Source organism: Podarcis filfolensis (genome assembly GCF_964270895.1).
Source record: "Podarcis filfolensis genome assembly, chromosome: 11".
NCBI lineage: Eukaryota > Metazoa > Chordata > Lepidosauria > Squamata > Lacertidae > Podarcis > Podarcis filfolensis.
The window spans coordinates 326,030-569,822 of NC_139613.1; the positions used below are offsets into that span (position 1 = coordinate 326,030).

The 243,793-nt window shown below is 53.2% G+C and overlaps 14 protein-coding genes across 32 annotated transcripts; 7 read left to right on the top strand and 7 right to left on the bottom strand.

The window, feature by feature from the left end:
- The first annotated feature begins 1,052 nt into the window (after positions 1-1,052).
- NPR2 (natriuretic peptide receptor 2) lies at positions 1,053-35,837 on the top strand. The gene is made up of 22 exons (XM_083575567.1): positions 1,053-2,011; positions 16,377-16,579; positions 17,740-17,853; positions 22,001-22,136; positions 23,745-23,839; positions 24,085-24,211; positions 24,480-24,564; positions 25,984-26,104; positions 26,333-26,407; positions 26,529-26,606; positions 28,523-28,627; positions 28,852-28,923; positions 29,362-29,521; positions 29,761-29,922; positions 30,737-30,905; positions 31,629-31,775; positions 32,308-32,431; positions 33,925-33,993; positions 34,138-34,312; positions 34,504-34,602; positions 34,869-34,960; positions 35,214-35,837. Exons 1-22 carry the CDS (start codon positions 1,243-1,245, stop codon positions 35,274-35,276), a joined length of 3,240 nt encoding a protein of 1,079 aa, XP_083431693.1. The 5' UTR covers positions 1,053-1,242; the 3' UTR covers positions 35,277-35,837.
- A 235-nt stretch (positions 35,838-36,072) lies between these two features.
- SPAG8 (sperm associated antigen 8) lies at positions 36,073-46,012 on the bottom strand. Of its 2 annotated transcripts, none has more exons than XM_083575881.1 (7): positions 45,645-46,012; positions 43,623-43,971; positions 41,738-41,912; positions 39,613-39,658; positions 36,670-36,790; positions 36,514-36,576; positions 36,073-36,222 (listed from the first exon to the last, which is right to left on the bottom strand). In XM_083575881.1, the coding sequence occupies exons 2-7, from the start codon at positions 43,818-43,820 to the stop codon at positions 36,100-36,102; spliced, it is 726 nt and encodes a 241-aa protein (XP_083432007.1). In that variant the 5' UTR covers positions 43,821-43,971; positions 45,645-46,012; the 3' UTR covers positions 36,073-36,099. The 2 variants fall into 2 exon arrangements, with proteins under 2 accessions (XP_083432007.1, XP_083432006.1); XM_083575880.1 differs by lacking the exon at positions 45,645-46,012 and adding an exon at positions 44,971-45,087.
- An 18,764-nt stretch (positions 46,013-64,776) lies between these two features.
- HINT2 (histidine triad nucleotide binding protein 2) lies at positions 64,777-71,229 on the bottom strand. The gene is made up of 5 exons (XM_083575942.1): positions 71,123-71,229; positions 68,812-68,955; positions 67,378-67,482; positions 65,500-65,572; positions 64,777-64,938 (listed from the first exon to the last, which is right to left on the bottom strand). The coding sequence occupies exons 1-5, from the start codon at positions 71,183-71,185 to the stop codon at positions 64,847-64,849; spliced, it is 477 nt and encodes a 158-aa protein (XP_083432068.1). The 5' UTR covers positions 71,186-71,229; the 3' UTR covers positions 64,777-64,846.
- A 1,621-nt stretch (positions 71,230-72,850) lies between these two features.
- TAF1C (TATA-box binding protein associated factor, RNA polymerase I subunit C) lies at positions 72,851-87,974 on the bottom strand. Of its 3 annotated transcripts, XR_014539541.1 has the most exons (15): positions 87,804-87,974; positions 87,628-87,727; positions 86,772-86,884; positions 86,576-86,671; positions 85,811-85,881; positions 84,745-84,983; positions 83,731-83,859; positions 83,514-83,631; positions 80,985-81,056; positions 79,365-79,500; positions 79,080-79,208; positions 77,529-77,706; positions 76,840-76,977; positions 73,547-75,189; positions 72,851-73,516 (listed from the first exon to the last, which is right to left on the bottom strand). XR_014539541.1 is itself a non-coding variant. In XM_083575577.1 (14 exons), exons 1-14 carry the CDS (start codon positions 87,957-87,959, stop codon positions 74,024-74,026), a joined length of 2,841 nt encoding a protein of 946 aa, XP_083431703.1. In that variant the 5' UTR covers positions 87,960-87,974; the 3' UTR covers positions 72,851-74,023. The 3 variants fall into 3 exon arrangements, 2 of the variants coding, with proteins under 2 accessions (XP_083431703.1, XP_083431704.1); XM_083575577.1 differs by having other exon boundaries at positions 72,851-75,189; XM_083575578.1 differs by lacking the exon at positions 80,985-81,056 and having other exon boundaries at positions 72,851-75,189.
- Positions 87,975-90,677: 2,703 nt separating this feature from the next.
- Positions 90,678-100,006, bottom strand: FAM221B (family with sequence similarity 221 member B). Of its 7 annotated transcripts, none has more exons than XM_083575784.1 (7): positions 99,940-100,006; positions 97,559-98,070; positions 96,417-96,560; positions 94,182-94,292; positions 93,000-93,199; positions 91,852-91,971; positions 90,678-90,775 (listed from the first exon to the last, which is right to left on the bottom strand). In XM_083575784.1, exons 2-7 carry the CDS (start codon positions 98,058-98,060, stop codon positions 90,761-90,763), a joined length of 1,092 nt encoding a protein of 363 aa, XP_083431910.1. In that variant the 5' UTR covers positions 98,061-98,070; positions 99,940-100,006; the 3' UTR covers positions 90,678-90,760. The 7 variants fall into 7 exon arrangements, with proteins under 7 accessions (XP_083431910.1, XP_083431907.1, XP_083431908.1 ...); XM_083575781.1 differs by having other exon boundaries at positions 90,678-90,934; XM_083575782.1 differs by having other exon boundaries at positions 93,000-93,203.
- Positions 100,007-106,024: 6,018 nt separating this feature from the next.
- On the top strand, positions 106,025-129,382 carry TMEM8B (transmembrane protein 8B). 3 transcript variants are annotated; one of them, XM_083575608.1, is made up of 13 exons: positions 106,025-106,120; positions 111,862-112,051; positions 114,845-115,052; positions 116,106-116,239; positions 117,267-117,538; positions 118,531-118,883; positions 120,465-120,561; positions 120,735-120,858; positions 121,814-121,956; positions 123,368-123,546; positions 126,343-126,489; positions 128,028-128,144; positions 129,000-129,382. In XM_083575608.1, the coding sequence occupies exons 1-13, from the start codon at positions 106,045-106,047 to the stop codon at positions 129,342-129,344; spliced, it is 2,385 nt and encodes a 794-aa protein (XP_083431734.1). In that variant the 5' UTR covers positions 106,025-106,044; the 3' UTR covers positions 129,345-129,382. The 3 variants fall into 3 exon arrangements, with proteins under 3 accessions (XP_083431734.1, XP_083431735.1, XP_083431736.1); XM_083575609.1 differs by having other exon boundaries at positions 111,865-112,051; XM_083575610.1 differs by lacking the exons at positions 106,025-106,120; positions 114,845-115,052 and having other exon boundaries at positions 111,961-112,051.
- Positions 129,383-139,929: 10,547 nt separating this feature from the next.
- On the bottom strand, positions 139,930-151,887 carry LRPAP1 (LDL receptor related protein associated protein 1). The gene is made up of 8 exons (XM_083575852.1): positions 151,677-151,887; positions 150,209-150,353; positions 148,290-148,414; positions 145,594-145,714; positions 144,407-144,571; positions 143,437-143,519; positions 141,740-141,916; positions 139,930-140,816 (listed from the first exon to the last, which is right to left on the bottom strand). The coding sequence occupies exons 1-8, from the start codon at positions 151,842-151,844 to the stop codon at positions 140,751-140,753; spliced, it is 1,050 nt and encodes a 349-aa protein (XP_083431978.1). The 5' UTR covers positions 151,845-151,887; the 3' UTR covers positions 139,930-140,750.
- Positions 151,888-152,614: 727 nt separating this feature from the next.
- LOC310744439 (beta-1,3-galactosyltransferase 5-like) lies at positions 152,615-159,528 on the top strand. Of its 2 annotated transcripts, XM_083575853.1 has the most exons (3): positions 152,615-152,881; positions 155,889-156,683; positions 157,197-159,528. In XM_083575853.1, exons 2-3 carry the CDS (start codon positions 156,315-156,317, stop codon positions 157,863-157,865), a joined length of 1,038 nt encoding a protein of 345 aa, XP_083431979.1. In that variant the 5' UTR covers positions 152,615-152,881; positions 155,889-156,314; the 3' UTR covers positions 157,866-159,528. The 2 variants fall into 2 exon arrangements, with proteins under 2 accessions (XP_083431979.1, XP_083431980.1); XM_083575854.1 differs by lacking the exon at positions 152,615-152,881 and having other exon boundaries at positions 155,498-156,683.
- Positions 159,481-164,965, bottom strand: LOC310744445 (uncharacterized protein). 3 transcript variants are annotated; one of them, XM_083575864.1, is made up of 5 exons: positions 164,861-164,965; positions 163,033-163,404; positions 161,663-161,812; positions 160,583-160,732; positions 159,481-160,010 (listed from the first exon to the last, which is right to left on the bottom strand). In XM_083575864.1, the coding sequence occupies exons 2-5, from the start codon at positions 163,376-163,378 to the stop codon at positions 159,667-159,669; spliced, it is 990 nt and encodes a 329-aa protein (XP_083431990.1). In that variant the 5' UTR covers positions 163,379-163,404; positions 164,861-164,965; the 3' UTR covers positions 159,481-159,666. The 3 variants fall into 3 exon arrangements, with proteins under 3 accessions (XP_083431990.1, XP_083431991.1, XP_083431992.1); XM_083575865.1 differs by lacking the exon at positions 164,861-164,965 and adding an exon at positions 164,476-164,533; XM_083575866.1 differs by lacking the exon at positions 164,861-164,965 and having other exon boundaries at positions 163,033-164,409.
- A 4,597-nt stretch (positions 164,966-169,562) lies between these two features.
- LOC310744444 (B-cell differentiation antigen CD72-like) lies at positions 169,563-177,918 on the top strand (the record flags this gene model as incomplete). 2 transcript variants are annotated; one of them, XM_083575862.1, is made up of 6 exons in its annotated part: positions 169,563-170,026; positions 170,325-170,414; positions 171,340-171,642; positions 173,302-173,477; positions 174,591-174,676; positions 176,600-177,918. In XM_083575862.1, exons 1-6 carry the CDS (start codon positions 169,798-169,800, stop codon positions 176,721-176,723), a joined length of 1,008 nt encoding a protein of 335 aa, XP_083431988.1. In that variant the 5' UTR covers positions 169,563-169,797. The 2 variants fall into 2 exon arrangements, with proteins under 2 accessions (XP_083431988.1, XP_083431989.1); XM_083575863.1 differs by lacking the exon at positions 176,600-177,918 and having other exon boundaries at positions 169,569-170,026; positions 174,591-174,680.
- Positions 177,919-180,876: 2,958 nt separating this feature from the next.
- Positions 180,877-189,519, top strand: LOC310744442 (B-cell differentiation antigen CD72-like). The gene is made up of 7 exons (XM_083575858.1): positions 180,877-181,197; positions 181,289-181,378; positions 184,218-184,307; positions 185,141-185,527; positions 186,736-186,905; positions 187,750-187,829; positions 189,277-189,519. Exons 1-7 carry the CDS (start codon positions 181,128-181,130, stop codon positions 189,407-189,409), a joined length of 1,020 nt encoding a protein of 339 aa, XP_083431984.1. The 5' UTR covers positions 180,877-181,127; the 3' UTR covers positions 189,410-189,519.
- Positions 189,520-194,817: 5,298 nt separating this feature from the next.
- On the top strand, positions 194,818-209,386 carry LOC310744419 (B-cell differentiation antigen CD72-like). 4 transcript variants are annotated; one of them, XM_083575798.1, is made up of 8 exons: positions 194,818-195,148; positions 195,234-195,341; positions 201,008-201,097; positions 201,368-201,673; positions 203,214-203,395; positions 204,726-204,832; positions 207,002-207,143; positions 208,768-209,386. In XM_083575798.1, exons 1-7 carry the CDS (start codon positions 194,827-194,829, stop codon positions 207,138-207,140), a joined length of 1,254 nt encoding a protein of 417 aa, XP_083431924.1. In that variant the 5' UTR covers positions 194,818-194,826; the 3' UTR covers positions 207,141-207,143; positions 208,768-209,386. The 4 variants fall into 4 exon arrangements, with proteins under 4 accessions (XP_083431924.1, XP_083431926.1, XP_083431925.1 ...); XM_083575800.1 differs by having other exon boundaries at positions 208,837-209,386; XM_083575799.1 differs by having other exon boundaries at positions 208,893-209,386.
- Positions 209,387-211,445: 2,059 nt separating this feature from the next.
- On the bottom strand, positions 211,446-239,512 carry TESK1 (testis associated actin remodelling kinase 1). Its single transcript, XM_083575700.1, has 10 exons — positions 239,384-239,512; positions 224,644-224,765; positions 224,068-224,116; positions 223,741-223,887; positions 223,568-223,650; positions 223,359-223,449; positions 222,188-222,271; positions 215,345-215,434; positions 214,179-214,326; positions 211,446-213,395 (listed from the first exon to the last, which is right to left on the bottom strand). The coding sequence occupies exons 2-10, from the start codon at positions 224,736-224,738 to the stop codon at positions 212,452-212,454; spliced, it is 1,731 nt and encodes a 576-aa protein (XP_083431826.1). The 5' UTR covers positions 224,739-224,765; positions 239,384-239,512; the 3' UTR covers positions 211,446-212,451.
- On the top strand, positions 227,236-227,659 carry LOC310745177 (protein S100-A6-like). The gene has a single exon (XM_083577276.1). It carries the CDS (start codon positions 227,299-227,301, stop codon positions 227,569-227,571), a length of 273 nt encoding a protein of 90 aa, XP_083433402.1. The 5' UTR covers positions 227,236-227,298; the 3' UTR covers positions 227,572-227,659.
- Positions 239,513-243,793: the final 4,281 nt, after the last annotated feature.

Here is a 243,793-nt window from a genome sequence, read left to right on the forward strand (position 1 = left end):
CAAGTTTCAAGAAAGGCGATTCCGACTCAATATCAGGAAGACCTTTCTGGTGGCAAGAGCTGCTCGGCAGCGGAAGGGTCTCCCTGGGGGGACGGGGGACTCTCCTGCTGCCTTGGAGGTTTTCAAGCGCACGTTGGATGATCATCTGTCATGGATGCTTTAGCCGAGGTTCCTGCACTGCGGGGTTGGACTAGGTGACCCCAGGGACCCCTCCCAACTCTATAATTCTATGTTTCTCCCCATATCTGCGAGTAAAAAGGCCCCAAAGGCTTCGGGGCTGCCCTTTCCGCCCACTTTGCCGGGTCTCCGGTGCTCTCCTTGACTGACGCGCCCTAGCGAGGCATCTGAGTCGCCCTCCAGATTTCTTTCCGGAGAGGGCAAGCGAGAGCCAATGGGGAGCCTCGCCTTTGGCCCCTTTCCACCGGCAGCTGCCCGGAGGAGAGGCGCGTCTCCGGCTTCTTCAGCCGCCACCGCAGGCGGGACTCCGCGCACAGCTTCCAAGCGGCTTGGACGGCGCTCCCGCCCGGTTCCTTCCATCTGGAAGGAGCAGAGCGAACCAAGAGGCTGCTGGATCCGCGGCTAGGATAGAAAGAGAGCCGGCCTCTCCTGCGCCGCTAAGAACCCTCCAGAGAGGCCCCGAGGAGGAAGAGCCAGCCCCGCTCCGAGGCGCCGAGGGCAGCGTGTGCGCTCGGGATAGTCAGGGTCGCCGCCGCCGCTGCGTGGCCCGCCCGAGCTTCCCTCGCCCAAGGAGCGCCGGGCTGCGAAGCGAGCAGGACGCTCGAGGGCGAGAGCGCGCGATGGAGGCATCCCGGCAGCTGCCGCGGAGCCGGCGGGAGGGCCGCCCTCCACCCAGCGGCCGCGTTCAGTAGCAGCGGGCCAGGTCCTGCCCGGCGGGCGGGATGGAGCCGCGCCCCGGGCCGCCGCCTCTGGAGCGCGGCTGCTGGCCTGGCGGGGCGCCTGGGCTGGCGGCGTCGGAGGACGCGGACGGAGGCACCAGGGGGCGCTGCCCCCCCACGTCTGCAGGCGGCTCTGGCACGGCGTCCGGAGGGAGGCGCAGGGTGGGCGGCTGGGGCTGGCCGCGGAGGGGGCGGCCTCTCCTGGGGAGCGCAGGGCAGCCCGGCGGCCCACAGAAGGGATCCGGCGGCGCCGCGGCGGCAGCGAAGCGAAGGAGGTGGTGGCTAGCGGCCCCCGGGCAGCCACGCAGCAGCCGAGCGGAGCAGACTCCCTCCTCGCGCCCCCGCCATGGCCTCGCCAACGACGTCGCTGCTGGTGGTCGCCGCCGTGGCCCTGTCGCTGTCGGCCGCCTCGTCGGGCCTGGGCGAGGGCGCCAACGGGAGCGCGGCCGCGACGGTGGTGACGGTGGCCTTGGTGCTGCCCGAGCACAACCCCAGCTACCCGTGGGCCCTGCCGCGGGTGGGCCCTGCCGTGCGCCTGGCCCTCGAGGCGCTGGAGCCGGCGCTGCGGGCCGCCGGGCTGTCGATGCGCACCGTCAACGCCACGTCGGAGCTGAACGGCGCCTGCTCGGAGTCGGTGGCGCCGCTCCAGGCCGTGGACCTGAAGCTCTACCACGACCCGGACGTGCTGCTGGGGCCCGGCTGCGTCTACCCGGCCGCCTCGGTGGGGCGCTTCGCCTCGCACTGGGGCCTGCCGCTCCTCACGGCCGGCGCCGTCGCCTCGGACTTCAGCCACAAGAAGGAGCATTACACCACGCTGGTGCGCACCGGCCCGTCCGCGCCCAAGCTGGGCGCCTTCGCGGCCCTCCTGCACGAGCGCTTCAACTGGAGCTCCCGCGCCGCGCTCCTCTACGTCGACCGAAAGACCGACGACCGGCCCTTCTACTTCACCATCGAGGGCGTCTACCAGGAGCTCCGCCACGCCGGCCTCACCGTCGGCTACCACATCTACGCGCCCCGAGACAACGGCAGCAGCAGCAGCAACGCAGGCGGCGCCGCCGCAGACGATGGCGGCGGCCCGGACACCGCCGTGCAGTTCATCCGGGCCAACGGGCGAGGTGAGCGGGTCGCAGCGCTTGGGGGGCCGCCTGCTGCTGCTGCTCCTGGACGGGAAGGGGCGCGCGTGTCCCGGGTGCCTGCAGTCCATCCCACCCTCCCGTCTCCGTCTGCATGCAGCCCCCCCCCCCAGCCTCGCTCAGTCTGCGGGCATTTCCCGGCGAGACGGCACCTCCTCCGCTGCCGTCGGGCCTCCTCTGGGCCGGAGATCGAGATCTCTGTCCCGAGTTGGGCTCTGCGACTCCGAGACGGGACGGAGGGGGGCACTCCTGGACTGGGGGGGGGGAGCCAATGCGGAGGAACTGCCCTTGTGTGGCCACGGAGAAATACATGCCCCCCCCCCGCCCCATCCCCGGGCCATCCATCCATCCAAGAGAAGCCGGTTGGAACTATCTCAGCATCTACGAGGACCGCTTGGCAGTTTGGGGGTGGGGGTGGCGCTCGCAGATCCCGAAGCCGGATCGAGCCCTCCACTTTCCGGGCGTAGGCGGGGGGGGGGGGCCGCTGGCCAAGGGCAGCCTGACACTCCTCCTTAATGGATGCGCCAGGAGGCACTTATCGATCCGAGCTGCAGCTGCGGCTGCTAATGGAGCCTCTTCGGCGGCTGCTGTGTCATCGGGACGGGCACGGAGCCCGCCTGGGACAGCCAGATGGGTCTTTTTCGGGGGAGGGAGAGAGGGAGGCAGGAAGGCGTGGGGCGGGATCAGCCCCCCCGGCCAGGCCGGGGGAAGGGGCCTGGCCCGAGCGCCTCTGCCGGACGCCCCCTGGGGCAGCGGAGGGGCGAGCGCGCGGCCGGAGCGGGGGCCGAGGGAAGCGGACGCCAGGGCACAGGAGCGCCGCGCGCTCGCCTCTCCAGCCTCCGCCGCCGCCGCCGCCGCCGCACCTGGCCAGCTGCCTCCGCGGAGCTTTCCGGGGGCGTTTCTGGCGCGGGCCGGGCGGGGGCCGGGGGCGCCGTGAGCGAAAAGAACAGCTGCTGCTGCTGCTGCTGCTGCTGCCTCCGCCGCCGCCAGCCCAGGGCAAGAGGGTGGACCCCCGGCCCACTCGCTGCTCCTCCGCTCCGGCGGGGACCGGGCGGGTGGGCGAGCCGGCCCGGCCTGAGACGGGGCTCCGGGGGCTGGAGGTGCCGTCCAGCGCCGCCGCCGCCGCCGCCTTGGGGCCGCGCTCGGACCCATCTCAGGCGGGTCTTTCTAGGGAAGAGCGGGGCAGAGCCAGCCTGCCTGCCTGCCTGTCGGGAAGCGCCGCCTCTCCCCCTTCCAAAAAGGGGGAAAAGTTTATTGCTGCGTCTTTTACGAGGGGAGCTGGGTTGGATTTAAATGTGAGAATTTCAGGAATGTCGCACCCCTGGAAGGCCGGCGGAGATGTTTGATGTCTCCTGGCTGACAGTTGCTGGGAGCCCAGAGGAGACGGCGGCCCCGTTTTCTCTCTCCCTGCACCAAAAAACAACCCCGAACTGCTGCTGAACTCCTTCCTGAAAGAGAGGGAGCCGAGCGTGGCTTGAGAATAGGGCGGGAGGTTCTTCCCCAGCCCCTCCTGCAGCCGCAGGCCAGGCTCCCGTGAGAAGGCCGGAGGGCTGCGTTGTGGGGGGAGGCAGAGGAGGGTCCTGTCCTCTGCTCTTAGGGGAGGGGGGTCTGGCCTGCGGAGAACCAGCTTGCTGCTTCTTGCTCTTGTCTGAGGCTCTGCTGGGATCTTCTGGTCTGCCTGACCCTTCACTTGCCCCCCCCCCCGCAGCCCTGGGCCTTCTCTGAACAACCCCTCCCCCAGCCCCCTTCTCCCTCCCTCCCACTTCATGCTTTGGCCCTCAAGCATCTTTCTTATGGCAGACTTTTGTAAAATCTGCAGCACTCACCTGGGAGTCAGCCTCACTGAGCTGCAGAGGACTTGTGTTCGAATAGACATGCATAGGTTGTGGTTTAAATTAAAAACACCTTCAACATTTTCCTCAGAGAATTTTGGAGGTGAGTGATCTCCCTCAGTCTTCTTGGGGGCTCCACAGCTATTGCACAGGAAATATTCACCCGATCTTTGGTCTTCAGCATCAGGGTTTGAAATTCCACGATTATGTAGGAGACAAACAGGGTCTGAGCTCAGTGATGTCCTCCAGAGCTGTTTTCATCAGGATTGCAGCTGGGGAGGAAAAGGTTAACCCCACTGTCTTGCCTGCTTTGATCCTGATAATTACTGCCCTCCCCCACTCAAAGAGGCTGCTATTTACATTAAAGAGAGCGAGAGAGCACATTACATGCAAAGACACATTTAATGTCATGTCTGATGTGACCCCAACCTAGAGCCTAAAACAGAATTTCCCAAACTTTCCATGTTGTTGACACACTTCTTAGACATGCATCATTTTGTGACACAGTAATTCAGTTTTACTCGCAAACTGGCAGGCTGCCCGCTCCCTTTCCAGCCCCAGAAGGAGAGGGGGTGGGGAGGTGGTTGGAGGTCAGCGCAGTGCAAGCACCCTGGCAGGCACACTATATTTCCTCTCCCAGTGTGTTTGCACTGCATCAACCTCCCCTCTCCTTCCTGGGGAGCAGCAGCAGCAGCAGGATGGACACATCTACTGCTGACGCATCAGGAGCCTCCAGGTTGTAGGCCCTAAGGGGGAAGGCAGAGCTGTGAGCTGCAGGCAGGGGCAGGGAGAGACCCCTGGAAGGAAGGGCTGCCCCGGAGGAGCCTGTTGCAGCCTGAGCTGAGGCTGGCAGGTTGGTCAGAGCAGGCGGGAGAGCGGAGAGCTGTCATCCGTCATCCCCTCAATCCCTTGTGGCAAATATTCCTTCCGCCCACACTGTGATTTTTATGGCTTAAAGCTGAGGGCTAAATTACATGTTTCATGGGAGATCCATTATTAGCGGGGACATATATATATATATATATGAGAAACAAGTGGGACCTGCACTGAAGTGTGCCAGCCAGTCCCTCGTGCCCTTTCCCAGGGCACTTCATTCCATCTCCCCAACCCCAACCATCTCTGAGCATTCTGTGCAGGCTCAGAATACTGTTTTTGTCCTTCTGCAACCTGTTGGCTGTCTCTGCAGCTCCTCCTGAGGCTTCTCCCCTCTTGCACCCTGATGCAGGTGGGTCATTTGGGTCAACCAGAACAATCCAGAGAATGCAGCAACCCTCCTTTGCAGAAAGGTTGCAGTGTTTGGGAATTTCTAGTTTAGAGAAAAGAGAAGTGGCATGGTATTTTTATTTTTATTTAATTATTGAATTTATATACCACCCTATACCGGGGGTAGAAGTTTATAAAATGATAGCAGGTATCAAGGGAGCGTGACTGCCTCTCACAATACTATACAGTGGGCCCTTGATTCTCAAACGTAATCTGTTCCAGAAGTCCGTTCCAAAACCAAAGCATTCCAAAACCAAGGCGCGTTTTCCCATAGAAAGTAATGCAAAATGAATTAATCTGTTCCAGGCTTTTAAAAACAACCCCTAAAACAGCAATTTAACATGGATTTTACTATCTAACAAGACCATTGATCCATATAATGAAAGCAGGAATCAATGTACTGTACTATAAAATAAATAAAACAGTATTGTAGATGATAAAAATTAAAATTATTATTTTTTTCTTATCTGCACTGATGATAATCATTGAATGGATAGGGGGATAGTCTCATAATCCAATCAGTAGCTGAACTGGGTTCCACACAGTCACAAAAACAAATTAACCAAAAGAGCCTCAAAAACAAAAACACAAAATAAATAGCAAAAACAAAAGCTCCAAACTTAATCCATTCTGGAAGTCTGTTTGACTTCTGAAATGTTCAAAAACCAAGGCGTAGCTTCTGATTGGTGCAGGTGCCCCGGAATCAATAGCCGACAGCCGCATAGAATGTCTGGGTTCCAAAAAAGTTTGAAAACTGAAAGACTTACTTCCGGGTTTTCGGCATTTGGGAACCAAGGTACCAGTGTAACTTGTGGGCATTCAGTGAAGCTGAATGTTGGAAGATTCGGGATGGATAAAAGGAAGTCCTTCACACAGTGCTAACAGGCAATGAGAGAAATTAATGATGGAAAATAATGAGCATAATTCTATTGTTTTTATATTCCAGTTTTCTATGCCCATAATGAATTTCATGTTAGTCAGCAGCATCGTGTCGCAATCCCCCTTCAAACGTGCCCACCTTAAGGTTGGTCACAGAGTGACTTGGGAGCCCTCGCAATGCTCCCCCGCTGCTTTTTGGCTATTGCGATTTCTGGTGTGAGATTTGTGTCCCTTTATAGCTTTATTTACTTATCAAAAACACTTGTATACAGTACTGTAGTTTCATAAATTTCAGAGTGGTTTACAACAATGACATATATACAAGAGAAAACACATAACAACTTAAAATCATAGATCATCAGCTAACAAGTGCAGAAGGTTTTTTTCTGAATTGCCTGTATGAGGCCGGCAGCAAAGAAAAGTTTTCAGCAAACTTAGAATGTGAGGTGCCTTCCAAATCTCTATGGAAGAACATCCCACAGGACTAGGCTGACGATACCCAAGGCGGACTTCCTTGTTCTTGTCAAAGGAGCTTTGCCAACTCAGGGAACAGCCAGCGATGCTCTTGCAGATGATCTCAGTGCCAGAGCTGGGCTAGAAGGCGTCAGGGAATGCCTGGGGTGCCCTGGAGCTAAGTGGTTCAGGACTTTGTAAAGTAAAACAAGGACTTTGCCCCTGCCCTGATAGTGTATGGGCAGCCAATGCTGCTGTTTATAATAATAATAATAATAATAATAATAATAATAATAATAATAATAATTTATTATTAATACCCCGCCCATCTGGCTAGGTTTCCCCAGCCACTCTGGGCGGCTCTCAACAGAATATTAAAAACAGCGATAAAACACCAAACATTAAAAACTTCCCAAAACAGGGCTGCCTTCAGATGCCTTCTCAAAGTCACATAGTTGCTTATTTCCTTGACATCTGATGGGTGGGCGTTACCCAGGGTGGGTGCCACCACGGAGAAGGCCCTCTGCCTGGTTCCCTATAACCTCCCTTCTTGCAGGGAGGGAACCACCAGAAGGCCCTTGGAGCTGGACCTCAGTGTCTGGGTAGAACGATGGGGGTGGAGACGCTCCTTCAGGTATAGCGGGCCTTTGAGGCCGTTTAGGACTTTAAAGGTCAGCAGCAACACTTTGAAATGTGCTTGGAAACATACTGGGAGCCAATGTAGGTCTTTCAGGAGCCAATGTGGTCTCAGTGGCCGCTCCCAGTCACCCTGTGCCCCCATCAGCAGTCCAGCTGCCTTCCATCCGCTTTGGTTAGTAGCCCAGCTGCATCCCCATCTGGCCAGGGACAGCCTCACTCCTGTCGTCTATGCTCTGGTAACCTCTAGGTTAGATTGCTGCCTCTGGAGATGGTTTGGAAACTTCAGCTGAAGTGCAGAATTCAGCAGCCAGGTTGCTCACTGGGACAAAACTGTTGACCATCTAATGCTGATCCTGGCCTGACTGCAGGCGCAATTCAAAGCGCTGGTTTTGACCTATAAAGCCTTAAATGGCTCAGAACCTCCACACCTCAAGGACCGCCTCTCACCATATAAACTGATCCAGACCCTGAGGTCATCCTCTGAGGCCCTTCTTTGTGTGCCTCTTCCACAAGACATCCAGAGGGTGGCAACACAAGAAGGGGCCTTTTCTGCAGTGGCTCCCCATTTGTGGGATGCTCTCCCCAGAGAAGCTCACCAGGCGCCTTCATGATACAGGTATAGGCACCAGGCAAAAGCATTCCTCTTCAACCAGACCTTGGGTTGCTTAACAGCCTTAGGACCTTTTAAATGTGGAGAGTGGGTTATTGTTTTGTAGTTGCCTTTATTCTGTATTTTGTGGCTTTATTCTGTATTTTTATCTTGTGAACTGCCTTGAGATCTTCAGATGAAGGGCAGTATACAAATTTAACAACAACAACAATGTTATTCTGCCCCAGGGCAGCATAGAGTGCATTTCAGCAATCCAGCCTTTAGGTTGCCAATGCATGGACTATAGTAGTCAGGCAATTCATTCCCTGACCAGTGTTCCTATTGCACAGAGATGGGCCTCTCTGTCTGGTGCAGAATTGCAGAAGGGCTTTTTACGTCAGGCTGGAAGGAGAGCAATTGAAGGAGCCCCTGGTGTTCTGGAGTCTGTGATAGTATTGCCGGATCTGGCACGGTGGGCAGAACTGGCATCTGTGCCTGATGCAGGGCCTGCCCTTGTGTCTGCTTCTCCTCAGATGTGCCTGTCGCTGCTGCTGCTGAGAAGCTGTTTTCTGTTAGGGGGTTATCTGTCAGCAGGGCCTGCCGTGGGGGAGAAGATTCGCTGGAGATCCTTGGTGGGGCATTGAAGGGCTTTCAGCTGGTTGCTGGAGGGGAAGGCAAGTGGTTCTCTGCCCTCTCTTGCAGGAGGCGGCTCCTCTTGGTTCGCTGCCTTTTTCTCTTTGTCAGATGTGTCTTGTTGTCTAAGAAATGCCTGACGTAAATCACCAATAAGTACGATATTATATATCTGGGACAGAACAAAGGCAATGGCCTCCTGTCGCAATGCAGCTGCCAGTTAACTCAGCAACACCAAGTCCCTCACCTGTCATGGCGCTGAAGGCCCTTCATTATTTTGCAGGCAGCCTAGTTCTAACTGAGTTGTCCTTGCCTGGACTTTGCACACTTCATTTCTCTCTCATCTTCCTGCTTGCAACCCTCCCTCCCAATGGGTGAGTGAGGGTTTTTGCATCCGATGAAGTGGACTCGAGGCCACAAAAGCTTATTATGCCATAATAAATTGGCTAGCCTTTAAGGTCACACAAGACTCTTGGGTTGTTTTTGGTTCCTAGAAGTTGCAGCCACAGAAGACCTCAGTTGTTGCCAGGCCTGCTCCTCCTCTTCTTCCTCTGCCTCCTCCATCATAAATTTGCTTAAATTGTCTTGTAAAGCCACCTCTAAGCTAGTCATTTCCATCCCTCTAGTATTCCTTATGTCCAGACCACACTGCTTAATATACAGTGGTACCTCGGGATACAGACTCTTCAGGTTACAGACGCTTCAGGTTACAGACTCCGCTAACCCAGAAGTAGTACCTCGGGTTAAGAACTTTGCTTCAGGATGAGAACAGAAATGGTGCAGTGGCAGCAGAAGGCCCCATTAGCTAAAGTGGTACCTCAGGTTAAGAACAGTTTCAGGTTAAGAACGGACCTCCAGAATGAATTAAGTTCTTAACCCGAGGTACCACTGTATTCTCATCAGAGCTTTTTTCAGCTGGAACTCACTGGAACTCAGTTCTGGCCCCTCTCAGGTGGGCACCGTTGAAATTATAAGAGAACAAGGGAGGCGTTCATGGTGAGTTCTGGCACCTCTTTTTCTAGAAAAATAGCACTGCTTCTCGTGAAAACAGGCCACTTGTTCCTACCCTCTGTTTCTATTTTTCACCCTCCCTCTTATCCCATGACTGCGAAGGTCACTCGGGACCCTTGTGGGAGGGGCTTTGTCAAAAGCTTTTGGGAAAGTCCAGGTCTGCAGGGTCTTATCAGACCACCTCTGTCCACTTGCTTGCTGACACTTGAAGAACTCCAAGGAGTTGGCAAAGAAGGACTTGCCTTGGCTGCAGCCAGGCTGCCATTTCCAAAGCGAGGCTTGTCCTTCTGTATGGTGGACAGCCCTTCATCAAGCTGTCAGTTTTTCTGTGATGGGAGTCAGGCGGACTTTGATGCCAGCCAGTCCTTTAGCTGAACTCGAATTCCTCTCCCTGCCCGGAAATCTGGAAGGCATGCTTGGACTCTGCCAGGGCTCATCCCAGGCTGCCGGTTCTGGTGCAACCTAATTTCCTGATCTCATTTCCCTCCCATCTGTTTTTGCCTTTGGAAGTGATAATGATTCCCTGCCCCCCTTCGAGGGTGCCAGTTGCTCTCCCACCCTAACCAGATCCACTTGAGACAAGGCGAGGGAGGGTCTGGAGTCCTAACGGTGCCCTAGGGCCCGTGACCCTTTGCTGGTGTGACGGTGTTGGTGTGCTGCATCAGAGAGGCATGGCGTGCATTCCAGGCAGTGCGGTAGTCGTGCCAATGCGCCGTGTGTGCCCTGGAGGTTGGTCTGCCGCCTGCCTGCTCCTCAAAGGCCAGAGCTGGGGTTCGTGCAAAAGGGAAGGTGAGAAGAGGGTGCATTTGGGGCTCCTCTGGGCGACTGTGTGGGCTGCCTGATCTCCCAGCATCTGCTGCCTCTCCAGCTGTTGCTCAACATCCCTTGCCTGCCAGCTGGGCCAGGTTGGGGCGGGGAAGGAGGGGGGCGTGCTTCCTGGAGAGGTTTGGAGAGGGCCTTCCTCCCCTCCTCTCCTCTCTGGAGAAGCTGCAGCCCACTTTCCTATGGCAGGCAGCCTGCGTGGGCCAGGGCTCCCCCCATCATGTGCCACGCAAGGAGCCGCCCCCTCCTTCCTGTAACTGGAGCTGCCTGGTGGGGCCCTCTGTTTCCAATTACGGAGCCAGGCAGAAGGTGCTGGAATCCGGGAACCTGCAAATTCTTTCGCCACAACCGCAAACCCAAACATGTTTTTGTGCTGTTTCTTCTCGCTGCCTCAGCTGCGCCAGGGCTGCTCCTTCGCCATAACCTCGGAGTCGGGAGAGGATGGCCACGACCTGGACCATGGTCTGGGCACAGCAGTGGGGCCAGGGGACTGAGCTAGACCCCTGGGAAGACGGAGGCACTTTGGGGGGCAGGTTCCCAGAGATTTCCAGGTTTGGGGTTGCTCCTCCTGGACCCGTCTTTGTCGCTGGAGGCTCAGGTAGCCTCAGTGGCTAGGAGTGACGTTCACCAGGTGTGGCTGGTCTGCCAACTATGGCCATTCTTGGGCAAGGGAAATTTGGCCATGGTGATACATGCATTGGTAGCCTCCATGTGCTCTGGGTGGGGCTGGCCTTGGGCTTGGTCTGGAGGCTGCAGCTGGAGCAAAAGGCTTGCTTGTTGATGGGGTCAGATGATCACCAGCTCATCATGATCCAAAGCTTGCATTGGCTGCCCATATGCCACCAGGTCAGGTTCAAGCATCAGCCGAACAGATTGGATCACACACATCCTCCTCAGTCCCTGAGGTCCTCAGTGGAGTCCCTGTCCCTGGTCCCCCAGGACTCAGATGCCTCCTTGGCTCATCTGTGTGAAGCTAACTCCCTCCCCGCTGAGGTCAGACAGGCCACCTCCCTGGGGCAGACCCTCCAAGTGTCCCTATTTTTCCAGGACAGGACCGGATTTACAGAAGCCGTCCCAGTTTCTGATTTGACCCCGGAAAGTTCCTTTTCCTTAGGACGTCCCTATTTTCTTCAGAGAAATGTTGGAGGGGATGGAGTTATGTGACCCCTGAGCCATAGAATCATAGAATCATAGAATCATAGAATCATAGAGTTGGAAGAGACCACAAGGGCCATCGAGTCCAACCCCCTGCCAAGCAGGAAACACCATCAGAGCACTCCTGACATATGGTTGTCAAGCCTCTGCTTAAAGACCTCCAAAGGAGGAGACTCCACCACACTCCTTGGCAGCAAATTCCACTGTCAAACAGCTCTTACTGTCAGGAAGTTCTTCCTAATGTTTAGGTGGAATCTTCTTTCTTGTAGTTTGGATCCATTGCTCCGTGTCCGCTTCTCTGGAGCAGCAGAAAACAACCTTTCTCCCTCCTCTATGTGACATCCTTTTATATATTTGAACATGGCTATCATATCACCCCTTAACCTCCTCTTCTCCAGGCTAAACATGCCCAGCTCCCTTAGCCGTTCCTTATAAGGCATCGTTTCCAGGCCTTTGACCATTTTGGTTGCCCTCCTCCGGACACGTTCCAGTTTGTCAGTGTCCTTCTTGAACTGTGGTGCCCAGAACTGGACACAGTACTCCAGGTGAGGTCTGACCAGAGCAGAATACAGTGGCACTATTACTTCCCTTGATCTAGATGCTATACTCCTATTGATGCAGCCCAGAATTGCATTGGCTTTTTTAGCTGCCGCGTCACACTGTTGGCTCATGTCAAGTTTGTGGTCAACCAAGACTCCTAGATCCTTTTCACATGTACTGCTCTCAAGCCAGGTGTCACCCATCTTGTATTTGTGCCTCTCATTTTTTTTGCCCAAGTGCAATACTTTACATTTCTCCCTGTTAAAATTCATCTTGTTTGTTTTGGCCCAGTTCTCTAATCTGTCAAGGTCGTTTTGAAGTGTGATCCTGTCCTCTGGGGTGTTAGCCACCCCTCCCAGTTTGGTGTCATCTGCAAATTTGATCAGGATGCCCTTGAGTCCATCATCCAAGTCGTTGATAAAGATGTTGAATAAGACCGGGCCCAAGACAGAACCCTGTGGCACCCCACTAGTCACTCTTCTCCAGGATGAAGAGGAACCATTGATGAGCACCCTTTGGGTTCGGTCAGTCAGCCAGTTACAAATCCACTGAGTGGTAGCATAGTCAAGACCGCATTTTACCAGCTTCTTTACAAGAATATCATGGGGCACCTTGTCAAATGCCTTGCTGAAATCAAGGTAGGCTACATCCACTGCGTTCCCTTCATCTACCAGGCTTGTAATTCTGTCAAAAAACGAGATCAGGTTAGTCTGACATGACTTATTTTTCAGAAATCCATGCTGACTATCCTTTCTAGGTGCTCACAGACTGTTTGCTTAATGATCTGCTCCAGAATCTTCCCTGGTATTGATGTCAGACTGACTGGGCGGTAATTATTTGGGAGCCAAGGAGATAAGTAACTATACAACCTTTTGAAGACTTCTGAAGGCAGCCCTGGATAGGGAAGATTCTTAGTGTTTTAAATGTTTTCTTACGTTTTTATATATGGTATGTTGGAAGCTGCCCAGAGTGGCTGGAGCAGGGTATAAATACTAAAAATATCATTATTATTATGGAATAGGACGTCCCTATTTTCATTGGAGAAATGTTGGAGGGTATGATGTTGAACCTCCAGAGCCTGCTGAACGCCTTTTTTAAAATTTATTCCAGCTGGCTTTTTAATTGAATTCTGATGTGAAACGTTTAAGTCATTTTTAGTCTTATTGCATTGGGTCTCTTGTACGCTGTTTAGAGATGACTGTGATTAGGTGGAATACAAATGGTTGAAACAAACAAAGGCCGAGCAGCCAGAGATTTGTGGCAGCTCTCTCTCCAAGCCCCGAGGCTCACGGGGCTCCTCTCCTTCCAGGGTGATGCGCCCTTAAAAAGGCTCCCCCCCCCAGCTCTTCAAGAAGCTGTCAGGCCAAACCTGACAGATAGCTCAGTGCCTGGGTGGGAGACCCCCTGGGACCCCCAGGCCCCCTCCCTGAAGTGCCATGATATGGGACAGAATGTGAGGAAGGAAATCATATGATCAAGGGCTTGGAGCAAGTCTTCTGTGAGGGACTGTTAGAAGATTTGGGGCTTTTTCATTTACAAAGACGGGCCAATAAATGGTTACATGACCAAGGCGTGCACAATTATGAATGGTGGTGAAGATTCTCTTTCTCTAACTCACCCAATGAAACTGAAGGCTGGAAGATTTGGGAGAGACAAAAGGAATTGGCACTTCTTCACACGGTGCACGGTTCAATTGCTGCAAAACTTAATGATGGCTTTAAAGAGGGATTAGACAATCTGGGACACGGGTGACACTGTGGGTTAAACCACAGAGCCTAGGATTTGCCGATCAGAAGGTCAGCGGTTCGAATCCCCGCGACGGGGTGAGCTCCCGTTGCTCAGTCCCTGCTCCTGCCAACCTAGCAGTTTGAAAGCACGTCAAAGTGCAAGTAGATAAATAGGTACTGCTCCGGCGGGAAGGTAAACAGCATTTCCGTGCGCTGCTCTGGGTCACCAGAAGCGGCTTAGTCCTGCTGGCCACATGACCCGGAAGCTGTACGCCGGCTCCCTCGGCCAATCAAGTGAGATGACGCCGCAACCCCAGAGTCAGCCATGACTGGACCTAATGGTCAGGGTCCCTTTACCTTTAGACAATTGGGCGGGGGGGGGGAGGCTATCTGTGGCTTCTAGCCATGCTTTGCTTCCCCTTTTGGAGGGAGAAAACTCTGCATACTGGGATTCCCGAGGAGTGGGAGAGAGCGTGCTCTTGTGCTCAGACCTCATTTTCAGGTTCCCCATAACGGGCACCTGGTTGGCCAGCCCTGTGGGGAAGAGGATGCTCAAGCAGGTGGGGTCCCTTGGGCCTGATCCAACAGGCTCTTCTTGGAAACTGCAGGAGGAGAGAGCTGCTCTTGTGCCCTCCCCCCGGGTCCTGCTTGCCGGGGTCCTGCAGGCATCTGGTCAGCCCTGGTGAGAACGGGATGCTGGCCTAGATGGACCATTGGCTTGATCCAGCAGCCCCCTCTTCTGTCCTTATGAGCCAAGCCGTCTGAGGAGCTGACACCGGGCAGAGCAGAGGGTCTCCCTGTCAGAGGGTCTTAGCCGGGGGCTGCAGCAGCCCCCCACCTTGTGGTCTATGCTTCTGGGCAGGTGGCGCGAAGGGAGCTGGGGTTAGGCTGTCCTCTCTGGGTACCCCGAAACGGGAGCAATAAATAAGAGCAGGATAGCCTGACGGAAGCAAACCCTCAGCCCCACAGCCCTCCAGGAGCAGCAAAGAACCGGTCAGGAAGCACTTCAGACGCCCTTGCTCTTGAGGAACAATGAAATGGAAGGACTCCTGGCGCCTCCCTGGACAAAGACAGCCGACCTTTAAGGACCAGATGCTGGGAGAGTCTGTGCCCTGACAGTGACTCGGAGGAGGAGAAGGAGGAGGAGGAGAGTGGCGGCCTGGACAGACCTGATCTGCTGCGGCAGCAAAATCATTCCTAGGTTATAACAAGAGGGAAAACGGGTAGTTTGTAGCTGAGTACAGTGGTCCCTTGGTTCTCAAACTTAATCCGTTCCAGAAGTCCGTTCCAAAACCAAAGCGTTGCAAAACCAAGGCGTGCCTTCCCATAGAAAGCAATGCAAAATGGAGTAATCCATTCCAGACTTTTAAAAACAACCCCTAAAACAGCAATTTAACATGAATTTTACTATCTAACAAGACCATTGATCCATAAAATGAAAGCAGGAACCAATGTACCATACTATAAAATAAATAAGACAGTATTGTACATGATAAATATATATATATCTTACCTGCACTGATGATAGTCATTGTTTGGATGGGGGGGGGGCTTTAGATCCATTTCTGCAGTCACACAATCCATCAATCACTAGCTGAACTGGGTTCCACACAGTCACAAAAACAAATTAACCGAAAAAGCCTTAAAAACAAAAACGCAAAATAAATAGCAAAAACAAAAGTGTCAAACTTAATCCATTCTGGAAGTCCGTTTGACTTCCAAAATGTTCGGAAACCAAGGCACAGATTATGATTGGTGCAGGTGCCCTGGAAACAATAGCTGACAGCCACATTGGACGTTCAGATTCCAAAAAATGTTCGAAAACAGCAACACTTCTAGGTTTTCGGTGTTTGGGAACCAAGGCATTTGAGTACCAAGGCACCACTGTACAGAAATGCAAGCGCCTTTAATCCAGGGGTCAGCAAGGTTTACCTCACCTGGGCCGGTTCACTCCAGCTGAGATCCCTCCGTGGGCCAGATTATGTGTGTGCCTGCGATTTCCGGCGTCTGCGTCCACACAGACGCGATTTCCGGCATCACGGAAGTGAGTCCTTGCACCACGCTGCGCCGGTTTAGCGCAGCGCGTGGGGACTCGCCGAGCGGGAGGCTCGGTTCGGGGGGGGGCTCGTGGGCCGGTTAAATGACCCCCATGGGCCGCTTGTGGCCCATGGGCCTTAGCTTGCCTACCCCTGCTTTAATCCTTTCCTCCTTTCACCTGCTGACGTGTGCCTTTGTTCCTTTTGCCTGTGTCTCTGAGTCACCTGTGTCCCTCTTCGGCAAGAGAGGGCTTGTCTCTGTTAGGATATAGTTCCGATCCACCTTAAAAAGGAATAGGCATGACTGCTGTGTGTCACATGCCTGTTTACTTCCAGCACAGATCTGCTGGGAACTTCCATTTGTATATTGCTTTTGCTTTTAGCTGTTTTGCTGGAGACGAATGGAAGCAGACATGTTTTTTCCTTTGTTCCTGAACTATGCTGAATAAATGCTGTAAATATGCTTACACATTTCTCTGTCCACCACTTCTGCTGTGAGAAGATTTATGCACGGGTCTCTAAACGTATCTGAGGCTCTTGTCGCTGATAGATGCTGTTCCAAGGGAGACCGGTGACCGTCCGGCTGCCGGCCGGTGGCTGGAGCCAGCTGGAGGTCTGCCTGATGCCCCCATCTCCCCGGCAGCATCCCAGCAGTCTCCAGGTGTCCATCCTGCCTGTGGCTGCCTTGCGTTTTGGGGGCGTCTCCTGGGGACAGGGCTCCCCCTGCCTCTGCCTGAGCCCCCTCCCTCTGTGCGCTTCCTCCCTCAGTCATCTACATCTGTGGGCCGCTGGAGATGCTGCACCAGATCCTGCGCCTGGCGCATTACGAGAGCATGACCCTGGGAGACTACGTCTTCTTCTACGTGGACGTCTTTGGAGAGAGCCTGCGAGCAGAGGGCAACCGGGAGGCGGGCAAGCCCTGGCAGAGCAAGGAGGGCCAGGACCCAGGAGGCCTCCAGGAGGCCTTCCGAGTAAGTCCAGCGGCGGGGGGGGGGGGGGACCAAAGAATCATAGAGTTGGAAGGGACACCCTGAGGATCATCTAGTCCAACAAGAAGATGTAGGCCATGATGAAGGCTGGTCCTGGGGCTTCAGGGCCTGCTCAGGAGGGAGTCCAATGGGTGCATCAGATGATATGACTTAATCTTAAAGACAAGAGTACCTCTGAGCAGGCACAGAGGGCTCTCCTCTTGGGGCTTTAAGCAAGGCCAGCTGTCTTCTGCTGCCAATCTGCAATTTTGGACCAGTATGAAGTAAGCAGCACATAGCACACAAAACACTACCAAACCATTCTACGTTCTAAATCTTATATTAATAATCCAAAAATTGAGAGAACAAGGTACAAAATCTGCTACAAAAGCCACAAACAGAAAACATTCAAATTGTGTCCAAAAGGAAGATTCAGTCTTTATAGTTCCTTTAGCCAGGCTCCTGTAGATATCAACAAAGGGAAGTTTGATCAAACAAAGTGTCAGCGATGTTATGCTCATGGGTTAGATATCAATAATCCAATGCCACTGTCAACGAAGATGTAACATCACCGACACTTTGTACCTTGTTCTCTCAATTTTTGGATTATTAATATAAGATACAGAACGTAGAATGGTTTGGTAGTGTTTTGTGTGCCGCTTATGTGCTGCCTACTTCATACTGGTCTATAACGAGAATTGGCAGCGTAGGTTCATTTCTTCAGTATCTGCAATTTTGGGCAGAGCTTTTGGGGTGAGTTAAGAAGACTGGTCCACCCTGGCCCTCCTTTGAGTAACCCCAGACTGCAGGTACTTTTGGCTGGTCAGGTTCAGTTGGGCACCTTCACTGAGGGTGAGAAGGCAGCCGGGGGCCCAGTTTGCCTAAGGAGCTGAGAGAGGGGAGGAAGGCCTGGCCTGGAGCTGGAGCTGGAGCTGGAGCTGGAGCTGGAGCTGGCAGGGCCACGTGCCCCCCCCCCCACGGTTTAGGCCTTGTGTGCTGACTCCTCATGGGCGCCTCTGTATAGGGTGACCGGGTGCCAGAGGTTGGGTGGCCATCCATCATGGATGCTTTAGCTGCAATTCCTGCATCACAGGGGGCTGGACTAGATGACCCTTGGGGTCCCTTCCAACTCCGCCATTCACATCCCCTTGCCTCTCTTGCAGACGGTACTGGTGATCACCTACCATGAGCCCCAGAACCCAGAATACCAGAGTTTCCAGAGCCAGCTGATCCTTCGTGCTCGGAGGGAGTCCAACGTGGAGCTCAATGACTCGCTGGTAAGTCGTCGTCCCCCCCCCCGTCGCGTCCCCCCAGCTCCCCATCTGGAGGAGAGACAAGCCCACACTGTGGGGCCAAAGGCTTTTTCCCTGGCCAGGGGGCTGGGCTTGGGGGCTGCTGGAGGGGGGCACAGAGGGACTGGCTTCAGAGCAGGGGGCAGGCAGGCAGGCAGGCACCCCCCGTGGCCTGGGCTTTGAGGTGAGGGCCTTTGCCAGGCTGAGGGGAGGTGCTCCAAACGGGGAGCCAAAGATTAAGAGAAAGAGGGTGCTGTGGGTTTGTGGGGGATCTTCTTTACGGCTTGCGCTGGGCAGCATTTTTGGGCAAGCAGAAGAGGCAGAAGAGGCTGGCTCCAGCGTCTGTGGCAGAAGGACCAGTCAGGCGCCACTCAGCATGGAAAGGGTCACAGGGCAGCCGTGAAAGGGATTTCTGGGAGGGACCCCCCAGGAGCTGAGGAGCATCTGGTGCCTCCAGGGAGGGTGAGCTAAACGTTCCCCGGCCAAGATGCTGATAATGGGCCTTCAGAGACAGAGGGGAGCCAGTCGAGGGGGCAAAGGCAGCCGATGGGACCGTGTAGTGCAATGCCCCCAAGCATTATTACTGTATTTTTAGAATGGGTTAGTCTTCTTATGCAAAAAAAGAAATGTCCCAAAGCGATTTGACAGCAAAATAAAATGCAAACAGACAGAAAAGTGAATGAAAAGCCAAATGATGTCATTTAAAATGACGTGTCTTCCTGTGTTCTTGCCGGCCAGCGTGACCTGTGAGTTTCTGGGGATGCCTGCATTCATAGTTTAATAGAATTGTATAGTTGGAAGGGAGGCCGGGGGTCATCTAGTCCAGCCCCCTGCAATGCAGGAATTGATATCCTTAATTAAAAAAACACCACGTTATTAATATTGCTATGTTATCAGTGCTTCATGAGGGTTTTCCGCAGAGTCAGTATGGCTTAAGGAATTTATCTCCAATGGAAATTCCAAACCAACCAAAATAATTGGGGGACGGAGATGTGAGTCACTTTCCAACGAGGAAAAGCTAAAAGTGTTTTGGGCTTTTGGGTTTAGAAAGAAGGAAGCAAGACAAAATGAGAGGTGTTTATCAGCACAGTGTGGGGAGAGCGGGGGCTTTCTGCCTGCCTGCCCTCCGGGGAAGCCCAGAACTCAGCTCTCCCTCAGAGATGCTCCTCCCAGCATCTTTGTGTTGTTTCTTCTTGTGTGCAGGAGGAGAGTCACCGGCTGGCTGGGGGTCCCTGAGTCCCTGGGACTGGGGGTGAATTGAGCCAAGGTCTGCCCCCTTTGGCCACACTTCCTATGCCTTGCAAAGGGGTCCTGGGCAGCCCTTCCCTCTCCCTGTCCACTCACGTACCAGGATGAATGTTGTTGTTGTCGTCGTTACATTTACCGCATTTTTCGCACTATAAGATGCACCTTTTCCCTCCTAAAAAGTAAGGGGAAATGTGTGTGCGTCTTATGGAGCGAATGCAGGCTGCACAGCTATCCCAGAAGCCAGAACAGCAAGAGGGATTGCTGCTTTCACTGCACAGTGATCCCTCTTGTTGTTCTGGCTACTGAGATTCAGAATATTTTTTTTTCTTGTTTTCCTCCTCCAAAAACTAGGTGCGTCTTGTGGTCTGGTGCATCTTATAGAGCAAAAAACACAGTATGCGCATCTCACAGCTTGTGCAGGATAGGTGATTGGCTGGTAGCTCTGGGAGCCTTCCCAACATGTGACTGGAAAGAGAAAAGGGGAACAGCTGGCTGTGAATGGGCTTGCGGGGGGGGTGTGCTCCTCCTCCTCTGTTTTCCCATGAGTGGCAATGGGTGCCAAGTGTTGGGCTGCTGGTCCCGATGGCTCTGCCTGCCTCCAGAATCAGAGGCTGCAATGCTTCCAAACGCCCATTGCTGGAAACCCCAGGAGAGGAGAGGGCTGCTCTCGGGCTCCAATCCTGCTTGCTGCTTTTCCAGAAGAGGCATCTGGTCCGCCCCTGTGAAAACAGGATGCTGAGCTAGATGGGCCGCTGGTCAGATGCAGCAGCCTCCTCTCCTGCTCTTGTGGTGGGGGAGGCGATGACGAGAGTCCTGATCTGGGACAGGATGTTGCAAGCTTGATAAAGATCAGCTGCAGAGAGGACCAGTCTGGAGAGCCTCTTTCTCCCGCCTGCCTTGGAAGACGGAGAGGGACTTCTGTGCCAGATGCAGGGACACAAAGCCCACCGTTCTTGGGGTGAGGAGCTGAGTCTTTCCCTCCCCATCCCCGGAAGGGGAGGAACAGAAGCTCTCCTCCCCAAGGTGTGTGCCTGGAGGGGAGACCTCAGAGCTTGGGCCAAGCCAGGCCCATCTGCACCCATCTTTGCTGACAGGAAGCTGCCCCCCCTGCATTGCTGTTCCTATTTCCAGGCTTCCTCTCCTCCCTCCCCCGCCTGCCTCCCCAGGGAATTCCTGAGAATCAAGTCAGAGTCCAAGGAGGGATCCTCAGAGGGACCCTGTTCAGGTCCTCCGCTCTGCCAGGGAGCTCACTGCGTGACCCGTGACCCTCTCTTGGACTGACCCACCTGGCAGGGCGGTTGTGAGGAGAGCATGGGGGCACTCCCTGCCCATTGCTGAGCCATGGGGTTCTGGGAGGAGGAAGGCAAGGTGAGAAATAAATAGGGAGGCCAAGAAGAGTCAGAGGAAGAAAAGTGGGGTGCTGTCAGCTATACAAAGAGGCAGTGATAGAAACTCAGATATATAAGCTAGGTGTCAAATGGCTCCTTAAAGCAGGGTTATGGTTGCCAAAATGGAATATCTGGTTGTCATTTTGGGGCAAGATAGCTCTAAAGTCTTATTTTTCAAATGATGGACTAACTGATTGATTATCAGTTAAACATCTGGCTAGTTCAGATGACAACCTTGAGCTAGGTTAAGAATTTTGAGAACTTAATTTTGGTCGCAAGTGGCAGAGAGCCGGGTGCAAAATGTGCCTGGCTAATTTTGAACACTGCAAAGAGGGTGTGGTGGGAATCTGGAGGAGAAGAAATTTTCTTCCTCAGGGGCCATTTGCTGAAACCATAGAATGGCAGAGCTGGAAGGCATCCGAAATGTCATCACGTACAACTGCCTGCGATGCAGGAATCACAGATAAGGATTCCAAAGTGCAGCCCTTCTTCTCTGTAAAAATAGACATTTTGGTTGGGATGGAAGGGGCGTGGAACTGGGATGCCCGAGAGGAAGTCCCTGTGCCTGAAGGGGGATTCCTTCCGTGGGACATTCCTGCGACTTCTTCTGAACTTGGCCAACGGTGAGGGCATAAGGAGACAGCTGCTGTGTCCCTTGGGTGCTGGTCCCACTTGACCCCCAGGGCCTGAGAGGGATGGAGGCTGGACAAGGCTCCTCCAGATCCACCGCTGAGTCCCAGGGGCTGGTGGGGCTTTGGGGGCTGGGCCTCTGACAAGGCTGTGGGAATGTTCAGGGAGGCGGGAGAGGATATATTGTTTATTAATATCCTTCCTAACTTGTGCTAGCAAGTTCCTTTACTTAGCAGAGTTTCACATTCCCCTTTTAAATGCACAGCGGATAGCTGGTTGCAGGCTTGTGTAAGCCTCTCACTATTAGGTTCCTGGTAAGTTCCCTTAGATCCCTCTTAAAAGAATAAACACATGACAATCTTGTGTAAAGTATATAAAAGAAGTTTACTCACATTATCAGTTCACAGTTGGATCCCTGAAGGCAGACTTGGTTACAAAGGATATACATGTGGATCTACCCCATATAGGGGGTTAATCCCAGTGACTGCAGACTGGCAGCCACTGCAGTTCACACGACAAAAGGAAGACGGAAAAGAGGGAGGTTTTGCTTTTGTTACCTGCACAGGTAAGGTCACACCTACCTCTAGTCACATGCAAAAGGAAGTATGTCCCAGCCCAGGAGGAAACAGGAAGTTCCGACTGGCTGGACCCAACATCCCCTTGCATGTCCACTCTAGGAAAACAAGGAATGTTGTACTTGACTGCTACTTATATATCACATCCCACAAAGGCTGGTGGTGGCCATGATGAGAGTCTCCAGCTGCCTCCTGGCTGGGCCTGGCACCTGCCTCTGCTTGTGGGCCTGCAGATCCTGCCTTCAATCCCACCCACGCCCTGTTTCCTTTCTCTCTGTCCCCCCATGGCAGAAGAACCTTGTGGCCGGCTGCTTCCACGACGGGCTCCTCCTCTACGCCATGGCCCTGAACGAGACGCTGCAAGAGGGCGGCACCAAGCGCAACACCAGCCGCATCCTGGAGAAGATGAAAGGGCGCAAGTTCCAGGGTAACTGGGTGCTGGAGGCCGGTGGGGCAGGGCGGGGCGGGGCGGGGGGCCTGTGGGAGGCAGCTGGCCTGAGCCAGGACAAGGCAGGCAGGGGCGGGCTCTCGCGCTCGGAATGGGTCCCCAGAGCGTGGTGATGTGGGAAGGTTCAGGGTGGCAGGAGAGGATATAGTGTTTATTAATATCCTTCCTAACTTGCGCTAGCAAGTTCCTTCACTTAGGAGAGTGCATTCCCCTTTACACAGCAAAAAGCTAGTTGCAAACTCGTGTGAGTTTCTTAAGACAATACACAATTCAGTCTGGCTTGTCCAGATTGAAATGTCTTCTAATATTTTCCTAGTAAGACCCCTTGAATCCCTCCTGAAAGAATAAAGATACCGCAGTCTTATTCATAAGCGATAAAAAGAAAGTTTACTCACGATCAGGCAGAGCACAGTGTGATCCCTGAAGGCCGGCGTAAGGCTTAAAGTTACATACAAACAGGTTTACCCCATAAGGGAGATTTACCTAGTGACTGCAGGTAGCCGTCCAGCAGTTCACAGGACAAAAAGAGGAAACAGGGAGGTGTGCTGCGTAACTCGTCCTTTTGTTACCTGGACAGGTGAGGTCACGCCCACCTTTTATCACATGCAAGGAAGGATGCTCCAGCCAGGAGGAACAGGAAGTTTCGACTGGCTGGACCAAACATTCCCTTACATGTCTTCTCTACAAGGAATGTTGTACTTGACTGCTCCCAGTGGATTACATCCTACAGATGACAAGGCAGGAGGCCATCTCTTCCTCCTCCTCCTCCTCACCCGCCATGTTTCATGAGCAGCAATGGGTGTCAAGTGGCTGCTGGGAAAGTTGAGCTACTAGCCAAGGCGACTCTGCTCTCCCTCCATGATCAGAGGCTGCCGTGCTTCTGAACACCAGTTCCTGGAAGCCACAGGAATGGAAGTGTAGAATGGTAGAGCTGGAGGGGACCCCAAGGGTCATTTAGTCTAACCCCATGCGATGCAGGGATCACAAAGGAAGCATCCCTGACAGATGGCCATCCAGCCTCTGCTTGGAAACCTCCAAGAAAGGAGAGTCCCATGGGGCATCATGTTGGCCATTGCGAGAACAGGGTGCTGGACGGGATGGGCCCCCTTTGCTTCATTCTGTGGGATCTCCTTACACTCTTATTGTGGTAAGAAAATAGATCACCGTGACCCATGTGTGTAGGGGAAATTTTAAAATATCAACTGGATACCTGGATTCAAAACACGGGGCTTTACACACTTTCCAGTGTGTTACTTACAAATTCCAAGGTCTGATTCGTGCATTATTCCTGGCAGCAACAAGAAGAACGCAGGTAGAGAAGTCTTGGGTAAAAAATACAGATGGCTTCAAATACATGCTCTAAGCTTGGAGCACTAGGTTACATGGCGAGAAGAGAATGTGAGGGACAGAAAGAGAAGGCTTCACTTCCTCTCTCTCCAGTGAAAAGGGGGCGTGACCCACCTGAGTCTAGGAACACAGCTCTGTGATCTTAACCCTTTTCTGCACTAGCTAGCACTTGTGCATAGTTGTGTTTGACTGCCCCCCACATAAAGCCTTCTCTTTTTCCTGCCCCCCTCCTGCCCACAGGGGTCACTGGGACAGTCAGCATGGATGACAACAATGACCGTGACACAGACTTCAACCTGTGGGCCATGGCGGATGTGGAGAGTGGCAAATTCCAGGTGTGAGCGGGAGCAAACAAGCAGTGTGGAGAGGGTGACGCCAGAGTGGGTCGGGGATGGAGGGCGAACCAAACAGGTGCCAGGGAGGAGTCCTCTGGGGAGAAGTAGGGCTGGATCTGGTCCTCGGTTTGGAATGCCTGCCTTTGGGGCAGGGCAAGAGGGGGCTGGCGGCCCACATGGGTATGTTGGAGCGAGGCAGGGAACCTCTGCCCACGTGAGCCAAACTCTTCCCCCTCTCCCCACAGGTAGTGGGGCACTATGTGGGAGCAGAGAAGCAGATGAACTGGCTGGGAGCCATCCCCTGGGTGAAGGGGGCACCGCCGCTGGACAACCCCCCCTGCTTTGACATGGACGACCCCTCCTGTGACAAAAGTGGGTGCATCTGGTCCCCCGAGGGCTGGCCCTCCCACCTCATTGCACCCCAAGCCTGAGGGTGGGGGGCGGCCACCTCCCACCTTCCGTAGAGCTGCCCACTGGGCTATTGCTGCCCCTTTTGCCACCCCCCCAGATAGGCAGCATTGCCCCCCAAACTATGTTTCAGCGCTTCCAGCTGGCCAAAGCGGATCTCCCTCCTGAGGGAATTCTGGCCAGGTATGCCAGGATCCTACCCCTTGGTGCCACTCTGCCACTGTCCTTCCAGGTCCCCTCAACACGCTGGCCATTGTGGCGCTGGGCGCGGGACTCACCTTCCTCATGTTTGGCGTCTCCAGCTTCCTGATCTTCAGGTGAGTGAGCCCCAGGTGAGAGTCTCCTGGGCCAGGTGCACGGGAAGGTGGGCGGCGGGAACGAGGGAGACCCAAGGTGCTCAGGCAGAGCGCAGTCTGCTGTCCAGGGGTGGCAAGGACCCCCCCCCTCCCGACAGGTGGGGCTGAAACGCCACAGCTTGGTTCTGTGCCCACCTGGCTTAGCTCAGATGCTTTGGCTCAGCCGAATGTTTCCACTGCACTGGCCCCCCCCCCCCCCGCATTCTGGAGCTGCCACAAGTGGGGAGGAGAACCAGAGCCCCAGAGTGGTTCTGTGAATTGCACTCGAGCCCTTGCAGCTGCTCAGTACGCTAAACATTGCTTGGCTGTTGCCAGCTGGCTCAGTAGCTCTGGACCTGCTCTGGGCAAGGGTTGCCCCCCCCACCCCGTGACCTTCTCCAAGGACAAGCGGTCTCTCCTTCCTGGCCCTCAGTGTATGCCTGGCCTGACCGACTGGTCCACTCCAATGCCCTGCCAGTCCCAGAACATGTGAAAGGATGGCAGAGCAGAGAGGGATTCGGAGCATGTACAGAGTGCTTTCAAAATGGCCACTGTGGAACCACAGCCAGGCCTCAGCAACACACCTTCATTTCTTCTGTGAGTCATTCCAACCCAGCCTCACACCTGGGACTCCAGAGCAGACAGCAGGACTGTGGGAGACTGAGTGAGGATTAAATCCGTAGATTAAAATTTAAACCACCCACCCCACGTGTGTGGGAGAAAGACAGAAAGCAGAAACACTTCCATGTTTGGCAACTTATTGAATCTTAGGAATTGGTTAGGGATACCTTTTCATTGTGTTCTGCTGCCCTTCCCCCTCTTCTCCCCTTTTGCAGAGAATGAACCACGTTGCTAGTAAGATAAGCCAAAAAAGTTTACTTACGTTTCGACGCAGGCAGCAAAGACAGCAAAGTAATAGGCAGAAAAATACTTCTAAGTTACAGTAAAATAAAAGTTGGTAGTGTCAAAATAGGGTGTGTGTGTGTTTGGCTGGAGCTCTCAGACACACGTCTGCCTAGCTTGGAAGAATGGTGGGAAGACAGAGTCTCCTCAGAGGCAGAAGGAAGTGCAAGGGACTATCTCCTTTGTTCCAGAATTCCCGACCAGAGGAGGCAAAGGAAGCGACTCTCTGCGTACTAACCCTGTGCTTTAGCAAAACATGCATTTGGGATTTGGCTGCAAAGCCTTTTAGCACTTGTTAGCCAGGACGCCTGAGCAGAGCCTCCATGTTGAAAAGCAGTCTACCTCTGAGTAGGAGAGACAAACCATGTGTGCAGTGGCAGCTTGGTGGGCTTCCCAGAGGAGGCATTGTGGGGTGGGGCTCCTTTGAGGGGAAAAGGGAGGCTGGATTTGCAGTGGGCGGGGCTCACCTTGGTCTGACTCCTCCCCCTTCCTCCCCAGGAAGCTGATGCTGGAGAAGGAGCTGGCCAGCATGCTGTGGCGGATCCGCTGGGATGAGCTCCAGTTCGGGAGCTCAGAGCGCTACTACAAGGGGGCTGGGAGCCGCCTCACTCTCTCCCTGGTGAGTCCCGTTGGAGCCCCATGGTCTTCCCAGAGACACCCCCCCACTGCCCTGGGGCCCTCCAAGCCCCCACCCTCTGCTCTTCCTTCCTCCCCAGCAGCCATCTCCCCCCCCCACCCTCCCGCTCTGGCCTGGGCAGATGCCCAGCTGGCACACACAAACACACAGCTGCCCAGCTTTTGCCATTCAGGCAGGTGACTCTCTGTCTTCTCTCTCCCCCGTCCCAAGCGTGGCTCCAGTTACGGCTCCCTGATGACAGCACATGGCAAATACCAGATTTTTGCCAACACTGGACTCTTCAAGGTGAGTGTCTTGCTTTTTGGCCCTCCTTCCTATCTATTGGGGGCTCAAGTTTTGGGGAACGGTGACGTGGGGGTCCCATCCCTCCCCCTTTCTCCCTCTGACCCCTCTTCTTCTCGGCCAGGGGAACGTCGTGGCCATCAAGCACGTCAACAAGAAGAGGATTGAGCTGACCCGCCAGGTCCTCTTCGAGCTGAAACACGTAGGTACCTGCCATGGGGTGGGGGTGGGGGGAGAAGCCAAGCTGGGGTGGGGGATGACTTGGGGGGCCTAGCCTGGCTCCAGCAGGGGTTGAGCCCAGAACTACACCGAGAGCATGTTTGTTGCCTGGGCTGCCACTGCCCCTTTTGGACCAAGCTGTCTTTAAGCATAAGAACAGAATCACAGAATCATAGCGTTAGAAGGGATCCAGGGGTCATCCATCCCAACCCCCTCCAGTGCAGAAATCTCAACTCAAGCATCCAAGACAGATGGTCACCCAACCTCCACTTTAAAAGCTCCAATGAAGGAGAGGTCCACAACCTCCTGAGGGAGTCGTGCTGGATGAGGCCAATGGCCCACCTGGTTCAGCATCCTCTTCTCACCATACGGACCTAGCAATCGAGATAGACTGCCTCTGGGTCTGGAGGTTCCATAAGAGACCACGAAGAGCCAAAGGGGGCCCATCTGGTCCAGCCTCCCAGGGGCCAACCAGATGCCTCCAGTGGGAAACCCTCCAGGAGGACCTGGGCACAGGAGCAGCCCTCGCCCTTCCCTTGGTTTCCAGCAACTGGAATTCAGACGCATTCAGAGGCCGACCACAGCCAGCCTGGCTCAGAGCCATTGATCTCTCTCTCCCCGATGGAATTTGTCAAATCCCTGTTTAAAGCCCTCTTGGTTGGTAGTGCCGGATTGACGTATAAGCTAAACAAGCTATAGCTTAGGGCCCCACTCTCATGGGGGCCCCAAATTTTTTTAAAGGAAAAAAACCTGGATGCACTTTGAGAAAATGCATATTTTGTTATGTGCAAATGGCTTGAGATACCTACTGGGTCCATAAATTAGCATATAGCATATATATTCAGGGACGCGGGTGGTGCTGTGGGTAAAACCTCAGCGCCTAGGACTTGCCAATCGCATGGTCGGAGGTTCAAATCCCCGCGGCGGGGTGCGCTCCCGTCGTTCGGTCCCAGCGCCTGCCAACCTAGCAGTTCGAAAGCACCCCCAGGTGCAAGTAGATAAATAGGGACCGCTTACCAGCAGGAAGGTAAACAGTGTTACGTGTGCTGTGCTGGCTCGCCAGATGCAGCTTGTCACGGAGGCCACGTGACCCGGAAGTGTCTGCGGACAGCGCTGGCTCCCGGCCTCTAGAGTGAGATGAGCGCACAACCCTAGAGTCTGGCAAGACTGGCCCGAACGGGCAGGGGTACCTTTACCTATATGTATTCAACACAAAAAACAGTGACAATTTGTTGTTGACAAAGAACAGCTGGACATAGAAAGGGCCCCATTACCTTCAGCAGCTTAAAGGTAAAGGCAAAGGGACCCCTGACCATTAGGTCCAGTTGTGGCCGCATCTGGGGTTGTGGCACTCATCTCGCTTTACTGGCCAAGGGAGCCGGTGTACAGCTTCCTGGTCATGTGGCCAGCATGACTAAGCCACTTCTGGCGAACCAGAGCAGCACACGGAAACGCAGTTTACCTTCCTGCTGGAGCGGTACCTATTTATCTACTTGCACTTTGACATGCTTTCGAACTGCTAGGTTGGCAGGAGCAGAAACCGAGCAACGGGAGCTCACCCCGTCGCGGGGATTCAAACCGCCGACCTTCTGATCGGCAAGTCCTAGGCTCTGTGGTTTAACCCACAGCACCACCTGCGTCCCTCTTCAGCAGCTTAGGGCCTCATCAAACCTAACTCCGGCCCTGGTAGCCATCACTACCTCCTGCAGGGGAGAGTTCCACAGTTTAGCAGTGCAGTCCTCCCCTCCTTATATGTGTGCCTGTGGGCAGATGGAGGAGGGAAGGATGGCACCAGGAGACAGGATAAAGGCATGGGCCACATAAACCAGCCTTTGCCAACTTGGTGCGCTCCTTCACGGCCGACAGATTTTCTACCTACCTGTCTCTGCCCATCTGCAGATGCGGGACGTGCAGTTCAACCACTTGACGCGCTTCATCGGGGCCTGCATTGACCCGCCCAACATCTGCATTGTGACCGAGTATTGCCCCCGGGGCAGCTTGCAGGTAAGGAAGCACCTGGGCACAGGTGTGTGTCTGTTCCCTGCATGGCTGCAGCCGGGGAAGAAGTGGGAGGTCATGGTGAGCATTGGCTGCTGTGCCTCTGGCCCCCTCCTGGGGGGTACAGTGCCCTCCCCAACCCCCCAGTGCTGTGGGAGGGGCTGTTTTCATGTGGGGGCAACAGCTAACTGCCGCTCTGCTTCATCTCCCCTCCCTACGTCCCCCGACAGGACGTCCTGGAGAACGAGAGCATCAACCTGGACTGGATGTTCCGCTATTCGCTCATCAATGACATTGTCAAGGTGGGGGGCTCGGGAGGTGGCAAGAGGAGCCCCACAACCAGGCTTGATGGGGGAAATGCAGCTGCCCTCTGAAAAGAGAGGAGCCCCCCAGAGCCTGAAAAGGGACAGACTGGGCAAATAGCCTCTTTGCTGGGGGCTCCAGCCGCTGCCAGGATGGCACCCCACAGTGGGGCCTCTCTGCCCTCCAGCTCCATCCTGGCCAGCAGCACCAGTATCTCCCAAGCCTTTCCTTGGTTTGGGTCCCTCTGCTAAAACCTTCTCCTCTAAGTCCCGCCCCCACATGCTCGATCATTGCAGGAGCTGCCACTCACCTGTGTGGGTCGTGGGGCCTGCCCTGGCCTTGCGCCTCCTGCCTTGGGAGGAGAGTGGGTGCCCCTTGTTGCTTCTGCTTCACCTGCGGGGCCTTCTCAGCAGCCTCCCCCTCTCTGCCTGACACAGGGCATGGCTTTCCTGCACAACAGCATCATTGGCTACCACGGAAGTCTCAAGTCGTCCAACTGCGTGGTGGACAGTCGCTTCGTTCTCAAGATCACGGATTATGGCCTGGCTAGTTTCCGGCAGAGCAGTGAGAGCGAGGGCAACCATGCCCTGTATGCCAGTGAGTGTCCTTCCCACCCTGGCGGCAGGACGTGCCATCTCCTGCCTTGCCCCCTTTCCTCCAGACCAGCGAGGGCCTTCTCTGCTGCCCTCTCTGGGCTCAGCGAGTGCCCACACTGCCAGGTTGAGGGGTCCCCACCTCCACTACTTGGGCTGGTCTTTGCCATTGGGAGCGGAGGTGGGAGCCCCTGGCCTCCTGACCCCCCTCCTCCTTTCCTTTATTTTCCCCCTACCCCCCAGAGAAGCTGTGGACGGCCCCAGAGCTGCTGCAAAAGGGGCCTCTGGTCCTCTCCCCACTGGCCATGCAGAAGGCCGATGTCTACAGCTTTGGGATCATCCTTCAGGAGATTGCGCTGCGCAACGGAGCCTTCTACATCGAGGGCATGGACCTCAGCCCCAAGGGTGAGGGGAGAGGGAGAAGGCGAGCCCCACCCCTGGCCCATGGGGGGGGGCGGTGGCAGAGGTGGCAGTGACAACCACCACGGGGTCCTTGGGTGTTATCTCATGAGCGGGCAGGAGACCCCCTCACAAAGTTGGCCACCCTTGGACCACAGCCCATCCTGGGGGTGTGTCCTACCTGGGAGGGATGCTCCACTTGCCACACCTCAGCATCCCCCAGGTATCATGCGTGGCACTTGTCCCAGCAGCTGGGGAGAAAGCCTTCCTGATCTGGGGGGGGGGGTCCTCCCCTCGCCCCACCAGGCCTTGTGTTTAGAGGGGACAATGCTCACAGCTCCAATTGCAGGGGAGACACGACTGGCTCTTATGCTGGAAGCACATGCACGTTTCTGTGTGAGCAAAAGAAGATGGGGGCAAGCACTGGCGACCTGTTCTGGGTCTGTCCCGAGACCCCTGCAAAGCCCCCGTTGCTCCACCTGCCTGCTCTTCAGGTCTCCCCACAGGCTCCCTTGGGATCAGAGCCTTTGGCCTCGGGAAGAGGAAGGAGCACGTGCAGCATCACTTGATGGTGATCACGTCTGTCGCCGCTGCTGCTGACCACCCAGGGTGACCCCTCCCCTATTTTGTCTCCCCCGCATCTCCCTCCGACACCCGCAGGGTGCTCATCACGCCCACATCCTCATTGTCTCCGTGGCCCAGTCACCCATTCCGCCCCCCTCACCCGCCCCATAACAGCCTCCCACAGGCCGGCCGTGCCCCCACCCCCTCCACCCGGCCTGCGCGTTCACTCCCCCCACTCGCCCTCCCCACCCCGCAGAGATCGTGCAGAAGGTGCGCAACAGCCAGAGGCCCCACTTCCGCCCCACGGTGGACCTGCGGCTGCACAGCGAGGAGCTGGCCCTCCTGATGGAGCGCTGCTGGGCGCAGGATCTGACCGAGCGGCCCGACTTCGCCCAGATCAAGATCTTCATCCGGAGGTTCAACAAGTGGGTGCTGGTCGCATCTTTGTTATGGGGGGCAGGCCTTTGTTTGGAGGGGGCAGAACCTCAGTTCGCTATGTATCGTACTTTTCCGTGTATAAGGCTAGGATTTTTTTTCCAAATAATTTTTATTAATTTTTAATTAATAACATTGCAATTAATAACATATCAAATATTGCTACATCATCTCCAGCTGATCCGGAGAAAGCCTTTCATTTTTGTTCCTGGGTTTCTCTGTTGTTTATTCCCAATATCACAGTTCCCCTTCTTATCATCGCAGTTCCTGGTATGGGACTTTTCCATCGTGATTAATGAATCCATATTATGTTGGCATGCAAGAGGAAATATTCTTGCTGTTGTTCTTATTCTTCAGTTGTTTTCCGGCGCAATCCCCCACTGGAAGGATTTTTTCTTAAAAAGTTATGTTAAAAATTGGGGGTCGTCTTTTACACAGATAGTGTATTCCCCCCCCCATTTTCTTAATTTGGAGTCCCCCCGAAAAGGGGGTGTCTTATACATGGAAAAATACGGTATTTCAATTCAATTTTATTGATGGGGGTGTGTGAGAGCAAAACACGGGGAAAGGGAGGCAGGTTCTGCTGCTGCAGCAGAGTCCGATCCCGGGCACCTCCAGGAGCCTCAGCCCATGTGGGTGGGGGGAGACCAGCCCCCACCCCGATGTGCCTGCGAAGCAGCCCCTGCCCCCCTCACCCGCACGTCCTGCCGCAGGGAAGGGAGCGCCAGCATCCTGGACAACCTGCTCTCTCGCATGGAGCAGTACGCCAACAACCTGGAGAAGCTGGTGGAGGAGCGCACCCAGGCCTACCTGGAGGAGAAGCGCAAGGCCGAGAACCTGCTCTACCAGATCCTCCCCCAGTGAGTCGCCTGGGGTGGGTGGGGGGCACTGGGGGGGGTGGAACGCGGACCCAGCCAGGCAGGCAGAGGGGGCGCCAGGCAAGTGCCAATTCATAGGTATAGATGCTGGATTAGTAAGCCAAGCAGATCTCCATCCAAATCCCCCGAAATAAATCCCTTGGCTAATTGGCACCTTGCCTGCCCACCCCACTTCCCTCTTCCGTTCAGCCCCCCCCCATTAATTAAATTTCCCTAATCAACTGCATTCCACCAGCCCCTCCCCCCATCTGTTACCTCTCAAAGCAGGGGCCATCCTACACTATTTCTCCAAAATATCCTACCTGGTAACCCAGGCTGCCCCCCCCAATTCAGTGGGGAGAAGATCTGGTGCCACTTGGAAGCTGGGGACTTGCCCTCGCCTGCCTGCCTGCTGCACTGAGGGAGATGCCCACCCCAGAGGCCCCCCCCCACCTGCCCACACAGTAATGGGTGCGCAGGGGTTGGGGGTCAGCCAGTGGCTCAGTGACTCACTTTGCGCGTGTGTCCCCCCCAGCTCAGTGGCTGAGCAGCTCAAGCGTGGCGAGACGGTCCAGGCCGAAGCTTTTGACTGCGTCACCATCTACTTCAGCGACATCGTGGGCTTCACCTCCCTGTCGGCCGAGAGCACCCCTATGCAGGTAGCGGGGGCGAGGGGGGCTGGGGTGGGGGCCCCTTGTCCCTGTCCCACTAGGCTGGCTGAGGGGGGGTGAGCTTGACCCCGCCCACACACCACAGCCACGCCCCCTCCCAGCAGCAGAGGGAGGCGGTTGGTGTCAGGGGATTGTAGGGCTGGAAGGGGGAGCCAAGGGTCATCCAGTCCACCCCCTGCAATGCCAGATGGCACACTTGGCTTGGACACCTTTGCAGTCCTGTCTTCAGCTTCAGTTAGGGTACCACACTGCTGCAGCAGGTGTCAGGAGTTCGTCCTACACTCGAGTAGGACCCTGGCAGAGACACATACCCAACTGGCATGTTCCCTCCCTCCTGGTCGATCGTTCGGGAGCTTCAAAAGCTTTCTTCTGCCTGAACATCACAGAGACTGATGCCAACAGACACCGGCACACTTAGGGATCCGCAGAGTCTGCGCAACTTGCATGACAAACCTCAGCAACTCAGGATTTTGGCTAATCTACTTCATTTACATATAAACACGCACGGAGCACTGCAGCATGGCTCCCTCCCTCTCTCTCTAGCATCAGACAGCAAAGAGAAAAAGAACAATAGTCCCACTTCATGGAACACAGGAACACAAACATCCTGTTTCCGTCACTTCCCACTCTGTGGGGTCAAAACATATACTGTCATGTGAAAGACAAAAATCCCATGACTGCAATCACGGAGCAGGAATTCTAACAGCAGGAAGGAAAATGATGTTTCCATGAGCTCTGGCTTCCGTCACAGTGTCTCGTTGAGCCAGAAGCGGTTTAGTCCTGCTGGTCACGTGACCCGGAAAGCTATCTGTGGACAAACCCCACAGGCTCCCTGAAAAGCGAGATGAGCGCCGCAACCCCAGAGTCACCTTTGACTGGACTCAACCATCCAGGGGTCCTTTTACCTTTATGACATGTTGCCTCCCTTGGATCAGGTGTAAAGGGGAAATGCCTCGGAAAGTGGTGGACCCTCCTTCAAGAGAGTTTGGGGGGACACCTGCCAGGGATTCCTCAGCTGTGAGTCCTGGGGGGTTAGGCTAGAGGACCTCTGGGGTCCCTTCCAGCCCTAAATTGATTTTTGAATTCTGAACTTCTTGTTGTTCACGTTTTATACTGTATTTTAGGCTGTTTTTTGTTGCATCAATTAAGTGGTTTAAATTTGCTGTTAGTCGCCCTGAGCCCGGTTTTCTGAACCGGGATGAGTGGGGTATAAACAAATTATTATTATTATTATTATTAATAATAATAATAATAATAATAATTACAATTCTATGACTCTAAGTAAAGCACATTGGGGACTCTGTAGTGAAAATCCCCAGGTGGCCCTATAGCGATATCTGTCTCCCCCTGGAAGCTCACCCCCCCCAGACTCCCTTGGCAACTCTGCCCCTTCTGCCCCCCATCTCTTCATTCTCCCCCAAGATCCCCCTCTGCCCCACTGCCTTGGCTCCCCCAACTTACCTGAGTGTCTCCCTCCCCAGGTGGTGACCCTCCTCAACGACCTCTACACCTGCTTCGATGCCATCATTGATAACTTTGACGTCTACAAGGTGGGTGCAAAACGTGCCCGTGGGTCCCGGCTGTTGAACCCAGAGCTGTCCCTCAACCCCCAAACTAGAGCCAGGATTGGACCATATAGCTGTAGGGCAGAGGGCCCCCCTCCCCACTTCTGGCCTGACAGGCTCACCCCGCAGGTGGAGACGATTGGCGACGCCTACATGGTGGTGTCAGGGCTGCCGGTCCGGAACGGGAAGCTGCACGCCCACGAGATTGTCCGCATGGCGCTGGCTCTCCTCGAGGCCGTCAAGACCTTTCGCATCCGGCACCGGCCCAACGAGCAGCTGCGCCTTCGCGTTGGCATCCACTCGGGTGAGTCCTGGCACAGCGGGGGCACCGGCAGCAGGTCCTTCACCGGAGGATTTTGAGCAGAGGTCGGGGGGGGGGGCTGTCTGTCAGGGACGCTTGCCGTTCTTGCATTGAAGAGGGTTGGTCTAGATGGCCCTCGGGGTCCCTTCAAACCCTACGATTCTAAGCTGCCGCCTCCCTTTGCCTGCCTGCAGGGCCTGTGTGCGCAGGTGTGGTGGGCCTCAAGATGCCCCGCTACTGCCTCTTTGGGGACACCGTCAACACAGCGTCGCGCATGGAGTCCAGTGGCGAGGGTGAGCCCCCTCTCCCCACCCCGCCCCCAACCTTGTTGAAGTTTCTGCTGCACAGCATTGCAGGGGGTGGACTAGAGGGCCTTTGGGAGCCCCCCAACTGCCGTTCTACGATTCCCCCACAACTGGTGTCCATCCTCCCTCTCTCCAGCCCAACGTGGATGCTGGCTGCCCCATACCTGTCTCTTCTGGCCCCGTTTTGGGAAGGAGGGGGCTCCCGCTGGCCCTGACCCCCCCCCGACCCCACTCCTACCCCTTGTGTCTTCCAGCCTTGAAGATCCATGTCTCCAGCACCACCAAGGAGAACCTGGACGAGTTTGGCTGCTTTGAGCTGGAGCTGAGGGGGGATGTGGAGATGAAGGTGGGGGTCTCTATCCTCCCTGGTTGGGCGGGAGGGGAAGCCGTGTGGCAGCCCCCCCCCGACCCTTGGCTCCCCCACCAGGGAGGAAAAGGTTGCTGTTCCTGGTCCTCCTGCCCTGCACCTTTGGGAGAGTTGTGGCAAGATGCTGGAAGCCACGACCCCCTCGGTTTCTGCTGGGGGAGGGGCATGGGTGGGTTTTTTGGGGGGAGGACGACCTGTCCCAGGGCTGAGCCTCTTCTTCTCCCCACGGCAGGGGAAGGGCAAGCTGCGCACCTATTGGCTGCTGGGCGAGAAGAAGAAGAACGTGGTCATCTGATGTGGCTCCTCCCCCTCCTGTGACTCCTCCCACTTACGGGTACCGGGCAGCAGGCTCCTCCCACCGCCAAGAGCCACCGAAACCCCCCTTTGCCTTGGAGCAATAAGGCCCCCCCACCCCAGCCATGAGAGACAGGCGGGCGGACCGAGAGAAGGAAGCACTTGGAGCCATATCGTCCCCCGGCCATGAGAGGAAAGCGAGAGAGAGAGGAAGAAGATGGGGCAGGATGAGAGCCCCCCCCTCAGGGGAATGTGCCCAGGGCTGGGTCTTGCCACCTCCTCCATCCCTTGCCCCCACCCAGACCAAGATGCGCCAGCAAGGAGGCCCAGGAGCCCACGGAGAGGCAGCGCACCTCTCGGAGCACGGATCAGCCCAGGCCGCTTGTGCTCCCCACGCCCAGCCGGGGGGCTGGCTGGTTCCTGACCCCCCCCCCCGCAGGTGGGATCCTGCGCCACAACTCAGCCGGCTGAGCCAACCCAGAGCGCCGCTGTTCCTCCCCCCTCCCTCCGGGTGTAAATATAGTGCAAAATATTTTGTCGAAATACAGACTTTTTAACCTGGGGCAGCCTTTGCGATTTGTCCGGGGCAGAGCAGGGGGCCGGTGGAGGTCAGAAGGTGCCTGGGGGGGGCAGCCCTCCCTGCTCTCCTTCTCCTGGCCCTGGGAGCCTGGCTCCGCTGCCAGATCCAAAATGGAGAGACACACTTTGCCTGTCCAGGAGCTTCTCAAATCCTGCGCCCCCCCCCAGCCAGGGGGCTTCAAGGGGAGAAAAAGACCCAAGCAGCAGCACCCCCAATCTACCAATAGCTGCCCCACTTTATTTTCTTAGAGCTTGGGGTAGTTCTCTGGGCCGTAGGGCAGCGGCTGGTCGAGGTATTCAGTGGTGGGGGTCGTGAACGTCGCACACTTCTTGAAGGGGGTGTCACCGGTCCGGATATTGGAGACACCCTGCGGGGGGTGGACAGAAACAGTGAGAAGGCAGCTGGGGGCCGGCAAACGCACCGTGGGCCACCCCCTCCCTCTGCCTGTCAGGGAGCCAGCATTGTCTTGTTTTTTGGGGGTGGGGGGGCAGCCTTGTCAAGTGAAAGCAACAGGTGCAAGGGGGGAGGAGAGAACCCAGCTCCTGCTCCCCTTCCTTTTTCAGTGCCCTCCAGAGCCTCTTCAAAGTCAGGACCATGGGGGGGAGTATGTAGGGCATTTGGGGTGGGAGGGGGGTGTCAGGGAGGGGGGGCCACTCACCGGCACCTGTCGGCAGTGCTCCAACCAGAAGGTCTGCGGCTGCTCCAGGCGGTAGTCGTGGGGCTGGGGGGGGAGAGCAAGAGTCACATGGCAGCCTCTTTTTTGGGGGGATTGGGGGGCTGCCCCTGGGGGGGCGCTTTCCTGCCTCTCTCTCACCTTGGTGGGGGCAGGGGCCACCGACACGAAGCCCTCTTTGCGATAGTGGTCGTGCGTCGTGGAGATGGTATCCATGGGCCCGCATGGGGGGCCGTCGTCCTCCTCCTCCTTCAGCTCCTTGCTGCAGAGAAAGGCAGAGGGGGCTGGGAAGCAGCTTCTTGGAATGGGGGGGGGCAACGTCCAGTTCCCTGCCACTGGGAGCCCCACTGAGGAGACCGCAGAGATTTCCCAGGAAGATCTGAGCTTGGGGTGCTGCGTCAACCCCAAAGGAGGCGGAGCAAAATTTGGCAGAGAGCTCCATCTTCCCCCCAAACCTTCCTCCCTTCTCTGGCCCTATGGGATCTGGGGGAAGGGAGGACCCCCCCCCCGAGGTTCAGCATTGAGATCTGGGGCACGGGGGCTGGAGGCTGCACCCCTGAGACCCTCCGCCTGCCTCTGAGGGAAGGGGTCTCCAATATCCTTTGGTTCAGGGGTCAGCAAATATTTTCAGCAGGGAGCCAGTCCACTGTCCCTCAGACCTTGTGGGGGGCCGGACTACTTTTTTTTTTGGAGGGGATGAATGAATTCCTATGCCCCACAAATAACCCAGAGGTGCATTTTAAATAGAAGGACACATTCTGCTCATGTAAAAACACGCTGATTCCCGGACCGTCCATGGGCCGAATTGAGAAGGCGATGGGGCTGGATCCGGCCCCCGGGCCTTAGTTTGCCTACCCATGCTTTTGTTATTCCCCACGCACAGATTCCTATCCTGCTTTCTTTTCCGTCCCTCAGCTGGAGTTACCAGGAAAGGGTCCAGGCAAGGAAGGGAGGCTTCTCACAGCCTTCTCACCAAACTGGGCTTTTCTTTCATTCTTCAAACACCTTCTTCAATTCAGGAAAAGTCTCCCACACGCGCTGGTCTCCTCGCGGCGCCTGACCTGTCACGCTGGTTGGGAGGGGTCATAAGGATCCCCTCGCCCAACCCCCTGCAACAGCTCCTTCAAGAGGGGCAAACTGGCATTCGGCGCCAGGCCCCTTCCATGCCACTTTCAACGTGGGCGGCTTAACGGTCCGTGCCCCAGTCCCATTCCTCGGAGAGCCCCATTGCTTCCACCTCTCCATTGTGCCCAGTCCCCACTTGCTTGCAGGGTTATTCCACATCAAATAAACACAAAAAACAAGGGTTTCGCCACCCACCGTCTCGGATTTTGATGAAACTTGGTGTGCACCCTTCCCTTATGGTTGAAAGAAACTCCCTTAAGTTTTTTCCCTCTATCTCAAATGGTTTTAATTTTATAGCACTTCAAAGTTTCATGAAATCTGTGTTTCTGTCCCTCTTGAGATCCTCGGCCTTGCGTGCATTTTCCCCCCATAACCAATGATCAGACATAAGAGACTCATAAATTTTATTCTTTGTTGAGAAAGAACATGTCTTTGCAATAATTTTCACCATCAAAAACTTTTGATTGCATTGTGCCCTGACACTGAAAATTTAGGTTTTCTAAACCCAGTTTTTCTACCAAGAAAGCTACATTTATACATTTTTTAAGGCATTTATAAAATCTTTTGAGTGCTGGTGTATTTTTTCTTGAAATCCTCATCATGTTATTAATCTCTGTGTAAAATTCCAAAGAGATCTGATCATTGGCTATGGAGAAAAAAAATAAAATGCACACAAGGCGGAGGACCTCAAGAGGGACAGAAACACAGATTACATTAAACTTTGAAGTGCTATAAAATTAAAACCGTTTGAGATAGAGGGGGAAAACTTGAGGGGGTTTCTTTCAACCATAAGGGAAGGGTGTACACCAAGTTTCATCAAAATCCGAGACGGTGAGTGGCATGACTGAGTTGAACTGACGTGGAATGGCCCCGCAATCTGATCCCGGCAAGGGGGAACCGGGGCGGAGGAAGGGGGTGCGGTGGGGGCAGACTGCCCCAGATGTCTTCGCTGGGGGCGTGACATTTGGCACGCCTGCGACTCCCAAGCCTACCCCGAGCCATTGGGGGAAGGGGGGAGCTGCACTGCTTCGCCCGTGGCATTCTGCCCACTTCCTCCTTCGTTTTGATAGCTGGGGGAGGCCTGGGAGTCGCGGGTGGGCACCTGAGCAGCTATCCCATGCCTGGGAGGGCACCCTCTGTGCCACACCCCCCCCCCTCAGGAGCACACCCGCCCTGGGAAGCGTGGGCATATGCACTGCCGCTGGGGGGCACCTGCCCACCCTCTCATCTAGTAGAAAAAAGACAGTCACGGAACCGAGAAATTACACAAGACAAATGAAATACCATGAAAATCCCTGAAACGAGAAGTAATCGACTAGAAATATTATCTTATAGAATTAAATGATAGAATTATAGAATTAAATACCAAAAATCAAAAAGTTTAAGGGAAAAGTTAGAAAAACCTAGAATTGAACAAAGCCTTAACGGGATGCCGGCTACAAACCTCCTTTCACTGAACTATTCAGATTCCTCAGAAGGAAATAGAGAAATCATAAACCTTAAATGATTACAAACTCAGGAAACGAGGTTTGTAGCCGGCATCCCGTTAAGGCTTTGTTCAATTCTAGGTTTTTCTAATTTTTTTCCTTAAACTTTTAGATTTTTGTTATTTGGTTTAATTCTATAATATTTCTAGTCGATTACTTCTCGTTTCAGGGATTTTCACGGTATTTCATTTGTTTTGTGTAACACCTTCTCATCCAGGGCTGCCTTGGGGCAGGGAAGCCAAGGACAGACTGCCCCCTCCAGCGCCAAAGCAAGTGTTCCTGGTCTGGTGGAGCCTCTGCCATTTGGGAAATGGGCGATGGCACAGCGGGTGAGACCTGGGGGGGGGGGCAGCCTCTCTCACCTCGGAAAGCCCATTCCAGAGGCAGGAGGGGAGGCCCAGCTGGGGAAGGAGGGGGCCACCCATGGCTCACCTGCTGCCCTGGTGTTTTGGACTTTCTGCCTGCTGCTCACCTGTGCTTCTGGTACAGGAGCCACTCCAGCATGGCCTCACGCTGCCCTGCGGGAGGAGGACAAGGAAGGAGGTCAGATCTCAGAAGGCAGGACAGCGCCTCAAGTGGGGAGCAGAATGTCCTCCTCTGTGGGCACCCCACACATGCCAGTCTCCTTCGCCTCCCTGGGCAGCAGTGACGTCTTCAAGCTACAAGCCAGGGAGGGCTCTTCCCCCTGTCTCTCGGGGCTTATATTTTGGTCTAACACCAGAACTCCTGGGTGTCCAACGAAGCTAAATGTTGGAAGATTCAGTACAGATAAAGGAAGTCCTCCTCCATGCAGCACCATTAAACTCCCTTCCACATGAGGCGGCGAAGCTTGGATGGCTTGAAAAGGGGACGAGACACATTCACAGAGGACAAGAGGGATATTGGGGGCTCAAAGCCACGATGGCCCAGCTCCGGCAGCAAGGCTTCTGAATCACAGTTGCTGGAACCCACAGGAGGGGAGAGGGCTCGGGTTCAAATCCTGATTGCTGGTTTCCTCCTGGCATCTGGTGGGCCACTGGGAGAACAGGAGGCTGGACTAGATGGTCGCTGGCCTGATCCACTAGCAGTGGTGAGATCCCCAGCAGGCTACAGAAATGTTGCACAGAAAGGCCACCCAGTGGGCTTGGGCTGGGGGTGGCTGTGAGGGGCAGTGGGGAGAAGCTCCCCAGGAAAGGGGGACCCAGGCAAGAGGTCAGGACGGCTTCACTCTTTCCTCTTTATATGAGACAAAGCAGCTCAGGGTGCGAATGCAAAGGTGATCCACCCAGGTAAGCTCAGGTTACAGCTCTCCAGGCCTCACAAAGATCCCGTTTCAGCCGTGAAGCTCCAACATCATCACTCTGAGAAGACGGGCAGGTTGAGGGGGGGGGGCCCAGGTGGCCTTCGGGGGCTTTGCCAGTGACTCCAGCTCAGCCTTGCAAGGAACCTTGGGGAGAAAGGAAGAGCCCTTTGCAGCACCCCTGGCGATTGCTTGGAGCCTGTGGGGGCAGAGCAGGCCTGCCTACAGCGGGTGACTCTTGAGAAGCCTGATTTAGACTGGGGTGGGGGAAGCTGTTTCTGGGTGGGTGGGGGCACAGGCTGCTAAGAGCTTTGCCTGTGTGGCAGCTGGAGACGTCCAAGAGGCCAGTGCCCCCCCCAGAGCAGCTGGGCAGGCTCCCCCTCCTCCAGGAAGCCCCATGGAAAGGGTCCCCAGCCTGTGGCCCCTCACACTCTGGACCCCCAGAGACTGGAGGGAGGAGGTGGAGCTGCTGCCTCCCCCCCCCCCAGCTCTGCGAGGGCTCAGGGCAGCGAACAGGAATGAAATGGGCTTAATCGAAACACGGAAGAGGACTCAAAGCCAAATGAAAAGGAGGAGCTAAAGGTAAAACGTCGTCATTCCCATGGAACGCTGGCTTTTCAAGGCAGCCCACACTGGAGAGCCCAGAAGGGCCCCCAGAGGGGCTGCCCCATGGAAGAGGGAGGAAGCTGGCTTTCTGCTGCTCCAGAGGAGAGGAGCTGAGGCAACAGATTCAAGTGACAAGGAAGGAGATTCCCAGTGAACCTCAGGAAGGGCTTTCTGATGGCAAGAGCAGTTTAGCAGTGGAACAGTCTCCCCTGGATGGTGGTGGCCTCTCCCTCCTTGGGGGCTTTGAAGCAGAGCCTGGGGGGACCCTCTGTCATGGATGCTTCAGCCGAGATTCCCGCATTGCAGGGGGTGGACTAGAGGACCCTCGGGACCCCTTCTGATTCTACAATTCTATGCTTCAAAGGCATTTAAGGCCCATATCTGACTGAGTTCAGGCCAAGGAGGAGCCCCTGTTTTGAGGAAGGGGCTTTGACCCACAGAGAGCACCCACCCGCCTCGTGTTGCCATTTCTGCAGGAGGGCTGAGTGGTCAGAGCCCTCCAGGTCAGGGACAGAGCCGGAGGCAGGTGTGCTTTGGGCGGGTCTGGACCCGAGAACAAAACGTGTCTGTCTGCTTAACGAGGAGAAACCGGAAAGCAAACAATAAACTGGCCTCCCGACCTGGCACTTTTGTGGCAAAGTTTTTTCCTTGGCCGTCCGGAAAGGCAGCTCTCGGCTCTGCACCCCCCCCCACTCCCTCCCCAGATCCTCACCTCTTATGGGGAGCCCAGTCCTCCAGGGCCTGCGGTAGGCGTCCTTCATGGTGGTGCTGCTGCTTAGGCCAGCCAGAAACTGCTGGGTGAGCAGCCCCCGGTGCCCGTGCCGGTAGAAGGAGGCCTCTGTGCCCCACTCGGGACAGGGCACGCGGTCCAGCTCGTTGGTGGCTCTCTGGAAGAGGGCAGAGAGGGCGGCTGCAGGTTAGCCAGAGAACTCCACCTAGGGGAGGGCAGGGGGCTGCCTGCTGCTCCCTCCCCCTGGGGTCTCCTGGCACACTCAGGGCTCACTTCCCTTTAGGCAGCGAGGGGCAGCAGATTTAGCCCAGCCACCCCACAGCCCTTGCCCGATCCCTAGAGAGTCCTTCCCTAATCAGCAGGGGAGAGGGCCTTTCATTTCTATTTTATTTATTAAATGTATGTACTGCCGTTCCTCCAAAGATCTCGGGGCGGTTCACAAGATCAAAATACAGGATAAAAGCACAAAATAAGAAGGACAAAATCAAACCAAAACAATACCCCCTCAACTCATTTTAAAGGCTGTAGAATGTTAATCAGCCATAGGGAAAGCTGAACCAGGCATGTCTTTAGTCAGGGAAATATAGTCCAGTTGTCCAGAATGGCAGCCATGACCAAGCCAGCCCACGCAGGACAACTGAGGCACAAGGTTTTGGGGGGACAGAGTTAGCTGAAGGTTGAAGGGAGTTTTGTGGTGCTGGAGATCTGATCTAGAGTGGTGCATGCTCTAGTCATCTCCTGCTTGGGCTCCTTTAATGCACTCTATGTGGGGATATCTTTGAAGGTGACCCAGAAATTGCAATTAATCCAGAGTGCGGCAGCTAGACTGGTGACTGGGAGCAGCCGCCAAAACCACATAACACCAGTCCTGAGAGATCTGCATTGGCTCCCAGTACGTTTCCAAGCACAATTCAAAGTGTTGGTGCTGACCTTTAAAGTCCTAAATGGACTCAGCCCAGTAGACCTGAAGGAGCGTCTCCACCCCCATCATCCAGCCCAGACACTGAGGTCCAGCGCCGAGGGACTTCTGGTGGTTCCCTGACTGTGAGAAGAGAAGTTACAGGGAACCAGGCAGAGGGCCTTCTCGGTAGTGGCACCCGCCCTGTGGAACACCCTCCCATCAGATGTCAAGGAAATAAACAACTATCTGACTTTTAGAAGACATCTGAAGGCAGCCCTCTTTAGGGAAGTTTTTAATGTCTTTTTTATCGTGTTGTTATTATTATTATTATTATTTATACCCAGCCACTCTGGGCGGCTTCCAACCAAATATTAAAATACAGTATTACATCAAACATTAAAAGCTTCCCTAAACAGGGCTGCCTTCAGATGTCTTCTGTTGGGAGCTGCCCAGAGTGGCTGGGTTTTTATCATCATCATCATCTTCATCATCATTATTATTACTATTATTATTATTATTATTATCTGGTGCAGCTGAGAATTTGCTGCTGGGTCTCTGCCTCCATAGATCATCTACTTCCGACTAAACATTGGGAAGAACTTTCTTTTCTAACTTTATTTATTTTTTTATTAAAGTTTTTTGGGAAGAACTTTCTGCCCGTAAGAGCTGCTTGGCAGCGGAAAGGCCTCCCTTGGAATCTGGGGGACTCTCCTTCTCCTTTTAAAACAGAGGTTGAGCAGCCACCAGTCCAGGGTTCCTCAGTTGTGATTCCCAAACTGCAGGGGATTGAACTAGATGGCCGTCAGGTGCCCTTGCATCCAAAAGCGACGCCCAGGCATAGGGGCTGCTGCTGCTGCGGGACTGTCTCTTCTCTTGGGGGAGAAGGTAACAGGAATTCCCCGGTGACACCCCCCCCTTGCCGCCCCCTCCTGCCAGTCCAGGGATGTGGAGCCCAGACAACCTTACCTCCTCCTGCCAGTTGTAGATCAGGCACTTTCCCCGAATGGGGAGCTCCCTCATGGGCTCCAGGGGGACAACGGGGATGGCCTCCTGTTCCGTGGCCGGCAGCTCCCCAAGAGTGGGTCCCGGGACCCCGTGGCAGGGAGGCAGCTCCACCGAGTAGGCTGGGGTGCGGACCACCACCGGGGGATCTTCAGGCAGCATCTCCTTGGGGCCGTACACCACCGCCGCCTCCTGCCCCTCTCCCGGGCACAGAGGGGGCTCCGCCACGCAGCAGGGGGCTTCGGGGACAGGGGGCGCCGCTGCCTCTCCATCGCTGGGTGCAGGTGGGCCTTGAAGGGCGGGAGCCAGGGACCTGCACAGGTTCAGGAAGGGGAAAAGGCAGTCAGACTCGGCTCTGCTCCAGGCAGAAAAATGAATGGCACAGACCCTTCCCTCCAAGAAAGAAAATGGGAAACTCTGTTTATTTTTACAATTTGCAGCCAGTGCTATGGGGCGGGGTAGCCAGGTTTCCTTGCCCCGGTGAAGCCTCCAGAGGGGCAGAATTGAGGCTCCCAGGCTGGGTGTGTGTGTATGCAACTATTCATGAGGTTTGTGTGCCAAACTGGGTCTTTGACCCGGGTAAAATCAAGCCTAGTTTTGCCCCTGCATAACACAGAACACCAAGCCAAAGTCACACAGCAATAAATGAAATTAAAGCCAGGCTTCGCCTCATAATTTCACGGGGGAGTGGGGATTCCTGCCACAGCCTATAGAGTTAAATCTTTAACTGAAGGTCAGGGAAAAGATGGGCTGATATTTATTTATTAAATCTGTATACCGTCCTTTAGTTGTAGATCTCAGGGCTCCAACTGCAGAGCTTTAGGAAGGGGATTCCGTGCCCAGGGCAGGAGCCACCACTAAGAAGGCCTGTCTGTGCGGCTTCTCAGCCGAATGAATCTTAAAGGAGGACACCCAAGTGAAACCTCCCAAATCCCACTTCAACATGGGCAGGTTCCTGCCATGTGGGCAGTCCTTGAAATAACGGGCTCCCAAACAGGCCTGGAGCTAAGTGTGGCCTTCCCTGGCCCTCTGCCTGGCCCTTGGCATTCCCAGCAGACTACCCACCCCTGCTCTGTGCCCTTCTCAGGGGCTTTTGCCTGGCTAGACTTTGCTGTGAGCTGTGAGGATGCCCCTTGCTTGCCTAGGTGGCGTCCACTTTTGACTTTGCCCGCCCACCGGCATGCGGCTCAGGAGACCACGACCTCCATTCACACGTGCAGAAAGACACGTGTTCCGCGTATCCTCGCCCCCTCTCCCGCCCCGCACGGCGGCACCTCCGTCTGCTCCTCCGTCTCTTTCTTCCATTCCTCACCCGCCCTCCGGCTCCATCCCTCCGACCGGCGCCGCTCGGGGTGGGGGACCGGAGACCTCGTCGCGGAGACGCCAAACACGGACTGGGGGCCCAGCTGGCCGCTACCATGGCGACGGCGACGCAGCGCGCCCATTGGCCAACCGGCGACGGCAGGAAAGGCTCTCATTGGCGCGCGCTAGGGCCGCTGCCCCGCCCCTGCCCCGCCCCTCTCGCCCGCGCCAGGCTCCGCGACGGCCGGTCGCTGCCCCGACGGGCGTCCAGTGGGGAGCCGGCGAAGGCCTGCAGCCCTGCTGCCCTTGCCCGGCCGAAGAGGCTGCGCCTTGCCGGGGGCAAAGCGGGCCTGGAAGAGACGCAGCCGGCTGGCCCGCTCCCTCGGGGCAGCCCTGCCGCGGAGCCCGCCCCTGCCGTCGGGGCCAGGCCAGGAGATCAGTGCCGGATTTACGTATAAGCTACACAAGCTATAGCTTAGGGTCCCACCAGAAAATATAAAGAAAAAAATCTGGATGTACATTTCCAAAATATAAGATAAAAAAACAAAAACCCTACATATAGGAACCGTGTCTTGTGTTGTGTAGGCTCCTATTAGGTCCATAATTTGCCATATAGCATATATTCAACACAAAAAACAGCGACAATTTGTTGTTGACAGCTGGACATCTAAAGGGCCCCATTACCTTCGGGAGCTGAGGGCCTCATCAAACCCCAATCAGGCCCTGCAGAGGATCGTGGGGGCCGAAGAGACGCCTTCGGGTCTGGAGAGCCGCACCATGGAGTCCGGAGGAAGCTGGTCGTGCGCCCCCTCGACGGCGCGTACGGTGGAGCCGAGCGTGCCCCGGGCCATGGGCAGAGAGTTTGCGAATGGCCACATCTGGCCCCCGCGCTGGGCCGGAGAGGCTCCTCCTTTCCAGGCCCCTCAACAGCCCCGCCTGCCTCCCCCGAGCCTCTCCGGAAAGGGGCTGGCCGGCCGCGGGGCGCATCTGCCGAGCAGCTGCGGCGAAGACGACGAGGAGGCGGCGGGCGCGGGGAGTTTGCCAAGCTGTCGTGCCCGAGGGTTGCGTGCCGCCGCCAAGCTCCTTGGCCCGCGAAGGCTGCCCTCGGCTGCAGCTGTAGGTCACCACTCTGCACGTGCTCAGAAGCGAGGGGCAGATCCTGAGGCGGTTGCCCAGCTCTCCTCTAGCTCCCTCTCCTCCTCCGCCCGGCTCAGCTCGATTGCATCCGCAGCTCCTGTTATTCGTTATGGAGTTCGTTCTCCCTCCTCTGGCTCTTCTCAGAGGGCCAAATATTATGTCCCTCTCATGTGGCGCCTCCAATATCCTGGTGTTTCCTTTAGTCTTCTTTGGCGATCACTCATAACTGAGTATGATTGTCCTCCAGGAACATGGTCTTAACGTTGAGTCTGTAAGTGACTGGTTTAGTCGTTTAGTGGTGTCGCCTTTTTGTGACCCCCTGGACCAGAGCACACCAGGCCCTCCTGTCTTCCACTGCCTCCCACAGTTTGGTCAAACCCATGCTAGTAGCTTCAAGAACACTATCCAACCATCTCATCCTCTGTCGCCCCTTCTCCTTGTGCCCTCCATCTTTCCCAACATCAGGGTCTTTTCCAGGGAGTCTTCTCTTCTCATGAGGTGGCCAAAGTATTGGAGCCTCAGCTTCACGATCTGTCCTTCCAGTGAGCACTCAGGGCTGATTTCCTTCCGAATGGAGAGGTTGGATCTTCTTGCAGTCCATGGGACTCTCCAGAGTCTCCTCCAGCACCAGAATTCAAAAGCATCCATTCTTCGGCCATCAGCCTTCTTTATGGTCCAGCTCTCACTTCCATACATCACTATTGGGAAAACCAGAGCTTTCACTACATGGACCTTTGTTGGCAAGGTGATGTCTCTGCTTTTTAAGATGCTGTCTAGGTTTGTCATTGCTTTTCTCCCAAGAAGCAGGCGTCTACAGCCACTGTAAGTGACCGTGGAGGCCATTTCTGGATCCACACGTCCTTCCACAGTGGGGACAGAGGTTTCCAGGTGGGAGTTGATCAAGGTGAGGGTTTGCCAAGCATTCCTTCTTCTTAGCACGTTTCTCCCTATCATCCTGAGTTTGAGTGTTTTCAAAGTCCATGACGCCTTTGGTAAAGGCTGTTCTCCAGTTGGAGAACTCACAGGCCAGTGTTTCCCAGTTATCAGTGCTTATACCACATTTTAAAGATTTGCCTTGAGAGTGTCTTTAAACCTCTTTTGTTCTCCACCAGTATTTCGCCTTCCATTCTTAAGTTGGGAACAGAGTAGTTGCTTTGGAAGACGATAATCAGGCATCCAAACAACATGACCAGTCCAAAGAAGTTGGTCGCCTATCTTCCCAAGTGATGTGTATAATTTTTTGGAGACATCGTTGAGGGAATCTTTTGAGGAGTTGAAGATGGCGTTTATAGGTGGTCCATGTTTCACAAGCAGACAGTAAGGTTGGTAGTACAATAGCTTTGTAAACGAATCTGCACTCGCAGAGCTCAGGCGATGCTGAATTTCGGCATCAGTGTTGGCCCTTGTGGAAAGATAACTGCCCAGGTAGGAGAAGTGATCGACACTTTCCAACATTACACCATTCCAGAGCTTCAGGCCAGTATGTTTCTGCCCCGATCTTCTGAATGTGGAGAGGGTGCTCTCCTCAGTTTACTAGCTGAGTGCAGGTCAGGCCAGGCATAACCTAGAGCCCCCCCCCAATGGATGAGACACTTGCTTCGGGATCCCCTCTTCCCCCTAAGCACTTCCAGGCCAGGCAGGAGTGGGGCATTCCCAGCCCTCCCCACCACCACAATATTATATTTTTTACTTTCAGTCACACAAAGCAGTTCACAATTTGTGTTATGCTTATTATTCTTTTTTTAATTAGGACACCCACAGCCCACCCTCTCTATGACAAAATCAGACTCAAGGCAACTTACAAACAGAACTACAAATCACAACAGAAAAGGTGCCAGACCTGATTTAAAAAGCACCAAGTGAAAACAGCAGCATAAAACAGCACCATGCACTGCTCTATGTTATTAATGTTTCCCTTAAAAAAAATTAACCTAGTTTGCACCCACTAATGCCTGAAATAGGGAGCAATTTTATGTAATATATTATATATTATGCTACTGAGAAAATCTGTTAGAAATATTGAAGCCACAATAGGGGAAAGGGTGCAGAATTCCTGCATTTGTTATAATGGTTACATTTATAATCTCTGTATTGACAGACACCCTTTTGTATTTTTTCCGTAAAATCAATAAAAAATATCACCACAATCAACAGCTGAGCAAAACTAAATAAAAATGCACTCAGGGCTCCAACATAAGAAATGCCCATCAGAATAAAACAGTCGTAAGAGCCTTTTTAAAATCAGAGCAAGCTAATTGGTGGGTGACAGCCCCACGGTGCCAGACAGGCATTGCCAGAGTTTAAGGTGCCCCACTTTGAAAGCCCCCCCCCAGCTGCAATTCAGCTGCTTAAGGCACAGCAAACACTGACATCATGGTGTAAAACAATAAAAACTATTTATGCAAATATTTCAAATGGCAGGAGAGTGACAGAGGCTTCTGCCCTTGCAGCAGAATGTCAGCCATATTTAGAGGCCAAAATGGGGGCTCCCATGTGATTCTTGCTGGAAAGACCCCCCCCCCAATTAACAGGACAAGTATGGCAAAGCTGCCTCTGGCTCCTGCTGATTGATTGCATGTGTGCACGTCATGAAAAATGATGGCTGGGTTTTTGTTGTTGTTTTAATGGAGCCTAGAAAGAGAGTTCTGGAAACTCCACCCGTCTCCCAATTGTGCCCAGCCTGGTGGAGAGGCCAGGCAGCCCCACTTGCAGCCTGGGGGCGGTGGGGGAGGCAAGGGCAGCTGTTTGGCAGTCAATTGTGTGCCTGGTGGAGGAGCCTGTTGCTGCTGCTGCTGCTGCTGCACTCTGGACCCCCCAGGCCTGTGGGACTAAGAATAGCCTGGCCTGGCCCTGCTGGGGAAATGTGGTCTGCAGAGCCTGAAGCAGCCGCTTTTCCTCTGCTGTGGGCCGGGAGGAGGAGGAGGCAGCTGGCCTGGCACAAGGAGGTCTCCGAGGCTCCCTGGCTCAGCCCTTGCTTCTGAGGCTGCTCCCTCGCGCGCCCTGTGTGCGCCACGAAAGTGGGATGGCGGGAGGAGAAGTCCAGGTCTGGGCCTGCAGGTTCTCCCTGGGAGGAAGTGGCCCTGGCAGAGGCTTGCCTGCTTGCACCAAGGGGCCACTGCAAAGCAGGCCACGCCAGCCCAGGGCTCTGAAGTCTCGCACCTGGAAAGCCCTCTCTGGGATGGAGGGGAGTCTCTTGTCTACAAGGACAGGAGCCACAAGAAGTTCACTCTTCCTCCACCTCTGCCATTGTTCTCCCAGTTCAATGACCATAAAACACCAACCCCTGTCCTGGGCGCTGTGCATAAACAAGCAAGCCCCCTGCCAGCCCCCCACGGGTGTCTCTAGCTCGGACTGCAGGACCACCTGAGCCAAAAGGGGGAGGGGGTCCATGTGTGGCTTTGGGATCTCAAGAGACAGCTGGTGAGTGGGGAGAAGCAGCCACTCCTTGTCACTCACGCCACTCTTTCAAAGCACCCACCCCCCAGCACCCTTTGTGCCCTTTCCAGCTTCGAGTTAAGGAACCTTAAACCCACACACAGCACTTGGGGGTCTGCCTGTGGGGCAGGGGACTCGCTCAAAAGGGAAAGGACTCTCCTTCATGGGAGATTTTTGATGCTTCCGTCGTGGTTCCTGAATTACAAGGGGTTGGACTGGATGGGGATCCCTTCCCCCTCTGTTGCTGGCATCCATCTGTCTCGAGAGACAATGGAGTGTGCCTCTGGGGGCTGGGGAATCACAGCGGCTGCTGTGGCTGCAGAGACCGGTAACTTGTACCTCCTGCCTCCTGCATTGTGTTGGCTGCATTTGCAGCACCCAACTGACCACCCCAGGGTGCAAGCTTGTGTTTAGAGGTCCTGGGCTGCCCAGACGACCAGCCCTCCCTCTTCCAAGCTGCCAAGGGAAAGCGGAGCAAGACGTTGGCACCAGCTCAGCTGCAGGAGTTGCCCAAAGGAGGAGGCATACCAGGCACCACCCCACCCCTTCAGGTACTCCAGGTGTCCGAAGAATTTACTCCTGAGCCTGTTCTTCTCCTGAAGATGTAATTCCATAATTTTGGATGCACCAGGAGGGTTGTGCATCAGGAGGGTGCAAATGGAGCCAGCCTTGGAGAGCCTCACCAGGGAGAGCTGCTGGAGGGCAGCCCTCCAAGCCCCCCAGGCCGTGAAGTCTCCCTTTGGGTTGACCTCTGGGGGCCCTTGGATCCCCACTTCTCTTGCACAGGCAGCTCCTTCAGGCCTCTCCCTGCCCCCACCGTGTGCTCAGGGCTTTGCTATTTGTTGACTTTGGCTGGAGGAGTCAATGACCGATGGGGCTTGGCAATGGGCGTCTCTGTGTGTATGTGTGTGTGCCCACGCTGGAGGGGGGACTGTTTGCCTTTCATTAGGAAACTCCTAACAGCCCACCAGGGATGACGCACGTCCCCAAAGGAGACTGGAGGGGGTGGGGGCGGAGTTCTCCCTTGGTAGCCTCAGCTGCTCCCAGACATCTCGGTGGCTGTCAGGGCCTGGCCTTGGACTGTGGGCAGCTGAGCGGGGGGGGGGGCATCTCTCGCTTGCCTGGCTCTGGCTGCAACCCCACTGCTTCCAGGGCTCTTCAGGGCTGGGGTGATTCTGCTGTGGCCCCTTTAAGTCTGTGTGTCACTAACCCCTCTTGTATTTTTTAGCTCTACTCCCCCCTCCCCCAATTTGCAGATGGTGTCCTGGCTGCCCCAGAGAACATGGGGTTGGACTAGATCAGGCATCCCCAAACTCAGTCCTCCAGATGTTTTGGGACTACAATTCCCATCATCCCTGACCACTGGTCCTGATGGGAGTTGTAGTCCCTAAACATCTGGAGGGCCGAGTTTGGGGATGCCTGGACTAAATGTTCCTTGGGGGTTCCTTCCAACTCTACCCGAAGTCTCTGCTACTCAGTATGAAGGATACTCAGCTCAATTGACCAAGGGCCTGCCTTTCTATAAAGGCAATTTCCTATAATCCCCCTGCCCTCCACCCCAAGATCTGCAGGCAGTGGGAGGTCCTGGGGAGTCTCTGCAATACCCCCCCGGCTTCTCCTCAAGGAAGAACCACACAGCCGCTCCAGAGGTGAACTGTGGCTTCCCTTTGCTCAGTGCCTGGCAGAAGCCAGAGAAAACCGGCCTGGCCCACGAGGGCCTATTTTTACTTCTAAAAGGTTGCACATCGATCGCTTCCTGATGGCAGCAGCAAAATGTCTCCTAGGTCAGGATTTCTGCTGGAAGGAAGCGGAGAAATGAGCCTTCAACCTGGGCTTGCGAGAACAAATCTTGAGGCGTCCTCAGCAGGCTAAAATGATCCTCATGGGCTCAGAGAAGGCAGAATTAAAAGCAGAAGGAGACCGGAAACTCTGCAATTGTTTGTCAGATAGTGAAAAAGGCAGGACTGAGGTGACAACATGTGTGTGAAACGCTACAATATGCAGGTTTAGATTTAGAAGTGTACAGTGCAATTATTATTGCACAATCTTGACGTTTTCTAAGCATGTTTAGAAAGGCAGTGATGAAGGATGGGGTGCTAAAGAGGATGGGAAAAATTCATGGGGCAGAGGGATCTCGAAGGCTGGGAGCCACAGCGGCTGATGCTCTGTCTCCACAACTGGAAGCCATGGAGGGGAAAGTGCTGCTCCTGGTCTGGGGTGCTGCTTGTGTGTTTCCTGTAATGAGCGTCTGGTCAGCCTCAGGGAGAGCAGGAGGCTGGGCGAGATCCAGCAGGTTCCTCTGATGTTCTGAGGCATCTGGGATAGCATGAGACTCTTAATCTCAGGCAAGCCCCACATTGGGCAAAGGATTCCTGCATTGCAGGCGGTGGGACTAGATGACCCTCACCGCCCCTCCCAACTCTACCGTTTTAGCTGGCCTTGGCTCACACCTCACAGAACAACATCTGGCCAAGTGCCCCCCCCCAGGCCAGCAGCACTCACCCTGTTTGCCCAGTGGCTGGTCAGGGCTTCAAGGAAGCCAACCAGCCCTTCTTGCTGTTGTCCCTCAGCAACTAGTATCTACAGATAGGCTGCCTCTGCAAAAGGAGGTTCATGGCAGAGCTCACGGTCTCCTTCAGAAGCACAGACGGTGCATCTACCGTCTCCTAACTTTATCCAAGGCGACCCTTCCTGAATCCCAAAAAGGTTTTCGACCTTCTAGGGGGACAGTGGACATGATTCTCACCGCTTGACAGCTTCAAGAGAAATGCAGAGAGCCCAACCAACCCCTGTATACGGCGTTTATCAACCTGACTAAGGCCTTTGACACTTAAAATCTTAATGCCCTGTGGGCTGTCCTTCTGAAAATTGGCTGCCCAGATAAATTTGTGAACATTCTTCTGCTCCTTCATGGTAATATGACAGCAACAATCACAGATAACAATGGCTCTCAAAGTGAACCATTTACAGTGGGATCAGACGTTAAACAGATTGTGTTATTGTCTCAACTCTATTTATTATTTTCATTGCCATGATCCTAGACTTTGTCAAAGGGAAAGTCCCCACCAGAGTAGAAATCATATATCGAACAGATGGAAAGCTCTTTAATCTGAGCAGGCTGAAAGGAAAGAGTAAGGTTACCATAACTTCCGTCATAGAGCTGCAGTATGCTGATGACAACGTAGTGTGCGCACGCTCAGATGACCTCCAAACCATCCTAAATATCTTCACAGAAGCTTACAGAAAGCATGGCCTATCACTCAACATCCAAAAAACCAAAGTGCTGCACAAACAAGTACAAAATAACCCCCTTGCAGCACCACAAATCCAACTCAATGGTGTAATGTTGGAAAATGCCAATCATTTCTCCTACATGGGCAGTTATCTTTCCACAAGAGCCAGCATTGATGCCAAAATCCAGCATAGCCTGAGCTCTGCGAGTGTGGCTTTCTCCCGATTGATGTGCAGATTGTTTGAGGTCTAGGACATTTGCACGGAAACCAAAATACTTGTTTACAAAGCTATTGTACTACCAACCTTACTGGATGCTTGTGAAATGTGGACCACTTATAAACGCCATCTCCAACTCCTCAAAAGATTCCATCAGTGGTGTATCTGAAAATTTTTACACATTCACTTGTGAAGACAGGTGAACTAATATCAATGTATTGGAAGAAGCAAAGATCACCAGTGTTGAAGCAATGATTCTTCAACATCAACTTCATTGGACTGGTCATGTTGTTTGGATGCCTGATTGTCGTCTTCCAAAGCAACTACTCTATTCCAAACCTAAAAATGGAAAGCGTAATGCTGGTGGTCAACAAAAGAGGTTTAAAGGTGCTCTCAAGGTAGATATTTAAAAATGTAGTATAAACACCAACAATTGGGAAACACTGGCCTGTGAGCGCTCCAGTTGGAGAACAGCCTTGACCAAAGGTGTCCTGGGCTTTGAAGACACTCGAACTCAGGACGCAAGGGAGAAACGTGCTAAGAGGAAGGCACGCTTGGCAAACCCTCACCAGGATCAACTCCCACCTGGAAACCAATGTCCCTACTGTGGAAGGAAGTGTGGATCCAGAACTGGCCTCCACAGTCACTTTGTTGTTGTTGTTTAGTTGTTTAGTCGTGTCCGACTCTTCGTGACCCCCTGGACCACAGCACGCCAGGCACTTCTGTCTTCACAGTCACTTACAGACACATTAATTAAGACCGTGTTCATGGAAGACAATCTTACTCGGCTACGAGTGATCGCCAAAGAAGATAAGATTATAAATACTGTATTGATTAGTTAACCATGTAATGTGTCTTTTGCTTTAATTGTGATGTTGAGTTTATGTTTTAGTTTTTCCTTTGTTTTATAGATTGCTAAGACCGTGTTCATGGAAGACCATCTTACTTGCCTAGGAGGAGTCGCCAGAGAAGACGACAGCTAAAGAGGCCGATGGCCCGACTCTGACCCACGCAGCTTTGAGCCGTGCTCCGGGGCAGTCCTGAGTTGGAGGCGGAGGCGAATTATTATTAATAGAGGCAGGAAAGGGGGCTCTACGGGCCCCCCCGTCCGGTTTGCATTCGCCCCCTTTGCAAGGCAGAGCAAAGCGGACCCGGCTCCGCAGCGCCACCTGGCGCCCGCTTGGCGCGCCGCCCGCCCGCCTTCCCGGTGGGAACAAGCGGGGCATTCTCTGGCCGGGCTGCTCCCTTCCCGGACCCCCGACGAGACCCCGCCCGGCCCACCGCGCGCCCGTGCCAGGCAGGGCCAGGCCTGGGCACCACCAGCTAAAATTAGGCGGCGGGTGAGGCCAGGCGAGGGGAAGAGAGCCAGCCTTGTCCCTCCGGGGCCCCGACGGCTCCGCGCGCCTGCAGCGTCGGGGGGGGGGGGCTGGCGGGGCTAAAGAAAGAGGGACCGAGGCGCGACTCCTGCCCCGCAGAGCGCGGACCCTCCAGACCTCCCGGCCAAAGGGAAGAGCGCTTGGTGCCGCGCGTCGACCTGCGGAACTCCTTGCCACCAGCTTCGGGGGTGTCTCTCGCTTCAAGAGCAGAAGGGGGGCACCTTCCTCGGTCTGCGGGCGCACCCGCCTCTGAGCAACTATCCGCAGGTGGGGGCAGAGACCAAAGCGGGAGGAGAAATGGATGATGATGATGATGATGATGATGATGATAATGATAATAATAATAATAATAATAATAATAAATAATTTATTATTTATACCCCGCCCATCTGGCTGAGTTTCCCCAGCCACTCTGGGCGGCTTCCAATTGAGTGTTAAAAACAATACAGCATTAAGTATTAAAAACTTCCTTAAAGAGGGCTGCCTTCAGATGTCTTTTAAAGATGAGATAGCTGCTTATTTCCTTCACATCTGAAGGGAGGGCGTTCCACAGGGCGGGTGCCACTACCGAGAAGGCCCTCTGCCTGGTTCCCTGTAACTTAGCTTCTCGCAGGGAGGGAATCGGCAGAAGGCCCTCGGAGCTGGACCTCAGTGTCCAGGCAGAACGATGGGGGTGGAGACGCTCCTTCAGGTATATTGGGCTGAGGCCGTTTAGGGCTTTCAAGGTCAGCACCAACACTTTGAATTGTGCTCGGAAACGTACTGGGAGCCAATGTAGGTCTTTCAGGACTGGTGTTATGTGGTCTCGGCGGCCGCTCCCAGTCACCAGTCTAGCTGCTGCATTCTGGATTAGTTGCAGTTTCCGGGTCACCTACAAAGGTAGCCCCACGTAGGGCGCATGGGTTTTGAAGAAACTCGAACTCAAGATGCAAAGGAGAAACATGTTAAGAGGAAGGCACGCTTGGCAAACCCTCAGCAAGGAACGAGGGGGGCGGGTCAGCAAATGGGGGGCCTCATGGCAAAGTTGGGCTGTTCAAGGGACTGCGCAGGAGCCCCGCTTCGCCTTCCCCCCTCGATGGATTCCGGGCATCTCCACGCAAACGGGGGCCCATCGGCCTGCATGCAAGTTCTTTGGAGCAAGTTTCTAAACTGCTTTTAGTTGTGTTTTCTACAGGATTCGTCACTGCTGCTGTGTCTGCGCCCTGGCCCCCCCCTCAGATTCAGCCAGTCACCCCTATACTCCGACGCCCCCCATCTCGTGGCTCCTCCACAGAGAGGAGATTTGGGACCCCACTCAGTGGGGTCAAGGCAGCAGAGGCCGGGGCCAGATACTGGGTGCATGTCTCCCTCAGGCCTCCTTTGCTTTTTGGGGGGCACCTGGTGATCCCCAAAAACAGAAATGCTGGGCTAGTTGGGCCTCTGGGCTGATCAAGAAAGACACAGCACATTTCATGGAACTGTAGAGTTGGAAAAGGCACCCCCTCCCTATTTTCTGGTAATAGAAGCGACTCTGGGGGCCACCTGGTCCATTTGTTCCATGCGCTGCATCTTGGGCCGCATCCTGTGCTGGTCCCAAGCAGAGCAGACCCATCGGGACTACTAGACATAGTAAACTGAGCTCCATTCATTTCAGTGCATCTCCTCTGAGTAAACGTTATTTGGACCCAAGACCTTGGCTTTCCTTCCTGCACTCCAAGGCTGAAATGTTTTGGTTCTTAGGAAGACTCTGCCTGGGTGGCTCTCAAGTATAGCTGGCAATGGAGATGTTTTTAATATTGTTACAATGTTTAATTCACTGTGGCGGCTAAGTTTTAAAATCTAATTTTTATATATATATATTAACTTGCTTGTAAGTTTGAACTACAGCACCTGCTCTGTCTGGGGCAATGAACGAATTGGAAAAATAACACTTTGTTTATGATCAGATTAGGACAACGGCTTCCTATCCCACTACCATTAACAAAGCAAAATGTGAGGTTTTATCACTATTACTCATTTGACTTTCCCAACCACCTTTAAGACAAAACTGCCTCTCAAATCATTTCCCAAGCATACACAATGGAAATCCATAAAACCCAGCAATAAAATCAATGAATGTCTAAAATATCCATTTCCATCCAGGGTACTCAGACCAGAGCCCCTTTCAAGGAAAGAATAAGCCACTTAGCTTATAAACTATGTCCAGTTGAGATAGCTTAGCCCTCAAAGGCCATGACAAAAAAAGGTTTTAAGGCCCTTAAAATAAAATTTATGTATTTATAATCTATCTATCTGTCTATCATGGTGGTGTACAATGTATTAGGATAAAACGCAACAAAATAAACGCCCAGGTTTTGGATCTCAGCCCACACCTTGGATGAAGCATGCTCCCCCCCCCCCGGACTGGGAAAGACCTTTCTCTGCCCAAGACCCTGTGGGGTGCACCCCCCCCCCCGGTCAATGTAGGACGCAGATACGGAGCTGATGGCTCCTTTCACTCCCATCCACCTTCTAACACCACGTTGAGCCTGGGGAGGGGAGCAGGACTCCCTGGGCAAGCAGTGGTGTAGCGCAGGTTGCCGGCGCTCAGGGCCATGCAAAGCGGGTTGGGAAGAAGGGAACCGGTCAGAGTGCGCATGTGCATTCAACTGCAAGATCCTAGCAGTAGAGATAAGAAAAGTATTTCCGTTGTCTATTGAGGTCTCTTCCTGGAGAAGCTGTTTTCAACAGCCAAGTAGCTATGTTGAGGCAGCACCAGGCACTGAAATTTTGCGCCCCTAACAAATTTTGCGACCGGGGCAACCACCCCTGTGCCCCACTATGCCACTGCAGGCAAGGCAGGCCTCCTCACCCCTGGTTAGACGCACATGACAGATGGTGGCCTCGCCTTCTGGTCATGAAGCTGGTGTGAAGCAGCCTCTGCTGCCCTCCCTCCATCCAAAGGGGTCATTTGCCTCGCTGACCTTTCTTGAGCCGCTTGCTGTGAACAAAGATTCGTGTGGGTGTGTATGTACACAGCCAGGTGGGACATGGGTGGTGCTGTGGGTTAAACCACAGAGCCTAGGACTTGCCAATCAGAAGGTCGGCAGTTCGAATCCCCGCAATGACGGGGTGAGCTCCTGTTGCTCGGTCCCTGCTCCTGCCAAGCTAGCAGTTCGAAAGCACGTCAAGTGCAAGTAGATCAATAGGTACCGCTCCGGCGGGAAGGTAAACGGCGTTTCCGTGCGCTGCTCTGGTTCGCCAGAAGCGGCTTAGTCATGCTGGCCACATGACCCGGAAGCCGTACGCCGGCTCCCTTGGCCAGTAAAGCGAGATGAGCGCCACAACCCCAGAGTCGGTCACGACTGGACCTAATGGTCAGGGGTCCCTTTACCTTTCACACAGCCAGGTACACACCTGTGAGAGAGACAGGGAGAGGGACCTACTCTGGCAACCGCAGGACAGCAGCAGCTGAATGACTTGCTGTTCAGGATGGAGAAGTCCCCCAGATCTTCAGACGAGGGTCTGGGGGCAACTGTGGCTGACAAATAACTGACAGCACATCCGGAAAAGGATCCCCTGGGCATTCCCACAGCACAGACCCAGACTGGCACCCTCCCCAGAGGGGAGTGACAGCTCTAGAAGGGCAAAAGGACCCACCCACTTGGGCCATCCCAGCTTGATTTGTTCCACAATGTTTGCAGAAAGTCTGCCCCCAGGTGGGGCTGATGTCTGGTTTTGTGCTTCTGATCTCACGCCTGCCCCCTTGGGTGCTGTGGCCCCTCAGGGAGGCCCAAGGCCACCTCTCAGCTCACCCTACTGACTGGGAGCTCACCTGATATGAATTTCACTTGGAGGGCAAGCAGTGCCCCTCGCTGGCCAAAGGCAGAACGGCCCCACAGAAGTGGAAACTGGGCAGCTCCTGGGCCTTGCAGAGACTGAAGCTCCGGAAGCAGAAAACCTTAATGGGGATGAGCCAAGATGATTCAGACCCACTTGGGACCATCTAATCCGGCCTCCTGCTTCCCAGGGTGGTCACTCTGATGCCTGCAAAAGCCCAGAAGCAGGGCAAAAGTCTCCTGTGGCAAAGGCCTCTGGGAACTGGCATTCAGGGATAGACTGCGCCTGCGCCTGGAGGCTTGTCGTGAGCTAACAGCCATCGGCAGCCTTCTTGCTCCTCCTCCATGGAGATGTCCAGTCCCCTTTGCAAAGCCATCTCGGTTCCTGGCCGTCACCACCCCCCTGCCCGTCAGTTTCACTGGCTAAGCCCCCTCCCCAGGCCATCTTTACATGAGAGAAACACAGGGGTCTCCTTTCTCCAAGTAGCAGGTCCCACTCTATCAGTCTTCGCAATGGCGGTAGCTTTCCCTGCCTGCCCTGAATCCTTTCGCCCCCCCTCTTCTGTTTCACTCCCAGCCCCACACTTTCCTCTTCAGATGTGGGGACCAGACCAGGACACCTTCGAGAAGGAATCGGACTTCGTGGTCCTGGGCTCTGTGTCCAGACTGCTGCCTCTCAGATGAGGGGGGCAATTTTCCTGTCTGCTCATTGGGGGGAATTGCAGGGGAAACCTCCAAAATACCCCAAGGCTCAAAGATCAAGGGAGAGAAAGATCCATGGCGTGTTGGGGGGGGGATGACACATATCCTGGCCAAGGGGCTTCTTGTGCCCCCTGGGGACGGGATGAGATTGCCAAGGGGAACCTGTAGGGACAGGTGGGCAGCCGGAGGCAGACCACTCGAGGGGGTAAAAGGAAATATGCCTGGGAGAGGGGCAAGAAAAAGGCTGCTACTCAAGAGTAAGGTCCTTGGGGAGTCCAGGAAAGGTGGATGAGTTTTAATATTTTGCTCTTTGGCTTTGATATTTGAAGCCACGGACCACCGACGGACGAGGAACAAAAACAGGGAGCTGTAGGAGGAAGGAGTAAATAATCCCATCATGGCTCTGCAACTTCTAACCTGGAATTGTAACGGCTTAAACATTCCCAGGAAGAGAAAAAGTATATTTCATGCCTTAAAGAAAGACCAATTGGACTTGATTTGCCTACAAGAGACCCATGTGACAAGAGCACACAGAAAATTACTAATAAATAAAAGACTGGGACAGGAATTTATATCCTCAGACACAGTAAAAAAGAGAGGAGTGGTGATCTATGCAAAAGAAAAATTGCAACCGAAACAAATTTTTAAAGATGATCAAGGAAGATATTTGGCAATTGAAATTCAATCCCAAGGAGAGAAGTATTTGATAGTGGGAATCTATGCACCAAACGAAGGGAAAGCTGAATTTTTTAAGAAGTTGCATGAAATCTTGATGGACCATATGGATTACAACTTAATTTTGATGGGAGATATGAATGGAGTAGTTTCAACAAATATGGACAAGGCACAAAGACAGGTAATAACAAAAGATGGAAGACTACCAAAGACTTTTTTTGAAATGACTGACAATATGGACTTGATTGATATTTGGAGAACAAAACACCCATTAGAAAGAGAGGGAACCTTCTTTTCTGAAGCTAAAATGACATGGACAAGGATTGACCAAATCTGGGTGACTAGCAGTATGGCTCCGAACATAAAAAAAGTAGAAATCTGCCCAAAAACTTTCTCCGACCATAATGCTGTAAAGATGGTGATGAGGCAAACAACAACTGGTTCCTTCAGATGGAGAATGAATGACACCTTATTCAGAGATGAGGAGATCTGCAAGAAGGCCCAAAAAACCTTGAAAGACTACTTTGAAATCAACTTAAGGTCTGAAGTAGAAAAAAGAATAGTATGGGACGCAAGCAAAGCCGTGATGAGAGGGTTTTTGATTCAGCAAAATACTTTAAAGAAGAGAAAGCAAAATGAGAAGAAGGAGAGAATTTTGGAAAAGATAAAAGAAGGGGAAAAACAATTAAGATCAAAGCCAAAATCCCAAGAGATTTTAAGAGAAATCAAATTTCATCAAACACAATATATGGAACTGATGAATCAAGAATTAGAGTGGAAAATTAAACAAATGAGACAAAAGACCTTTGAATCTGCTGATAAATGTGGCAAGTTACTGGCTTGGCAAATAAAGAAGAGACAAAAACTCAACACGGTAACAAATATAGAAGTGGAAGGGAAAAACATAAGCAACCCAGCGGAAATTAGGAATTGTTTTCAGAACTACTTTAGACAACTTTACACACAAGGGCCGCAGAAAGAAATGGACATACAACAGTTCCTCGAGGAAAATGGGCTGAAAAAGGTTTCGCAAGAAAGTAAGACAATATTGAATCAGGAGATATCAGCACAAGAAATAGAAGATGCCATTCAAGGCATGACGCTGGGCAAATCCCCCGGACCGGATGGACTGACTTCCAAATATTACAAAGTTTTGAAGGAAGGGTTGATACAACCTTTGAAGGAAGTCTGCAATGAGATTATGAAGGGGAAAAGGGCACCCGATACGTGGAGAGAGGCCTACATTACACTTATACCAAAGACAGAGACTGAAAAGACCCAACTTAAAAACTACCGACCCATCTCGTTATTGAATGTGGATTACAAAATCTTTGCTAATATTTTAGCAAAGAGACTGAAAAGAGTTTTGATGGAGGAGATTCACGGGGACCAAGCGGGCTTTCTCCCAAAAAGGCATTTATCGAACAATGTAAGGAATATAATTGACATTTTGGAAAAGCTGGAAGTGAACATAAACACTAAAGCTGTTTTGATATTTGTGGATGCCGAGAAAGCCTTTGACAACATTTCTTGGAGTTTTATGTTGAAGAACCTCCGGGGGATGGGGGTAGGCCAAGGGTTTGAGAATGGTATAGGTGCAATATACTCTGAACAGAAAGCCAAACTAATTGTAAATAATGTGGTTACAGAAGAGTTCAAGATTGAAAAAGGGACACGTCAGGGGTGCCCTATTTCCCCATTACTTTTTATATCGGTCCTGGAGGTTTTGCTTAATATGATTAGGAGGGACCAGTTGGTTAAAGGGATTCAGGTCGGAGCTAAACAATATAAACTGAGAGCATTTGCAGATGACTTAGTACTTACATTACAAGAGCCAGAAGCTAGCACGAAAAGAGTTTTGGAAATAATTCAAGAGTTTGGTCAAATGGCAGGATTTAAATTGAATAAGTCTAAGACAAAGGTTTTGGAGAAAAATTTGACACAGATAGAAAAGGAAAGGTTCCAGAATGAGACAGGGTTAACTGTGGTTAAAAAAGTGAAATATTTGGGTATAAATATGACAGCTAAAAATGTGAATTTGTTTAAAGATAATTATGAAAAAACTTGGAGAGAAGTGAAAAAAGATTTGGAGATTTGGTCCAACTTAAAGCTTTCCTTGTTAGGCCGTATTGCAGCTATAAAGATGAATGTATTGCCAAGAATGTTGTTTTTGTTCCAAGCATTGCAAATAATTGATAAAATGGATTGTTTCAAGAGGTGGCAAAAAGACATATCTAAATTTGTCTGGCAGGGCAAAAAGCCCAGAATTAAATTTAAGATATTAACGGATTCAAAGGAAAGAGGGGGGTTTGCCCTGCCAGACTTTAAACTTTACTATGAAGCGGCAGCTTTCTGCTGGCTGAAAGAATGGCTACTTCTTGAAAATACAGACATTTTGGATTTGGAAGGTTTTAATAACATTTTTGGGTGGCATGCATATTTGTGGTATGACAAGGTTAAAGCACATAAAAGTTTCAAAAATCATATTGTCAGAAAAGCACTATTAAATGTCTGGGTCAGATATAAAGACTTGCTGGAAAATAAAACTCCAAGGTGGCTGTCGCCAATGGAAGCTAAGGCAGTTAAAAAGTTAAATATGGAGTCCAAGTGGCCAAGATACTGGGAAATTTTGGAAAAGGAAGGGGACAAATTGAGATTGCAGAGTTTTGAGAAATTAAAAGGGAAGGTGAGAGACTGGTTCCACTATCATCAAATAAATGAAGCGTTTAAACTGGACAGTAAAATTGGCTTCCAGGTGGAAAAATCAAAATTGGAGATAGAACTGTTAGAACCCAGTACTAAGAACTTGTCAAAAATGTACAATTTGCTGCTGAAATGGAATACAGAAGATGAAACGGTTAAATCAGCTATGATCAAATGGGCTCAGGACATTGGTCATAATATTTTGTTTGCTGATTGGGAAAAGTTGTGGACCACCGGGATGAAATTTACGGCATGTAATGCCTTAAGAGAAAACATTATGAAAATGATATATAGGTGGTACATAACCCCAGTCAAGCTTGCAAAGATTTACCATGTGCCTGATAATAAATGTTGGAAATGTAAAGAAACTGAAGGTACATTTTTTCATCTTTGGTGGACTTGCCCGAAGATTAAGGCATTCTGGGAAATGATCTATAATGAACTTAAAAAGGTATTTAAATATACTTTCCCCAAGAAACCAGAGGCCTTTCTCTTGGGTATTGTCGGCCAAGGGGTGTTAAAGACGGATATAACTTTCTTTATGTATGCTACAACAGCAGCTAGAATACTCATTGCGAAGTACTGGAAGACGCGAGAACTACCCACACTGGAAGAATGGCAGATGAAGGTGATAGACTATATGGGCCTGGCAGAAATGACGAGCAGAATCCGAAACCAGGGAAGAGAAGCAGCGCAAGAAGAATGGAAAAAATTCAAGGACTATTTAAAGAAATATTACAAAGTTAATGAAAGTTAGAATGATGTTGGATTGGAAAGTAAATGGTTACTATTAGCAATGGTTATGACAAGGAGAATAAGGAAGAATAGTCTAAATCTAAATTAAAATAAGGGAAGATTTGCTGAACAATCGATAAGAATTTGGAATACAGAAAGGGGAGGCATGAGGAAGTCGGGGAAGATAGGATATGAAATTAGGATATGAAATGATACATGTTTTTTGTTTTGTTTTTGTTTTTGTATGTTTATGTTTGTTGTATTGTGTTTATATGGAAAAATAAAAATATTATATAAAAAAAAAAAAAAAGATATTTGAAGCCACGGGAGGGAGAGGAGAAAGACGTCTTTTGCCTCTCTCTGACTGAGATGCAAGAACAAGCCTGGCTCAGAGGAGCAGCATCTCCCCTGAATGGGTTATCAGAATTTAAGGTCTCAAATATATAAATTAAATCTTCATAAATGTACAAGGCAAACACACACATAAGTACACAAACCACGTGTCTGAAATAGTACAGGAGAATCCTGAAGCCATTTTGACTCCCAAATGGACCTCAAATATTTCTCTGCAAGGAGGAAGGAAATGGGGAAAGCTTTCCAGTGGTCTTTGGACTGTGGGGGCTGCTTACACCTCCCTGTAAATACAGTCTGGCAAATATCTGTTGCACTGAGCACACTCTGAATATGCGCAAGAGATTTAGGGACTAAGTATTTAGCATCTCCAAGAAATGACCAGGCTACCCAGAAAAGACAATCAGGTAAGGCCTTATCAGGTATCTTGGCTGAAAGGAGAGAAGCAACACTCTCAAATTTCTGCTGGAGACCACCTCTTTCTGTGATGTATGGCTGATGTTTTTTGGGGGGTGGTCTTGAGCGGGTGGCACTGTGGGTTAAACCACAGAGTCTAGGGTTTGATGATCAGAAGGTCGGCGGTTCTAATCCCCGCAATGACGGGGTGAACTCCCATTGCTCGGTCCCTGCTCCTGCCAACCTAGCAGTTCGAAAGCACGTCAAAGTGCAAGTAGATAAATAGGCGCCGCTCTGACGGGAAGGCAAACGGCGTTTCCGTGTGCTGCTCTGGTTTGCCAAAAGCGGCTTAGTCCTGCTGGCCACATGACCCGGAAGCTGTACGCCGGCTCCCTCGGCCAATAAAGCGAGATGAGCGCCGCAACCCCCGAGTAGGTCACGACTGGACCTAATGGCTACAGGGGAGGCAATTTCAAAAATCTATATAAAGACTTGCACACCAGTGTTCTGGGTTCCTCCTCCCTCCTATGTGTGGGGAGTGAAAGACCCTGTTGCAAGAGTTTAATAAAGATCAGGCTTATTAGCTGCTTTGCTTCTCAATATTTTCTGGTTGGCCTCTGTTATTTTCTCTTACTGATAGGGAATCCACTTAAGAACTCTATAGTGGCTCCTGGGTACCCCATGAAGGGAAAAGGAGCAGGTTTTTCTCATAAAATTGCAAGGGGGGATCTTTCCTATCCAGCATGCAATTCTTGCAATAAACGTCGCTTTTTGGTTTCCCTAAGCTCAGAGTCTCCGTGGGATCAGATCCGGGCAAAGGGTGCTCCTGCAGCAGGGAAAGAGTGCGAAGTCCCATTGCTGGGGGTTGGACTGAGGACCTTCGAGGGTCCCTCCCGACTCCACAGCTCCATCATTATCTGTTTCTGCACCCTTCTCTGGGGGGAAGAGCAGGAACTGTGAGCCAGGTGAAGCCCCAGCTACCCTAGGGAGAAGGACCCGTCCCTAAAAGGGGGGGAAGCAGGCGCCCCCAGGACCCACACGAAGCAAAGACCACGCCGACCGAGTCCCAGGGCTGCTGTTCGTTTATTCCAGGGTGGCTCCCTTGTGGCCCAGCTGAGGGGCTGGGGACTCAGCCGGGGGGCCAGCCCATCTGACGCCCGCCCAGCACGTGGAGGTGGAGGTGGTAGACAGACTGGGCCCCCTGCTTCCCGTCGTTGATCACTGGAAGAGAAGAAAGGGTGGAAGAATGATTGGTGGGGGGAGCTCTGATGCTGCAGGGAGAGTGCAGGGGAGAAGGGCCCCAGGGCCCCAAGGCAAGGGCCCCAGCCCAGGGGGAGGGAGGGAGTCCCACAATCTGGCTCCAGAGGGGCGACTCGGGGGAAGGAAAGCCAAGCCTAGGCCCCTGGCGGATCCAGTCCCTCTCTCTGAGCCTGGTCTACCTCGCAGGGCTGCTGTGCAGAGAGGGCAGCATGCAGTGGTCGCCCAGGTCAAAGGAGGAGGGGGGCTGGGGCACCCAGCGAGGGTTGTCCCAGGGAGATGGTGCCCCCCTCAAGAGGCATGCGGGATTCAGAGGGGCACAGCATCACTTCCCGGACTCCAAGGGGGCTCAGGCATCCTGGGGTCACGGGAGGATGATGGCCCAGAGAGTCTTCAGCCAGAGGGATACACACAGGATTCCTGCCAGCCTCCAGAGTGGACCAAACCCCCTCTCTAGCCCAGGGCAGAGGGGCAGGATTTCGCGGGGCGGGGGGCAGGGGGCTGGTGTTCTGGGCTGCTACTCACCCACCCGGTAGCCGTCCTCCAGGCCCTCGGCCTTCGCTGTCTTGCTGGCCACCAGCAACAGGTGGCCCAGGAGCTGGGGACAGGGGAGGGGAAGGGATCAGGGGGTGGCTCAGACCCCACAGGGCCAGGCGGGACCCCCACCCACCCTCTGCGTTGCAGGCAGATTCTTATTCGTATTCTTTATTGATTTTTATTTTATCTATCTATCTAGATCTCTAGATCTCTACAGTATATACTTTGTTGGTTTTAAAAGAAAAAACATAGCACAACAAAGAAAAACACATCAAATATGTAGTATTCAACCAAGAGTAATCCGAAAAAGAGTTTACACTTCTGACATCCAGAACTGAGTTAATTCTTCACTAATTCTAGTGGTTCCTAAGTTTCCTTTCACTGCGCACTAAGATTCATCTCTCCTAAATGCTCTGTTGTTTTGGCTCTGTAACTATCACCCATTCCATGCAGAAAATCCATCCAAACCTGGCACAGAATTTATGTCGTTACAATATTTTTTAAAAAGTATTCTCTATATAAAGGTAAAGGGACCCCTGACCATTAGGTCCAGTTGTGACCGATTCTGGGGTTGCAGCGCTCATCCTCTTTACTGGCCAAGAGAGCCGGCGAACCAGAGCAGCGCACAGAAACGCCGTTTACCTTCCCGCTGGAGCAGTACCTATGTATCTACTTGCACTTTGACGTGCTTTCGAACTGCTAGGTTGGCAGGAGCAGGGACCGAGCAACGGGAGCTCACCCTGTCGCGGGGATTCGAACTGCTGACCTTCTGACTGGCAAGTCCTAGGCTCTGTGGTTTAACCCACAGCACCACCCGCATCCCATTCTCTATATACATTCCACTTAAAAAAAATATTGTAACCACATAAATTCTTATTCTATATTCTTATTATTTATTGAATTTATATACTGCTCTATACCCAGAGGTCTCAGGGCGTTTCACAGAATAAAATCAAGATATAAAACCACAAAATACATAAAAAATAAAAACAACCCAATAGCTTCCGCCCACCAAAAAACACATTTTAAAAGGGCATAAGATGTAAATTGGATCAACCAAAGGCCTGGTTAAAAAGGAACGTTTTTGTCTGGCACCTAAAGGTGTGTAATGAAGGTGCCAGGCGAACTTCTCTGGGGATAGCATTCCACAGACGGGGAGCCTCAAATAAGGGACGAAAGGGCTTTGGACACATTGAGCATTTATAATGTGCCCTTGGCAGGGCCAGAGTTAGGTTTGTTGAATATATGCTATATGGTAATTTATGGACCTAATAGGTATCTAAAGCCATTTGCTGTATGTAGGTTTTATTTCATTTGTTTTTTCTCTTATATTTTGGAAATGGACATCCAGTTTTTTCCCCCTTTAATTTTTTGGGGGCCCCAAGAGAGTGGGACCCTAAGCTAGAGCTTGTTTAGCTTATATGTAAATCCGGCACCGGCCCTTGGCGCCCGTGACGTTTGGCAGGAGCGTAAGGAAATAAATTGCAAAGGCAGGTCCCTGCCCCAAGGAAACTACATGTGGAGGTCCACAAATGGGAAAGAAAGGGCACCTCACCTGGGACACTTTTTACCGCTCCCTCTGGAATATGGCCATAATAGAGACTGTTACAAGAATTTGAGATTCTAATGAGGACTAGAATCCTCAGGCTCCTTTTAGATGGCCTGGCATTTCTCCTTAATGAAATCATCATTTCCAAGACAGCTGCCCTCTCACTTCTGTGCCACGGCTGAGGGTTTCTGGTCCGTGCCCCTGATCTCTGAACGCCAGTTCCCTATTGATCCTCTCCCCCCTCCCCCCTTTGAGCAGGGCTGGCCCACCCCCCCTCGGGGTGGAACCGGGGTGCCCTCGGTCTTGCCCTCGCTCACCTGGGCATCGCTCTCTGCCACGCGGCTGATGCGGGGGATGGGGCGCCAGGGGATCACCAGGAAGTGCACCGGAGCCTGGGGGGCCACGTCTCGGAAGGCCACGCACTGCGGAGAAGGGAGGGGGCAGTCAGGAGCCCCGTGGGGGGGGAGGGAGGGGGTGCCCACGACCCTCAAGCACCCGGTGCCAGGCCTCCTTTGCCTGACCCCAGAGGGGCAGAGTGTTGCGTTCCAAAAGCAAGGAAGGATTGGACTCCGATTAATAAAATACACACAAGGCTTGACCAGAAAGACTCTGGGGGGAAGTGTCAATAATAATCTGTCCACCCCTTGGCCCAGGTCATTTTATTCACAAAAGAACTTTTTACACAGTGTTTGTAAAAACCAATCAGATTTCCTCTGAGCATTTCAAAAAACCCCACGTGGGACAAAATTAAAGTTAAAACTACATAGGTCTGTATAGTTCAAGCTATGGTTTTCCCAGTCGTGATGTATGGAAGTGAGAGCTGGACCATAAAGAAGGCTGATCGCCGAAGAATGGATGCTTTTGAATTCTGGTGCTGGAGGAGACTCTTGAGAGTCCCATGGACTGCAAGAAGATCAAACCTATCTGTTCTGAAGGAAATCAGCCCTGAGTGCTCACTGGAAGGACAGATCCTGAAGCTGAGGCTCCAAGACTTTGGCCACCTTGTGAGAAGAGAGTGCTCTGGTCCAGGGGGTCACAAAGAGGCGGACACGTTGTTGTTTAGTCACGTCTGACTCTTCATGACCCCTGGACCAGAGCACGCCGGGCCCTCCTGAGCTGCGCTTTAAAAATAACTTGTAAAAAGGTATGTACCAGAAACTTTACAAGTCTTCTTAAGTCAGTCCTGCTGGTGCTGTTAATTGCTTGCAATTGTCCTTCAAATATTGTATGAATTTACTCCACTCTTTTTGGAATGTTTTTACATAGTTATTTTAAAATATGACAATTGATATGGACGAAATGTAAACAGGAAAAAGTACAAATGCTATGATGTAGAAAAGAATTAAGGTAACCATGAGGAGGGAGGGAGGGAGGTCGACAGCTCATTTGAGCAAAGACGAACGTGAAAAAATAAGAATGTATTTAATTAATACAAAATGGAAAATAAAATAACTTGTAAAGAAATGAAAGACATGGATAATTTAGAGAGATAAAAACTGCAGAGAACGTAATGATATGTAGTCTTAGAAAATGTATTTTAAGGACCCACGCAGGGGACGGGGGAAGTCACAAGATTCAGAGAATCTCATATGTGGATATGGTAAAAGTTTTCTTTTCTTTTCATTATTTTAAATTGGTTATTGTAAAAACCAATTAAAAATATTTCAGAGAGAGAGAGAGAAAGAGGAAAAAATGGTTCTGGCGCACCAGCCTGGCACAATCCTAGCCCCTGCCCCCCCCCCAGGACCCACCTGGTCGTCCTGGTAGATGATGTCGGCAGGGACGGAGCCATCCAGGATCTTGCTGAAGACGGTGGGGCCGGACCCCTCGGCCGCTCGCTGAGCCTTCTCCACCTCCCTGTCGGGGGGCCCTGGGGTGGCCAAAAACGCTCTCGGCTGCAGGCAGACAGGGGGGCATCAGCTGCCGTGGGCAAAGGCCTTGCCAGTCTCCAGAGGGGGGGCAAGCCTTCCTGCTAAGGGCTATGGAGGCTGGAGGGGGGGGAGCCCTCTGAGACCCCCCACATTTGCAGTCTAGCCTCTCCTCCCACTCTGCACAGCACAGGATGGATCAAAATGATATTTTTTTTAACGGATTTTTAAAATTTTAATTGGAATTTTAAAATGAAATGCTTTTGGAAGAAAAATCATTCCAAAGATTTTCTGTTTAAATTACATTATAGTCCAAAGGCTATTCATCAGGAAATAAGGATTTGTTTTAAGTTTTTCATGTGTGCTAAAACTCAGTCTAAGGTTGTTTTTTTAAAAAATTGTTTAACCACATCAGTCAACAAACATGGATACATATGTTATCATGTTATTGTTTTAGTTAAATAAATTGCTTAAATTGTTATTAAGGACATTATTATTTTTCTCCTTCCGATAAAGTACAGCAGGAAAGCTGTTCAAATCTAAACAGTTAACTTATTAAACCTCACAATAATTTCATAATTCTCTGTCTTTGTATTTCTAATAGTACAACTGAAATGATAATTTTGGCTGTAACTGGAAAAACCACTCTGAATTTTTATTATTCCAAAAAGGAAACCTTCATCAGGTTGTAAATATTAAGATTATACCAGCAAGAAGGAGTCTTTCTGGAAAATATGATTGAAACCAAGTCTTACCGAGTAGTGATTTAAATCGTGATATAAATCGTGATTTAAACCAATTTGATTTCAATCATATCCACGCACAGCAGCTTTGTCACCTTTTCTGAACCTTTTCCAGCTCTTAGAGGTCCTTGGGGGGGGGGGACAGCTGCTTTGCATGCAGAAGGGCCTGGGCTCACTCCCTGAAGACCCTCCTTCCAGACAGGGGCTGCCAGAACCCCGCAGCCCAAACTGCTTTCCCACGTGGGGCAGCGGTGGCCTAGTGGTTAGAGCGCCGGACCAGGGTGCAAATCCCCCCATGGCCAGGAGGCTGATGGGGCAACTTGGGGGGGGGGGGCAGGTGCTTCCTCTCAGCCTAGCCCACCTCTCAGCATAGCTGTCAACTTTTCCCTTTTCTTGCGAGGAGTCCTATTCGGAAGAAGGGAATTTCCCTTAAAAAAAGGGAAAAGAATGTAAGTTGTTTTTGTATGCAATGACAGCAGCAAGAATATTATTGGCACAAAAATGGAAGCGAGAAGAATTACCGATGAAAGAAGAATGGAGGATGAAATTAATGGACTATGCAGAATTAGATAAACTAACAGGAAAGATTCGAAATCTGCGGGACCAGAAATTCACAGAAGACTGGCGTAAATTTACCGACTATTTGAAAAGTAACTGTGATGATCAGACCACGTTTGTAGGTTTGCAAGAAGTTTTGTGAGGAGAAGTATTGGAAGTATTGCAAAAATGGATAAAGGGGAGGATGATTAGTTAAGATAATTAAAGGCAATATGAACTTAAGAAATGCATAAGAAGTGGTGAAAACGGTGGATCATCAGAGGTGCTGATGGAAGTCCAAAAAAAAATTTGTATAGGTGATGAAATCTTGTGGTTTGTACTATAATTTATATATTAAATTTAATAAAAATTATTTTAAAAAATAAAATAAAAAAGGGGAAAGTTGACAGCTCTGCCTGGCGGGGTTGTTGTGCGGACGAGGGGGCGGGCCAGGATGTGAGGGTGAACTGGGGAGGAGGAAGAGGAAGAGGAAGAGGACCACCCAGGTCGCCTTGCGCTCCTTGCAGGAGAGAGATGCAACAAATGAGCCTCGCGCGCCCCCCGCTTCCCCTCGCGCGTGCCCGCGCGCGCCCCCTCCCGTCCGCCGCTGGAGGCGCTGCAGCCGCCCAGGTCTCCCTCGGGGGGGGGGGGCGGAGAGAGAGAGAGAGAGAGTTAGAGACGCTTCCCGTCGAGAGTGAAAGGCAGACCACCCACGTCGCCCCCAAGTGAGGGGGTCTCTCTCCCCGCCCCCCGGGTCTGGAGCAGCGGGGACCCCCGGCTGCCGGGACGGGGCGACCTTCGTGCCCCCCTCCGCCCGGGAGAAAAGACCCAGGGGGCGCGGCGGGGGTGGGTGGGCGAGGAGAGAGAGCCCCGACGGGGCGGGAGGAGGACCCAGGCGTCCGGCGCCCCCGTACCTGCTGCAGCCGTCCAAGCAGCCCTCGTCGGAGCGCCCCCCGCGCCAGCGCCGCCGCCGCCATGCCCGCTCTGCTGCCGCCGGAGCCCCGCCCCTCGGACGCCTGGGTCCTCCCGCCCCGTCCTTAACCCTTCGCTGGCCCGAGACCTCTGCAGGAGGCGCAGAGTTAACCTGCGGAACTCCCTGCACAGGAAGCAGTCAGGGCAGGGCCGGATTGAGGCCCTCAGCTCCCGAAGGGAATGGGGCCCTTTCTATGTCCAGCTGTCCTTTGTCAACAACAAATTGCCATATGGTCATTTCTGGACCTAAAGTCATTTGCACATGCAGAATGGAGGCACCCTATATATAGAAAGGAGCAAACTGGTGATATTTTGGGGGTCAGGCTAGCAGGTGGGGCCCTTGACTTACATCATAGGAGCCTACACAACACAAAACACTGTTGCTGTATGTCGGTTGTACTTGGTTTTTATCTTATATTTTGGAAATGTACATCCAGGTGTTATTTCCTTTAATTTTGGGGGTGGCCCCAAGAGAGTGGGGCCCTAAGCTAGAGCTTGTTAGGCTTATACGTAAATCTGGCACTGAGGGCCTTGGATGGCTTTTTGTGGAGGAGCTGGCTCTCGGGGGCTACCAGCCACTGCGGCTCTGCTGCGTCACTAATAATAATAATAATAATAATAATAATAATAATATATTTATACTTAGCAGTCATTTTCTCTCTGTGTTCTCTGCCTCAGTTGTGAGGAGTATGGAATCTCAGTCAAACTGTTTGGAACCATGTTGTTTATGAAGAAGTTTATTTTAACTCAGTAAAGCCCTTATTCTTTCAAACTCTGCATTATTAACTCTGCGCGTCAATACCCAACCCATCTGGCAGGGTTTCCCCAGCCACTCTGGGAGGCTCCCAACAGAATATTCTTATTATTCATAATAAAGCAATAAAATATCGAACGCTAAAAACTTCCCGTTTCTTTCAGAGGCAGAAATGTTTCCAGATGCCAGTTCCTGGAAACCTCAGGAGGGGAGAGGGCTGTCCGTGTGCTCGGATCCGCCTTGCAGGGCTCCCCCCTTGGGGCAACTGGCTGGCCGGAGCGAGAAGAGGAGGCTGGACTTATTGCCCCCCCCCGGTCCTGATCCAGCAAGCAGGCTCTTCCTACGTTCAGGAACCTCCAGCTCCAGAAGCAGTCTATCTGTAGATGAGGGCCACTGGGAAGGAGAGGGAAGGTGCGTCCCCTTGGGTCTGATCCGGCAGCTCTCCTTATGCGCCATCATTACACAGCCTGAGCCACGGGGAGGGGGGGTTGGTGGGGAGGAAATGAAGGTGGAAGCCGACCCCCAGCCCTGGAAAGACCTGCTTTGAAGGGGGTGTCAAATCCTTCGCAGCACTCTGGGGCCCCCTAAGTGGACCAGCCCTCCCCCCCGGCCCCCATAAATGAAAGGTTTTTTTAAGGGGCAGAGCCAGGTGGAGGCAGCAGCCCTTTGAAGCAGAGAGCTGTACAGTTGGAAGGGACCCTGCGGGTCATCTAGTCCAACCCAGGCTGGAAAGGGCAGAGGAATTATTTATAATAATAATAAATAATAAAATTTTATTTATATCCTGCCCTCCCCGGCCGAAGCCGAGCTCAGAGCAGCTAACAACAGTAAATTATTATTATGATCAAACTTTCCAAAAAGGCAGTTGCAAAGAATTAACAACACCAGCAGGACTGACTGAAGACGACTTGCAATGTTGATGATTCATACCTTTTTATATTTATTTGAAAACGTGATAATTGAAATGGATGAAATGTAAACAGGGAGAGGTACAAATGTGATGATATAGTGAAGAATTAAGCCAGGCTTCCTCAGCCTCAGCCCTCCAGATGTTTTGAGACTACAATCCCCATCATCCCTGACCACTGGTCCTGCTAGTGAGGGATCATGGGAGTTGTAGGCCAAAAACATCTGGAGGGCCAAGGTTGAGGAAGGCTGAATTAAGGCAGGAGGGGAGTTGACCAGCTCATATGAGCAAAAAATAATGTGAAAAATAAGGATATATTTACATATTATAAAATGGAAACTCAATAAAATATTATATACCTTATATACTCAAGTATAACCAACTTTTTCAGCACATTTTTAATGCTGAAAAAGTCCCCCCTTGGCTTATACTCGAGTGAGGGTCCTTTCGGGCTGCTCCTTCCTCCGCCGCTGCCGCTGCCACCAGCCTCTGGTGTGGTGAACCGGCTTATACTTGAGTCAATAGGTTTTCCCAGTTTTTTGTGGTAAAATTAGGTGCCTCGGCTTATATTTGGGTCGGCTTATACTTGAGTATATACGGTTTATAAAAAAGGAAAGGGCAGAGGAGGCAGGTTGTGGGCCCAGCCCACTGGGGTGGGGAGACAGGAGGACCCTGCTGTGTGTGTGGCGGAAGGCCCTACCCCACCCCAGGATGAGACTCCCGTGAGGAGGCGGGAAGCCACGGTTAGGTTTCTGTGTGTTGCCACTGTGCAGTTGCTTGGAGTCACAAGACTCTGTTTTGCATTCCAGGGATTCCAGGCTGTTGGAAGTCTCACGGAAGACGGATGTGATGTTACTGTTTCCTGTTCCTTTGTTGTTCAGTTGGTTCTCTGCTTTCACAGAGAGAGCATGTATATTTCTTTTCTGTCTGCGTAGTTAGGAATAAATCTCTTTGCAATGTAGCTCATATTGTCTCGGCTCCTTCCCTGCGTGCTGGATACTCTGCATAATAGGGGGACGTGCTTGGAGCCTAATCAAAGGCTCAGGTCGTTAATCATCGTCGGAGGAGATTCCGAAGGACTTGACCGGAGGAGGAGGAGCTCGGTCGTGGCGCAAGTCCGACAGCCACGAGGCCCAGCTGGGCAGAAAGTCAGCTTATTCCATTGACGGGGAGGAGCGGGGCTCAGAAGCCCATGCGGGCTCTCTTGCGGGGTCCCTGGGAGCCCTGGGAGGAGGGGAGGGGGCGCTGGCTCCCGCGGCTGGAGGCTTGGCTGGCCGGCAGCTCGGCCGGGGGCTCGTCAGGCTCGTCAAAGATGGCCAGGTAGTTGCGGAGGGTCTGGCGGCGCTCCTTGGGGATCCCACGGGTGGAGAGGGTCTGGGACGAGAGCAGCTGCGAGGACGAGCCCTGGGAAGCGTCACAGGGGCCTTGGGAGTCGGGCGGGGGGCCCTGGGAAGCAGTTGGGGAGCAGGGAACGGAGACGCGAGACTCGGGTGCCAGGCAGGGGGCTTTCATGGTGGCAGAGGCCAGAGAGTAGAGGCTTTCTGAGTCAGTGGGGGCTTCGCTGGGGGTCTGGCTGCTGGCTGCCCACCAGGAGGAGTCGCTGGCGTCCGATTGGTAGCTGGTGGTGGAGGTGAAGCTCCCCGAGAGGCTGGGGGTTCCCCGCGCCCTCTTGCGCCTCCGCCGCTGCTCCCGCAGCGCCCGCTGCTTCTGCGCCTTGGTGGCGCCCAGCTTCTCCTGCCACCAGTCGGCCCAGCCGCCGGCCCAGGAGGCGGCCAGGCGCTGGCCCAGCTCCCCCGGGGGGCCCTCCTGCTCCAGCCCTGGGGGCGAGGGGGCCCTGCCAGCCGGCTCCCGGGGGCACACGGCCCGCTTCTCCCGCATGGCCTGGCGCAGGCGCTGCCGGGCCTCCCCGTAGGAGGGGGCCTGATTGCCGGCCGGCTCCCGCAGCTCCCGGCGAGCGAAGAGGCGGCTCTGGCTAAGGACGGCCGGCAGCCGCGCCCGGCCCTGGGCTGCCTCGGGGAGACGCTTCCAGGCCTTCTGGAAGGCCCTGATCCAGCGCTGGTAAGCGGAGGGGGCAGCCACAGAGGGGGCAAGGGGTGCTGCGGGTGCGGCAAGCGGTGGAGGGGAGCCTTCGCAGGATCTGGCTGCTTCGTCAGTGCCTCGAGGGGCATCCTCCTCTTCCTCCTCCTGCGGGGCTTCGGGGGCCGGCTGTGGCCCCTCAGATGCTCCTTCTTCCTCCTCGTCCTCCTCCTGGTGGAGCAAGGGCTGGTAGAAGAGATCGCCGGCCTCAGAGAGCTGGAAGACCAGCAGGGTCTGACTCTGGCCCTGCTGACCCAGGGCGGCTGCGATGCCTGGGGGTGGAAGAGAACCGTCAGTGGGGGGCCGCACTGGGCGGAGGAAAGAGAGTGCAGCCAGAGAGTCCGGCCCCTCATTTCAAGGGGTCGGAAGAGCCCAGAAGTCACATATTCAGTCGCCAGATTTTGCGCTGCCATGATAGATATTTGATGAAGAATGGTCTATGCCACAATTCAATCCTAAACTGAAGGCCCATATTGTTGGATCCGCACTTCTGAAGCCCACCCCAGACAGCTGTGTTGATCTTTTAATTTTTCTTATAAATTTGTACTCACCTATTATCTATGCTTAATTAAGTTTTCTATGTATATGTTTAAATCTACGTTTGGTTGTTGCTCCCTTTTATTTCATAATTATTCGCTTAGATTCATACTGTTACTCTATTTATTTAGATGTTTTGCTTATGCTGGTCTATGACTGTAATAACACAATAAAGTAAAAGTAAAGTAAAAGGGGTCAGGGCTGCGGAGCATCTTCTTTCACAAAAGAAGAGACAAAGAGTTTGGATTTGATATCCCGCTTTATCACTACCCTAAGGAGTCTCCAAGCGACTCTCAATCTCCTTTCCCTGTGAGGTGAGTGGGGCTGAGAGACTTCAGAGAAGTGTGACTAGCCCAAGGTCACCCAGCAGCTGCAGGTGGAGGAGCGGAGACTCGAACCCGGTTCCCCAGATTACGAGACTACCGCTCTTAACCACTACACCACACAAAAGCATCTGTCCACACCACTCATAGAATCACAGCCTCTTAAGACTGGGAAGGGTCCCCCAAGGGTCATCTAGTCCAACCCCCGGCAATGCAGGGATCTCAACCAAATCACCCCTGGCCTATGGGCATCTAGCTCTGCTTAAAGACCTCCAGGGAAGGAGAGTCCAGCATCCTTGGTGGGAGACAAACATTGTAAGCAATAAGCAACACTAGCAGGTGGTAAGAAGACTTGTAATGTTCATGATATGTACCCTCTTCCAGAGAACAGAAGGAGCAAGGGAGAAGGGAAAACTCATAAATGCTCGGATGTAAAGATATGAATTGGGAAACCATGAAGCGGGAGGGAGGGAAGTCGATGCTCAGATGAGCAATTTATAAAGTGGATGTCAAAAGTAGGTTTAAATGGGGAAAAATGGAAAAGCAATAAAAATGTTTTTTAAACAAACAAATAAACAGCTCCTACATTTCGAGAGCTAAATTACCCTAGTCCGACATTTCAAAGCCAAATGGTACATTGCTAATTAAAAGTTATTCCCTGAGCTATACAGTGTTTTTTGGTTTCCCTAAGCCCTGCAAGCTTTTGACCCTGGTGGGGCCACCTCTCTCTTCTTGCTTGTGGACACCCTGAGAAGAATTCTCATCAGCTCATGAGACAGGATTTCCCCTCGCAAAAGCCACACTGGTTCTGCTTCAAGCAAGGCTTGTTCTTCCACGTTCTTGCTAATTCTCTCTTCAGCGACACCTCCCACCATTTTCCTGGACATGGTCCCCTCTTGGTCCCTGCCCCCCCCCCCCCCGCTTTCTGATGGATCAATGAAGTCCGCTCCTTTGGGTCGGATTTTGAAGGGTCTGCACACCTGCCCTTTGCTCACCACTTGGGGGAGGGCGTGTGTCTAAGCTGCTTCCAGTCTGGCTCAAGCCCCCCCCCCCGCCACGTACCTGCAGTGGGCAGGGCGAGACGCTGGCGCAGAGCCTCCTGCCGGATGGGCACTTGCACAGGGAAGTGGGGCAGGCTCTCGAGGATGGAAGGGACCTTCTGTGGGGGGCCCCAGAGCTGGCAAGGGGTGTCGGCGCCGCCTGCGGAAAGAGGTGGGTCAGTCCCCCAGCCCACAACCGCGTCTCCCAGCGCAGCCAGCCACCCCCAAGTATTCACACCACCAGAAAAGCTCTGGAGCAGCAAGATCAGGCCAAAGGGGGGGCACCCAATCCTGCATCACTGAAGTTGGGGGGCACCAGCAGACCTTGCCAGAGGGGGTTCTATAGTTTCGGTGCTGCGTGGCATCCTACTTGGGGGCGTAAGAGCATAAAGGCCTGGCCGCTGGATCAACTGGGATCCAGAAGCATCGCTGACCACAGAAGAATCGCCAGGACACCCTGGCCATTAACCGCCTCCCCCTGCCCCAAATTTTGTCTCCTCCTCTTTTAAAGCCGTCACCATCCTTCTGCTTCTTTCAACATCCCACTTCCGGGCAGGAGAGGCTTTTGGGCATCTCTGTTGTGCTAGCCGCCACAAGCCCAAGGTCTCTGGTCAGCCGCCACCCGCTCAGACCCCAGTAAGTGCCTATGCCAATGGGGGGTGTACTCTGATCCACTCCCTGCACCCCCCAGCCCCTGCCTCGCCCCCCCACCTGTGTACTGCAGCAGCAAGAGTTCTTGGTCGTGGTGGGAACCAAGGAGGAGTTTGTGGCTGCGCTGCGGAGCGACGGCCGGGCTGAGGAGGCCGTAGATGGGTGGCCGCTGCATCATGTGCTCCCAGCTGAGGGCGGGCACCAGGGGGAAGCGTTCGTCCAGGACGTAGACCGAGAACTGCGGAAGGAGAGAGCGACACTCACAGCACACAGACTCCTCAAACTGGAGAGCTGGGAGGGACCCGAGGGTTTGAGGCTGAATCCTGACAAGACAGAAGTACTGTTTTGGGGGGACAGGAGTCTGGCGGGTGTGGGGGACTCCCTGGTCCTGAAAGGGGCAACTGTGCCCCTGAAGGACCAGGTGCGCAGCCTGGGAGTCATTCTGGACTCACAGCTGTCCATGGAGGTGCAGGTTAATTCTGGGTCCAGGGCAGCTGTTTATCAGCTCCATCTGGTACGCAGGATGAGACCCTCCCTGCCCACAGACTGTCTCACCAGAGTGGTGCATGCTCTGGTTATCTCCTGCTTGGACTACTGCAATGCGCTCTACGTGGGGCTACCTTTGAAGGTGACTCGGAAACTGCAACTAATCCAGAATGCGGCAGCTAGACTGGTGACTGGGAGCGGCCGCCGAGACCACATAACACCAGTCCTGAGAGATCTGCATTGGCTCCCAGTACGTTTCCAAGCACAATTCAAAGTGTTGGTGCTGACATTTAAAGCCCTAAACGGCCTCAAAGGCCCAGTAGACCTGAAGGAGCGTCTCCACCCCCATCGTTCTGCCCTGACACTGAGGTCCAGCGCCGAGGGCCTTCTGGCAGTTCCCTCACTGCAAAAAGTGAAGTTACAGGGAACCAGGCAGAGGGCCTTCTCGGTAGTGGCACCTGCCCTGTGGAACGCCCTCCCATCAGATGTCAAAGAGAAGAACAACTATCTGACTTTTAGAAGACATCTGAAGGCAGCCCTGTTTAGGGAAGTTTTTAATGTTTGATGAATTACTGTATTTTAATATTTGGTTGGAAGCTGCCCAGAGTGGCTGGGGAAACCCAGCCAGATGGGCAAGGTATAAATAATAAATTGTTCTTTTTGTTCTTTTTCTCCTTCCAATAAAGTACAGCAGAAAAGTTGTCCAAATATAAACAGTTAACTTATTAATCCTCACAATAATTTCATAATTATTGGTCTATGTATTTCTAATAGTACAACCAAATCAGTAATTTTTAATATAATTGTAAAACTACTCTGAAATTTTATTATTCCAAAAATGAAACCTTCTTCTGGTTGTAAATATTAAAATTATATCAGCAAGAAGGAGTCTTTCTGTAAAAAAATGATTTAAATCAAGTCTAACCGACTAGTGATTTAAACCAAATCTTACTGACTAGTGATTTAAATCGATTAGATTTAAATCAAATCCACCCTGTTTGCCCCTATGACTTCCACCTCAGGCATGATTTCCGCACATGTTCATGAACACCCTCCCCCCCCCAGCTTGGGAAGTCTCAAGAGGACCCCTGTGCCCGTCTCTGGAGAATGAGCCCTGGCACTCACCTGCGTGGCAACGAGGTGCTGGTAGGGCTCTGCCTGGCCCAGGTACTTGGAGAGGACCACGCGCTCCCCCCGCTGGCAGTCGGCCTCGCCCCCCACCTTGAAGAGCTCCACGCGATGTTGAGAGGACACCTGGGGGCAACCGAGAGGAGCAGCCTGAGCCCCGGGAGAGCAGGGTCCCCTGGCACCACTCCGGAGGCTCCTCTCGTCCCCCGAACCCGCCTTGGGTGGGGCAGCAGCAGGACGTACGGAGCCCCCGTGCAGCATCTCCTCTGCCCAGAGTCTCACCCTCTGGTCAATCCCCACCAGGCCGGTACGGTCGGCAAAGCTGAGCACCCGCGGGTGGGCAGTAAACTCGCTCCATCGCCAAGGGGAAGGGTCCCGGAAGAAGAGGGTCTCGCTGTCCTGGTGCAGCCGCTGGAGCCTGGCAAGAAGGAGAGGGCATGGCGGACTGGCGCTTGGCTCAGCTCTTCTAGCGGGGGCAGAGTATGGCTCACCTGCACTCCATGCCAGCCTCAGGGTGCCAGCCCAACACAGCTCTGGGGGATATTCAGAGCCTGCTGGATCCGGCCAGTCCAGCAACCCGTTCTCAGAGGGGCCAGCTAGATGTTTGTGAGAAACCCACCAACAGGATCCTCTTTTAAAGCCATCCCGGCTGGTGGCCATCTCTGCCTCCTGTGGCAGGGAGTTCCACAGTCTAACGATGGGCTGCATGAATCCCGAATTTTATCGCTCTATAAGACGCACCTTTCTCCTCCTAAAAAGTAAGGGGAAATGTGTGTGCATCTTATGGAGCGAATGCAGGCTGCACGGCTATCCCAGAGGCCAGAACAGCGAGAGGGAGAGCTGCGTAGCACTTAAGCTTCTGGCTTAGCCCCTCTGTCCCTTCCCCCAGCTCCCGGAAAAGCCCCCAAGAGCCGTGCTCCCTTTAAAAAGCCGCACGGAGCGTGTGTGTGGCTCTTGGGGGCTTTTCCCTGAGGAGGAAGAAGGGCAGCCTGTCAGTGACGGGCTGCCGTTCTCCCTCCTCGGGGAAAAGCCTGCAAGCGCCGCACACACGCTCCGCGTGGCTCGTGAAAGGGAGCGCTGAGCAGAGCCTGGGACGCATACAGGCTCTGCTCAGCGCTCCCTTTGAAGAATATTTTTTTCTTGCATTCCCCCTCTAAAAACTAGGTGCATCTTATGGTCAGGTGCGTCTTATGGCGTGAAAAATACGGTAGCTTCCTTTTATCCCTCCTGAATCTTCCAGGAAGGGGGCAGAAGAAGGGGCTGGCTTCTGGGACTGGGCCCAGGGTGGCTGCTGGCACGGGCCTCACCCCGTCGCATTGGGGGAAGGTCTCCCTTTCGAACGCCTCTGTGTCTGCAGATCAGAAGGGCACAACTGCATCCCCCGGGGCATCTCATTACATAGCCAGGTTCTTACAATACTCAAACCTGAAGCCCCAAATACGAAGGCTGAGTCGCTGACGACTCCAACACTTGACTCTCTTTCACTGGAGGTTTTTCAACAGGGGTCAAATGGCCAGCTGCCAGGACTTCTTTAGCTGAGATTCCTGCGTTGTGGGGGGGGGGGCTGGACTAGATGACCCCTGGGGAACCTTCCAACTCCACAATTTTTTAAAAAACAGCCCTTTGTTTATTGGGAGAGAAAGTCACCCAAGGAATTTCAACATTCTCTCTTTTGCCTGTTTCGAGGGGGCAGAAATCGGAAGAAAGCTTTTCCAAAGTAACTTCTCATTCCCTTTCCTTTCCTTTCCTCACTCCAAAATGTAATCCTCAGGGGCTTTTGAACTCTCCCTTTGCCCCCCTCCCCTCCAGAGACAGGGCCAAGCATGTCTTCTCCCCCCCCATCCATCTTCATCTGCATACAAGACAAGGGGGGCCCTTATTAGCCCCCCCCCCAGTGCTCACCCTGTCTCCACATTCCAGACATAGAGGGCTCCGCTGTGGGTGCAGAAGGAGAGCTCGCCAGGCAGGTGGGGGCTGCAAGGGAGACAGGAGAGGCATCATGAGCAGCAGGAGAAGCAGAGACCCCCGCCCCCTCCCCAGACTTAGCTCCAGCCCCAGGCCTGCCCCACTGCAGCCTCTCAAGCCCCGTTCCATCTTCAAGTAGCAAGATTTACCGTATTTTTCGCCCCATAGGACGAACTTTTCCCCCTCCAAAAATGAAGGGGAAATGTGTGTGCGTCCTATGGGGCGAATGCAGGCTTTTGCTGAAGCCTGGAGAGCAAGAGGTGTCGGTGCGCACTGACACCTCTCGCTCTCCATGCTCCAGGAAGCTATCCGCAAGCCTTGCACGCCCGGGGGGAGTTCCCCCGGGCGTGCAAGGCTTGCAGGCGGCAGCCTGCAGCGCGGAGCACAGGGCGCCCTCCGGATGACGCCCCGTGCTTCACGCAGGTGTCGGCAAGCCTTGCACACCCGGGGGATCTCCCCCCGGGAGCGCAAGGCTTGCGGGCGGCAGCCTGCAGCGCGGAGCATGGGGCGCCCTCCAGAGGAAGCCCCATGCTTCGCGCAGGTGTCGGCAAGCCTTGCGCACGGGGGATCTCCCCCCGGGCGCGCAAGGCTTGCGGGCAGCAGCCTGCAGCACGGAGCACGGGGCGCCCTCCGGAGGACGCCCCTCGTGCTTCGCGCAGGTGTCCGCAGCCTGCCGCCCAGCGCGTGGGGCCCTGAAGCAGAGCGCCCCTTGCGCCGGGCAGACATCGGCCAGCTCCACAAGCTTGGGGGACAGCGGGGAGGCGCAGCGCCGCCATCCCACTGTTCCTCCACCTGGTTTTGGGGGGGAAATAAAGGAATTTTTTTCCCTTTATTTCCCCCCCCCCAAAAAAAAGTAGGTGCGTCCTATTGGACGGAGCGTCCTATGGGACGAAAAATACGGTATACCCCACTAGACTTGCTTGCAATAAAACTGCTAAGGAATATTAGAAGCATCAATTAAGATCAGTTAACCACGAGTAATAAAGAACATTTAAGGGATGGTTAGCATTAGCAATACACATAAAAAGGGGTTCTGTGGCCATCGGGGGGGGGGCTGCCTGGGACGCAGCACAGCAGGGCCTTCTCTGTGGTTGCACCCAGATACCCCTCCCCAGGAGATTCTCTGTGGGCTGGCAATACTTCTCTCTTTTCTTTCCAACAGTTTGATCTTTTAATGAATTTCACAACGTGGCGCTTCTTCGTTTAGATAAAAGGATGATGAATCCAGTGTTCTGGGCATGCAGAGGGCCAGGGGGGTGGTTGGGGGGGGAAAACACAGAACAGTCTCATGGCCCCGGGAAAGCTGAAGAGACCCCTTTGATGAGAAGTGTGGGGGTCAGGTGGGATTGCTATGAGGAATTATGAGAAATGGAGCACGCCATTGTGTCAGCCATGAAAGCATTGCTTTAACTGGGCTTGGTTCATTGACAATAATTTCTGATTAAATCCCCTAAGCCTCTGGACCTCTCCCCATCTTCTCTACTGTTCATTTTCTCTGCCTCACAGGCACGTATCAGCATTCTGACTGGTTGCTTCACCAGGCATCCGGAGCCATAAAGATAGTAGCTTTGATGTAGTTTGTTAATCTTTAGGTAGATTTTAAGGGCCAGGAAGAGAGATCACAAGGAGATGGCAAATACTACCTGTCCTTCCTTTCCTGTTTACTGCTGTTTATGACCTCTGGGATTTGCTAAACGCATTCCTCCTTGATTCCTATTTTCTTTACTCTGAACTATGTATGCATAGTTAAACCACAGAGCCTAGGACTTGCCGATCAGAAGGTCGGCGGTTCGAATCCCTGCGACGGGGTGAGCTCCCGTTGCTCGGTCCCTGCTCCTGCCAACCTAGCAGTTCGAAAGCACACCAGTGCAAGCAGATAAATAGGTACCGCTGTGGCAGGAAGGTAAACGGCGTTTCCGTGCGCTGCTCTGGTTTGCCAGAAGCGGCTTAGTCATGCTGGCCACATGACCCGGAAGCTGTACGCCGGCTCCCTCGGCCAGTAAAGCGAGATGAGCGCCGCAACCCCAGAGTCGGCCACGACTGGACCTAATGGTCAGGGCTCCCTTGACCTCTTCCTGTGTATGCATGCTCAAGTAGGAAATAGTTTCTTTGCAGTTACAAGGATTTCTCTGATCTGACTTTGTCCCACGTGGGGATGTTTTTGAAATGCTCAGAGGACATCTGATTGGTTCTTACAAGTGCTGTGCTAAAAGTTCTTTTGTTAATAAAGGGGCCTGCGCCAGGGTGTGACGGATTATCATTCACATCTCCTCCCAGAGCCTTGCTGGCCAAGCCTCGTGTGTATTTTATTAACCAGGGTCCAATCCTTCCTTGTCTCTGGAACGCAACAAGAGGGTCCAGAGAGTCGAGGAGGCTGAACCCAAACATGACTTTGCCTCCACATCACAAGGGCAGGTTTTTAAAAAAATTAAAAGGTGGGCCAAGCCCCCCTTGCTTCCCTCTTACCTGACTGCGATGGAGGAGCAGGGGGTCTCTGTGCCAACCACCTGGAGCAGGGCGGGGGCTCCTCCCGGCTTCATCTTCCATGCGCCGCAGTGGTAATCTGAGCGCACTCCAACAAAGTCTGCGGATGGGGGGTGCAGAGCAGAGAAACCAGGCTTAGCACCCTCGGAATAATACTGGGGGAGAAAGGGCAGCGGTTTCCGGCAGACGCCTCACTCACCAATGCCGTCCACCTGGGCGGCTGCCACTTGCTGGACCCGGCCGTTGAGCTCAAACTGGGCAGGGCGGCCGCGGGTTCGAGGCCTCAGGGAACCGCTGGCGGTGGGCTTCAGAGCCACGTCTTGGAAGCCTGATGAAGGAGCAGCTAAGGAAGGGGTATGGGGGTGGGGGGTCTCGAGGGAGAGGAAGGAGAGGTCTGGCAGGGGGAGGGACATGGCAGACAGGTGGGGCGGGGAGAGACCACCCAGAAAACCCACATGCAAGATTCACGGAAGAGCATAGGGTCAGGTTCAAGGTGCTGGCGGTCTTGACCTTTAAAGCTCTTTGTGGCTTAGGACCCTCGTATCTACAGGACCGGCTCTCCTGGTCTGCCCCACAGAGGACCTTAAGGTCCATGAATAATCCTAGTTTAGAGGTCCCGGGCCCTAAGGAAGTCAGACTATCCTCCACCAGGGCAGGGCCTTCTCAGTGATGGCTCCGACCTGGTGGAATGCTCTGTCCCAGGAGACCAGGGCCCTGCAGGATTTAACCTCCTTTCGTTGGGCCTATAAGACAGAGCTATTCCGCCTGGCTTTCAATTTGAACTTAGCCTGATCTTTTATTTCCCTTCACTTCCCTTCTCTTTCCCCCACTCCCCTTTTATGAAGATCACCCGCTCCAAGATCCCACAGCTAATTCTCCCCTGGCCTCCTCGCTGGCCCAAGTAGGACCAATGCAGCCAGCTAGACCTGGCGATTATCTAATTGATTTTTTAATTTTATTGTTATTCATGTCTTTATACTGTATTTTATGCTGCTCTTATAATTAAGTGTTTTAAATTTGTTGTTAGCCGCCCTGAGCCCGGTTTTTGAACCGGGAAGGGAGGGGTATAAATAAATTATTATTATTATTATTATTATTATTATTATTATTATTATTACTACTACTACTACTACTATTAGAAAGGTCAGAGCCCCAGAGCTCTCCCTTGCCAGCTGGCTGCACCCAAGCACCTCTTGCTCCCGGGAAAGGATACAGAGCTGGTTCATGGCCTCCCCAGAGGGGTACACCAGGCAGCCCCTGGACGACGGCCCCCCGCTGCCCTCTCTGGGCAGCCAGGCCAAGGCCCCCCCGGTTGGGGTCTCGTCGAAGGAAAGGCGCCTCCACTGCTCCGCCAGGTCCTCATGCAGCCAGTCGGCCATCAGCTCCAGGGGCAGCTCAAAGAGCCAGTCCCGGCACAGGCGCATGATGCTCTTGCCCCCAAAGAAGCTGCAGCTGTGGGGTAGGATAGGAATTTGGAGGTCTTAGATATATGTTAAATGTTCATAAGTGTGCCAACCGAGCACGTACATAGGTCAGCACAGGAAGACCGACCTGGAACCATTTTTGACTCCCAAACTGACCAAATGTTTTCTCTGCAAGGTCAAAGGAAAATGGAAAAGCCTTCCCATTGTCTTTTCCTTCACAAATCCTGTCTTAAGGGCACATTTAAGATATGAATAGGGTGTGAGCCTGTGACCTGGCCCAGGAACTAAGTATTTATGATTACAAAAGACTGGCCAGGCTCCCCAGGCAATCCAGTCAAGTAACCTGCCAGACAGGAGATAAACAAGGACAGGAGAAAAACAACATTCAAATTTCTGTTTTAGACTGCCTTTTCTGTGATGTATGTATGATGTTTCTGGGGGTGGTCTTGATCTAAAAAGGTAAAGGGACCCCTCACCATTAGGTCCAGTCGCAGCCGACTCTGGGGTTGCGGTGCACATCTCGCTTTACTGGCCGAGGGAGCCGGCGTACAGCTTCCGGGTCATGTGGCCAGCAGGACTAAGCCGCTTCTGGCAAACCAGAGCAGCGCACGGAAACACTGTTTACCTTCCCGCCAGAGCAGTACCTATTTATCTACTTGCACTTTGAGGTGCTTTCGAACTGCTAGGTGGGCAGGAGCTGGGACCGAGCAACGGGAGCTCACCCCTTCGTGGGGATTCGAACCGCCGACCTTCTGATCAGCAAGTCCTAGGCTCTGTGGTTTAACCCACAGCGCCAGCCCCAAGACCCGTCTGCCCCGCTTTTGCCCCCCACCCTGACCAAGGCGAGTCACTCACCTCACGGCATCAGGGGCATCAATGTGCTTCAGCAGGTGGGTCACCCGGCAGACGTTGCGCCGCTTTTTCCTCTGCAGGGGATGGAAGCAGCCAAGAGGGTCAGACGAAGCCCCAAGAAAGAATCTCACTCTCTCCCCCCTTCAGACTAGCCTACCTGGCAGGGTTGTGGGGAGAGTTTGAGAACGAACAGCAGAACTTGCTGCTGCTCCTCCTGACGGAGGAGAAGAGAGGGGGCAGCCAGGAGGGAACAGAAGAAAGCAGGGAAACCAAGCATGCCTCAAGTCAAGACAGCAGTGCAGTCTAGTGGTTAGTGTTGGACTGGGAGACCAGGGTTCGAACCCCCATTTGGACATGAAGCTAAGCTACCTTAGGCCAGTCAGTGCCTCTTGGCCCAGGCCAACCCAGCTCACTGAGCTGGGTTATTGTTGGGGAGATTAAAAGAGGAGGGGGAGATCCATAATAATAATAATAATAATATTTTATTTATATCCCGCCCTCCCCAGCCGAAGCCGGGCTCAGAGCGGCTAACAACAGTAAAATAATGCAGCATTCTAAAATCAATTCAAATCCAATTAATGGCAATCATTGGGCTAGAGTTCTGTGAGGATCACCATGTATCAAAAGGTGGGCTATCAATGAAACAAACAAACAAACAAACTCCCTGCCTGAAGGAGGCTCCTGCCTCCACCAGCATCCCTTTGCTCTTCCCCACACCAGAGGGGCAGGACCCAACTCTCTGGGCAGTGACAAGGGAGGGTCACTCACCTGCACTGGCACATCTCCCAGGTGGAAGTTGTCCTGGAGGAGCCGCCCCATGGTGCCAAAGGCCACGTCAGGATAGTCCACAAAGAAGGCGCCCAGCTGCGGGAGCAGAGAGGGGACAGGCTGGGCCTTTGCCCGGGGTCTCATCCCCCGCAGATGCCCTCCAACACCCCCCCTCTGGTGGCCCCCTCTTGACTACCTGATCTGGGAAGCCCAGGGCAGCCTGAGCGCCAGTGTTGGTGGCTTCCGAGGAGCGCAGCATCAGTCCCTGCAGAAGGATGTCTTGGGGAGTCACGGGGGGCACCCTGCAGCCTGGGAGACAAGGAGGGTCTGTCTGCCACTGGCACAGCAGGCACCTCTTGGGCACAGGCTGAGAGCCCTGCCTTTGATCCCCAGAGTCTCCAGGCAGTGGCTTCCGCCTGACACCCCAGAAAGCAAATGGCCAGTTCACAGGAGCCTGGCTAAACTGTGGAACTCCCTCCCACCTGGAGGGCTGGAAAAGAGGACTGGATCAATTCCTAGAGGAGGAGAGGCCCTGGGCGGCCCCAGTGGCTCTGCTCTCCCTCCACAGAGGCAGCAAAGCTTCCCTGTACAAGTTGCTGGAAACCCACCGGAGGGGAGAGTTGTGCCTGTGTTCTGGCCCCTGGTTTCCCCTGGGCATCAGCTTGGCCTCTGGGAGAACAGGCTCCCAGAACAGGAGGGCCGCTTTGGCCTGATCCAGCAGCCAGGGTCTTCTGATGCTCTTTGGGAGCCTCCAGGCCCAGAGGCAGTCTATCTCAGTTCTTTGGGCCATTGCCCGCTGTGCCAACAGGATGCTGGACTGGATGGGGCTATTCTGACATTTTGATCAGCGGCATCTATTGGCGCCAACTCTGAGGGCCAGGGGGTTTTGCCCACCCCCAAGAAAACATGCCCCCCCAAGGTGATGGGCGTTGCCATTCAAATGATGTCATGTGATCTATTCACCTGCCCCCCCTTCTATGATTCAGGTTGGCACCCCTGGCAGCAGCCCCCCTGGGGTCGCGGGGTCTCCCCTCGAGGGCGGGCACGCTCACCAGCATTGGGCAGCGTCAGGGGCAGCGGGGCGGCTTCCCCGGGCGTCCATCTCTCCCCGATGCCCGTGGGGAGGCGGCGGGGGACGAAGCGTGGCGGGTCCTGCGGGGCAGAGAAGGGGGGCGTTGGCGGCGAGAGGGGGCGAGAGGGCGGCAGCCAGGCAGGCCCCCCCCCTCACCTGTCCGGGCGCCGCGGGGTCGGGCAGCACCTGCCCGTAGCAGCCCCATCCGGCCACCAGCGGGCTGGCCCGGGAGGCGCTGCGCCGGCGGCTGGGCGGCCCCGCCTGGAAGTAGCCCGGGAAGAGGGCGCGCGGGAAGGCGGCCGCCGCCGACATCGGGGATCGAACTCGCGGAGGAGGCGGCGGAGGCGGAGGGAGCCGAAGAGCCGAGCGCGCTCGCAGACCACGTGACGCGCCAGGCGGAAGGAGCAGCCGCGGAGTCGGCGCCTAGAGCGGCCGGGCGGGAGGGCCGCCGGCTCCCCCTAGTGGCCGGAGGGCGCCGCCGGGAAACGCGCCGCTGATGGGCGAGGAGATTTCTATTTCATATAGATGCGTTCCAAATATCGTTCTGCTTGTCCATACGTCCATCAGCAATCCGTTCATTAGTTGCGTGCGGATTGCTTAGAGAGGGAGAAAAGCAAATCTGGAAATGCAGGCGGGGGAATCTCCGCTGACCCCCATGTTTTGCTGGGCCCATTTCACAGCAATGTCCAGCGCTATTTTTCTAGAAGAAACTCACCGCGAACACCTTCCTCATTCTCTTGGAGTGGCGAGGGGTCCCGCCTGGGAGGGGCCAGAACTGAGTTCCCGCAAGTTCCAGCTGAAACAGCCCTGTGCCCAAGGCATGCCCCGTGCAAAGAGCAGGGCCATCGCCCTCCGCCCTGCCAGGAAGGGGGCAGCGGGCACACAGCCAGGTGGGCTCCCTTGGCAGCTGGGTGCTCTTTTCTGCCCCTCTGAGTTCCAGCCCAGACATCTCTGGCCACAAGCAAAGCACAAGTGACCGAGAGGCGTGGGCTGCTTGGAAAGGGCAAGCGGAAGTTTGGCCCTTCAGCCCAGAAAGGGGCCCGTCCCCCAGGGGGGTCTCGTCATCAGAGCCATGGCTAGGTGATCTTGCACCTCCTAGCCAATATTTTTATTTCTAGGCATATTTTTAGCTGATTTTGCCCCCCTCCCTCGCCTGGCGGGGGCCTTCCTCACCACCCCCTAGCAACGGCCCCGCTCACCATCCAGCAGAGGCTAAGCAGGCAGGGCCTCATCCTGCCCCTGCTGCCACCCTCCCCCCATCCTTCTTGCTCAAGAGTCCTGCCATTGTGCTGTTTAGGGTATCCGGTTTCATTTACACTGCTCTACAACCTGAGCGCAGGCTGGAGGGGCTCACAGCATCAACCCCCAAACAGTCGTGGCTCTGGATACCCAGCACAGAGCAAGCGGGTCTCTGGGTCTCCTGCTTCCAGCTCAGCTCTCCATCCAGCTCTCTGGCCATTGTGCTCCTAAAGGTCAAGGGACCTCTGACCATTAGGTCCAGTCGCAGACGACTCTGGGATTGCGGCACTCATCTCGCTTTATTGTCCGAGGGAGCCGGCATACAGCTTCCGGGTCATGTGGCCAGCAGGACTAAGCCGCTTATGGCGAACCAGAGCAGCGCACGGAAACGCCGTTTACCTTCCCGCCAGAGCAGTACCTATTCATCTACTTGCACTTTGATGTGCTTTCAAACTGCTAGGTGGGCAGGAGCAGGGACCGAGCAACGGGAGCTTACCCTGTCACGGGGATTTGAACTGCTGACCTTCTGATCGGCAGACCCAAGAGCCTCTGTGGGTTAACCCACGGCACCACCCGCATCCGTAGCAGCTAGTGAGAAAGGTGGAGGAAAGGCCCACCCAGTGCTTTTTTTCTGCAGCGCACAGTACTGGCAGCTCCGCCCCCCCCGACACTCAGTCGCATGGGAGCTGTGTCATGGGGAAAGCCTTGCTGGGACCAGGCCACTGCCCCCCCCCCGGACTGGCCAGAGCACATGTCCCACTCCTCCTTGGGGAATGTGAGAATGGGCAGGGTGGCGAGTGATGTTTTTCCCCTGCTATGCAGCAAGTTCTGCTGCTGGCTGAGTGTGCCCTGGACACATCGCTGGCAGCGCTCACAAGGGTTGGGGCAGGGCGGGCGCAGCAGCCGGTGGAGGCGCCCAAGTCACCAACGCCAGTGGGGCAGGAGCCCCGGGTAATACGAGGACTGGCAGGAGGGAAGCCATCCGACTTTGAGGAATCTCAAAATGGGAAGGGACCCCGAGGGTCATCGAGTGCAGTCCCCTGCAAGGCAAATGGGGAGGCTGGGACCAGGGCCAGAACAAGCCCTTCCTGTAACAACTTCAGCTTTTTTCTAGAAAAAATGGCACTGGGCCCACCCATTCGCCTGGAGGGTGGCACCCCCTGGCTCATTCTTTGGGGCCCTGCCCTAGCCCACCTGCCAGCTGACCCCTCTCAAAGGCTGCCACGGAAGCCCCAGCTGGTAGCTGGTTCAGAAAAGGCTGCCCATTCTTCCTGCGAGGCAGCTGCTGTGGGAGCCTCATTGTGCAAAGGAAGTCCTCAGGACATCATTAATCTGTGGAACTCCCAGCCACAGGAGGCCATGCTGGCCACCAACTTGGAAATGGGAAACTGATGGAGTGGAGGGCTATTGAAGGCTGCTAGTCACAATGGCTGTGCTCTGCGGCTGGAGGCGCTGCTGCTTCTGAATCCCAGTTTCTGGAAGCCGCAGGAGAGTTGCAGCTGAGCTCAGTCTGCTTGAGGGTTCCATGTGGCATCTGGCTGTGAGAACAGGACGCTTTGGCCAAGCTCTTCTCATGATCCTACAGAACTTCCAGGGCCAGAGGCAGTCTGTCCAGATCCCTAGGTTCTTTGGAGTATTTGGCCCCTGTGAGAACAGGACTATCCTGGTCATACGTGGCGGAATCCCATCCTGACCCCTCTCCTGCCCCAGAGCCCCCTCTGGCCCTGGATTCCCCACAGAGCCCTCCCCCCACCCCCAGGGGCCCGGAAGAGACGCCCAGACGCGGCTGGCTAGAGCAGCATCTCTTTATTGCCTCTCGCTGTGGGGGGTCCCGTCCGCCGGCCACCCTCAGGCCTTCTTGTGGTCCTTCTCCACTATCCTCCGGGGCCCTGAGGGGGGAAGAGGCAGAGCGCGTGAGCCAGAGGGGGCAGGCAGGGCCGGGAAGGCCTGGCCCTGCAGGGCTTGGTAGGCAGAGCTGTCCTCGGAGCGCCCCGTCAGGACGGCATCGCGCAGTTCGGGCATCTCGGCAAAAGGCAGATAGGCTTCTCCTGGGGGAAAGAGAGGCAGGTGTGGGACGGAGCCCAGGAGGGGGGGCAGGAGGAAGGGCCCCAGGAAGCCAGGAGGACACAGCACCCAAAGGCTGGCTCTCCAGGAAGAATCGGGGAGGCTTTGAAACCAGAATATTGAGTGGAAAAACGCCCAGATGGTTGTAGAATCTGAATTTGAACATGAGGGTAACTGCAGGGATGAAAATGAGGATGCTGCTTTGTTCAAAGAATTGGGACCCCAAAGGGTCATCCAGCCCAGCCCCCTGCAATGCCAGAATCCCAGCTAATACGCAGAGTTCAGAGGCTCCATGCCAAGGCTGGCAGCAGTTTTGTGAAAAGTGAGGGTGACCTCCACAATTTCAGAAGGTAAATTCAGAGCACACAGGTCTGGCTTGGCTTATTGAAGTAACATATCCAAGGAAAGAGAGCGGCAGAGTGTGTTAATCTATACCATAGGTAGGCAAACTAGGTCTCGGGGGCCGGATCTGGCCCAATCACCTTCTAAATCTGGCCCATGGACGGTCCGGGAATCAGCGTGTTTTTATATCAGTAGAATGTGTCCTTTTATTTAAAATGCATCTCTGAGTTATTTGTGGGGCATAGGAATTCATTCTTCTTTTTTCAAAATATAGTCCGCCCCCCGACAAAGTCTGAGAGACAGTGGACCGGCCCCCTGCTGAAAAAGTCTACTGACCCCTGATCTTTGACTTTGCAACCTCAAGGCCAGGCTACTGCAATGCGCTCTATGTGGGGCTGCCCTCGGAGCTTCACGAGCTTCTGCTGGAGCAGAGCCCCATGGAATTGGGGTGGAAGGACGGGAAACTGGCTAGCTTCAGTTGTGGGCAGCAGAGGGATAGGCAGGGGAAAATGTGGCCCCCACAGTGCCCCCTCCCTCCTTGCTCCTCTCCTGCCCATACCGCACGGCCGGCCCCCCTTCCGCCGCGTCTCCTCCGACTCAAAGAAAGTCTCGTGCTCCTCCCAGCGCCGGTCGCAGGCAGCGCACAAGAAGTTGGAGGTGAAAGCCAGGCAGGAGCAGCCTAGAGGGCGGAAAGAGAGCGGGGCATCAGTGCTTGAGGGTGGGGGTGCCAGTCTGGGGTGTGGGGGCATCTCCGCCACAGGGAGAGGGTCCCACACAGCCCTGAAGATCACGTTAAGCAGCTTCAAGCAAGGCAGGAACCAACCTTGCAGGGTTGTTGTGAAGAAAGTGGGGGAAGAGGCCCCCTTGGGCCACCCATTTCCAGGCATGGGAGGATCTGGTGGGTCTGTGTAATACAGAGAGGGCTGTATTGTGTGAACTGGCCCTCCTTGGGTCCCATACCCTCCAACATTTCTCCGATGAAAATGGGGACATCCTAAGGAAAAGTGGGACATTCCGGGATCAAATCAGAAACCGGGACGGCTTCTCTAAGTCAGGGATGTTCCTGGAAAATAGGGAGACTTGGAGGGTCTGGAGTCCTGTCTGGGGTGGGGGCAGGACACCATGTGAGGCCGGGCTGCATGCCCCTCTCAACTCTCCTGGGGCTCATGGGAAGACCCCAAAGAGGCCCCCTGGGAGGGGGTTATTTCAAGGGTTTATAAACTGTGTCCCCCACAGCAGGAACAAGGGCTGTTCAGAGTGCAGGGCAACAAGTGATTTCTGTTAAACCAGAGGGCTCACACTAAGCTTTTGCCCCACACTTTCTAGGCACACGTCTACAATTTAAAGCGCTGTGTCTGAGTGCCCGTTTCTTTTTGCCCCAGCCATTTCTCTGTGAAAACTGCTCTTTAAATCTGAATGGGAACAAATGGACATTCAGGTTCTGATTCTCCTGAAATCCTGTTTCTTACAGGAGCAGCCAAGAGACCCTCAAGGATATGGGCGTAGGCACAGAGAGAAATGAAGATTCACTGGTGTGGTGCAACCCACTTGCCCCACCTCACAAAACGGCTCATCCCACCCACTACCTGAATCACAGAACTGTAGAATTGGAAGGGGTCCCCAGGGTCATCTAGTCCAACCCACTGCAGTGGGCATGCCTTCATGCCTGGCACCCTCTCCCCTTCCTTGCACCCCAGGGACACCCACCTCGGGCACCGCAGCCCCGGGCTCCGTTGGGCATGTGCTCCTCGTGGGTGTGCTTGCAGCGGCATTTGGCCCGCCAGGCCGCTGGGTCGAAGCCGGTTCTCCTCCGCAGCCAGAATTCGCCCACCTCCTCTGGGCGGGAGGGGATGAACATGAAGGCTTGGCATTTGCACCCCTGCAGGGTGCAGGACACGGTCGCCCGCCTGTCTGGAGAAAGGAGCGGCAGTGAGCTGGTCAGGAGGAGCTGGGGGGACTGAAGGAGCCCAAGGAGGGGCTGGAGAAGTCCTTGGGGGGCATTGAAAGCAAAGGCAGGAGCCGCTCAGAGACGAGTTGTGGCAAGAGACAGATGCCCCACCCTGTGGAGCTGAACGTGCCCCATATCTCCCGTGCCATCACTTTGCAAGATTTGCCACAGCAGAGCCTGCCATGGGCGTGCCCTAGGTGTGCCAGCTTTTATCTACACTGTAGATGAAACGCAGCACAGTTGCATAGCTGTCAAATTTTCCCTTTTCTTGCAAGGAATCCTATTTGGAATAAGGGATTCTCCCTTAAAAAAGGGAAACATTGACAGCTATGCACAGTTGTGAGTTTGGGGGTGGGGTCAGTCTACATGGCGTCCCCAGTCCCTTCTCATTCTGGGCAGGGGTGGAGGAAGGGGGGGTGGGCTGCCCTGGGTGTCACCACTGAGGGGGGTGACAAAATGCCGGGCGGCACTCACCACGGAGCCTGCAGCGCACCCAAGCCACCACTCCGCACTGCCCAAATGGTCCGCCCGCTGCCTCCCCCCCCCCCAGTTGTAGGGCAGCTGAGTGGGAGGAGGCAGGCAAACTCCGGAGGCCCCACAGTGCGCCCCACCCCTATGGAGGATTCCATGAGCCATGGAGAGTTTCTTTGTGAGATGATGGCTGCATTTGCCACCTGAGTGCCAACATTAGCATTGGGCACATTGACGGAGGGCACATCAAGCAGGAACTGCCATGAGAGCTAAGTGGAACCTCCACGGACGGAAGCAGGAGACCTGCACATCAAGGGCTGTGGGCAAACCAATAAGGGGGGGGGGCTGCCACTTCTACTGCAGGGCTCAGAATTGCCCTTGGTTCCGATGCCCGCAATTCCCTCTGTCCTCGCTCAGACAGGACCAATGATTTGACTGCCAGCTCCTTACCTCCCCCCCCCATGACTTACCTACATAGACCTGGTGCTGCTTCAGCAGATGCCCACAGAAACACTTGGACTCGTCGCCCACGCGGAAACAGTCCCACAGGTACTCTGGGCAGCGCCAGCCGATATAGAGGCCTGTGGGAGAGGCGGCTTTTCAGGCAGACGGGAGGCAGGGGAGCTGAGCCCACCCACTGCCTGGGCCAAACTGGCACAGGTGAGGAGCTTTCCCCCACACTCCTCCCCTGATATCTGGGCCTGGCCGCTCCAGACCACCAGGCGCTGCCTCTACCAGGCTGAGCCTAACCCCTGGGGGAAGGACTGTAGCAGCTGAAGGGTGAACTACAGTCGCTCTCTGAATGTGCTTTAAAGGCATATTGTAAGTGTAGAAAAGCCCCATCTCCTCCTGCATCCTTCCTCTAGGGAGCCCAAATGCCTCCTTGGCATAATCTTGACCCCGTGGGAGAGGGCAAGGGCTGCTGGTGCCACCATTCGGGCTGCTGAGCATCTTCTGGGCCGGGAGACAGAGGGGCATCCCATGCCAAGCTGTGCCCTTCCTTCTACACTCAGACAGACTTTGGGGTGGGGGTGCTGCTGGCCTGAGGAAGCTTTGAGGGGAAGGTCAGGGCCAGAGCCCAGCTCATGGGGTCTGCGTCTGCCCCCTCCACCGCACTAGATTTGGGGTGGGAGGCTGGGGAAAGCCCCTCTCTCTCTGCCCAAGACCCCGGAGAGCCACAGCGGATCCTGCTGTGCCAGGTGGGCCAACAGATGGGACCAGGATCCAGCCGCTTCCCCTGTTCATAGCCCCACTGCTGGGAATGGGGATTACCTCCTCGGCCAGTATGGTTTGGGGGTGGCAGAAAGACTGTGGGGAGCCTGACATCTCCTCATGGGGGCTGCCCCTGCTGGCACAGCGTAGCTGGCATCTATGGTCCTCTCGTGTCTTACCTGGGGAGAGAGGAAAGAGGGTTCTTCAGCCCCCAAATACTGGGCTTCCAGTACATCCAATGGCAGAAATGGTCTAGGGCCATGTCGTCGTGCCAGAAACCCTCGGAAGCGGAGTTTGGGGAGGCCGTCTGTTGTCCTAGCTCACCCTTGAGCAGCAAGAGGGACTCATAGAGTCAGGACGAAGGGGATCTTGTGGGAATCGCCAGCAGGTGGGCATTTAGCCTCTGCTCAAGGAACTCCCGTGATGGGAAAGCCCACTGGCTCCACTGGCAAACGGTTTGCCCTCGCAGGCAGCAAAGAACCAGCCACGGCAGCCCCCTTCTGTGATGTGAGATCCCATCAGGCCTTGGGAGAAGCAAGAGGAGGAGGAGGAGGAGGAGGAGGAGGAGGAGGAGGAGGAGGAGGAGGAGAAGAAGAAGAAGAAGAAGAAGAAGAAGAAGAAGAAGAAGAAGAAGAAGAAGAAGAAGAAGAAGAAGAAGAAGAAGACTGTCCCCCACCCCTCATTTTCTCTTCTGCAGGCTCAGCACACCCAGTTCCTCTGACCTGTCCGCACAGGACTAGCTCTCCATTCCCCAGGAGCCCTCAGCCTCTGAAGCTGTTCCAGAACTGCACAGAGGACTTCAGGTGAGGCCTTACTAGCTCAGAATAAAATGGAACTAATTCTTCTCCTGATTTGGAGTCTACGATTCTATTAATGCAGCCTGAATTTCACTTGCAGCTGTGTCCCACTGCTGCCTCATAAAGGCAAAAGGTAAAGGACCCCTGGATGGTTAAGTCCAGTCAAAGGTGACTATGGCGTTGCGGCGCTCATCTCGCTTTTCAGGCCGAGGGAGCCGGTGTTTGTCCACAGACAGCTTTCTGGGTTGTGCGGCCTGCGGGACTAAACTGCTTCTGACACCATGATGGAAGCCAGAGTGCATGGAAATGCTGTTTACCTTCCTGCTGGAGCGGTACCTATTTATCTACTTGAATTGGTGTGCTTTTGAACTGCTAGGTTGGCAGGAGCTGATATAGAGCGATGGGAGATTTGATGGGGATTCGAACTGCCAACCTTCTGAGCAGCAAACCCAAGAGGCTCAGCAGTTCAGACCCCAGCGCCACCCATGTCCCAACCTGCTCCCTCATGTTCAGTTTGCAATTGGCATTGATGCTGAGAGGCTTTCCACATGTGCTGCTGCCAAGGCAGGTGGGTCCCCTCCTGCATGTGTGCCTTGGGTTTTGTTTGCCTAAAAGCAGAACTTTGCACATGTGCCTGTGCATACTCACACACACTTTACAGGTTGGAGCATCTGCCTGCCTGCAGGCTCCGCCCACCTGTCTCGATGGACTTCAGGGCTGCCTCCTTCTCCAGGTGGAAGAGCTCCTTGACGTTCTTGCCAAAGTTCTCCCGGTGCATCGCTTTGGCCACCGATATCAGCTCTGCCTTCTCAGCTGGCACTACAGGCCTCACTGCATAGTCTGGGAAGAGAGACGGGATCCGGCCCAGCAGGATTAGGAGAGGAATGGCTTCCGAGGGACTGGTTGCTACTTACTCATAAACTCGTAAGCCCAGCCCAGCAAGAGTTGGTGCTTCGTGATCTGCTCAGTTCACTTCAGCGCAGAAAGGCTAAATAAGAATGATTTAAAGCAGTGCTTCCCAAACTTTTTTGGGGCCCTGCTGCTTTGGTTCCACAAACTCACTCCCTGTGCCCCTGCTCTTCAAAAAGCATTATTTGGAACAGCAGTTTGCATGACTCACTAAGGAAGATGGTAAAGGTAAAGGTAAAGGGGCCCCTGACCATTAGGTCCAGTCGTGGCCGACTCGAGTTGCAGCGCTCATCTCGCTTTACTGGCCGAGGGAGCCGGCGTACAGCTTCCGGGTCATGTGGCCAGCAGGACTAAGCCGCTTCTGGCGAACCAGAGCAGTGCACAGAAACGCCGTTTACCTTCCCGCCAGAGGGGTACCTATTTATCTACTTGCACTTTGAGGTGCTTTCGAACTGCTAAGTTGGCAGGAGCAGGGACTGAGCAACGGGAGCTCACCCCGTTGCGGGGATTCGAACCTTCTGAATGGCAAGTCCTAGCTCTGTGGTTTAACCCACAGCGCCACCCGCGTACCTTAAGGAAGATGGTAACACAGTAGAATTCTGGCACTAAGAGCTGTTCAACAGGGGATCGGTCTCCCTCGGGAAGTCGTGGACTCTCTTTCCTTGGAGGTTTTTAAGCAGAGGCTGGGTGACCATCTGTCATGTATGATCCAACTGAGATTCCTTCATTGCAGGGGATTAGACTAGATGCCCTTTGGGGAGCCCTTCCCATTCTCCAGTTTTATGATGCTGTGACTCCCTGTCCTGCAGAGCTTCCAGGTGCCACATGTTGCTCCCCTAGGACCCTCACCCCCTCCTCCCGGGCACAGCTAACCCCAAGTCCTCCCCAAGAAGCCCCCTCCCCTGTGGGTCGAATCCCACGCCACCTACTCAGAGCTCCCTTCTTGACCATGGCGCCCTTCTTCCTGGCCTTCTTCTCCAGGCTCCTCTGGGGAAGGATGCTGCTGAGCTCCGCCTTGGTCTCCTCCGTGTCCTCCACCTCCTCCAGGGGTTGCAGCTGGTTGTCCTTCTGCCTCCTCCAGGAAACGGGCGACGAGGAAGGTGAGGAGGCCAAGGAAGAAGAGGGCTCTGAGCTCTCCAGAGGCTGGGAAGAAGACCCGTCGTTGCTGGGGCTCTGCTCCTGCGGGACCAGCGACTCGGAGGTCTCCCACTCCGACGGCGGGAGCGACGTCTCCTTGCCACCATCTTCCCCTTCCAGGGATGTGGACACGGGCAAGATGGTTTCCTCGTCTTCGTCATCTAAGGAAGTGGAAGCAGGCAGGATGATCTCCTCTTCCACCTCCAGGGCGGTGGAGGAGGTCCTCTGACCCCCCTGCTCTTGCTCTTCCTCCGAGGGCCCCATGGGCACGTCTTCAATGGGCTCCTCTTCCATGCTGGCTGTTCTGGGATGCAAACAGGGCCAGTGAGAGCAGTGCAGGGGCTGGGCTGACCTGGATTCCCAGGGTGCAGCCGGGGAAGGGAAGGGAAGGGGGGTGGCATTGTGTGTCACTAGGCAACGGGTGAAGGAGCAGCTGGAGACTGGCCAGAAAAGGCAGGGAGTAGGCGGAATCAACCCAGGCATCTCACGCCCAGAGGGACACAGCCTGGATGTGTGAGCCCAGGGAGGGGAGACCTTTCCTGGAGCCCAACCCTTGGCCACTTAGCTGGGCCTCCTCAGCTCTGACTGGAAGCAGCCCTCCTTGCTCTCTCATGGCAGCAGGAGGCTCAGTGGTCTTTCCCAGCCTCAGTACAGAAGGCCGTTTTAGCTGAAGGTGCTGAGGTCCAACCCTGGGACCTTCTGCAAACACAGCAGGATCAGAACATAAGAAGAGCCTGCAGGATCAGGCCAGTAGCCCCTTCCAGCCCAGCACCTTGTTCTTTCAGTGGCTGCCCAATGGGAAGCTTGCAAGCAGTGCTCTCCTCCTGTGGTTCCCAGGAGAACTGCTGTCTCCAACTGCATGGAGCAGTGGTCTTCAACCAGCGTGCCGTGGCACCCTGGGGTGCCTTGAATGGTGGTCAGGGGTGCCATGGGCAACACTGTCTCTGGCCTCCTTCCCTTCCCTCCCTCCTTTGATGCCTTCTTGTGTCTCTGCCTTCCCAAGGCTTGCACAGCTGTTTATTGCAGCAGCCCTGGCTCTAAGCCCCACAGGCGAATGGTGGCTCGGGGAGGCCCCTCTCTTTGGGGCAGGAGGGCAGCTCAGAGACATGGGGCGGCAGCAGCGGCTGCCCAGAGGACTCCCAAGGAGAGGGGAGAGGAGAGGAGGCTGAGGGAACACTCCACAAAGGAGGGAGCTCAAAAAGGGGTGAGGGACTGCCAGCTCTGCAGGCAAGGGGGGACCTAACTGGGCTCCTGAGCCCCACAGGGGAGCCGCAGGAAAAAATGTAGTTGGTCAAGGGAGCTGTGGACTCAGAAAGGTTGAAAACCTCTGAGTAGAGCATTGCCCTCCTGGCTAGTAGCCATTGATACCCCCCTGTCCTCTATGATTTTGCCTAATCCTCCAAGTTCGTGGGCATCGCTGGAGGGAGTTGCATAGTTCAACACAGGATGCGCTCTGCCACTGAACTCTTCTTATTTCATTTATTTAATCTATTTCTTTTATACCCCACCTTTTCTCCAAGGAGTCAAGGTGGTGGACATGGTTCTCCTCATCTCTCTTTTATCCACAGCAACCCTGCGAGGTAGGACAGGCTGAGACTGAGTGCCTGGCCCAAGGTTACCCAGTGAGCTACATGGCAGAGTGAGGATTTGAATCTTGCTCTCCCAGGTCCTGGTCAAGCACTAACCACTACACCACACTGCCTATTGTGATTATGAATATTATTTACCCACAATTCACCCTAAGGCCCCAAGTCTGAGACACAATATTAAAACGACCTAAATTTGTGGAAATGAGCCAAGGGGCAGAGGGCAGGGTAAGGAGGTGCGTCTTATAATGAAGGTGCCAGACACACCTCTCTGGGGAGGGAGTGCCACAGATTAGGAGCCACCACAGAGAAGGCCACTCTTGGGCCACACCCACCAAGAGCCTCTGAAGGGCCCTCTCTGCCCTACAGAGGGTCTGTAGCGAAGGAAGCCGACCTCATGGGGACTGAGTCATGTTAAGCCCTGCTAAATAGATACAAGGGCTGTGAAAGGGCCACCCCAAAGATGATCCTGTGCCAGGGGGGTGGGCACAGGGTGCGTCAAGACAGGCTGGTCATTCCGTAGTGGGGGAGCTGGGTTGGTGGGGAGCAGGACTGCCGCTTGGTGGCCGGGCTTGCAGCTCTCCTACCTCGGCTGGGCTTCTCACAGGGCAGGCCAGACCAGGCCAGCTGTAGCCAGGGAACCCTCATCCCATTGGCCGCAGGGTGGGAGGGAGGGAGGGAGCATTGCCATGGCGACAGAAGCCTTGTTTATTGCCACAGCAGCCAGCTGGGTTCCAAGGGTGCCTGCGCCAGAGCAAGGGGGGTGGCGGGGGTGCCCCTCTCTCGGTGGGTGCTGATGCTCTGCTGGGTGCAGGACCACCCACGCCGCCTCTTCCTTGCTGGGACATGTGTGGGATCTGGGCTTCCTCACCGTCTCGACCATCGAGGGGTTGCGCATGAACTCCCTGCATCTGAGCATCTGGGCATGAGAGCCCTCAGATGACTCTGTGTCTGCCCAGGAAGGTCTGCAGTCGGAGAAGGGAAACGCACTCTGCCAAGTGAAGAAACTTGCTAGCCCAAGTTAGGAAGGATATCATCAATATATCCTCTCCTGCCACCCTCAACATTCCCACAAACGGTTATGGGCCCCAGCGTAGCGTATTTTTGAGTATTTTTGAAGGATTGCAAAGGACTGAGATCCTAAGCTGAGGAGTATTTTTCTGAGTGTACTTCCTGGTAAGCGCATGGATGTAAACCTGTTTGTAACTTTAAGCCTTAAGCTTGCCTTCAGGGATTCACACTGTCCTCTGCCTGATTGTAAGTAAAACTAGTTTTTGTTACTTATGAATAAGACTGTGGTGTCTTTGTTCTTTTAGGAGGGATTCAAAAGGCCCTTACCAGGAATATTAGAACATATCTCAATATGCACAAGCCAGACTGAATTGCTTATTGTCTTAAGAAACTCAGTCAAGTTTAAAACAAGTTTTCTGCTGTGTAAAGGGGAATCCACTCTGCTAAGTGAAGAGGCTTGCTAGTGCAAGTTAGGAAGGATAATCAATATATCCTCTCCTGCCACCCTCAACATTCCCACATTCAGATCCTTAGGCTTTTTTCGGTTGTAGAAAGGTGGCATAAAGCATGAGGGTGGGCGCAGCACAGACTCAGGAACAGAACGGAGAAGACAGAAGCACATCAGCAGCCTCCCCCAGCCGTCTTAAAGCACAGCTTATTGCAGATTTATAGATCAGTTTCTTTGCAGAGTGCCCCAGAGTGCTAGAAGATTTCCTATTCAACACACTTCTAGATGTGGGGGTGAAATCATATCACAAATTGGCTACACTGTCTGATTTTCCTGGTGCACATTTGGCACTTTTTAAATTGAATTTTAATTTATGCCTGCCTTGCAGGGGCTGGACTAGATGACCCTCAGGGTCCCTTCCAACTCTACAATTCTATGGTTCTAATATTTAAATGATTAAAGTAGGAACACACCTTTCCACAATGTACAAGAATAAAGAAATAAAGACGATACAGTGGGATAAAAATGAATTTAAACATGCACATTGAAAATGCAAATTTGGATTGTTTCATTCCCCATCCCTGGGGAAAAGCATTAGTAGTAGTAGTATTGGTGTTGCAGGGTAGTAACCTTTTTAAAAAGATTTGTTTCATCAATAAATATCAGGCTACTGTCCTCAGGGTCTTGTGCCATTCTCACTTAAAGCTGAAACATCACAGAGAATTCCAAATAGTCATCTTTTTCACAGGGGTCTTTTGAACATTGTCATCATCATTTGTATATAGAATAAATGTTTGCCAAACAGTCGGAAGTGAATATTCTTTGTTCACCCTCTAGTACAGCTTAGTTTTTGAGTTCATCTTTCAGCTATGGACCAGATTTGACTGTACCATAAATCCACTTTTACTTTTAGCAAGACTTTGGCATTGCAAAGGGCCCTGGACTTGCATGATCAAAGCAAACTTAAAAACAGGGCAGTGTAAAAATGCCCCCCGGGTGCTCTGAGGAAAAGTGTGATGGATTATGGGACTGGCAGCCATCCATCCTTGTAAGGTGAGGGGCCTGCAGTGTTCTTCTCCGTGGTTTAGATTGCATCACGTTACAGTTCCTCTTGGAGCTGGAGATGCCAAGGCCAGATTGCCAGGACCTGCTCCAAGGCCTCCCCCCCCCCCGCCAGCCTAGAGTGGGTCAGTCATGCCCAAGTCCCAGCCCCCCCCATGTGTTTCTTGCTCTGAAGATGCAGGGACTGTCCTGCATGTCAGCCCAGCGTCCGCAGCACCAGGAGTGGTCACTCTCAGGCTCAATCAAACTGCATATGCTGATGACACGAGATTGTTCAGGGTTGCTCAAACAAAAAGAGGTTGCGAAGAGCTCCAAAAGGACCTCTGCAAACTGAGTGAATGGGAAAGGGAAAATGCAGTTCTATGTACAGTCAAACCTTGGTTCCTGAACAGCTTAGTTGCCGAACAAATCGGCTCCCGAACACCACAAACCCGGAAGTAAATGTTCCGGTTTGCGAACGTTTTTTGGAAGTTGAATGTCTGACGTAGCTTCTGCTTGAGTGCAGGAAGCTCCTGCAGCCAATCCGAAGCCGCGGGTTGGTTTTTGAATGGTTTCAGAAGTCGAACAGACTCCTGGAATGGATTAAGTTTGAGAACCAGGGTACCACTGTAGTATGCACGCTACATATTACATATGTACATATTACATATGCATTACATAATGCATGCTGGAGAGAAAACCTTAATTTCATGTCCACCCTCCTGGGCTCTGAACTGCAAGTGATGGACCAGGAGGGAGACCTTGGCATCCTAGTAGAGTTGATGAAGATGTCAGTCCAGTGTGCATTAGCCATGAAAAAGGCAAATTCCATGCGAGGGAATATTAGGGAAGGAACTGAAAATAAAACAGCCAATATCATAATGCCATTATACAAATTTATGGTGCAGCCACATTTGCAGTACTGTGTACAGTTCTGGTTGCCTCAACTCAAAAAGGATGTTGTAGAGTTGGAAAGGGTTCAGAAAAGGGCAACCGAAATATTCAAGAGGATGGCGAGACTCCCCTATGGAGAAAGGTTGAAGCATTTGGGACTTTTTAGTTTAGATAAAAGGTGAGTAACAGGGGTGATATGATAGGAGTTTATAAAATTATTCACAACATCAAGCCTCTGTCTATAATCTGAGAATTCTTGGAGAACAGGTGATGTCCCTGCAGACTGGAGCAGGGCAAATATTGTCCCCATCTTCAAGAAAGGGGATGATAGAAGACCCAGGTAACTACAGACTGGTCAGCTTGATGTTGATGTCAGGGAAGAGTGGGAATTTGCAGTCAAAATAACAAATGCATGTTTGCTAAATAAGGCTATGAAGGAGTTAAGACTCACAGAATTCATGACTGCTAGAGTAGGCACTGTGTGACTCCCCTTCCCCTGGGTTTTATGGCAGATGGGAGGGGGAGGGTGTAATCCTTTCTACTTTCTCCTGCCTCACAACTCATGCCCTTTGCCAAAAGACTTCTGAGACAGATGGATGTCTGTCTGGTCTTGGCTCCAGCAGAGACTCCATTCTTGAACTAAACTATGCATTTTGTAATCTATAAGTAGAATTTGCCTGCCTTGCTTCTGTTACTGACTGCTGGAATTGAGGGCAATGCTTTATGCGAATAAATACTATTTTAATGTTTAATTTACTGTCAGTTGTGTAATTCTTTTATTAAGAAGGAACATGGGAAAATAAAGCCTGTTGCCACAGCCTGAATAAATAAAAATAAGGTTACACAGCCTAGTCCCAAATATTCCACTTTAATGCTGGAAGGGATGGTGTTTTAAACTCTGCTAACTAAGTGTATGACTTCTAAACGCAAAACTGATTACTTTAAACTTTATGCTCACAAACGTGAGTAATATGGAGGATAAATTGTAAAATATATCCTTTATTGCCTATAAAATCCATTCAATAGAAGGATCTTAGAACAGATCATTCAACAGTCAGCCTGTGAGCACTTAGAGAAGGATGGTGTGATTACTATGAGTTTCTCAAAAACAAGTCATGTCAAAAGAATCTATTTTTTTGATAGTTACAAGTTTGGTGGATCAGGGGAATGCTGTGCAAGTAGTGTATCTTAGGCTTTTGACAAAGTTCCCCATGATATTCTTGCAGAGAAGCCAGTAAAATGTGGGTTGAACGAGCTGTTAGGTGGATTTGAGGCTGGTTGACTGACTGAAACCAAAGTGCTCATTAATGGTTCCTCGTCACCCTGGGGAAAAGTGACAAGGGGGGCGGCACAGGGTTGTGTCCTGGGCCTGTTGCTGTTCAACTTGGATGAAGGAACTGAGGGGATGCTCATCCAATTTACAGATGACACCAAACTGGGAGGACAACTTAAGAGGCTGTGGACTCTCTTTCATTGGTGGTTTTTAAGCAGAGGCTGGATGGGCATCTGTCAGGGATGCTTTAGTTGAGATTCCTGCACTGCAGGGGGGTGGACTAGATGAACCTTGGGGTCCCTTCCAACTCTGCAATTCTGTGATTCTATGGAGAAAAATGGATAGAGAAAAGTGTTTCTTCCTCTTTCATAACACTAGAACTCAATGCAGCCCAATGTTGGAAGATTCAGGAGAAATGCAGTGGTACCTCAGGTTACAGATGCTTCAGGTTACAGACTCTGCTAACCCAGAAACAGTACCTCGGGTTAAGAACTTTGCTTCAGGATGAGAACAGAAATCGCGCGGCGGCAGTGGGAGGCCCCATTAGCTAAAGTGGTGTTTCAGGTTAAGAACAGTTTCAGGTTAAGGATGGACCTCCAGAACGAATTAAGTTCTTAACCTGAGGTACCACTGTAAAAGAAAGTACTTTTTCATGCCGCACATAGCTAAACGTGGAACTCCCTCCCACAGACAGCAGCGCTAGCCAACAACCTGAACAGCTTTCAAAGAGGATTAGATAAATTCATGGAGAAGAGGACTATCCCCACAAGGGCTGTATTCTGCCTCAGCAGTTGGAGACAGCAATGCTTCTGAAGGCCACTGGCTGGAACCCAGAGGAGGGCAGAGGGCCCTTGTGCTCGGATCCTGCTTCTGGGTTTCCCGCAGGCATCTGGCTGGTCAATGGGAGAGCAGGAGGCTGGACTAGATGGGCTGTGGATCCTGCAGGCTTTCCTTCCAAACACAGCGACTATCACAGCTCAGCAAGAGACCTTCAAGAAGACCCTTTTCGGCTACTTGAGCAGGATGGTACCCAGGATGCTTCACAAGTTACTTTTGTTCGCGTGCGTGTTTCTTTCGGGAGCGCGGAGGGGGCGCGCAGGAAGAAACCATGCAGGGAGGAACTCCGCGCGCCTGCCGTGGCGAGTCGCGCGCTCGGCACCAGCCCTGCCTCTGCCTCTCTGCCCCAAGGACTGGGCTGACTCGGGACTCCGCTCCTCCCTGCCAGGTCTCTGCAGCTGCCGGTGTCTCCCTGGGGGGGGTCACACCCAGACGGGGCTGTGCAGCTGCTTAAGTCATCCCCGCGAGTCTGGGAATTCAGGTGCCTCATGCTGAGCTGGAAGCGTGGAAGCGACGTGCGTGGAGGGGGGCGTCTGTGCGTCAAGCTCCACAGATTCCCCTGCAATTGTCTTGCGTGGGGGGCGAGGAGGAATCACTCAAGTTGTTTTGCGGGGGCCGGGCCAAGCATTCCCCCCTCCTTCAACGTTCATCCTCTGCTCGGGCAGGACACTCTGGTTTTGGGGTAGCGACCCGGTCAACGGAGGGAATGCCCTCCTGCTCCTTCTGTGGAGCTGGAAGATGGTGGGGGAGCCCAGACTCCCCGGTGGGCCCAGCAGACCCTGTCTCTGGGGCAGGGGGAAGGAGGGCTTGGCGGCTCACCCCCAGGGCCCTCTCAGAGTCTCTCCCTTGCACTACGAAGGCACCCGGAACGCCCCCCCCGAACTTCCCCCAGCCGGGCAGCTCCGCAAGGCGCCCCCCTCCTCCTCTTCCAGCATCTGGCCGGTCTCTGGTCCGGAGGCGGCCGGCGCTGCAGAGCGGCGAGTGACGGGCAGCTCCGGCGGCCAATGGGCCGTGGCCTCCCCAGGCAGCCTCGTGCGCTAGGCCAATGGGGGACGCGCGGAGGCTCCGGGCGGCAGCTGAGCCTGACGTCATGGCTGCTGCTGCTGCTGTTGCTGGAGCGCGGCAGCCCCAGCGTCCAGGCGGGCGGGGAGGCGGCTCGGCTCGGCTCGGCTCGGCTCCGGGCGCAGCATGGGCCGCGCGGCTCTCGGGCGGCTCCAGCTGCTGCTCCAGCTGCTCGCCTGGCTCAGCTTGGGACGCCCGGCCGGTGAGTGGGGAGGGGAGAGCCCTGGGGGGAGGCAGGGAGGGCGCCCCCCCCGAAACGCGCCTGCAGCGGGGGAGGCTCGGGACCAGCTCGGCGCGGCCGCCTCCCCCGCGGGAAGAGAAACGGGCGCGGCGGCCGGGAGCTGTCCGAGCGCGGCGTGGTGCTGAAAGAGAGGCCGCTGCGGGGAGGCCCGGGGTGCTGTCCCCGCCCTGGTGCTGAAAGGGAGGGAGGGAGGGAGGGGGCGGCCGGGAGCCGGAGCTGCCTTCCAGCTGGCTGGGGGAGGGGAGGCCGGCCGGCCGGCGGGGAGAGGGTCGCCACAGCCTGCCCGACCGGCCCCGTTTGCCCTCCACCCGGTAGTTCTCTGGGGAGTTGCTCGCCACTTTCCGACCGCTAAGGATTTAAGACCCTCTCCTAAAATAACAAGAACCCCAAAGGCTTTGAGATAATCGAGCAGGGAAGCCTCAGCGGTGTCCCTCTGAATCGTAAACTGGTTACCAGCAGTTCGCGTTTTATACTGTAAACCGCCCTGTGATCTTCGGATGAAATTTAATGAATAATGTTGTTTTCCAGAGTAAAACAAGTGGGCAGCCGCGCGCGCGCGCCAGGTCTCTGCCCTGAGGACGTTACAGTGAGGGGAGCGATGCAAAGACCCTCCACGGGTCGGGAAGAAGGGAGGGGGCAGCGGTCGAAGGATGTGCGGGGGGGGAGCCCCGGCCGCCCCGGGGGCTTAAGCTTCCCTTTGGCCTGATGTGCGAGTCACACGGACCAGGTGGGCTTCGGGAAGAGATTGACAGGCAAGCGCCTTGTCCTCCTCCGAGCCGCCTCTCAGTACCATCGCTTCTCTCTCCCCCGCGCACAGAGTCCCCTTTGTCTGTAGCCTCGGTGGCCCCTTCCTGTCCTCTCCGTCTAAATTCAATCACGGGAATAAATTATCCGTCATTACGCTGCTGGTTAAATAAAGCACGAGGGCTCTCCCCCGGCGCTCTCACTGCCTATTCCTCTCCTGGCTCCCAGCTGGGGAACTGCCGCCTCCGCCGCTTTCGCTGGCCCATTTCCCTCTCTCCCCGCCCGGTCTTACTCCCCTCCCTCGTTAAATAGGAGGTCATGCGCGCGGGGGTGGGGGAGCACATTTGCCATTTTTAATGGACACCCTCCTGCCTGGGTCTTGCCCGCCGATCGTTCTCTGGAGCCGGCGGCGTCCGTGGCTTGCCGGGCTTCATAACTCCGGGCGTAGATTTAGTGATACTGTCACTAACATCCCAGGACATTTAATTACCTGGTAATTGATGGCTTTCAGCAAGAATAATGAGATCATTTTCATGGAGAGGGAAATGGCTGGCAGAATATTATATGTGCTCCCTTGAACTTACAAAAAAGTATTTTATGGCGGAGGCTGACAGCACTTAGCCTGATTTACAGCCTGGGCCCTGTGCGAGGCGCGGGCTTTGTTCGGAGGGAAGCACCGCGCTCCCCGGGCAGTGGGCATCCAGCTGGAGCCTCCGCCTCCTCCTCCTCCTCTGTTTACATGCATGCGCTTCCCAACACGCCTCGCCAAGGACGTGCCTGGGCGGGGGGGGGGGCTTCCGCTCCTTTGCTCCTGCAAAGCCCCCGGGCTGGGCTGTCTCCTCCGCGCCCCCGGGAGGCTCCGGAGTCTGGGCAGCTCCTGCTGGGATTTCCCATTAAGGCCGCTCGCCTGCAGGCTTGGAGGGGATCGCCCTCATTAAGGCATCTCCTCTTTGTCTTCTCTGGAGACTTGGAATGCGCACGTCGCCGCTCTCCGCTCATTCGCAGCTAGAAGGTGGAGTGTGCCTTTGCCCAGCAAATGCCAGCGGGGAAGAAAGGGATTGCCAGCATCGTGACTGTGAGGTAGTTCAGAAGCCATCCTGTGATCTCCTTTCCCCAAATCTGGGTATCCTAAGGGCAGCAGAAGGTCTCAGGAGAGGCCGCTAGATTCAGATGCAATGCCGTTGCGAAGGGGCTCCAGGCTCCCTTGTTTGTTATATAAAATCACCCAGGTACACTGTGCTTCACAGAGAAGGGAGGGGGTGGCTAGGAAGCTGCCAAGCCAGGCCCTCGGTCTAGCCAGCTCAGTGCTGTTGGCACTGCCTGGCAGTGACTCTCCAGGCTTTGCCCAGCCCTACCTGAGGAAGCGGCTGCTGGGAATTGGCACACCCCTTGGCCATTGAACTGAGGCAGCCATGCCCAGCCTCAAGCCCTCCCGCTGTCTGGGACCAAAACTTGCACAGTTCTTCTCTCTTCATGCGGCTCAGTGTGGTGCCTTCCATAGTTCCAGTTATAGGTAGGTAGCCGTGTTGGTCTGCCATAGTCAAAACAAAATTTTAAAAATCCTTCCAGTAGCACCTTGGAGACCAACTAAGTTTGTTATTGGTATGAGCTTTCATGTGCATCTGAAGAAGTGTGCATGCACAAGAAAGCTCATACCAATAACAAACTTACCGTAGTTGGTCTCTAAGGTGCTACTGGAAGGAATTTTTTTATTTTGTTTCCACTACGGCAGATCAACACAGCTACTTCCCTGTAACTAGTTCTTTTCTGTTGACTCTGCTGGCTGGTGCAGATGGAGGTTCAAAACTCATGGGGATGAGGAGGGGGGAGAAAGGTGGCAACAGGTGAGGTTGCTTTGGGTTTTTGGGTTCAGTGTCGCCAAGCTTACTCTCCTCCTCCTTTCCATCTAAATTGAAGGAATTTGAACCAAGTTTTGAATCAGCACCTGATGTTGGGAATAGACTTGAGCAGGGTGAGGCACCTCAGGTTCAGTCTAGGCAAGACAACCAGGTCCTGGCTAGGAGAAAGGAAAGGACAGGCTCATCTGGTCAAGGAGTGGGTTGCTGGCCGTTTGGATAAACACCCTGACTGAGCCCTGAGCCTGGATGTCCTGACTCCAGCAGTGGCCAGGAGTGCTTTTGCGTAGACATCAGATCTGGCCAGATGGAGACATTCCTTAGTTACATCTTGCTTGGACTACTGCAATGCACTCCCCAAAGAGCTGTCCTGGAAGAGTGCTCAGAAACTCTGGCTGGTTCAGAGTGAAGCAGCCACACTGTTGGCCAGGCTGGTTATAGGCCACACATGGTGTGTTAAGACACTGCTGTGAAGGCCACAACAATTCCTCTACAGGAACCTGTAGGCAGCTGCACTCTCATATGTTGGAGAGAGAGAGAGAGAGAGAGAGAATGAATCAGTCTATGCAGGGCAGATAAAAGAAAGTCCTTTTTTATGCAGCGGAGGGTTAAAGTGTGGAACTCACTCGCCCAGGAGGCTGCCAACCTGGATGGCTTTATAACAGGATTACACAAATTCACGAAGTAAGGGGATGTCAGGATGGCTCTGCTCTGCTCTCCACAGTCAGAGGCAGCAAGGCTTCCCAATCTCAGCTGCTGGGAATTTCCGCCCTCCCTTCCCCACAGGTGGGCTGGGTTTGCGGCACCCAGCAGGGCTCACCTGGGCGGGTGCTCCCCACTTGCTTCAGTGGCGCCATGTAGGTCAAACTCCCAGGACGAGGACAGTGAAAGGGCACGCTGCGTAAGTTTGCGCTTTGCAGTCCCCTCTCACTGGACCTCATCTGCCTGCATATCCTCAGCCAGACGGGCGGAGAGGGTTGCCTGCCAAGGCCTGTGCCAAGTTCCCCACTTCTGAAGCGCAATCAAGTTGTGGCCAACTTGAACCCCTACTCTGGTCTCTTGTCTCATCATTTGGGGTAAAGGGGTGGGCACCACCAACAGGGTTTAGTGCATGTGCCTGCAACTGCAAGAGGGGAGAGTTGCTCTTGCGCTCAGATCCTGCTGGCTGCTTTCCTCCAGGCACCTGGTTGGCCCCTGTGAGAAGAGGATGCTGGACCAGCTGGGCCCTTGGTCAGAGGCAGCAGGCTCTGTATTCCTTCTTAGGGGCTCCTTGGGGCTGCTAATGCCTCACTGGCAAAGCTGCCCGTCTTGGCCTCCCCCTTCCTTGCTGCCCACTTGCAGAGAGAAGCAGAGCAGGTTCCCATCCGTCTTCTGCAAAACAAAGGAAGCCGCTCCAGAGCCATGCTGCTTCTCTCTTCCCACACACCAGCCATGGCAGGGGCTCCTCTCTCTGTCAGCTGCTGCCTTCTCTCACTTCTGAAGCTGGAGCGTGTTTTTTTCCATCCTCTGCAGAGTAGGAGAGAAATCTCGCTGCTCTGCACAGGATGGCCTTGCGATTTCTTGCTTGTTCCTCCTCCTGCCCTGCTGGAAATGAGTGAATCTGGGCTGCTCCATGGGGATGGAGCAGGGAGTGCCAGGCAAAGCCCACCTGTTAGGCAACAGGTGATCTGTGGAGGCTGTTTGTGGCTGGCCAGGGCAGGAGCTTGACGGAAGGCTCTCTGCTCTGAGGACTGCTGAAGGAAAGTCTCCTTCCACTAAACGGTGTTTGAGGGTTATGTCAATACCGCGCCCTAAAAGCAGAGGTGCACCTAAGCTGCCTTGCACCCTCGCCAGAGGAGCCAGAGTGGAGAGGTGCAGTTTTTGCGCCCTGTCCTGGACCTGGACCTTTGGTGGGAACCAGCCTGGCCAACTCCTAGGAGGACCTCAAAGTCTCCTCTCTCTCTCAGCTGGAAGGAGATCTGTTAATCTTCCAAGGAAGAGGGCCGATTTGGGTGGGGAGCGAGGCGTTGCCCCCCCCTCCAGCGTGCTCATGGCTGCGTCTCACACAGGTGCGCAAGGTGTGTGGAGGGAGGGGCAGCAACTGGGAAGGACAAGGATTGTGTATTGATCCTCTCCTGGGTTGGGGGTGAGAGAGATTCTCATTTCTAGCTTTGGTCTGCCATTTGGGGTTGACCTAGACAGGGGCGTATGGCAGGGGCTGGATCAATGGGCCTAATTCCTGGCAGGGCTGGAAAAGCGAATGCGTGGGGCTCACTGACTGTTTGCCCCTGTGAGAGATGTCTGGAGCGGGGCTGGCCACATGGCAGGGCATTGCAACATAAAGGGGGAGAATGGTTGGGATGGATTTGGAAAGTATAATAGGATATATTAGTTATTAATTATCCTTCTGCTTACTCACTTGAGCAAGATTAGAGTCTGGTTTAACAAAGTTAAAAATATACCACCCTTTGCAGTGTTAACACGGAAACGTGGGACAAAGCTATGTCACTTTCTACAATTATCCCTCTGAACAAAGTAACAACACAGAAGTCTGCAATGTAAGAATATAAAAATATTGCTGAATCACATAAAGTTGCAGTTGTGAATCAAGCTGAAAATAACAGTGAAATAAGTCAGGAAAACAGATTTCTAGATGACAAAATATATGGTTTATCAGGCATAGGCAAACTCCGGCCCTCCAGATGTTTGGGACTACAATTCCCATCATCCCTGACCACTGGTCCTGTTAGCTAGGGATGATGGGAATTGTGGTCCCAAACATCTGGAGGGCCGAAGTTTGCCTATGCCTGGTTTAGATCAAAGATCTGTGCCCAGGCCCCGTATCCTCTCCCTGTGGCTGCATGACGAGAAAGAAAGAAGCTGTTCCTCAGGTGGCAGAAAGTGATATTCCTGTTGTTTCCCTTCCCACCTGAACAAGCAGAGGAAGTGACCTCACAAGAGTGCCTGGGACTGTGCAGGAAACTCCATGTATCTTAATCCTTTGCTCACCTAGCGAACATGGGATTTTGAGTGCTCTGTGCAGACTGGTAGAGAGGGTGGGGGAAGGAAGGGCTACTCTGAGGAGGTCCAGTGTTGCCACTTCTCTCCTCTCCTCTCTCTCAGAAGGCCTCTTCGTCACCGATTATTTCACCCGGACCCCCCGCAAGCTGAACCCCTTCCGCTCCTTCACCAGCATCGAGCTCTTCCATTTCCGCATCCCAGAGGACACGGTGGTGGCCGTCTGGAACCTCATCACCTTCAAAGAGCAGGGGGGCACCTTTGGGGACCAGTGCCCAGACCGAAGCATCACTGTGTGAGTCAGGGGACAAGGTGGGGCAAGGAGGGAGGGAGGGACCTCAGCCTCCTGGCTGCACAGACTCCTGCCGCCCCTGTGCCCACAGCTTCACCAGAGTGGGCAGTGCTGGGTTTGGGACAGGGTCCCGGCTGCTTCCAGGAGAAAGAGCTGGGTGTTGCCTCCTCCTTTTGCATCCTCCTGTGGTGCCTATGTTGCAATGAGATTGGAGAGGGTTCATGAGCCTGCCTGGGGAAGGCTGCCCTCATCTCTGATGGTGGAGGCACCTGGAGAAATGTCTCTGATGGGGCTCTCAATGCACAAATGGGGACAGAGTCCTTGAGGGACCCCCCAGGCCAAGCTATGGACTGAAAGGTGATTGAGCCTGGAGAAGGACCTGGAGCCAGTGGGGCTGTTGAGGCCCATTCCTTCAAGCTGCCCCAGTGAGGATTCAGGGCTAATGGAAGTTTCTGGGAAGACTTCAAAAGCAGCCCTTTGTATAATGCATTGCAGTGATCTACCATATTTTTCGCTCTGTAAGACGCACCCGACCATGAGATGTACCTAGTTTTTAGAGGAGGAAAACAAGAAAAAAATATTCTGAATTTGCTCAGCACTCCCTTTAAAGAGCCGAGCCTGAGTGCGGCTTTTCTGTGTGGTGGGGAAGGGACAAAGGGCAGCCCGTCTGTCCCCTCTCCCACCTCAGGGAAAAGCCAGCAAGAGCCGCACACAGGCTCTGCTCAGCGCTCCCTTTAAAGAGTGCGCGGAGCGTGTGTGTGTGGCTCTTGGGGGCTTTTCCCCGAGGAGGGAGGAGGGATTGATGGGCTGCCCTCCTTGGGGAAAAGCCAGCACACACGCTCCACGCGGCTCTTTAAAGGGAGCACTGAGCAAAGCCTCCCGCCTGCATTCACTCCAGAAGACGCACACACATTTCCCCTTACTTTTTAGGAGGGGGAAAAGTGCGTCTTATGGAGCGAAAAATATGGTGCCGTAGATTCCGGTGTATTAGGCGACTGGGCATTTTAGACAACTCCCCAAATTGGCAGCTGTCAATTTGGGGGTCATCTTATACACTTCGGCAGCTTCGCTGGGCAGCAGCAGTGGGCGGTGGTCTCCACGGCGGGAGGAAGCCGCCCAGTGAAGCCGGCTTAGCATGGCTGGGCAGCTTCCTCCCGGCGCGGAGCGGAGCCTGCCGCCCACCACAGCCATACTTGGCTTATAAGACAACCCCCGACTTTTTAACCTCTTTTCCAGGGTTAACAAGTCATCCTATATACCAGAATCTATGGATATTATGGATAGCTATGGCAAGGAGATTTCTGTTGAGGAGAAGTCCCCGCTGTCTCACCACGTCTGTGCAGCAGGAGGCAGGGGGAAGGACCTGGGCACCTCCCCATAGACCTGAAGCACCCTTGGGCCTCTTCGGTGGTCATGGCTTCCCCGAAAGAGGTGGCTCTGGTGCGCACCTCTGGCCAGCCTCAGAGGGTGGAAGAGGCATTGGCCAAGAGGACCATCTGTTGCCTGGAATGTTTCCTGAGATTTCCAGATAGGGAACCATCTTCCGCATGAGTCATCTTCCTGCTCCTTCCCTACCAAGCCGCACACACAGAGACGTGAGCACAAACACACAAACGCACACACAAACACACAGACCACAACGCTGAAGATCAATATTAATAACCCAGCACTGAAATGAAATTTCGAAAGAATAAGTGGAAGGAAAGAAGCGATGGTTGCTTCTCCAAGGCAACCGGAGCACTCCCCTACCCCTCCCGTCGCCATCTGCTTCCCCGCAGGAGAAAATGGGGAAAGAGGATGGAAAATCACTTCCTGCCAAGTCCCCAGCAAGCCTGGGGGAGAAGAAACCAGCCCCCCTCTCCGGCAGGGGGTCCCACTCCTCCCTCCCACAGGGGCTCACGGTGGGGGAAGCCAGGCCAGGCCGGGCGGGGGGTGGGGGCAGGGGAGATTGATGCATGGCAATGGGGGGGGGATCACAGGGTGGCCCACCTGTCACATTTTGGCATCGCCTGTCAGGCAAACCTGCAGCAGAGGTTCTGCAGCCCCCCAGTGTTGAAGGAGATGGGACAGAGAGGGGAATGAGCTTCCACAACATTTCCCAGACTATTCCAGGCATGGGGGAGCACGAATGCACCCAAACACTCTCTTTGCCTCCAACAGCCCTGATGGCCTGAAGCTTGGCTGGAGGTGTTGATGGGATGGCAAGCAGGCCAGCATCTGTTTCTGGGAAGGAAAGGAGGAGGGGAAGATGGACTGTACTTGCCTCAGACTAGATTGGCCATAGGGAGGGCTGTCAAGGGGGCCATGGCCGGCTTGGAGACTCTGTCCTGGGAGCCCCCCCCCCCAAAAGAGAGAGGCTGGACAGGAATCTGCTTGGGCTACACTGGGGGTAGATTTCCCCAACTCAAAAGAGAGTTTAGGAATGCCAAGGTTGCAGGTTCGATCCCCATATGGGACAGCTGCATCTTCCTGCCTTGCAGGGGGTTGGACTAGATGATTCTCAGGGTCCCTTCTCACTCTACAATTCTAGAAGTCTATGACTCAATCACCCCTCATTTGAGTTTTGAATGTGTTGCTGTTGCTGTTTTGTAGCTTGCTGGCCTGGGCACAGGATGGAATAAATCAATAAAGACACCCACCCGCCCCCTAATTTCCCCATTCCCCCCCCCTGAATTCCCCTGACCTCTCTCTCTCTCTCTCTCTCTCTCTCTCTCTCTCTCTCTCTCTCTCTCACACACACACACACACACACACACACTGGCTCTGCTGCTCACCTTCCCCCTCTTTCCTTGCCAGGTACTTCCGCTCTGGGGCGCCCCCCGTCATCAACCCTCTGCGCACCCACTTCCCCCGGGATACGGCTGTGCCAGGCTCCTTTGCCCTCACGCTCACCTGGACCCTGCCCAACCGGACCACAGGCGTCTTCAACATCACCAGCCCTCTGCCTGGGGACTGGTTCCTGGCTGCCCACCTGCCCAAAGAGCAGGGCAAGATCTCCGTCAAGGTGAGGAAGCCGCTCAGCCTCTCGGCTGGCCAGCCAGGGCTGGGCTGGGGAAGGGTCACAGAGTTTCCTGACCTAGGCGGCTGCCTCACCTTGCCTCATGGGTGGGCCGGCCCTAGGTGAGGATGACTCCTTCATTATTATTTGTTAAATAGTTTTTATTAAGGCTTTTCCTTCAGTTAAGAGAGTCTCTTGACTAGGGCTGGGGAAGACCTGAAGCAGTGAGATGCGGCAAGCAGTCACGGTGAAAAGCCCTGGGCTGTGAGGACAAGTGGTCTCATAGAGTTGGAAGGGACCCTGAGGGGTCATCTAGTCCAACCCCCTGGATGCAGGCATCTCAGCTAAAGCATCCCTGACAGACGGCCGTCCAAGCTCGGCTTGAAAACCTCCAAGGAAGGAGCGCCCATGAGCTCCAAGGGAATCTGGCCCAGTGCAAGGCAGCTCATTGTGGCTCGACTCTTGGGGATGAATTACAGCAGCCCAGCCCCACTCACCACCTCCAGCCCCCTCTTGGGCCGCTCCTTGCCTTCAGCCCCAGCTCCGAGCCAGCCCCACTACAACCAAGCATCCAACGTCTTAGGCACAGGGCCTCCACCTACCCACATATTGTATTTTTATATTGTATTTTTATATTTTGCTGGAAGCAGCCCAGAGTGGCTGGGGAAACCTAGTCAGATGGGCAGGGTACGTACGTATGTATGTATGTATGTATGTATGTATGTATGAATAAATAAATAAATAAAATAAAATAAAATAAAATAAAATAAAATAAAATAATTAGCGCAGGAGGTTTAGGGAGAGGGGCAATTGGTGCAGCCCAGTGGAATCACAGCTGATCACCAGGGAGCAGGCTTGGGGGGGTGGAATACTGTGCTGCTGTGATTGGGCAACCTATAGCTTGCTGGGGGTGGGGTGCCTGGCTGCCAGCTTGGTGTCATCCTGGCAACTGTGTGGGTGTGGGTCCTCCTGAAAGTTCTGGTGGTGAATCTGGGCCACTCGCCCGACTGAGGGTGCTGGGGGTCCCCCTTCTAACCGTGTGCCCCCCCCCGCCAACAGGGCCTCGCTGAGGACTGCCAGTACCTCTTCCAGCCCCAGCTCATCGTCCAGCGCCTGGTGGGGATTGGGGTGCTGTACCCCGGCTATGTGACAGAGCACGTCCTCTCCCCCCACAACCGCTCCCTGCTGTACAAGTGAGTGCGCAAAGGAGACAGCGCCAGCCCCCCAGATGCCCTGCCCCTGCTTGTAGGGAAGAGGAGGAGGAGGGAAAATGCTAGCATGGTTCCCAGGGGAAGAGCGACTTGATTTGCATAATTAATCATGCTAAAGGGGCACCTATGGGAAGAATAAGCTCCTTTGCATAGTTAATAATGCCAGAGGGACACCTATGGGAAGAGTGACTTAATTTGCATAATTAATAATGCTAGAGGGGCATATAGACAAAGAGTGACCCCATTTGCATAATGAATAATGCTAGAGGTGCATCTGCATGAAGAGTGACCTCATTTGCATAATTAATCATGCTGTGGGACACTTACAGGAAGACTTGCTTGATTCTCATAATCAATTAATGCAGGTCCCAGCCTTCCTGCTGGATTCAACCTTGCCTTTCCTTGGAAGTCCACATGGCAAACAGGAAGGAGTGATGCAGGGTCCTGAGGTGCCCCCCCAGTAATCCTGCCCCCCCAACACTCAACACTTTGCAGTCTCAAGGACTGGAACTGCATCCCTAAAGAAAAGCCAAGGGTCTCCTGAGTTGCCCCCTAGTTCTTCCCCAAACCCCACTTTTCCTTGCGCAGCAGGAGGGGGCCAGTGCCAGACACATGGCAATGGAGAAATGCCCCCCTCCATTCTGGCCAGACTGGCCCTTGACTCTTCCTTCCTCCCTGGGAGTGGGCCAGCAGCTTCCTCCACCGAGGCTGGCATAACCAGCCCATGGTGCACGCCCAGCAGTCTGTTCTTTGCCCCTCTGCATCTGTCACCTGAGGCAGCCACCTCACACGGCCTCATGGTAGGGCTGGCCCCCTGCAGGCAGCCTGGGATGAGCTCCTCCTGGCTCAGAGCCCCCCTCCCCCCCCCCAGGAATGAGTCCTGGGGCTCAAAGGCACTTTGCTTCTCTCTGAAGGGAGAGCCAGGGCTGACAGGCAGGGTGGGAGCCCTTTAGATCCTTGGACCAATCAACCAACCAACCAACTAACCTCCTCCTCCTGCCTTCTCCAGGGTCTTCATCCCGAGCTACACATCCCGGGTGCTGGTGCAGCTGAGGAACTGCCACGGCGCCAACCAGAGCGGGGAGGGCTGCCCGCTGTGGCTGAAAGTGCGTGGCAAGGCGCCCCCCCTGCACAACTCCACCGCTGTGGACTGCCGGGGGCGCCCCACCTGCCGCCTGGCCCTGGACCTCCCCTTCTGGCAGAACTGGTACTACATCCTGGTGGAGAAGTACCTGGGAGTGGCCACCAACGTCAACTTCCAGCTGGTGGTGCAGCTGAAGGGTGAGCGAGGGGCTGGGTGTCTGTGAGGTGGGAGGAACTGGGGCAGGAGGGGCAGAGCAGGCGGGGGGGGTCTACAAAGGCATCCTGGGAATCTGCAAGCAGACAGGAACAAGAGAGGCTCCTTCAATCCTCAGCTAAGGAGGAATCGGGGTGGGTGAGGAGGAGGACTGCCCTGGAGGGGGCAAATAACATTTACTCAGAATACTCAAAACAAAATAAAACAATTAAAATAATAAAAATAATAAAAATTCCTTCCAGTAGCACCTTAGAGACCAACTAAGTTAGTTATTGGCATGAGCTATCGTGTGCATGAACACTTCTTCATGCCAATAACTAACTTCGTTGGTCTCTAAGGTGCTACTGGAAATAATTATTTTATTTTATTTTAATTATTTTATTTTGTTTCGACTATGGCAAACCAACACGGCTACCTACCTGTAATCAGAATACTCAGATATCGCAGCTTTGCTCAGACAGGCTTACAATGGTACAAGGCATCCATAAGTCTAGCTTGAGTTGGAACTCAGACTTAGCAGATGACCTCACATTTCTGGCTTGGTGGTGAAGAGACGAGGAGGAGACCTTGCAGGTAAGGAGAATATCTATAGCTCTGTGCCTGTCAGGGCACAGTGGGAGTCTCTCTCACGCAGTTCCTCTTGCAAACTTACAGGAAAACTCCGTGAGCTTCAGCTCCTATCATGTGCCTGTCTAGCAAAACATGGATTGCTGGTTTGACTGCAGATGGGCGGGTATAAATTTTAAATTATTATAATATTATTATTACATTGAAATAATACCATTACACATCACCACAATCTCCAAGCAGTGCAAGGCTGGGGGGGGGCGTTCGGGGCCCTTGCCCAGCGTGGGTTCAGAGCCTGGGAGGTCTGGGAGCCAGGGGAGGGGACAAACAGACAGACAGACCTAGTGGGGGTGAGGGGGCCCTGCCAGACCTGTCCCCTGACCTGCCCCTCTTCTGCTCCCCCCCCCAGACTGCTCTCGGACTGGCCTGGTTCGCGCCCTCTTCCAGCTGCCTGGCTCCAACCTGAACATGCCCCACTCCTTTGGCTCCATGGGGGGGCTGCCCCTGGCAGAGGTCCTGCCCCCCTCTGTGCTCAACAGCACCCAGCGCCCGGCACCCAGCCCAGGGCCAGCAGCCAGCGAGTGCTGCCGCCCCATCCGCCCCACCCTGCGCAACGAGCTGGACACCTTCTCCGTCCACTTCTACATCTTCTTTGGCCCCAACGTCTCGGTGCCCCCCGACCGACCGGCCATCTTTGCCATCAACCTCCTGCCCATCCTGGACAGCGGAGGAGCCCTCAACCTGGAGCTCAGGCTGAATGTGGTGAGTCTCGGGGGGGGGGCCTCGGATTGTGGGACCTCAGAGTGGGCAGGGGCAAGGGAAGCGCTGGCAAGGAAGCAGCTAATGGGGAGCAGGGAGCTCAAGCCTGAGGGGCCCCAGCAGGAGGGTGGGGGTGCTGAGGCTGAACATGGAATTAGCTCCCCGCCAAGACCCCAACCCCAATGGCGTTGTAATAAACAAAAATCTGCCCTTATTCCCTTATGGGGAACACAAGAGCCCTTACAGAGTCCTTTGTAGGTTCTCCTTCGGTCGGAGAAAATAATAGAGGCCAACCAGAGAATATTGAGAAGCAAAGCAGCTCGTAAGCCTGATCTTTATTGATCTATTGCAACAGGGTCCTCACTCACCACACGTGGGAGGGAGGAGGGACCCAGAACAAAGGTGTGCCCACCCTTATATAGACATTTTAAATTGCCTGCCTTGGAGTCCAAGACCACCCCCAGAAACATCATACCTACATCACAGAAAGGGTGGTCTACAACAGAAATCTGAGTGCATTGTTTATCTCCTGTCTGGCAAGTTACCTGTTAATGATTACTTGATTGGAGACCCTGGGGAGCCTGGCCAGTCTTTTGTAATGATAAATACTTAGTTCCTGGGCCAGGTCACAGGCTCACACCCTATTCATATCTTAAATGTGCCCTTAAGACAGGATTTGTGAAGGAAAAGACAATGGGAAGGCTTTTCCATTTTCCTTCGATCTTGCAGAGAAAACATTTGGTCAGTTTGGGAGTCAAAGTGGTTTCAGGGCTGTTTTCCTGTGCTGCTTCAGATGTGTGGTTTATATATGCAGTTAGGAACGTTTCATATATATATGAACAAATCCATGGCGGAGGGGAGGGCTCTTGGTGGCTTTGTTATAGGAATTCTAAGGTCTTATATATAAAAATTAAATGTTCATAAATGTACAAGGCAAACTCATACATAAGTATACAAACCACGTGTCTGAAATAGTACAGGAGAACAATCCTGAAGCCATTTTGACTCTCCCAAATGGACCTCAAATATTTCTCTGCAAGGAGGAAGGAAAAGGGGAAAGCTTTCCAATGGTCTTTTGACTGTAGGGGCTGCTTACACCTCCCTGTAAATACAGTCTGGCAATTATCTGTTCAGCTGAGCACACTCTCAATAGGCACAAGAGAATTAGGGACTAAGTATTTACCACCTCGAAGGAATGGCCAGGCTACCCAGAAAAGGCAATCAGATAAGGCCTTATCAGGTATCCTGGCAGACAGGAGAGAAGCAACACTCTCCAATTTCTGCTGGAGACCACCTTTTTCTGTGATGTGCTTTGGGGGGTGGTCTTGAGCTACAGGGTGGGCAATCTCAAAAGTCTATATAAGAGCTTGCACATCAATGTTCTGGGTTCCTCTCCTCCCTCCCTGCGTGGGGTGAGCGGGGGACCCTGTTACAACAGTTAATAAAGACTCTGTACGGGCTCTTGGGTACCCATAAGGGAAAAGGAGTAGTTTTTCTTATAACATCTACTAGCCCAGGTGGCTAGTAGCCCAATGGCGCATTTGACAACTCAGTAAGATCAGAGGCTGCCGTCTCTTTCCACAGTCCTCTCTGCGAGGGGAGAACGCCACCGTTTTTGCCTGCCTGAATCACGAGGTCCCGTTGGCGTCCGAAGAGAACTCCTCAGTCACCTGCGAGACAGGTAAGGCTCAGGCCAGGTTAACCTCCCCTCAGCCCCGTGGCTTGCCAGGGCTGCCCTCCCTGCAGAGTGAAGGGGAGCAGCCCCTGCCAGGCGGGGAAGGTGGGTGGGTGGCCAGCGGGTGACGTTCTGGGCCACCCTTTGGGCTCACCTGCTGCTTTCCTCTCCCTTGGCAGAGCTGCTGGCAGGGTACCTCCTGTCCATCAACGCCACGGCCCCCCTGACCCGCTTGCGGATCCCGTACCCCCAGACTGGGAGCTGGTACCTGAGTCTGCGCATGCTCTGTGCCGCCAACCGTGGGTGAGGCTGCCAGCAGGAGGGGCGATGACCCCCCCTGCCCTCCCCCCAAGGCTCCTTCTTTTCCAGCAGGGGCTGGCTGGAACGGGGGGGGGGGGTTTCCTTCCAGGGACACACATGGGGGGGGGCTTAATGCCACTTCTGAAGCCACTTCTGCCCCCCCCCCCGTGGGATCCGGGTGTGCATTTGCTGTCATCACAAGCAGAATTGCCCCACTGCACCCCACTGGGCTTGGGGTCGACACCTGCAAGACGACTAAGACCTGACCCTTGTCTAGGGGGCGGGGTGGAAGGGCCCGGAGAAAGGGGGAGGGTTCTTTCAACACTTTTGCCCCCCCCCTGTTCTTCTGCAAAGGCTTCCTTCCATTTGCTTGTTTGTTGCATTTATAGTCCATCTCTTTTTTTAACATAATTTTTATTGAATTTTCCCATATTACATTTTAATTCAATACACATATTCACATCATCTTATTTGCTCAAAGTGAGCTTGGACTTCCTTCTACCTCTCTTTCCGACATTCCTGTAGCCTATAACATATCTTTTGCATTCCCATAATCACAATCTATAATCACCTTAAGAAATCACATTCTTATTTATAAATCAACATCATAATTTCACATTACAAAACATTTCATCTTTTTTTCTCCAGGGGCCTCTCCCAAGTAGACTTGGGAGAGACCCAGAGGGTCATCAAGTCCAACCCCCTGCAAAGTGCCCCTCCCACTCATCATTTAATCCTCACACAACAAGCTGGTGAGGTAGGTTAGGCAGAGGCAGCACCTGGCTCCAAAGGCACCCAGTGGGGATTTGAACCCTGTTCTCTCAGGTCCTAACCCAGCACTCTAACCCCTACACCACACAGCCTCCCTCCCTTTCAGGCCCCTTCCCACAGGCACCCTGCAGTGCCCCTGATCCCTTGCCCCATCCTCAGCTGCCTTCCTTCTCCCCTTCCCTGACAGACTGGAGCCCTGTGGCAACGTGACGGCCGAGGTCTACCTGCGCACTTATCTGTCCCCCTGCATTAACGACTGCGGCCCCTACGGCCAGTGCAAGCTCCTGCGCACCAACAACTACCTGTATGCGGCCTGCGAGTGCAAAGCGGGTGAGTTGCTCTGGGAGTCTGGGTTGCAGAGCGGGGAGCCTGGCCCACCTGCGACCCCAGGGAGGCCGGGTGATGCCACCATCCTCTCAGCTGCCCTGCTCTGCCCGGTCCCCAGAGCCCGGGAGGAGAAGGAGGGGCCACAGCTCAGTGGGAGGTCTCAGGCTCAATCCCTAATGGCAGAACAACAACAAACAAACCTATGGTCACATAAAGCATAATGAACACATGAGACGTAACCGGCTGTGTTCTTAGGTAAATAAGGTATACTATTCATTTCATCAGGGACGCAGGTGGCACTGTGGGTTAAACCACAGAGCCTAGGACTTGCCGATCAGAAGGTTGGCAGTTCAGATCCCCGCGACAGGTGAGCTCCCGTTGCTCAGTCCCTGCTCCTGCCAACCTAGCAGTTCAAAAGCATGCCCAAAAGTGCAAGTTGATAAACAGGTATCGCTCCGGCGGGAAGGTAAATGGCGTTTCCGTGTGCTGCTCTGGTTCACCAGAAGCGGCTCAGTCATGCTGGCCACATGACCCGGAAGCTGTACGCCGGCTCCCTCAGCCAGTAAAGCGAGATGAGCGCCGCAACCCCAGAGTTGGCCATGACTGGACCTAACGGTCAGGGGTCCCTTTACCCTTACCTTTATTCATTTCATCAAATCGTAAATTTCAACGGAAGTAAATCATAATGTAAAGAAACGAACAAAGCAGAAGACCCAGTGGATCAGATCATTCTCTAGTCAGTTCATGCATAAGGTCCATCCGTGTAATAGTGTCTATTCCACCCGTCTGTTCATAAGGTCCAAACAATCTACATAAAAGGTTGTTACAGAATCCTTTCACAGAGTCTAAGACAAGGATTTCCAGAATATTGGTCTTGTTTCGCCATCCTGTAATATCACATATGAGCTTTACCTACTGATGAAGCCCAGACACTATTGCACAGATGGACCTTATGCATGAACTGACTAGAGAATGATCCATAGCTGTCAACTTACAGATTTGAAAATAAGGGACCAGCAGCCTCGAAAATAAAGGATCGGCAGCCAAAATAAGGGATTTTCCAGGCACAGGTATGTTCAACCTCCCAGCCCCTCTGAGCCAAAGGCAGAAAACCCAGCTAGCAGCCAAACGAAGCCTCATCAATAAGGGACAGCAGCGGGACATGGCGCTGGGATAAGGGACTGTCCCGCCAAGTAAGGGACGCTTGACAGCTATGGAATGATCTGATCCACTGGGTCTTCTGCTTTGCTCGTTTGTTGAACTTTATGAGTTACTTCTGTTGAAATTTACGATTTGATGAAATGAATAGTATACCTTACTTACCTTATTTACCTAAGAACAATCCCTATGGGCAGCATCTCTTGTTCTGGGTCCCCCCTGTGGCTGCCAGCCCTGACTCCTCTCTCTCTCTCAGGCTGGAGCGGCTGGGGCTGCACGGACAACACAGCCGCCTTCTCCTACGGCTTCCAGCTCCTCTCCACCCTCCTTCTCTGCCTCAGCAACCTCATGTTTGTGCCTCCGGTGGTGATCGCTGTCCGGAGCAACTACATCCTGGAGGCTGCTGTCTACATCTTCACCATGTTCTTCTCCACGGTGAGTGGCAGGGGGCAGGAGGGATGGGCGGTCCAGGCCCAAGAGGTCTTGCCAGGAGCCCCAACAGCGGCATGCAGTGAAACTGGTCGGAGGGGAACAGGTAGGCCCAGAGGCGACGCTTGTGAAGGCAATTGGGGGGTTTGTGTGTCAATCAGAGGATTGCACCTCCTGCCCGAAAGCCGAGCAGAAGCTTCCTGGGTTTGGGGAAGGAGGCGCCAGGCCTTAATACTCTAGTTTACTGGGAACATTGAGGGGACCAGCCTAGTCCCCCAGGCCACTGACTGCACGACACTGAGCCCCAACACGTTAAAGAGCAATAAAACTTGGGGTACCCCTGCAAAAGGGGTTTCCCAGCTGTCGTAAACAAAATCTGCCCTTTTCCCTTATGGGGTATCCAAGAGCCCATATAGAGTCCTTATGTAGGTTCTCTATCGGTAGGAGAAAATAACAGAGGCCAAGCAGAGAATATTGAGAAGCAAAGCAGCTAGTAAGCCTGATCTTTATTGACCTGTTGCAACAGGGTGCTCCCCTCACACGCAGGAGAGGAAGAGGAACCCAGAACAATGGCGCGCAAGCCCTTATATATATTTTAAATTCCCTGCCCTGGAGTGCAAGACCACCCCTCCATACATCATACATACATCACAGAAGGGGTGTAACATAAGGCCACCCCCCAGATACATCATACCTACATCACAGAAAGGTATACCTACAGCAGAAATCTGAGTGCTTTGTTTACCTCCTTTCTGCCAGGTTACCTGTTTAATGGTCACTTGATTGGATTGCCTGGGGAGCCTGGCCACTCTTTTGTAATGATAAATACTTAGTTCCTGAGCCAGTCACAGGCTCACACCCTATTCATATCTTAAATGTGTCCTTAAGACAGGATTTGTGAAGAAAAGACAATGGGGAGGCTTTTCCATTTTCCTTTGACCTTGCAGAGAAAACATTTGCTCAGTTTGGGAATCAAAATGGTTTCAGGTCAGTCTTCCTGTGCTGATCTCTGTACGTGCTTGGTTGGTACACTTAGGAACATTTAACTGAGGTCTAAGACCTCAAAATTCCTATCACCCAGCTTCGGCAGGGTCTAGCCCTGTGGGTCCAGAAATCAGTCAGGTTCAAAAGGAGTCTGCAGCCAAGTTAAAATGAAGCAAAACTGCAGCACTTACACTCAGGGAAAGCGCAGCTCAGCTCCTGTGCACATTGTTAAGGGGAAATTCTGGGTGCAGGTTTGCTCCACTGCCCAGCTTGTTGGGGTGCAGCTCCCCACGGGTTTCTCCTGGTCAGCGAAAGAAGGAGTCTCCTGCCAAGTAAAGAAGCAAACAGCAGTCAGTAGACCGGATCTTTATTTGTTGCAGCAGGGTTCACACACACATGGAGTAAGAACCCTGAGCATGGGGTTGTGTGAACTTTTAAGACCTCTCCCAATTTCCCATAATACATTCTTCAACAGCATCATCGACACATCACAAATATATCACAGAGTAGGAGGGTTTGGCATGTAGAAACTTGCGCCCCTCCCCCACCCCTGTCAGTAACCCCAGGTCCTGACACCTTTTAACTACCCTCTTTCCTAAAGGACAATAAAGGTTTTCACACATCTCCCTGGCTGCAAGGCTTTCCTGCACTTCTCCTTTGAAAGTATCAGGATGCAATCCACCATCCTGGTGGGTTTCTGTCTTGATCGCCTCCTGCCTCCTGTTGTGTGGCTAAGTTCCCACCTTGTGGAGGCGGAAGGAGGATGTGACCTTAGACTTAAGGGATTATGGAGGCAGGGGAGACCTGGATTCCCCTCTTCCAGAGAAGTCATTAGCCCTTGGAACCAAGGAAATGGGTCAAGCCATTGAATTTTGGCGATTTCTATATTGGACTGTCAAGAGTACGATATATGGTATCTGCTTATTGCTACCATTTTATGGACTGATTTTCTGTTGTGTATGTATGGTGCCTGTGTCAATGGTCATTGTCCAGGCCTTAGTTAGAGTCTGTGGTGGGGACTTGGGTTTTTTGGGGAGTTGTTTAAGTGCCCCCCCTTTCCTGGTTTTAACAACCTTCATGGCGCCATAGCCCTCTTGCTTCCGCGGGGCAAGTTCCCTGGCACCTGAGCTGAGCAGTGCAATGCCAGGGCCTGCTGCCTCTGCTGCTAATGCAATGCCCTCCCTGGGCCTGCAGCCTTGGCACTGCCAACCTCACCAACAGCTAGTTCTGTCCCTGGGATGCCTTTCTGCTCTGCAGCCTCATTTTCGAAGCAACGAGAGAAGAGGATTCCTGGATTCCTGAGAGCCAGTGTGGTGTAGTGGTTAAGAGCGGTGGACTCGTAATCTGGGGAACCGGGTTCGCGTCTCCGCTCCTCCACATGCAGCTGCTGGGTGACCTTGGGCTGGTCACACTTCTCTGAAGTCTCTCAGAGTGTTTGCTGTGGGGGAGGAAGGGAAAGGAGAATGTTAGCCGCTTTGAGACTCCTGAAGGGGAGTGAAAGGCGGGATATCAAATCCAAACTCTTCTTCTTTTTCTTCTTCTTGGTGGGCCCTGACAGCTTGCTTCATGTTCAGCCACTTCCCAGACACTTTCCTCACTCTCACATGGGGAGCTGGCATTTCCCTTGTGCTTCCCACACTGCCCAACCCCCCCCCCCCGCTTCTGCTCCTCCTGCTCAGTCAGTGCCAGCGCAGACCCTGTCAGGGCATCGCGTGAAGCGAGAACAGCAAAGACGCCGTGTGGCACCTGAAAGTCCCGCAGAGCTTTTGCGTGACAAAAGTCAGCTTCTGCTGCCCCTTCCCTATTCCGTCCCTCCAGTTCTACCACGCCTGTGACCAGCCGGGCATCGTGGTCTTCTGCATCATGGACTACGACGTGCTGCAGTTCTGCGACTTCTTGGGGTCCCTCATGTCCGTCTGGGTCACCGTCATTGCCATGGCCCGCCTCCAGATGGTCATTAAGCAGGTGAGGTGACCAAAGGTGTGGGGAGTCACTAGCTGTGATTCCGCCATTATGGGGGTTGGACTAGATGACTCTTGGGGTCCCTTCAACTCTACAATTCTATGATCTGCAACAAGCTTGGCAAGAAGGACAGGGGAAGGGCTTCCTTGCGAGCCAGTGCCACGCGGGATGCCCACAGTGAGTCACAGGTGTTTGTGGCAGGACCAGTGGGGCCACTTATGCGGCTGGGGGGCGGGGGGCTTCCTTGGAAGAAGGGGGGAGCCTTGTGGGACTGTTCAGGGATGCAGGAGAGGATATATTGTTTGATTACAGCCTTTCCAACTTGTGTTAACAAGTTCACAATTTAGCAGAGTAACATTCCCCTTTTTAAACTCGCAGTGGATGCATTAGCTCAGGTCGCTAATGCCTCTCTGATAACTGTTCTGGTATTTTCCCCTTATTCCCTCATAAAAGATAAGACACGACACAGTCTTCTATAAAAGTATAAAAAGGTTTACTCACACATCATTCTGTTCACAATAGGATCCCAGAAGGCAGACTTAGTTTAGAAAAGTAACATATACCTGGAAACTGTCTCATAAGGAGACAGTCCCTTTGTCTTCTCTTGGCTGGAAGCATCTTTGGCTAAGCAGATGTTGCTTCTTCGATGCATGTAGTCAAAAAGAGAGAGAGAGATGGCTGCCCTGCCCTGTGCTGTTGTCGTTACCTGCACAGGTGAGGCCACGCCCACCTCTAGTCACATGCAGAGGAAGTCTGTCCCAGCCCAGAAGGAAACAGGAAGTTTACCTGCTGGCTGGACAAACATTACTCCCCATGTGTAAGCATGGTCACTCTAGGAATGTTGTACTTTATAGCTCTTGGGTTTAACATCCCACAAGCCTCACCAGGAGAGGAGAGGAGGCAGCCAGGGCGTCTTATAGGGGGCATCTTATACATGGACAAATACAGTACTCCCCCCCCCTTACCTGCACAGATGATAGTCATTGTTTGGATGGGGGGCTTTTATCCATTTCTGCAGTCACACAGTCAATCAGTCAGTAGCTGAACTGGGTTCCACACAGTCGCAAAAACAAATTAACTGAAAAAGCCTCAAAAACAAAAATGCAAAATAAATAGCAAAAACAAAAGTGCCAAACTTAATATGTTCCGGAGGTCTGTTTGACTTCCGAAATGTTTGAAAACCAAGGAGCAGCTTCTGATTGGTGCAGGCACCGTGGAAACAATAGCCGACAGCAGCATCGGATGTCTGGCTTCCAAAAAACGTTAGGAAACCAGAACACTTACTTCCGGGTTTTCAGTATTTGAGAACCAAGGCGTTTGAGAACCAAGGCACCACTGTAATTGGACAGAGCAAAAAGCAACTTCTCAGGCACAGAGGAAGAATCCAGTTCAGGACATTCCTCCCCACATCTTTGGAAGACCTCTCGGCTCCCGCCCGCCAACATGGTTTTAACCCTTTCACTACCTGTGCATCTTCAGCATCCACACCAAAGCGTTCCTCCGCCCCACTCACACAGCCCCCCACTTTCTCCCCTGGGCAGGTGCTGTACCTTCTGGGCGCCATGCTGCTCTCCATGGCCTTGCAGCTGGATCGACACGGGCTCTGGAACCTCCTGGGCCCCAGCCTCTTTGCCTTAGGGATCATGGCCGTCGCCTGGGTGAGTAGGGACATGGCTTGCTCGCCCTCTTGCCAGAAGGGCTGGGGGCAGGTAGGGCAGCTTGGCAAAGATTTCTGGCTGGCTTACATATGTGGGGTTATGGCCCCTGAAATCCTGTCCGTCTCTCTTTGTTTCCATGAATAATAATAATAATTATTATTTATTATTTATACCCCGCCCATCTGGCTGGGTTTCCCCACCCACTCTGGGCGGCTTCCAACAAAACACTAAAATACAATAACCTATTAAACATTAAAAGCTTCCCTAAACAGGGCTGCCTTCAGATGTCTTCTAAAAGTCTGGTAGTTATTTTTCTCTTTGACATCTGGTGGAAGGGCATTCCATAGGGCGAGTGCCACCACCAAGAAGGCCCTCTGCCTGGTTCCCTGTAGCTTGGCTTCTCACAGCGAGGGAACCGCCAGAAGGCCCTCAGAGTAATGGGGGTGGAGACGCTCCTTCAGGTAAACTGAACCGAGGCCGTTTAGGGCTTTCAAGGTCAGCACCAACACTTTGAATTGTGCTTGGAAACGTCCTGGAAGCCAATGTAGATCTCTCACGACTGGTGTTATATGGTCTCAGCAGCCGCTCCCAGTCCCCAGTCTAGCTGCTGCATTCTGGATTAATTGCAGTTTCCGGGTCACCTTCATAGGTAGCCCCAAGTAGAGCGCATGGCAGGAGTCCTAGCGGGAGATAACTAGAGCATGCACCACTCTGGTGAGACAGTCTGTGGGCAGGGAGGGTCTCATCCTGCGTACCAGATGGAGCTGGCAGACAGCTGCCCTGGACACAGAATAGAGAACTTATTTGTATGGGGCCTAGAGAACTGGTCCTGACGCCCCTCTCCTTCCTCCGCAGACGGCACGTAGCATCCGCCGAAGGCACTGCTACCCTCCCACATGGCAGCGCTGGACCTTCTACCTGCTGCCCGGAGCGCTGATCGCGGCCTCGGCGGTGCTGCTCTACGCCTTTGTGGAGACAGAGGAGAACTACTTCTACATCCACAGCATCTGGCACATGCTCATCGCCGGCAGCGTGGGCTTTCTGCTGCCCCCCCAGGCCAAACCCGAGTCCCCCGGCCTGGCCGGCCCCCTCCCTCGCCGGAAAGGCTGCGGCTACCAGCTGTGCATCAACGAGCAGGAGGAGCTGGGCCTGGTGGACCCCGGGGCGGGGGCCTCCGTCACCAGCGTCTGCACCAGCTGATGGGGGCCGTTCTGCCTGGGGAGGGGCGCAGGCGGGCAGGCGGGGGCTGCAGGCAGGCGGGCAAGCGTCCCTCTCCCGGTGCCCCACGGCCAGAGACATGCCACCTGCCGGGACGCTTGCGCCCAACCCACCTCACCAGTAACATTCCAAGGTTCCTCCATGGGATGCCCACTTGGCTGCCTGCAGGGCCAGGGCAGGAAAGGAGGAGGAGAACCACCACGACCCATGACAAGGAGCTGAGTCACCCCCTTGTCGGCTCCAGGGCTGCTGGAAAGACCATCTGATATGCCAGCGGTGCCAATGGATCTATAATCTTGGACAGGCCTGGAGCTGGGCAAGAGGGGCACAGAAAGAGAATTGGGGGCAGCTGTGTGCTGAGCTCCCCAGCACCAGGACTCGAGGGGGCAAAGCAGCCCCAAACAGGAGTGGGGCAAGGCTGCCTCTGGGGCTCCTGAATGTGCCAGGGCTTGTCGGTGGGGCCCACACTGTCCTTTGGGCACTGATTGCCCCACAAGAAGGAGAGAGCAGCCTGTCTGGGGGTGGCCAAAGGGGTGCCTCCCCAACGGAGCTGGCCCACTCATGAGGCAGGTGAAGCAGCCTCCTCGGGTGGCAGAAGGGCCAGAGGCAGCCCCCTGCCCGTGCTGTTGCTTCCAACACTGCCAGAACAGGAGCAGACAAGCGGCAAGGCTTTGCGGAAGGCCCTCCTCCTCTACACGTTCGGGTGGCAGAAGCAGTTGGGTGGGCAGGGCAAGGGGAGCAGAAGGCGGCACGTTCCCCTGCTGCCTCAGGTGGCAGAATGGGACAGGCCCCCACTGCTTCCGGGTGCCCAGCCCCCCTCATCCTTGGCCACTGGCAGGGACTGGGAGGGCATGACACTCGCTGCCCCCAAGTGCCACCCTGGTGTAGGGCCACCGCTTGCTTTGAGGGTGTTTCTTGTGTCTTTTCTCACGACTGCTTTCCCCCAGATGACTTGGTTTGCCCCCTTCGCCTTCTCACGGGAGGTCAGCGCCTGTGCGTCTGGCTAGGCGGGCATTGGAAATGTTCCAGGAGGCAGAGGGCATTATGACCTCCTCTCCAGCTCAGCCTGGCTGCCTTCAGAAAAACCCAAGCTGTGCCCAGGGAGCCTTCAGGAGGGAGGCGTTCATTCTTGGTTTTGGCAGGAGAAAGGAGAGAGGGAGGAAAGCCTGGCAGACTGGGGAGGAGGAGGAGGAAGAGAAGCGCTGGAAACAGACCCCCAGGGCTGCCCACACAGCATTCGCCTCTGGGGGTCTTGTAGGTTTGTGGGGAGCAGATCTGGGTAGCCATAGGAGGCTGACTCAAACAGGAGTGTCCCCCGTCCCTCTGCTTGCCTTCTTCTGGGCACTCCTCTTTGCCAAGAAGGCTTCCACCTGCCTTCTCCAAGGTGCCTTTGGCTACACAGTGAGCTACGCACATGCAACACTCTCACTCACACATCTTGCCTATGGCTTGGAAAGTGCCAGGCTGGTGGGAGTGCAGGAGGGGACCCCCCCATGTCCCTCTAGGCCAGCGGTTCTCAACCCGTGGGTCCCCAGATGTTGTTGGACTACAACTCCCATCATCCCTAGCTAGCAAGGCCAGAGCTCAGGGATGGTGGGAGTTGTAGTCCAACAACATGTGGGGACCCACAGGTTGAGAACCGCTGCTCTAGGCATTGAGGGACTCTGATTCCCAACAGCCAGCAAGGCCAGCAGTTGTGAGTGAAGTCAGGGAGCTGAAGGGCTGGAGATGTTTCCTGCCCCTGCACTGGAAGGTCCCAGGACAGCAGTCACAGCTGGCAGCAGAGCAAATGCTAGAAGCCCCACAGGGAGTCTGCCTCCAAGATCCTGGGGGGCAAAGGAGAGAGGAGGGCTGCCTGCCGCCCTTCCATGCCTTTCCAGGTTGCCCTTCCCCACCTCTGGACCACCTGGGCCATTGCTGCAGATGGATGCTAGATGGACCATCCAGGCCAGCTCCACACAGCCGGCCTCCTACTTGGAGCAATGCCAGGGGAGCTATGGGGTCCAACCCCCCAGGTGAAAAGGACAGCAGCTGCTTGGAGAGGAGTAAAAGCAGCAGGGCGTTGGATGGATTTAGAGAAGTGGGAGAGGATGTTTTAATTGGCAATTATACTTCCTCTTGCAAATATCTATTTCAGCAGGGTTAAAAATCACCATCCTTATTTCTAGAAACTATAAGGACAGGTGGTTGCATAACTTTCCAGAACAATTATTATATCTAGGGATTCTTGGGTAGACTTGGATTATTTTCTCCCATTATGTTTCCCACTTAACAAAGACATCACTCTCAGATCGTCTAGTAAACAAGAAAAATGCAAGGTTTACTCACATCAAAAGTCTTGCCAGGGTTCAGCAGATACAGTGGTATAAATAAGACAGGCGATAATCCTGAAATGTTACAAATATCCAGTTCAAAATGGAGATTTTCTCTCTGGAGGAGAGCAAAGAAACGTCTCCCCCCATTGCAATTAGGAAACAGAGCGAATAGTGACAGGAAGAAGTAGAACAGGCTTCCTCAAACTTGGCCCTCCAGATATTTTGGGACTACAATTCCCATCATCCCTGACCATTGGTCCTGCTAGCTAGGGATCATGGGAATTAGTCTCAAAACATCTGGAGGGCCGAGTTTGAGGAAGCCTGGTTTAGAGGCTAGGACATCAAAGAGTCCCCTGTTTGTGATTTTTTTGTGATTTGGGCTGCAGATTCTCCCACATGGGTGTGGAGAGTAGCAGCTGCAAGTGGGGACAGAGGCCCCTGAGGACCAGGTTATCTCTCGTTCTAGCAAAGAGGCAAGTGGCAGCTGCCAAGGAGGAGGCAAGAGGCAAGAGGCAAGAGAGAGAAAACAGGTTGAATGCAGCAAGACCGAAGCTGCCTTATGGTGCATCAAGGCTCTCCAAGATTTCACACAAGGGGACCATCATAGCCTCACCTGAAGATGCTGGGAATTGAATACCTGGGACACTCTGAGTGCAAGGCACACCCTCTACCCACTGAGTCATGGTCCTTCCCCAAAGCAAGCCTGGATGTGCCAGGCATGGAGGGCAGAGAGGCAGCTGCCCCCAGGGCTGGGTGCAAAAGGGCTCATAGCCCAGAGGCCATTCTGGGCAGCTGCCGCCAAGGGTGCTGCACATTCACCACACCTGCCCTCTCCCCCTCCTCCCTCCTGGGCCTTCGTCTTCTTCCCCAGGACTCTTGCTGGCACTCGCCTGACCCCTCCACTTCTCCTCTGCTTGAGGCTTGAGGGCAGGAAGGGACACTGGCAAAGCCCTCCTGCACAGCTGGGCATGGCTCTGGCAGCTGCCAGTCACAGGGCAGAGGAAGCAGGGAGCGGAAGCAGGGGCACTGTCTGTAAAGTGCCCCCCATCCTCCGTGGGACCACAACGTCCTATCCCAAAGGCTGAGGCGGCAGGGAGGAGAGTTGCCTGTTGGAAGAATTGGAGGGAGGGGAGAACCAGCTGTTGTTGTGGCATCTCAGGGCTGCTTGCTGGAGCCCACCAGAAAGGCTTGTGCCCAGGCAGGAGCCCACTGGGGGTGGAAGGAGAGGACAACCACCAGGAGCTTTTCTGCTAAGAACCCCTTTTAGCCTCCACTGGGAGTTCAAGGGGGCGCCCCACTCACAGACACCTGCCCACCTGTTTCAAATACCCAGCCAAGGTTGCCCCAAGCGGGTGCCCCCTTCCCTGGGTAAAGGCCGCTCTCTGACCTCCCTGAGAGGCAGTGAAGCAGGCAGCTGTTCTCCTGGGCAGGATGCTGGGCTGGGCAGGCCAAAGAGGCGGCTGTGGGGCTGCCACCCCCTCACCTCTTCCCCTGCCAGCCCCACTGAGGGCGGGGGGCTCATGTCAGAGCTCAGAGCAGAGCCCACACCACTTCCCAAGCACGGAGGGGGTGTTTATTTTTTATTTTAGAACTAGATTTGTATCCCACCCAATCCCCAAATAAACCACTAGAACAAAACAGCCAATGAAATGCAAAAACGTGGTCTGTTGGGGTGAAATGTCTCCACAGCAGCAGGAATGCAGGCGTTAAAATCCACGTTGGCCAAAGCAAACCTGCCCGTCCTCTGGGCCTCTTTCCTTGGGGGCACAGCAGATGGCACCGGACCTGCCCTTTGCCCACTGGTTGGCACAGGAGACACTCTGGTCCTCCTGGGCATGGGTGGGTGAGAGGGGCAGCATAGGGGCAGGCAGAGGGAGCCCCTTCTTATGCTGATCCGGGCTGCTCCAGCCCCGCAGCAAGTTGGCATCTCACGCAGGGCAGCAGCAGCAGCCCCCTGCCCTTGGGTGTAGGAGGGGGTCGCTGTGTGGGTTGCCCTCCCAGGGGGGAGGGGGCTGGGGTAACGTCCGCTGGAGGTGCTGCCTCTTGCCCACCTGCAAACTGGAAGAAGGAGCCCCTTCCTTCAGAATGGCTCCCTTGGCACAAGAAGGGCTTCTTTGGGTACAGGAAGATCATGCTGGAGAGACGCATGAAGGTGTCCCTCTGTCTTGGGGGGGGGGAGTGCGATGAAGGCTGGCATCCTGCACAGAGGGCAAGGGAGCCACAGACTGTGGTCACAGAGGGGACTGGCAGGCAGATCAGCCCCTCGCCTTCCCATAAAAGAAAATGCAACCCCTCCCTCCTTCAGCCATATCACTTCACATGGTGGTGGTGGTGGAGGGGTTAACTGGCCTGTCTGGGCGAGAGGGGGAATTGGTTGAGGGAAGGGGCAAAGGCAGAAATGCAGGCCAGGGCTTGATCCCGACATGCTGGGCCAGCCTGGTGCCTTCCAGATGTTTTGAACTACAATTCCCATCGGCCCCTGCGAGCACAGCTGGCCCCTGTGGTCCAAAATGTCTGGGGAAGGGGAGTAGGACTCCCCTTTAAATAATGCTGTTTCCAGTCTGAGCAAAAGACATTTCAGAATCCAAATATTTGCAGGATTCCAACCTGGAACAGAAAGGCCCACATTTATTCCTTCTGGGAGGAGCAGCTGCGCCGTTTCAGGAAGGAGGTTGTGATCCAGCACTCGCCAGCTAAAGAAATCTTAACACGTCAATTAAATCAAATGGGTTCCAGCTGATTTATGCATTCAAATGCACCCCTTTCCATGCAAGGAGAAAGACAACTCTAAAGGGTAGCTCAGCCTCCTGCCTTCTGCTAGGTCATTTCTCCTCCTCAAAGAGGGTTCCCCTTTCTCTCTCGTGCACCTCAAACAGCTCCTTTCCCACGGAGCCGCCTGTCAACTGCAGTTTTTATAAGCTACTTGTATTTTGATTTTTTTATTTAAAATAAATCTGCTGCCAAAGTAATCGGGGGCACCCACTGTATTAAAATGGAGCCATCAAGTAACCTATCAATGAATTAATTGATTATACTGGAGGGGGGGCAGTAATGCAGGAGACACACTCGGGAGAGGAGGGGGAAGGAGGTATTAATTCAGCAGGTGCAGCAGCAGCAGAAAGGAAGACCACACCGCAATTGGAGAAGAAGCACCCCTCACTCCTGCTCCCCACAAAATGGCAAAGAGTCGGCGGTCAAGGGGGGTGGAGTAGGATTTAAGTGATGGAGAGATGCTACGGCTGGTGGGAGAGCAACCACATACAGCTGCGCTCTGGGAAGCAGGAGGCTTGTGCCCGTTCCAGTGGGCAGGGTGTGCCCTCCTTCTGACGGGAACCAGATCCAGGCAGGGATGTGGGTGGTGCTGTGGTCTAGACCACTGAGCCTCTTGGGCTTGCCGATTGGAAGGTCGGCGGTTCGAATCCCCGCAACGGGGTGAGCTCCCAGTGCTCTGTCCCAGCTCCTGCCAACCTAGCAGATCGAAAGCACGCCAGCGCAAGTAGATAAATAGGTACCACTGTGGCGGGAATGTAAAAGGCGTTTCCGTGTGCTCTGGCACTCGTCACAGTCCTCCGTGCATCAGTAGAGGTTTAGTCCTGCTGGCCACATGATCTGTGGACAAACACCGGCTCCCTCGGCCTGAAAGCGAGATGAGCGCCGCAACGCCAGAGTTGCCTTTGACTGGACTCAACCGTCCAGGGGTCCTTTACTTTTACCTACCAGGCATGGTATGGGGCATTCATCGGAGGGTCTTGGCAGAGTAGCTTCCCCCAAGCCACCCAACCTGGGCGGCCCTGACTAGCTTGGCAACCCAGGAGCGCCCAGTTGTTCCACGGCTTCCTCCTCACACCTTCCTGCTAACTTTAGCGTGCGAAGATGATGAAATCATGTGAAGAGGACAAAAAAGGGGCCTGCGTCACCCTGAAGCATTTCCCCTCCCCTGAGCGGATAACAGAGGCCACTTCCCTCTGGAACACCAGCCGGCTTAAAGGCTTTGGGTGTGTATGAAAGGGACCAAAGAATTCAACGGACACAAGTTTGGATAATAGGATGGCGGGGAAATTACCCCACCAAACCTGACATTCTCTCAGCAAGCTAAAAACAGGACGTTCGCTTTCAGGCAGACGGTGAAGAGGAAGAACAGAAGAAATATAAAGCAATGCACTTGTTTTATATTTGAATGCGGTTCGGTTAGTTCTGTGCATAAGGTACATTTTGCAGGGATTATGTCAGTATTGGAGAAGCACGACGGTAAATGCGCTAGAAACTGGGGTCAGGGACTCATCCAACTCTGGGCCCAGCAAGCACCTGGGAGGACATTTGTCTCTGGTCTACCAAACAAAGAAAACAGCTGTGCTGTGGCAGAGACCTGGCCTCCCTCTCTCTCTCTCTGGCCTCACCAGGTCCCTGGAAGCGGCAGCAGTGACTGCTCTTCCACCCCAGACAACAGAAGCGCCCAGCAGCAGCGGGAGGCTTTTAGCAGGTGCCGGAAAAAAAGTACAGGGAGGGCGCCCACCTGATGTCAATAGGCAGGGAGTTCCCAAGTGTAGGTGCTGCCACACTAAAAGACCAAATTCTTACAAATGCAGCTGAGTGGGCTATGGTTTTTTTAAAAATGACATAGCAGTATACAAGTATTTTAGTAAAGAAATTACGGCAGAATAATCTCACAGGCCGGACGGTGTCTATGCTTTTCTTCCTTGGAAAGAGGGAGATGTGTCACAGCCAAAGCAACCCTCCGGTTGGACCAGGGCCGACTGCAGCTGCCTCTGCACCCCTTGGGCCCGGAGCTGGCAGCAAATTCAGCCTTCCCTGCGGCACAGTAGATCATCTCTCTCTCTCTCTCACGCACAGATGCATACAGCACCCGGCGGGTGGGGGACAATCCATCACTGCAAGCAAGCGAGCTCCTTCTGGCAGTCCAGCAAACCAAGTCTGACAGGAAGCCCATGCACAGTAAATCAGGAGGAGAGAATTAAACGGCAGCCCAGAATCCAGAGGCTCCCTGGGCAGCCATTGCAGGGCTGCAAATGCACAGAGAGTGTGATTAAAGATGTTCTGCACATCCTGCCAAGGGCCCAGGCAGCTGGGACTCGGATGCCAGCGCCAGCAGCTCCCACAACCCAGCCTTGACCACTGCCACCTCCTCCTCCTCCTCCGTGGGGGTGAAGCTCACACCCAGGAAAAACAGGCCTGCGCCAAACGCAGAGAGGAGAGGACCGAGCGGGTGGTGATCACAAAAGCATTCCTTTCAGTCAAAGCTCCCTGAGCAGGCAGTGGGTCTTTGCAGGTGATGTTTCTCACCCCCAAGCCCAGATTTCAGAAAGGATCTTAAGGCAGGCTTGGATTCTGGACTTAAGTGCATCTTATCACCTTGAATCAAGGGCGGCCCCAGGACTGGCGGACAAAGGGGGTGGGGGTGGGGTAGTCTGCCCCAGGTGCCATCTCTTAGGGGGGTGACAAAAAGGCATTCTACGGGAGGCTTGCCCCGTCGCCCCCGGGCGTGGCGGTGCGGGCTGGTGCCATCACGCCGTGTGCAGAGAATCGTGCCGCCACCTCTGCAGCTGCGAGCAGAGGATCTTGCTGCTGCTGCGCGCAGATTGCCACGCCCCCATGCAGCGGATCAACTCCCCCCCCCCTGCGCACTGCATGGCCCCTGCTCTGGGCGCCCATGCAGCTAACTCCGCCACTGGGCCCCAGCCACCTCCAGCTTCCACCTGCAGCTGCTTTCCGAAGACAGAGCAAACCCTCCTCTTCTTCTCCTGGCACGAGGGCACATGTGCCGCCCACCCGCCACCCCTTTGTGGGAAGGGAGGAGAGCAGATGGAGAAGGCAAGGCAACCCCTCCTGAGACAAGACTCTAGTCTGGGGGGCCTTTGAGAAACCAAACTGAAAATGGGATGCACTTCAGGTGAGGAAAATGGAAATGACCACTTACAGGGTGGTGCCAATTTGCATGTGTGATGAAAAGGCAAGAGGGGGTCCTAAACCCATTGGCAGATGGATAAATACACTAGACAGGAAAGTCCTCCAAACGGAGATGGAATGGAAATCTGAAGGCAGCCCTGTTTGGGGAAGCTTTTAATGTTTGATGTATTATGCTATTTTAATATTTTGTTGGAAGCTGCCCAGAGTGGCTGGGGAAGCCCAGTCAGATGGGGGGGGGGTATAAATAAATTATCATCATCATCATCATCATCATCATCATCATCATCATCATCATCATCATTGCACCCCCCCCGCCTTTTCTACCACGCAGCTGGAGTTCAGTCTCATAGAGCTGGCCCTCCTCACCATCAAACCTCCTCTCCTCTCTCAAGATCTGTTGTTTTTGAGGTCCTTTTTGCAACAAAACAGCTTTCCCAAAATGAAACTGGACACCCGCCCATCGCAGGCCTCAGCCCAGGGACCAGCATCTGAGAGAAGCATCCAACCCTCTCTGTGCCAAGGGATGCGCCACTCATACAGCAGAGATGCTCCACGGGCGGGGGGGGGGCTCCCTTGTGGCAGGACCGGGGGAGACTGCAGAGCTCAGCATCTTCAGGGCAACTTGCTTCCCACTCAGAAACGGCCAAGCAATTCAACTAACTTTGTGGCTAAAGCTGTTCCCTGCTGGCGGAAATATGAACCATAGATCCATTTCTTAATGTTGGCTTTTGATTTTACAGTGGTACCTCGGGTTACAGACGCTTCGGGTTACAGACTCCGCTAACCCAGAAATAGTACCTCGGGTTAAGAATTTTGCTTCAGGATGAAAACAGAAATTGCACGGCGGCAGCAGGAGACCCCATTAGCTAAAGTGGTGCTTCAGGTTAAGAACAGACCTCCAGAACTTAACCCGAGGTACCACTGGTATCTTGGTCCTTCTGCTGTTGCATTGTTTTATTATTACGTTTGTATTATTGTAATTCAATTGAGTTCTGCTTTGGAAATCAATATGACTGAACATCAGGCTACAAATATAGCCTAAATAAATACAATTAATATATTGAACTGGGGGGGGGGGGGAATAATGGCCAAGCCAAGAGGACAGCGGAGAAGAAAGCACGTGCGGCTCAGAGCCAGCCTGGCCGCAATCGCTCAAGGCAGCACACACAAATCCTGGCCTTGTAACGTAGCGCAGGAACAGCCGGAAGGCTGCCAGAAGCCAGGCCTTGAGAGGTAAAGAGGGGGAGGCTGCGGTGGTTTCCCCCCTCCAAGTTTTCAATTATTGAAGAACACTACAGAGAACTGAAGCCCAGTGGAGCAGCCGGCAAGAAGGCTGTGCCCCAGGATGGCCTCTCGCCCGGTTTCTTTTTCTGTCTTCCACAACATCTCCACCGGAAGAGGCGTGAAGCAGGGCGGACTCTTTTCTTTTTCACGCGCGCACACACTTGCACGAAGCAAAAGGAGGGTGCTGTCAAGCAGCTCCCATTGACTGCAAGGCGGCTGGCCTAGAAAAAAAGGCCTTGGGGAGCCGGTCTGCTGCCATCCCTGCCTTTGTCTGCCCACCCCCTCCTGCCCACTTTGCTATTCAAGTGATGGAGGCAGAGAGAAATGTCCTTGCACTGGGGGAGAAATGGGCTTCTGTTGCACCAGCAAGACTGTGGCCATTTCAGACCCTTCTGTGTATTCGCAGCAGTGAGCAACTACCAGATTTTTCCATGTGTTAGATGAGGTTTTTTGACTCAAAAATCATGTAAAAAAACTGGGATCATCCTATACACAGATAGTGGGGGGGGGGGGGAAGCTGCGCGCTGCTAGCCAGCTGGTTAGCGGGTGCACAACTCCCCCCCCATGCTGTTGTGAGAGGTGTGTGTGCTCTAGGGAGCATGTGCGCAATTCCCCCTAAAAAAAGCTCAACAATTTTGAGCCTCATTTTCTTTAAATTCAGTCCCCCAAAATCGGGGGCCTCTTATACACGGAAAAATACGGTAATCAAAACCACAGAGATGCTAAAACAAATTAATCAATGCAAAAATCGCTAGAACGCCAGGACTAGGATCCCATATTGAGTCCCTGCTCAGTATGCATCTGGCTAAAAGGTGCCTGACTGAGCTAGTCTTGATCCAATATTTTCATCACAGGGGTTTCCCCAAAGCACAGCTTCCTGCTGGGAGGGGCCACCCAGGGACCCTGGCCAGGACCCCCCCAAGTCACCTTCCTGTTTCCCCCAACTGTGTCCTCCTGCCAGCTGCTGTGAGATGGGAAGCCCAGGGAAAACAGCAAGTACTCCAGCGCAGCGAAGCTCCTGCAATCATTACAAGACCAAGACCTCAGTTGGACCATTTATTTCGCAAAATGTAACAGAAACACAGAATTAAACAAAAGTGCCCAAGCTACTCAGTGTCATTCCTAGCAGTGCAACTCCCCCCAGTTCCCCACATGCTCTCAAGGGAAACCACCCCACAGGCAGCCTCAGTTTCCCCAGGAGCCAGTCAGCCCCCCTCTTGGAGGAAAAGGTCTACCCAACGCTCTCGGCTGGTGAGGAGGAGCAGAGGACCTTGGAGAGAAGAGCAGGACGTGGACTCAGCAGCAACAGGCACCCTCTCCTCCTCCTCCTCTGCTGGCTATAGGAAAGAGGAGGATGAGGAAGGAGAAAGGGGGATTCTGCCTATTTGGCCGGTCTCTCCAGGGTCCTTTTGCACCGCATACTTTGCACACACAACAACTTAGTCCTTGCAGGTGCCACAGCAAAGGCACGCATGATCACGGTTCTTCTAGGCTCAGGGGGTCAGGCTCACGGCTATATCCACATTTTGCTCCTTTATTCAGGAGGAGAAATCAACACAGTGCATGAAAATCTTTAGCAACCTCCCCACCTGCCAATGTGCCTCCCAGCAGTTAAGTGACTTCTCCAAACCTTCCCTTTCCTTCCACACCCCTCTCTCACTTCAAAGTCTTCTGTTCTGCAGTGCTTTGAGGCCTTCGTGCCCAGAATCTTAAAAGATTCACCGATAGGAATGATTAGGAGAGAAACTAGGAAGGCGGTGGCTGTGCCAAAGACAATTTGCACCAGTATTTTAAGTAATTATATAAATCTCGGGATATACTGATTTTGATCAATGTACAGCGATCCTATGAGAACAAGGAAGTTTCAAAGTTCATTGTGCTGAAGGCCTCTGGAAATTCTGGTGGACAAGTCCTGAAGATGTTTCTTGACCTGAGAAGACAAGAGACAGGTGAATGTCAGCGTAAGGGAACAGGTTGTTGGGAATCTGAATACGTGCAGCTTCACACACAGAGTCAATTAGGGTTTGGCAGACAGCCAAGGCAATGTGAAGGAGTAAGTCTGCCTGGTGATACAGAGGCATGGAGACCGCTCCCTGATTGGTCAAGCTCTCTCAAGGGAGTGATGATTTATGGCCTACTGACTGGAATGTGAGATTTCGGGAGTTCTGTGGTTCAGTGTCAGTGTAGGAGTTGTGAGTTGTGTAAGGGAGAGCTAGTCAAAGATCCGTGTTCTGTTCTGTTCCTCTAAATAGCCCACTGTATATAATAAACACCTAACTACAAGTTCCTGGTTCCTGCTTCGTCCATCCTGTCTGCAGCCAAGTTGCCAACTGCTTTCGTGAACTCTGCGTTTACTCTGCTAGGTCTGGCTAAGGTCCTGCAACTAGTCAGAAAGTTGCAAAACACCAATAGGTTTTGCCAATGTGAGTGCAGCTCAGCCAAGAGGCAAACAGCTGCTTGCTCCTGCTACTTTGAATATGGCTGCAGCAAGGAATCCTGCCCGGACACATGCAAGCAGTGTGAGGCCAAAGCCATTCTGGAAGGGGGTCCAAGGAAGAGCAGCAAGGTGTTCAAGAGGGGATTGGGGGATTGGGGGGGATTGGGGGGAGCAGTTCTTAGGATCTTGGGGCGCTGGAAGGACATCGCCCTGGGACCAGCAGTGCCTGCGCATTTGTGGACAAGAAGATTGCTTAGGAAGCCACTCGCACCCCGTTCCATCTCCAGCACTGTCTCCCCTCAAACAAGGCTGGCTCAGATTTCCCGCCTCTCCCTGAGACCACAGAGCACCCCCAGGTGAATGTGCGGGGGGGGGTGAAGAACGGGGGCTCCCCTCCCAGAGGCCCCCCTGTGCACCTTGTAGCCCAGCTCCTTGGTCTTCTCCTCCAGCATGGCGGTCTTCTCCTTGTTGCGGCTGAGATGCTCCTCGTCTCCCATCCCTTCGATGTGCCTCATCTTCTGCTGCGAAATCTCCAGCTGCTTCTGGTAATGGTGGTGCTTCTCCACCTTCGCTTCAAAGTGTTTCAGCTCTTCCTAGAAAAGCAGGAGACATCGCTTCCTTTTATCAGTAGCTGAAAGAGCTCAAAGGGGTTTATGATAAATACGCAGGGGGGCACAGCGGCGTCCCGTGCCCTTGAGGTGGTCCTCAGCACCCATGTCACAGCAGACCCCCCGCTCGATCCTTTGCACCCTCAACCACCCAGAGAAACAAGGGAGGACAGAGAGCGCAACCATGTCATGCGGAAATGTTGTGGGTGGCAGAAGATATATTGTTTATTAATATCCTTCCTAACTTGCTAGGGATGCAGGTGGCGCTGTGGGTTAAACCACAGAGCCTAGGACTTGCCAATCAGAAGGTCGGCGGTTCAAACCCCCGTGACACGGTAAGCTCCCATTGCTCGGTCCCAGCTCCTGCCAACATAGCAGTTCGAAAGCACGTCAAAGTGCAAGTAGATAAATAGGTACCGCTCCGTGCGCTGCTCTGGTTCGCCAGAAGCGGCTTAGTCATGCTGGCCACATGACCCGGAAGCTGTACACCGGCTCCCTCGGCCAGTAAAGCGAGATGAGCGCCGCAACCCCAGAGTCGGCCACGACTGGACCTAATGGTCAGGGGTCCCTTTACCTTTAACTTGTGCTAGCAAGTTCCTTTACTTAGCCGAGTTACATTACATTCCCCTTTTTACACGCACAGCAGATATCTGGTTGCAGGCTTGTGTGAGCCTCTCACTATTATACAATTCAGTCTGTCTCAGATTGAATTGTACGTTCCTGGTAAGATCCCTTGAATCCCTCTTAAAAGAATAGAAGCCACGATCTTAGTCAATAAAAGTCAATAAAAGGCATTTACTTACATCAGTTCACAATTGGATCCCTGAAGGCAGAGTTACTTACAAATATGTACATGTGGATCTACCCCATATGGGGGAATAATCCCAGTGCTTCTGCTAGCTGAGAGCTAACAGAGCAGTCCTAGCTAGAAGCTGGTCAAACAAAGAAGGAAGTCAAAAAGAGAGAGGTGTGCTGCGTGACTTGTCCTTTTCTTACCTGGACAGGTTAGGTCACGCCCACCTTCTAGCACATGCAAGAGGAAGGATGTTCCAGCCAGGAGGAAGAGGAAGTTCCAACTGGCTGGACCAAACATTCCCTTGCGTGTCTTCTCTAGCATTACAAGGAATGTTGTACTTGACTGCCTCTCATGGGTCACATCCCACAAGTCACAGCACGCCCCCCAAACACACACACATGATCCTTTGCACCCTCAGCCACCCAGAGAGAACAAAGGAAGGACAGAGAGCACCAGGACCATCTCTTCCGCAAGGAACGCGAAGCATTTCTCAGACGGAGGCATTTGTTACAAATCAGTCCGGGGCCCCTTCCAAACTCAGCTCCTCCAGATGCCAGACTCGTTTCTGATTAACGCAGCGCAAGGCACCCAACCGGAGCCCCCGCTCCCCCCGAATGTTAAAGCAAGAAGGCATTTGTGTCTCGGCCAAGAGGATGATCAGAATTAAGCCAGAAAAGCCCCCAAACCAGGGAGGTTGAAGCCGACATACCCGAAGTGATTCCAGCTCTTTCTCTGTGAAATTGGTGGATTTCGCCAGATCCCACAAGTCAATCACTCGGGGCTCCTCAAATTCTGGAGGGACAAAGGAGATTTCTGTGTAGAAACTTGAACAGCGGCAGCTGGATTGCAAAAAAGGCTTCACTGCTATTTGTTCTGCACTCAGGAAATACTTGTGCACGAAAAGAGAAAGTATCTCCCCTCTATTAAACTCCAGCTGAGAAGCTCCTGGAGTTCTGTCCATCTTATTTCAATTGTTCAAAGAGTGAGAAAGGGAAAACCTCAGGAGAGCGGTTGGCTGCATCAGGATCAGGCCAAAGGGGGCCCACATGCTGGCTCCTACAGTGGGCAACCAGGTGCCCCCAAAGAGAAGCAGCCTCCAAGCAAGACAGCAGCCCCACAGCCCCCTGCAAGCCCCCATCCTGCGACTTCCAGCCGCAGCATCCAGGCACATCGGCTTCCCTATCCCGTTGCCTTGACAGCCACCCTCCCTGCTGCCTCCCTGCCAGCCCAAATGCCGCTCCCCACAGGCGCCCAAGCGGTTCCCCCAAACGATCACCTGGAATCACACAGGGCTGCCAAGGGGGGGGGGTCAAAAGCAGATCTTTCTCCAATGCGAGAGGACAGTTGTGGAATTTGTGAAGGCAACGATGAGGGATTGGCCAAGACCAGGGGTAGGCAAACTATGGCCTGGGGGCCGGATCTGGCCCTATCGCCTTCTCAATCTGGCCCACGGACAGTCTGGGAATCAGCGTGTTTTTACATGAGTAGAATGTGTCCTTTTATTTAAAATGCATCTCTGAGTTATTTGTGAGGCATAGGAATTCGTTCATTCCCCCCACAAGGTCTGAGGGAGAGTGGACTAGCCCCCTGCTGAAAAAGTTTGCTGACCCCTGGCCAAGACCCACCTGCGCCCCGGCCAGATAACCCGCAGGTGCAAGCGGGGGGGGGGGGGGACCTACCGCTGGAGTCGTCATAGCCCTGGTGGGTGACCCTGCGCAGCCGCTCAAAGCCCTGCTTGATGCTGTGCAGCTTCTCCTTGAGCTCAGAGTGCTTCTGGTGCAGCAGGTCGTGCTTGCGGAGAATCTCCTCCTCTTCCAGGCCGGAGATCATGTTCTTGTGGACGTCTGGGAGGGGCGAAACGGAAAACACCATCAGCCGGAGGAAGCCGCAGGTGGGAAGAAGGCTCCCAAAGCAAGGTGGATAAAAATCAATGATTTTTTAAAAATAAATTTTAAAAAAAATCTAATATTTTTTATTTAAACCGGATGTTTAAAATAAAATGCTTTAGGAGGAAAAGTCTTTCTAAAGATTTTCTGTTTAAGTTACATTATAGTCCAAATGCTATTCATCAGGAAAAAAGGATTTGTTTTAAGTTTTTCATGTGTGCTAAAACTCAGTCTAAGGCGTGTGTTTTTTTAAAAACATTGTTTAACCACATCAGTTAACAAACATGGATACATATGTTATAATGTTATTGTTTTAGTTAAATATGCTATAATGTTATAATGTTATCATTTAGTTAAATAAATTGTTTAAATTGTTATTAAGGAAATGATTATTTTTCTCCTTCCAATCAAGCACAGCAGAAAAGTTGCCCAAATATAAACAGTTAACTTAATTTCATAATTCTCTGCCTATGTATTTCAAATCATTTTCGATGTAACTGTAAAGACGACTCTGAAAATTTATTGTTCCAAAAATGAAACCTTCATCTGGTTGTAAATATGCAAGAATGAGTCTTTCCATAAAAGAAATGACTTAAATCAAGTCTTACTGACTAGTGATTTAAATCAAATCCACCCTGTCCCAGAGTGAGGGGTGGGATTACCTAAGGGGGTCAAGGGGGTGGCAGGAGGTGAAAGTCTAACACCAGCGGCTGTTAAGACAAGATAAAGGATTAAGATCGGAACTATGATATTGGGAATAAACAAGAGAGAAAAAGCAGGAACAAGAAATAAAAAAATTTCTCTTGACCAGCCAAAACATGGGAAGTCTAATTAAAATATATAATTTGGATTGTATAATTGGCTTTATTATTTGTATTTTGATGTGGGAAGATATGATATTCTATCAATTGGAGTGTTATTAATGAAAAATGAATAAAAATTATTTACAAAAAAGGGGGTGGCAGGAGGGGTGGAAATACCTTCCGTCCGACTGACGGTCTCCAGCAAGATGTTGTAGTCCTGGACTTTCTCTTTGTGGTGCCTGAACTCCCTCCACAGCTTGTCCAGCTCTTCGTCGGTGAACTTGCCTGAAGTTTTGGCCTTGAAGAGAGATCCAAGGAAGAAAAGTAGCAGGAGGGTGTTACGGAAATTACGGAGGAGGGAAGCATCTTTAAAATTGTTAGATGTTACCAATATTATGCCTGAATGTATCCTTTCAAATTGACAGCTCAGGGATGTTACCTAGCTTTAAAAACAATATAAAATCAACTCCTTTGCCAGTTTCCTCCATTCCAAAGCTGTTTTCCCCTTGAAAAAGGACTCCAGGAAGTTCCCAGAGGTGACAATTGCTGAGCTGATTGTTGGCAAGGAAAGCCTAATCCCATCCAAAGACTTGCCAAGGGGTCCAGACATCCAAAGGAAGTTCTATTGCACTTTTGGGTGGTGGGTACTTAAGACATATTTGTCTATGCTAATCTTATCCCTGAGTCTTGCCCTGCCATGTCTGCTTAGGCTAATCTTGTACCAAGGACTTATCTGGACCTGTTTGCCAAGGTTAAACTAGTGTAACCCCTGTCTACCCCTCCCCTTTGGTGACATGTCAGTGATGTAGCAATGATGCTGTACGTACTGTATTCTGGGAAACTTTTAAAAGTCCTTGTCTCCCCAACCTCAGGGTTCAAAATTCCTCTTTGAACCTGATGCGCAATAAACTTTGGTCTACAGCTATTTGCTCCAGTTGGTGGCTGGAATCCTTCCTTTATTCTGCAGGGACCCAAGGGCTCTGCCCGACCATCTGGGGGACTGAGCAGCCTCACACCTAGATTTTTCAGTATCAAGGGTAATCCCACACTTTGCCAACTGGGCAGAGACGCAGCGTTTTGTGGAATATCCTGTTTTGGAAGGTGTTGGACTGCAACGTGGGGTACACAAAATTTCTTTGAGTCCTGCTGCTTTGTCCTACAAATTTTCTCTCCCTGGAAATCCTGTTTTGAGGCACCTGATTTTGGGACGAGGCAATTGCAGGCCAGATGCCTTCAGTTCCCCAGAACAGCCAACAGCAAGAAGAACACAACTGATCAGGGTGAGAGAACGTCATGGAGGCGAAATGTTTCCTCTCTCACCTTTGCGGACAGAAAATTGCCACTGGTTATGTTGGAGCTGAGGAATCAGCGCTGGGAGGGACCTCAAAAGTCATTTAGTCCAGCCCTCCCAGTTGGTGCAGAAAATCCACAACTGCCGTTCCTAATTTCCACGGTTCCTGACTCAAGGGAAGCAGCTCTCACTACAAGAAGCAAAAGAACTGGGAACCAAAGAGAAGGGCAGGAGGAACGAGGCCCCCCTCACCCCTCCCTCGGAGAGACCGGGCTTAATAATGCAGGAGGAGCCTGCAGGATTAGGCCAAAGGGGATTCCCAGCAACCCAAATTAAGGGGTGTTATGGGACTTCTAAGGTCTTATATATATAAAATAAATGTTCATAAATGTGCAAGCCAAACATGTACATAAGTATATAAACTACGTGTCTGAAATAGTACAGGAGAACAATCCTGAAGCCATTTTGACTCTTCCAAATGGACCTCAAATATTTCTCTGCAAGGAGGTAGGAAATGGGAAAAGCTTACACCTCCCTGTAAATACAGCCTGGCAAGTATCTGTTGCACTGAGCACACTCTCAATATGTGGAAGAGATTCAGGAACTAAGTATTTACCATCTCCAAGGAATGGCCAGGCTACCCAGAAAAGGCAATCAGATAAAGCCTTATCAGGTATCCTGGCAGACAGGAGAGAAGCAACACTCTCAAATTTCTGCTGGGGACAGCCTCCTTCTGTGATGTATGGATGATGTTTTGTGGGGTGGTCTTGAGCTACAGGGTGGGCAATCTCAAAAGTCTATATAAAGGCTTTCACACCAATGTTTGGGGTTCCCCTCCTGCCTCCCTGTGTGGGGTGAGCGGGGGACCCTGTTGCAACAGTTTAATAAAGATCAGGCTTACTAGATCCTTTGCTTCTCAGTATTCTCTGGTTGGCCTCTGCTATTTGCTCCTACCAATAGGGAACCCACTTAAGGACTTTATATGGGCTCTGGTATAATGAAAAGGGAGCAGTTTTTCTTAAAACAGGGGCATAGAGCTTCTGGCAGTGGAGCCAGACCACAGCTCTCAGGGCCAAGAAGCTTCTTCCAGCTAGCAAAAAGATGTGTGTGGAACTGTCACCAGAAAATAGGGGGTCCCCTTTAATGGACCCACTCCCCTTCTTAAAGGACTCAGCGTCTCCCAAGGTCACTATCAGTCAAAGATGTATTTCCCTTGCAAGACTTAGGCTGGGAGGCATCTATAGGGCAGAATGCTCCAAATGATGGTTCCCATATCTATCTATCCATCTATCATCTATCTATCTATCTATCTATCTATCTATCTATCTATCATTACAGCCGAGCTCTGGAATCAGATGTGAGTCTTTCTGTGGGGAAAGGGGCCTCTGCATCTGCAGGGGGGCGGGGAATCTGTAGGTACAGGGTTAGGGTTCAATGCCCCCCCCAATTGCTGATCGCTTCTCCCTGTGCTGGCATTCCTATTAGACTAGCAAATCAGGGGCTGGATCCACACACCTGCTGACATTGTGGACACAACAGGACCACCCCCCCCAGCAAAAACAAAGCACATTCAAAGGCAGACCTTGTTCCAGAGCTTCTCCAGCCGGGGATCATCGAGCACATCGTTCTCCAGGCTGTCTTTGACGTAGTTTGTGTCTCCCAGCTGCGCGTCTTTCTTCCCATCCATTCCATACTTGGCCAGAATCACTGGAGGGGCAACAGACGGGTTGCACGAATTTTAAGGAACACACACATAGCAGGCACCCCTCCCCCTAAAAAAACAACCCCTGATCCTTCACCCTTCAACAATTTAAGAAATGTTTTCTGGGAAAATAGACACTTCATTTGAGTGTATTAGACAGTTCAGAGAGCAAAAGCAAGGCCATCTTTAGCCTCCAGCTGGACTGTGAGACCCGCTTCCAAACAGACAGAAGGAAGTGAAGTTCTTGCTAAAACCATTCCTCCACAGCCAGCAGTCTTTACATTTGCAAGTCTGCAGCCCTGTTAATAGATAAACATCTTGTTAGGAATGGGACCCAATCTTATGTCAATAGATTCTGTACCTGTGTATGCAGCATTTCAATAGATGCTCTGGCAAGCCAGGAAAAACAAGGATCTGGTATTGTTCAAATCTCTGAGTGACAGACATGCAAATGTGTTCCAGAAACCTGAGCTCTGAGCTTGGCCTGAGTTACATGTGCAACCCATTTTTGTGGTGCATGGTGCTTTTGGCTGGTCTTTGGGCTAAGGGGCTGGGCAATTTATAAAGCCTTTGAAAGTTGCTACACACCTTTGTTCTGGGTCCTCACCTCCTTGCAAGTTCTGGGGGAAGGGACTCTGTTGCAACACAAAAATAAAGATCTTCCTTGCTTTCTGCCTTGCTCCTGCCTCCATTCGTTCTTCTCTGACTGATAATGAACTTGGGGGGGGTACCAGGTCTCTTGGTGGGAGTTGGACTTTAAAGGCCATCACCAATTTTTTTGTATGTCAGAAGCAAGACCAAAAAATGCTGAGTGACACTGATCTGCCAGGCCTGTTTGTTCACTTTGCCAGAAGCGGGCAAAGCCAAATTTAGTGGACCACTGGTCACTGTCCAGGGGGCAGTCCGTTTCCCCCACAGGCATCTAATGTGCCATTATGGGAGACAGAATCCTGGATTAAAGGAACTTCGGTCTGACTCGGCAAAGCAACACATGCCTGCCCAGGACCACGAGGGCAGTCTTAGGACCATATTTCCACCAAGCATCAATGGTCAGGGCATCCTGAAGAGGTCTTCCTGCTTAGGAAAGGTCAAAACATCTTGAGGGACCAAGGGGGATGCTAGTGGCAGTTCTAGTGAAAACTGCAATTTCTTGAAAGTGGAGGATATTTGCACCCAGAACACTGCCCTGCTTCTCACCCACGACTGCCCCAAATCCTGCTCTTGTATCTTCCATCTAACAGCAGGTGGAGACACCAAAACAGGCACCCCCAGGCAAATGGCCCCCCCAGCAGCCTGGGAAGCCAGTTTGTTGTGCCCAGAAGCAGCCAGCAAGAAAGACAATGGGACACTTGCCTCCTCCTGGGAAAACCTAGCAGAAAGGGAGCTCAGGCAAGAGCTGAACTTGAAGCAGCCCACAGCTTGCAGCTAGCTCCGCAAGAGCCAGTGTTTGCAGCAGAGCTTTTCACGCTCAGGAATTTTTGCAGAACACGGAGCCAGTTAAATTGCAAAACACTTTGCAGGAAGTTCTGCAGTGACTCAGAGGGGAGCTTCCATGCAAAGAACCCAGATGAACGAAAGCTGCTCCCACAGCCTCTTAGATCTCTTGACACCAGATGCATCAGTGAGTTGTAGCCAACAGTTCCTCAATTTTCACTGCACCACAGCCTGTCTGAACGCATTAGACGGCTGAGGCATGCAGAATTCTAATGGCAAGGGGTGGTTTTCCTATTCATTTGGGGTTTCTTTTAAAGAGCCTCAGTGATCCAAAGCCGGGTCTACAGAATGGAGCAGTTCTTTACCATTTAGATTGCGCCTGAGCTTGGCTTCCTTCTCTCCATCTTCATCCAGCCCTTCGGCCTTCAGTTTCTTCCAGCTCAGCTCATCCTTCTCCTGAATTTTTAGATCGCTGTGTAGCTCTGCCAATTTAACAGCAGAGAGGTGGAGCTGCAAAAACAGAAGGTATTTGGGGAGGTGGGGGAGAGGAGGGTCTGAATCAGTTGCACTGAGAATCAAATTCAAGTGATGTTTAGCTTCCCTAGAGGGAAGATCTGCTCCATGAAGGGTCTCCTCCATTCTTTGGGGCGGAAACATCATGAACAAGAGTCCTTTCTGGGTAGGTATTCGGCTGCGGCAGTGAGGAGGGGGACCAGGGAGATGGAGGAAGGGGCCAGACTGCCTTGAGGCTGCCTCCCTGCTTGCCCCCTCTCCCATTGACAAGACCTCTTACCAAAATCACCCCCCAACCGGACCTGCCCTAAACGGACGAGAAAGATGCAGGCTTTTAAAAAACAACGAGGGAGGGACCCAACTCATTGCTTGCCTGTTCAGACTGGATTCCCGCCCCCCTTGAATGTGCCTCCTCACCCCCAGGCAAGAGTCGGTAGGAGGATGACCAGGCACCTTGGAGAGACCACCAGCTGGTGGGGCGGCTGAAGATTAACCCCGTCCAGGCGGGATCCGGCTAAAGATTAACCCTGCCCAGCAACCCGCCATTGAGTGGGGCGCCAGTCCAGTGCGGCCTCAGCCGCCTGGATCCAGGAGACCTTGCTGGACCCTCCCCCAGCACCTTTCCCAGCAGGCGGGGGGGGGGGGGCAACTCTTTCCCCGCTGGTGGTCTTCCAGAGCCCAGCCGCCAAGTGGCCCGATGGAGGCCAGCAGGGGCCGCTCCTCCGAGAGGGTGGGAGGCTCCGACTCGACGTTAGGAGTAACTTTCTGAATACGAAATCGGATTTCTTTGGCATTCCTGCGCCGCTTTCCGTTCCAATGAACCCCAGAGCGGCGTACAAATAGCAAAGAACCCGAAAGACACAAGCAACGGAGGGAAGGTGCTGGCCTTCCTTGGAGGTTTCCCAGGCGAGCTCGGAGCCCCGCATTTCCAGGGGCTGGACTAGATGCTTCTTGCGGGGGGCTCTGGGGCGGGGGGGGGGGATCCCGTGACGTCGGGGGCGGGGGGGGGCAGGAATCTCAGCAGGACGATCTCCGCTGGGAAACCCCCCGAGAAGGAGAGCCCGACGTCAGGGGATCCCCCCTCGCCCCAGAGCGTCGGAAGGGAGCCCCCCAAGAACCATCAAGCAACGCCCCCCCTTCGACGGTGGGAAGGTGCTGGCCTCCCCCTCCTTGGAGGTTTCCCAGGCGAGCTCGGAGCCCCGCATTTCCAGAGGGGTTCCTGGGGGGGCTCCCTTCCGAGGGGGGATCCCGTGACGTCGGAGGGGGGGTTTCCTGGCGGGGGTTGGGCTGGATGACCCCCGGGGCCCCTTTCCGACTCACCCGCTGCGCCTTCGCCCACACCTGGCTCAGCCTGACCAGGCGGAATTCCGCGGGGGGCGCCGCCGCCGCCGCCGCCTTGGCCTCCTCGTTGGCCTCCCGCGAGTACTTGCCTCCCGCCGCCGCCGCCTGCACGGCCAGCGCCGCCAGGAAGAGCCGCGCCCGGAGCATCGCGGAGCCGCCAGCAAGGAGAACTACGCCTCCCGGGATGCACCGCGCGCCCTCTCTCGCCCGTCCCGATTGGCCGCCCAACAGCCGGACACGGCCGGCTTGCTGATTGGTTAAGAAGGGGAAAGGAGGGGCGGAAAGGACGTCCTCCTCCTGCCGTCACCCATAGAGATAGGAAAAGGGTAGAGAGAGCTGCTGCCGCCGACGCCTCCTCCTGCGCGCAGCCTCAGAGTCGGGCGTCTTCCTCTCCCCCCCCCATTTTTTTATTGATTTTCGACATTTACCCCAAAAATACCCTAACAAAACACTCAGCAAAGAAAACCACATTACACAATAATAAATACAAAGAAAAAATGTTTCTTCAATTACCTAATTCTCCTTACCTTGATAACTGACTTCCTCGAATCCCCTCTAACTGAAGCTCATTATATCACCTATAGAACAGTTCTCCAAATTCATATTTCTAATAATATTAACTCCTTTCATTTACTAACCTCTTTTCCTTTATTAATAATCTAGTCCTTAAAGTTTACTGTCCTATATTGTTCTACCCCATAGCCTATTTATTATTTCCAAGAATTTTCTCTTTATCTTCTATCACAATATTTAGCTAGATATGCCTTAAATTTCTTCCAGTCCTCTTTTCTTTCTGGTCGCGGATTCTTCCTGTCTGCTCAGCCCGCTCCAAAAAGCCAGCATCTTCCCCCGCCAGTCTGCTATTCTTGGCATTTCTTGCGGAGCCGCTTTCATTTTCTCTCCCCTGAACATTTGAGAGGGGAGTCTGCCTCACAGCAAGCCGGCGCTGCTGCACCTCTATTTTCTTATCTCTGCGGCGTCCCTGTCGCTTTCCGATTGGGCGGGATCCCCGACAGGCGCCCCTCCCCCTCCTCTTCCCAATTGGTCTCTCGCAAGAGCCTCGCGGCAGCTATTGGCCAAAGACCCGTCCATCTGGGCCTCGGAAGCGGCAGCCCAGCCAGGGGCCTCGCTCTACCTTCAGAAGCGAGTGGGCGGTGCCGCCTTTTCGTTGCCACGGCAACCAGGTGCGCCGAGGGAGGAGCAAACGCGGCCCCGCCCCCCGCCCTCCCTCGTAAGGACTCCAAGCCCCGCCCCCTGGAGATAGACTGCCTCTGCAGCTGGAGCTTGGAGGGGAGCCTCAGAAGAGCCTGGCTGCTGCTGGATGATGATGATGATGATAATAATAATAATAATAATTTTTATTTATACCCCGCCCTCCCCAGCCAAGGCTGGGATCAGGGTGGCTAACAACCAATAATAAAAACAAGTTGAATGAATACAACTTAAAAACAAGATTAAAATACGACATTAAAATATAGAAACATTAAAATATTGAATGCAGCCTCATCACAGGAGGAGAAAGGAAAAAGAGAGGGAGGGAATCAAATTGGCGCCAAGCCAAAGGCCAGGCGGAACAACTCTGTCTTACAGGCCCTGCGGAAGGAAATCAGATCCTGCAGGGCCCTGGTCTCATGAGACAGAGCGTTCCACCAGGCCAGAGCCAGAGTTGAAAAGGCCCTGGCTCTGGTTGAAGCCAATCTAACTTCCTTAGGGCCTGGGACCACTAGGGTGTTGTTATTTATGGACCTTGAGGCTCTCCGTGGGGCATACCAGGAGAGGCGGTCCCGTAGGTACGAGGGTCCTAGGCCGTGAAGGGCTTTAAAGGTCAAAAGCAGCACCTTAAATCTGACCCTCTACTCCACCAGGAGCCAGTGCAGCTTGAAAAGCATTGGGTGAATATGCTCCCATGGCAGAGACCCCGTGAGGAGCCTCGCTGCAGCATTCTGTACCCGCTGGAGTTTCTGGGTCAGCTTCAAGGGCAGCCCCATGTAGAGCGAATTAGTCAAGCCCGGAGGTGACCGTCGCATGGATCACTGGCCAGGTTGGGGCAGGAAAGGTAAGGAACCAACTGCTTGATGCGGCAAAGGTGGGAAAATGTCGCCTTGGCTGTTGCTGTAACCTGCGCCTCCGTGGAAAGGGAGGCGTCAAGGATTACACCCAAACTCTTAACGGAAGGCAATGGCACTAATTGGATCAGGACCAAGGGGCCAAGCAGATGCCCCCAGGGGGAAGCCCCCAGGCAGGAGCCCAGACCCGGAGACCCCTCCCCGCCCAGGCTCAGGGGCTGCCAGCAGCCGCGTCTGTCCGGTGGGAAGGAAGTGTCCCCAGGCAGGAAGGGGTCCTCCTTGGGGCAACCTGGCCCTCCTTGTGGGTGTCCTGGTGCAATGGAAGAAGCAGGGCTGGATTGACGTCTGAGCTAAACAAGCTCTTCCTGCCAACCTAGCAGTTCGAAAGTACGTCAAAGTGCAAGTAGATAAATAGGTACCGCTCCGGCGGGAAGGTCAACGGCGTTTCCGTGCGCTGCTCTGGTTCACCAGAAGCAGCTTAGTCCTGCTGGCCACATGACCCGGAAGCTGTACGCCGGCTCCCTCGGCCAATAAAGCAAGATGAGCACCATCAGCGTCAGACTGGACCTAATGGTCAGTGGTCCCTTTACCTTTTAAACAAGCTCTAGCTTAGGGCCCCACCCTCTTGGGGGCCCCCAAAAAATTTAAAGGTAAAAAAAACCTGGATATACCGGTACATTTCCAAAATATAAGATATACTAATATACATCTTCTCAATTGTATTTCAGTTCAACAATTACTTTGACAAAATACATATTTTGTTAGGTGCAAATGGCTTTAGATACCTATTAGGTAAAGAGACCCCTGACCGTTAGGTCCAGTCGTGGCCGACTCTGGGGTTGTGGCGCTCATCTTGCTTTATTGGCCGAGGGAGCCGGCGTACAGCTTCCGGGTCATGTGGCCAGCATGACTGAGCCGCTTCTAGCAAACCAGAGCAGCGCACGGAAACGCCGTTTACCTTCCCGCTGGAGCGGTACCTATTTATCTACACTTTGACGCGCTTTCGAACTGCTAGGTTGGCAGGAGCAGGGACCGAGCAACGGGAGCTCACCCTGTCACGGGGATTCGAACTGCCAACCTTCCGATCAGCAAGTCCTAGGCTCTGTGGTTTAACCCACAGCACCACCCGTGTCCCTATATTATATTAATATACTTCTTCTCAATTGTTTTTCAGTTCAACAATTACCGTATTTTTTGCACCATAACACTCACTTTTTTCCTCCTAGAAAGTAAGGGGAAATGTCTGTGCGTGTTATGGAGGGAATGCCTACAGGTGGCATGCCTACGGATTTTCCTCCTCTAAAAACTACGTGCGTGTTATGGTTGGGTGCGTGTTATAGAGCGAAAAATACGGTACTTTGATAAAATACATATTTTGTTATGTGCGGATGGCTTTAGATACCTATCAGATCCATCAATAATATATAGCACAGGCACAGGCAAACTTGGCCCTCCAGATGTTTTGAGACTACTATTCCCATCATCCCTGACCACTGGTCCTGTTAGCTAGGCATGATGGGAGCTGTAGTCCCAAAACATCTGGAGGGCCGAGTTTGTCTATGCCTGATATAGCATATATTCGACCAAAAAAACAGTGGCAATTTGTTCCAGTTACAGATAGGTAGCCTGAAGAAGTGTGCATGCACACGAAAGCTCATACCAAGAACTAACTTAGTTGGTCTTTAAGGTGCTACTGGAAGGAAAAAAAATTTTTTTTGTTTTGGCAATTTGTTGTTGACAAAGTACAGCTGCACATAGAAAGGGCCCCATTCCCTTCAGGAGCTGAGGGCCTCATCCAACCTCAATCTTGCCCTGGTTAGAAGAGCCCCCTGGATCAAGGCAAAGGGGGCCCATCGGGTCCAGCACCCTGTTCTCATAGGGGCCAAGCAGATGCAGTCATGGGAAAATCCGGAGGCAGGATTCCAGCACAAGAACAGCCCCCTCCTGGGGTTTCCAGAAGAATTCTGACATTCCCTCTCCTCCTCCAGGAATTTGTCCCATCCAATTTGGGGGCCACCCCTGCCTCCTGCAGGAGGAAGTTCCATAGTTTGACTAGGCGCTGTGCAAAGATGTATCCCTCCTCCCGGTGCACACACATGAGATTTGCCTTTTTTCTTTTGCTTAGGAAATGCAAGAGGAGCAGGAGAGGCCAAGGCCGGGAGCATCGATAACCATCACGGATCTGCCACCCAGCCACTGCAAATCTGCCAAAGGCAGCAGGGTCCCTGCGTCCTGCTCTCTGGTTCCCCCACAAAGCGTCCTTCCTGTTTGCCCTCCCTCTGAGCAGCCGAAATGAAGGGCCTGCAGGTGGCATTCTGGAGAGCCCCCTCTCGCCCTGCCTGTGGCGCTCCAGTCCCCCTTTGGCCTTGGCTGCCGTAGTCAGAGGCCGGGTGGCGCTTGGCCTCAGCCCCTGCAGATCTCCTCCCTCTCGCAGCTGGCCTTTGGCCGGCCAGCCTGCGCCCAACAGGCAAGAGCAAAGGCCAGCCCTCCTGCCCAGCTGCGTCTCCTTGCCTCGAGCGGCAGGATGTGACCAGAGGCTGCCGGGACTGCCATGCCCCGCTCGCCATGGCGCCCCTGGGGCTCAAAGGGTCTGGTCTGCCTCTGTCTCCTGCTCTCCTCCATCCCGGTCTGGTGCCTCCTGCTCCTGGCCGATGGTGCGCAGAAGCTGCTGGGGGCCTCCAGCTCTTTCTTGGCTGCCTGGCAGGAGCCCCCCCAGAGGACCCACTCTGGAGCCGGAAACGCAGCCCGCCCAGGGGTGGACTTTGGACCTCTGTTCTCAGAAGCTGGCTGGGAGCCGCACTGTGAGCCTGGACAGGTGCTCTTAATCCTCGTGACGTCGGCCCCGGGAAACGTGGAATCCCGGCAGGTGATACGGAGGACCTGGGCTGCGCAAGAGAAGCCCCAGCCTTACCCGTGGCAGGTCGTGTTCCTTTTTTAAAAAAAAAAATATTAGGAATTTAAACAAAACATATTATCTTAAAACATATCATCCTTAATTTCCCCCATTTTTCCTCCCCCCTCCCTCCCATAAAACAACCCCCCCTCCCCGCCCCCCCTGACTTCCCTCAGTTCCGATCTCTGGTTTCTCTATAAATGCTATTCTCTGCATGTTACAAAATTGTATAAATCCTTAATTTGTCTAACTGGTTATTATCAATAAGAGGTTTGTGAGTGTTTATTCAAAACCTGCCAAGGAGTCCAATTCACTTTGTTGCATCTTTAGATACTTTGTAAAGGGTTCCCATTCATCTTTAAAGTCACAGTTATCCTTGTCCTGTAGTTTATGTGACAATTTTGCGAATTCTGCATAGTCCATCAGTTTCTCTTGCCATGATTCTCTAGTCGGGATTTCCTTGTTCTTCCATCCTTGTGCTATTAAGACTCTCGCCGCCGTTGTCACATACATGAAGATATTTTTCAACTTCTTTGGCAGGTCGTGTTCCTGGTAGGCCGAGGCGCAGGTGAGGGGGCCTCCCGGCAGATCCAGCAAGAGCAGGAGGACTTTGGGGATGTCCTGGTGGGGAATTACCTGGACACCTACCGCAACCTCACCTTGAAGGTCCTGCATGGCGTCCGGTGGGCCCTCGGCCGCTGCCGGCCCAGCTACCTCCTCAAGACGGACGACGACTGCTTTGTCAACACCGAGTGGCTGCCGGAGTTCCTGGCCAGACAAAACACCCTCCGGAGCGGCCTCTATGCAGGCTCCGTCTTTGCCCGGGAGAAGCGGAAAGTCATCCGGCATCCCTCCAGCAAGTGGTACGTGCCGAGGGAAGCCTATTCCCCGGAAGAATACCCGCCGTATGCCAGCGGCATTGGCTATGTCCTGTCCCTGGACGCAGCCGCGAGGGTCCTGCGGGCGGCAGAGAGCATCCCCCCCATCCCGGTGGAAGACGCCTACGTGGGCATCTTGGCTCAGCGGGCCGGTCTGCGGCCCAAGTCCAGCGCCCGCTTTGCCAAGCAGAACGCCAGGTGGCGAGTGTGCAACTTCCGCTACCTGATGGTGGTCCACAGCCTCAGTGCGCCAGAGCAGGAGCTGGCCACGCGGAGAATGCGGGAAGCCCGGCACGCCTGCAGAGACAGGCCGGAGGTCACCAGGTGGTGAGCTGGAGAGCGCAGCATTGGGGGGCTGGGGCCTTGCCCTCCTCCTGCTCCGAGTGCGGATCGCAGCAAGAGCCTAGCGCTGTCCTCCTCAGGCTCCTTCCCCAACACCAACCTCCAGCTAGAAAAAGCAAGTCCTGCTGGCATTTTTGGCGGAAAGGGGGGATATGAAGGAAACAAACAATATTCTGTAGGCCCAGCAGAGCCTGGATGTGCCAAGAGCCTCTTGGCAAGAAAGGGACCCCCAGGAAGAAACGAGGCTCCACCTTCAAGGCCCATCTAGCCCAGTCTGACTGGCAGCAGCTCTCCAACATCCCAGGCAGAGGGAGGGCTTTGTCACTGGACTTGAACCTGGAGCGTCCCATACCTGGAGGATGTGATCCAGCACTGGGTGCTTTCTTTGTGCCTGTTGCAGCAGCCAGAATGAGGATTGCGAAGCCTGCAGGAAACTCTGCATCAGCCAGCAAAACACCCTCCCCTCACATGTATAGTGGCACTTCAGGGAGCAGAGGGGGCGGCTGTTTTGCCAGGAGCCACTCAGGCACACGCACACCCGACCTATTTCAGGACAGCTTACCTCCAGGCATGTGAGAGAGGGACTGCGAGGCACTGAATAGCTGCAATTCCTGCATTTTAGCTGCAATTCCTGCATTTTAGCTGCAATTCTTGCATTGCAGAGGTCAGACTAAATGGGCCTTTGAGTCCTTTCCCAAACTACAATTTTGAGATTCTGCAAACAGGCATTATTAACAACACATGCTAATCCTAACCCTAATCCTAATCAACAACTAATCCTAATATTACTCAGTAGGATTACTAATTTCAACTAGAAACTCATCTCAGCTCCTCCCGGTATTTTATAGCCCAGTTGTGGTTTCTAATCAGTAAAGTGGTGCTTTCCGGGAGGAGACACCCCCCCCCCATCTTGGAACAGTCAGCTCAGCTTGTTGCTGCTGCAAGCTGGAAATGAATGGCGCAAGATATTCCCTCCCCACACTGGGGGGCTGGGGGGCAAGCGCACACAGCCCTTGGCCCTTCAGTGCCACCAGAAAGACCCAGAGTCCTGGTGGACGGACGGTTGCTTCCTCCTTTGGGGATGCTATCTGCCTTTTATTGCCTTCAAGGTGGGTAACTTTGCAGCAATAGCTTCTGTTCAGAAACGGTTCGGCTTCTCTTGTGGAATAAGCCTGTGTCACACCATTTCAGACTGTAGGCAAAGGCTTGTAAAATTGAAGTAAAACCAATACAGTGGTACCTCGGGTTACAAACACTTGTACGTTATGTGTTTTCAGGTTGCGGACCGTGGGAAACCCAGAAGTACTGGAAAGGGCTACTTCCAGGTTTCGCCGCTCATGCAGAAGCACCAAATCGCGTCATGCACGTGTGCAGATGCGGTGCTGCAGGTTACGAACGCTGCAGGTTGCGGATGTGCCTCCATCATGGATTATGTCCGCAACCCGAGGTTCCACTGTAAATAAATAAATCCCTGCACCTTGAAAGCTAGGATGTCAAGGAAAAGAGTAGACAAGCACATCCCTCCCAAACATGCCAGGATATTCTCAGCCCTCCATTTCTGAACACTGCTCTGATGTTTCTGCACAGGAAAGAGGCATAATACATTTCCTCATTTTTAAATTTTATTGAAAAAATAAAATTTTACAAAAGTCTGGAGGCTTTTCTGTAAGGGTAGAAACACTGACCTTGGCAAATGCCCCCCCCCTCGGCACAGAGGGGCAAATGGAGTCCCTTGTGCTGCCCCTGCCCAACTCTGATGGAGTCTCAAAAACTTGGGCGAGGGAAGTGGCTCAGGGTGGGGCTGAGCCGTGAGGCCGGAAGCCGGCGGCAGGTAGCAGCCAAGCTTCTTCCTTGAGAAGGGGAGAGGCAGGTGGGGCCCCCGGGGAACAGGGCTGGGATGGGCCCCCGTGGAGAGGGGTGCGGATGCCGTACGGATCGGCCGAGTGCGCGTGGCTCTGGAGCAGCAACTCGTTCAGAGTCTCGCCCACCTGCACCAGGTTGTCCGAGATGACGTGCAGGTGGGAGACGGTGTCGCTGGCCAGGCTTTCCAGGAGGAGCTGCTGCTGCCGCGACGTGCGCAGGATCTGCACCAGGATCTGCTGCATGCTCTGCAGGAGGCTGACGATGCCGGGCCCTGAGAGGGGAGAGAGGAGGTGGGAGCAAGGGGGGAGGTCAGGGGGTCAGGGCAGAGACACCACCCAAGGGGGACCTCTCCAAAAACACCGGAGAGAACGGACACCTTTTCTGTAGATTTCAGAAGGAGATTTGTAAGCCTGGTGGGGTCCTATGCCATTTGTAAATGCATTTCAGGGAAGGCAAGCAAATTGCCTTGTATGAATGCATTCTCTTCCCAGAAGAAACGGAAAGAAGAGGTTCTGAGCTGGGCATCTGCAGACATGAAAAGTAAATAAGGAATTGCAGCAGTTGTTTGCAGGGTCACTTGGGCCCCAGGCAGTTTGTGTACATGACTTCTTCATTTTTCTCATTCCCTCCAATAGGACCCCAAAATCTGTAAAAACAACAACATAAACTTTTCCCTAGATGGGGCTGAAATGCCACATATCAAGTCACACCTTGCCACAGTTGAGGGATATTGGGAGAATGTGGAGTTGCAGAAGACGAACACAAAAGTGTTGTTCAGTGGTGTTGGGGTGCTTTCAACCCAACCTGGTTTTGGAGCACTCAATCCAAAGAAGTGATGCTCACCTTGACTGTCTGGCCCAGAGGGCTGCCCATTGTCCGCTGCAGCCTGTTCCTCTCCCGCAGTCTCAGGCGAGTCCTTCTCCGCAGCGCAGGCTGGCCGGTCCAGGCTCCCTGGCAAGGGCCTCATGGAGCCCTCGCAGGCCAAGTGGGAATCTGCAAGATTTGGCAAAGGACTTGTGATTCCACTCCAGCAGGCAACCCCCCTCTCCTTAAGAGCCGAAGGAGAGCCTGCTGGGTCAGGCCAGGGGCCCATCTAGTCCAGCAACCAGCTGCCCCATTGGGAAACCCAGAATCAGGACCCAAGAATAAGAGTGACTCTCCCTTCCTGTGGTTTCCAGCAAATGATACAGTGGTACCTTGGTTCTCAAACAACTTGGAACCCAAACACTGCAAACCTGGAAGTAAGTGTTCCAGTTTGCGAATTTTTTCGGAAGTCGAACATGCTCTGTTTTGAGTGTTATGCTTCTGATTTAAGTGCCACACTTCCCTTTTGAGTGTTATGCTGAGGTCTGTTTTTGCTATTTTGTGTTTTTGTGGCTCTTTGTGTGTGTGTGTGTGTGTGTGAGAGAGAGAGAGAGAGAGAGAGAGAGAGAGAGAGAGAGAGACTGTGTGGAACCCAGTTTAGCTTCTGATTGGTTGATTGTGTGAACTGCATTGTTTATTGCTTTCATTTTATGGATCAGTGGTCTCTTTAGAAAGTAAAATTCATGTTAAATTGCTGTTTGGGGAATTGTTTTTAAAAGTCTGAAATGGATTAATCCATTTTGCATGACTTTCTATGGGAAAGTGCGCCTTGGTTTTGGAACACTTTGGTTTTGGAACGGACTTCTGGAACGGATTCAGTTTGAGAACCAAGGTGCCACTGTATTCAGAAGCATTGCAGCCTCCGACCATGGAGGCAGAGCAGAGCCAACGCGGCTTAGTAGCCACGGATCTCCCTCTCCTCCTCCATGAGTTTCTCTCTTCCTCTTTTAAAACCACCCAGATTGGTGGCCGTCACTGCCTCTCCAGAGGAGCAGATTCTGCTGCCTTGGGAGAAGCCTTGGTGGGTTCTCCCCTCCCTCCTTTCAGCTACACACCTACCAGCAGCCTGACACGCAGAAGCTGAGCAAGTCAACCGTCTCCCACCGCACAGATCCTGGGTTTGGCTGCCTGCCATCTCTTGTGGCAAGAACGGAGACGGCTTGGCCTCTGGGTCACCTCTGTCCTTGTGGGGAGGCAGCTTACCTAGATCTGGAAGGGAAATGGACTCGTAAGGCAAATCACATAGAACAGCCATTGGCAACCTGGGGTCCTCCTATGTCCTCCCATTGGTTTGGACTACAATTCCCATCAGGCACAGCCTGCATGGCCATAGGATGCTGGCGGCAGCAGAGCTGTGCTGCCCAGAGCTGATGGGAGCTGTAGTCCAACACAGTGGACTACAGGTAACCAGGTAACCAAGCAGGACAGCAGTTGACAAGCACAGGTGCAGGCAGCACATTTGATTAGGATGGGCACTCTGGGTTTTTTTTTTAAATACATATTTCAACGTAGGAAGGGGGGGATGACAAGCAAACAAAAAAGGGCAAAGAAGAGGTAAAGAAGCAAAAGAACTTCAAAAAGAGTGGTCTACAAGGCCAAACCGGAGATTGTTCTTGCAGAGAAAAAGCCCCATGCCAAGCTGAGCAGAAGCAGGGCAGATCAGCCCCTCCTCCTCCTTGCATGCATGCCACAAAAGCAGCCCCTCGTCCCCACTGATCTCTCTCCACCCAAGGTGGCAAGTGGTGCTTGGATGGAGGAAGAACCACATGACAGAGATAGATGCAAGCAGAAGAAAAAGGCTGGAATGGATCTGCCTTGCTGCTGGGTGTTGGCGCAGGTCACAGCTCCAGATCCATTGCAGTCTTTTTCTTCTGCTCGCGTCTCTCTCTCTGCCAGCTTCACTTGATCCCCATTTTTTAAAAAAGCATTAGGCCTGGGTATGCCCCAGACCCCCCACATGCACCCCTGTGTTGCCAAGCCATTCTCCAGGACCCAGGCACTGGCATTCCCAGTTACCTTCAGATGGGGCCAGTAAGTAGAGAAATATTCATGGCTTGAGGCCACACAGCTCCATCCTTTGCAAATCCAGGGCATGTCTGGTCTTTCTCTTTAAAAAAAAACACGAGTCCCTCCCTCATTCTTGTGGATAAAATGTTTGAACCTGTACAGGTAATGGCACCTGCTCAAACTGAGAGGGTTTGTTCCTTCCTGTTCCTGACAGAAAAATACCCCGGGGGGGGGGGGCAAGAGTAGGGAGGCCTCTGATGCTGCTCTCTTACCTCTCCTCTTCCACCACCTTCCTCTTTTTGCCACCGTACCTGTTCACATCCCCCAAATCCTGGGTGGTGCAGAGAGGACCGGGGCTCACCTGAAGCCCACCCCAAAGCTGGCTAGGGAAGTGGGGCAGGGGGGAGAGGAGGCTCCCTTACCTGGCAGGCGCCTCTCCCCGAAGACAGGTCTCCCTGCGGCTTCCCAGATCCTCTTCATGGTCTTGTAGTGGGGGGGTGCCTGTGGGGCGGGCCGCTCCCCAGCCTGTTGCCTCCGGGTCTCCCACTCGGAGTAGAAGGCCTGCTTAAGGGCCTTCCACTTGGAGCGGCACTGGGCCACGTTGCGGCTGTAGCCGGCCAGGGCCAGCCGGCGGGAGATTTCTCGCCAGAGGGCCTCGTTGGGGCGCGAGGTGGAGGCCATCAGCAGCGTCACCTGCCGGCAGCCTCCGATGAACGCCAGGAGGCAGGCGATCTCCTGCTGGGTCCAGGCACGGCCCCTGGGCATCATTCAGGGCGGCTCTGTGGGCTGGGCACCTGCAGGGAAGACGGAAAGAAGGGGCTCGCAGAACCAGGGTGGGCACCAGGAAGGAGCCAGATGGGGCAGCAGTCCCAGGGTCAGCTGGAAACCAGGGAGCTCTGCTGGGAGGGGGGGGGGTTGCACCAGACTCCCCTTTGCTGCCGCCATAAGGCTCCCTCATGCAGAGACCCCTGCAAGACCTCCTGCCTTGGGCCTCGGCTGCCCCTTGACCCCAAACAGCCTGCCTGCCTCCCTCTTCAGCATCCCTGAATGTGGCTCCTGGACTCGCCCCACCTCACAAGTCCCAGTTTCCCAGCAGCAGGTCCTGCTCGCTTGCCTCCCACTGGGGTGACAATACTGAGCCAGCTGGACCCAGCCTCTGACTGGCCCTTTGGCCATTTCCCACGTAGGGCCCCAGCTCAGAGGGTCTCTGCTGGCATCTCCAGGTGGGCTGGGAAGGTGCCCTGCCTGAAACCTGGGAGACAGCCTCTGCCAGCCCGTGTCAATAATGCTCAGCTGCATGGCCCAGCACAAGGCCAGCCTGGTATGTCCCTCCGTCTGGAGGGAAGGGCACCTTTCTGGCATGCAGAAGGACTCGTTCAGAGCTGGATGGACCAGGCAGAGGAATAAGCCCCGCCTAGCTGCATGGGGGAATCGCAGTTCATGGAGAGCGGCGCCGGCAATTGCGGAGGAGATTTTCCCCGGCGACTCTATCTGGGCTAGGCTTGGCGAGCGGCAGCCTAGAGCCACCTTTTCTGGCCACCCGACCCCCGGCCAGGCCTCCTTGCGCCACTTCTTGGCCCCCGAAGGGACTGAAGGCCCGAGGCCGCTTCCTGCAGCCCTTTGTTTTTCCAGAGCGCGCAGCAGCTGGCGGGCGCCCCTCTGCACACGCTCAGAGGCCCTGTCTTGTGCAGCGAGCGTGGCGCCGGGGCAGGACCAAGGCTCCCCGTCTCCGCCCGCCCATCCTCCTTCCCTGCCGGGGCTGCAGCTGAGCTGCCCGGCCAAGCGCAAGGCGCGCGCCCGGCGGGGAAGGGAGCGCGAGCGTGCCCGCCCGCCCGCCCGCCTCTCCCGGCTCCGGCTCGCCTTACCTGCCGCTGCGCTCGGGGTCCGGCTGGCCAGCGGCGGCTCTGCGGATGCCCGCCCGCGGCGACGAGGCTCGGGGCTCCGCATGGCCGGGCCGGGCGAGGCTGCGCAGGACCAGGGCGCGCGCGGAGGCGGCGAGGGCAGCAGCAGCAAGGACGACCCCGCCCGGCCTGTCGGGGGGCTGCACCCGCCGCGCCTCTGCCAGCAAGCAAGCGCGACGGGAGCCTTTGCAGGGGAACCCCTTGGGGTGCAGCATGGGGACCCCCTGGCTGCGCCCCGGAAGCCTCCCTCCTCTCCTGGCTGGACCCCAACCCTCTCCACCGACTCCTCGGCTTCTGGCTGGACCCCAAGCCTGAGGGAAGAAGCCCCTTTCCTCCCATGCCAGCCTACCTGGACCCCGAGGCCGCCCCCGGAGGCAGCCCTGCCCGCGCCCCCTCCCAGGGAAGCTGGGAGAGGGTCCTTCTCCGCGCAGCGCAGCCTTAAACTGCGGAACTCGCCGCCCACCTGGACCGGGGCATCCCTGGAGGAGGCGGCCGGCTTGGGCTGCAGCCACAACGGCCGGGCTCGGCCTCCCGGGCCAGAGACAGCCGCGCGTCTGAAGGGCAGTGGCTGGAAAGCGGGGGGGGGCTCTTGCTCTGGGGCGCTGCTTGGGGGCTTCCCTTGGGGCATCTGGCTGGCCACTGGGAGGATTAGAGAACTGGGCAAAAACAAACAGAAGAGGAGGTGAAGGGGTGATATGATAGCCATGTTCAAATATATCAAAGGATGTCACATAGAGGAGGGAGAAAGGTTGTTTTCTGCTGCTCCAGAGAAGCGGACACGGAGCAATGGATCCAAACTACAAGAAAGAAGATTCCACCTAAACATTAGGAAGAACTTCCTGACAGTAAGAGCTGTTCGACAGTGGAATTTGCTGCCAAGGAGTGTGGTGGAGTCTCCTTCTTTGGAGGTCTTTAAGCAGAGGCTTGACAACCATATGTCAGGAGTGCTCTGATGGTGTTTCCTGCTTGGCAGGGGGTTGGACTCGATGGCCTTGTGGTCTCTTCCAACTCTATGATTCTAGGACAGGACAGGAGGCTGGGCTAGAGGGCCCCTGGCCTGATCCAGCTGCAGACTCCTTCTCAGGGTGGCAAGAAGGGAGAGGGCCTTTGCAGCTGCTTGCTCCCTGCTGCTCACCTGGCACCTGCTCTGCCAAGGCTCCAGGGTGGGTTGAACCAAAGGCAGACTGGTCCAGAAGCTCTGCAAACACCATCTTGGTAGTCCAGATAGCCCCACAATTAACTGGTAGTGGTTGCAGCAATCAGCTCATCTGTATTGGTATTTATTTGCTTTGATATTCTTTGTTTCTAATATTCTGTGGGGAGCCACCCAGAGTGGCTGGGGAAACCCAGCCAGATGTGCAGGGGTATAAATAATAAATATTATTATTATTAGCTGGCTTTGCCTTATCTCTGAGCTTGGGGTGCTGGGCTCTGAGTCCAGAAAGAGGAGCTACCTGTAGGATTGGGGTATTTGGCACCTATGCCCTCATCTGGTCAGGTGAAGCAAGGGGAAGTCCTGGCCAAAGCGATGTCTGCTGCTTCGTGTCTAAAGAATACCTGCACATTGATTTGGGTGTGGACAAGCCGCCTCCTGGCTTCTGTCTCCGTCCTGCATCTGTAAAGCCTGGGTGACCCGGCTGATTTGCTGCAGGTCTGCACCTGTCTCGAATAAAGCACTAGAACTGACCACGCCAGTGTTTCCACATCCTTTTTTGGTATCCCTGCACCCAGCCACTCCCATGAGTCCTCCTTTGGGTCCGCAGTTCAGAACACCGGAACTGGCGAAACCCCTTTGGGATGTTGTTGCTCTTGTTCTTGGGCCTGGGGTCAGTGTGGGGGTTCTTTAGCAAGGACCCCGTCACGGTCGCCACGTGTGGGGGGTTGGTTTCAGCTGAACCCCATCCCAAAGCAGAAGCTGTGCGTTAAGTGGCGCACACCTGTGGAGCGCATCAGAGACACAGGCCTCATCAGACCCCAGAACCATATCCGGTGCCAGCACATGCCTTCATTCCAGCCATTACTCTTGTCGAACCAGAGCGATTCCAGCTAAATAGTGACATCCTCCTTGCACTGCAACGCTCCACAGATGAATTGGATCCCAGAGGCACCCACAGATCAGGTGGTCATCCATAGCACAATGCAGCAATATAACAATTAGAGCTCTACCCCCTCCCCAAATGGGAGGGGGTCCCGACTTACAATATCACAGCTGGCACACTCAGTGAAAGTGCAGCTAGCAAAGGTTGCAGAGCAGAAAGCAGCCCTCCTTTCCGGAGGAAGCACCCTCAGGGCATGTGAAAAAGGAGTCCTCCAGCAAACTTCCTGTTTCAAAAGAGGCAAAGTTGGGGACAGGCAGGAGAGGATCAGCGCTTATCCTAGGGTTACCAGATGTCCCCGTTTCTCAGGGACTGTTCCCGGATTTGTGAATAAGTCCATGGACAAATTCCATCCCCGGAATGTCCCCGGATTTCATCTAATGTCCCCGGGAAACGCAGCAGCGGCAGTCTCAGCAGCCCGGAGCAGTTGGCTCTTGCTGGCTTCAGGAGCTGCTTGGAAGTCCCCATATGATGGTGGTGCAGGGGCTCAAAGATGCAGCTTCCGGGCTGCCTCCACCTTCCCTGACCCCAGCAACTCAGCTGGAAAGGGAGGCTTCACGCTGCCTATCAGAGCCTGCGTGCAAGCAGGAGGGGGCAGGAATCTCTCAGTTAGGCAACAGGAAGCCTGTCTTCCCAGCTGAGGGATCCCCGCCCCCTCCTGCTTGCACGCAAGTAGAAATGGGATTGGGGCTGCTTTGATGGGAAGGGAGGCATTGTGCTGCCCGAGCCTCGCCACCACCACCGCTTTCAGCCCTCCTTCTCTGCCTTCCATGCCTGACCCACTGCGCACCGCTTCGCCCCCCCCCCCACCACCACAGAACCAACAGCTCAGGGGCTGCCCAGGCTCAGGGAGAAAGGAGATAGAAGCCTCGGAGGAAGGGGAAACGTGGTGGTTGAGGTCAAGGCGGCAGCTGCCCCTCTGCCACCACCATCACTACAGCATCAATGTCCCAAACGTGTAGTATTTAATTAGTTAGTTAGTTAGTTAGTTGAAGTGTCCCCAGATTCATTGGAAAAAAATCTGCTAAGCTTAGCTTATCCGCCATGCAGTTGTTGCAATCAGGATCTCTCCACGCGTTGGCATCCCACTATCTTCCCCTGCAGGTGGGGTTGGGGGATGTTTTGATCCTGGGGGTGGTGTCTGAAGGCAAAAGAGGCAACCACCTTTCTGAAACGAAGCGCTGGCGCTAGACTTGATGGACTCCAACGAAGGTGAATGTGGGAAGGTTCAGGACAGACAAGAGAAAGACCGTCTTCACGCAGCGCAGTTAAACTGTGGAACCCCCAGGAGGGAGAGATGGCTACCAAATTGGGCGGCAAAAAGAGGATGAATCCCTGGAGGGGGAGAGGGCTCTGTCCATGGATCCTGGCCACAGTGGTCACAGCTGGGGGCAGCAGCGATTCCAAATCCCAGTTGCTGGAAGCCATAGTAAGGGGATATTCTCTGATGCTCAAATCCTGCTTGCAGATTTCCCATAGGAGACATCTGGATGGCCACTGGGGGGCAGGATGCTGGCCAGGATGGGGCGTTGGCCTGATCCAGCTGCAGGCTCTTCTTATTTTCAGATTTGTTTCTGGCAGCACCTGCCTGGGAGCCACTTCTTCATCGCCTTGGGCTCCAGGATGGAAAAGGGGGGGCAGGAATAAGAGAAAGGGAAAAAGGGGAGGAAAACAGACACCTGAGGGGGAGGTTAACAACATTTCCATTCTCTAGTGCTTGCAGGGACTATATGTCTGGGGGGGGGCAGCATCCATTCCATAAGTGGTCAAGCCTTTGATGGGGGATGGACTGCAGGCATAACCATTTTGATTATTTTAAAAAATCATGCCACATGTTGCCTTCAATTTTTTAAGTTCCTTTTGTAAAGAGAGAAATCTGAGGGCTCCCTTGGACAAAAAACAAGGACACCAGCCAGGAATACCAGAGCAAAACAGCAGCCAGGAGGCTTGGTCTTGATTGAAGACTGTCGCAACAGGACTCCCACCTGCCACCAGGTGGAACAAGATGGAGGCCCCAAACAAAAGAGAACCCAAACTTTTATTAGCTGCTAATCCCCATGTTAAAGGTAAAGGTACCCCTGCCCAGACGGGCCAGTCGTGACCGACTCTGGGGTTGCGTGCCCATCTCGCTTAAGAGGCCGGGGGCCAGCGCTGTCCAAAGACACTTCCGGGTCACGGGGCCAGCGTGATGAAGCTGCTCTGGCGAGCCAGCGCAGCACACGGAATGCCGTTTACCTTCCTGCTATAAAGCAGTACCTATTTATCTACTTGCACTTAAGGGTGCTTTCGAACCTTCCTGCTATAAAGCGGTACCTATTTATCTACTTGCACTTAAGGGTGCTTTCGAACTGCTAGGTGGGCAGGAGCTGGGACTGAACGACGGGAGCTCACCCCGCCGTGGGGATTCGAACCGCCGACCATACGATCGGCAAGTCCTAGGCACTGAGGTTTTACCCACAGCGCCACCTGCGTCCCTGTAATCCCCATGTTACACCCCCCCAAACTACATCACTAATACATCATGGTTACATCACGAAAGGGGAGGTCTGGTGGCAGTAATCTGAGCATCCTGGACCCTGCCCCATGGTTTCCCTTGCCCTCCACCAAACACCCATCAAGTGGAACAAAAGAGATCTTTACATTTCCCTGTTTCCCAGCCAAGTTAATCACACCCTAATAAGTTGAATTAATGATAATACCATATAGCTACTATCATAGGAAACATAGAATTTCAGATTGGAAGGGACCCCAAGAATCATGTAGTCCAGCCCCTACAATGCAGGAATCACACCTAAAGCACCCCTGACAGATGCCCAGGGCTTGAAATATCGCTCTGTACAAAAGCACCACCAACAAATGCAACCAAGTTGGGGAAGGAAGCAGCTGAGAAAGAGGAAGCACCACGTTCTCTGCAACACTCTGCTGCTCCGCTGTGCACCGAGGGGGCCATGCATCTGCCTTGGGTCCCTTGACAGGCTTGCATGAGACTTTGACTTTGCATGCCAAATAGGCGAGACACCAAGTGCTGTTGGAAGTCATGCTTGTGGTTGGTTGACGGACCCTGTCAGATTTCAGTTTCTTTCGCTTACCATCAATTTCATCTTTTCTGAAGACAGCCCAGGAGCTCCCAGCCAGCCAGGCCTCTCCCTTTGCCATCTGTTCAGGCACAGCAGCGCCTCCCCACCCCAGGATGGCACAGGATGTGACCTACGCTGACCTGCAGTTCGTGAAGACTCCTCTGGAGAGGAGCCAGGAGAAAGGCACATGGAACCAAATGGAGCAGCTCCGGATGCCCCCCTCCATGACTCACCCCTCGACTCCTCTTCCAGACCCCGGAGAGGGAGAGCTGACCTATGAGAACGTCCAGGGCCCCCCTTGCCAGGAAGAGAGGACTCCCACTGCCACAGAGGGCACCAAAGGTGAGTGCCAGCCAGGTCTTAACCCACCTGGATCCTCCACATGCCAGGAGGAGGAGGAGGAGGATTTGGGGGCATTTGGGCCCATTACTTGTCTCTGCAGAGGAGGGGCCAGTCTGTTCCTTCCCCACAAATGAGATTGGCCACGATTGCAGCAGAGAAGCTTGGGCCTGACAGGGAACTGGGGGCTGCCTTCAGCTCCCTGTCTCCCCACAGCCCTCCCTCCAGGATCAGGCTTCCTTTGAGGGTTGACCCCATCCCACAGGAACCCCAAACTGACCCCACTGAGTTTCTCTTCCAGAGTCGGACCGTCGGACTTGGTACGCCATCCTGGCATTGTTGGCCGCCTGCCTCTTTCTTCTCACCGCCGCCATAGGACTGGGGGTCCGATGTGAGTAGCGGGTGCCCCCTGCCCAAGCCCATTGAGCTGATAAATGGGGGAGGGGGGAAAGCACCCTTGGGTGTTTCAGGCATTTGATGCAGAGCTTTCCCTGGAGCCTGGGCTCAGAGACAGACAGCCTGGCACCCTCCAGGCAGAGGGCCTTCTCTGTGGTGGCGCCCGCCCTGTGGAACGCCCTCCCTGCAGATGTCAAGGAAATAAACAGCTATCTGACTTTGGCAAGACATCTGAAGGCAGCCCTCTTTAGGGAAGCGTTTAATGTTTGATGTTTTACTGGGCTTCTAACACAGTGGTACCTCGGGTTAAGTACTTAATTCGTTCTGGATGTGTGTTCTTAACCTGAAACTGTTCTTAACCTGATGCACCACTTTAGCTAATGGGGCCTCCTGCTGCCGCCACGCCGCCAGAGCATGATTTCTGTTCTCATCCTGAAGCAAAGTTCTTAACCCGAGGTACTATTTCTGGCTTAGCAGAGTCCGTAACCTGAAGCATATGTAACCTGAGGTACCACTGTATTTTGTTGGGAGCTACCCAGAGTGGCTGGGAAAACCTAGCCAGATGGGCAGGGTGTAAATAAAAAATTATTATTATTATTATTATTATTATTGACTCCAGTTCCCATAAGCCCTGGCCAGCATGACCAGTGACCAGGGTCAAGGGGAGCTGGAGCCCCACAACATTGGGAGCGCACCTCATCGTCTCCCCCGATGTAGGAAGCATTTGTATAATACATAAGACATGCATAGCCTGTGTTTGCATATCTCTGAGCAGCCGTTCCATTGGGCTAAGACTGCCTGTGTGTGCCCCCATCCAACAGAGGCTGGCTCCCCTCTGCCACGCTGCCTGCCTGGCACCTGAACATCCCTCCCCCTCCTCCCCCTCCTCCTCTCATGTCGCCCCTGCTTGTGCTCTGCAGACTGGCAGGTCTCACGGCAGCTGCAGCAGGCGAATGAAGATGGCAGTGCCCTGGAACGGAGAATGGGCTCCCAGGAGGACAGCCTGGCCCAGACCCAGGCCCAGCTGGAAGAGGCCCAGGAGGAGCTCCACTCCACCAACGGGACGCTCCGGAGCTGCCTGGCTGCTGAGAACAGGACGCAGGAGCAGCTGAGGCAAGCCAACCAGAGCCTGATGCTCACGCAGCAGGAGAAGGAGAAGCTGCAGCAGCAGCTGGTCCAGACCACGAAGAGTTTGGAGGAAGCCAAATCTTGCCAAAAGATTGGTATGTCCATTGCACTCTGCTCAGGAGGCTGGCAAGGCTGACAGGGCACCCCTTGTGTCTTATCGCATCACCTGCCCCTGTGGTGTTGGACTTGGCTGAGCTCACAGATGCCCCGTTTTTTGGGAATGTTCAGGGATGAAGGAGAGGATATATTGTCTGATTATATCCTTTTCCAACTTGTGTTAACAAGTTCACAATTTAGCAGAGTAACATTCCCCCTTTTAAACTCGCAGCGGATGCTTTTGCTCAGGCTCGCTAAAGCCTCTCTAATAACTGTTCTGGTATTTTCCCCTTATTCCCTCATAAAAGATAAGACACGACACAGTCTTCTACAAAAGTATAAAAAGGTTTACTCACACATCGTTCTGTTCACAGTAGGATCCCAGAAGGCAGACTTAGCTTAGAAAAATAACATATACCTGGAAACTATCTCATAAGGAGACAGTCCCTCTGGAAGCCAAGAGAGCATCTTTGGCTAAGCAGATGTTGCTTCTTCAATGCATGTAGTCACAGAGAGAGAGAGGGCTGCCCTGCCCTGTGCTTTTGTTGTTACCTGCACAGGTGAGGCCACGCCCACCTCTAGTCACATGCAGAGGAAGTCTGTCCCAGCCCAGAAGGAAACAGGAAGTTTACCTGCTGGCTGGACAAACATTCCTCCCCATGTGTAAACATGTTCACTCTAGGAATGTTGTACTTGACTGCTCTTGTATTTCACATCCCACACGTTTGGCAAGAGCTAAAAGTCTGGCTTACATTTTACTTTCATCATCCTTCTCCATCCCATTTTCCTTTAATGATAGTAGTTGAATTTGCCATCCATGTCTTTCCTAAATTCCAGCCACAATCCTTTGCACACTTGCCCTATTGAGCACGTTAAAGCCTGATTCAGAGTAAAGATAGCTGCAGGGATGTGGGCACAGGCAGGATTTTTGTTAGGGGGGCAGAACTGACCTGATTGGTCAGCTAGTTAAGTATTTCTATTGTTTTACTTGATCTAGGGGAGAAGCTGCCCCACCTTCGCTGTGCCCATAGGAGGCACCACATGGCACAGCCTTGAGTGCCTTGGAAGAAGGGCAGGGTTAAAAAAAATATCACTAACACATGAGGAGAATCAGGCTACACTCTGTATGCTTTGGCTGCAACTCCCTCCATTATGTGCAGAAGAATGAAAGTCCCAGCCCTTCCTCTGGGTTAGAGCCAAGCACCCGAGGAAATATAACAGGAAGGAAGAGCCTGAAAAGAAAGATGATCACGGCAACACCATAGTGGCCTTTGACTGGACCTAACCGTCCAGGGGTCCTTTACCTTTTACCTGTCCCCATAGCCCATCCTGTGTGGACATGATTCACGTCATCTACACAGGTGGAAAGAATGTGGCAACTGGGCAACTTTCCGTGTGTGCATCTTCCTGCACTCAGGTCCGTCCTATCAGTCTCTGCTCAGCGGCTGACATGGTCTGCCACGCAGTCTGAATTGGGCCCAACACAGGTGCTTTTCGGAGGGTCCTTGCCTCTGGATTGGCAACATACACCCCCTGTTCCTCATAGACTCTCAGCCCATGGATTGGGGACAGATCTGGGTCCCACTGGAGTGGGTCCACCCTAAGCCGGCCTGAGACCAGGTGGCTTTCAGCTCAACGCCTTCTCTTGTCTTCCTTAGGCTGCTGTCCCCGTGGATGGAATCTCTTCAGGTGGAAATGCCTGTGGATTTCACCTTCATGGGAAAAGAAGAGTTGGGACGATAGCCAGGAAGCCTGCAAGAGGAAATTATCTCAGCTGCTTGTTTTGAAGCCCTGGAGTGCAAAAGAACTATGGGATGCCACAGACATTGATAAGGTAATAACGTTGGGGTGCAAATGCCTCAGACTTTAAGGAAGGGGGCTGCTGGTGCTGGGGAGTCAAGTCCAGAGTCTAACCATTACAGATCATGAAGAAATATCCACCAGGACAGGGAGCCCTGTTCCCTGGGCAGGGGTCAACCTGGTCACTCCCCAGGAATGACCCTAGCTGCAGTGTGACCTAGATGTAAAGGGCGGGAAGCCAGAGAGGCAGCGCACGATGGAATCCAAGGCAGCTGTGAAGCCCTTCATCATAGGCTCAGGTTGCATATTATTAGAAGTTACTAACCATAACAGCTTCCCAAAGTGTCTAGCAAAGTCTCCCTGGCGGCAGACGACAAGAGCCGTAGCCACACTCAAATGCACAGTCAAGAATTACTTCATGCAAGCATTTGGTTATACAATCATTTCCAGTTACTATTATCTACAAACTATTTACAGTCCTTCTTCCTCTCTTCATCATGGTATACTTTCAGTCTAGTAGTAAACAGTCCTGATACAGCAAACTCATAGTATCAGCAGCACACTTCCCCATATATCCAAACCAGCTGTAAGCATGCGTACTAACAGCGTGTGTGTGCTCTCCTCGCGCCTCACATTGCAAACTCATCTTCCTCCTTTTTAATTCCATCTCCAGCTGACACCAATTAAGCTTGGAGTGCCACTCCTACACATTGAAGAAACTTCTGGAACACTTTTTTTAAGTTTCCAGGAACTGTTAATCTGTTTCGTGAAGAATGTATTCCTAACACATGTATGTGCACTGCAAATAGACCATATGTCATAAAGACACCACAGTCTCCTCTGTGCCTCATTTCCAAAAGGAGACACAAAGCCCAGGTGAGCGCCTGGAACCCTTGGGATCTCACACCCCTCAGAGATTGAGGCTCAGAGATGCAACAGTAGACCTTGGCTGCAGATAAGATCAGCCAACTCTCCAGTCCCAGACACAGAGCTGGGAAGGGGTGTTGTGGAGGATTCTGGGACAGGTGTCCTGAGGACTATTAGTAACTGTATTGGTTCTGCATATATGAGCCTCTTAAAAAGGGAGGAAGGAGAGATCCATTGGGAAAGAGGTCTTTCCCCGTTAATATTTTATTCTTTCTCCTAGAGTGATCAATACTGGATTGGACTTGGAAAAAGCTGGGGCTCCTGGCAAAGCTCTTGGAAATGGATTGATGGTAGGGGCTTTGAAGAGTAAGTGGAAGAGAGACCATCCCTTTGCTACCCATCTAGTCAGATTTGCTGGGGCTGAACAGAGCAGAGTTCCGTCCATCAGCCCCCCCCCCCGGAATCTGCACCCTGCAGCCTTTTCCCTTCTTTTAGGGCTCCTCCCCACAGAAACACACTCTTTACCAATGGAAACAATTCCACAGAAAACCCAGGTTGACATCTGCTCCAATTCACTGGTCAAGACTGGGATTTCCTGAGGGAAGTTGCAGGGCAAAAAAGAAAGATGCTGAAACATGGACTGGGAAAGTGTGGGTCTGTGCCTAGAAAGTGTGGGGCCAAAGGGAAGTCTGGGTGAGTCCATGGAGAGTCAAACTACTGGTTGCTTGAGGCTGACGTCCTCCACTGAGGAGCAGCAGCAGATTTCTCCACTTGCCTCAAGCCATGCAGAACCCAGACTTCTCTAAATAAATAAATAAATTGTCCAGCAGCACCTTAGAGGCCAGCTCAGTTTGTTCTGGGGATAAGCTTTCGTGTGCATACACACTTCTTCAGATACCTTTGTTCTGGGTATAAGCACACGAAAGTCTATACCCAGAACAAACTTCGTTGCTCTCTAAGGTGCTACTGGACAATTTTTTTATTTATTTCGACTGCGTCAGACCAGCACGGCTACCTACCTGAATCCAGACTTCTCTGTACGCACATCAAGTGAGGCATGATCAGAGTTTTGCCCCACCCCTGCTCTTTCGGCAAAACCAGCAAGCTCAGATCCATAGTGGTGCAGTGATAGGGTTGCCGTTTCTTGAAGTGCAAAAAAAGAGGACAGCCTGAGCCTCTGCCAGCCCGAGCCGGGGAAAGAGGCGTGCGAGAGTGTGGGACAGTGTGCCTTTTTTCCTGGCTCGGGCTGGCAGTGGCCACAGTGTGCAGAGCAGCCCAAGCCCAAGTCGCTGTCCAAACCTGGACATTTCCTTCAACATGTAAAAATTCCCCAAAGAGGACCCTATGATGGAGCAACCTTCCTTTGCTAAGTTAATGGCTTGAAATGGGTGGTGGATGCTTTCTGAAGGGGAGCTGATGGTTGGGGAAGATCTGGAGATGTCTCTAGTGTTGGCCATCAGAGCTTTGATTTAGACACACACACTGGTCCTGCCTGAGGGGAGGGATTGATGAGTGTGTGCATGTTGGGGCATTAGAGGTAGCAAAACTGAAGGCATCTAGGGGTGCAGATCCCATCTCACCCCTGGCATCTGATGTGGGGCAGTAGATCTGCTGAATGCTGGGAGCACTGGCACTGCTTATGATCTACTTATATATTAACAAATGCACTCCAGGAACTTCTCGCCACTGGGGGGGGGGGGTATCGAGTGCCAAACAATATTTATCCCAGGAGAAACTGAGGCATTTTTGCGGTTTTCTGGAAAGTCTTATTTTTTTCAAAAGTGTGCCCAGCCTATTCAGAACAAAACCTTTCCAGGACAATAATTTGGGAGCAAAGCAATAATTCAGATATGAAATCAGTCCAAGTGACCCTGAAGGCTCTGCTCTGCCTCCACGGCCTCTGAATTCCAGGGGCTGGAACCACATGAGGGGAGCCTTGCTTTGGAGCGTCCCGTTGGGGGCGTCTGATGGGCCACTGTGAGACCAGGATGCTGGGCTAGATTTGCCCCCCTCCCTTGCCCTGATCTACCATGTAAATTGGGCAGTGCGTGTGAAAGTGGATCTGGCTGAGGGACCGGATTAGGCCAAATTTGACCGGTGCCCCAGCACCACCTGCTGACGTCACAGTGACCTCAGGTGAGCATTTTTTGGCTATACGTCCATCATCCTCAGTCAGCATGAATGATGGACAGGGTTGGTGGGAGAGCTGAAGCCCAGAAACTCAGATAACGATGAATGGTGAAGAGGGATTGGGGCTCTTTGCCTTGACTGTCATCTTTGTCTTTCTAGAGCTGAAAATATTTGGACTTGTAGCAGCTCTAGCGGCAACTGCGTTCAAATGAGCAACGGAGCCCTGCAATGGTGTTCCTGTTCAAAAAGCATCAGATACATCTGCGAGAAGAAGGCTCAATAACCACAGCCAGTGTGAGCTCAGTAGGGCCAAAATATGTCCAAAGACCCCCGACAGGCAAGGCCTTCTCTGGAGGAGCCAGCATGCCTTTTCCCAGCAATGAACCCCCTTCCTGCCATCAGGCCTAACTTTTCTACCACATACACTGAATGTGTGTCTTGTGCTACTTGTAACAGCCATGGTTCCCCCATCCACGAATCCTGTGAACCATAGTTTGTTAGGGGTGCGGAGAGACCCCCTTCACAGAGCTACAGTTCCCAACTGTGTTGGCATCGCCAAAGAAGAAGAAGATGCAGCAGTGGCTGTGGCTGTAGACACCGATAAGGGAGAGACATGTTTTGTTGCAGCTGGGGCAGAGGAAGGTGCCTGGTTGTGTTGCTGCAGATGCACCAGGGCGTTCCTTCTCTCTTTGCTCCTCCCAGCAGTCATTCCTCTTCTGTGGATCCTGCTGTGGATACACACCTTCCGGTTTGCTAGTAAAGAAGAATTACTGTGCTGCAAAATGATGCATGTCTAAAAAGCGTGTCACCAACAAGACCAGTTTGGAAAGCTGTGCCTTCCAGTCTCAGGCTCCGCATGGTTCCCTTCAGAGAGGGGCCTCCTCTCCTCTCCCTCCCCGAGGCCGGAGGGCCAGGGGAACATTTCCAAGGTGACACAGCCTCTAGAGGGCCACTGCCAGATCCATTTACAGTGGGACCTCGGGTTACAGACGCTGCAGGTTACAGACTCCGCTAACCCAGAAATAGGACCTCGGGTTAAGAACATGGCTTCAGGATGAGAACAGAAATTGCACAGCAGTGGCGCGGCGGCAGCAGGAGGCCCCATTAGCTAAAGTGGTGCTTCAGGTTAAGAACAGTTTCAGGTTGAGAATGGACCTCCAGAACGAATTAAGTTCTTAACCCGAGGTACCACTGTATTGGACCTGGAACACACGAAAGGAAAGGGGGGTTTATGGTGAGCTGCAAATGGCTTTATTCTCTCTCTACTCTTTTTGTTTCATTTCATTCTTCAAATTATTGCATTTTGTGTTTCTGATACTGTATTATGGTTTGTTGTTGCTGTTTTTTGCTTTGTAAGACCACTCAGGAAAATGTGACTTTCAGGCAACCGTATAACAAATTTTATTTATAATTATGAAGATTATACTATTGTTAAGAATACCAATACTACTAATAGTAATAATAAACATAAGATTGGAACTGAGTATGAGCTCATGGCTGGTCCCTCTCCTTGGAGAAATGCTGTAACAAATCAATGGACACAACCCCCCCCTCTCTCTCTCACACACACACACAGAATGGGAACTTGGGCCTCCCCAGCGACATCCATTTGCTGGAGTCCAGGGCAGGACATGCTTGATGCTTCATGCAACACTGAACCATAATAGGGTGGTATTCAACTTAAAGTAAAGGTAAAGATAAAGGGTCCCCTGACCATTAGGTCCAGTCGTGACCGACTCTGGGGTTGCGCCACTCATCTCGCTTTATTGGCCGAGGGAGCCGGAGTACAGCTTCTGGGTCATGTGGCCAGCATGACTAAGCCGCTTCTGGTGAACCAGAGCAGCGCACGGAAACGCCGTTTACCTTCCCGCCAGAGTGGTACCTATTTATCTACTTGCACTTTGACGTGCTTTCATACTGCTAGGATGGCAGGAGCAGGGACCGAGCAACGGGAGCTCACCCCATCACGGGGATTCGAACCGCCGACCTTCTGATTGGCAAGTCCTAGGCTCTGTGGTTTAACCCACAGCGCCACCCGTGCCCCTCAACTTAGAGTAGACCCATTGAAATTAACGAACATGACTGATTTAAGCCTACTATTTCAAGGGCTCATCTCCACTTCCACTGGGGCTATGCCTAGAAACCACATGAGGATGGAGGGGGTTTATCAAGCCACAAGCTTGGCATGAGTCACCAGTGTGATTCTGGTTGGTACCCACCTGCCTTGAGACAGTGGAGTGTGCCGCTGGGGGTGAAGGCAAACCGCTGCATTAGCAGCAGCAGCAGCAGCAAATTGACCCCTCTGGGGCGCAAGCCTGGCTGGTGGGTCTGGGGGTCCTGGGCTGCCCAGACAAGCAGACTTCTCTCTCACCTCACTGACATGGTCCAGAGGAAGGCAGAGCAAGACGTTGGGCACCAGCCGGGCTGCAGGCGTTGCCGGTAAGGGACGTACCAGGCACCAGCCAACCATCTTAGGAACTCCAGATTTGTGTAGGGTTAGCCTTTCTTCCCCTGAAGGTGTCCTGCAAGGCAGCCGAGGTTTAGGATCAGAGTCTTCCATCTCCTAGATGGGCTCTCTTCCCAGATGGACCAGCCCCACCTGCCCCGCACTTCCCTCTTCAGCACAGGCAGAAATCGCCTTCTTGACCCTTGGAGCCCCTCTTGGTCTTGTCCGCTCCATTTCCAGAGCCTGTCTTCACATGTCGGGAGATTCAGGTGGCAGCCACGTTGGTCTCACGCAGTCAAAATAAATTAAAAAATTGTACAGGAGCACCTTAGAGACCAACTAAGTTTGTTCTGGGTCTAAGCTTTCATGTGCATGCACACTTCTTGAGATACACTGAAACAGACGTCACCAGACCCTTATATATAGTGGGACGGTGGGGAGGGGTAGTGGGAGATGGGTAATTGACTCAGTGGGTATGGTAAACCTGTGGACAACTGTTAACGACTGCAATTAGTCCTACAGGAAAAAGCAAGGGATAGTATGCAAACGACCCAAAATAGCTTTAACATGTGTAATGAGACAAGAATCCAATATCTGTATTCAGACCAGGGTAAGTCATATGCAGGTTTAGTCCCTAACTCCTCATGGGTTTGAGACCCATCAGCTCTGTTAGGAGCTTGTCCTACTCTTGAGTAGGACCCTGGCAGAGACACACGCCCGACTGACATGTTCCCTCCCTCCTGGTCTTTCGTTCGGGAGCTTCAAAAGCTTTCTTCTCCCTGAACATCACAGTGACTGATGCCAACAGACACCGGCACACTTAGGGATCTGCAGAGTTTGTGCAGCTTGCGTAACAGACCTCAGCAATTCAGCATTTTGGTGAATCTACTTTATCTACATATAAACACACACGGAGCACTGCAACATGGCTCCCTCTCTCTCTAGCATCAGACAGCAAAGAGAAAAAGAACAAAGGACAACAGTCCCACTTCACAGAACACAGTAACACAAACATCCTGTCTCCATCACTTCCCACTTTGTGGAGTTAAAACATACACCGTCATGGGAAAAACAAAAGTCCCATGACTGCAATCACAGAGCAGGAATTCTAACAGGCTCCCCTCACCTTCTTTAGCTGGCTGCTTGAAGCCGTTCCTGGGGTGTGGCCACTGCCACCTGCTGCCAGCTTCTAGGAGCCACAGGCGAGAGCAGAGTGCAGGGTGGGGACCAAAGGTGCTCAAACTACCCCAGAAGGAGCAGGACATGTCCCCCACCAGAGGTCCTACCCCTTCCCTAGCCCCTCAATAGTAGGATGAAGCAGCAGCAGAAGAGGGGGAAAGGCCAATGCTACACTCGGCTGCATCCACAGAAGTCTTGTGTCCTGATCCAGGTAACAGTACCGCTGTCTCCTGTCTTGGTGAGACCCCGCCTGCAGTCCTGGGCATCCCAGTTTAAGGAGAATAAGGACAAGCTGGAAGGTGTGCAGAGGAGGCAACCAAGAGGATCACGGGTCTGGAAACCAAGCCTGATGAGGAACGGTTGAGGGAGCTCAGTCTGCTTAGCCTGGAAAAGAGGAGACTGAGAGGAGATATGAAAGACGTCTCTAAATATCTCAAGGGCTGTCACATGGAAGAGGGAACAAGCTTGTTTCCTGCTGCCCCGGAGGGGGGACCCGAAGCAATGGGTTCCTAGGACAGAAAAGGAGGTTTTTAAACAGAAGGTGGGTGGCTGTGGTGCCTGCATTGCTGGGGGTCAGACTAGATGATCCTTGGGCTCCCTTCCAAGCCAACAAGTCTATGATTCTATGATTCATCTCTGGGCCTCAGACTAATTCACTGGTCCGGGAGGGGAGGGGGCCTGGATCCGCAGGGGGCAGCAGTGGGGATGTCCAGGTTCTGCTGACGGGGCAACACGCCCTGCAGGGGAAGCCCCTTCTGTCGGCCTGTGACGCTGACTTGCCCGATTACGAGAAGGAGCAAAGGGGAAAGAGGAAGCCATGCTCTGATGCGCCGCAGTGCGCCGAGGGGGCCGTGCAGCTGGCCTGGGTCCCTTGAGGAGATTGCAGGGGAGGAGGAAGGTAGGACTTTTATTTTCATACACTGCAGGAAGTCTCTCACATTTCACTTTCTCTAATTTGCCACCACTTTCCTCTTTTTTCTGCAGAGAGCCCAGGAGCTCCCCCCCAGCCCAGCCTCTCTCGTTGCCACTAGTCCAGGTGAGACAGGACCCCCCCCCCCCAGGATGTCACAGGGTGTGACCTACGCTGACCTGCGCTTCGTGAGGACCCCTCCGGAGAAGAGCCAGGAGAAAGGTACACAGAGCCAACTGGCCCCGATCCCCTCAGCAGGGTCCCCCTCCGGGTCCCCCCCCCTCCGTGACTCACCCCTCGGCTCCTCTTCCAGACCCCAGCGAGGGAGAGCTGACCTACGAGAACATCCAGGGCCCCCCCTGCCAGGAGAAGAGGACTCCCACCCCCGCCGAGGGCACGAAAGGTGAGGGTCAGCCAGGTCCTTTTTATATATATTTTGGTTTTACATAAATTTATACATTATAAGGTTCTTTTGAACCTTTGGACTTCCTCCCCTCCCTCCATGGCTTCCATTTCCAAAGAAAATGTTTTCTTTTTCTGCATCTTTTTTCTGTTATCTATCTGTTGCATATTCATAGTTTCCAAAGTTCATTTCACATTATCAGTGTCATTGCATCCTTGCCAATGGTTTTAACTGTTTACAGTGGTCTTTTCAGTATGTTAAAAATTATTCCAGTCTTTTAGGAATACAGTGGGGGCTTCTCTGAAAGGTAAGGACCCTGTTTCTCTTTCAAAAGAGGACCCCTTTGATAACAACTGGGGGCCTGGCAGCCACAGAACTGACAGAGGTTGGGTTTCTCCCACTGAAGCAAAAAGCTCCATCAACCCCAAAGGGCTCTTTCAGGTGTTTTGCAGAAGGTTTTTTTTTTTAAAAAAAAATACACACATTTCTCGGAAATCGTCTGAAAATGTAGGCTTCTCTTTTTTGAAAAAAACCATTGGTTTCTTATCTGCCTCATCCTCTGCGCTCACGGCAAGGAGCCCATTAATATAGGTCAATAATACTACCCTGTATTGAAACAGCACATCTTAGGTAGGACAATTTAAGTGCTCAAAAGAACCTCAGGTGAATTTGCGACTTTAACCAAAGAATTCTATGTATGGTTCTTAATGGTCTTTTGTTTCTCAAAGTCCTTAATAAAGGGAGTCACAGCAAACCTCAACCAGGCAATGCAGGCATCACGACTAAAGAATCCCCTACAGATGGCCAACTCCCTGCAACAGAGGAATCTTTCACCCAGTGTGGGGCTTGAACCATGACCGTGAGATTAAGAGCCTCAGGCTCTGCCAACTGAGCTCCCATTACTATTCGGCAGGCGCTGTGCAAAGAAACAGTGACACTTGCGGCCCAGGAAGCTCATAAACTGTGCACCTAATTACCGTATTTTTCGCTCTATAACACGCACCCGACCATAACGCGCACATAGTTTTTAGAGGAGGAAAATCCGTAGGCATGCCACCTGTAGGCATTCCCTCCATAACACGCACAGACATTTCCCCTTACTTTCTAGGAGGAAAAAAGTGAGTGTTATAGTGCAAAAAATACGGTATATCTTTGCTTCTTTTCCTCCTTGCTGGATCGGGGCCCTCCTTGAGCAGTTTCTACTGCTTAATATTGTTATGAGTTTGTGGAAGGAAGGGTGTAGGCAGTTGTTAAGCTATAAGCCAGGCTAGCTTCCGGTGTCAAGGGGATCGCCTGGGTGAGCAGCTATTAAGAGAACAAAGGAAATGGGGCTCTGTGCAAGAAGACAACTGGGCGGCCCCATGCCCTCAGTTTTTTTGTTTGTTTTAATTTTATTTAGCCCCACATTTCTATCTTAGCTCCTCTATCCCCTACACCCTTTCACCCTCCACTAAAAGCCACAGAGAGGATTCAGGAGTCCTGTTAATGGCAGTTGCTCAATATTCCCACCACCAGGAAAGCACCTCCACTGCTGCAAGAAACAGTGGGATGAAAAGGAAGAAGATATTGTTCTCTCCTAACTACCCTTCAATGTTGAGCTGCTTTGAGGAAGGCAGAGTTTGACCGCATCTGGCTTGGGTTATAGCGCCTGAAAAGACATCACTATGCATTGATGTCCTGGCCATTTCACAAAAAGATGGGGTTGCACAGGCTCCGACAACCTCATTGGGAACTTCGCTGTTATCATGAACAAGAACAAACTCCAGGCACCGAGTCTCCTCTTCATATCACCTGATGGGCTCAGGACCCTCAGGATCTACTGGGCCAGAAGCACAAAGGATTGGACCCTGCAGACCATTTAACTCACAAAGTGGAACAAGTAAAACGCCCAAAAGGTTACACATGATACAAACGGTTCAGCTTTCACTAATCAGTGTAATTGGCTGGACCCCCCCCCCCCCACTCCCTCAGTTCAGAGATAGAAGGACAAAGCCTCAGTTTAGAGTTAAAGGGGGCAGGAAAGCAGCAAACTTGTTAAGAGCATTGCTATTAGCAATAGCTCACAGCCTCTACAGCCTACATATACTGTAGTAGGGGCATTTCAAATGAGAGTTGCCATAATGATTCAAAGTTAAAAGCAGAACTCAACAGGTTTGGGGTCTTCCTAAAAAAAAGTTCAACAACTTTTGGTGTGTCCTGGTTTTTCCTTTTTGAAAGCTGGTTGGCACTCAGTAAGTAAAACTTACAGCCCTTTATAGCATCACAATCACCAACAAACCAGGCACTTCTAGGGCTGGGGAAATTCGTAGCCCGTTTAAGGGGAGTCTTTAGGGTTCAGTCTTTAGGCTTCCAGAAAGGAGACTTCTGTGTTTAGAGTGTTTTTCATCCTGAGATTTTGTACCTCCAGATTTTCAGACTTAAGAAGGGCTCCCAAAGAGGCTTTAATTTCATGAACTTTTTACTCAAATTAACACTGGACCCTTTTCAACTATGCAGAATATAAATCTGGGGGGAATCTTGGGGTTTCTGCAGCCATTCCACCAGTCTGACTTGGGATAGTGGCTCTCCTCATCTTGGGGGGTTTGGGCTCTGCATGAGAGGGGGCCCCTGCTGAACAAGAGGAGAGAGGACCCCAAAGGAGCCTGCTCCGTCCCCCACAAATGCCTGTGCACGGGATTGGCCACAGTTGCAGCAAAGCATGCTGGGCCCTGGCAGGGAACTGGGGGCTGCCTTCAGCTCCCTGTCTCCCCACAGCCCTCCCTCCAGGATCAGGCTTCCTTTGAGGGTTGACCCCACCCCACAGGAACCGCACACTAACCCCAGCGAGTTTCTCTTCCAGAGTCAGACCGTCGGACTTGGTACGCCATCCTGGCATTGTTGGCCGCCTGCCTCTTCCTTCTCACCACCGCCATAGGACTGGGGGTCCGATGTGAGTAGCGGGTGCCCCCTGCCCAAGCCCATTGAGCTGATAAATGGGGGAGGGGGGAAATGTCTGTGAACCACCCTGAGACCTTTTGATAAAGAGCAGCATATAAATTTAATAAATAAAATATAATAAGTGTCGCAGGCATTTGATGCAGAGCTTACCCTGGAGCCTGGGCTCAGAGAGGGTCTGCCTGGTGCCCTCCAGGCAGTGTTAAACTCCAGTTCCCACCAGTCCCAACCTGCATGGTCAGTGGTCAGGTTCAAGGCGAGCTGGAGCCTCACATTGGGACAGTACCTCACTGTCTCCTCGGATGTGTTGTTGCTGTTGTTGAGTTGTTTAGTGGTGTCCGCCTCTTTGTGACCCCTGGACCAGAGCACACCAGGCCCTCCTGTCTTCCACTGCCTCCCGCAGTTTGGTCAGACTCATGTTTGTGGCTTCGAGAACACTGTCCAACCATCTCGCCCTCTGTCGTCCCCTTCTCCTTCTGCCCTCCATCTTTCCCAACATCAGGGTCTTTTCCAGGGAGTCTTCTCTTCTCATGAGGTGGCCAAAGTCTTGGAGCCTCAGCTTCAGGATCTGTCCTTCCAGGGAGCACTCAGGGCTGATTTCCTTCAGAATGGAAAGGTTGGATCTTCTTGCAGTCCATGGGACTCTCAAGCACCATAATTCAAAACTGCCCTGATGTATACCCCCCATTTGTATATCTCTGAGCAGCCTGCCTTTGGGCACCCGCAGTGGAGACTGGCTCCCCTCTGCCATGCTCCTTCCTGGCACCTGAAGGTGCCGCCGCCTCCTCCCCCTCCTCCTCTCATGTCGCCCCTGCTTGTGCTCTGCAGACTGGCAGGTCTCACGGCAGCTGCAGCAGGCGAATGAAGATGGCAGTGCCCTGGAACGGAGAATGGGCTCCCAGGTGGACAGCCTGGCCCAGACCCAGGCCCAGCTGGAAGAGGCCCAGGAGGAGCTCCACTCCACCAACGGGACCCTCTGGAACTGCTGGGCTGCTGGGAACAGGACGCAGGAGCAGCTGAGGCAAGCCAACCAGAGCCTGATGCTCACGCAGCAGGAGAAGGAGGAGTTACAACGGGATAAGAAAGAGCTGGAAGAGGAGAAAAAGCAGCAGCAAGAGGACAAAGCAAGGCTGCAGGAGGAGAAGGAGACCGTTCAGCAGCAGTTGGAGGAGATGGGGGAGAAACTGGAGCTACTTATAACTTGCCAACAGAAGGGTATGTCTGTTGCATTCAGATCAGGAGGCTGGCTGGCCTGGCCAGGCTCCCTGCGCACCGTATTCTATCACCTGCCTCTCAGGTGGTGGAAGAGGATTGGGATCCTACAGGGCAGGGTGGCCCAACCTTTCAGAGCACGTGGGCTGCAAGAGTACACACTGAATTAGATTTCCATACTGTATATTAAAGTATTCACAATATAATCAGTATTTTTTAATGTACACAATTACAGTTGTACTTTGGATCTCTAACGCCTTGGCTCCCGAACAAATCGGCTCCCAAACGATCGAAACCCAGAAGTGAGTGTTCTGGTTTTTGAACGTTTTTCAGAAACCAAACGTTCAACATGGCTTATGCAGTTTCCAATTGGCTGCAGAAGCTTCCTGCACCCAATCAGAAGCCAAGCTTTGGTTTCCGAACGTTTTGGAAGTCGAATGGAACAGATTCTGTTTGACTTCCAAGGTACGACTATAATTTGTTTAATTAAATATATATAATTAAATACACAATTAATACACACTCAATAGATTTAATGTATTTATTTATTTATTTATTTATGAAACAAATAATTGGAAATACAAATAAAATACACAAGTATTTCCTGGTTGCTGGGCAGGGCAGGATTCCGGCAGCTGATGAAAGGGGGAACAGCAGCTGGGAAGGGTCTGGGCCAGCCGGCTTAGGAGCCCGGTCAGCAAGGAGCCCTTGCCTCTGGCACAGCACACTGGCCTTTGCCCCCAAGTGCCACGCCAGCCAAGGCCCTCCCTGCAGACCCCACCCCCACCTTCACATGGAGAGAGGCAGGTCCTGTGGAGGCCAGGACCCCCTGCTCCAGTCTCTCCACTGGATTCCTGTGCAGGCGGCACTATGTCTATGAGGGCACCTGCAGACATAGCCTGCTGCCCACCGACAGAGGAGCAGCTGCAGACTCCTGGCAGGGCCCCTGACACTCCTTGCCCACCTGCCAAAGCCCTGGCTCTGTCTGGGAATACATGTGAAAAGTGTCCCCTCCCCCATCCAGCTTCTCTTTGGTGTGGGCACCATGATCCACGTCACCCACGACACCCCCCCCTCCCTCTCATAGACTCTCAGCCCATGGACTGGGGACAGACCTGGGTCCCACTGGAGTGGCTCCCACCCTAAGCCGGCCTGAGACCAGGGGGCTTTCAGCTGAACACCTTCCCCTGACTTTCCCTTGCCTTCTCCAGCTTGCTGTCCCCAAGGATGGAAGTTATTCGGGTGGAAATGCCTGTGGATTTCATGGGGAAAGAAGAGTTGGTGGGAAAGTCAGAAAGCCTGCAAGCAGAAATCATCTCAGCTGCTTGTTTTAAAGCCCTGGAGTGCAAAAGAACTATGGGATGCCACAGACATTGATAAGGTAATAACGTTGGGGTGCAAATGCCTCAGACTTTAAGGAAGGAGGCTGCTGGTGCTGGGGAGTCAAGTCCAGAGTCTAGCAGATCATGAAGAAATATCCACCAGGACAGATAACCCATGATTTCTCAGTGCAGATGCAACCCCCCCATGAACTGGAAGGGGTACCATGGCACATTCTGTGTGGGGTTCGCAGCCATGTTAGCCAAGACTACCAACTTTTATTTTACCGTAGCTTAGAAGTATTTATCAGCATACTATATTTGCTGTAAATGCTGCCTGCACTGAAATGTGAGTAAACGGTTTAAAAAAATATATATACTAAAAACATGTAATTCAGTCTCTGAAACAGATGTGAACAAGGGGAAGGTCAGCAGCCACAAATAAAAGGGGATAGAAATGTATAACTGCCTTATTCCTAAACTTCAGTAAGCTGCAAAAACATTTAAGTGTTTTATTCCGCTAAAAAGGCTTCACATTCCATTTCCTTTTTTTTATTTCGCCCACACATGTGGGATAGAAGGTTTTAAATTTTAATTTACATAATTAATCCTCAAGCCATGTCTTATACATTCTGGACCTGGATCTTCTTCCAGACCACTCTGCACCTGAGCAAGGTGTGTGCTGGGGTGACCATAGGACGGAAGCCAACCAGGGCACCAGATTTTGGAGTATCTAATTGCACCATAGCCAGCTAGAGAAAAAGCAAATTTTCCTGCTACTCTGTAGTTTCCTGCAGACTCTTATTAATTGTATTGCTTTTATATAAGACCCTCTTAAAAAGTGAGAAGGGAAAGTCTCATTGGGAAGGAGGTCTTTTTCCATGAACATTTTATTCTTTTTCTTAGAAAACTCAATACTGGATTGGACTTGAAAAAGTCTGGCAACCAGAGTCCTGGAAATGGGTTGATGGTACAGGCTATGAAGGGTAAGTGGAAGAGAGGGGGTCCCTTTGCTACCCATTAAATCAGATTTGCTTGGGCTGAAGAGAGCAGAGTTCCTCCTACAGCCACCCCTGGAATCTGCAGCCTTTCCCCTTCTCATAGGGCTTATCCTCACAAAAACCCGCTCTTTACCAATGAAAACAATTCCGCAGAAAACCCAAATTGACATTTGCTGTGATTCACGGGTAAAGATCCGGTTTTCCTGGGGAAAGTGGCAGGGCAAAAAAGAAAGGTGCTCAGACATGGACTAGGAAGGTGCAGACTCTAGAAAGTCTGGATGAGACCATGGAGAGCCAAACCGCTGGTTGCTTAAGCTTAATGTCCTCCACTGAGGAGCAGCAACATGTCTTCACTGTCACAAACTGCTCATTTCAAGCTCTGCTACCCAAGATCAATCTTGAGGAGAGCCACACTGAGCAGCAGCGGTGGGGAAGCTTTTGCGGCCTGAGGGTTATTTTCCCCATGGGGAGCCTTCTTGGGGGCCACATGTCAATGGGGGTGGGCATGGCCAGAGGCAAGATGGACAGAGTCACAGCCATGACACTTCCCCTTGTAGTACAAGGGGCAACATGCAAAAGTCGGACTTCTCTGTACATCCTGGCAAGCAAGAGGCATGGTCAGAGGTCAAGGACATATTCCAGCCAGGCAGAAAAGCTCAGGGACTGGCTGGGGCCTGAGGAGAGCCCTGAGGGCCAGAGAGGGCTTGTTTGCCCTCATGCATCCCAAAATGGCTTCTCGAGTTTCCGAGTTTCCACTGCTTACCTAGAATTGGAAGATGGAAAAGGGAAGGGAGAACTGTTTGCCACCTGCACACTGACGACACCTCAGCCCCAAACTCCCAGAGGCTTCATGTCGACTGGGGGGGGGGGGGACTGATGGACTGGATCGTTTTCTCCCCACCTGCTCACAGGCTAGGTTTTACCAGTACCCACCCCTGTCTCCTGATGTCACAGGATGTCCTTTTGTTGGCTGCACACATCTTCAGAATCCCCTTTCAAAGATCTGTTTAGTGCAGCAAAAAGTTTTTACCTGCCCCATACCTGCTTCATGGTGTCACATGATGTCACGTCTAGACCTGGCAGAGGTCATGTGGGTCCCTGCAAAGGCTGCTGGACTTCAGCTCCCATCATCCTCAGTCAGCAGGGGAAATGGACAGGGATGATGGGAACTGAAGCATAGAAACCTTTGCAAAGCAATACTTTGCTGCTCTGGACTGATCTGGATCCCCCCCCCAACAGGCTCCTCCTAAACTGGCCATGTCTGGCTGTTATAACCACCACTGACAATTCAGATTCTGCAAAATTGTGGCTGGTGCAAATGTGGACAGCTCCACAGAAACTCATTTTGGGGTGGCTGGGGGAACTGAGATAACGACGAATGGTGAGGAGGGAATGGGCCTTTTTGCCTTGACAGTCATCTTTGTCTTTCTAGAACTGAACATATTGGGACTTGTAGGGGTACAGGCTACTGCATTCAAATGAACCAAGGAGCCCTGGAAGAGTGTGACTGTTGGAATGAAAAGAGATTTATCTGCGAGAAGGAAGCCACTGACCAGCCATTGTAAGCTCAGTAGGGCCAAAGTACGTACAAAGACCCCTGACAGGCAAGGCCTTCTCTGAAGGAGCCAGCATGGCTTTTTCCAGCCATGAACCCCCTTCCTGCCATCACCACTAGCATATTACGAGAGAACAACCAAAGCACACTCCCCTCTAATTGTCAAAACAATAAAATAAATGTTCATCAATACACAATGTGGGCACACATACAAATCATGCAGTGGTACCTCTGGTTACAAACTAAATTCGTTCTGGAGGTCTGTTCTTAAGCTGAAACCATTCTTATCCTGAGGCGCGCTTTTGCTAAAGGGGTTAGGGTAGCGTTTCTCTGGTGTGCGATATCTGTTCGCATCCTGGGGCAAAGTTCGCAACCAGGAGCAGCTACTTCCGAGTTAGCAAACTTCGTAACCAGAAGTGTTCATAACCAGAGGTACCACTGTATTCTGAAATGGTGCAGGAGAGCAATCCCAGAGCCATGCTGACTCTCTTAAAGGTATAGGTCAAGGGACCCCTGACCATTAGGTCCAGTCGTGGCCGACTTTGGGGTTGTGGCGCTCATCTCACTTTATTGGCCGAGGGAGCTGGCATACAGCTTCCAGGTCATGTGGCCAGCAGGACTAAGCTGCTTCTGGCAAACCAGAGCAGCGCACGGAAATGCCGTTTACCTTCCCGCCAGAGCGGTACCTATTTATCTACTTGCACTGTGTGCTTTCGAACTGCTAGGTGGGCAGGAGCAGGGACTGAGCAACAGGAGCTCACCCCGTCGCGGGGATTCGAACCACCGACCTTCTGATCGGCAAGTCCTAGGCTCTGTGGTTTAACCCACAGCGCCACCCGTGTCCCCCTTAAATGACCTTAAATCTTTCTCTGCAAAAACAGGAAGTATGGTATATTGGGGGGGGGTGACTTTCCAGATTGTTCTTTTTCCGTGTAAATCCTGTAAATAAATAAACTACTGTAAACTGCTTGAAATGCGGGAGCTTACCCCTCTGCAAAACCGGTCTGGCAAATATCTGTTAAGCAGAGGGGACCTGTCAACAGAGCATCTTCTGTATATCAATATGTATAAAATTGGTGAATGGAATTCAGGAACCAAGGTATTTACAATTTCAAAAGAATAGCCCAGACTGACCAAAACAACCCCTCTGCAGCACCACACATCCAACTCAAGTGGTGTAATGTTGGAAAGTGTCAATCACTTCTCCTACCTGGGCAGTTGTCTTTCCACAAGGGCCGACACTGATGCCAAAATCCAGCATCGCCTGAGCTCTGCGAGTGCAGCTTTCTCCCAACTGAAATGTTTGAGGACCGGGATATTCGCAAGGAAACCGAGGACCGGGATATTCGCAAGGAAACCGAAATGCTTGTTTACAAAGCTATTGTACTGCCAACTTCACTGTATGCTTGTGAAACGTGGTCCACTTATAAACACCATCTCCAACTCCTTGAAAGATTCCATCAACGGTGTCTCTGGAAAATTTTATACATCACTTGGGAAGACAGGCAAAGTGTCAAGGCAATGATTCTTCAACATCAACTTTGTTGGACTGGTCATGTTGTGTGGATGCCCGAGTATTGTCTTCCAAAACAACTACTCTATTATGAACTTAAAAATGGAAAGAGTAATGCTGGTGGTCAACAAAAGAGGTTTAAAGACTCTCTCAAGGCAAATATAAAAAAAACTAGTATAATCACTGACAACTGGGAAACACTGGCCTGTGAGCTCTCCAATTGGAGAACAGTCTTTGTCAAAGGTGTCCTGGGCTTTGAAGACACTTGAATTCAGGAGAAATGTGCTAAGAGGAAGGCACGTTTGGCAAACCTTCACCGTGATCCACTCCCACCCAGGAACCAATGTCCCCACTGTGAAAGGACATGTGGATCCAGAATTGGCCTCTACAGTCACTTACATACTCACTGTTAAGACTGTTCATGGAAGACAATCTTACTCGGCTACGAGGGATCGCCAAAGAAGAAGAAAATTGGTGAATGGGATTCAGGAAATAAAGTATTTATTATTTCAAAAGAATTGGCCAGACTGGTCAGATAGGACAATCAGCACACAATTATTGGATATCTTCACAGACAGGAGAAAAGCCACAGATTCAAATTTCTGTTGTAGACCCCCTCTTAGTTTGATCCTTTTTGGGTGGTCCTTGGCTAAGGGGCTGGGCAATTTCTAAAGCCTTTAAAAGTTCCTGCACACCTTTGTTCTGGGTCCTCACCGCCTACCAAGGAAGGTGAGTACAGTTGTTGCAACAGAATAGTAAAGATCTGCCTTGCTTTCACCGGATCCTGCCTTAGCTCCTTCTTCTCTGACCAATATCGAACGTGGGGGATTCTTAGTCCCTAAATGGGGAGTTAGGGATTCCAGCCATATTGGGAAGAACAATAAGAGCCATTCAGCAGTTGAAGAGACTCCTTTGGACCCAGGGGACAACTCCTAGGGGGTTATTTGAGGGGGCTGGGCTCCCACAAAGCTGATGGGCATCTCCATTCAAATGGTGTGTGTGCACTGCATCATGTGCTCGATCGTGTGGGGTGGGGCTTACCTGGGCCCCTACAATATTTTATTCAAGTTGGCACCCCTGGAAGCTGGTGGACTCTCCTTCATTGGAAGTGGTCAAGGAGAGGTTGGGCGGCCATCTGCCAGGGATTCTTGAGCTGTGGTTCCTGCATTGCAGTGGCTGAGCTAGATTCCCACTCTACATTCCCATGCCCCACCAACCTCCGTCTCCCCCCACCCAGCTCCCCACCGGCCTGCCCAAGGGGGTGGTCCTGGCTGTTAGCGTCCTCCTCCTCCTCCTCCTCCTCCTCCTCCTCCTCCTCCTCCTCCTCAGTGCTGCTCCCTTGCAGAACTCATTGAGGGGGAAGGATGGGGACTAAATTTCTGTGTTCCATTTCCATTTCTGTGTTCCATTTCCAGTTAATTTTATTTTTATCTTTATAGGTCTGATGTTATCTTATGAATAGCCTTTTCTGTTGAGAGATAGCAAAGCGGATGAAAATAGAAACAAACCAGAAACGCAAGTTGGGGGAAGTCTTGGAGGGGAGGGAGGGAGGAATATATAGTAAACGTTAAGAATTTGAGATGTATGTAATGAATGAAAATGAAAAATGAATAAAATTTTCAAAAAATAAAAATAAAATAAAAATTCTGTGTTCCAGACCCAATGTTAGCCTGCAATTGAAGCCTATGAGCTGCAGACCGGCTTTGGCCCAGTGGCACCGAGCCTGTCGGAGGCTCCTGGGATTCTCAGTGGCCTCCTGAGCCATAAGCGCCGACTGTCCAGGGAACGGCAAAACTATGCCAAGCCAAATACAAATGGGGGGGGGGGAGACTTCCATTCATTTCCCTGCCACTTTCCCACAAACCTGGGCCCAAAAGGGATCAAAATGTATCAAATGAGTATCAACAAGTATAACAATTAAGAGAAATTAGGAACAATTTGAAATAATCCTGAAGGCAAGAAGTAACCACTTGGAAAGACCAAGGCAACACTGTATGACACAATCCAGATAAGCTTACCTGATGTAACGGCTTGGGACCAAACAGGGGCCGGAATAATGCCTGACTCAGAAAGGAAACGGTTGGATTCTGTAGAACAGGCATGTCCAAAGTCTGTTTTGGGTTTAGTCCAGCTCCTGTGGCAGTTTATTTCCTGGGGTAAAATCCTAAAAAATCCCCAATAACTTCAATCCTTAAAAAAGGTCAACAACTTTGGTTGGCCCTCACGGCCCTTCACTTCATCACATCTGGCCCTCTTTGAAAAAAGTTTGGACACCACTGCTGTAGAAGCTCACCCCTGATGGCTGCTTGCCTTGGGCGGCCGAGGCCACTGCCCTGTGGGCTAGTGCTGGGAGACCCCTTCCATCTGAGGCTCAGCTTGCATGTGTGCATGGAAATAATAATAATAAAGATTCTATTGGAGAAAATGCCTACGAACTCCAAGGACTTTCATTCCAAGAAAAGCAAATCACAAGAATGTGTTGTTGGGTCCTCCTCCCCCCCCAAAAAGACCCCACGACCCTCAGCTGTGCTGGCTGATGCAGTGGCGGTGCCCAAACTCTGGAACTCCCTCTCTGGGGGAAATATTTAGTAATATTCATTTTCCCCATATGCAAAGACAACATCACTCACAGGCCATCAACCATGTTGCTTAGACATATCAGATTGTTGCAGTTCACACAAACAAATATCTTTCCACATTTGACCATGAAATCTTGGGGGGAGGGTTATAAACACCATCTTTTTGACACATATACAGTGGTACCTCTGGTTGCAAATGGGATCCGTTCTGGAGGCCCGTTCACAACATGAAAAGAGTGCAACCTGAAGCACCGTATCTGTGCAGGAGCGCAGTGCAATTTGGCGCTTCTGCGTATGCGCAAGCGGTGAAACCCGAAAGTAACCCTTTCCGGTACTTCCGGGTCACCATGGGACGCAACCTGAAAAAACGTCACATGAAGCAAACATAACATGAGGTATGATTGTAATCCAAAAATGGTTACCACACGTCATAGAAAAGACGGGGGCTAGAATTTCTTTGGCTGCATGATTCTAGCACATCAGCTTTTCAGCCGGGGCAATTGCCTATGCTCAATGTTCAAGCCCAAGGCAGTGCGCCATTGCACGGCTATTTCCATATCTGCTGCCACAAGGAAGAATCTGCTGCCCCACTTTGTGAGGAAACCGGACCCTGGGTGAGTGCCAGGAACCCCTGGAATCTCCCACTGCTTGGAGGCTGGAATGGCAGGCAGCAAGACGAAACTCAGTTCTTAAAACCCAGAATGGGTAAGCGGAATTGCAAAGCTACCACATACGTTTGTAAGATCCAGTCTCCCCACATCCCCTCCCGCAGGCTGATGTTGTCCCTGGGATCATGTGGGATATTCGCAAGGGGGAAATATCCAACCTAAGTAAGAGTTTCAAAAGGATTCCCTTCATTGGACCAAAACTGTTTTAAAAGCCCCAAAAGTGTCTTCCATTTTAAAATTTTCAATAGAGATTATTACTTGAAAGTTCATTTCCTAGGGAATATTTGTGGCTGTAAGATGGCCATATTCTCCCTCAGTTAATATTTTGTATATACCATATTTCCCCTTGTATAACACGCCCCAGAGTATAAATATTTTGGGGGGTTCAAAATTAAGAAAATGCACTATGCACTGTCTATGTATAAGACAACCCCTTATTTTAACTTCAAAAATTTAGGGGGGGGGGAAATAGTCTTATACACGGAAAATACAGTAGCTCATACTCCTGCCTCTGATGTGTCAGGGACATTCACCAGAGTTGTTCTAGAGCTGTCTGCTTGAATGGCTATACTTTAGAAGAGGAAGGAAATGAACCCACGTCCTCCTTCATGTGCACGAGATCTACACTTAACCAGTGAACTGTGGCCCCACACTGAGCACACGGCACATGCTTTGCTCTGCAGAGGCAGATGGCGAGCACACCAGGCGCCTGCCCTCTGGGGACCAGGGGAGGGCATTCCCTTCCAGACCCCACCTGACAGAGCGGGGGCAGCAGGAGTCCGGATCTGATGCTCCGTGGGTCCCATCTGCTCCCAGGGACCAGGCCCAGCCCCACTCTCCCCGCTCAGAGCATGTGAGGCTCAGGCAACTGCTTCGCCCACCCCAGGGGCACAACGAGGGCAGGGCTGGAGCTCTCAGGATGTCTCAGGGGGTGACTTATGCTGACCTGAGATTTGCGAAGGTCCCTCAAAGGGAGAGCCAGGAGGAAGGTAGAGGCACAGCCAGCCCAGATCTCCCCCCCAGCTCCCCCCACCCCATGTCACCACCTGTTCCTCACACCACCTTGTCTTCCAGAGCCAAATGATGGGGAGCTCACCTATGAGAACATCCAGGGGCCCAGGACCAGGGGGGAGGAGGAGGAAGAGGAGGAGGAGACCCCCAGGGAACCAGAAGATGCAAGAGGTGAGTCTCTGGTACCCTCCCCACTAGGGGGATGCTGCCAGAGAAGGAAGGAGGGAAGGGAAGGGAAGGGGGGGGGGGACTCTGGAGATGCTTGTTCTCCTCCACCAAATGGAGGCTCCTCACCAGTGCTGGATTAAACCCTGTGGAGGCCCCCAGGTAGTCAAAATCTCGGGGGAGAGGGCCTCTCAAATTATGTCCTAATACTTTTCGTATTTTACCAACCAACCATTTTAACAAACCAATTTTATTATTTTGCCAGGGGCTCCCTAAACAGCATAGGGGCCATAGGCTAGTGTCTATCTAGGCTGCCTACTTAGTGATTTATTATTATTATTATTATTATTATTATTATTATTATTATTATTATTTGCTTTTCTGTTTTATCATATCATCAATGCATAATATGTTACAGTCAGACCCATAATAGTAAGAAAGGGGGGGGGAGAGAAATAATAATAATGTATATAATAATAGATTCAGGTAGGTAGCCGTGTTGGTCTGACGCAGTCGAAATAAATTTTTTAAAAAAACACCTGAAGAAGTGTGCATACACACGAAAAGCTTACACCAGAACAAGCTCAGTTGGTCTATAAGGTGCTACTGGATAATTTTTTATTTGTAAATAATAAATTATAATTTGTAAATAATAATAGCAACATAACTTATCCCTCCAGTTTAATTAACTCTTATAAACCTTAATTTTAAGTCCCTGTCCACTCTTTCTCTGGTTTCCTGTCGGTTGTCTTATTGACTGTGTTTTCTTCTACTACTAAATTATTTTCATTGCCTTACACTCTCCCACTTTGTCACATCCATTGCTGAGCATTCTTTTCTCAGTCTGTTACACTTATTTTCTTGTTAAAATGTTTTTCCATGTATTCTATATATAATGTCCAGTTTCCTTATAAATTCATAGGATCTTTATTTCTTAATCTGTTGTGCTGGCAAGTTCTATATATTCTTCTCTTGATGGTACGGCATCTGTTCTCCACTTTCGTGCTACCAGAATTTGGGCAGCTGTAGTCACATCCATAGAGTAGCTTGATTTTGTTTTTTTGTTTTTTTAAATAATTTTTATTAACTGGCCAATCACATCAAATTAAATCACATCACATAGATTCCAAATTACAAAGCCAAATTTTTAAATTTTGTTGGGGAAACCCATACTTCAAGATCCAAAGGGGGATTCAGATCATCTTCTTATTACTGCGTTAATGTCCAAATCAGTCCCAATCAGTCCAAACAAAATTCATAATTCTATTCAGTCTTATCTTGGTGTTTCCACATCATATCTTGTTCATATAATTTCTATTTTTCCTTTACGATCTCTTCTGTTAGTCTCCTTAAACTGATAAGCAAAATAATAATCCTGTGTGGATTTCCCGTTCCTCCACTAAGTCCAGATGGTTTCCATATATCTCCTTTGTAGATAACATCGCTCTTTCCATCATAAATTTGGCATTTTTCGCTCTTGAGTCCCACCGAGACGTATGTAAACAACTCTATTTCTCTCTTTCTCCTCCCAGACCCAAGAGCTCCAACAATGCCTCCCAAAATGGCGACGGCATTTTTAACTGCGTCATTCCAAAACTCTTAGCTTTCCAGCTTCGTCTTGAAACATTGCTTTGGTTCGAAAGTTTATCTCCACACAGTCTTAAATCCACACCTTAAGTCCTTAGTTCCTGACTCATTAGGGGAGGGGATTCTTGTTAAATCACATAAGAAAAAGGAAGACAGGTTTTTCCCCCCTCCCCCCTCAGTCATACCGTATCTTGACGTATCTTCTCATATTTTATTCTTGTCTTGTTATCAGAGATCTCTTCTGTCAGCAGTCTTTACTCCCCTTTTTCCTTGAAGCATGTGCAATTTATCTCGTCCAAATTGTTTCTTTTGAAGATGCTTGCAACTAGCGGCGCGAATCAGGGACGGCGTCCAGGAGTGCCAGAATCCCACAGGAGGGCTTTGTGCCTAGTGCCCCCACCCCCACAAATTCGGGGGTGGTATAGGGCACAGCAGGCAAGGGCCGTCCCCCCCACCATCCTGGGGGGGTTAAGGAGGCTAATTACCCCCATCATAGCCTCCAAATTACCTCGTGTGGGTCGGAGAGATGTTATTGTCAGCCATCTTCCGATGCGTCACCTAGTGGCCCCCCGAGTAGCTTGATTTTGGGGGGATTTATATTGTTATTCCACTGAGTGCTCACTGGAAGGACAGATCGTGAAGTTGAGGCTCCAATACTTTGGCCACCTCATGAGAAGAGAAGACTCCCTGGAAAAGACCCTGATGCCTGATGTTGGGAAAGATGGAGGGCACAAGGAGAAGGGGACAACAGGGGATGAGATGGTTGGACAGTGTTCTCGAAGCTACCAACATGAGTTTGACCAAATTGCGGGAGGCAGTGGAAGACAGGAGTGCCTGGCGTGCTCTGGTCCAGGGGGTCACGAAGAGTCAGACACAACTAAATGACTAAACAACCATATTGTTATTATTCCCAGAAGGAAAGCTTCTGGATTTTTAGGAAAAGTTCTTTTAAACATTTTCTTAAATTTGTTACAAACCACCTCCCATAATTATTTTATTATTCTACAAGACCACCATGAGTGATAAAATGTGCCAATTGTTTCTTTACATTTCTAGCATAGGCCACTTTTAGTTCTAAACACTTTTAGTTCTAAACATTTTAGCTTGTTTACTTGGCATCAAGTACCACCTGTGGATCATTTTTAAACAGTTTAAACTAGCAGTTTAAATTTAAATTTATTTTCCACAAATGTTCCCACAGGTTCAGATCAATATTTTGACCCACATCTTGTGCCCATTTGATCACAGACGATTTCACAATTTTTTATTTAGTTTCCCAATCTAATAATATCCTATACATTTGAGGGGGGAAATTTAACTCTAGATCTTAATATTTCTTTTTCGAATTATGATGGTTTTTCTGCAAATCCCCATTTCTTATTCACCTTACATTTTGAATTGATTTGATAATAGTTTAGCTAGTCTGAAACAAATTCTTTAATCTCTTTATTTTCCTGAAAAGTATAACAAATCATTATAGGTACCGCAGTTACCACTCATATATTTCCTTGTCTCAGCTTCTATTGGGGATAACCACCTTGGCGTTTTGTTTTCAATTTTGTTTTATTTTATTTTTTTGTATTTTCCCCACACCCTAATTAAGTTTTTTCTAATAACATGGTTGGCAAAGCTTTTACGTATTCCTGCTTTGCCATACCAGATACAAGCATGCCAGTCATGTTTGACATCATGACCCTCCAAATCTAGCAGCTGTGTGTTTTCCAGCAGTATCCAGTCTTTTATCCGACACAGTCAGGCAGCTTCAAAATACAATTCCAAATCTGGGAGTGCAAAACCTCAGCTTTAAAAGTAGGGGCCACATTTTATTCCACATGTTGCAGGAAAGGAGCAGGTTGTTTCAGGATGATGACTGTTTTTATGCAATATTGTGCTATTCTGAAGTGCCCTGCTCTTTACAGAACTCTTCTATGTAAACAAGTGAGCAAAGGAGCCTTTCAGCTTGCCACTGATTTGCAGGTGACATTTAGGTTTGCACAGATTACGGGACTCTGGCACCCAACTGCAGCAAATCCATTTTTTTAAAGGATCAGACTTTAAAAGGGAAAGAAATCCTGTACAACCTGCAAGAATCTGAGTTTTCTTGGTTTGGAAAGTGATGGGGAAATGGATTCAAAAGTATGGGGTGGCAAACAAATGACTAAGGGCAAGCAATCACAAACAATGCAGAACAAATGCTTTACCTCTACCTAAATGCTGAATAAATAAGTTCACCTAACTTTGGCACAAGTAAATACTCAACCAACAGACTGCCTGGAGTCGCCCAAGCCAGTTTCCCTTTCCACCACTTTGCTTAGCAAATCAGCACGTCTTGAGACCACTGACATTTAAGATGCAAAGTCTGCATTTTATTTTCCTTATTTACTGTAAGTGGAACTTTTTTTATCAAGCAAATATGACTCATTCTGGTGTTTTGCAGAAGTAAGAAAACGGCATAGATAAGAAAGGTTCTTCATTTATCTGAGAAACTTAAAATACAAGTTCAAGATGATGAAAGGGGTATTTATCTCAATAGATTTCTGAACTGCCTTGTCTTCTGGACACCCATCTGTCCAGCTGGTTTTGTCTGCTCCAATAATGAATAATAAGCCAAGCAATAATATTCCACATGCATGTGACTTTCAGCATTCAGAGTTTTGCTTAGAAGGACCTTGTAAAGTCAGGCAGTCCGAGTATTGTGCCAGGTATCCAATCACCATCAAATCCACAGGCCCCAGGCTGAAGTCCTCCACGCAGCCCCTTGTCCTCCACATCCATTACAGCACTGCCATCAAGGATCCTTCAGAGTCCAGAGTCCTGCTCTTCTGGTCATTCCACCAGCACAAGCATTTCTGCTTGCCAGACTGAACGACTCTCCCCGCTCTCCTCCCTTTGCATATTGTCCTGGGCTTCTCCTGACCACCCAGAGCTGAATTGGGGAGCCCAGGGAGAGGTGAGGAAGGGGGGTCCCAATACAGTCGCTGGAACCCTTGCACCTCAGTGTTGCGTTCGTGGAATCTGGGCCTCTCCCTTTGCTTCCAACATTCAGTCTGCACCACCAAGTCTTCTCGCTTCTCTTCCCTGGGCAACATGAAGACAGCCAAGAAGATGGAGTGAAAATATTTGAGTTATTGAAATATACTCAGAGTCGAGGGTGGACTTCATGCTCTTTATTCAGCTCATAGTGGTGAGGAGGAATAGAAGTTCCCCCAGAAGGTCTGCTTTATATACATTATTTACACAATGGGCCCCACATGATTGGCTAATTCCAGGATTCTCCTGTAGGCCAATCAGGCTGCGGATTCACTTCCACCAGGAGCTGGATTGGGTGGCTCCTGTGGACCAATCAGACTGCTGCATTCTGGGTCCTATTATTCTAGGACCAATCAGACTGCTGCATTTTGGATCCTATTCAACTCAGTACATAACAGTTATCATCATGGATGCTTGAAAGGTGGGGATCTCTGCCTTTTAGGGGGAGAGCTGTATTCTGAGACTAATCATTTTCCTGCTTGGGATCTAGATTCCAGACATCTTCCATACAAGCAAGAATCACAGCGTTTTGGAGCACAGAGTGTTTGGGAACCCAGCCCAGCATTGTCTCCACGGGCTGGCAGCAGCCCTCCACGGTTTCAGACTGGGGCCTCTCTCATCCCCCCCTGGAGATGCCACCAGGGACTGAGCCTGGCACCTTCTGCATGCAGAGCAGCTGTTCTGCCACTCAGCTAATTCTCTTCCCAGTTCCCAGTACAGAACAATGACTGGATGGGCCAAACTCCCCAGAGGGTGAGGCTTGTCTGCACCCAGTTCAAAACATGCTCACTCCTCGACAACTATTCATTCAGCATTTTCAGGAAGGCCTTCCCAGCGAGGGGCACTGAAGGCAGGATCCATCCCTGCACGAGTGCACCTTCTTGCCTCCTTCCCATGCACAGCACAGACACACAGTCCTGAACATGCCTCGGAGTGCCAGCTGTTACAGGGACCAGGGGCAAGTGGCCATTTCCCAACTGCAACCGGGCAACTGCAACTGGGCTAAAAGCGGTCAGGAAGAACCCCCAGCTGATCCCAGTGAGTTTCTCTTGCAGAGTCAGACCGTCGGACCTGGTACGCCATCCTGGCATTGTTGGCCACCTGCCTCTTCCTTCTTGCCACCGCCATAGGACTGGGGGTCCGATGTGAGTAGCGGGTGCCCCCTGCCCAAATCCATCACCCTGGGAAAAGCCAATCAACTGGGGGGATCACAGTTGGCTCACAGCTTGCCCTCTCTGCCCTGGGCTCTGGGCATGAAAAGGTGCATTTGAATAATGTCGTTCATGATGGTCACCTTGCAGGGGTGTGGTCCCCTGGGAAAAAGCCACCAAAGGAGACCAGCTGCTTTGGCTGCTCTTGGTGGTCCTGCTGGGGAAGAGCCCAACCTGGTGTCCCTCCCCCCTTCCCCTCTGCAGATGGGCAGGTCTCCCAGCAACTCCAGAGGGAATCCCAAAACCATGCAGAGCAGAGCAATCTCCTGGCCCAGAGACTCAGCACCTTGGAGGAGAGCCTGTCCGGTTCTCAGGAGCTGCTCCACAAGGCTGAAAGAGATCTCCGTCTCACCCGGAAGGCCCTGGAGGAGAGCTGGAGGGATGGGAACAGGACACAGCGGCAGCTGGGAGACCAAGTGAGGCAAGCAGACCGCAACCTGACGCATCTGAAGCGGGAGAAGGAGCAAGTCGAGAGAGCGCTGGGCCAAGCCACCTCCTGCCAGCAGATGGGTAGGTCTGTGGTGTGGGAATGTTCAGGGAGGCAGGAGAGGATATATTGTTTGTTAATATCCTTCCTAACTTGGGCTAGCAAGTTCCTTTACTTGGCAGAGTTTTACACTCCCCTTTTAAACGCACAGCGGGTAGCTGGTTGCAGGCTCGTGTAAGCCTCTCACTGTTAGGTTCCTAGTAAGTCCCCTTATATCCCTCTTAAAAGAATAAACATGCCACAATCTTGTGTAAAGTATATAAAATAAGTTTACTCACACATTCAGTTCACAGATGGATCCCTGAAGACAGACTTAGTTATAGATATATACATGTGGGTCTATCCCATATGGGGATAATCCCACTGTCCTCTGTTGGCTGAAAGCCAACAGGACATTTCTAGCTAAAAAGCTGCTCCAACAACGGAGGAAGTCAAAGAGAGAGTGTGTGGCAGCATGCCTCGCCCTTTTGTTACCTGGGCAGGTAAGGTCACGCCCACCACTAGTACACATGCAAAGGAAGTATGTCCCAGCCCAGGAGGAAACAGGAAGTTTTCGACTGGCTGGACCAAACATTCCCCCACATGTCCACTCTAGGAAAACAAGGGATGTTGTGTTTGACTGCTATCTATGTATCACATCCCACATGGGGGGCTGGGGGAGCCCTGACGCTCTTCATTGCTTAGACAGATGAGCATTTATTTCAGGGGTGTGGTCTGTTGATGGGCTGGGAGGGGGCTCTGTTGGTGCCACTCTATGGCAACTGCGCCACACCCTCGGGCCCCATCTCTGCGCTCAGTGTGATCCACTCACCGCATCCCAGGAACATACAAAATGAAACTGAAACTCTCACACAGCCTCTGGGGCGCATCTCCTAGGTCCCATGTTGCTTTCTGTGCCCAGCAGCCACCATGCTGGGTGACCTTGGGCTGGTCACACTTCTCTGAAGTCTCTCAGAGTGTTTGTTGTGGGGGAGGAAGGGAAAGGAGAATGTTAGCCACTTTGAGACTCCTTCGGGTAGTGATAAAGCGGGATATCAAATCCAAACCCTTCTTCTTCTTGGCTCCTCCGATTGACCTGGAGCACCCCAGCGATCTACCTGTCTATCGCAGTTGACCAGTTGGACATTACTGCTCTATAATATCGCATGAACTGGACGTCGCACAGATTCTCTTCTGCAAAGCCACAAAAAAGATTTGTTGCTGAAGAGTGCCAAATCGGAATCTGCCAGGACAACAACAACAACAACAACAACAACAACAAAATATTTATACCCCACCCACTCTGGGTGGCTCCCATCATCATCATCATCATCAGCGATAAAACATGAAACATTTAAAAAATCCCTAAACAAGGCTGCCTTCAGATGTCTTCTTATTGTCAGATAGTTTTTTATTATGAATCTCACCCCCCAAATGGTGATACCCTGGAGGGGCACACAGGCTCTCAGCAGATTGGCAGGACAAGTCTGTGTCCCACCAGGGCTTGGCTGCCACCCTGAGGCCACCTGCCAGTCTCAGCCGCTCAGAAGCTGAAAGCTGCTCTCTTGACCTTCTCTCCCCCAGGCTGCTGTCCCCATGGATGGAAGATCTTCAGGTGGAAATGCCTGTGGGTTTCACCTTCGTCAGAAAGGAAGAGCTGGGGAAACAGCAAGAAAGCCTGCCAAGCCAGATCGTCTCAGCTGCTTCTTTTAAAGCCCTGGAGCGCAAGGGAATTATGGGATGGTGTAATAGCAAGGGATGAGGAGGTAATAACTGTAGGGTACAAGTAGCTCCAACATAATGCAAGGGGGTGGAGCGTGGGCAGAGGATGTTGAGTCCAGAGTCAAGCCTTACTGGCCAGTAAGAGAAACCCAGAAGCAGGTTATTCTCCTGTTCCACCCAAAATGAAACCCATTGATTTCACACTGCTGGGGACCCAAACCATAGAATAGGAAGTCAAAATCACAGAAGTGGAAGCAATGAGAATGCAGCGATGTGCAGCGTTGTCCAGTTCACACACGGCTGTGAGCAATGGTTCCTGGCTTGCTGTGAACAGTTTCTTCTGAACCGAGACAGGTATGTTTCACCTGCCCTGAAGAAACCCATATCAGCTGGCAAATGGAGACCCAGGTCCAGACATTGCGCTCAGCTTGGCTTCCTCTCCTGTTGCTCCTCCAAGGGAGCAGTGAAGCAGGAATGATCCGGCATGCTGCTCATTCATGGTCAGCCATTACCCACAACTTGCTCTGATGATGGGCAAAATGGACCAGGGGGAGCTCCTAGGGATAGGCCACCCCCCCCACCTGCAGAGCATATCCAGGGGTCTACAAGGAAGGATATTCAGCACTAGGGGTGGGGAACCCGTTTGGCTCCACCTGACCTCACAACGTCCCTGCAAGGCACTGCTAAGCAAAGGTTTCCTCCTCCATTTTAGCCAGCCTTTCAGTGAAAACCCAACCCTGAATCAGGAAGGACCTTGCATGTAAACCTGCCAAAGTGAGCAGCGTTTAAGCCACACTTGAGGAAAGGGGCATTTTGGCTGATAGGAAGAAAGGAAGGGGAGGGGAAGTCTCAGACACTAGAAAATGAAATGAGAGCAGGACAAATGCAGTCAAGGGGAGGGGAAACAGCAGCTCCTTAGGACCCCAGGGTTATTTATTTATTTATGTATTCATTCATTCGTTCGTTCGTTCGTTCATTCATTCCCCCATCCATCTGGCTGGGTTTCCCCAGCCACTCTGGGCAGCTTTCAACAGAGCATTAAAAACATAATAAAACTTCAAACATTAAAAACTTCCTTAAACAGGACTGCCTTCAGATGTCTTTTAAAAGTAAAATAGTTGTTTATTTCCTTGACATCTGATGGGAGAGCGTTCCACAGGGTGGGTGCCACTACAAAGAAGGCCCTCTGCCTGGTTCCCTGTAGCTTTGCTTCTCGCAGTGAGGGAACCGCCAGAAGGCCCTCAGTGTCCAGGCTGAACGATGGGGGTGGAGACACTCCTTCAGGTATACTTACAGCCCGTTGTCCAAATAACTCACTCATCCATCACAATTCTGACTCCACTCATTGGCTAAAAACACTCTTTTTGCTCCTAGACTCATACTCAACAGCCAAATGAATACTGGATTGGACTAAAAGAAACATGGTCTGAAATGAAGAAGGATTGGGTTTTCACTTGGGTTGATGGCACCCCCTATGAAGGGTAAGTGCACCAGAGAAGGTCCTTTTGGATGACTACAGGATAGGAAGAATCCAATCCCCCCAGAAGGCAAAAGCACAATAGCTCAGGTAGAATTTCCACAGCCTCTCAGGAAAAGAACCATCAGGGCCAAGAGGGTGGCACAAAGACCCCGTCAGAGAAGAAAAAGGATCATAAACTTTGGCAAAAGAAGCAGGCAATACAAAGCAAGAGAGATGAATTACACTGAGCACATTTTTGAAAACAGAGGGCTGTATCCAACTCAGCTTTAATCAAAGCAGAGCCATCAGAAGGAACAGACCTGGGTTAATCCTGCCATCCCTTTCAGTGGGGTATCAGTCTCCCTCCAGGTCCAAAACAGCCCAAGGTCACTCTCAAGGGGAATCCAGACAAGATCCAAAGAGGCAGGGGAGAGGCTGCCCCAGACCCCTCAGCCAGACCCACCGGCCGGCCCTCCTCCTCCTCCTGAGTCTCATTGTGGCCCTTGCATGACTCTGCAGGGAGGAGGATGGGGACCAGAGGAGCCTTTGTTTCCCTTGCCTGCCTCTGGCTCCACCTGCTGTGCACATCTCAGCATCATCTAGCTCTTATCATCCACTTTCCTCCCCACAAGTATTTCAGTCTGTATACAAGGAGCCATTTCCCTGTTTAGACCAGTAGGCGTCCCCTTCTGTGTTCCTCCCTGCCTTCTAATTTTGGGATTCTGTGATGCCGAAAGCTGAGGATGCACCTTGTGTTTTTAAAGTCTTTCCCAGCTCAGGAAATGCACAGAAACTCCCAGCCAGGCAACTGTAAATTCTCAGCACAGACTTTTTAGATTGTGGCACAATATCTGCCATAAAAATTCCAGACCTGTTCCATGGGATTCTGCTTGATCCCCCAGTTCCCTGGTCTGTGGGGTGTTGGGTTTGTCCCCTGAAGACTCCCTGTCCAGAACTAGGTCTGAGCTGGGCAGGAGGAGGACAGAGGCAGCTTCCCCTCTGAATCCCAGGGGCCGGGGAGCCTGAGCAGGGAGAGGCTGCCCTCAGGTGCTGCCTGGTGGCTTCCCAAGAGGTGCCTGCTTGGCCACTCTGAGACAGCAGGCGGACTTAGATCAGGCTTAGATCCAGCAAGGCATTTGGTGGGTGTTTGTGTTGGGGGGTGTTGCTCTCCAGCAGACATCATACACCCCTGTGATAGGAATTTTGAGGTCTTAGATATATGTTAAATGTTCATAAGTGTACCAAGCAAACACGTACATAAATATATAAACCACATGTCTGAAAACCCCACAGAAAAAAGTCCTGAACAAATTGACCTCAATTATTTCTCTGCAAGGTCAAAGTGGGAAATCTCACCATTGTCTCTTTCCTCACAAATCCTGTCTTAAGGGCACATTTAAGATATGAATAGGGTGTGAGCCTGTGACCTGGCTCAGGAACTAAGTACTTATCATTACAAAAGAGTGGCCAGGCTCCCCAGGGTATCCAATCAAGTAAGCATTAACAGGTAACCTGCCAGACAGGAGATAAACAATGACAGGAGATAAATAAGGCACTCAGATTTCTGTTGTAGACCGCCCTTTCTGTGATGTATGGAATGATGTTTCTGGGGGTGGTCTTGGACTCCACGACGGGCAATTTCAAATGTCTATATAAGGGCGGGCACACCTGGGTTCTGGGTCCGGTTTCTACCAGAGACCCCTCCCTGTTTGTGACATATGTATGATGTATCTATGATGGATGCATGATGTTTCCTCAGAGGAGAAAGGGAAAGCTTATAAAAAAGGAAGCATCCCTTTGTTCAGGGCTTCTTCCTGCTTCTCCCATGTGGTGGGTGGGAGTCCTGTTGCAACAGCCTTTGATTAAAGACCAGGCCTGCAGGCTGCTGTTTTGCTTCTATACTCCTGGCTGGTGTCTTTGTTTGAGCCCCAGGATTTCCCTTTAGCATGTGCATGCAGCAGCCTAGGGACCCCCAACTCATTTCTCACCTGCCACTTCTCCACAATAAGTTGCAATGTACGTTTCTACAGCTGTAGATTTCTGCAGTTGGTTGCCCATGTGGGGTTACAACCAGCCCTGGAGATTTGGGTGCCGCTAACAGTAGAGGGAGCAGCCCATTGTGCAGAGAGAGAGAACTAGGGTGGATTTTGTCCCTTGAGTTCTTTCATAAATTGCTTTTTGAACCTTTCAGAAGTAGAACATTTAATCAGAGATCGTATTTTCTGTTTGGAACACTGAAGAGTGGAATCATCTCAGTAGATATTGAAGAAACGCCACATCCGTACATTTGCGAGAAGGTAGCCAGCCCTGAGCAACCATTTCCTGATTGAGAGGTAAGAGATGAATTGGGGGAGGCAGAGTTGCTCCAGCCCCTCAATCATTTTGGCTGCTGTTTTCTGAACCTTTTCCACCTCAGCAATATCCATTTTCAGGTGTGGCAACTACAACTGTGTTCCACATGCAGTCACTGCACCAGATTTGTATCATGGCAGTTTCATGACATTAGCAGTTTCGTTTTCAATTCCTTTCCTAATGACTCCCGGCAGAGATTTTGCCTTTTTCGTGGCCACGGCACACGTGGTCTGCATCTTCAACAAGCTCTCTGCTGTGACCCCAAGGTCTCGCTCCTGGTCCAGTTCAGACAACCACCAGCTTGTACATGAAATCAGAATTTTCTGCCTCAAAGTGCATCACTTGACCCTGGCTTGCACTGAACGGCGTTCGCCATTTCCCCTCCCATTCGCGCAGTTTGGACAGGTCTCCTTGCCGCTCTTCACAGCTCTTTCAACAACCCTGAACAGCTTCCTGTCATTAGCAGACTTGGTCACCTCACTGCTAACTTTGGATCAGTTATGAGCAAGCTGGAAACCACAGGTCCCAATCCTCGATCCTTGGGGGGCTTCTTTCCAATTCTTAAAAGGTAAAGGTAAAGGTACCCCTGCCCGTACGGGGCCAGTCTTGACAGACTCTAGGGTTGTGCGCTCATCTCACTCTAGAGGCCGCGAGCCAGCGCTGTCCGAAGACACTTCCGGGTCACGTGGCCAGCGTGACGAAGCTGCTCTGGCGAACCGGCACCAGTGCAGCACACGGAAACACCGTTTACCTTCCCGCCAGTAAGCGGTCCCTATTTTATCTACTTGCACCCGGGGGTGCTTTCGAACTGCTAGGTTGGCAGGCGCTGGGACCGAGCGATGGGAGCGCACCCCGCCACGGGGATTCAAACCGCCGACCTTTTGATCGGCAAGTCCTAGGCGCTGAGGCCTTTACCCACAGCGCCACCCGCGTTCCAATTCTTACCATTTGCATTTATTCCTACTCTTTGCTTCCTGCAACTCAGCCCCCCCCCCCCACTTCCTATCACATGTCAAGGAAATAAAGAACTGAGAGACCTTTATCTCATTATACATGATAAAGCTATTCTTAGCCATCTCACCCCTTGCTTTTTCCTGTAAGACCAATTGCAGTCATTAACAGGTTTACCACACCTACCAGCCAATCACCCATCCCCACCACCCTTCTGAGTAATACCCCTCCCCACCTTCTCACTATATAGAAGGATCTGGCAACTTCTGTTTCAGTGTATCTGAAGAAGTGTGCATGCACACGAAAGCTCATACCAAGAACAAACTTAGTTGGTCTCTAAGGTGCTACTGGAAGGAATTTTTTTATTTTGTTTTGACTTTTAGAAGACATCTAAAGGCAGCCCTGTTTAGGGAAGTTTTTAATGTCTGAAGTTTTATTCTGTTTTTAGTGTTCTGTTGGGAGCCGCCCGGAATGGCTGGGGAAACCCAGTCAGATGGGCAGGGTATAAATAATAAAATGATGATGATGATGTTTGTCCCACAATATTCAAGTCACGGGTCCAGAAGGTAGGGATTTTTGCTTCTTTTCCTCCTGCTGCTTTTTCTGGGAAAATCCACTCTTTACTGCTGAATGGGAACAAATGTCAACCCACAGAAAACCCATTTTGTTCTTCTCATGAATGTATTTCTAATATTGTGTTGGGGTCCGTTGTTGTTTGCTTAGCTAGCCACCTAGGAAATGTTCCTCATGGGCATCCATTTAATGTTTGGAATTTGCAGAGGCCACTGCTGGTCCTAGCCGCACAAATCGGGACGTCTCAGGACCTTGAACTGGTGGACCTAGCCCTGACTCCGAAGAAGGGACGGCGCCTCTGGAGCTGCTGTGGCCTCAGAGATCTGCTGGAACAACTGGACATGAGAAGGGGTCACTTTCCTTCATTAATGTAAATCTCCCCATGGATGAGCTAATCCCAGGTGCAAGGTCAGCCAAGCCAGTTGCTATGATGACAGCCCAGTGCCCCAACTATATTTGTAATTAATGCATGTCAGCTCAGGAGTGTCAGTCTGTGAGTCTGCAGTTAGTCTGTCTGTCTGGGTGTCTGTTATTTGTGTCGCTTGCCCAATGCTGCATCTCGAATGGCTCAACTTGGAGCAACGGAGATCATTTGTACTTGTAGGTGTATCTGTATCTGCAAAAGCCTACCAGCTGTATCAACATTTGGAACTGTTTGACTGAGCCTTATCTTCTGCAACAGTAAACTATCTGAAACTTTCTCGGCTGCTGCACGGTGACTGGTCCTGGGAGCATATTCCACTGTGTGGGGATCTCACCTGAGATTCCCAACAAGCTCACCTGTCCACATGGGGAGGGGCATCCCTTGTTCACGCTCCTTGGCAGCACCACCATCACGTTTGCAAGGCCGAGAGAGGCCGAGAGAGGCAGCCACCTTGGGCTGCGGATGGGTGGGTGTGTCTGGATTGGGCCAGCCTGTGTGAGCTGCCTGCCCAGAGCCTCTTGGCATGCTGCCATCAGGTGCAGGACAGGATGTGGCCCCACAGGAAGCACCAAAGTCCAATCCAGCTGTTGGTCCCATCAGATCTTGGGCATGGAAGGAGGTGCCATCTCATCCTCAGGCAGCAAAATTCCTTGAAGAGCCCTAATCTTAACACAGGCCTTGACATCGGGACACTGGACCAGCCTGGTCACACCTGGTGGCCATCCCTGCTGGCTGGGTTTTCCCAGCTACTCTGGGCAGCTTCCAACAAAAGATTAAAAATACATTAAACCATCAGTCATTAAAAGCTTCCCTAAATAGGGCTGCCTTCAGATGTCTTCTAAAAGTCAGATATTGTTTATTTCTTTGACATCTGGTGGGATGGTGTTCCACAGGGCGGGTGCCACTACTGAGAAGGCCCTCTGCCTCACTTCTCGCAGTGAGGGAACCGCCAGAAGGCCCTCAGTGCTGGATCTCAGTGTCCGGGCTGAACGATGGGGGTGGAGATGCTCCTTCAGGTATACAGGTCCGAGGCTGTTTAGGGCTTTAAAGGTCAGCACCAACACTTTGAATTGTGCTTGGAAACGTACTGGGAGCCAGTGTAGATCTTTCAAGACCGGTGTTATGTGGTCCCGGCAGCCACTCCCAGTCACCAGTCTGGCTGCCGCATTCTGGATTAGTTGCAGTTTCTGGGTCACCTTTAAAGGTAGCCCCACGTAGAGCACATTGCAGTAGTCCAAACGAGAGATAACTAGAGCATGCACCACTCTGGAGAGACAGTCTGTGGGCAGATAGGGTCTCATCCTGCGTACCAGATGGAGCTGGTAGACAGTTGCCCTGGACACAGAATTGACCTGTGCCTCCATGGACAGCTGTGAGTCCAGAATGACTCCCAGGCTGCACACCTGGTCCTTCAGGGGCACAGTTGCCCCATTCAGGACCAGGGAGTCCCCCACACCCGCCAGACTCCTGTCCCCCCAAAACAGTACTTCTGTCTTGTCAGGATTCAACCTCAATCTGTTAGCTGCCATCCATCCTCCAACCGCCTCCAGACCATAGCTGTCAACTTACAGATTTGAAAATAAGGGACCAGCAGCCTCGGAAATAAGGGATCAGCAGCCACAATAAGGGATTTTCAGAGCACAGGTATGTTCGACTTCTGAACAAGCCAAGCCAAAGGCAGAAAGCCCAGCCAGCAGCCAAACGAAGCCTCAAGCGGTGGTTCCCACAGCGCAGCAACACGGCAAAGGGGATGCAGCAAGGAAAACCACCGTTACCTCTCCGCTGGGCAGCGCTGAGCAAAGGCGAGTCCCCAGGCAACGCGGCCGATTTGATTGGCACAAGGCATGCAAGCTCCACCCCCCAGTCGTTCTTAGACTCCTTATTGGGTGAGCCATGCAGCCAAGCAACACAGTTGGAGCCTCCCTCCTCCCTGGCCGGCAGGGAGGGAGGGAGAGGAGCTGCTTCCTTTGAAACCCGGGAAATTTAAGGGACATCATCAATAAGGGACAGCAGCGGGGCACGGCGCTGGGATAAGGGACTTTCCCGTCAAATAAGGGACGGTTGACAGCTATGCTCCAGACACTCACACAGGAACTTCCAACATCCAGCTTCACTGCGTGTCCCGTGTTATGAGAGAGGGAGGCAAACTTTCTCTCTCCACTCTCACATGCCATGCGGAGTTTATAAACTTCTATTGTGCTGCTTCTTCCTCGCCTTTTCTCTAAAGCAAAAAAGGAAGATGCAGACCAAGCTAAAGACCCAGCCCTTTGCTGAAGCCCCCTGACCGGCCAGATCTGAGATCCCAGGACGCTTTGGGCAAAAACCAGGCCGTTCCGACCGTCATCATGTTTTATTTCTCCAACACTTTAAATAAGCTGAATACATAAAGCAGCATTTGTCGTTATTAAAAATGCAGCTGCATCCCACTGCGGCACTGAGTATAGGGGGGCCGGGGGGGGACGCTGAGCCTCGCGCAGGAGGGGGGGCCAAGATGCAGCCAGAAATCAGTACTCATCATTATTGCACATGGGCAGGAGAGAAGTGCTGGGAACAGAAGCCAGTTCCCACCCCCAACTACACCCCCCCACCCTCCTCCAACACTCGTACAGCTCAGGAGCACCCAGGGGGGAGGCTGAGCCCCCCCACCAAGATTGCAGATCCAAACTTGTGTCTCCCAGTTTCCTAGTCCCCAAATGTGACACGCAAACAAGCACACTTTCCTGCCCCCCCATTTCTGTCTCCTGACCCCGCCCCCCGGTCCTTAGAGTCTCTTTCTCCTCTGTTGTCCCCCCCCAACAAGCAGGGCAAGTATTATTGGGGGGGCAAGAACCCCTGGTCCCCAGGCCACTATTTCCAGCCCACACCAGGAGGTCTCACCAGGCCTGGGTTTGCAGAGGGAGGCACTGCACTGGGGTGGGCAAAGCCCCCCAGCCAGAAAGAAACCTTGGGGGGGGGGTCTCTTGGATGCTGGTGTGTGGCCCCCCTCCCCAGTCCAACCGCACGGGGGTCCATGGGGCGGCCACCTTATTGCACTTCCGCCTGGCTCATGGGAAGGGACCCCCCTCTTCCTTCCCACAGCTCCTGCCAGGGCTGGAGAGGGGGGTTTCCAAGCACCGGGAAGCCCCTTTGCTACAAAAGGCCACAGGGTGGAATCTTAATTTCCCGCCCCCCAAAAAACATGGCCCCACAGGCTCCTCCGCTTCGCCAGGCCCTGAGCGCTAGCACCGGCTGTGCCACCTTCAATGCGCTGCGGCACCCTGAGGCCACTTGAAGGGTCCGTCGTGGGTCCGCAGCCCCCTTTCGCCCCGCCGGGCTCAGGGGGGGCCTCTGTGTGTCCCGCCTTAGGACTGTGCTTCGGGCAGCTTGAGGCTGGGCTCTGCCAGAACCGGGCCCTTGTGGTGCCTCTCCGGGCACAGCAGGCTCTTGGCTTCGCAGTTGAGGTTCTGGTAGGCGGGGGCGCTGGCGGGGGGCCGGTGGCAGACGGAGGTGAAGCTGAAGCCAAAGGGCCCCAGGCAGCAGGCGGGGCAGCTCAGAACCTCCTCCTGCTCCAGCACCCCCACGCTGCCCCCTCCGCTCAGGGCCAGGGCCGATCCTGCGTGCTCCAGTGGGGGCCCCGAGCCGGGCGGGGGCACGCTCAGCTCCGAGAAGCCCCCTCCCCAGCTGGGGGGCTTGCTGTTGTTGTTCAAGAGCAGCCCATTGGAGGGCCAGGGCTGCATCCCAGAGACGGCCGTGCGGATGAAGCTGCCGTTGGCCACGGAGGGCGCCAGGGGGGCGGCCGGCTCCGCAGGGAGGGCGCTGGGGGGGCTGTCGGGACTGGTGTCCATGAGCTCGCCGGAGGGAGGGGAGCGGAGGGGGCGCTCCAGGCTGCTGCAGTCCAGGGACAGGAGGGGCTGGGGGGGGCGAGGACCCCCCCGGCGGGGCATCTCCGGGGAGGCGGGCAGCGAGCGGCACCTGCGGGCCAGGGCGGCCGGCTCGGAGAAGTCGCAGTGGGCCTCCACGGCCGGCTCCGGGGTGACGGGTGTGCCTGGCGGGAAGGGCGAGGGGGGTGGCAGGTCGAAGGTCAGCGAGATCAGAGACTTGCTGGGCGTGTCAAAGAGCTTGATGCGGCCGCCCTGGAGGTCGTGGCGCTGGGAGAAGGGGTTGACTCGCTGCGGGGTGTCCTGGGGCGCCCTGGGCGGCACCATGTCCGACTGGCTGCGCGAGAGGCGCTGGTCCGGGGGCACGGGAGGCTGGTCCAGCAGGCTGGGTGGCATGCCGGGCAGCAGGGGGTCCTGGGTGGCTTTGTCTGGAACAGAGGGAGAAAAGGGCGGTCAGGGACAGACCTCAAAGCACGATGACTAGATGACCTTTGGGTTCCCCTCCAGCTCTGCCATTCTCTGATTCTATGAGCAAGTGAGGGCTGTCGCTTGGACCCACATCACTCAGGAGGGCAGGAGTCCTTTGGAGCAGGCGTGGTGTTACCACGACATTACAGTATTGCCCAGTGGTTAGAGTGCTGGACTAGGAGCTGGGAGAGCCCAGGGTTCGAATCCCCCCTCAGCTAGGAAGCTCACCTTGGCAGGCAGGCCCTGGCGCTTAGTGCAACTTACTTCTCAAGCTTGTTGCAAAGGAGGAACATGCAAGCCACTTTGAACTCATTGGAGGAAAAGGTGATGCATGAATGTAATTGATAAATAGAATACTAATTTGCAAAAAAATATTATACGCCACTTTCCCCCTTTTCAAGACAAGGCAGTTGGCAGAAGGCTGGTTAAAAGGAATACTTTTTAAGCTGTTGTTTAAGAGTCCAATGCCTTTGTCCCAAACAGGCTGTGCGCTTAGAACCATAGCACTGCAGAGCTGAAGACAATGCAAAAAGTTAGAGACGACATAAAAAAGCCAGAAGAAGGAAGGAGGAAAGTCAGCTCTTAGGAGCAAGTACAAATGTAAAATGTAATGTACAGTATGTAACTAAAAATTAATAAAGATTATCATAAAAAAAAGAATTGCAGGGCTGGAAGGGACCCAGAGGTCATCTAGTCCAACCCGCTGTGACACAGGAATCGAAAGCCAAACTGGGAAGGGTTACCACGGAGGGAGAGTGCCGGGCTCCCCGGGGTGCTGGTCCTGTCGCTCTGCAGGGCGTCTCGGGCATCTCTGGCTGCCAGCTGCTGCTTCAAGATGCCCTCCAGGTGCTGCGTGATCTCCAGGAAGGAGGGCCTCGAGGTGGGCTCCATCTGGGGGGGGGGAGAAGGCACCTGGCTCAGCAGCGGTGGGGAGGGGGCACTTGCAAAACAAAGCCCCAAGGCTTTGTGGGTGGGGTGGGGCTTGGTGGGCTGCTGCCTCCCCAGCAGACAAAAAGGTCGCCTTGGCCAGGAACCAGGGGAGTCTATGGGACGGGAAGCGGGGGGTCCAGCCTGCCTCAGGGGGAGGGCTGCCTTCCCCTCGGAGACTGGGAGCAGGACAGATTTCTGGGTATGGTACGCAGTTCTCACTGACTTCAGTCCCCCCTAAAGGGAAGTACTGTATTTTTCCATGTATAAGACGACCCCCATTTCTTTTAACCCAAAATTAAGTTGTTCAGCTTTTGGGGGACGTGGGGGAGGTCACTTCTGCCAATTGCTCCCCCACCTGCCCCCCACTGCCGATCGCACACCTCACCGCAGCTGCCAATTGCCTGCCCCGCCTGGCCATAGCCGCCAAACAGCCGCCCCATCGCCGCTGCCAATCTCCTGCTTGCTGCTGCCATTAATCACACGCCCCCCCCCCGCATTCACTATCTGTATACAAGAGGACACCCAATTTTTGCCCCCCCCCTTTTAAGCCAAAAGCATCATCTTATACAAGAACAAATACGGTAGTTCTTTGGGCGACATGTAGCTAAATGGTGGAACTCCCTGAGACAGGAGGCTAGAATAGCCACCAAGCTGGATGGCTTTAAAAGAAGATCAGACAAATTTGTGAAGCAGAGGGCTCTCAAGGGAGGGAAGTAGCCAGGAAAGCTTCCTTTAAATTGTACCCAAAAGCTGCTCTCTAGGCCAGTGAGATGCATTTGTGGTCATGGCTGGGGCTGGGGCTCTGTGTTCCTCAGGATTTGCCCCCCTCCAGCCCCTGCAAAACCACCACACCCAGCCAGGGCTGATTCTCTCATGGGCATATAGGGCCAGGAGGGGCAAAGAGGCTCCCTTCTGGCAGGTGGGTCTGGCAGCCTGAAGGCTCATTCAGGTCTGGGGGTGTTGGGGGGGGGCGTCTTACGCTGCAGCAGTGGAAGGCCAGCTGGAGGAATGTTGCAGGGCAGTCGGCTCCCACCAGGTTGCAGAAAGCGGCCACATCCAGCCCAAAGTCCTGCAGGGAAGAAGGGAGAGGGAGGTGAGTTGCGTGAGAAAGCCAGTTCCCAATATTTAAAATCAATAAAGATTAAACTGTAGTTCTTTTTGTGGTGAATGGATTCAATATTTAAAACCAAGAAAGATTAAACTGCAGAAAATGGCCCATGCTAGGGATCACTAGGAAAAGAATCGAGAAGAAGACTGTCGATGTCATAATGCTGTTATACAAATCTGCAGCCACATCAGGAAGGCTGTCTCTGGTTCTGAATGCCTTGTCCAAAAAAGGGTATTTCTGGGTTGCAAAAGGAACGGAAAAGGGCCACCAGAATTTTCCAGGGGGTGGAGAGACTCCCCTAAAGGGAAGGTTGCAGCGTTTTGGATTTTTTTAATTTAGAGAAAAGATCAACAGGTGACATGATAGAAGTTTTTTTTAAAAAATAGCCATGACACGGAGAAAATGAAGAGTTTCTCCTTCCACCCTAGAACTTGTGGACACTCAAGGAAGCTGAACGTGGGGAGATTCAGGACAGAGAAAAGAAAGTCTTTCTTTAGCCAGCACATACTTAAACTCTGGAACTCACTGCCACTGGAACCTGGATGGCTTTGAAAAGAGGACTAGACAAATCCATGGAGAAGGAGAAAGCTAGCAATGGCTACTAGCCAGGAGGGCTGGACTCGGCCTCTGCGGTTGGAGCCAGCAATGCTTTTGTGCACCAGTCGCTGGAAACCGCAGGAGGGGAGAAGAGGGCTCTTGTGTTCAAATCCTACTTGCTGGTTTCCCACAGGCATTTGGACTAGGTGGGTCCCTTGGCCTGATCCAGCCATCTCTCCTTAAGTTCTTATGACCTTCCTTACCCCAAAATAGCTCAACAACACAGAAAAATACGGTAAATTGCTGTGTTGGCTCTTTGCGAAAAATAAGTGGGTTTTGGGTTGCAGTTTGGGCACTCAATCTCTAAAAGTTTTGCCACCACTGCCCGAGAGCCTGCTGGAGACCGATAATAATAATAATAAAATTTTATTTATATCCCGCCCTCCCCAGCCAAAGCCGGGCTCAGAGCGGCTAACAACAGTAAAATAACAGAATTTACATAAAATCACAATCAATTAATTGAAATACATTCTAAAATCAATTAATGAGCCTCTGTCACCCTTCACCTGTCTGCTTGACCTAAACATGAAATGCATTTGGAGAAGCTAAGCTAAGTGGTCAGTGCAGACCCAGCCAAAAATGATGGAAGGATCACAAGATTTGGTGAGGGGAGGAAACGACTTGAATTCCAAATGTGTGCAGGGCTCAGCGGCTGCATCCAGCCGGCTCTGTGCTCATTCTGCCGAGAGCAGCTATTGCAGGCCCCTCCCTCGCCAAGAGAGAGAGCTGCGCAACGCAGCCCCCGGCCGCAAGGTGGCAGGCAGGGCCTTCTCCGCAGGGCAGAGGGGGGACCAGCCCCTCTCTCCATGCCCCCCTCCAAAAGGGGAAGCACTCAGCCTGGCAGAGGCTCCCCCCTCACATCTGGCATTCTCCGGAGGCGGAAGGACGGCAGCCTTTATCTCACAGAGCAGGCATCTTTCTGGGATGATGGGGCAGTTCTGGGGACGGAGTATTATCTGCACAATGCCGTCCACAGGCAACATTCAAACAATCATCAGGAGTGGGGGGATGACACTCTAAAATTAGATGACAAGACAGAAGACCTGTTTTGGGGGGACAGAAGGTGGGCAGGTGTGGATGACTCCCTGGTCCTGAATGGGGCAACTGTGCCCCTGAAGGACCAGGTGCGCAGCCTGGGAGTCATTTTGGACTCACAGCTGTCCATGGAGGCCAATTCTGTGTCCAGGGCAGCTGTCTCCCAGCTCCATCTTGTATGCAGGATGAGACCCTCCCTGCCCGCGGACTGTCTTGCCAGAGTGGTGCATGCTCTAGTTATCTCTTGCTTGGACTATTGCAATGCGCTCTTCGTGGGGCTACCTACAGGGTGGCAATTTCAAAAGTCTATATAAGGGCTTGCACACCATTTTTCTGGGTCCCTCCTCTCTCCTGCGTGTGAGGGGAGCACCCTGTTCCAACAGATCAATAAAGATCAGGCTTACGAGCTGCTTTGCTTCTCAATATTCTCTGGTTGGCCTCTGTTATTTTCTCCTACCAATAGAGAATCTACGTAAGGACTCTATATGGGCTCTTGGGTACCCCATAAGGGAAAAGGGCAGATTTTCGTTTACAACAAGGCGCACAACCGGGAAACCTTGAATCTGGACCGTTTTCGCCCAGTAGCAACACATCCTGCCAAATTCTCTCCAAGATATTTTATCTGCACAATCAGAACAAATTTCAGGAAGCAAAAAGGAGGAAAAGTCTTGCAGAAAACCCAGAGGGTCTCTCTGTGGCCCTCCTGCCTTCTTCACCTTGAAGTCAAGGCTGCTGCGGAATTAGAGGTGGGGAGGGGGCTACCACAGCAAGGGCTTCCTCCCCCCCAAGCCCCTTTCTCTTGCCCGGCACGGCCAGGCAGAAGCTCCTCTCCATCTTGGCACCAGGAGAGGTTCTGGGTCCCGGAGAAGTCATTCTGGAAACGCCAAACCCAGAGGCCGCCTTCCGGGGCAACCTATTATTAGGACACAGCCCAGGAGAGAGGGGGCCGTGGCCCAATTCTGAGGCAGGCGGCTCCACGGCAACCGAGACCAGAGCGGAGAAGCACCAAGGGCACGGGGGGGGGGCGCTGGGCTCCAGGGAAGCCATGAGACAAAGCACGGGCTGGAGGAAGGGACTTGGGGGGGGCAGAATCCCCCCACCCAGACCTTTTCTCCTTCTTCCTTAAAGTGAACTGCTCAACTGCAGTCAGCCACTGAGTGCCCCCCCCAAAACCACCTCTCTGTTGGAAAGAGACAATGCAGCGAGTGGCACAGCTCTCCTCCAGGGGAATCGCTGGAGATGTGCAAAAAAGGGCACCCCACCCACTGCAGCTGCTGTATCTGGAAGGGAGGGAACAGTGGAAACTCCCCTCTGGGTTCAAAGAGCAGTGGGGGGGGGGATTTCATAGGATCGGGCTGAGAGTTCGACAACTGCAGGGGGAAGCTGTCCTCATTTCCGACACATCTCCTACAATATACTGTTCAAAGTCGTTTTTAAAAATAAATATGCCCCATGAAGCCAAACTATGACGTTGAACATAATGTCTAGTTTGGCCCTCAGTTGTTCCAAAAATATCCAAATTATACAGGCCCTGGAAACTGATATTGGGCGTCATCTGTCTCCGAAATGAAGTCCTGCCTTTGCTCTCCCTTCACCATCTGAGGACCAAACCTCCCCAAAGATGCTTTGAAGTCTTTTCCTGCAAATTTCCTGCGCTATGAATCCCACAGGGAAGCCAGGAGAGATGACCCCTGGTGCCCCCCAACCACAAGAGGCCTTGGACTCCGCCTCCCACGGCCCCAGCCAGCATGGTCACATGACAGCGCTGAGGCTGATGGGAGTTGGAGTCAGAAGCATCTGGAAGGCAGCAGGTGTTGGGAAAGTCCCTGCCTGCGCACCTGAGCTCCACCTTTCCCGGAGAGAAAGCTATTGCATGAACAGGTTATCCAAAGCAGCCCAGGTGAGCTGGGAGACCAGCATTCCTCAGGGGGCTGCGGAGGAGGGCCAATTATCGCCTCCCTCCTCACCTGCACAGGTAATAGGCGTAATTAAGGGCCTCCCCAAGTCTCCTGGGAAGGAGCCAGGAAGGGATGCATTTGAGCTACAGAGGCTGGGATGGAAATACCTGCAGAGCAACTTCTTCTGGGGGGGTTAAAAGGTAAAGGGACCCCTGACCATTAGGTCCAGTCATGGCTGACTGGGGTTGCAGCGCTCATCTCGCTTTACTGGCCGAGGGAGCCAGCGTACAGCTTCCGGGTCGTGTGGCCAGCATGACTAAGCCGCTTCTGGCGAACCAGAGCAGCACACGGAAACGCTGTTTACCTTCCCGTCAGAGTGGTACCTATTTATCTACTTGCACTTTGACGTGCTTTTGAACTGCTAGGTTGGCAGGAGCAGGGACCGAGCAACGGGAGCTCACCCCGTCATTGCGGGGATTCGAACCGCTGACCTTCTGATTGGCAAGTCCTAGGCTCTGTAGTTTAACCCACAGTGCCACCTGCGTCCCATCTCTGGGGAGTTAGGGGGGCTGAATTTAATTCATTAGGAAGAACTTTCTGACAGTTAGAGGTGTTTGATAGTGGAATTGCAGCTCTTTTGCAAGGCAGTGAGCTCTTCTTCATTTGAGCTGTTATGGAAATTACGGGGGGGGGGCACATATTTAAAGTTGTTAGATGTTACAAATATTATGCCTGAATGTATCCTTTCAACTTGACAGCTCAGGGAAGTTGCCTAGCTTTAAAAATCATATAAAAATCAATCCCTTTGCCAGTTTCCTGCATTCCAAAGCTGTTCTGCCCTTGGAAAAGGATTCTTTCCCCTCCACCTCAAACCCACTCAGGGGTGGCAACTGCTGAGCTGATTGTTGGCCAAGGGAAACCAAATCTCATCACCGGACTTGCAAAGGAAGTTCTATTGTACTTTGGGTGGTGGGTAACTAAGAAGTATTTGCCTTATGCTAATCTCATACTTGAGTCTTGCCCTGACATAGCTGTCTATGCTAATCTTGTGTAACCCTCCCCTTTCTGAGGTTTTAGTGATGTAGCAATGATGTATCGATGATGCTGTACGGACTGTAGTCTGGGATACGGTGGGAAAGTTTTAAAAGTCAGTGTCACCCCATGTTCAGGGTTCTCTCGCTGCTGTTTGAACCTGTTGCGCAACAATGAAGGAGCTAAGTCTACCGACTGCTGTTGTGCTCCAAATTGCTTGGCCGGAATTTCCTTCTTTTACTGACCGCATGGACCCACGGGGGACTTGGACCCCAGGGAGCTGGGTTGTTGAGGAGTCTCTCAACCCAGAATTTTCCTTATGATAGGTTTTAAAACAGGTGGCCATCTCTCTGGGATTACTTAGCTGTGATACGAGCATTGCAGGGGGTTGCACCATCATAATAATAAATATATCTACCCCCCCCCATCTGGCTGGGCTTCCCCAGCCACTCTGGACGGCTCCCAACAAAACATTAAAAACATAATAAAAGATCAGACATTAAACTAGATGACCCTTGGGGATCCCGTCTATGATTCTGTGGTTTATTTATTTGCCTGCGATGTCTGTGCAAATCCAGCCTTCCTAAACAGAGCAACCAAGGCAGCAAAAATGCAATGGAGCATTTCTGAAAGAGCAGGCAGATCTGGCCAGGAACAGCAAACTGCATCTCGACAGAACATATTAAGGACAGCAGAAAAGAGCTGAGAGACCCCCAGTGAAGCTGTGGGGTAGTGAGGGTGAAAAATGCCCCTTGTCTGCCCCAAACCATCATTCCTCCTCATGACTGAACAGCTCAGCTAGAGAGAGGAACATGGCAGGCAACACACACTGCATTGGGCACAGTCATAAACAGATGTCAGAGTGGGGGAGAAAATCCACACAGAGCTCTGAGGTTTTATTTGTGGATTAAGACACATTCTGAGCAGCTAAAGATAAAGGCCAAAGTGCCCGTCTCATGCCCTAATCTAAAGATGACCGTTTTTCACTATTTTCTACTCTCCGCTGAGCAAAGAGCCCTGGACGGATCTGGGTATCTGGGGTGGGAGGTCAGCCTTGCCTCCTTGGCCCAGAACCCTTGGTGTAACCCAATATCTCCAGCACCTGGTTGTGGAAAGGAGAGGTATCCCACAAAGTCTGCCACCCCCGGTTTGGGACTAAATCAAGCCATTCCCCTCCCAGACCGTCTTCCTCTCTCCCATCTGAGGAACTCCCACCTCCATGAAGACCTGAAAGCCCCTCCTCAATATTCTATGTCATTCTGGACGGTCCTGGTACAGGCATTCCCAGCTGTGGCCCCCTCCCAACTTTATAATTGCAGATCAGTCCCCTTTCCCCCTTTCCCCTGGAGGCTCCCCCCAAGTCTGCATCTCGCCCTCCTGGGTTGCTCTGGAGTCATGCTAATTCAGAACAGCCACCCAAATATTTAAGCATGAACTTCACTCTGCTGGTATGAAAGACTATCCTCTCAAGTTCCCAGCACAGGGTGACTTTTCAGTCGAAGTACCAGACAGCATCTTAAAAAGCAGAGACATCACCTTGCCAACAAAGGTCCGTATAGTTCAAGCTATGGTTTTCCCAGTAGTGATGTATGGAAGTGAGAGCTGGACCATAAAGAAGGCTGATCACCAAAGAATGGATGCTTTTGAGTTATGGTGCTGGAGGAGACTCTGGAGAGTCCCATGGACTGCAAGAAGATCAAACCTCTCCATTCTGAAGGAAATCAGCCCTGAGTGCTCACTGGAAGGACAGATCCTGAAGCTGAGGCTCCAAGACTTTGGCCACCTCATGAGAAGAGAAGACTTCCTGGGAAAGACCCTGATGTTGGGAAAGATGGAGGGCCCAAGGAGAAGGGGGCGGCAGAGGGCGAGATGAATGGACAGTGTTCTCAAAGCTACCAGCATGAGGGAGGCAGTGGAAGACAGGAGGGCCTGGCATGCTCTGGTCCAGGGGGTCACAAAGAGTCAGACACGACTAAACGACTAAACAACAACAACAACAAAACCAGCCTGTCTTGTGCCCATGAGGCCAGGAGGGTCTCGGAGGGCCTCCAGAAGACCCCCTCAGAGGCCCAGAAGAAACACAGCTGTTTGCTCAAAGGAGCCCAGCAGAGCAAGGGGAGGAAGCAGCCCCCGCAGGGAGGGAGGGTCTTACCTCAGTGCGGGGCAGGTAGTCCGGGTCGGCCGGCAGGCGGGCGATGGTCTCGCAGAGGATGATACCGTAGGCAAAGACATCAGCCTGGCGGGATGGGAGAAGGGAGGCAGTGAGGCAGGAAGGGCCCCTGCACACTCAGGGGAGGGGGAGACACCCCCCCACACACACAAAAAGAGGCTCCAGCCCCTCCCTTAGATCCAAAGGGAAACCGGGGACAGAAGAAGAGCCCCCCATACCTCCTGGTATTTGTGATCCAGGCCCACAGTCCCCACACCCACTCACCCTCCTGGTCAGCTTCCCCGCCCAACACCAGGCTGACCCCGTGCACCCCACTTCCCCCCTTAATTCTCTGGCTGGGAAAGAGGATCAGAGAAACTCATGGAGAAGGAAGGCTCTCGATGGCTACTAGCCAGGACAGTTCTCCTCTGTGTCCACGGTCAGAGGCAGAGATGCTTCTGAAGACCAGAGGCTGGAAACCCCAGGGGGAGACAGTGCTGCTGTTGCCCTCAGGCCTGGCTTGCTGGTTTCCCATTGAGGCATCTAGTGGGGCACTATGAGAGAGAGCAGGAGGCTGGACTCGAGGGGCCACCCTTGGCCTGATTCTGCAGGCTCTTCTAACGTCCTGACATTCCTCCATGCAGCAGCACACGAACAAGGGATCTCCCTCTCAAAAGACGTCCTGACTGCCTCTAACTTGGATGGCTTTAAAAGAGTGGCTGGGGAAACCCAACCTATTATTATTATTATTATTATTATTATTATTATTATTATTATTATTCAGGGAGAGTGAGCCTATTCTTGACCATCAGCCACTAGGGCTGGGTGATATCTGGTTGTCAATCTCGTATTATATATCATCAGCTAGACATCACAATATAAAAGGTAAAAGGTAAAGGATCCCTGGACGGTGAAGTCCAGTCAAAGGCAACTATGGGGTTGCAGCACTCATCTCGCTTTTCGGGGAGCCTGTGGCATTTGTCCACAGACAGCTTTCTGGCTCATGTGGCCAGCAGGACTGGATGACCCCGATGGTCCCTTGCAACTCTCCAATTCTGCGATTCTGACTATGCCTGGGAGGGCAGCCCTGTGGCCGTCGTGCGCTGCTTGAGGTCCCTGTGAGGAGAGGCTGTGGAGCTGAATGGGCCCCCTCTGCCCCCCCTTACGGTCCTACCTTCTCGTTGTACAGCTCCCCACGCAGGACCTCCGGGGCCATCCAGTACGGAGAGCCGACGACGGCCAGAGGCTCCTTCTCGCCCCCGTCACTGGGGAGGAAGCAGAAAGGGGGGGAGGACCGGGAGAAAGAGGTCAGCCGAAGCCCAGCAGGACACCCCTCCGGCCCCCGCACGGCTCCCCCTGGCCAGGAAGGGCCACCCGCCTCACCTGTAGGTGGGGATCTTCTCCGCCAGGCCAAAGTCTCCCACGACGGCCGTGTAGCCGTTGTCCTCACTTCTCACGAGGCAGTTCTGGGCAGAGAGAGGAAGAAGAAGTGTCACAGGCGTCCGAGGCAGGAGAGGGGAGGGCGGGGAGGGGGCCGGGGGGCACCCCATGCCTACCTTGGAGGTGAGGTCGCGGTGGAAGATGCCCTTGCTGTGCAGGTAGCGGAGGCCGCGGGCGATGTCCAGGGCCAGCTTGACGCGGACGGGCCAGGGCAGCGGGGTGGGGCTGTCCAGCAGCTGCTCCAGGTTGCCACCGTTGATGTACTGCGGAGAGGAGGAAGAACAGGGGGTGGGTTAGATGGGCTCTGGGGGTCCCTGCCAACTCTACAGTTCTAGGCAGACCCACCCGGCCTCTCTCTCCGGCCCCCAGCCTCCCCTCGAGGGACGGCAGTGGCTTCCCATCCACCTTTCCTGGGCCCAGGTGGGCAGGCAGGTGAGCCTCACCTCCGTCAGCGCATGAAGCTGGCCTTGGTGGACGCAGACACCCATGAACCTGGAACGAGAGGGGGAGACAGAAGGACCCGTCAGGATGCCGGGGGACCTTCCCCTCACGCACTGTGCCCTGGGGACAAGAGGCATCCACGCCCCTCCAACCCCTTGCCCAGGGCAGAAGAGCAAGCGACCGTCAGCCTCAGGTCCCCGGTCTGTAAAATGGGAACAGCACCTCTGGCAACTAGGAAGGAGGACGCAGAGCTCCAGACTTTTGGGGGGGGGATAGGAGGAGCCCAGTCCACTCAAACCCCCACTTTCTAACATTGAGACCCCCCCTCTATGTACTTCACAAGAGAAGCCCCAACTCTCCAGAGCTTTCCATCTCCTCTGCTGGAACGAAGCGCTGGCTTTTTTGAACTGAAGCCAGAGTCTTCCAGGAGATGTTCCTTGAGCTCCCTGCAAAAGACCTAGGGCAGGCGGAGGTTGGGGGGCGGTACCCGGAACCCCCTCAGGCAAGACTGGGCACCCCCTTTGGCCAGAGCCCCCCACTCAAATCCAACCCCCCCACGCCCACCAAGGCAGCCTCACCGGAGGATGTTGGGGTGGGAGAGGCGGTTCATGAGCTGCACCTCGCGCAGCATGTTGCCACGGTTACTCATCAGCTTGTTCATCTTCAGCACCATGATCTGCCCCGACTGGCGATGCCTCACCTGCAGGGAGAGCGGAGCCGTTCCTTGAGCGGGGGGAGCTTTTGCCATTTATTGCATTCAGTGCCAGATTTACGTATAAGCAGTGGCGTTGCAGGGGGGGCGGGGTGCCCTGGGTGCCATGTCTGGGGGGTGACAAGACGGCATCCTGCAGGGGCTCGCAGCGGCATGAACAGCCATCGCGCCACCACAGCCGCATGTGGAGGATCCTCTGTTTGCGGCTGCAGCCGCGAGCAGGAGCCCAGCGCCGGCAGCAAACCACTATGTACAGTGCATGTGTGGCGTCACATGCATGCGCCGTACGTAACAACGCCGCACATGTGCTGTACATACGTCCATAACAACTCTGCACATGTGCACATGTGTTTGTATGGCACTCGAGCGGCGCTGCTGGCAAACTGCTATGTACGGTGCATGTGCAGCATTAATACATTTGGTGCATGCGCCGTACGTAGCGAAGCTGCACATGCGCCATACATAGCGGTTTGCCGCCCCGGTGTCACGACGCCTTCGTTCGCCCCTGAGTATAAGCTAAACAAGCTCTAGCTTAAGGCCCCACTCTCTTGGCCCCACAAAAATTTAAAGGAAAAAACAACTGGATGGACATTTCTAAAATGTAAGATAAAAAAATAAAAATAAAACCTACATACAGCAACATTTCAGTTCAACAATTACTTTGATAAAATACGTACAGGCTTGTGGGCTTCTCAGAAGAGGGGGGTCATTGGCCACTATTGTAAACAAAACCTGCCCTTTTTTCCCTTATGGGGTATCTAAGAGCCCATATAGAGTCCTTTGCAGGTTCTCCATCGGTCGGAGAAAATAACAGAGGCCAACCAGAGAATATTGAGAAGCAAAGCTGCTAGTAAGCCAGATTTTATTGATCTGTTGCAACAGGGGGCTCCCCTCACACGCAGGAAAGGAGGAGGAAGCCAGAACAATGGCGCGCAAGGCCTTATATAGACATTTTAAATTCCCTGCCCTGGGGCTCAAGACCACCCCTCCATACATCATACATACAATCTATGTACATGCTTGGCTGGTACACTTATGAACATTTAACACATATCTAAGACCTCAAAATTCCTATCACACCACTTTGAGGACATGATGCTGGCCTAGTTTCCCTCCCCCCACTGGTGGACGAAGGGGGGGCGGGGGGGCGGTCCGCCCTGGGTGCCATCTGGGGGGTTGACGTCGCTGCTGCCCCTGCCCCCACCCCCCGGGACGGTCAGTGCTCGCTGCGCATTTCCAGGATGCTTGGCACTCGCCGTGCATGCCCCAGGACATGTTGCGGTGTGCTGTGCACCCCCCATCGCCCCCACCGCAGGTGGTGCACCACACACCCCGGGACGCGCAACAGCTATGCCCCCGAATGTATGTCGCTCCCAGTGCCGCAGCAGGTAGTTTTGCCACTGCCCCCCCCCCCACATTCTGCAGCTCTCCATATGCCATGGAAGCAGCTGGTGGGCGGAGAAGGGCTATGCAAACGGGAGGTTTTCCATGACAGCCCAGCCAGAAGCTGCTCCCAAGGAAGAACACACACACACACACACACACACACACACACACCCCGGGCTTCCTGGCATGGGGAAGGGAGAGAGGCGTCTGCGCCAGCCCACACCTGCAGGCCTCTGAGACAGCTGCCCCCCCCCAGCCGGGCCCAGCAGCTGCTTCTCCCCCCCAGTCCTCCTCGGAGGGGCTGCCTCCCAGATTCCTGGCTGCTGCCGTCAGCGGCTGCTCTTGCCCTTTTTAGTCGATGCTCCAAGGCCCGGCGGGCGAGGCTGCCTGCTTCTCCTGCGCCGCCTCTTGCTGCTTCCCCCCCCCCCCCTGCAGCCCCAGGGAAGACGAGGAGGAAGGGGGCAAGGGGGTCTGGGCAGAACAGATTGGGGGGCAGGGGAGACCCAGGGCTGGTGGCTGCAGGACCCCAGAGGGAAGGAAGGAAGGAGTCCCCTTGCAGAATGTCTCTAAAGAAGAGCACCATCCAGCTGAATCACAGAACTGCAGAGTTGCAAGGGACCATCAGGGTCATCTAGTCCAACCCCAAAATGCAGGAATCTTTTGCCCAATGTGGGGCTTGAACCCCCGAACCGGAGATGCTTTACTGACTGAGCTGTCCTGTACTGAGTGGAAGACCACATCCTCCAGCCGCCATGCCTCCAAATCCCAGGTGCACTCTTCACATGCTCAGGGGTCCTCTGCGTCGTGACACCTTCACATCACCCTGGAAGCATTCTGGGCCTGAGTCTGCAGCCAGCGCAGGGCTGCCTGGTGAGAGAAGCTCAAAGTGGGCCAAGGCTTGACCCCAGCATGATTGGCTAGGGCAACCCCCCCCCCAGCTCAGGTCAGGGGATGCTGTGGGATGGGGCTGGGCATAGGGCTGCCATCAGCCTTTCACAGAGGGACCTTCAAGGGTCCTCTAGTCCAACCCCCAGCAATGCAGGAATCACAGCTAAAAAACTCCAGACAGGGCTACCACTTTCCCCATCGCTTCCTGCCACTCAGCGCTGGACCATCTTGCTTCTGATCTCTCACCATGGCAGCACCTCTTGACCAAGCTATTAGCCTGCCAGTTGTCACCTTCCACAGATATGCCGGCAAAGATGGCGATAAGAACACCCTAAGCAAGAAGGAATGGAAGCAGCTGGCACAGAAGGAGCTCACCATTGGACCGAAACTGCAGGACGCAGAGATACAGACATTAATGAAAGATCTGGACCGCAATGGGGACCAAGTGGTGAACTTCCAGGAATACGTCACTTTCCTGGGTGCCACGGCAATGATTTGCAGCGAAGCTTTGAGTTCATAAATGTACACCCTGGGTGGGGCAAGGTCTCGTGGTTCGGGATTATACCTCTGTAGGCGGTTTCACGTCCAATAAAATGTAAGTTTTGTAATACTAATACCAATACTAATACTAATACTAATACTACTACTACTACTACTAATAATAATAATGATAACTCCTGACAGGGCCCCTCCCACCTCTGTTTAAGAACCTCCAAGGAAGGAGAGTTTGCCGCCTGCATTTATTCCTGCATTGTGAGGGGTAGGTCTAGATGACCCCTGGGGTCCCTTCCAACTCAGCCATTCTGTGCTTCCACGATGATTTTCTGTGCCCAGGACAGACAGACCCCCAAGACTCTCCTTGGCCATGCCACCTCTTCCCACCATTGTCCTGCAAGGGACCAGAGCGCAGCAGGGCAGACGCTCTCAGGTGCCAGGCAAGGAGGAGGGGGCAGAGTGTGCGTCTCACCAACTGCTGCCAAGGCCCGGTGTGTGAAAGGCGATAGCCCAGCCTCACTAATGCATCCCTTCCGCCAAGTCCTTCAATTATTGAGCTCTCTCGCACCAAATGGTGGCCCAGAGATCACCTGTCACAGGTGTCGCCTTCCATCAGAGTCTGCCAATGCCCCCCGCAAGCAGAGAGGAAGCACCTCAGGGCAGGGACTCCCTGCAAGACGGAGGACGAAGAAGGCTGCCAGCCCCACAGATGCTCCAGCCGTTGGGTCTGGCCAAAGGAAAAGCCACGCAGCAGCCTTCTAGTCCTCAGGGTTGGAGCAGAACTACCTTCTAACATTTTGCCAGCAGCACGGAAGAAAACTCCACCCCAAACTCATGCCTGGCGCTTTCCCCCTAAACTCCAATGCAAGCGCCTTGCAAGAGTCAAGGCCTCCTTCCCAGCCTGTTTATTCAGGCAGGATGTCCAATTTTGGAGCCTGACATTTATGCAGCAGAGACTTCTCCAGAACCTCCCCTCTGCCAGCTCCCTTCGCAGGAAGGGCCCGTCCTCCGGGCTTACAGAAATGAATAGAAAAACCGTAAATCACATTCCAGGATTTGCTCCAAAGTGCAGGGCTGATAAAACCAAGCATGTTCCAGAATCCAGCCTGACTGATCAGGCTCCAGATAACAGAGTTAATGTTCATTGATCGCAGACACTTTGATCTGGCTCGTCCTTCCAATCATAGAATTGTAGAGCTGGAAGGTACCCCCAGGGGTCATCCATCCCAACCCGCACAGCCCCTTCCTGTGCCAGAGCCAGGCCAGAAGCTAGCCAGCAGGACCAGAGGTCAAGCCCCTGCCAGCCATAAAAGCCCAGGCAGGGATGATCCAGCAGGTTGGCTTGGGTTCGTTTTCTGAAACGCAGGCGGTTGTTCCAGATGACCTTGTGCGTCTCCCTTCCTACAATTCTATGGCCCCACTTTTCTCCAAGGAGCTCAAGGTGGAATATAAATGCAGAAAATAGAATCAATAAATGCGGCAGAGCAGGCTCAGAACAGCAGCGGGAGAACTTCGCCTAAGGAAGTCAAGAATGCGAGCTGACCCAAACTCTAGCCGTAGCAGAACATCAGAAGAAGAGCCCAGTGGCAGGATCAGGCCAGAGGGAGCCCTCCTAGCCCTGCTCTCTAATCCTGCAGTGGCAAAGCAGATGCCCCAAAGGGAAACCCGGAAGCAGGATTTGAACCCAAGAGCAAGTCCTGTGGTTTCCAGCAACGGATATTCAGCCATGGAGACAGAGCTATCAGTAGTCCTCTTCCCTATCAATTGGTCTAATCCTCTTTAAAGCCACCCAAGTCAGCAGCCATCCCCGTCTCCTGTGGGAGGGAGTTCCGCAGTTCAACTCTGCGCTATGTGCAAAAGGACTGTCTTTTCTCTGTCCTGAATCCTCCAGCATTCGGACGCAGGAGGAAAGGCCTGTTTGCCAGACAGAGAGATAGATAAACTTTATTCGCATTAGCCAACGGCCAGAGCAACATATACCGTATATACAATTAAAAAGACAGCAATGGGTAAAAAGGGCAATCAAATGACCAAGATTATCGTTCAGATACAGAGAGACGGACCTGCCGCCTCCTGACCTCCCTGCATCCCTGACCCTTTCCCCTCCTCGGTCCCATTTCAAGGTCGTCCGAAGCCAGCGCCACCCAGGGACCAGGTGAGCACCAAGGAACACAAAAGCACCCGAGGGAGGGACGTGATGCAAGAGGGAACAATTGGGGCCTCTGTTTACGTCTAAACAAGGCGGCGTCACGGGCAGCGGAGAAGGAACCTGCTCCAGTTTGTGGCCCCCTCTGTCCCAGCAAGGTCTCTTTGAAGGCACCAGGGCGGCACCAGGGAGGCAGATCTGGCCCAGATAAGTTCCAGCCTGGGAGCCAGCCAGGCCTCCTAATGAGGTTGTGGTGGCTGCCCAACGCTCACTGAGGGAAGTCCTGCCCAGCTGGAGCTGAGCGTCAGCACTTCTGGGCCTGGGAGGATTGCAAAAGGATTGGGCCACAGTGCCCTTTCCCTCGCAGCTGGGGGCAGATTTCAAAACAGTTGGAAGAGGAGAATTTTTGACCTACTGGTGTGCTTATTGCATGTTAGCGCTTACATTTCTGGGAGAATTTCAGTGCAAACCAGAGTTAGGAACTCAGATATAGAACTGGCAGGAAGAATCTGGAACCAACGAGACCATGCATTCCAGAAAGACTGGAATAAATTTATATTATGTTTGAAGGACAACTGTAAGCAATTAACATCCCTAGCAGGGTTATCTGAAGATTTGTAAGTTGAAATTGCTACCTATTCAGGATGAGCAATGTAATAACTTAGGGAATAAGAATAAGAATAAGAAAGGAAGTGAAATGCAAAGATGCAAAATTTAAGTTTGTAAACTATTAGGCAGGAGGGAGGAAAGCCATTAAGCTCAGTTGAGCCAAAAAGATTTAATAAGAAGATACGATGTTACGCAATGTGATTATATGCAAAACTAATAAAAATGATTATACAAAAATAGAAACTCAGATATAGAAACTAGGTGCCAAATGGCTCCTCAAACCAGGGTTACAGCTGCCAAAATGGAGTGCCCAGTGGCCATTTGGGGGCCAGATGACGTGCAAGTTGTAATTTTCAATACATTCATTCTGATTCTGCAGATAATGTATAACTGATAGAATTCGACAGGATGTGTTGCTAGTGTATGAGAGCAGATCCAAGGATCCCCTGGCCTGCGCCTCCAGATGGGGGAGACGTCAGGCGCCATCCGGGCAAATGGGCATCTTCTCTTGGTCGCAAGCGAGAGCCGGGTGCAACATGTGCCTGGCTAATTTTGAACATTGGTGCAAATACTTTGAATATCCAGAACATAGTGCACAGCAGCATTCGGGAAAGAGATGGGTTCACATCCAGGAAGCATTAAGTGAAAACCGTTTGTTTGGGAGGAGTGGGTATGCTGTGGTGCAGGTATTTCAATTGTGTCCCTCTCTAGGTGCACCCATTGTTTTGTCTCATCTTCTAGTATATATGGGATTATATGGCGTATTTGGTTGGCAATGTAATATGCTTCTATGTTGGGGATTCCCCATCCTCCTTCTGAGGTATTTGGAGCTTATCCTTGGTTTTTAATGTGAGAAGATAAAAGAGTGTAGTTTTCTCTGCCAACTGCGGAGTTGGGTTGGGGGGATATAAGTGAAAACTGTTCAGGCCGGCCAGCTCTCAGCTGGGAGAGGCTCAGCTGGTTGGTGGGTTGATTTTACTTCTACGCCGCTTTTCCAAAACGAGCTCTGCTCAAAGCAGCTGACAGCAGACATTCAAAACATCAAAACACAAATACAGAGCATGTTAGTAAACTCAAAAACCAACAATTTAGCAAACAAAGAATAAATTCAACATTACAAAAAAATGGGAAAGAAACCAATCTAGGTTTAAGTACACAAATTCAAAACAAGGCGAGAGTTAGGGCAATGAAGTCACTGTTTTCTTCTGCTCCTACAATAGAAAGAGGCCTGGCCTGCCTTACTGGGTTGTTGTTTGAGGACAAACCAGGAAAAGATGGCAGGACACTAAAAAAAAATGCTGTCAATGAGAGGCAACAGTCTGAAAGACACTTCAAATACCTGTCCCTGGTGTTTCTCCAGCCCTGGTGGCAAAATAAGGACATCAGAAGAGGCCTGAGTCTGGATCAGGCCAGAAGAGGCCCATCTGGTCCAGCACCCTGTTCTCACAGGGGCCAACCAGATCCCTCCAAAGGGATCCCACAAGCAGGATCTGAGCACAGCAGAAGCAGCTCTCTCCAGCCATGGGATTCCCAGCAAATGGCCTAATTGGCAGAGATTGACTTCCTCCAACCGGGGAGGTGCAACATGGGCACTGAGGGCAGGAGCCTCTGGAGAGACCGGCTTATTCATTTATTTGTGTAAAAAAAAATTATATACTGCTACATCATTTTTTTAAAAAAATCAAAGAGGTTTATAGCAATGGTATTTATATGCAATAAAAACCACAGCGGAAAATTAAAACCAAGAGATCATCAACTTGCCATGACAGAGAAAAGTTTTGCTAGCAGCCTGCATAAGATTATGGGAAACGGGTCTTGCCATGTGAAGCTGTGGCCACAACGACAGCGAGGAAAAAGCCCCCATTAAAGAGGCCTAGAACAACAGAGCTGGAAGGGACCCCAGGGGGCATCCAACCCACCCCTGAAGTGCAGAAATCACAGCTCAAGAATCGCCCACAGGCGGCCCTCCGAGCTCTGCTTAAAAACCTCCGCCACTTTCTGCCACCCTTTGCCACCGCTGGCCCAAGCTCCAGCCTGCATTGACCTGATTACGGCCACACTGGCGTTGGCAAGAGCAGACAAATACCGGCACAGCCCAGCCTGTTTCTGAAACCAGGACGTGGCAGAACCTGATGAACAGCTGGCTTGATCCAGCCGCTGATAGACATGGAGGGTGGCAAGGACAGGGCAGAGCCTCCCTCGGCTGGCACACCACTTGGGCCCTGGCAGCATCTCCAGCTGGGGAAGGGTGTCTCTCGTTCCCCGGGGGGGCCTGCAAAGTCACTGCTGCCAGTCAGAGCAGGAGGTGCCCGGGCTAAGGGGGCCAGCGGCCAGACTGCCTTGGAGGGCAGCTCAAGGGCCAGCAAGAGGGTCTCTGCTTTGCCCGCAGAAGGGCCCCGGGTGCAAACCTCACCACCACCAGAAGGAAAAGATGCCCGGCTCTTTGGCCTCTGGCCGCCAGAGGAGGGGCTAGTGGGCAAGGGGTGGGCAGGGCAAGGCAGCCTCCTGCGTCTAGTCATTCCGCCTTTATTTCATGAAATCTATACAGCACTTGTTTGTTCAAGAAAGCCTCCGTTTACCAAAAAAAGATTAAGCAATAAAATTATCAATAACAACCGACAGCTATAATTTAAGACTTTCATAAAGCTAAAATAACAACGGAATAAAAATGGATTAAAACTGGCAGCAACCTTCTCAATCTCTGGGTAGGCTTGTCAAAACAAAGCCTGTTTCTAGCAGGCGCCGAAAAAGAGGGTGCAGTGAAATCGCCTCCCTGAAGTCAAGAGGCAGGGAGTTTCACAGGGCGCAGGCGGCCACACTTACACGATTCCTGCCTCGTGGTCCCTCCCAGCGCTATGCTTCTCTTACAAAGACGTTCACACGGCTGCCACCCCCACCCCTTCGGAGGCTGTGCTTCCCCACATGCTCCGGCCCTCCCCACCACCCACCACTGCTCCTGCACCCCCCAGGGGCCGGGCCCAGGCTGCAGCAGCTAACAGAGGAGGGCTGGGCTCTGGAAGAGCAGCGTGGAAGCCCCTGCGCTGGCTGGGAGCCTGGGGCCCCTCCCCAGTCTGGCTGGCCCTCGGCCAAGACCCACGGCCACCCCCAACCCCACGGCCTCTCCCCTCCTGCTGCTGCTTTCTCAGAACTCCTCCTGGCTCAGGAAGGGCTTCCCACCCCCCATTCCCACCCCCAGCAAGGCCTTCTGTGCCCCTGCAGGCTTTGGCACCTTCCTAGTGGGGCAAGCCAGCCCCAGAGGCAAAGGGGCAGCACGGAAGGAGCTGGCAGGAGGAATCCCCAGAAAAAGTGACCCCCAGATCAGGGGAACAACTGGCAGGAGCTGCAAAGCCACCCATGTCTCTCCCCCCCCCCTCGCTTTCTTCCGTCTGGTCCTGCTGTCAGCAGAGATCCTAGAATGGTAGCGCTGGAAGGGGACCCTCAGGGTCACCCAGACCAACCCCCTGCAATGCAGGAATCACAGCTGAAGAGCCCAAGGCAGGCCCCACAGACTGCAAAGAGCACGCACGCACACAACCTCCCTGCAGAGCGGGCCAGAGATCACAAGGGGTTGTTTCTACACACACACACCCCACTCCAAAATCCATGCCTCTTGCTGTGCTCAAAGTCCCCCCGCCGGGTTCCTCTGTGTGGGTGGGCACCCTCCGAGTGGCTTCGGCTGCCCGCCAGGGCAAAGCAGGGGCAAACCCAGATTAGCCGGCTTCTAATTCCCCTCTAATGAGCCCTGGGCTGGGTGCGGCACCTAATGACCCTAATTATCCCTCGGCATAAGCCGGGAAGGAGATGAGAGGCGGCAGGCCAGGCTGGGAGAGTCTGCCTGGGGGAGGGGAGAGTGGGGGAGGGTGCCCCCCCAAGAGGGCAGAGGCAGGGGCACCTCGCACACAAGGCTCAGAGGCCAGTGCTCACCCCTCAAAGCGGCCCCTGGCACAGAAGAGGGCAGGGCCCCTGCCAAGACACTCCAAACGGGGGGGGGGGGGATCCGAAATGGCACCCGGTCTGGGGACACCCTGGCTGGCTGGCAGGCAGGCAGGAGTCACGAGCTGGCCTGCTCCTCCTCTGTGCATGGCTGGGGGGGCTGTTAATGTTCTCCAGCTCCGAGAGGAGCAGGCAGAGATTCCTGCAGCGATGCCACCCACTCCTGGCACGGGGCCTGCAATCCGGGCACATTCCCAGAGCCAAGCTCCGCCGCTCTGCTGCTGCTGCTGCGGCCGCCCACCTCCCTCCCGGCAGCAGCTGGGGCCCAGCTGGGCCTCCCCACCCACCCCAGCGGCTTCTGAGCCCACTCCTCGCGGCCGGCAGGTAGGTGGGCAGCCTTCAAGGCGGCAGAGGCTGTGCCAGGCCTTGCCCTCCTCCAGACCAAACTCCAGCCCACGCCTGGGCAACTTGGGGCACCCCTCCCAGGCGGAGGCAGCAACCGAGGAAAATTTGGGGCCCAGGAGCCCCAGAACTCTGGCCCAGGCACCGAGGGGGGCAGGGGGCCTAAGGGGTCAGAGGCTGTGCAGTGCATGTGTGTTTGTGAATGCCTTTGTCTGTCGGGAGCCTCCTTTGACTACTCAGAATCATGAGCTTGTTGGAAGGGACCCCAAAGGTCATCTAGTCCAACCCGCCACAATGCAGGAATCACAATTTGATTTTTCTGTCTTTCTTGGATGGTGGAAGCTTTTGCTTCTGCTCCAGTTTTCCAAATCCAGAGGAGGAGGGCTGGGCCCTTGCTGTTCATTGTGGGGTAACGCCAGCCTTGCGAGGTAGGCAGGGCCGCAGGGCAGCGCCTCCAAGCCCCACAGCGTCCCTTCAGCAAATGCCGCTGTCAACATGTGCAACACACACAGACGCAAATCCACAAATGCAAACCCTGCGCACAGCTTGCGCAGAAAACCTCCAGGCACTGTATGTAGTTGGGGGTGGGCGAGAGAGACCACAAGGCCCCCCCCCGCTCCCAAGGCAGGGTCTGCCCCCCCCATCGCTGCATCCAGGGGACCTTTAGCAACCACCCAGAGCAAGCAGAGGCAGAGACCTCCAGGTGACTCGAGCGAGCAAGTCAGGCCGCGAGGGGCCGGGAAAGGCCCAGGAGTGGAGCTCAGCCAATTCCAGCGGCGGAAAAGCTCCTTCCTGACTCCCAAGGCAGCCACCAGACCCCAAACACAAGCCAGGGCTCCTGAGCATCTCTTCCAATATTTACAAAATACTTTAGCAAGCTGGGACTGGCCCAGAGACACAGAGCAGCCCAGGCATGGGGGGGTCCAGCACCCCCCACTCCGTGGGGGAAGGGCAAGCGGCCAAGGAGAGACCCAGCGAGGGACGGAAGGAAGGGCGGCTCCTGGAAACAAGCGCTGGCTGGCCGGCAGGAGCCAAGGCGGAGGCGCTCAGGATCAGTGCCAGGAGACACAGGGGCCGGGGACCCAATCAGACCAAAGAGCCCCCTTGGGCTGGCAAGCGCAATGCAGGCAGGGGCAGGCCGGCCTCTCGTGGGACCCAGGATGAGGGGGACCTGAGCGGTCATCTAGTCCAGCCTCCTCTTAGGGGTCTGCCCCAGAATGCCCTCCTCAGTGCCAAGAGCAAATGGACTTGGCTCAGAGAGGCCCAAGAGAGGAATGTGTGCCCTGCACCCAGCGCCTCTGCCAACCGGGCGCCCTGCCGCTGTTTTGGACTACAAATCCCATCAGGTGGGGGGCTGCAGTCCCAGACACTTGGAGGGCACCAGGCTTGCGAATCCTGCTCTGCGCCACTGAGCGGCTGCTCTCAGTTTACAGGCCTGGGGGCTCAGCGTCTCTGGTTAGGGGGCTTTCTATGGGGCCTTTGCAGCCCCGAAGAACTTTTCCTCGTTTCAGCTGCCCCCCAAAATACACAACACACAATCCTGTATCTGCCGCTTTAATTTTCATGTGAGGCTTTTAGCTGCTCCTGGAACTGCAGAGGAGAAGTCCTTTTTTGAGGAGGAGAAGCAGACAAGGCCTTTGCTCAGCGGCAGCTGCCTTTGTGGAGACAGTGGGGCAAATCTGGGGGATTGGGGGCTGGAAAAGGCCAAAGGATCAGCAGCAGCTGTTGCTGCATCTGTCCTGGTGACTGGAGACCCTCCTGGGCTGCCCCCTTGCCCTCCTCCCCTGCCTGAGGGCCAGTTCCCTGCAAAGGGCAGGACCCCACGGGGTGATCAGCCCACCCTGGGTCAAAATCTCCCGAGGGAGACCAGCTGCAAGAATCTCCGGGGCAGCCCAAACACACCCAGGAGTTCAGGGCGCCAGGATTTGCACAGAGTGGCACCCTAGCTTGCCCTCTTGGCAGAGATGAGCTCAAGGGTCAAAAGGCCTTTGGCTGCCCCTGGCAAGAACTGACAGGGGGAACCGCCTGCCCTACGTCCGCAAAGCAAGGCTGTTCCGAGGAATGCGCAGCACATGTGGCCCACTCTGTCCTTGGCCCCAAAGCGGGTGGCATCTGCCTGGCAGAGGAGAAGCTGGAAAGGCCAGGCCGGATGACTCAGGAGCCGAGGCAAAGCCCTGGCCGGCCCAACTGGCCCTGCCTGGGATCCTGCATGCCACACACACACACACACACACACACACACACACGTACAGAGTGCAATCTCCCGAGCGCCTGCACCTTGCCCCTTCCCCGCAGCCCAGCTGCCAGGACTAATTGAGAGCCCTCCCACTCCCTCCCCTGCCCGGGCACCGAAGGGGACTTTGCCGCTCTGCTGTTCCCTCTGCTCCTTCCCAAAGTCCTGCCAAGAACTGGCAGCCGGCAGCGGGCATGGCAGGATCCCAGCATGCACTGCTCCCTCCGGAGAACAACAACTGGGACACCTTCAGGGCTGAGTGCAAAGAGCCCGGCCAGGAGAGGCCTGGGAAGGGAGGGAGGGTGGCTCTGGGCCAAGCGCCCTCCTTAGCCTCTCCGGGGGGCCTCCTGGGCACCGGGGCTGGCAGTGGAAGGGTGCCCCTGCCCAAGCAGCCACAGGGCAAGCGAGTGGCATTGGCAGGCGGGCAAGGAGGGCTCCCCTAAGACCCAGAGAAAAGCCTTGGGTCAGGCCAAAGGGGACTCACCCAGGCCAGCCCCCTGTTCTCACCGTGGCCAAAACCAGCAGGCGGGATCTGAGGACCAGAAGCCTCGCCCCTCATCAGGTTTCGAGAAACTGGGATTCAGAAGAGGCCTGGCTGCCCCCGTGGAGGCACAGCAGAGCCATCCTGGCTGGCAACCACTGAGAGCTTGGTCCCCCTCCCTGAGTTCATCAAAATCCTCTTTTAAAGCCACCCAAGTTGGTGGCCTCCAGTGGGAGGGAGTTCCAAAGTTCAGCGATGCCCTGTGTGAAGAAGGGCTTTCTTTTCCCTGTCCTGAATCTCTCCTGGAAGTCTGCACATGGGCAGAGGGCGGGCTGACTGGCAGGAGGCCGGACGGCGCTCAGGGTCAGGTCTCAGCCTGCACTGAGGCCTTTTGCGATGGACGTGGCCAGTCCAGAACACAGGGGGCCACCACTCCCGAGTCAGGATGTGTCCCTCAGCCCCCACCCAGCTTGCCTTGCCTTTAGCGCAGGAGCACCAAGCCCCAAGCAGGCAGCTGCCAAGGGGGTGAAAGTGTGGGGAGAGGGTTTTGATGCCACCCAGGCTGCAGCAGCTGTCAGCCAGGACCCTCTTTGTGCTCAAAACCTCGTGGGTGACTCTGGAGGAGCCCCAGGGCCAGAGGGATGGATCTACCAGGCAGAGTTTATCCAGGCACTTGGGGGCCCACACCAAAGGGGTGCAGAGAAGAGCAGGCACAGCAGAGACTCTGGCTATTCTGGAAGAGGGAGAGTCCTCCTTCAAGGAGCGCTGGGCGGAGCTGACCCTGGAACATTAAAAACCAAGGAGGGGGCATCCTCAAAGGGGCGGGCCCCTCCCCACCCTGCCCCACTCTCCTCCTCCGCCGGGGCAGGACAGACCCCCTGGCTCTCCCAGGCCCACTCGCTGCCCCCTTCGCTCCCCCCTCAGAGGACAGCAGCATTTCACACCCAAACGACCTCAGGAGATGTTCCGAGAAACCTGCAAGGCAGGCCAGCCTCAGATGAGAGAGAAGGGCTCAGGCACGGAGTCAGAGCGACAGCCCACCATCTCCCACCTGGAGATGCTGCCACTGGGACGGAAGCTGCGCCTTCTGCACGCCAGGCAGATGTTCTGAGCCGCGTGGCAGAGTGAGTTTCCAAGGAAGGGGAGATGAGGACTGAAGGTATTTTGACCCCTGAGCAGTGGCACTGTGCCAGCTATTTCGTGCCAGGGGCCCACAAGCGTGAGGCTGAACCCCAGGAGCCTCACCCGTCCTCAGGACAGAGAAGCTCCCTGCAAGCCAGAGGACCCACGGAGGGGCAGCCTTCCTTCTGCCAGCCATCGGGCACCAACCCGCCACCTGTTCCAAGCCTGCCTTCCTGTCTCTCGTGGGGGCCTCAAGCTTCTGGCCCCCTCAAAATCCTTGCCCAGCTCACCCGGGTCTCATGCATGTTGCCCCAGGTGGCTGGCCGCCTCCTCTCTGCCCCAGGGCACCCCAGCCTCCACATCTGGGGCTAGAGGGCAGCGCCCACATGGTCACTCTCATAGAGGGGGTGTTGCTTCTCCAAGTGTGCCCCAGCTGTGCCCTCCGGAGTGGCCGAAAAATGCCAGCCCTGCCCCTTGGCACCGTCCCCTCCCACCTCACCCAGGCTGTCAACAGAGAGCTGGACCCTCCCACTCGCACACTGACAGAGGAGAACAGGCACGGGGTGGGGGCGCCCAGAAGGGACACCCTCTCCCCACCCCAAAGAACAAAGCACCCCGTGCCAGGGCGCCATGCCAGGACCCATGACAACAACACGCCTCCCAGCTGTCATGACAGGGCCTGGCCCAGACCACGAGCATGCGTGCCAACTGCCCGAGCAGGCCGGGGGGGGGGACACACAAGTGGCACAGCGCCCCCCCCCCAGCCAGGGGACCCCAAGGGCTTGACAGAGCTGGCTCTGAAGGAGCTGCCCCCCCCCACCAGGAGGCCACCCCGCCCCCGCCCGCCCCGCACGGGGCTGTCAGATTTCCCCCGGCCCCCGCCAGCCTCCCGCGCGGCCCGCCGCGCTCACCTTGAAGACCTCGGAGAAGAAGCCGGCGCCGATCTTCTCGCAGTAGAAGTCGTCGATGCGCGCCAGCGTGGAGACGGCGCTGCGCAGGGCCCGGTAGGAGGAGGGCCGCAGCCGCCCCCCGCCCGCCCAGCCGCCCCCCCCGCCCGCCGCCCCCTCGCCGCCCTCGCCCGCCTCGTCCAGCCGCAGCGAGAGCGCCGGCCGACGCGCCCCCGACGCCGCCGCCGCCTTCTCGCGCTCCATCGCCGGGGCCCCCTTCACATGGCGGGCGGGCGGGCGGGGGCAGCGGGGCGGGGCGCGCGGGCCAGCCCGGGCCGGGCGGGAGGAGCAGCGGGCCGGAGGGCGCCGGCGGGCGGGCAGCGAGGGCGGCGGCGGCGGCGGCGGCGGCGTCGGGGCTCCGGGCGCGGCGATCGCGGCTGGTCTGCGGCGGCCCCGGAGCGAGCGGAGGCACCGGCGGAGGCGGAGCCGCGGCGGCGCGGGCGGGGCCACCCTTAACTCCTCGCCTGCCGCCGCGCGGGCACGAGCCGCGCAGCCCCGACGGACCGGCCGCCCTGCAGCGCCCCGGACGGACGCGCCCCGCAGCGGCGGTGCCGGCGCGCTGCCTCTCCGCCTCCCCTCCCGCCTGACCCCCCGAAGACCGAGGGGGCCCGCCTGCGCCCCGCTTCCCACCGGCACCAGAGGAAGCGGGGCCAGAAGGAGCTGCCCCCCCCCCCGACGGCTGCGCGGGGAGGGAGGCGACGCCAAGGAAATGCGCCGCTGGGCTGCCGCCTCCGCCCTCTCTGGGGTAGACTGCGCAGGGACAGGGAGGCTCCTCTGCGCCACGCGGGGGTCGCGGCTCCCCTCGAGACCAGCGCCTCTTGCGTCTTCCCCGCGTCAGGGCCCGTGGGGAGTATCCCACCCCAGCCCCTCTCCTGCTCCCCCAGGCATTGTTAACATTTCAACCTTCTTATGCAGCGGTATGCACATATATTTTAAGGAATAAATGCACAATTCCTGCATTGCAGGGGGTTGGACTAAATGACCCTCAGCCGGGTCCCTTCCCACTATACAAGTCTCTGATTCTAAGTAAATGCATGTGCTGCGGGGTGGGGTGGAGCTGGAGCAGGGGAAGGAAGGAACCTTCTGAAGAATCCCTTTCCCTGAGATGCAGCGAGGCATATGGGCCAACTACTGGGGGCTGTGGGGGATTCGGCCCCCACAATAAAATATTTGAGATGGCTGGGCCCCCACAAAGTGGATGTGCATTCCCATTCACATGGTGTGTGCGCACATCAATGCCATGTGATCAGTTATGCAGGGTGGGGCTTACCTGGGCCCCCACAATATATATGTAATGGGCCCCGCCTGCTAGCCTGCTCCCTAAAATTGTATCTCACTTCAACAATTACTTTGATAAAATACATATTTTGTGATGTGCAAATGGCTTGAGATACCTATTAGGTCCATAAATTGCCATATAGCATATATTCAACACAAAAAACAGAGGCAATTTGTTGTTGACAAAGGACAGCTGGACATAGAAAGGGCCTCATTACCTTCAGGAGCTGAGGGCCTCATGAAACCTAAATCTGGCCCTGATGGGAAGCTGCCTTAGCAGAATCAGACCATTGGTCTACTTGCGCAGTGATGTCTACACTGGCTGGCAGCAATGCCTCTCTGGGAATCAAGACAGCAGCCTCTCACAGCCCCACCTGGAGATGCTGCCAAGCAGGTACTGCCCCTGGGACATTCTGCACCCAAAGCAGGTGCTCTACCTCTCAGCTATGGCCCTTCCCCAAACTTCCCCAAACTTCTGCAACTCACAGGTTGTCCAATCTAAATCCAATTTAAAGACAAGGAATCATAAAAGGGGGAGAGCGGGGGAGGCCCAGGGAGCAGAGAGGTGGCCTGGTGTCGACCCCACTGTGTTGAGCTGTACTGTATTTCTATTTAAATTACAGCAATTATTTCTCAATTGGTGCCTGTTGTTTGTTGTTGTTTAGTCGTTTAGTTGTGTCCGACTCTTCATGACCCCCTGGACCAGAGCACGCCAGGCACTCCTGTCTTCCACTGCCTCCCTCATGCTGGTAGATTCGAGAACACTGTCCAACCATCTTGTCGTCTGTCGTCCCCTTCTCCTTGTGCCCTCCATCTTTCCCAACATCAGGGTCTTTTCCAGGGAGTTTTCTCTTCTCATGTGGTGGCCAAAGTAATTTCGTGACTGCTGTCACCATCTGCAGTGATCATGGAGCCCAAGAAAGTAAAATCTCTCACTGCCTCCATTTCTCCCCCTTCTATTTGCCAGGAGGTGATGGGACCAGTGGCCATGATCTTCGTTTTTTTGATGTTGAGCTTCAGACCATATTTTGCGCTCTCCTCTTTCACCCTCATTAAAAGGTTCTTTAATTCCTCCTCACTTTCTGCCATCAAGGTTGTGTCATCTGCATATCTGAGGCTGTTGGTATTTCTTCTGGCAATCTTAATTCCGGCTAGGGATTCATCCAGCCCAGCCTTTCGCATGATGAATTCTGCATATAAGTTAAATAAGCAGGGAGACAATATACAGCCTTGCCGTACTCCTTTCCCAATTTTGAACAATTGGTGCCTATGCACATAAATATACATACACATTCCCTTATGTAGATAGGTGTCTCTCTTCCGGCCTGGAAAATACATTCCTAGAAAGGCCACGCAGTACAGGAGCCACGGGGGGGGGGCCATGCCCCCTTTGCTGCAGCCTCTCCCTTGGCAATGCCAGCCCCCTCCCCCCCCCCAGGCTCCTTCCAAGCCAAGGCCTGCCTGTTCCACCCCATTAAGCCGCAAGCGCTGGGACAGGGCTGCCTGTGGGAGATTTACGGCTGCCCTTCACCCACTGCTGACACTCGGCCATTTCGCCTGACAGAGGCAATTGTCCTCGTGGCCCAAGAGAAAGGTCTTCTCAGGCGCCGTAAAATGGCTTCAGCCTGGGCTTGGGGATGGGTGCTCTGCACCCAGCGAGGTGCGCTCTGCCCACGTCCCAGTCAGAGGCCTCACGCCCTGCGTCTTGTTCTCGGGTGCAAACCACACACAATGTCAGACACGGGGTTCAGGAGGCTGCTTCACGTGGCTCTAACTCTAACCCCAATCCTGTGGTACAAAGACAAAAACGGCAAAGTTTTTAGCTACTGCACACAATTGGCAAGGCTGCCTACTTGGAAAGGGTAAAGGTCAAGGGACCCCTGACCATTAGGTCCAGTCGCAGACAACTCTGGGGTTGATGGCGCTCATCTTGCTTTACTGGCCGAGGGAGGCGGGGTACAGCTTCCGGGTCATGTGGCCAGCATGACTAAGCCGCTTCTGGAGAACCAGAGCAGCGCACGGAAATGCCGTTGACCTTCTCGCCGGAGTGGTACCTATTTATCTACATGCACTTTGACGTGCTTTTGAACTGCTAGGTTGGCAGGAGCAGGGACTGAGCAACGGGAGCTCACCCCGTTGCGGGGATTCGAACTGCTGACCTTCTTATCGGCAAACCCAAGAGGCTCTGTGGTTTATGCCCAAATGGATAGAATTGCGTTTCTTGAAGGGTAAGCTCTTGCTGCAAGGGAAGAAGACCCTGTTGCAACTCTCCAACCAATGAGACCGCCCTTCTGTAAGCTCTGGCGGCGCAGCAGCTGCAAGAACATAAGGAGAGTCTGCTGGGTCCGGCCAGTCGCCCATCTAGTCCAGCCTCCTGTTCCCACAGTGGCCAACCAGATGCCCATTATGGGAAACCCACAAGTAGGAGTTGAGCCCAAGAGCAGCTTTCCAGCAACAGGGATTCAGAAGCTGGAGGCAGAGGAGAGCCATGCTGGCCAGGAGCCCTTGGGAGCCGTGGCAGAGCTCACCTGCCTGGGCTGCCCTGAGGAAGGGAGAGGCAGAGACCAGGACCGGAGTCAAAAGGAAGCTGGTGGGCAAACTCTGCAAAATAGCTTCCATTCCTTGAGGTCGAGGGAGGAGACCCTGCTTCAGAAACGCCAGCCTTGAAACATGTTGTTATAAATATAGGACAATATGCCCGACTCCTCCTCGGTGGTAGGAACAGGGAAGTGGCCAAAAATATCTGGGCTGAGAAGGAAGCAGATTGAAGAAGGAAGGAAATATTGCAACAGACGCAGCCCCAGATGCTCTGCAGGGAGATGGGGGCGCAAGTGGCTGGCTGGCTGCTTAGCAGCATCTTTGGCACTCAGCCGTGCGGGAGTCACACCGGGACCACCCAGGAGTTTCAGAAAAGGAAAGTTCTTTACCCCAGGCCTGCAACTGATGGCAGGGATGTCTGCGAGGGGATTAGCTGTGGTGCTGCGGGTGGCACTGTGCTCTAAACTACTGAGCCTCTTGGGCTTGCCAATCAGAAGGTCGGCGGTTTGAATCCCTGCGATGGAGTAAGCTCCCGTTGCTCTGTCCCAGCTCCTGCCA

Bases quoted from the DNA above. Each gene is read 5' to 3' on its own strand.
- LOC310744419 (XM_083575798.1), top strand. From the start codon at position 194,827: ATGCTTTGCTCTGCAGAGGCAGATGGCGAGCACACCAGGCGCCTGCCC. The intron at 201,674-203,213 runs GTAGGTCTGTGG...TCTCTCCCCCAG, and splicing joins CACCTCCTGCCAGCAGATGG to GCTGCTGTCCCCATGGATGG. The intron at 204,833-207,001 runs GTAAGTGCACCA...TGAACCTTTCAG, and splicing joins GATGGCACCCCCTATGAAGG to AAGTAGAACATTTAATCAGA.
- TAF1C (XM_083575577.1), bottom strand. From the start codon at position 87,959: ATGTCGGCGGCGGCCGCCTTCCCGCGCGCCCTCTTCCCGGGCTACTTC. The intron at 86,885-87,627 runs GTGAGCGTGCCC...CTTGTCTCCCAG, and splicing joins CCTGACGCTGCCCAATGCTG to GCTGCAGGGTGCCCCCCGTG. The intron at 81,057-83,513 runs GTAAGAGGGAAG...TCTCCCTTGCAG, and splicing joins TGCTCCTCCATCGCAGTCAG to CCCCCACCTGCCTGGCGAGC.
- NPR2 (XM_083575567.1), top strand. From the start codon at position 1,243: ATGGCCTCGCCAACGACGTCGCTGCTGGTGGTCGCCGCCGTGGCCCTG. The intron at 17,854-22,000 runs GTAAGTCGTCGT...CCCCCATGGCAG, and splicing joins TGGAGCTCAATGACTCGCTG to AAGAACCTTGTGGCCGGCTG. The intron at 23,840-24,084 runs GTGTGAGCGGGA...CTCTCCCCACAG, and splicing joins TGGAGAGTGGCAAATTCCAG to GTAGTGGGGCACTATGTGGG.
- LOC310744445 (XM_083575864.1), bottom strand. From the start codon at position 163,378: ATGATGCCCAGGGGCCGTGCCTGGACCCAGCAGGAGATCGCCTGCCTC. The intron at 161,813-163,032 runs GTAAGGGAGCCT...TTTCCCTTCCAG, and splicing joins CGGGGAGAGGCGCCTGCCAG to ATCTAGGTAAGCTGCCTCCC. The intron at 160,011-160,582 runs GTGAGCATCACT...CTCCCCTCTCAG, and splicing joins CTCTGGGCCAGACAGTCAAG to GGCCCGGCATCGTCAGCCTC.
- TMEM8B (XM_083575608.1), top strand. From the start codon at position 106,045: ATGGGCCGCGCGGCTCTCGGGCGGCTCCAGCTGCTGCTCCAGCTGCTC. The intron at 120,562-120,734 runs GTAAGGCTCAGG...CTCCCTTGGCAG, and splicing joins CTCAGTCACCTGCGAGACAG to AGCTGCTGGCAGGGTACCTC. The intron at 126,490-128,027 runs GTGAGGTGACCA...TCCCCTGGGCAG, and splicing joins TCCAGATGGTCATTAAGCAG to GTGCTGTACCTTCTGGGCGC.
- LOC310744439 (XM_083575853.1), top strand. From the start codon at position 156,315: ATGCCCCGCTCGCCATGGCGCCCCTGGGGCTCAAAGGGTCTGGTCTGC. The intron at 156,684-157,196 runs GTCGTGTTCCTT...CTTCTTTGGCAG, and splicing joins CCCAGCCTTACCCGTGGCAG to GTCGTGTTCCTGGTAGGCCG.
- LOC310745177 (XM_083577276.1), top strand. From the start codon at position 227,299: ATGGCAGCACCTCTTGACCAAGCTATTAGCCTGCCAGTTGTCACCTTC.
- LRPAP1 (XM_083575852.1), bottom strand. From the start codon at position 151,844: ATGCTCCGGGCGCGGCTCTTCCTGGCGGCGCTGGCCGTGCAGGCGGCG. The intron at 144,572-145,593 runs GTATTTCCACCC...CGCCCCTCCCAG, and splicing joins GACCGTCAGTCGGACGGAAG to ACGTCCACAAGAACATGATC. The intron at 140,817-141,739 runs GTGCACAGGGGG...TTGTCTTCTCAG, and splicing joins CCAAGGAGCTGGGCTACAAG to GTCAAGAAACATCTTCAGGA.
- HINT2 (XM_083575942.1), bottom strand. From the start codon at position 71,185: ATGGCGGCGGCGGCGCTGGCGCGGGGGGCGCTCCGACGAGGGCTGCTT. The intron at 65,573-67,377 runs GTGAGCGAGGGC...CCCTGTCCCCAG, and splicing joins TGGCAGAGAGCGATGCCCAG to CTCCTGGGCCACCTGTTGCT. The intron at 64,939-65,499 runs GTGAGTAGCAGC...CTTCTCTTCCAG, and splicing joins GGAGGACGGCTACCGGGTGG to TGATCAACGACGGGAAGCAG.
- LOC310744442 (XM_083575858.1), top strand. From the start codon at position 181,128: ATGTCACAGGGTGTGACCTACGCTGACCTGCGCTTCGTGAGGACCCCT. The intron at 185,528-186,735 runs GTATGTCTGTTG...TGCCTTCTCCAG, and splicing joins TATAACTTGCCAACAGAAGG to CTTGCTGTCCCCAAGGATGG. The intron at 187,830-189,276 runs GTAAGTGGAAGA...TTGTCTTTCTAG, and splicing joins GATGGTACAGGCTATGAAGG to AACTGAACATATTGGGACTT.
- FAM221B (XM_083575779.1), bottom strand. From the start codon at position 98,060: ATGGAAGAGGAGCCCATTGAAGACGTGCCCATGGGGCCCTCGGAGGAA. The intron at 93,204-94,181 runs GTAAGTCATGGG...TCCTTTCTCCAG, and splicing joins GCAGCACCAGGTCTATGTAG to ACAGGCGGGCGACCGTGTCC. The intron at 90,935-91,851 runs GTATGGGCAGGA...TCTTTCCCCCAG, and splicing joins GAAGGGGGGCCGGCCGTGCG to GAGAAGCCTATCTGCCTTTT.
- TESK1 (XM_083575700.1), bottom strand. From the start codon at position 224,738: ATGGTGCTGAAGATGAACAAGCTGATGAGTAACCGTGGCAACATGCTG. The intron at 223,450-223,567 runs GTGAGGCGGGTG...CTTCCTCCCCAG, and splicing joins GAGAAGATCCCCACCTACAG to TGACGGGGGCGAGAAGGAGC. The intron at 214,327-215,344 runs GTAAGACGCCCC...CCCCCCCCCCAG, and splicing joins TGGCCTTCCACTGCTGCAGC to ATGGAGCCCACCTCGAGGCC.
- SPAG8 (XM_083575880.1), bottom strand. The intron at 39,659-41,737 runs GTGAGGATCTGG...CTCCTCCCGCAG, and splicing joins GACTGGGCTCCCCATAAGAG to GGCAGCGTGAGGCCATGCTG. The intron at 36,577-36,669 runs GTGAGAGAGAGG...CTCCCCCCCCAG, and splicing joins TGGCCCCTGCCCCCACCAAG to CCCCACGACTACCGCCTGGA.